At 40.9% G+C, this 215,000-nt stretch overlaps 4 protein-coding genes across 5 annotated transcripts; 2 read left to right on the top strand and 2 right to left on the bottom strand.

The window, feature by feature from the left end:
• Positions 1-4,412: 4,412 nt before the first annotated feature.
• Positions 4,413-20,172, bottom strand: pik3r5 (phosphoinositide-3-kinase, regulatory subunit 5; the record flags this gene model as incomplete). Its single annotated transcript, XM_079264579.1, has 17 exons — positions 4,413-4,563; positions 6,447-6,562; positions 6,849-6,931; positions 7,191-7,284; positions 8,159-8,235; positions 9,563-9,656; positions 9,784-9,915; positions 10,090-10,215; positions 10,487-11,382; positions 11,467-11,535; positions 11,619-11,787; positions 11,877-12,051; positions 14,391-14,460; positions 14,940-15,078; positions 16,055-16,123; positions 16,223-16,338; positions 20,073-20,172. 17 exons carry the CDS (start codon positions 20,170-20,172, stop codon positions 4,413-4,415), a joined length of 2,676 nt encoding a protein of 891 aa, XP_079120705.1.
• Positions 20,173-44,386: 24,214 nt separating this feature from the next.
• Positions 44,387-127,421, top strand: ntn1a (netrin 1a; the record flags this gene model as incomplete). The annotated part of the gene is made up of 6 exons (XM_079265210.1): positions 44,387-45,410; positions 92,182-92,370; positions 104,836-104,985; positions 109,605-109,661; positions 120,217-120,291; positions 127,093-127,421. 6 exons carry the CDS (start codon positions 44,387-44,389, stop codon positions 127,419-127,421), a joined length of 1,824 nt encoding a protein of 607 aa, XP_079121336.1.
• Positions 127,422-129,463: 2,042 nt separating this feature from the next.
• Positions 129,464-181,668, bottom strand: stx8 (syntaxin 8). Of its 2 annotated transcripts, none has more exons than XM_079265211.1 (8): positions 181,570-181,668; positions 180,293-180,392; positions 180,111-180,205; positions 179,770-179,880; positions 175,559-175,692; positions 173,992-174,084; positions 146,826-146,927; positions 129,464-132,212 (listed from the first exon to the last, which is right to left on the bottom strand). In XM_079265211.1, exons 1-8 carry the CDS (start codon positions 181,584-181,586, stop codon positions 132,148-132,150), a joined length of 717 nt encoding a protein of 238 aa, XP_079121337.1. In that variant the 5' UTR covers positions 181,587-181,668; the 3' UTR covers positions 129,464-132,147. The 2 variants fall into 2 exon arrangements, with proteins under 2 accessions (XP_079121337.1, XP_079121338.1); XM_079265212.1 differs by having other exon boundaries at positions 180,111-180,175.
• A 17,737-nt stretch (positions 181,669-199,405) lies between these two features.
• On the top strand, positions 199,406-205,646 carry LOC306774125 (TBC1 domain family member 24-like; the record flags this gene model as incomplete). Its single annotated transcript, XM_079264108.1, has 11 exons — positions 199,406-199,596; positions 199,775-199,968; positions 200,072-200,333; positions 200,427-200,540; positions 202,018-202,434; positions 202,540-202,779; positions 203,036-203,191; positions 204,110-204,173; positions 204,305-204,403; positions 204,954-205,245; positions 205,489-205,646. The coding sequence occupies 11 exons, from the start codon at positions 199,406-199,408 to the stop codon at positions 205,644-205,646; spliced, it is 2,187 nt and encodes a 728-aa protein (XP_079120234.1).
• Positions 205,647-215,000: the final 9,354 nt, after the last annotated feature.

The raw sequence follows: 215,000 nt of genomic DNA, 5'->3' as shown, positions 1-215,000 counted from the left end.
TAAGATACAATCCAGCTTCTTAACTGATTGATTGATTAGTTGGAACCAAGACTCAGAGAGCTCCAAGATGTAACACAGACACCCAACAGGGATCAGGCTTGAGGATATTTTCATTCTAAAAGCAGACTGTGCCGTATTTTTAATAACAACAATAACACTTTTACATTTATGGCACATTTAGATGTAAACTCATTGAGTCTACAGCAACATGAATACATGGGAGAAACTGACACAATCAGTTCAAGAGAATAAATAAGAGCAAACACAGTAAACCTGATTTTACAGCTATAAAACCTTCATCTGATGATTTCAAAGGTCCAACAGGGCTGCACACAGTGAGCGCAACAAGATCTACTCAGTGTAAAGTACTCATAGGAAGATTTTTAAAAGAGGTTCTGTATCGAATTATGTTCATTCCTGCAGTCCTGCTTACTAGGTTTTAGTCCACAGGTTGGAAAGAGTCTGGCTGCGACGCTTCATAGTGGCTGAACTATGTCGCGGTATTACTGTTGTGGTATTTACATAGGTAGGAATAATTATATCAGTAAAATCCATGCCTGTTTACACTGCAACCTGCATATAATTACAGGACTCTGGTTACATTTGCAAAACACATGCCTGATTATGTGATTAGAAGCTGCGCCGCAAGGAAGCTCTCCTTTATGCAACTGATCATGTCGAGGCCTTTCTGGTTGGATGTAGTGGACTTTTCTCTGCTTATTTGGAGGTTTTAAATTAATTTCAGGTTAAAAGTTTGAATGTGGACGTGCAGATGGCTGCCAGTATCTGCGAGGCAGCCCTACGATGGACAGGGACAGCTGAGATAAGCTCCAGCTCTAACACGGGTCGGGTTTGATTATACCTTCTGGTGAACTTGTGCAGGACTGAAGGCTCTGATACTGAAATATTTGTTGTTATTTACGTGATCAATACCTGCTGTATGATTTAAATTCCCGGTATCATTATCCCTCTGATGAAAGTCAGTTTAAAGACCTTGTGAGTAAGAAGTCCTGTCTCTTTTCAGCTCCTCTCAGGACGAAGACGCTCTGCTATCAGCTCTTTCTCTGCAGGTGTTGTCTCAACCCATGTGAAGGAATTCGAACATGACTGCCATGTTTGTGATAAGACTCCTTCTACACCGGAGATGAAATTCAACACCACTCGGACTGTGACAAAGTTTCCCTCTCATCATTTGTATTTATTTACTTATTTTCTTAATGTTTTTCTTATTAAAAGTTAATGTTTTACATAGTTTCCCACTGAATCCAGTCCAACATGCACGCATTTGCACAAAGGTACTGAATGTTTTCAGCACGTATGTCACTGTTTTCTCATCTTAGATTCAGGAACCTCACCCAGCAGCATTACACACAAGATTTATCACTGCTCAGCTGTGCACTTGGAAAGGGTGTGAAAGTAATTATTATAGTTGTTTAGGATTTACAAGGTAGAAAGAATGAAAAGTTAATGCTGTGCAGGGAAATGCTTCCATGTTGTGTGATGTTAGCCATGCCCACCTGCTCTCCTGCCACCCTGCATCTCCCTCAGCCTAAAGAGACACCAGGAAATTGAGAAGTAAAACAAGGAAGCTGGAGGAAATGCAGCAGCTCTTTCTGGCCCCAGCAGACACAACATAGCCAGAGCTTCAGTGTTTTTATCACAGGAGGGAAAAAATAAGCTGCCGCCCACGTTTCTTCCCACGTCACGGTGGGGTTTTTTAATGGTCGGACAGAAAGCAGGGTGTGTAGAAGCATCTGCAGAAAGAAATGTGGCTCCTGCTGCGGTCCTACAGTCAGGTGCTCTGACTTCAGCTTATCTCTCTGCAGGCTGCGGTTTTCTTCATGGAAACTTCTCAACTTCAGCGCGACACAGCAAGAAGCAGCAAATGATCCACATGAAACAACCAAATAAATAAATCACGATAAATGTGGATGTTACTGCTGAAGCGGAATCCCATGCTACATAACATTCATTATTTCATCAGGTACTAGTTGTTAACACGACGCTCTGAGAATAAGCAGGAACACGAACCGGAGTCTGAAAACGTTCAAACATGTTTTGGTTCTTATAAAACTTACCTAAAGTTGATTAAATAGCTTCATCCTTGCAGCACTAGTGGTTTAAGGACAGCTTCTATCAGAGACAGATGACAACCCCCCCATCTGTCTCTCAGACAGACTGTGACGGGTCCCATCCTGACCACGCCCACTTCTGCAACTGCCAGCCAATCAGATCACTCACATTTGGACATACATATCCTACTGCTATCGCTTTTCATTATAGTGGACCATAAAAATATCTCTATATTTAAATTATATATATATATATATATATATATATATATATATATATATATATATATATATATATATATATATATATATATAGATATATATATATATATATATATAGAGAGAGAGAGAGAGAGAGAGAGAGAGAGAGAGAGAGAGAGAGAGAGAGAGAGAGAGTCGTCCTCAAGTTTATTTACACCCTTTCATTAAAAAAAAAAACATTTTCAACAGTAATTCAAATTTCTGGAGACTAAAAACAACGAACAATAACTATAAATTTGCAAAATTATAATTTAGTGACATGAGACACTGTTGAAGAAAAAAAAAAAAAAAAAAAAATCGGTCCTGGACAAATTTGAGTCTTTTTCTGAGGGAAAATACCTGTCAAAACCTGACTGAAACGGAAACTTCAAAATATTGCTCAACAAAATATTACTTTGTAACTAATTTTTATATATACTATATATATATATATATATATATATATATATATATATATATATATATGACATTATTTTTACGTATGTTTAGTTATATAAAAAAACGTTTCTGTTGAAGTAGAATTAGAAAATAATGTAAATATTTTCATACTTTTTTTTTTTCAATTTCAGTTTATTCCACGGGCAGCTGTTTTTTTTCTCTTCTGTAATGGGAGAGTATGAATACATTTGAGAACGACTGTCTGTGTGTGTGTGTGTGTGTGTGTGTGTGTATCCATCTATCTATAAAAGATTACTTAATTATATGGAAAAATAAAAATAACCCACTAAAGACAAGACTGGTGCATGTATCCCTGGAACTACAAAGTTAATTGGAGTCCTGGTTTCGAAGGTACTTGGAGAAATTATATGAGGGGTAAAATGATCATAAAAATGTTAATAGTATTAAATTCAACAACAAGCTGGTCACTGACTGTACAACACTGTAGCCATCTGGCAATGTGCATGCATTCATATTTATTCCTGTCACAGTCTGTGTGTTTTCATCTAGGCTGATGTGGAAACATCTGTAAAACTGCTGTCAGAGAAAGCCTTTATGAGAAAAGGACTGGTGTCAGACATTTATTTAGAAATGTAAAAAACAAAGTACCGAGTTCAATATGTAGATTACCAGTTTTCATCACTGAACATCCATCAATTGGGGCTGCATCTTCATTTTAAATCAAGTAATCAGGATATGATCCTTAACAACACAAAATGACAAGATTTTAATGTCACTCTTTACATTGTGAAAAGTGCAATAAATCAGTTGGCAAGGAAGATGCGCGTCATAGCACCACATTTTCCATTTGTGTCCTTGATGAAGTGCTTCAACAGTCAGATTATGTTACTCCATAATATATAGTTACAGTAGATACAGTAATCATAATGACACTTAATGAGAAGTTTCACCAAGTCGACATGATTTTTATCTGCGCTGCAAGTGAAAAAGTCAACAGAGCCCTCTGCTGGTCATCATCATAACTGCAGTTATTACTGTGAATTAACCCAAATGAGAAGAAATTATACCCAACTGTATGAACAAAGAGTCACAAAAAAACAGGTTGATTTTGTGTTAAAGCTATAGTACATAAAATAATATTTACAACCAAGACATCTACATATTGTACATCTATAGTGTCCATTCTCAGATATGATCCAATAATCTGTTAGTCTCACAACATGAAGCCTTTGCAAAGCAGAATTTTTCCTGTCTGGACCCTGATTTACAGCAACACACAGTGAATTGGAATTTTACTTCAGATATTACCCTCTCACCCCCATCGACTGTAAAACATTCGCATATCACTGTGGCTAAAGTCAGTTTCGTCTTCCGAAGCACAAAGAAGAACCAACACCTGAAAGGTTCCTTTAATAACACTGAATGACTGCATCATACTGAGAAGCATCGCACAGCATCAGCAGGACTATTGTCTCTGGTCACTCTTGGTTTTCTTCTTGTTGTGATGTGCCTTTTCTGTGCAAGTCATTCAGCGTTGCATCACACTGCCCTCCACAGCCAGAAACAGCTTCAGAGATGACAGAAAAGTTTAAGCGTCCATCGCGTGTGCTTTTCTTCTGCAGTCTGTGAGGTTTAAAAAAAAAAAAAAGCAAAATGGAAGGTCCAGAAAACCCTGTGGAGTCAGGGAAGAGCTCCACTGAAGGTGACGATGGGCAGGCAGAGGAGGGAGCAGAAGGTGGGGTTGAGAGGCTGGATTTGCGCTGAAGTCCGGGATTTCCTCAGCCTCCAGTCCGTGGAGCTGTCAGGTTTGTAGCACACTGATATTTCACACCTTTGTAAGACAAAGCAACAGCGATGGTTAGAGGAACAACAGAATATTTTTCCAAAGAAGAACAAAAACATTCTAAATAGTTAAGAAACAGTTGTCTTAGATTATAATGGAGGAAGCTGTCTGGACTAAAGCATCAGTTCTTCACAAAGAACTTCACAAAGGTGGTGTATCGCTGCTAACGTGGAGCATGAGCTCAGGTTGCTGCAGAGGTAGAGCAAGGTGCACACAGATAATCAGGTCCAGCTGCAAGGCAAGCAGAAACCTACCCAGCTGTTGGTCCAGCTACACTAGCTCCTCTAGCTAACCTCATACCCACGTCTGCAGTGGGGAAATCCTGAAAATGTCCAAACACAACCCTGAAACAGTGACGCAGTCGGCCTTCTGCTGGTATAAAAGGATGTAACATGATTTTTAACTTTTAAAAGGAGAGAATATCATCCCAACTTTAGCTTCCTGTCACTTTCTTCCAGCTTGATTTTCTCATTTATTTTTAAAACTTTTGTTTCGGGGCTTTTAACCCTTTAAGGTTCTGCTCTACCACCTGCTGGAGGTAAATCTGCAGCGACTTTGATGCATTTCTTTTAAGAAGTGTGGACATAAACCTGCCTTAGCATGTTTACCGATAGTTTGGGTTTTACATTCCCAAACTAAGTGTTTGTTACAACACCACTGTTTCATATTTCATCCATTTGCTAAAAAACATTTATTCTGTTTATTCTTGTCCAAAACAAACAGAAAAACACACATAGACATTTTTCTCTGATCTTTTTGAAGGTGTGAACGTTATAATAATAATAATAATAATAATAATAATAATGATAATAATAATAATAATAATAATTATAATAATAATAATACAATTTTTACTCTAATCATAATTATCATTATTATTATTATTTTTATTATTATTATTATCATTATTATTATTATTATTATTATTAATAATAATAATAATAATTTTTTATTATAATCATAATCATCAACAACAACAATAATAATAATAATAATAATAATTATAATAATTATAATATTAAAAATAAATTTAATTGATAATGCACTTTTTGAAGTAAAACATTTGATACCAAACCACAAACTGCTACAGAATAAAAAGCATAATAAAGGATTGATCCTGCAGAGTTTAAATCAGATTTTAATCTGACTTTTACACCCAGACAGGTTTTTTTTTTTTTTTTATAATCCTCCCCCAAGGACCCTTTGTTCTTGTCTCATCTGCCTGTTTGCAACTTTACATAAAACTCTGGGGCAGATGCTTTCTGATTGGTGTCCCAGTCAAACCAGAAAGTGTTGGAAGTGACCTGGAAGGTGTTGTAGACACAGGATTCTTCACACCGTGGTGTAAAACGAGCTGCTCGTCTCTCAGAGTATTCTTCTAGTTTATTCTTATTTTTACTTGTTGTGTTTTTTCTGTCTTCTACCTTCTTTGGGTGCATTATGATTATGATTATGATGTTAAAGTGCTTTATGAATAAATGATGATGGTGTGGGCAGGTGCCAGAAGAAAGCGCTGGGTTTACCCTGATGAGGTAAGATTTTAGGAGCCATGTCTGATTAAGGGACAAATGGAAGTCTGGACACTGGGACGACTCCAAAACCATCAGACCCAGCTTCTTTCTACAGTTTGAGAATTTGTCAGACAAGCCGAGATCTGGTTCTGCTTCTCTCTGATTCGATGCATCGCTGTCTTGTCACACATCAGGGCACCCAAGCTGAACCTGTTTCAACTCCAGCACAAAGTGCACAGATGCAGGCGCGCCACACATGCACGAAAAAACTCCAGCAGGGTTCGGTTTCAGCTGCATCCTACATGAAAGCACAACATCCATCTCTATCAATATCAGCACCAGCTGCTCTCCGTTCCATACCTGCTGACGCTTTGTAGTATTTTCTTCTCGTCCTGGTCCAGACACACAGCGAAGGTTGTGTTTCCAGCCCCGCTGACTTGCACCTTGTCCACCTTCACCTCAGTCACACTCAGCTGCTGCAGGGATGAGACAAGCAAACCGTGCTGCAGCTCATGAATGGACATCTTTCCTCCAGAATGAATCATTGCATAAAACATGGCGTTACTGTTGCAGCTTGTCTGATAGTTCATGTCTCCATGCAAAACTCTGAACCCAAAGCATGAAAAGAAACCGAGACGCAGCGTTGAGCTGACAGTAAACTGATGTGTACACCTTTGAACAAACACTGCGGCAGGCTTGTTTGTGAAAGCACGGAGCGGCAGCGCCGCTTCAACCACAAACCACAGAGACGTCTCGCCTTACCTGGTTGTAGCCTTTCTTGCTTTTGCCGTTCTGTCTCTTCAGCACCTCAGTCATGTTGAGCTGCAGGCACTCCATCTTTGAATCTGACACAGATTGTTTTGGGTTAGATTTTAATCTGGTGATACTTTCCTTACAGGAGGTATCGCATCACAAAAGCTTGTCATAAAAACTACACCCAGTCATTGTGTTTCAGGGAATTAACAGAAAGATTTATCCTCATTTTTTCCCACTGAAATGAAAACTTAACGGTGAATGTAATGAGATAAGACTAAAGGAGAACACACACGTCACACCACTGAAAAGCTTACGGTAATGTTGGAAGTAAAAAAAGCTGCTGCATACCTAGTTCCTCTGGATTTTTGCATGCTTTGATTAAGTTAACGGATGTACAGACTTTAGTTTCTCTTTTCCACTGGCTTCTTCCACTGATCACCACCTGAAAAAGATGAAATACATGATGAGTAAAGTTTGGAAATAAAAGCAGCACACAGGAGAAACGGCTGCAGTCGACCCAAACCCTTTAATAAGGCTTCACTTGTTGCCTTGAAAATGCAAATTTAGTGTTTTGATTTTCAGAATTTGTATAAAACTTGATGTAAATTTAATTTAATTTCATTTGGTTGACATTGGGGGGGACTTTTTTTTTTTTTTTTTTTAAACCCTCTGATTTGCAGATTATTTTAATTTGATCATTTTTATGTCTTCATGTTTCTGATCCGATTTCCCGCGTGGGGTTGGATGAGTAAAGATGTTTTTATCTCATCAGTGCTGTTGATCCTGGAGGAGAGGAACACATGGAGGACATTCAGCTGCTACTTTTCTTTCACTTCCAGCCTCATTTTGTTTAAAATACCAGTTTTTCTGCTGGCAGACAGCAGATCTAACATCGTTTATTTTCCCTGTGAGGCTGGCAGGACTTTTAACAAGCTCTCAAACAGGAGAAGTCCTGAATTTCCTGCATCAATAAATAAACTGCAGCAGATTTTAACTTGGTTCAATACTGAAATAGGTAAATGTGCATTTAATGGAGGATTAAAGTCTTTTATAACATCAGCCAAGAGGATGAAGTGTTTACCCGTCGCAGACTGTTTGCACCACTTTGACCAAAACAGCAAAGTTTTGTTAAGGCATGAGGTGTTTTGAACCACGTGTTGGTGCATCGTCTGCTTCACACCAGGAAGTAAGAGCGACCGAAACAAGCTGAATGTACAGTAAAAGAGGAGACCCAAAAGGTCAGTGGTGTGTTTCTTCTGATGGTCAAACTCCACTTTTCTGAATAAAATGAAACTTTTAACAGTGGTTAAACCTACCCTGTTGTACATCACATCCAGTGTTAGAGGCACTGCTTCCCGGTCGCCGTCGATGCCGAAGCGTTTACTTGCAGCACCTAAATGAAGCAGGAAGGAAACACTCCTTTAACAATGATGCACCTGAGACTTACAGTTCTATAATGCAGTCAAACATAAGGCTGCAAAAATGCATTAACTAGTGCTGGAAAAAAATGTGTTATTGTGCAAAAGTTAGAGGGAAGGAGGAAAGATGTCTGGACAAGAGGCTTGAATAGTTTCCCACAACTTCTTCTTCCATAAGGAAGCCGAAGAAAGCTGCAGCTTGGTGACAAATGAAACCAAGAAAGTAGAAGTGACTTTAATCGTGTCACATAAGAAGTTCCTCTTAAACAAACTTAGTCTCACAATGACTGCGGTCGTCTTGTGTGGATGTTTTCTTGTGTTCTTATTTGTTTTTTTCCAGAAGTGCGCCTGAGGAGGCGAGTCGGGACGGGATTGGCTCGCTACTTTTTAAAAGGAAGGAGAACAGCGTGTCTGGCTGGAGGGTTCAGAGGGACGAAGCGGCGTCGCATCCTTCGTGTCGCGTTGCGTCAGGCTGGCAGAACGAGAGATAGTGTTAAAAGCTGTGAGCCTGTTTGGTTTGAGTTTTCTCTTGTTTTTGTTCGACAAGGAGGTAAGAACCTGGTTTTTTTGTTTTCACATGTATTTTGCATTGGTAAGTTCAAACCCAGAACATTGGATCTGTTTTGTTTAGTTTGTTATTTTGGCGTTTGCTCACTTTTCCCCATTATTAACTCTAGGGCTGTGACAATATGCTTTTGTCCCGATTCGATTCCGATTTTTTTTTTGGGTGCCGATTCGATTTAAATTGCAATTCTCAAAATTCTTCAATATTGATGATTTTTGTAATTAAAAACAAACATTTTGTTTAATAAAACTTCTTTTTGCGAGTAATTTTTCTTGATTTCAGTTAGGAAAAAACAACACAGTAGCTGGACCATCATTCTGCTGCTATAATGCCCAAGAAGACAAGTAAAAGGATCAATAAAAACAATGAAAATTACAAAAATTTGATAATGGATTCATTTTATTTGAAAAAAAATTTTTTTGATTTTTTTAAACAAATAAATTGATTATAAAATTGTGAAGAAAAATAAAATTGTGAATTTTCCCACCCCCAAATTAACTCTGACTTGTTTTTCAGATCAGACGTCTTCTGTTAGATCATTGTTTGCTATTTTTGTTGTAAAAATAAAGGCATCTTTTTGTTGGAACGTTCCCGTGTGCCAGTCTGACATAACTGAAGGTATTTTCCGCTCCGTATATTGCGCTCAGGAACCCTTGGACTGGCTGGAACACCATGATGCATCTGACTGCATGTAAAACTGTGTGGCTTGCTGGGAGATGTGTCTGCTTGGCGCTCACCCATGGCCTTGATGGCTCGTGTTCCCGCTGTGTGACCCAACTCCAGCGAGTGGACGAACACCTCAGTTCTTCTCTCTCCACCAGCTAACGTCAGCTGCAAAACCAAACACACCCTGCATCACTTCCTGAACTGGAAATCTCACTTTTACCAATCATGCATTGTCACAGTTTGCCATCTGTTATATCACAGCTGTGTATTTTATGTAGAAGCGTGTCCGAACCTCCGCCTGATAAAGCTGGATGAGAGCCGGCCGAGCGGCGTAGCGGCAGTAGTACAGCACCAAGTCAGCCAGGATGGGCAGGCGCTGCTCGTACGAGCTGTCATACGACTCAGACTCTGTCTTTGAGGTTTGCTGCAACGACATTTACACATTTAAATAAGTTCACACCACAGGATGACGTTAAACACAGAAAGTAGAAAACAATCAGACACAGCTTAAAGGTTTCCAAGCCAGAACTGGAATTTCACAGCAGCTCTCTGCTGGCTAAACCTGACTTGAAACGGAAAGGTGAGATTCCAGGTGTACCTGGCAGACCACGCTGGCAGGTAACTTGAGCAGGCTGAGGGTGTTCCTTTCGTACCACGGGTCCAACATGCCGAGGAGGTGTGCAATGTCGTTGGTGCTGTCGCCTGTCCTGGCGTGGTTCAGGTCCTGCTGGAGAAACAGCAACAATTAAAGCCAAATAGATGATTTCTTTTACTTCTTTACTTTATTATGTCCATGTGAATTTCTTTTACAACAGATCTGGGATTTTTTTCTGACTGAAACACTCGAATCTGCCTCAAAAAAATATATTCAGGTAGTTTTAAATGTGTTTGACCTGGAAAAGGTCTTAAAAAGCTCAATACTCATGTGGATTTACTGTGTTTCCCCCGACAAGGAAGCTCGATATGAATGATCAATGTTGTTTTCTTCCACTTACGGCACACGGCGCTGCTTTTTTTGGAGATCCATTTAGTATGAGTGGACTAGAAGCCCTCCGATGTCCAGGTTCCCCTCCTGCCGAGTCCCTCTTCACAGGCACAAAGTAAAACTGAAGCTTGAAGGCCCTGCTGAGGCGTGGGCATGTGCTCTCCTTCATCCTGAGGCTGCTGTAGGCTCGCGCCACCTTTCCTGCCACATGGTCCGCACCAAACACCACCACCCTGAGCGTCGTATTCTTGCCGTCCTCGTCACTGCTCAGAATAGGCCTCCTTCGAAAGCAAACATGTCTGAGAGTCTGGTTTTGTGGCTTGAGCAACGGCTCAGGACCAAATAACTTGACCTGCTGGGGAAGCGAATTGGATCGCGTTTCTCGAACCACTAAAAGGTCTTTTGATTCGCTGTTTCCTAAACTCTTGGCTCGGGAAAGCAGCCGGGGGTTTTTGGGCTTGATAAAGAGTCGGTAGAAGTGCTGGCTGAGACGAGCCGAAGGTTTGGTCGACTTCGGGGAGCATTTATCAGCTACGGGAGAAGAGCAGATGTAGTCGTCAGAATCCTCGAAGTAGTCGCTATCAGCTCCAGAAGCGACGGAGAAGAGGGAGGGAGGGTAGGACTCGGAGGCCACGGACAGCGTGGAGAACATGGAGTCTTTGGAGGTTGTGGAGAGGGAGGAGATGGTGGAGAAGGTGGAGGCCCGGTGGCTGGCGCTGTAGTCATTAGGGATGATGGATATCAAAGATGAATTCACGCCGTGCCTCTCTTCTTCTTTGTCTTCCTCCTCTTCCTCTTCATCAAAATCCGTTTCTGTCACTTCATGCTCGTCGTCGTCAAAGTCATCTTCCGTTTCCTCCACAGGCCGTCCGTCCGGCTGATGCTCCAAGAGGGTGTTCAGAACATCTGGGAACCAAAACATTCATGTTTAAACGAAGCCACGAAGGAGTAGAACTCAAAAAAATATCCATTTCAAGTTGCAGAAATTACCAAAGTTATCTTTTTCCCAGTGAAACATGTAACATTTGGGTGTGGGCAGCGGCAATGTCTGCAGCATTCCTGAAAGGAAACAAACAAACAGGTTGAATACACAAAGCTTCGCAGCACACGCAGCTCATAATGTCTCCGGAAGTATCCCTTACCATCAGACTTCCTCCCATTGGATGCAGGGATCCTCAGCCCCTCCCTCAGCTCCTCCAGCCCCTGGATGACATGACTCCGGGCCTTCAGCGGGTCACTCATGACAGCAGCTGTCTCCAGGAGGTCGCTCACCAAAGAGAAAATCTCCACCAGCTCATCCACAGTTTTAGCCTTTAAAAGAAACGAAGGAATGACTTCATAGTGAAGGAGTGACGTGTGCAGAGGAGGGGGGGGGGGGTCATGCGTAGCCAGGGACATACCTGCAGGGCTCTGTGGATGCCATGCAGAGGGTACTTTGTGCCCAGAGCGGACTGGAAGGCATGCTTCACCAAGGTGATATAGGTTTCATTCTGCGAGTGCTGAATGCGACTGAGCTGCTCCGCCACCGTGAGAAAGTCAGCAGGAACCTCGCCGGGGTTCATCAGCAACACCGTCCTGCAGACAACAAACGGCGTCAGAGCTGATCTCTGAATGCGTGCACGCTGTCACAGAGCATAGGACGTAAACAGGATGTAACAGTGTCTAACAGTCTTGAGGTTTGATGAGTAAAGTAGGGTATGAAAAGGGATTTTTATGACAGTTCTAACCACCTACTGTACACGTCTTTCAGCTGATTCAAATGAAACTGTGCTAAAGAATCATTTTACAGAAATAAAATTACCATAAAATGCAGAGGCATGAAGGATAAAACTGTTCTGGACTGGAAATAGATTGATGCATAGATTGTTTGTTTGTTTATTTGGCATTAAGTCTCTTTGATGTTTTCCTTTTGAAAGGTGTGACACTCAGAAGGAAAAGGCATTTCTGAGCAGATTAGTTTAGCACATGGGTTGCCCTCCTGGAAAAAAAAAGGAAGCTGCAAGTGGTGATGAAGGCCTCAGACCTCCAGCGCCGCTTTGGCCTGTTTTACCAGCGTAGCCCCTGGCAACCTCGCTGCCACGGCGCTCCTGCCCTCGCCTCCAGCCACACATTAGATCATTTAGGCTGTAAAATGAGTCACTTCCTGTTGCCAGGGGCCGTGACCATTTCAATTCCAATGTGTTCAGGTATGACTGGCATCATACCTGTTATATTTAGTGCAGATATCTCGTTTTACATGGCGTCATAGCAAGTTTATAATGGCGAGAAATCAAAGTTTTATGGCCCACCCCTTCGACACGTCAACTCCTTTGCGAAAGTTTTGGTAACTTTTAAACACATTTGCCCGTTCCACATCCCGAGCTATTTAGGTAGAAGTTTGATGAAATCTCTACGAGTTCGATCTAATGAGATGTCAGTAAAACACCAAAATGGCGACTTTGACCCATAATGGCCGACTTCCTGCTGGGTTTAAGCCATTGTTTGCCCTGGCATGTAGAATAAATGTACCAAATTCCATGAAGGCCGATGACATGCAGTGGTGGGGCTGCAAAAATAGATGACTGTTGCACCTCGAAAAACCAAAAATATGCAAATTTTCTGATTTGTGAGGGTTGGGGGTTCAAAATTTGGTGAGTTTTTGAACATGTTTATGCCAAAAAGCAATTCATTTATGAGAAGAGTAACAACGGAGAAAAGACGTGAATTCCTTTGCACCGCCTCCGGTACAGAGAAACATCCAGACGAGGTTCTATGAGTCGGCAGCGGAACAAGCTGCTGTCTGGTAATGCAGAGAAGATTTGGTGAGTTTTTCATGGGCACAACCCACATAAATTTGGCCCTGTGATGGATGGCAACCTGTCCAGGTGTACTTGCCTCTCACTCATAGACTGTATATAAAGAGATGGGCGGAGCCTCCGTGACGTCACCCGTAGGTTTCTGAAGAGCTGAATTGAAGCTCGGTGGGCGGTTCCTACCATCACCATCTTGGCAGGGGAATGCGTGTCGTCTCACCCGGAAAATACAAATATGGGCAAAGAGGTGGAGCTGAAAGGGGGGCTGTGAGCGTCATGGTGGATGATTGACATCGAGCGAACTCCAAGCTTTCTGTAGCTAAGAGCTAACCGAGCTAATCTGGAGATAACAGGAGCTAACCAGCTAACGGAGGTAAGCGGGCTAAAGCTAAGTCACGTTGTTAATCGGCTAAAAACCGCGGCTGTTCTACATTCTTCTGACTTGAAGCAGGAGATCGGGTACCTGTCAATCAAAAGGACACGCCCCTAAATATGCCAAATTTTGAGATTAAATTACTTCTAAACGGGCGAGTTAGAAAAAAATTCACTCCCCCCACAGTTGTCATGAAGGTAAACCTGACCTATTAAAACTAAAATGGATTTTTGAACCAGGCTGTAAACATGTTTATTTCTGCTGTGAAGTTGGTCTTTTTAACATGGGAGTCTATGTGGATTTGCTTTGTTTTGCAGCCCCTAGTGGATGAAAAGGGAACTGCAGTTTTATGCACTTCCGCATTGGCTTCACTTTTAACCACCCGAGGTTGCCGTTTGCTCTCGCCTAATGATTGCTGGGATAGACTCCAGCTTCCTGTGATTTTGAACTGAACTTTGGTGAAAAGAAAACATATGGAACCCACATAAATCAGCCCTCCTGCTCATCCCACAAATCAATTTTCCTTATAAATGTGTCTCCATTTAAAAAAGAAAATAAACAGGCTTTCCAGTGCATTGTTGCAACACAGAAATATTTGACAAAACACATATTTCATGACTTTTTTTTTTTGGCAAAGTTTCAATCTCTAAATCTCAAAACTACCAAAACAGTGAAGAAACACAATGTGAGAAGCATTTAATTGCAAAATTTCCCACATGAAGATGAGGTGTGATTTGATGTTGACTCACATGGTTTTGGAGCTTTGGTCAGACGTGTTAAGGCCCTGTTCTTCCCTGACCAGTCTCTGAAAGGAAATTCCTGCAACAAAAGCAGAAAAAACTGTTAATGAAATACCTTTACAGGTATCTGAACTACAAAATGCACATTTAAAAAGGAAGTGAAATGACTTAAAAACAGGTCCTCCTACTCCAGTCATGTAACGTGCCAACTTGTGGTAGCAAACATTCATTCAGGTTTTCAGGTTATTTAAATGTAATACTTCAGCCGGTGTACTGCCACTTCCTTTAACCATTCCTGGTAAGAGTTTACATGCAGTTTCTGCTTTTGGTTTCAAAAGTAATGCAGTTACGTCCACTTACAGACAACATCATCAAAGAATGAAGAAGTGCTGATAAAACCTGAAGCTTCTAACATCCTGTCCTCTGTCACTCAGCATGAAAAACTCTGAATGCATTTCTCTGACACATCACAGGGGGGAGTGCTGGAACAATGGCTGTACGAACAGAAAGAGAAGCAGCACTGCTCTCCAGGAGGATGTCGTTCACAACTGGACTTACCGGGGACTTTGGTCTCCAGCTGAAGCGTGGAGAGGAGTTTCCTGCACACACTGCTGTAAGGTTCAGGCCATGTGAGGAAGCAGGAAAACACTTCGATAGCTTCCTCAATGATCTCTGTGTCTGGGGGACAGAACGGTGTCTGAAAGCAAAGAACAAACCGGTTAACATATAATAATACCTTATAATATTATATGTACATACATATACATACACACACACATATGAAATGAAATTAAAGGAAAAATACTTTATCAATCTCCAAAGGGAAATTCAATAGTGCAGTAGATAGTTAACTTGAGATATATATATATATATCTATATATATATATCTATATATATATATGTATATATATATATATATATATATATATATATATATATATATATATATATATATATATATATATATATACACACACAAATTTATAGAAATACGTATGTATATATATACATATATATACATATTAAAAGAGGGCAGAGGACAGTCGGCATTCCGCTGGGTGGACAGTATAACCCATATTAACCATTACATTGTTTTTTTCTCCATGTTTGTATTACTGCTTCGTTGTTTTCCTTGTTTTTTTTTTTATTAATGGACAGATGTAACTTACTCAACTTGTGGGGTAAAAACACATCTTAGTGCAATAATGTGATGCTATTTCGCAGCTGAAGCTTCTTACTTGCCAGGTTTTGTGACAAACAGTGAAAAGTACATTTATCACGTAATTGGAAAACCTCAAAGATGTGACATTTCTTGTTTTGGACAAACTCCTGTGCTCTCACTTCCTACTGAAAAGAAGAAAAAAAAAGGACCTGCAGACCAAATATGACGCATTCCTCTATAAGGTTTTCTGATTGCATGACTGAAACACACAACGATTATGAAGGAGAGGTCTTCACAGGTCAGTAAACTTTATGCTTTCAAGTACTTCTTGTACTTCAGGCATTACATTGACCAAAGCACCGAGCAAACGCCACAGTGGTTTGTAAATAAGGAAGTACAATGACAATGAGTTTTTAAATAGGGATCCCTCGTATAGGTGGAAGAAAACATGCTTAACGGGTGTGATGGATGTCAAAAGAACAAATGGCATCTAAATGTGAGCAGTCTGTACCTGCAGAAGCGTGGAGGAGAACATGATGGCGAGGGGAGCCACCAGCTCATACTGACACTGCTCCTGAACCTGAACACACACACACACACACACACACACACAGAGTAAGAAGACAGATTAGTTAACACACCACAACACAATCTCCTTGACAACACTCTTCATCCTCACCTCTTTTGTCTTCCTGATGATCTGTTGTAAAAGGATGAGGAAGTTCTCAGGGTCTCTCTTCACCAGCTCCTCCAAACTCCAACGGTTCATGGACTGACCCGCCGAGCACATCAGCACTGAAATACACCACACACACACACTCATCAGTCAATGCACAGGTTCTACATAGATACATACACACCCTACGTAACAATGTGAGGGAAACACTTAAAAGGCAACGCTAACGTTGAAAGCCACATATAAAACAAACAATTCTGACAACCAATCTTGAGGACAACAACAAAGCCAGATCAGAAGACCTTTAGATGAAGCTGGTGGGCTTCGAACAGCTGCAGGTCACGTGCGACACGAGACTTCTGAGGGACTTTTCCAGATTGGCAACAACAGTTTTATAAGTGGATGAAAGATGGTGAAAAACAAGTCAAAGTGGACTAAATGGTGCTTGTGAAACTGAGTGTTGCCTTAAAATAAAGCTGTCCAGCACGGCTGCTGCCTATACTTTACAATCACGCTTCATTATTCACTTTTTCAGGCTTCGCCCTCTTCATCCTCCTGGGTCAATCTCCAAACAAGCACATAGTCTGAACACGCTTGTAGACAATCAAGGCTCACCATTTAACATAAAATGAACGCTTCAATAGTTTGAAGAGGAGTGTAGGGGATATCTGGCGCTACCGAGAAGACCGTCAGATATAAAATCTCAGCATCCTTCATTTTCCCGAGATGAAAGCTGTCCATCTGGTTTGAAACTTGCTACCATGTGATTGTTTTATTTATTTCTCCTGGATTAAAGTTGGCCAAACTGAATCATTTCGATAGATCGGCAAAGAGCAGTGACAAAGCACGACTGTTGCAACGCTTGAGGACAAACTCAGTATGATCATCATGCAGCGTAGCCGCTTCTGCATTGTACGTCTACACACCGACCGAAAGCAGCACAGAATGGTCAAAGGGACGGCAAGCATTTAAATGGAAACCAAACCAAACGAAGCAAATTAGCAGCACATGCCTCACTGGCTGATGCGACCTTCAGTTTATACTGAGACTGTGAGAAGAAGATATGATATTTATGAAAATAAATAAAGAGGGAACTGCAGCAATGACAGTAAAACACACCTGATGTCAATGTCCTTCTGTTTACACGCATCAAACACATCTAAACCAGGTTCATTAGAAAGGCGTCAGACAGATAAAAACAGAACCGTAGATCAAGATTTTAAAGGGTAAATTTACCAGAAGATGAAGTGATGAGACAGAAACCAGAATATCTCCTTATTCAATTCAAGTCAACTTTATTTGAATGGTGCCAATTCACAACAAAGTGAACTAAAGGCACTTTCCAGACATAAACAAGTCCAACAAGCCAGGCGAAGGAGAAGCATCTCATCAGTATTCAGCTGTAGAAACTGAATTTAAACCCAGTTTTTATGGAATTAAGGTGATTTCTAAGAGTATTTCAGCTTATGAAGGCATTAACTCAACTCAACTTTATTTATAAAGCTCTTTGTAACAACCACAGCTGAAACAAAGAGCTGTAGATAATCACCAAGAGAATAAAATAATTAAAAGGGAGATATATATATATAATACAAATACTTGTTCATTGCTTTACAAATAATAAACAACAAACCAATTATTTTCATGAGTGATAAAACTATACTAAACAACCTCTAGAAAATGTTTTTTTTATTCATTAAGCCATTTTTTTTTTTTACACATCTCTGGTGACATCTTAGGCCCTAAGACGTCACCAGGGTATCAAACGTCAGAGGGTCCATAACAGAACCTTGGGGAACACCACTACTCAGAGATTCAGTCGATAAGATATAAGAAAAGGCCAACAACGGGCAGGTGATGGTTGATGAAGTGTCCTGTGGCCACATTACATTCATAGTTTAACAGATCTGAATCTTGATGTAGATTAATGGGTGTTTTGTTTCATGAGGACATGACAGGATGCGTTTCCTGACGGGTGAATTAGCAGTTTATTTCCAGTATTTCGAAACTGTTTTGGAGCTAAACAGTTTCTAAATTAAGTAAATTTTGCTAAAATTGAGGCAAACTAAAGTTTCAAGATTATCACTGGGGTGACAATAAAGAGAATAATTAAAAATGGAGACAAAGATTTGCATAAATATGTTGAAGTCAGGCAGTTTTTTCCTCAGCTTGAACAGAAACTTGAGAAAAACAACATAATAAATCTAAAAACCACAGCGACCTGAAGTCTGTCACACGTACCAAAACAAGAGAGAAATGAAAGCAGCTGACTTCTTACTGGTCTTTGGTCTCAGCTACTCTCTATACTTTCACACAAGGCAGAACAACACTATTTATTATTACACTTTCACATGAACGCTTCTCCGTTAGCATCGGCTTGCTGCTATATTTCTCTCAGAGGGCTGGAAGGAGCAGCCGAACGTCTCAAAGCAGCAGCGTGTTGTTTGCATCGTCTGATACCTAGCTCGGGAAACTTCACCCTGCTGCTCACTGGCAAGAGAAAACAACCTAAAACAGTGAAGGCAACGCCAGCATGAACACTGAAAAACACACCAGAGTGTGGGTTTGCGTGTGCATCGTTTCATGACGTCATCACGGTGTTTCAGGGTAGAAACCCGAGGCACGTCTGCACCGATGCATGGTTTTGTACAGCGCAGGTCGACTTGCATGCCAAGCTGATCTTCCACCTTGTTTTTCTTTTTTTCTTCTGTTTTTTTCAACAGCACAGTAACTCCTGCCTCATGATGCCTCACTTACACACTGCGGTCTGTACCACCACTTCCTCCCAGCTGTCTATTCACACGACTTCCTCCAACACCCAATAATACGCTCCCCTGGTGATCTGAAAGCAACACTGTCACCAACAACAAGCTCTGCATGCACACACACCATGAGCTGCCTGAGTGTGTGTCACACACAGCCACTGGTGTTGAGAAAACACGAACAGAAAACTGCTTTCTGTCAGAGGCGACACTCTGAACACAATCTGTGAAACTGTTTTTTAGACGCTGCGAAGAGCGAAGCATGCAACGCTTTGCATGCCTCATGCAGCATGTCAGCAACAAAGCATGACAAGCAGGCCGTGACTACCTGCCAAGTAAAGAGACAGAAAACAGATGAGGAGGTCCAGGATGATGTGTGTGGTGCAGACTCACTCCCACAGTTTCCATCAGATCCCATCTGGCAACATTAAGCAGTGGCTGCATTTTAATCAGCTTTTATCCAACAGCACAAACACCAAGGACGAGTTTCCTTTTCAGACCCCTCCCCGATGTGCGAAAAGCAAATGATAGCTGCCATCGGTTGTGTTTTCAAAGCCACTTTTTTCTTTCTTATTTCTCCAGGACTGTTATGAGACACACCTCCTCACCTGGCTTTGTCTTTCCAGCCATGCAGGATGCAAAACTAATGCTTGATTCATCCTAACCTGCTACGTCTGTTTACGTCCTCTGAGGAGCTAGCTCAGGTCTACTCCCTCATCTGCAATCTTACATCTCCACCGAGGGGATTCGGTTTTACCTCCTTTGTTTTGTGGCACTCCCACAAACAAAAGGATAGTTTCCAATTTCCTCCAGTCCATATGCTAAACTAAATGTTGTTATTCGCCTCTGATCATGGTAAAGGTTTGTGCACATGAACAGACTAATGCATTGTTTTTCCAGACTCACACAGGAAGATTATAATTCTCACTATAAATGCAAATGTTTAGAGTTATTCGGTATGAAATGGTGTAAAAAGATATTCTCCGACTGCATCATCCAGTGTAATAAATGTGATGTGATAACGCTAAAACGCTGGTTTACCCTGTAGAAATGTTGTCATTATCACTGCAGGAAGCTCTGCTGAGTCTTACCGTTCCAGTGGTGTGCCGCCGTGGGGCTTTGTCTCAGCCCGTCCAGACACCGGTCCAGAGCATGCTGGATCCGGTCCTCCGTGCATGAGGTGTGCTGCATCTTCACCACTCAGGTTCTGAAGAAGAGAAGGAAATAGATGCGATATTAATCATCATTTGTACACTGTGCCCACTCATGTATTCCGTGGAATATAACGCTGTGTCAACACAAACGTGCACACACGCCTCTCTCTTTTCGTGGACATCAGGCTGCGTTATCGCACAGGCTTTGCATAAACGCAGATCACCCGCTAAGTATGAAAATGAGAGAAAGATTAAACACAAAGCATATAAGGAAACAAGAAGGAAGAGAGATCTCGGTGGAATTTTGTTGGTGTTTGGCTGCTGGAGTTGCCAAACACCTACCTGAACACCTGGTGAGCCTCCTGTCAATAACAGCATCACATCTAAGCATGCATGGAGACCAGTTCTGACTAAAAAACTACCAGTATAACCAGAACTTTTCTTTTTTGTTACCACTCACTCATAGAGAGAACAAACTTCACTTTTTTTTTTCTTTTTAAATTCTGTTTATGGTGTTTTTTTCAAGCTGCAACTGAGGAAAAACCAGGTGTGGCAAGTTGTTTCGGTTCTGTTATGAGTCTCCTCATCACACAACTGCTTTAAATAGCCAATCTGACAAAATCTCACTTGTCTTTTCTCTTGTTTCTGGAGATTTTTCACAAAAGCCATGTTTGATAACTCACCCTAAAAGCTTGGACTTTAACTACATCAAAGAGATATTTATCTGTAAAATCACACAGGAAAACCAAGAATAGAAAAAAAAAAAAACAGAAGTTGATCTGCTGAAAATGGTCCAGTGACCAGTTTTCACTGTTGGCTGCAGCGTTTCACCATTTCCAAATTCCCCTAACAATGATCCGTCACACCAAAAAAAACACCCTGTTTAAAGCAGAAAGTTATTTTAAACCTGTTTAAAAGCAGATCAGACACATGGCCGCAATGTGTTTCACATGCCTTAAACATGACAAACAACAAATATTTTAGTTTGAAAATAAAAACTGATGATGACGTCCACAACAGAACTTGGATTCTGAAAGCAAATGGTGCCAAAATGGACCCAAAACGTCTGTTTGTTCAGTCTGTTCTGCTTCATTTTATCACCTGAAGCGGTTTTCATTTGTGCCGTCTTCATCCCGCAGCAGGTATCCTGATATTTACACATCCTAACAAATCCCCAAAGTATTCCCTTTTCTACGACTCTGAACGTGTTCAAACAGACCTTGTGGTTTCAGAAATATTCTCCTTTTCATTATAAACGCAACTTTCAGAGCAGAGGCCTGAAAACGGCTCAAACTGAGAATTCAGCATCACATCAAGAGATTCTTTACTTTTCCTCAACTAAAAACATGAAAAACAAAGTGAGCTGCCTCACGGCCGGACAAGGTCAGGAGCAAGATTCACTGACTGGTTAAAAAATAAGACAGTAAATATTAAAGGTGCAGTTCAACGTGAGTGAAAAGGATTTATTTGACTTGTCTGCAGGTTCGTTTCAGAAATGTGACCCGAACTTCGAGCGTTGACGGACTGGAGGTTAAATATTTTGTTGCTGGAGGAGGAGAAAACTGCAGAGGGGGGGTTCTAAACTATGTTGAGAGTTTACACAACCAAGGACAGAGCAACACACAGTTTATTTACTGGTCTGACTGGTCCAGGACACATGGTGGATCAGTGGTCCAACGACATGTCATGTGTCTGAGTAATTCATCCAAACAGTCAGCACCGAACTTTCTGTCTAGACCACCGGTCCATGAAACACACCGCGCTGCAATGCTGCTGCTCATTGGCTCTATTCTTAAATGACAGCAGGCTGAACCAATCACATCCCTCAAACTAGTAGCAGCTGGATGCAGAACCGAGGAAAGAAAAGGGAGCGGAGGCTCAGAGAAACTGTGTGATGACTGTAGGAGAAAAGGAAAAAAACAAGCTGGTTTGCCTCAGCAGGACCTTCATCAGCTGCCGTGGACAACGAGGATGATGATGGTAGAAGCAGCTCTGAGATGTTCTGCCAGATGTTTACAGAGTGATGATGAAGCATTTTCCAGCAGAAGAACAGCTGGTTAAACTAGTTCTGTTAACTGGTTAAACTTGTTGTGTTACCTTGTTAAACTAGTTCTGTTAACTTGTTAAACTAGTTGTGTTAACTGGTTAAACTTGTTTGTGTTAACTTGTTCAACTAGTTGTGTTAACTAGTTAAACTAGTTCTGTTAACTGGTTAAACTTGTTTGTGTTAACTTGTTAACCTTGTTTGTGTTAACTTGTTAAACTAGTTGTGTTAACTGGTTAAACTTGTTTGTGTTAACTTGTTAACCTTGTTTGTGTTAACTTGTTAAACTAGTTGTGTTAACTGGTTAAACTTGTTTGTGTTAACTTGTTCAACTAGTTGTGTTAACTAGTTAAACTAGTTCTGTTAACTGGTTAAACTTGTTTGTGTTAACTTGTTAACCTTGTTTGTGTTAACTTGTTAAACTAGTTGTGTTAACTGGTTAAACTTGTTTGTGTTAACTTGTTAACCTTGTTTGTGTTAACTTGTTAAACTAGTTGTGTTAACTGGTTAAACTTGTTTGTGTTAACTTGTTCAACTAGTTGTGTTAACTAGTTAAACTAGTTGTGTTAACTGGTTAAACTTGTTTGTGTTAACTTGTTAAACTAGTTGTGTTAACTGGTTAAACTTGTTTGTGTTAACTTGTTCAACTAGTTGTGTTAACTAGTTAAACTAGTTCTGTTAACTGGTTAAACTTGTTTGTGTTAACTTGTTAACCTTGTTTGTGTTAACTTGTTAAACTAGTTGTGTTAACTGGTTGATAGGGCTGTGACGATATGCTTTCATTCCCATTCAATTCGATTCCAATTTTTTTGGGTGCCAATTCAATTTAAATTGCGATTCTCACAATTCTTCAATATTGCTGATTTTTGTAGATTTAGATAGTCGTGTTCACTGGTTAAACTAGTTGTGTTCACTGGTTAAATGTGTTGTGTTTACTGGTAAACTAGTTGTGTTTACTGGTAAACTACTTGTGTTCACAGGTTAAACTAGTTGTGTTAACTAGTTAACTAGCTTTGTTCATTGGTTAAACTAGTTGTGTTTAGTCAGGGTCTTCCTGGTTGAAATCATCTAATTTCAAGCGCGGACATCATTCATCAACAGTGACTCAGCAGTTTCTTTGTCCGCTCATGGTTCTTGGCTGATGGTGGCTTCAGAGCAGGTTTTTATGGAAAACATCCAGAAACAAAACCTTTTTAATTCCCATTTTAATCCATATCTTTAATCCATTTGCTTGTTTACCAGAGAATCCACTTAATCTGGATCTGACTGCATCAAGTAGTTTAAAAAAATAAAACTGCATTCAGTGTTTTCAGTGTAAAACCTGCTGAGAAAACATCTGCAGAGACGTTTCTACACTCTGTCCAGGATCCATCATTCCTCACGCCACTTCTTTCTCCCTCAAACACAGATTAATGTTGCTCTAATATTCATCCCTGTGCTGGACTGATTTTTTTTTTTTTTTTTAGATTTTTTTTTTAGACGGCAGTATTTGGAAGTATTTCCTGATGAACATGTCTACACCCGAACGGTCTCACTGCATGACTTCTGTGGTTTTATGGACTTAAACATTTATATTCATATTCAGAGGAGCACCCCCCCCCCCCCCCCCCCCCGGATGCACCTTCAGTCATGTTTATCAGTACGCAGACATAGTATGTAAATGAACTTAAAGAGTTTGGGTTGGAAATGAGTTGTCTGACATTTAACAGGCAGGTAATACCAGAACCACTAACTTAGATTCTCTGTAACAGGGATAAAAATAATGTTGCTGATGTGTGTCACTGCTTAATATATCTTCAACATTTCCTATGATTCATGCTCAACATTTCCGTAATATGTGCAAACGCTGGAAGAAGTCTTAATTTATAAAGCAGAACAAAAAGTTCCCTGAAAAAGGAGAAAAAAAAATGCAAAATTCTGAAAAAAAACTTGACTTTTTCTTAAGTTGAGCAAAAGTTTTGTTTGTGCGTTGAAATTAAATCGTTATTTTAACTTTAGTAATTAGAAATTATTTTATTCTGTACATGAAAACTGAATTTACTAATTTGTTTCGTTAAACAAACAAATCTTTGCACCGCCAGAAAGCAAAATCTTTCCTGATATTAATCAGTGAACCTCGATAATAGCGTGAAGACATACAGAGAGCAAATACAGAAATGAGTAATGTCATCAAAAGCAGCTTTGGCATTACGTGTTGTCAAAATTTCCCCAGTAGTGTCACGAATTCCCCCCTTCAGATGAAACTCGCACAGAAGCGACGGCTGGCGAATCAAATGCGTTGATGGATTACTCACACACGCTTCACAAACCCACTCACATGATGAATAAAACTCACACAATAACACAAACTGCATGTTTAAAATGAACAAAAAGAAGATGGAGAGGCCTGCCAGGCAGGGAATCGAGCGAGTCTCCTCGCCAGCATTTTCCAATCCAGTCCAACTTTATCTACAAAGCACCGGAACAAAGTCTTACACAGAATATCATCATCAAAGTTACTGATAACAGCTGCAAGAGCAGACTCATGACATGAAAAAACATCAGCAAAACGATGAAACCTGGGGAAAAAAACAACTAACAGTCAATTAAAATGACTAAAATCATCATAAATAAACAACAAACATCTAAAAGCCAAATGGAAAAGATGGTTTTAGGAAGAGATTTGATTTCTGACAACTTGGACAACAGGAGACAAGCAGAAATGCACAAAACTTCATTTTTGCAGTGATTTGTTCAGACTTTTGCAAACACAAACACTGTAAAAACAGCTCCAATCAGCTTCGTATGCGATTAGATTCTATTCTGAAGCAAACCAAACATTCCTGAACGAGTTTCCATGGAATTTATCCAGAATTTTTAACCCTTAAAGCTCTGGGTCTGTGTGCGAACTTCCGCGCCGGTCCCTCACCCCTCATTTACTTCACAGGGCTGCACGACATGATGAACTCATTCAGACACAAAGCTGGCTGTTTTCTCCTTGTCGCAGATCACGTGACTAATGACTGTCACCATGGCAACCACTATGCGTCGTTCCAAATGTGTGCAAACTCATATGAAAATATTATTTTCCTTTGTTGCATTTTATTTTTCCTTTCTTGCATTTTTTAAATTCAACCAATAAGGATCAACAACCGATCATTTTTTCTTAACCTTCTTTGACGTTTGCGCCACTTTGAGCTCCTGCATGCAATGCATTGTGGTCTATGTTCGCCCGTCTGGCGACCATCGATGCTCACTACTTTTTAAGATGAATTTTGAGTGCACTACTTGTTTCTCTCTGAACGATTGGAAAACATTGCGAGGACGTCGTAGGGGATAGGGTCAATATTCAGACACAGCCGGTATCGCTTACTGTCAGCAGGTTGTCAGGAACCGTGCAACTCCGTGGTAGATAGCGCACCTTTGAGATGATGCACGTAAGTTTTCTAGGCGTGTGTATCCTGTTTACAAAGTTTACAATCAGCCACAAATTGTAGTGTTTATTCAGAGACTATACAGTAAAACCACAAATAACTGATCCGCGATAACACCGCTATTTATCACACATTCTTAAGAAATAAAAAAAAACCCAATCATTACTAATAGATCTGCGTTTTGACTTGGAAATGATGATGAAACCACTTCCTATCAAGCGCTTGATGAATCAGTTTGCTATGATGGCGATGTCCAATCAGGAGCAGCTGGAGGTCAACGAGTGGGCGGGACGTTCGACGTGCGTCTGAGAAGAAGAAACTTAATATTGATCCTCTCTGGCTGGAAAAAAGATGTTTCAGGTGCACAGTTGGAGCTGGTTTAGTGGAGGATCGCAGCGTAAACAGTTTCTGTTTGTTTCCAGTTATTTGTCTCCTGACATGAGAGATCTGCAGATGTGAAAAGGTTTGGTCACTAATGAGCTGCACGTTATTTCCACACAGTTTCCTTCTTCTCGTTGGCCTTTATGCTGATTAATCGATTGATACGTTCTTTTAACGTCCTTAGCCCCGCAGTCTGAAGACTGGATGTCCTGAACACATGGGTGGATGCTGACTTGGATTAAAAGGGTAAACATGTATTTTCACATTAAAAAAATAAAACAGGCAGAGTAAAGTGGCAGAAACAGTTTGGCATTTTAAGGGTTAAAAGGATTTTTCAGAGTTCTTCAGTCTTCAGTCCTGTCACCTGTCATGTTTCCAAAGGTCCCGCTGCAAAGCATGCACACTTGTAGCCTCCAGTTCTTCAAGATTCACCTTGTTTGTGCAGAAGGGCTTTTTATTTTAAGTCATGAATTAGAACAAATGTGTCGGCTGCTGAGAAGTGTGTGGTAGGCTGTGTGTTATATGTAGACACAATGCTGCTCCACACCTTGTGCTTTTTATGCCTGAATGATTAACAGGTCATTGTTATGTGGTTTCACAAACAAAACTTCCTCTGGAAGTGGTCGGATGCATAAACTGGACTCAAACTGAGCCAAAAAGCAGCAAAACCTGAAGAAAACCTGGAGAATTATCAGTCATGATCACTTTAAAGGGTTGAAGGAACGTTTGGCGCCTCAGAAACAAAGAGACGTTGGGAACGTACTGTAAGCCAACACGCTGGGCAAGCTGGTCTGATCCCAGTCTCTCAGGTTTGGGATTTAATCTGCGAATTCCAGTTGCTGATCAGTGTTGATGTAAAAATCTGTTTTCTATATGAAATAAACACATCATGCAGTGCTTTATATTCTAACCAGGACAATTATTTGAGCTTTGACCGGCTTTACTTACCAACTACATGATGCAAAGCACATCAAAAGAAAAGAGCGGTTGTGGCAAAAATCTGATAAATGACACCAGAAAGTTTCACTTTTTACTACCAGGACACAGTAAAAACCTGTTCTGCAGGAAACGTCAGTGTTTTGGCCACATTAAGACGTTGTCCTTGTCATAAAAACAGAACATTCTGACCTTTTTGTCTTATTTACACCCTCTTTTCTTTACACATTTCTGTGTTGCACCCTGATGCCACACACAGCGTCGTGCATGCGTCGACCAGCAGAAAGCGCATGCACCTCATCCATCACAGAGACGCAGCAGTACAGGCTGGATCTACCGTCATTAAAGGAACTTCTGAGTCATTTTAAGGCTAAAAATGTAACCAGTCATCTGTGTAGGTTTTATTAGCATCAACATGTTGCCTGAGATCCGACACCAGAGCAACTCTGCTCAGTAAAACGGCGTCGTTCAGGACGTTCTCTGGAGCTGGACTCCTTTCTACGTGTTGGTTTCAGTTTTTGCTCATTTATGGAAAAAGAATCTGCGATACAGTCTGAAGACGTGACTCCACGTCTGGCTGTAGCTGTCAGGTAATGTTTAATGTAAACATCACACTGTTTAAGTTAAACATCCCCTCGTCTTATTAAAAAGGAGTTAAAGCATCTGAGAAGCATCTGATGGGCTTAACATGCCCTACAGATGCCAACATCTGGCTACAGATGTTCAGAGGGAGGAGGAAACACAATGCAAGTCCACTGTAAACACATCTGAGGCTCAGATTGAGCAAAATCACAGAGACACATGTTTTAAATATCAGAAAGAGGACTCTCCGACCAAACAAAAGCCTGTAGCACTTCACGGAAGGACCTGCGTCCACCAGCACCTTCCTACCATGTCCTCTACTGTTTGATTTCGTGCTTGTGTTGTTCTCACTCATATGTAAGTCACTTTGGATAAAAGCGCTGCTAAATGACTGTAGAATAGAATAGAATAGAAATGCGTCACAAGCAGCGGGTTGGTAAAACCGTGGACCCTGCAGGCTTGAAACCCGGATCAGGCGCTGTGCAACATGTAAATAAATCCTGCTCTTTGCTTATTGTAACATCCTGAATCACAATAAACAACTGTTACATCTAGTTTAAGACAACATACACATTTTATCTACATTTACACACACTAAGTATGCGTGAAAACCTTTACAGTACCGTATAGATACTGTACAAACACCTGGAAGTCCAGTTTAAACTTGGCTTCAGGGGAGGAAGTCCAAGTTCAGGAGGGTCACAAGAATGAAACTCAATTATCCCACAGCACTTCACTTTTCTTCCACTCAACAATACCGTCATCTCTCCATGTAAACAGCTCAACCATGTGGCCCTTTCTCCCCACATTCCCTCCTTCCCAGAGTTGCTTTGTGTCCGAGAGGTTTTCCGGATGAGCAGAGGCGGCCGAGCCGAGCACAGTGGACACGTCTGCTCAGGGCTCCGGTCATTGTCAGAGGTTACACAGAGAGCTGGATGAGAGCCCGCTGAGAGTGGAAGGAACTAATACGTTACAGTGGTGATGACTCCTGCATCCCTGGTCGGGTTCAACGAGGACACGCAAGAGCAGCAGAAAGAGAAGGCTTTCCCAACAGCTTGGTCAGCCCAGCTTTGTGTGGTGGTGGGATCTAGAGCTACTTTTTAAGCACAAACAGCCAACTATGCCGATCTTCTCTTACTAGTTTATGAGCCGGTCGTCCAGTTGAACAGGACAGGCTTCCACAGCGTGCAGACGCCAGGACTGCATGTGAAAAAAAGAGCGTCTTCTCAGCTTGTTTACATAAAGGCTCTGGTTGTGTTGCAAACGTATGCGTTTGTGGCCTTTCATAAGAGGATGTATGCAGCACATCACAAAGAGTCAACAAGGTCACTTCCACTTTTTTTCATCGGCTGCATCTTGCAAAAATCACACCATAACAAGCAGCCGTTACCGCAGTGTGGAACAATTCTTAAAGATTTACAGTAAGAGCTGCAGCACAGTGCGACGACAGCGGCCGAAAATGGAACACCAGCATCGTTTCAGGACGGTTGTGTGATGGACATCTGACACTGTGAGAGAGCCATCATGAATGGAGTTAAATAGGAAAATATTAAAACAAGAAAAATAAGTTTTGAGGCGGTTTTTTTTTGTGTAAATTTGACTATTTTCCCCACTATCTTGCAATAGAAACAAGGCCTTTAAATGTGTTTAGTGCAGTTAAAGCGAAAATAAAACAATGGTGTGTTAATAAAAACCAACCTGTTCAAGGTTTACCATGAGCAAATACATGCAGTGTAGATGATGATCTTAATTTCTCCATTTGACCCAACAATTCTGGTTTGCAGTGATAAAAGTCTCTTTTCTTTATATGATCGAGGAGATGTGGTGATCTACCAACACCAACACCACATGGGATGGCTACACGAACGCGCCGACTTGATGTGCAGAAGGTCTGAAGACCAGAGGAAACTGGGATCAGGCCAAACTCATCTAAGTGTCATGTGAAAGCTGGGCGATATGACGATATATACACCATCTGGATGATAGAAAATGTCTGTCGTTTCATTATGAGGCTCTATCATTCATGCCACGATGAGGTGCTTTACTGCAGCACGGCATGCACACTGCAACACATAAACATACAGTTAGACAGTAGCAGACGTGTTTCAGAGCAGAATGATTCACTAAAAGATGATTCAAACTGATGAGCTTGTTCCTAAAAGAGACGCAACTTCTGCCTGGATGTGGTTTGGATATAAACAGACCGACGTGGCGCAAAACACGCCAGCTTCCAGTCCCAACAACAAACTCCAACACGGCTAACTTATTTTATCACCTGCCCAGGAATCATGGCAAAAATACAGTTATTCAGCAAAAGCAGCAAAAAAAGCATCGAGTGGCACATGGAAGCAGATCACCATTGTCGTTGCCAAGCACATCTGTAAAGTCATGGTTCCAGTCTGCACTGTCGAGAAACGTGGGATTTGGGAGTTGATGCAAACGCATTGCAACCCCTGTGTATGTGTGGGTTCTCTTTAGGTACTTCAACTTCTTCCCACAGTCCAAAGACGTGCATGTTAGGTTAACTGGTTCCTCTAAACTGCCCCTAGGAGTAAGTGTGACTGTTGTCTCTCTGTGTTTGTCCTGTGATGGACTGGCGACCTGTCCAGGGTGTACCTGCTACACCTCAGGTTGCTGGGATAGATCCCAGCGTCCCGCGTCCCTCAATTAGACCAAGCAGCTAAGAAATTCCCTGATAAGGAGTAATTAAATTTATACAACAAATTTTATGTTGTGATATAAATTGTTCTCAGGATATAGAATGACTTATATCAGGATACGAGAGTTTGGGTCGTGTTATAGTTTAGTGGCATTGTCTGATTAATAATGGCATCAAAAATAACAAGCAAACAACATCAAAGTCGTCGACTACAGCCCTGCTCCCTCTATGCTTCTGTTTTTCTTCTCCTGTTCAACAAAAATCCAACAAAAACCCAAATTCATCCCAGTTGACAACGTTACAGGACGACATCTTGCACCTTTCGTCAACCAGTCTAATCTAACACGCACCAAACGCAGGTTAAAATGACATATGGTGGCATAAATACATGCTTACTTTCCACTGAAACGGGACCCGAATTAAAGCAGATGAGAAGAGTCGACTCCCGTTGGGGAGAGCTGAATCTTTAGCCGCTGCCGCTCAGCAGGTGGGAGGTAGGCGGGGCTTAAGTTTGATGGACACACCACGCAGCCAAAGACAGGTTAGGAAGATATGGATCACACCATTATGTGAAGAAAAGAAGGGTAGGCATTGTGAAGGCTCAGTCTAGGCCGGCAGAGGACAGAGACGGAGTAACCGTATTTAAATGCAAACTAGCAGCATCTTACTACATTTCAGCGACGAACCAAAGGCTGAAAAGCTGAGAGCAGACTCAACAAATTAACTCTCCAAGTTCTCTTTTCTAGAACCGAATGAACCCGGTGCGTTCTTTTCCTTTTCACCGCTCGATGTGGACTCCATGTTTGTGTTTGTCACCTTGTCGGGTCACTTGGAGCCCTGCTGCTGAGCCGGTTTTCTTCGCCACGCTTCGCTCTGCTTTGCGTTCTCTGATGAGTAGAAACATGAACATTTCCCAGAGAACCGCAACCACGTCCCCCATCTCTCCTGCCATCCCTTCTCAGGCTGTTTGCCATCTCTCCCACTGATCCCATTACCAACTGCTTCCTCACAGGAAGACGGCTTCCCTGCCTCGCTCTGGAAACAGGTGTCTCTATTGTTGCAGTGTGAGCGCGCTCTCGGACATGCTCCCACAGATCGAGACGGAGATCTGTGTACAGTAAGCGTGCCTGTCTTTTTCGCGCTGATAATCACATCCAACAATGCTCCTAAACGCCCTTCTCTCTGGATGTGAACCGGCCTCTAGCGGAGTTAGGAAATCACTCCGAAGCTCTATTGTAATGAAGTGCTTTCCTTCAGTTCAAACAAATGCTACTGGGGGGTTTTTATAAACTGTGCTGGAGCAAGAGGTGGTCTCCAGAAGTCTTTCATACTGTTATTTTCCCACAAATCATATAAAAACACCAGGTGTTTCACAGCTCTGTGTGTCGGCTTTGCTGCTAATTTATTTCCCACATCTTTTTCGATTTCACTCCCAAAACTTCTGTATATCTGCATCTTCATGTGTTTTATGAAGCAATGAGATGTAGCAGCATGAAAGCGTGCAGCGTTTGTCTGAAGCCAGAAAGTCTGCCGACTTCGGTCTTTATTTCCCCAATAAACACATGGAAATCTCAATGTAAATATCAAACGCTGTAATAAAAGGTCATGAAAGTCAGTTGCATCGCTGATGCACAAACAGTACTGAGAGCTTTTCCATTTACCTGATCCAGGTATGGTAGATACAGTTACTTTATGGTACTAATTCATCACTAATTCACGATCAATACCTTTTGCTCCTTAAAGGATCATACAGTGTAAATTAATATCTGTATAGCAAGGCAGCATGAAATACCAGTAAAACTCCAAAGCACCAGAAATGCTTTGAAAACAATAATAAATTCCACAGATGAGTAAATGACAAATAAGAATAATTGATCAAATATTGTGAGATTATTCATATTAATTGGAAAATAATAAAAATATGCAAAAGTAATATAATAAATATGATAAAGCTTCATGTGAAATAACCTGCATTAAACCAGTAGAATATCAAAACAAACCCTCATCTTCACCATTACTGCGTAAAACTCATGGAAGTGGCAACAAATGGCGTGTTTTGTGTCCGCAGACGGGTATCCGGATACTCACAATCCTGATCAATCCTGACATTTTGACTGGCTGGTATCAAAATATCGACTGCAGAATATCGACTAACCTGAACCAGATGGCATCATGGTCTTGATTTAAACATAACGCGAGGCGTATTGTTTTCATACTCATATCACAGCTTGGCTTTTTCAGAGGGTTATTTGTTATTTTTGGAGTAAGAACAGGTGTAAAGTGCATGTGCACGTATGTATATGTTTACACACCCGGGGGCGTTAACCTCAAAAGTGTGTGTTATAAAGGTGAATGTGAAGATTTCACTGATACCACAGTCATAAAGAGACAAACAGGAAGCATTTCTGTGAAACACAGCGCAGCCATCACCTCCACCAGATACACACAACAACCTCCGCTCCTCGTATCTCACATCTCCTAAACAACAAAGACAGTAAACTCTTCCACAAACACACAGGATTTGTGTTACTGATCTCGTTTCATTTGTTGGATCTGACTCCGACAGATTTTATTTCTCAACAGGAGATGGTTGAACTACAACCGATTGAGTCATTCAGCTATTTCTAAGAAAGATCCCTTCCTATGCTTGTACAGGAACATCAGCTAGAAGGAAGCAGGGATGTGTTTATCGCTTCTTTTTCATGTAGTTTTCTTTTTGTTAAAAACAAAATAAAATAAATCTCATTATGTAGAACAGAAGTGGTCTCTTCTGGGTAACACGTAATATTTAGATATCAATATCATTACCAATACATCCTCTCTCCCAGCTAATCATGCAGATGTTTGGTTGTTGTTGTTGGTTGAAAATGCACTGAGCGCCTCTTAAACATCACCAGCAGATTTGTTGTTGTTATTTTGTGCCGGTAACCAAGACTGCATTTATGGTAAAATTAGACACCAAGAGCAAAAGCTAAAAGCATGCACAAGTCCTCGCGAGTAGGTCGGAAATCACTGGTTGCATTCAGTTACTTCAAGCATGTATAATGTGAAAAGTATTGGTCCAAGTACAGAACCCTGAGGAATTCCATGATCTACCCTGGTGTGTGAGGAAGACTCATCATTTACATTTACAAACTGAAATCTATCAGATAAATATGACTGGAACCAGTCTAATGCAGTCCCTTGTCATCAATAGTGTCAAACGCAGCACTGAGATCTAAAAGAATGAGTACAGACAGAAGTCCTTTATCTGAGGCCATGAGAAGATCATTACTGACTTTCACTAGTGCTGTCTCTGTGCTATGAAGATCTCTAAATCCTGACTGAAAGACTAAAGTGCCCTGTGACAACATTGTTGTGAAGTGGCGTTATACAAATAAAGTTGAATTGAATTCTTGTTTAGCACTAGCAATTAATGCTAACTGGTTAGCTTTAGGTACCTCAGGTGCTTGGTTAGGTTTTGGCAACAAAGTTACTGAACACGGATCAGGAAAATGTCACAGTTAGGCATGAAAGCAGATCACTGTTGTCAGCATGACCTGTTCATATTTTCCTGAGTGTTCACACCAAACAGTAAATTACTCCTGACGTGACTAAGCATTGGAGGAGTTGGAGGACGAAGCTACGGATACCATTCTCAAGCTAAACAGTCAAATCAGAGTTATATCCTAACTCTAAAGTGGATTCACGCTGAAGTTTCATGAAATAAATCATGTTTTATTGCACTACAAGTCAGTGTTTTGTCTGTTTGACACATTAAAAAGCTACTTCCATTCAGCTGAGCACAAAAAGCTAAAAGGCTAATAGTAGGAAACACAACCGCTTGGATCACAACTGATCCTGTATCAAGGTGATGATCAATAGGTGCGAAATCTCAGCCTATAACACAAATGTCCTCAGAAGTCCTGCTGTTTTCATCTTCATCAGCACCAAACTGTTCTCTTCTGGGATTCTCCCACAATTTCCTTTGAGGTATAGCTGACAAACCCCTTCAGAGTCCCAGTAAACCCCCCTTCACACCATGGCATGTTGTTAAATAAGCACAAGATCCTTTAGAAGGGAAATAACAGAAATAAAGAGAGCTTCACAAATATGAAACATCAAAAGTCAAAAGGAAAGTAGTGAGGTTTGACAGGAAGATCCTGAAGAACCACACGGCTTGAACTTGATGTTTCCCTGCGATTGGCTTACGCAGGAAAATCAGCTGATCGCTCAAACATTTGTCATTTAAATGAACTGAAACCTACAGAATAATTTCACAAATTGTACATTTTAAAGTGTGTTTACGTGTCATGGCTGTTTATATTGGGGAAAAAGGTAAAGTCTGAACAACTCAGGAGAATTTACCACATCTGTAATCGTGATAAGTGGTTGTATCACAGAAAGTTAAGCTCTAGCACAAATCATTTCAAAACTAAGATAAATGAGAAATACTACTGAGAATAACAAGCCTTGAACTGGAAAATGGAAGGCCCTTTTCATCTGATTTTGGTTTATCTTGTCTCGATAATTTAACATTTTCTGCTATGTTTAACACACCGGCTGTAAATCTATGAATCAACAACAAGGATCGCCCCAAAGTTTCTGTTAATAAAAACTTACTTCATCAATGATGGGATGAACAAAGGCAGGCATTTAGCTCATAAGTGGGTTGGATCCACTAACAGACAGTGTTTCAGTGTCACTGGCTAATAAAACCAGCAAACACTGGAACACCAGTAACAGTGACCTTTTATGATGTAGACCCATCAGCTGCTGGTGCTACTGGTGCCACTTAGTTGGGATTCATGCTTGTCACACGTGTTCCTTCATCTCTACTTGCGCGCTGTTCAGGCTGTTAAAGGCTGAATCATAACAGCACAAAACTGCAAAAAAAAAAGCAGAAGTTCCCAAAATGATCTGAAGGTGGTGGTGGTGGGGGGGGGGGGGGGGGGGGGGGGGTCTGCGAAGTGTCGCAATAATGGACCCCCGTGTTCCCGTCACTCACATCCCCATCAGTTCCTGTCACTAAAGAGAAAACACCCAAACTCTGTTGAGAAATGACTTTTACTATGATTTATGAGTCAGACTGACAGAACAGCCTGAAGAGCGCGAGCGTCCTGATAAAACCTGTTAAAAGCACCCTCAGTAAACTCCTCCACCCAACCCAGCAGCACTGGTCCGTTTCCTTCCCAGCTCCTCACCTGCAGCTCACCGTCCAGCTTCCATCTCCTCCTGAAGAATCCAGAAAAGCGGCGAAGTGTCTCCGTTCAGCGGCTCTGCCATTCATTCATTCACTCACTCACACACACACACTCTCTCTCTCACACACACACACACACCGACTGCCACATCCTGGGCAAGGCCGAGCAGATCAGTGGAACCGGAGAGTGACGAGACAGCAGCTGATTGTCGCTCTCCGCTGCGCGCGCACTGCGAAATGCGCCGCGCCGCGCGCAGTGCCGCGCGCAAAGTGCAAACAGGAAGTTAGTGGGGTGCGTGAGATCACAATGAGGGAGGCTGCCACAACAGTGGAGTGCGCGCATAGGTAGGAAGTGCATGTGTGTGTGTGTGTGTGTGTGTGTGTGTGTGTGTGTGTGTGTGTGTGTGTGTGTGTGTGTGTGGATGCGGATTTGAAGGGATGTTGGCCTCCAGAAGGAAGTCATCTGCTTCGTCTTTGTTTTCACGCAAGTGTGTTTGTTTAAAAAGCTTTGTTCATTATTTTCTCAACATAAACAGCTTAATAAACAGAAATAATTAGTTTAAAAAAACAGAAAAAAATCAAGTTTTTCTGCCTTTTTTTCATGTGTGGCTCTAATTTCTGGACTAAAATAGAAAAAGAAACCAGTTTGATGCAAGATGCTGCTGATTATGATAAATTATGGAACTTTTCACTGCAAAATAAATGGTTAAATTTAACATTTGGACTATTTATGATAATGATATTTATTTATGATCTTTCTTTGCAGTGACAGCAATGATAGATCTGGTGACAAAACGTTTGTAAAGTCCTTCTTCTCTGTATATCCCCTCTACGCCAGGAAAATCGACTTCCCTCTCCTGTTTTGCTTGTCGTTTACATAATATCTGCATGTCTGACTGGATGTGAATTCCCCTTTAATGAAAAGGGATGAAAATGTGGCGACCAGTCAAACAAAACAGCAGCAGTAGATATTAACAGCGCCTGAATGCAACCAGCTCACACAATAATATTCAGGAATATGGATAGAAAAATCTGTTTCAGTTGGAAAATAGTAGAAAAATCAATCCCTAATCATTCTGCCTTTTGTATTAGTAGATATTTATAAACTTATAAGGGTCTTCAATAACTCCACAATACATTACTGTAAATTATTTATTGACATTTGATGTAATTGTCTGATTTTGTTGTTGTTTTTATGAAGAGTACATGCGAAAATACAACGTGATCATGAAAAATAGGTCAATACCTGCAATAAATATCCTGCATGACTTCTTGTTTGTTGTCACAGAAGCTTCAGCGAGGCACGTCATGTCAGGAAGTGCTGAAGGCTGTTAATAGAAAAGAAGATGCTGCTGACCAAAAAAAGAACAGATGAAAATGAGGAAAGTCTTTCTTCGGCTAGAGACAGAAGATGTAAACAAAGATAAAAATCCTCAACAGAAGAAAACAGAACAGAAGATAAATATATGTCCCTTTTCTTTGTGTCTATTACTTTTATTCTAGTCTTTTTCCCATTCAGCAGGGTTTCATTTTAAATTGTGAAGTGTTGATTGTTTTATTGATGAACCCTTGGGCAGCTCTTGTTGGAAAAATGTGACATCCAAATAAACTGGAACTGGACATTTTACAATTTTTATGTTTGCAAAAAAAGATTGTTCGGCTCTGAATTTCTCAGAAAGTTGTATATAAATAGAGAAGTAGAGATAAAGAAGAACAGCTTTTATTTGCTTTTACATCCAGACCAGAGAGTTAACTCTTTTCCAGTGTCAGACTGGAGCTGTCTGCCCATTAATGATTAAATGTGAATTATGCTGAAGACTTGAAATGCATTTGGTTTGCTGCATTCAGCAAAGAGAGGACAAGAAAAAAAAACAGCCATCAGGAACCTGGTTCTTATCAGGAACATTCACTGCAGGAAAGAACAGAAGTCTGTCTTCGTGGTTAGCACTGTGGCCTCACAGCAAGAAGGTTGCTGGTTCAAGCTGGGACGGTGGCCTTCCTGTGTGGGGTTTGCATGTCTCACCGTGAATGCATGGGTTCTCTCTGAGTTTCTTCCTCCCACAGTCCAAAGACATGCCTGCTAGCTTACTCTAAGTCAGGAGTCTGAAGTGTATTGTACCAGGGAAACACTAAAACCTGCAGGATGGTAGCTGACATGGACCGGAGTTGGAGACCCCCTGCTCTAAGTAGTTCCTAGGAGTGAGCTTTAATGGTTGTTTGTCTCTCTGTGTTGGTTCTGAAACAGACTGGCGACCAACCACAGCTTGCAGACCTCTGGTCTACAGCCACACACAATGTCTTCTGATTAAAAGTAAAACTTGTTTCCTCTTCAGCTGCTGAACAGGCCAAGTTCAAAAGGCAGTTTGCATCCAGTGGATTTAGCAAGTTATACAAAATGAATGTAAAATATGGTCTTGGAAAAGTTTGGAAATTTCCTAAAAATGCAACTAAACATTTCTGCAAATATCGAATCAGCTAATCACAGCATGTAGCCATGTAGACGTGGTGAAGACGACTTGCTGAAGCTCAAAGTGAGCATCAGAAAGAGAAAGAAAGGAGATTCATGGTTGTTGGTCTGAGTATTTACTGGGATTTTCACACAACCATCTCCAGGTTTTACAGAGAAGGTCTGAAGAGGAGAACACATCCAGATGTTGATGTCAGAGGAGAATGGACAGACTGGTTGGAGATGACGGAAAGACAACAGGAGGTCCAATCAGCACTGGTTCCAACCAAGATTAGCAGAACATCATTTCTGAAGACACAACATGTCCAGCCTGGAAGCAGATGGTCTCCAGCAGCAGAAGACCACACCGGGTTCCCTCCTGTCAGTAAGAACAGGAAACTGAGGCTACAATTCACACAGACTCACCAGAACTGGACAATAGAAGATGGAGAAACGTTGCTGGTCTGATGAGTCTCCAGTTCAGCTCCACATTCATTGTTTCCTCTCCGGGTTGGGAGTCAGGTCCTGCCTCTAGTGGAGGAGTTTAAATATCTCGATCTATAGATGACAGCAGCTGCCAGTCACTTGTCACCATTAAAACCTTAAAACGTGGTTGAATTGTAGCATTAAAAACATTGATTCTAGACCCAAAGAAGCTGAAAGTATAGCACTGCCAGTATTTAGCTGAGAACGTTTACTGGGATTGCTGCATCCCACCCAAAGTATTATAATTCTGATAGAAACCATCTAACAGGAGCTTGAATGTCTCCAGCAGCATCCAAACACACAGCAGCCTGTTATGTTGCCAAGAAACCTGAGCTTTTAGGAGGAAATCATCTGAATTCTGATGCAGAACGCCTCTATCGCATCATCAACAGTCCTGAAGACTTCTTCTGTGGTGTTGGTGTCTTTGCTCGCTGTTAAAGTAAAAAAAAAAAAAATCTGAAGACTTTCACCTCCTGCAGTTCACTGATGTTCTGGCAGAGACAATGATGGACAAACACACGGCAGAAAAACTGAGAACAGACAGCAGGCGAATCTACGTTGTTGGATAAGTTGGAGACTGGATGAAATGCTGTTCACACATTTTCCATGAAAACAACTGAGAAATGGTGATGAGGTGGAACGGGAGATTCTCATGGTGATGAGGTGGAACGGGAGATTCTCATCAGGATGAGGTGGAACGGGAGATTCTCATTGTGATGAGGTGGAACGGGAGATTCTCATCAGGATGAGGTGGAACGGGAGATTCTCATCATGATGAGGTGGAACGGGAGATTCTCATCATGATGAGGTGGAACGGGAGATTCTCATCATGATGAGGTGGAACCGGAGATTGTCATGGTGATGAGGTGGAACGGGAGATTCTCATCATGATGAGGTGGAACGGGAGATTCTCATGGTGATGAGGTGGAACGGGAGATTCTCATCATGATGAGGTGGAACGGGAGATTCTCATCATGATGAGGTGGAACGGGAGATTCTCATGGTGATGAGATGGAACGGGAGATTCTCATCATGATGGGGTGGAACGGGAGATTCTCATCATGATGTGGTGGAACGGGAGATTCTCATGGTGATGAGGTGGAACGGGAGATTCTCATGGTGATGAGGTGGAACGGGAGATTCTCATCATGATGAGGTGGAACGGGAGATTCTCATCATGATGAGGTGGAACGGGAGATTCTCATGGTGATGAGGTGGAATGGGAGATTCTCATGGTGATGAGGTGGAACGGGAGATTCTCATCATGATGAGGTGGAACGGGAGATTCTCATGGTGATGAGGTGGAACGGGAGATTCTCATCATGATGAGGTGGAACGGGAGATTCTCATCATGGATGCCAAAAACTCCACAGCATCTGTCTGATGCTTCATGTCAATATGGATCAAAATTTCCAAGCTATGTTCCTAACACCTTGCTGAATCTATGGCACCACAGTGTCTGAATAAAATGAATCCCGACTTCTCAGCTTTGTGCCCTTTATGTAAAATGGACACTTGGTCTACCGTGGGCTCACCATCTGCGGGAGGAGCCGTAGGGGTCGGGTGCAATGTGAGCTGGGCGGCAGCAAGGGGCGGGGACCCTGGCGGTCCGATCCCCGGCTGCAGAAGCTGGCTCTAGGGACGTGGAACGTCACCTCTCTGGTGGGGAAGGAGCCTGAGCTTGTGCGCGAGGTTGAGCGGTTCCGACTAGATATAGTTGGACTCACCTCGACGCATGGCTTGGGCTCTGGAACCAGTACCCTCGAGAGGGGCTGGACCTTCTTCCACTCTGGAGTTGCTCATGGTGAGAGGCGCCGAGCAGGTGTGGGCATTCTCATCAGCCCCCAGCTTGGTGCCTGCACGTTGGGGTTTACCCCGGTGGATGAAAGGGTAGTTTCCCTCCGCCTCCGGGTGGGGGGACGGGTCCTGACTGTTGTCTGTGCTTATGCACCGAACAGCAGTTCAGAGTACCCACCCTTTCTGGGGTCTTTGGAGGGAGTGCTGGAGGATGCTCCTTCTGGGGACTCCATTGTTCTGCTGGGGGACTTCAATGCTCACGTGGGCAATGACAGTGAGACCTGGAGGGTTGTGATTGGGAGGCATGGTCCCCCCCTCTGAACCCAAATGGTGTTTTGTTGTTGGACTTCTGTGCTCGTCATGGATTGTCTATAACGGACAGCATAAGAGTGTCCATATGTACACCTGGCATCAGGATTCCCTGGGCCGCAGTTCAATGATCGACTTTGTAGTCGTATCGTCGGACCTGCGGCCACATGCCTTGGACACTCGGGTGAAGAGGGGGGCGGAGCTGTCAACTGATCACCACCTGGTGGTGAGTTGGCTCAGATGGTGGGGGAGGAAGCCGGTCAGAGCTGGCAGGCCCAAACGTGTTGTGAGGGTCTGCTGGGAACGTCTGGCTGAGTCCCCCGTCAGAGCGAGCTTCAACTCCCACCTTCAGCAGAGCTTCAACCATGTCCCGAGTGAGGCGGGGGACATTGAGTCCGAATGGGCTGTGTTCCGTGCCTCTATTGCTGAGGCGGCCAGCCGGAGCTGTGGCTGTAAGGTAGTTGGTGCCTGTCGTGGTGGTAATCCCAGGACTCACCAGCAGTGAGGGATGCCGTCAAGCTGAAGAAGGAGTCCTATCGAGCCTTCTTGGCCTGTGGGACTCTGGAGGCAGCTGATGGGTACCGGCGGGCTAAGCGGCATGCGGCTTCGGCTGTTGCCGAGGCAAAAATTCAGGCATGGGAGGAGTTCGGCGAGGCCATGGAGAAAGACTTCCGGACGGCTTCGAGGAGATTCTGGTCCACCATCCGGCGGCTCAGGAGGGGGAAGCAGTGCTCCATCAATACTGTGTACAGTGGATGTGGGGAGCTGCTGACCTCAACTCGGGACGTTGTGGGTCGGTGGAGGGAATACTTCGAAGACCTCCTCAATCCTACCAACACGTCTTCCCATGAGGGAGCAGAGCTGGTGGACTCAGGGGTGGACTCTCCTATCTCTGGGGCTGAAGTCGCTGAGGTGGTCAAAAAGCTCCTTGGCGGCAAGGCCCCGGGGGTGGATGAGTTCCTTAAGGCTCTGGATGCTGTGGGGCTGTCCTGGCTGACACGCCTCTGCAGCATCGCGTGGACATCGGGGGCAGTACCACTGGATTGGCAGACTGGGGTGGTGGTCCCCCTTTTTAAGAAGGGGGACCGGAGGGTGTGTTCCAATTACAGGGGAATCACACTCCTCAGCCTCCCTGGTAAGGTCTATTCAGGGGTCCTGGAGAGGAGGGTCCGCCGGATAGTCGAATCCCGGATTGAGGAGGAGCAGTGTGGTTTTCGTCCTGGTCGCGGAACAGTGGACCAGCTCTATACCCTCTCTGGGGTCCTGGAGGGAGTATGGGAGTTTGCCCAACCAGTCTACATGTGCTTTGTGGACCTGGAGAAGGCATTCGACCGTGTCCCCCGGGGGCTCCTGTGGGGGGTACTCCGGGAGTATGGGGTACCGGACCCCCTTGTAAGGGCTGTCCGGTCCCTGTACGACAGGTGTCAGAGCTTGGTCCGCATTGCTGGTAGTAAGTCGGATCCGTTTCCGGTGAGGGTTGGACTCCGCCAAGGCTGCCCTTTATCACCGATTCTGTTCATAACTTATATGGACAGAATTTCTAGGCGCAGCCGAGGTGTTGAGGGGATCCGACTTGGTGGCCTCAGGATTGGGTCCCTGCTTTTTGTGGATGACGTGGTCCTGTTGGCTTCATCTGGTCGTGATCTCCAGCTCTCGCTTGAGCGATTCGCGGCCAAGTGTGAAGCGGCTGGGATGAGAATCAGCACCTCAAAATCTGAGACCATGGTCCTCAGCCGGAATAGGGTGGATTGCCCTCTCCGGGTCGGGGGTCAGGTCCTGCCTCAAGTGGAGGAGTTTAAATATCTCGGGGTCTTGTTCACGAGTGAGGGAAGGATGGAGCGCGAGATCGACAGACGGATCGGTGCGGCGTCTGCAGTAATGCGGACTCTGCGCCGGTCTGTCGTGGTGAAGAAGGAGCTGAGCCAGAAGGTGAAGCTCTCGATTTACCAGTCGATCTACGTTCCTACCCTCACCTATGGTCATGAGCTGTGGGTCGTGACCGAAAGAACCAGATCTCGTATACAGGCGGCTGAAATGAGTTTCCTCCGCAGGGTGGCCGGGCTCTCCCTTAGAGATAGGGTGAGGAGCTCGGTCATCCGGGAGGGGCTCAGAGTAGAGCCGCTGCTCCTCCGCATCGAGAGGAACCAGTTGAGGTGGCTCGGGCATCTGGTCAGGATGCCTCCTGGACGCCTCCCTGGTGAGGTGTTCCAGGCACGTCCCTCTGGGAGGAGACCCCGGGGAAGACCCAGGACACGCTGGAGGGATTACATCTCTCGGCTGGCCTGGGAACGCCTCGGGATCCCCCCCGCAGAGTTGGCAAATGTGGCTGGGGAGAGGGAAGTCTGGGCTTCCCTGCTTAGGCTGCTGCCCCCGCGACCCGACCCCGGATAAGCGACAGAAGATGATGGATGGATGGATGGATGGACACTTGGTCTCTTATCCATATGTGTTACTTTTGGATCAGTTTTGGACAAAACTGTAAAAAATTTCATTGATATATGTTGTGTTATTGTGTGTGTCCGTGTGTTTTGGGGTGGAGGGGTGCGAAGATGTGATACACAAAGATACATGAAGATGTGTGTATTGATATGTATGTATTTTAGTTGTTAATCTATCTTAAGGACACCGTGCCTGTTGATCTGTGAGCGGTTTAGGAGGGATTTTTTATGTTAAAATATGTAAAAATACCCAAATTTATTAACAAAAAAGAGAAAAATGCAAAGAATAATAATAAAAAAAAACTACCATACCAAGAATGAATAAAGTTCTGAGAGTAATGTCCACGCAGAAATACACTATGTTCCTTTAGACCCTGTGCTGGGCTGAAGGTCGCATGTGGGTCCAGATAGATCCAGACCCCTGACCTAAACCCTCTCATCGCTGACTGGAGGTGTATTGTTTATTTAATACATGGATGTCAAACTCCAGTCCTCCAGGTCCAGTATCCAGCAGGTTTTAGTTGTTTCCACCAACACAGCTGATTCAAATGAAATGGATCCATCAGCTTCTTGTCAACCTATTTATTAATTTCAGTCATGATTGTTGGAGCAGAGACAACAAAAACCTGCAGAATCCCGACCCCCGAGGACTGCAGCTTGACACCTGCAATTTAATAAGTGGTGTTCTGCGTCCCCCACCTGGAACAAACCAGAAAACACAACCAGATGTGTCCTGAATATGAGGGTTTCCCTTCATGACCACAAGATGGCGCCACAACTTCTCGAGCCGACATGCAACAGGTCTCGCGGAGCTGCAGCAACTTCAGCCAAGTTAAATCTGCTCTGAAACTGTTTTAATCTAAAAGTCTTTCTGTTATCTCACACAGATGAAGGATTTAAATAAAAGCCTGGAGTTTTGGTTTGTTTAGTCGCGGCAGTGAAAGGAGCGGACCCGCGTGGATCCACACAAACTTCTGATCATTATTTTATAATAATCTCACTCATTTGATTTACAGCAGCCTGTTCAGATTGTGGTAAAACATCCTGATTTAACTCCTCAGAGCCTCCCCCCCTCTCCTCCGTCCCCCCTTACCCCTCCACGCCAGTGTTCCGACGCGCCACCAGTGGACGTCGTTGTTCCGCGTGGTGTCACCCCTCGCAGGATGAGCTGACCTGAAGCCATGCCAAGCCAGACTAGGGAGTGCAGGAGAGGCAGGGGGGAGAGAAAGGGGTTTGGAAAAGCGCGGCAGGAGGAGGGAGACCTGCTATAAGGACACAAGCGACTCTTCAGTCCAGCCGCTCCTGTTTTTTCCTCCCAATCTGAGGAGAAACAAACAACCCAGGAAGAGCTGTGTGCGCTCGGTCAGGACAAGACTTGATTATTATTATTATTATTATTATCATTATTACTTTATATTATCTGTAATTCCCTGCAGGTAAGATATGATTTCTGGGTTCTGTCCTGTTAAACCTGACGTGTCCCTGTTACTCATTTAACTTGCTCTGTCCTGCACGCGTGCACGCCGTGTCCCCCCTCTTTCCTGCAGCTGCACACACTTGGAGAGCACCGGATCCACCATGATCAGGGCTGTGGATGTTGTCCTGCCTGCGCTGCTCGCCGTGTCCGTGTCCTGCCCGCGCGCGCTCGGCGGCTACGGGATGAGCCTGTTCGCGGCGCAGACCTCTCCTCCGGACCCCTGCTATGACGAGCACGGCAACCCGCGGCGCTGCATCCCGGACTTCGTCAACTCCGCCTTCGGGAAGGAGGTGAGGGTGTCCAGCAGCTGCGGGAGGACTCCGAGCCGCTTCTGCGTGGTGACCTCCGCGGAGAAAGGAGACGAGAGGAGCAGGAGCTGCCACACCTGCGACGCGTCCGACCCCAAGAAGTACCACCCGGCCGCGTACCTGACGGACCTGAACAACCCCCACAACCTCACCTGCTGGCAGTCCGACAACTTCATCCAGTTCCCGCAGAACGTCACGCTCACCCTGTCCCTGGGGAAGAAGTTTGAGGTGACATATGTGAGCCTGCAGTTCTGCTCCCCCAGACCCGAATCCATGGCGATCTACAAGTCCATGGACTACGGGAAAACCTGGGTCCCCTTTCAGTTCTACTCTGCCCAGTGCAGGAAGATGTACAACAAGCCCAACAGGGCGGTGATCACCAAGCAGAACGAGCAGGAGGCCGTGTGCACGGACTCCCACACCGACATGCACCCTCTGAGCGGCGGCCTCATCGCCTTCAGCACGCTGGACGGCAGGCCGTCGGCGCACGACTTCGACAACTCCCCGGTGCTGCAGGACTGGGTCACGGCCACGGACATTAAGGTGGTCTTCAGCCGCCTGCACACTTTTGGCGACGAGAACGAGGACGACTCGGAGCTCGCGCGGGACTCCTACTTCTACGCCGTGTCGGACCTGCAGGTGGGAGGGAGATGCAAGTGCAACGGGCACGCATCCCGGTGCATCAAGGACCGGGATGGGAGTCAGGTGTGCGACTGCAAGCACAACACCGCGGGGCCGGAGTGCGACAGGTGCAAACCGTTCCACTACGACCGTCCGTGGCAGAGAGCCACGGCCAGGGAGGCCAACGAGTGCGTGGGTGAGTCCCGCAGCGTGTGCGTGATGGCAGGCTGGTTGGTCACATGATAATAATAATAATAATAATAATGATAATAATAATAATAATAATAATAAAGGTTACAACGTCACGCTGCTTTTCAGTCTGACGCAACATGGAAATGCAGTGTGAAGATCCTTTTAGCCTGTTGCAGGCCATGATGGGGTCTCTGAGACCACTTGAAACGGAACCACTTAGCCTGATCCTCCACAGACATTCCTCTCAGCCCGCTGCTGGAAAACCAAAACTTTTTGGGTTTTTTTGATGAATCCAGAAAAAAAAAAACGCACCGCAGCGGTAATAGAAGGCAGATCGAACTTTTTCCCTCTCAGAACGGTTTTTAACATCTAAATAAACTGAGAAATAGGCTAAAAGTCTGTAAAATAATATTTTAAAACCCAAAAGATTTTAGTAGAAGATGAAAGCTTAGATGATAATCAGAAAAAAAAATAAAATTCTGTTGTATTTTGAAGTTTTTCGATTAAATTTCAGTGAATTCTTTTTCAATAATTTGTCAAATATTGATTAGAGCACATTTGGAAAGTTCAGCAGTTTTCACTCTGAATATAAAAGCAAAACAATAAAACTGTAAAATAACCTGAAATTTGCCCAATGAAGCTGCTAAAATGCCAGAAAAGCAGGTTAAAATAGTGTCAGAAATATTCTGCTCCTTTAACCTGAAAGTTTAAATGACCAAAGATTTACAATTGTTATGATTTATTCCAGATTTACAGATCATTCTGAATGTGGCTGCAGATTCCTGCTGGTTTTGTTTTCATGTGAGATGCTGGCAGAAGAAAAGCAACAAATAACTGAGAAGTAACAGTTTTTTGTTTTTTTTTTAAAAACAGATTATTTAGATAAATTAATCTGATCTTTAGTGTTTTAGAAAAACCTGCTTTCAGGGAGTTTTATTCCACCTTAGTTCCATTTGCACTAAAACTGTCCGTCTTATTTAGAATAAATGTTTTCTTGGTATTTATTTGCCTCAGTTTAATTTGCTTGTAAAGTTTCTGGGTAGAAAAGTTGAAGAGAAATGAGCAGAGAGTTGCAGCGGTTGGATGTCTGATGAGGTGCACCACCACAGCGAGGAGGACAGACAAGCAGAGAGATGTGTGATGAGAGACACAGACACTAAAGGTTCAGTGCAACTCCAAAAATCCCAGGACAAATCCAGCAGAAAGCAGCTCAAAGGCTGCGCCGCAGGCCTGCAGAGGAGGAGAGGCTCATGTTGTTTGACAGCCGCAGTGCATGTCGACCAGTTTGACACATGGCAGCTGTTTAAAAGGGTTTTTTGTTTGCTGGTGTCACCGGAGACAGATGCCGGTGGCAGATGTGAACACGCTGCTAAATCAACACGGCAGTTTTGTTGAAACGTCCACATACTGTACATACTGTGAGTCAGTGTGGGGTAAAGAAAGCGACCCTAAAAGTGCTTTTTGCTGTGAAGTTTGGTTAGTCCGACCAGTTCCAGCTTGCACACGCTGCCAAGAAGAGCCACACAGTTATGTTGGAAGCACTTGCATTGTTGCAACCTACAGAATATTTAATGCAGACTGTCAGAGGAAAATGTTTTAAATAGTTTCTAAATATTTTAGCGCCTGCTTGAAAGACAAGGTTGGAGTTTTAAACATCTTTTGAAGCAGTCAAATGAGCTGTGAATGAGCTATTTCTTCTATTCAGACTGAAATTCCACTGGATTTGTTTTGGAGTGAAGCGACAGGAGCTGCATGAGTTGTGTTTTCTGCAGAGCAACAGAAGAAGCTGCATGGTTTAATGTTGTGTGTTTGTTCAGTGGGATCAGTTTTAGTGTTGCTGCATGAGAAGGCTTACAGTAAATACATGTTGAATGAAAAGTCTGATGAGGAAATCTTTTCAAATGTGCAGGTGTGCTTCTGTTTTACTGCACTTTCCTGATTACTTCTATCTGGGTCTTATAGGTTACTAATGTGCTCTTTGGTGGACCTCAATCCATTTGACTTATTGACTGCAGCTAAAGGAAACACTTCTAATGCAATGAGTTGCACAGCCAGCTCCATCAGGGACCTTTTCAGTCTCACTTAAGCATAAACCCACGTCATGGAGCTCCGCAGCAGCGAGAGCTTCTAAACGCTGAGCTCCTCCTCAGGAATACCAACAAGGAGAGATGCTGACGGTGCTCCAGCTGGGCATTTTGTTCAGTACACATCAACTGAAAGTGTGTTTTCTGATCCCTAAATATACAGATAACTCAGGGATTTAGCAAAGAAAAAGTAATGAAACAATGAGGGGAAAGTATCCGGAATAATTCAGGACGATGAGGAAGGCTTGGAGGCTTGCAGGACGAGGCGGACAGGCACACTGCAGCACCGCCGGAGGGAGGGACTGAGGGGGGGTGGCGAGAAAATGAAAGCGATGGATGCAAACAGGAGGATGGACAAGGGACATGTGCCTCCCGGCCTGCAGAGAAACCTCATGTAAACACTACAAAACCTTTTTTCTCCTCCGTTCCAAACCAAGAGTCTTATTTACATGTTGAGATTATCAACATATCTCTATATTTATACCATATTTGAGATATTTTACAAATACATTTAGAAACTCCAAGTGTTGTGGCTTCACTGCTCATGTCTCGTTGCACATATTGAGGTTTTTAAGCCTTTTAAGACAAAGTAGAGGTTTTGTGTTATATTAGAAAAATATGCTAAAATTGCACATGTTAAAATTCTCTTCTTATAAGTTTTACTGTCACCAATCTCCATCTTATTACAGAAAAATTCCCTTTAAATGAAATCTTTTATTTGTTTCACGGAAGCCATGCGGGTCATTGTGGCGTTTAAATCCCTGAGTATTGTCTGCAGGCGTTCCCAGACCTGATGCCTTCTTCACCAACGATGTGTTTTATCCAAACTCTTCGTAGAGATGACTGAAACGGACACAACATGGATACGGAAAACAGAGGGACATCCGTTTCCATTTGCTCATAGGATGACTTCATCGATTTCCTTTATCTGAATATCACCAGCATGACTTTAACAGATCTGCTGCTTGGGTTTTTTCCACCTTTGATCAGAATCTGAAAGCACAAAGAACACTCAATTGTTCCCAGGTGCTGCTCAGCGGTGTCTGACTGACAGAAGCAAACAAGCTAGGCAGAGGAGTTTGCACGGATGGGTTGATATCCGTTAAAATAACTGAGTTTTAGGTCGCAGGGAGAGAGAGCGAATCTGAGTTGCTTCTAAGCCCTGCGATGCTAAAGGAAAAGAGCTAAAACAGTCTGTTTAGTGCATATGGTTCAAGTAAACATATGTCAATGCTTAAAAGCAGCTGTTCTCATCCATTTCAGAGGTTCTTTATGTTTTTATTATTTTCATGGAGCCATGCCCAAAGTCTTAATGAGGTTTTAAGATCTCTCCAGAGCAACAACCGGGGAGGGAGCGCTTTCCTGCGACCGTGCAAGCCGGGATCTATTTCAGGAATTTGCCAAAAATTTCAAAAGCAAAGTCAAAAAGCAAATTTGTACACGGTCCAGAAACATTGTGCAACAATAAAAGATTAAAATCCACCATAATTCAGGAATGTAAATGATGCTGTAAGCTAGACTGGAATGCAGCACATGTCCTGCTTCTGGCTGAAGGTGCGTTCATGTGTTCTCTGTCAGGTGTGCGTTTAGCAGACGCTTTTAACAAGAAACCAAACAGTAGAGGACGTCATAGATAGGTGCTGATCAGGCTGCTGCAGCGCTGCCAGGTAGCGCTACAAGCAAAGGTCTGTTTTTGTTCCTTTCCCTCCCTGTAACGGTCCCTTTGTTAACACTCTGGGGACGCCGGCATCGTCGGCGATGCCAGGGACCATGTTGTTTAATCGAGCATAGCTGTTGAACCATGAAAGATAGAAACTTACTTTTTTTTCCCCTCTTAATCGGGAGACTCCGGGCTTTCAGACGGTAGTTCCGGCATCACTGTAGCCCATTCATAGATGATACCGTGTTGTGTTAAAACAGGTGTTCCAATCAGAGTCTTTGTCTTTGGCGCATGACACGTGTTTTTGTCCAATCAGAGCCGATGATGCCTCAGGAAACGCCTCCAAACAGTGTCAATCACCATGCATCGGTGTCATTAGCAGTCGGATAGCTGCTTTCTGTATTTACAAGGTTGATAAATTATGAAAACAACAGCTTTTATGCACGCATACCATGTATAATTGCTCAAACAAACATTTGCATTACTCAAGTAGTTTATTATAACATAAACGACACGACGGCATCGTAACAGATGTATAACTTGGTAACAGATACAGCTGCGGTGCTTCAGTCCCCTTCAGTACCTTTAGTCATGCTTCCAAATTATAATACTCTTTATTTCAAGCAAAGGAGCCTCATTTACATAACAGTTTATGATATTTCAATTCAAAATAAAAAAAACAAGGTAAAGGACATTATGGGGCATTGAAAGGTGGTGTTTATTAGCATTTAAACTAAAAAATGTCAGGCAAGGTTTATTTCTCTAAGATACCCTTGGTCTCCAGAGGGTTAAAATACAGAAACAACTAATTGTTGCATCAAACTGGACAAAGTTCTCCAACTTTTCTGACAAACAGCAGAGTTAAACTAAACGCAGAGTTGCTCCATGAGGAACTGAGTCTCCAGCTTGCTATTAAAGGTCAACAAGGACTCTGCAGATCGAGGAGTTTGGCAGGTCGTTCCATCAGACATCGGCTGCTGGGGGGTGTTAGGGAGAAGCAGCGCCTGCTGGGAGTTTCCTTTAGGATCCTGGTTTGCTTATTGTGTTTTTTTCTCGCAGTCAGACGTGTGTTTTTATACTTGCAGGGTTTTTTTTGCATATGAATTGACCGTTACAAGGCTTTCCTCAGATGTTTCTGTCCCGTTTTGTTTGTTTGGTACCTTTCACGCTGAAGGTCTGGTTGATCTTTAAACAACTCGCCGTCGTGCAGCTTTTATGACGCGGCCTCCTTCATCTTCAAAGGTAGCGGCAGGACGCATTGTTAGGCTCCGTAACAAACAGAGCTGGGAATAAACCCCGCCGCTTTGCACTTTGCACCGCATTACTCTTCCTCACCTTCGCCGCTCATTCTGTTGTCATGCACGCACACAAGCGCATGCAGGTCTCCGGTCTTCAGCCGCAAGTTCAAAACGAGGGTGGAACGGCCTCTATCGCTCCAAGAACCTCGTTCCATGAGCTCTTATCAGTGTTTATGGCTGGTTTTGTAAACCAGCACGGAAATAAGCTGCGCATGGCCCAGACGAGCGTCCCAGCCGTCTGTTTTAGATTCAGAGACCTGCTGGATCTCTCAGACAGACAGAAACATGGCCGCCAAGCCAGCACATACTGTAAGCAACGCTGATGGTACGGTATATCAAGTGCTGTAACTAAACACGAAACAAGGCAGCCGGTTCACACACACACACACACACACACACACATGCAGTGGGAAGGCGGTGATAATGAAAACCTTTCTGCAGCAAAGGTCTGCAAATGTGAACTGAATTGCCCACATGGTAGCAATAGCCTTGCTGTCAGCTGGAAGAGTGTGTGTTTGTGTGTCCATAAGGGTGAGAGGCTTCTGCTAATTTTACTGGGAATCTATGCAGGGCATCGAAAAAGCTCGCTGCAGCTGTAATTTAAAGGCTTGGATGGATGAACTTTTAACTTTGGACAGTATTTACAGCTGTCACAGAGCTGGACGCCCAAACTACGAGAAATATTTACCTAATGATGCTAAAAGAAGAATACATTTATGGTGCTGCTGATGAGAGGAAGCAATCAAACCTTTTCTGGTTGGAGACGCACGTGTTGTCAACTGTATGTTGGCAGATGATGCCAGGTGGTTTGTTGAAACCACAACGAGGTTTAAGTGTGAATTTCAGCTTGTAAAAGGACTGAAAATAGATTAAACAGCTTGCTTCAGGACAGAAGGAAAGGTCTGTGTCTGGTACTTCAGCCTTGAGGAAGGGGTCACAAAAGATGATCTATTTTGGATTTACTGGGATATTTTGGGGTATTTTTCAGTGGGTATGTACGACACAGTTAGCCTGCTGACATGACAGGAAATGATTTCTTTCTGCTGTTAAAAAGCATGTAAACAGGTTGTGATAGTTTTGGTTTAGAAGGATCTAAAAGTCAGACTTACTTATCCAGATGGTGCAAGATGAACTTGTGAAATTAGCATCTTAGTTTTATATAAAAGACGCGTTCCAGCCTTAAATCTCAGCATTCCAGATGTGTTCGATGACACAGTGACATCTATCATGTGCATTTCTAGAGCTGTTGCTCCCCAGCAGCGTCCCGAGGCTGAGAAACCGACACTATACCATTTTTTCATCCAGAATGCGACGTGACGTTTCACTTCACGTTAAAATAAGGAAGTAGTTGTTTTTAACACACAATGTAGCTGATTCAGCAAAGAAACACAAGAAGATTAACGAGAGAAAGAGACAAAACAAGAGTTGTTGTAAGATGGTTTTTCGCTGGCTGCAGAAAGCTAACAGGTCAGGTAGGATGCAGGATGGAGGCTGGAGTAGCCGTTGATAGGGGGCGCTGACGGGAAAATGGCAAAAGTTCTGTAGTGTGTCTTTAAAATGGCAAAAACTCACTCTTCCTTCGTTTTTAGCCTGTTAAATCCGTTAGAAGAACATTTTTCTTATTTACGAAACCATCAACACTAGGAGTGGGAAAATCAAATTGAAAAATTTAAAATAGGGATTTTTTTTGCTTCACAATTTTGAAATCAATTTCTTTTGTCAAAATAACTTTTTAAAAAAAAAAAAAAAATTAAAAATATTTCCATTACAAATTTTTTTTGTCATTTTTATCGTTTTTTTTTCATCTTTTAACTTTTCGTCTTGGGCGTTATCGCAGCAAAATGATGATCTGGCTGCTGGGCTGTTTTTCCCTCATTGAAATCAAGAAAAATCACGAGCAAGGAGAAGTTTTATTTATTTTTTTGTTTTTAATCTACAAAAATCAGCAAAATCGAAGAATTGTGAGAATCGCAATTTAAATCGAATCAGCACCCAAAAATATCTGAATCGAATTGGGACTAAAGCATATCGTCACATCCATAATTAATACTAAATTTTGTTGTTACTATCGAGGATGTCCTGCGGCTTGTTGACGCATCGAGCGAGCAGAGCTTTCTTCTCGTGGAGCTCTGAGAAGTTTTCTCTGATTGGTCGAACATTTGAGGTGGGCGTGGTCAATGCAGAAATCCCTGAAGCAGAAAGCCGTCGCTTCTGCAGCTTTGTTGTTGAAAGAAAGCCCAAAAAGTTGATCCAACATGTGGCGTTTTAAGACATGGACACAACTCTGTCCTGGTGAGAAACGAAGCTTCTCGTTAAATGTGAAACAACTGGGTGAAGTTTTCATGGCACATAAAAACACTGCAGGGATTCCCGTCACAGACGAACAAACAAAAAACAACTTTTTCCTATTCTTACGGCATCGAGAACAAAAGCAAAGTTTTACGTTGAGTACTTCTTTACTTCGCTCTTCCAGAAGTCCTCCCTGATTCTCCACCTGAGCGTGCGCTGCTCGCCGCCCGCTGCTCGCCGCCCGCTGCTCGCCGCCCGCTGCTCGCCGCCCGCTGCTCGCCGCCCGCTGCTCGCCGCGGTTACTCTCACTTTAATTCTAAAGGAAAAATAATTTTAACTGAGATTCATACATTATATTCGCAGAAAGGGATGATTTAAGTAAAAGAATAGAAAGCTATTCTCACTAAAACTGCTACTTTGTGCGTTTTTACAACCAAAAATAGAAAGTTGCCATGAGTGAGATCATTCCTACTCGCCATAATTTTGCCTGAAATGGAAGCAATAGCTGTGACAAATAATGTAGATGCTGTGGAGTGTGTCAAAGCGTTGGAGCTCTTGAAGCTATTAATGTCAGCGCTTGGCAGCAGCCCCGTTCTGGAGCTGGAATTTTGGAGCTTGTTGTTGCTTGTCATGCGGTCTGTTCAAGAAGCCATTCAATCTGGATAAAATTCCAGTTTTGCCCAGATAATAAATCCTGACAGCTCTTTGAAGGGTGGAAATTATTTTATATGAAAAAAAAAAGCTCTGATAGAGTGCGTGTGTGTGTGTGTGTGCTGTGAGAAACACAAGAAAAGGCGCCGTCATAAACTGTGTTTTCCCAGCATGCTGCCTGATATCAGCGCAGCTCAAAAAGATCATTTTCATTGCAGACATTTTTTTTTCGGCCTTTGACGAAGCTCAGGTCACACTGCTTGAGATGATGGAATGTGCTCGCTTGTCAGAAAAGGCAAAAGTCTGTCCTGAAGTTTCCCAGTCGGTGTATCTGTTGTTGGGTTCGGCGTCCTTTGGGCAAACATGAGCCGATCTGCGGCTTGGTTTTCTTTCATTGCTTTGGCTGCAACACATAATTCAACACAGATCCTGCTTGCAGTGTGAGCCCGCATATCCAGCCAGCGTCTTCGTGCACGTGTGCGCGCTGGTCTCAGTCTTATATTGGTAGGAAGGCACACTGCGTTCCTCTGTTTGGCTTCAGGCCTGAACTCGCTTCCTCTTGTCACCCTGTGTGCCGCTCGGACTCACCATGGACTTCCTTACAACGTCCAGCCGGTCCTGCAGCTCCGGCTTCACCGTCATCATCAGCAGGTTATTCATTAGGCTCAGTTATCGCTGCTGAATACCTCTGAAAGGCAGCAGAGCTGAAGTAAAACCTCTTGTTTTCGGCTTTCTCTGCAGCAATGACAGCTGCTTCATTGTTTTCACTGGAAGCCTCAGAGAACTCAATCATGGCAGGTTCGCCTTAGCTGCAGAAATGCACTTTGCATTTAGCAAAAAAAGGGTTTGAACATGCTCCCAAACATCTGCAGGAGAGCTAGCTTCCAGCTGCTACCTGCCTTCGTCTCCCGCCTTTTACCTGTTTGTACGTTTGTTTTCTCTTCCTGCCAGTCGGACTCGATGTGATGCAGCGTATTTGTTCCGGAGCATGTGTGTCTTTGTCTACATTGTGCGCCGGTGGGTGTTTATGCAAACAGTAACTCTGTCCAGGATGAGAACAGCTTTTCAGCGCCTGCTGAGACGTCTGTTAATGAATTAATTGCTGCCATAGTGAAAGCTCTTCTCAGTCGGGGGAGGATCTGTGTGTGTTGTGGGTTTGGCATAAACTGCAGCTGAAGTGTGTGTGTGTGTGTGTGAGAGAGAAAAAAACAAACCAAAAAAAAAGAAACAAAGAGGGATGTGTTTGTGTGCAATGGAAAGGTTTTGTTAGAGGGAACCGAGTGATTAGTGGTAATTAAAACCCATCCAGACAAAATGTGTGTGTGTTCACACACATGAGACAGAAGAAACTCGGCTGCGTCGCTGCATGAATCACACCACGCTTGTCTCTCCGCTGTGATGAGCATCAGCGGGTGGATGCTGTGACGCAGATGCTAATCAGACAGGTCTGTCTGGAAACGTTCCCGATGTTCCTCAAGGCGTTTCTTAATGCAGCAGAACAGCTGACTTTCCAACACACACACACGTCACGCCTCACCTCCAAAGAAACTGTTTGGAAAATTCAGCTATTGTCTGGAACTGATCGTGAGCATGCTGGTTGTTTGTTTTAGATATTAGCCTGTAATTCTAAAAAAGCCATGAACAAACTCATTTCTTTATGTATATTGCCAGGAAAATAAGAAGAAGGATTTAATATAGTGAAATATCTGCAAACATCAGTGGAAATACGGTCTATAAGGCAAAAAATTTGTCTAATTCTTTAAAAAAAAACAGCTTCAAAAACCATGTTTGCTTTGAACAGCTTTATTCTTCTGCACACTTTGGACCCTGTCAGATGGATTTTACTGGAATTTCTTTGAGAAGTCTTCAGGAATTGATGTCCAGGATTATTTAAGGACTTTCCGAAGCTCTTCTTTGGATGTTTTCCACCTTTTGTTCCATTCTCCATCCAGATGATCCCACATGCTTCAATAATGTGGAGGCCCGGTCTCTGGGGTGGATTCCTCACTTCATCAGACCTGTTTCCATTGATTTTCAGTCCAGTTCTTGTGTCATTTGGCACATCTCCGCCTTTTCTCCCCGTTTCCCTTCCTTAGAAATGGCTTCTTGACAGCCATCCTTCCACAGAGACCGTTTCTGATGAGGCTTGAGTCAAAAGTAAGTCCAAATTTTTCCCCAATTTTTTCAGGATATTAATGCAATTCATCTTATTAATTTAATTTAATTTAATTTAATTTAATTTAATTTGTTTTAGCAATTTTTAAAAAAAATTATTTATCTTTTTTTTTTTTTTAATTAATTCATTACTAGTATGTACTTTTTTTCCCCACTTTTCTACTTTCCTTTAACTTTTTCAACAATAACACTTCACACCACAATGAGATATGCCAAGTTTTTAGCTAATAGCTGTTTGGAAATCACCTTGTTGGCTTAAAATGACCATTTTTTGTCTGTCACAGGCTGATTAATTCTCTGTCTTTGCGACAATCTACTGTTCTCCAGGTGTCTTAATATCCTGTTTTAAAATTGGTTCAGCTCCCTGTCGTGTGTCAACACAGTATGAACTTTTTCCTTTGGTAACTGATAGGTCAACATTAAGCCGGACTTTAAGCTAGACTGTTAATGTGTGAATAAGCAGCTGATGTCTAAAAACAAACTTTAAAAGATGAGAAAGTTTGGCTTCTTGGGAGCAGATTGGGAAGAATTGTAGGACTTTTGCACATAGGATCAACATTTTCCGCTCTGCTCAACCTATTTTCTCCTGTCAGAACCTTTACCTACATTACCCACAATGCATTACTACATGAGCTCCAGCTCCAGGAGAAAATCTTTTTTTTTTTTCAATATAAACACGATTCTTAAGTTCTCCTTTAAGGTCGCCCCTTCATGCACCGTCCAGCATCACTCACTAATCATGTCATCAGGTTTAAAGATGCTATAAGCATAATCCCGACTCATTTCTATGACAGACTCAGCAGGGCGCCCTCTCTCTTCTAAAACCAGCTGTAAACAGTTCAGTCAGTGTGTGAGTGATAAAGAAGCAGAGGGATGTTACATGTGAAGGCGGTAAGCACGTGTTTATGTGAGACCTGATCCTGTTGTTGGAGCCGCTGGTCCTGTTGAAGATCAGGCCTGATGACCTCATCACCTCTGTGTGGCAGCACCTTACCAGGAGTGTTTGCAGCCAGAGCAAACACAACATGTGGACTGAAAGCTGAAAAAAAACCCAATAAAAAGTAGCGTGGAAGGAAGGGAAGTGGTTTTAAGAGACCAAAAAAAAGGTAAATTCTTCGGCGCTGTAACCAGGCTGGAATTGGAAATATAAAAACTTCACATGTTGGTTTCTTTCTTGTACTTCCAGGTATAAAGAAACACATCACAAGAGGTACTGAAGCTGCTTCAGCATGTGTTACATTCTGCTGCAATTACCCAAATCTGCTCGCACTTAAAAATGAAAGCCCTGGCACGGTTTGTTACGGCTCCTCCAAATCTCCTTGTAGCTGATAGGGCTGAAACAGCATCAACAACAACAATGGAAAAAGAGAAAGAAGGAAAGAAAGATACTCTTTTGTGTGTGTGAGAGAGAGAGAGAGCGAGAGAGAGAGAGAGAGAAATAAAGGAAAAGGAGGCTTTTGTACAAGCAGCAGCTCAGCGTTTGATTCAAGGTGAAAGTCCTGGCAAAAACGGCTCTGGCAACAGTCGCACTGCTCGCCGACAGGACCACCAAGCACGAGCGTGAGCGCAGTGAGCTCAGTGAGCTCAGTGCACAGGTCCGTAAGACGCGCAGCTACACATGATTAATGGCTTGATGAAGTTCCACCTCCGTGCAACAGCCTGCCGGGCAGATTAGAGCGCCCCCCGTTGTTTCTCTACCTTATGGCTGTCGTCATCGGAGTGAAGTGCAACCAGCTGGAAAGCTGTAGATGTTCAGCACTGTGCAGAAGTCTCCAGCCGCCTCTTGTTCCTTCAGTTCTCCAGGATCCTTGAAGGACTTTCCAGACCTCTTCTTTGGATGTTTTCTGCTTTTTACTCTGTTCTCTGTCCAGATGATCCATGCAGCATTCCTCAGTCTTGTCTCCATACGCTCCTTCCGTAAAAATGGCTTCTTGATCGTGATGAACAGATTCTGACGGTTTTTCCAGCTGTACTTGTAGAAGACGCTGCAGGTTGACCCATCTGATACGTCACACAGTTAACCAACCAGTTGCTGCACGAGGGTTGGAGGTTATGCCTTAAAACGTTGAAGAACTACTGATCTAATGCAAGATTGTCAAACTCACTTTCTTTCAGGGACGACATACCACGGCTGTAAGAAAATATCCATATCTCAATATTTTTCCGTGACAATATTCTAATATTCAAAAGGAACATTTTTTTAATGAACAACAGATCATTACTGATAAGGCAGATTTTAATTTCTTTGTTCGTCTTGTAAATAAAGATCAAATGTTAGTATTTGTTCTGAAATGAAATGTAGATAACCCTGTTCTTATTCAGTAAGCTGATGTCAAGCATGTATGATACATTATATTGCACGATATCACAAGAAATGGTATTGCCATATTCTTTGCACAACACACTCCTACTACATACCATACAGTTTGATGTCAGTGTTTCGGATTAGTGAAATAACATCATTATAACCTATAAATAGTGAAATACAAATATTTTTGTGGAAAAAGTAAATTATCAATCTGTTTGAATTCACAAAACTTGAACAACCAGAAATTTGTTGAGAAAATTTCGTGCATTTTCAATTCATTCATTCATTTTCCAAACCGCTTAGTCCGATAAAGGGTCACAGGAAGCTGCAGCCTATCCCAGCAGTCTTTGGGTGAAAGGCAGGGTACACCCTGGACAGCTCGCCAGTCCATCGCAGAGACACACAGAGACAACCAGTCACACTCACTCCTATGGGCCATTTAGAGTAACCAGTTAACCTAACATGCACGTCTTTGGATGGTGGGAGGAAGCCGGAGTACCCGGAGAGAACCCACGCATACACGGGGAGAACATGCAAACTCCACACAGAAAGGCCACTGACCAAATCCTCAGAACCAGCGACCTTCTAGCTATGAGGCCACAGTGCTAATCACCATTCCACCGTGCAGTCGTACAGACTCATAATAGGGTGGAGGTGTGGTACCAAGAACAGGAGAAGGGAGCCAGAGTTGCAGAACTAAGAGAGTTTAAACCAGAAAGTTCAGAAGGCAGAACTAACACGAGGAGCAGAATAAACGCAGGGAATTAACACAGGGTTGTGACACATGGGGGATTAAAACAATGATCCAGTAACAAGGAACAGAAAGCAAGAAGTATATAAACACACACACACACACACACATAACAAGACACAGGTGGAATGATTTTAACTAATGAGACCAGGTGAAGTTATGAACAGGAACGCAACACAGGAAACTAGACATAAAGGAACTGGGAAAACTACAAACTAAAACAGGAAACTAGACATAAAGGAAAACTACAAACTAAAACAGGAAACTAGACATAAAGAAAAACTACAAACTAAAACAGGAAACTAGACATAAAGGAACTGGGAAAACTACAAACTAAAACAGGAAACTAGACATAAAGGAAAACTACAAACTAAAACAGGAAACTAGACATAAAGGAAAACTACAAACTAAAACAGGAAACTAGACATAAAGGAACTAGGAAAACTACAAACTAAAACAGGAAACTAGACATAAAGGAAAACTACAAACTAAAACAGGAAACTAGACATAAAGGAAAACTACAAACTAAAACAGGAAACTAAACATAAAGGAAAACTACAAACTAAAACAGGAAACTAGACATAAAGGAACTGGGAAAACTACAAACTAAAACAGGAAACTAGACATAAAGGAACTGGGAAAACTACAAACTAAAACAGGAAACTAGACATAAAGGAACTAGGAAAACTACAAACTAAAACAGGAAACTAGACATAAAGGAAAACTACAAACTAAAACAGGAAACTAGACATAAAAGAAAACTACAAACTAAAACAGGAAACTAGACATAAAGGAACTGGGAAAACTACAAACTAAAACAGGAAACTAGACATAAAGGAACTGGGAAAACTACAAACTAAAACAGGAAACTAGACATAAAGGAAAACTACAAACTAACACAGGAAACTAGACATAAAGGAAAACTACAAACTAAAACAGGAAACTAGACATAAAGGAAAACTACAAACTAAAACAGGAAACTAGACATAAAGGAAAACTACAAACTAAAACAGGAAGCTAGACATAAAGGAAAACTACAAACTAAAACAGGAAACTAGACATAAAGGAACTGGGAAAACTACAAACTAAAACAGGAAACTAGACATAAAGGAAAACTACAAACTAAAACAGGAAACTAGACATAAAGGAAAACTACAAACTAAAACAGGAAACTAGACATAAAGAAAAACTACGAACTAAAACAGGAAACTAAACATAAAGGAAAACTACAAACTAAAACAGGAAACTAGACATAAAGGAACTGGGAAAACTACAAACTAAAACAGGAAACTAGACATAAAGGAAAACTACAAACTAAAACAGGAAACTAAACATAAAGGAAAACTACAAACTAAAACAGGAAACTAGACATAAAGGAACTGGGAAAACTACAAACTAAAACAGGAAACTAGACATAAAGGAAAACTACAAACTAAAACAGGAAACTAGACATAAAGGAACTAGGAAAACTACAAACTAAAACAGGAAACTAGACATAAAGGAACTAGGAAAACTACAAACTAAAACAGGAAACTAGACATAAAGGAACTGGGAAAACTACAAACTAAAACAGGAAACTAGACATAAAGGAAAACTACAAACTAAAACAGGAAACTAGACATAAAGGAACTAGGAAAACTACAAACTAAAACAGGAAACTAGACATAAAGGAACTAGGAAAACTACAAACTAAAACAGGAAACTAAAACTAAGAAACAAAACAAGAAACCAAGACCAAAAACACATTCGTGGGTCATCCCATATAGTGCCACCCAGTAACCAATAATTAAAAATGAAAGTAAAATATTATAGGAGTAAAATTGTTGCACTATTATTTTTAAAAAAAAATCATGCATAAATTAATTTTCACTTCAGTGTTTTAATTAAGTTTCTTTACAACAGACAAAACACTAAGTAATAATTTAAGCAAGTTTATTTGTATACCACATTTCATGTATCAGACAATTCAGTGTTTTACAGAAAACATTAAAAGCATTACAGATTGTGCAAGAAAAACATTAAAAAGTAGTAAAAATCTGCATCAAATAGTAAAAAAATTATTTTTAAAAATCATAAATGAAATTAAAATGATCAAAATGAAGTTAAGTAAAGTTACAATGTAGCTTCATGCAGAGGCACTTCGGCATGTTTTCCTGCTTCGGTGTCCTTCATTGAACCAACCGTCTTGCATCCTGTCTCTTCTCTGATCTCTCTCCAAACAGTAAAAGTCAGTCCACTTGTGACTTCTATCAAAATTGGGAGATTTCTGTTCATCACTTCCTATGATTGTGTTCTCTTGTAAATTGTTGTGTTGATATTCAGTTGCTGGTGTGTAGCACCGTGCCAGCAAGCAAAACACAGCTGTAACATGAAACCCTGGGCTGGAAAAAAAACAGGCGCTCGAAGTCATGAAGCGTTGCTTAAAGTTTTCTGCAATGTTGACATAACGCTGGTCTATTCCTCGAATTAGATGCCATTTGTCTGCTTTCATGACCTCATAGGTGCATATAAACCTTGCAAAGGCACAATGGTGTAAAATGGAGAGGAAAAAACATCCCATGTCCAAAGAAAAGCCTTGATTTTCTTTAAAAAACAAAAAACAAAAACAAAAACAAAAATACCCCCAAAAAACAGGAAACTACCGCAAAAAAAAAGCAAGTTTAAAAACCGATGAGGAACTCTGGGTCCTCGGAAGCAAATATAAAGAAATTAAACCAGACTAAAGACTTTTGCGCAGAACTGCTGATAAAGTTTGTTAAACAGCTAAAGATAAAAGCAAATATATGAAATGCTTTTGTGTCTGGATCTTATACATGCCATCATTTTTCTCTCTTTCACACAGACACACACACACACACACACACACACACACACACACACACACACACACACACACACACACACACACACACACACACACACACACACAGAGTCTCAGAGAGCACCTGTGACAGATCACGCAGAGTTAAACAATTTCATTGTGCGTCAAACACACTCACATGCTGCCAGAAAAAATACTTTCCTGTAACTCCTCTGGTGTGTGTGTGTGTGTGTGTGTGTGTGTGTTATTGGTGAAACCTGAAAGAGATTTATCAGCTATGTTTTTGTCTTTTCCATATAAGTCATGGCACAAGCAGTGTGTATCTGTGTGTGTGTGTGTGTGTGTGCATAGCAGCTAGCAGGTCACCAGAGGTTTGTAGCACTCGGTTGCCATGGATGCTTTTAAATCACAGTTGTGTTTGTGTGTTTCTGTGTGTGCATCCTAGTGATTGTCTGTGGAACTGACAGTGGTACATTCAGGCTTGCCACGACTTTTGCGTCCTCTTCCTCCAGGATCGAAACGTTCGGAGCTCAAACGAGCTGGGAAATAAAGCTGCAGCTGAACGCATGTTGGCATGGCTGTACACACACACAGCAGTCAGCAGAGAGCAGTTTAAAGTAGACAGAGTGATGAGCACCATGTGTTTGTGGATGAAAATAGTCTGAAATGAGCAAAAACGTACAAAATAAAACATGTTTATTGTTTAAAAAAATCTTAAATCTTCGAAACAGCTGGTGAATTTTAGCAAACAGCTTCTTGCATTTAGGACGGGGAGGTTTTAATGACAGCCAGTGTGACTTTTGCATGAGTAGTTATGGTTACATGATGTTTTTTAATTTCTGAATTAATTTGTAATTAAATTATTCTAAATTAACAGTATTGTCCTACGAGTTTGCATGGAAATAATAAATCTGAATGGTTATACATGGAAACATCCTTTCCACATCCTTACTTTATTCTGCTTCAGATTGGCAGGTTGGGAAGCGTTCTGATTGGAGAGAACGCATGACGTATTTACGTTTACCAGAAATAAACGCAGTTCATTTCCTGCTTCTCGTGTCTTTTGTCGTAACATGTAAAACTTCGTATTAAGAACCAGTTTCACAACTATTTTTATTATAATTTTGAAGCCGCAGCTCGACACCAGTATACTACTTCACTTTTTTTCAGACTACCGAAGACAGGAGGCAAAACAACGCGCGGAATTTGTGCGTCATCGGGATGGGACAAGGTTAACTAGCATGTACAGAACGATCGGAATTAACTAACAAAGGTTTACGTGACAGAGGAATTACTCAGATCGGATTTAAAATACGAACAAACCAGACATTTACTTCAGAATTAAGTTTAATTGTATTTTTTTTCTTTTTCAGGATTTACACGATCATTTTTCATCAGTTTAAAGTGGATTTAAGTTTTATTCAGAATTAAAGAGGAATTAAAACTCTCAACGTAGCCGCTTGCTACGTTTACATGGGAGTTTTAATTCCTGTTTAATTCCCAATAAAAGTTAATTCCGCTTTAAACTGATGAAAATCGATCACGTAAACACTTCATTCCTAATGCTAATTTCTATCGGAAATTAAACTTAATTCCGATGTAAGTGTCTGGTTTATTTGTATTTTAATCCCGAACTATTTAATTCCTCTGTCATGTAATCCTTCGTTCCACTCCAAGTTAATTCTGGTCGTTCTGAGCATGCTCGTTACCTTGTCCTGTCCCGATGACGCGCGTTGTTTTACCTCCCGTGTTCGGTGGTCTATCTTTCTTCTCCTTCTCAGTTGCTGCAGAAAGTGAAGTAGTATGCTGGTGTTGAGCTGCTACTTCATATTTATAATAAAAACAGCGGTGAAACTGGTTCTTATTATGTAGTTTTTACAATTTACGACTGAAAAGACGAGAAGCAGGGAGACAACTTAGTTTATTTCCGGTATACGTCATACGTCACGTGCCTCTGTCCAATCAGAACCCTTCCCAACCCGCCGCTCTAAAGAGGAATTAAGTGAGGACGCGTTCCATGTAGACGTTCATTCAGAATTATTATTTTCATGTAAACTCATAGGAGAATACATTAATTCCAAATTATTTAATTCCAATTTATTATTTCTGAATTAAAAAAACATCATGTAGCCGTAGCCGGTGTGTTACTGTGGTTGTGTGAAGTGGAATGCAGGCTTCAGAGGGGGGTACTTTGGGGGGTCATCTCAATTTGCCAGGGGTGATCCCAGGTTAATCCATCACTCATTAGCTCTTGCAGATAAGGCCCAAAGTGGGGTGAGGGGCTGTGAATCCACACTTTCTCTTCCTTCCTTTCTTCCTTTCTGTCTGTCGCAGACATCTTACACAAGTCTGCACGATGTGTCTTTCACACACAAAAAGGAAAATGAGCACATTTTATCATATGAAGCAGTGAACTAAGTTTCTTTTTTTATCAGTATTAGAAAGAGAAAAATGATGGAAATGGAAACAGCTTTCCAAAATTAGCTCTGACAAAGTCAGAGCTGATTTAAGTTAAGAAGAAAGACGAGTAATAACCTCCAAATCAGCTGAAAAGAGTTCCTGAAGACACCTAGCATTCATGCTGTCTGTAGCCATTTGTAAACAACTGGCTTTTTTTTCCAATCTCAGCTCCATGGTCACCCCATCTGTTTCAGGCACATCCGTATATTCACACTGAGAAATGCAGCTACATGGTGTTGACTCTTGAGTGCCCAGATTGTTAGCCGTCATCGCTACATAACCAGCGGTGATTTTTCCCAGATTTAGCAACTTTCAGACCCTCTTGGACATTTTTTCTTCTGTAAAACAAGCAATGAGCAACAGCTTTAGTGTCTTTTAGAACGAATCCTAGTTACTTCACAGAGAAGACTCACCAATATTACTGTGCAAGAACAGGGTCAAGATGTGTTCTTTGTAAAATAGGTTGCATTGATTTAAACATTGATCAGTAAATTTCATCTGAAGTTCTCAATAAGAAGTTAAGAAAACATGATTTCCACTGCATGTGTTGTGCTTCATGTCCAACAGGACATCCTCTGCCTCCCTGTCCTCACATTTCAATCAGCTTCTGTTAAATGTTTAGTCTTTGTTTAGTTTGCTCTAGCCAGGCCCCAGCAAATAAAACACCTGGTAAAATAAAGCTGAATTAATAAAATAAAATAAAATAGAATAAAAGATGCTTGAATGAGCAGAAAAAAGTGCAAAAATCTGCAGGAAAAGTCAACAATAAGCGTTCTACAGACATCTCCACGTGTAAATGCAGCTTTGGAAATGTACCTCAGCTTTGTAATTACACAAAAATCCAGATATCTTTCCTTCTGTGGCCTAAGCCGCCCCCCCCCCTCTCGCTGGCCCTGCTGTCTGTGGGACAATACAGCCAATTAATTAAGGTTAGTGTCCTCCTAAAAGGAGAGGGAAGCCTTGAAAGCACTGGCCTCAGCTGATTTAGCTCCTCCGTGAGGCCCATTATAGAGAGAGAAGAGAGAAAGAGAGACTTTAGGGGTGACCTTGTGTGAGCAGAAGAAAAAGAGAGAGGGAGTCGCATAAAGACAGAGAGAGGCTCTTGACTGAGCGCGCTCCCAGCATGTGCTGTTTAAATAGCTTCCACTGCTGCTGGGTTTTGTGGTTGCAGAATAAGAGCGGCGGTGTGGGCTGTGTGCTGGTGGCGGGCCGCTGTGCAGACCCCCCCCCCTCAGCTGACTAAGTCATCAGGTTCCCGTGTGAGCCCCCTCGCTGCTTCTAATAACAAAGGGTCCATATCGCTGGAGGACCACAAAGCAAACAAATGGGTCTTATTATAGGGGTCGATAAGGAAATTATAAGGAAATTGAGTCATTAATGGTAATATTTGTGTTATGAGTGTATGCGGTGAAAACTCATTTTCACATGGGGCCCCTTGGTGCTTTTTCTGAAGCTAAAACCTGGATGTGTTTGACACGAGGAGAAAAACTTGGCCTGGTTCTCAGTCTTCCTGTCCGTCTCTGGCTGTCTCGTCTCCAGAGACACATGCAGATACTGTCAGAGATCATGTAGCAGGTCTCTGTAGACATCCAGATGTCCACCTGAAGATAAGAAGCAACTGAAGAATTTTACCTTTTTCCCCTCCTTTTTTTTCCACAACATTTTTCTTTTAGGGTTATACTTTCCTTCTTGTCTTTTCCACCGCGCAGCCAGGTCAACGTACTGGCTCGAGATGAAAGTTGAGGTATGATAGCCAACGGGAGATGGTCTCCCAGAACAAAAACAGAAAAACTCAAAGCTCTTATTTTTATTTATTTATATTTTATTAGATATTATCTATATTTTATATATTATATTTTATTTATTTATTATTTTATTTATATATTATTTCACTTATTTATTTATTATTTTAATTAATTTATTATTTTAAATTTATTTACTATCTTAATTTATTTTATTATTTATTTTTATTTATTTGTTTTTATTTTATCTCATTTTTATCATATTTTATTTAATCTTTGGGGATAAATAAAGTATTTTTTCATTTTCATTCATTCATTCATTCATTCTACATGCATCCTTTCTCCAACAATCAAACAACTCCAAATCACCTCGTCTGCATGTCATTCAGCTCTGCAGAGGCCTGGTAACGAGACGTTCATTTGATGCAGGTGTGCTGCAGGATTGTAGGTCTGGAGAACTGGACTTGGGCTGTACACAGTACTGTGAGAAAATCTGGACTTGTTTCCAGGATCAGACTTTTGCAGTCAAACGAAAGCAGGGGGAGAAACTCCAGCTGGTTAGAGGTTGACATTTTGACAGATATGGACATAATTAATAGTTTGACACTGTGAAAATCTTGCAGTTGTGTAGAGGAACATAATTATCACATGATTCATAAAATGAAAAATGCTTTGCCACATGTAAATGAGAATAAGAATGCAAAATTCTATCCCAACTCAAGCAATGTAATCTGAATTTTGCCTTATTTGCAGTGAAGTCTGCAAATGTTGCATGCATGCATTGCTACTGTTGCTGATCTTTAGCACTGCCTTTATCAGTTATCTACCTGCTGATAAGTAAAAATGGCTTGTGTTGAACGGTTTTTCTACTTATGGAGCCATTTTTCTCCATCTGAGCAGCTTCAAGTTGAACTTAACTCATGTTTCTAAAGCTGCAGCTTATCTAAAGGCATATTTCTCTCGTAAGCATGAGGAAAGCGGATACATGTGCAGCTTTACCCTGATTTAAACCTTTATTTTATCTTTTATTATTTTATTGCACACTGTGTTTGTTTTGAGCAATTTAATTTTGTTGCACATCATAATGTAAAGACAGTAAAGTAAATTCTATTAGATTTTCTATCATCGGCCACACAAAGCAGCAAATTTTCCGCTTCCAGGAAAAAAAGACAGTATTGGATTTCTGCTCGGGGTTTCCACAGCGGTGGGCGGGAAGTTTAATTATCTCAGAGTCCTAATAACAAACAAGGTCAGTGAAAAAATAAAGAGTGAAGCGATCCCAAACAAAGATAGAAAGAAAAAAGAAACAAACTTGTTAGATTTAAGGAAAAGAAAAACAGCGGCTGGTGCTGGAGCTGCTGCCACGGCCGCTGACCTCATCGGAAATGACACCTACCTCGCCAACGTGTGGGTTTTGTTTCACACAATCCTGATTAGAGCACGATACACGAGTCAGGAATGTGCCGATTGATCGTAGGTCTAATATAAATGCTCCAGTTGATCTGTATTAAATGTGTTTAAACAGTCCTCTGTTTAGTTTTCGTGGCTTCATAAATCAGCTGCGAGATGTCGTGTCAAAAAGCTGCGCTTACAGGTCAAAGTATTTTCTCAAGCCATTTCCATTAGATTAAGTTTAAGTGGTCTATTTGATAATCACCAAAAAATTTTCCTGGCCCACCAAGCGGCACAATCATCCCGTAAGTAAGAGCCGACCTCCTGCCAGAGCAAACACAGGAGACATCAACAGAATCAGCAACACATAGGGGCAAACAGCGCTGCTGACACACATTTCACAACCACTTCCTCTCAATGTGAAGCTCATTACAGCCGTCTTTACACTGAAACCTATAAGGGATGAAGAAGTCATTTCCTGAATGCCTTTTGCAGCCGATGGCTACATGGGAATACCATAGGAAGTTTTTAAAGCTGCTGGTTTGCTGCTTTAGCATATCAAGCTGCCTCTTTCCTGCCTGATGTCTTCAGAACAGATTTTATAATAAGCTGACATCTGAAATGCGCTGAAACATTAAATGGCCTGTCCAGCGGCGAGCTTTTCTTTGCTTTCCGTAGCTCCACTCATTTGTTTTCATTTTATATCGGCAATTGTCAGGTAGAAATGTCTGTCTGAGGTCTCATTGTGACATAGCTTTAGTTCCTCCCATTCATGTTGCCAGTTTTCCACTCTTATATGAGTCTGTGGCTACTTTGGAAACAACTTAATCCATATTACACATGCAATAGTATGCAGTTGGTGATGTACTACATGTACTACAGTAATATTGCACAATACTGGTTCCTAATATGTGGTATGCAACGCCATTTTTAGTTCATTTCCAGCAGAAATAAACAATGAATTACTTTGTTCAGCTTGCTAAATGCTTAAAGAAACAGTAGAAATCTACGTAATTTCTGCTGTCATTTTCTGTTTTATCCAAAGCAACTTACATGTGAAAAGTGATCAATAAACCCAACACACACGTCTCATTGGTGGGAGGAAACCGTAGTACCACACATGCACAGGAAGAACATGCAAACTCTACACAGGAAGGCCACTATTCAGAGCCGAGGCTCGAACCAGCGACCTGCTGTGAGGCCGCAATGCGAACCACTACGCCACCATGCAAAATGTTATTTAATGAAGGAGAACATCCGACTGAAGGTGTTTAAGTATGATATCTGGAGTAAAAAACAATTAATCAGGCATAAAATTTAAATTAAAATGTCAGATAATGTTTTATTAAAACAAACAGTTTATTTTGGATAAATACATCATACTTTTTATAGGTTTATTTTAACCCTTTAAGGCTTAACTCATCTAAAAATAGTAACAAAAAGTCTAATTTTAAAAAAACAAAAAGTAACTAAAATGTTAATCAAACTTTTTGGGGATATTTACTATTTATTACCACAAGATATGTCAGAATTATTGTGTAGCCTTCTGCTTCCTGGTATATATAAGTGGCAGAAGACAAGCGTCACACTGTGTTTAACAGGATAGAAGTTTTTAGCATTTAGTAATGTAATACGTCACGTTGGGCTGTGGAACGTGTGTCACTGTGAAACAACTTTAGTGATAAATGAAGTCATGTCCTACTCTTATCAAATTTAAAAATATCCTAAAAAAACATATATTACAAACATACAGGACAGAATTACTTTGACTTTTGTATAATGTATATATGTGCATGTGCATTTCTGTCATTATACATGTACATGTATGTATGTATATACATCTATGTACATGTAAATGTGATTGTACATAACTATGTGTGAGAAATTTAATTTAATTTGTGGAAATTATCACAAGCAGTTCAAATGTGAGAAATTATCCATTTATAAAGTGAACAACTGAAGAAACATGTCATGATAATGATTTTTTTTCTTTTTTCATTGAGTATCGCTAAGAAAATCCATAATCATTTATTGGTGCGTTATGTTTTCTTTTTTTTAAAAAAAAAAAGGGGCAGATATTACAATTATCAACAATGTTCTTTTTTCTGCTCCTTTTCGAGCATGGTGCTCTGTTTGTTTTGTTTTTCTACTGTAAAGTCTTGTTTTACGTTTTGTATGACCATGTAAGAAAAAAAAAAAGGGGGTTAATAAACTATAGATATAATAATAGTAATGAACAGAATAGGATATAAGAATAATACGAACCCAGGAAGGATCAGTTGGACCAAAATATGCTACAACCTTTTAACCCTCCTCAAACTTTTGTCTGTTTTGTTGTGTGTTGCGGCTAGCGGCTAAACTTAGCGTACGCTGAGTGTGTCTTTGGTTTGCTTGCTCTGGCAGAGACTCGGCCCGCTCTAACTGCCTTCTGCTGACGACTAAATTGAGGTTTTAAGTTTCTGGATCAGAGGGGTCTCTTTTCCTCCATCTCCACTTCCCAAATATATCCTTCCTGCCTGAGTCAGAGGTGTCACGTTTAGTTACGGAGGAGCCAAAAGGCTGAAGATTTTGCTGGCAAACAATACGTCCTAGAAAAGAAGTGATGGCTTCTGTTCGTTATTGCGATTAAAGCAGTGGATGTAAGTGAATGTGAGTTTGGATGAGGTCTTGTTACACTCAGACGGGTTCGGTGGAGCTTCTGGAGCCTTGAACTGTAAAAATATCTTTGCTCCATCAGTGTCAGAAACACTCGTCGTGGACCCGACCTTCTGAATATCTAGAAGTTCTGTTTCCTGCTGCAAACCAGCATCACGTCTCTTTTTTCCAAGTGCATCGTTAAAAAGATATCTTTAAAAAGTTATGGTGTTGTTGCTTGCTGTCTCCATGGCTTGCAGATCTTTGGCTTGAGGCATTGAGTTCATGATGCAGTTCAGGTAGTTTGTTCTGCAGATATTAAATACAAAAGAGGAAAAGAGAGAAGGTCCAGAGGTCCAGTTCTTTGGTTGGATTGTTGCCACGCTGTTGCCTCCCTGTTCCCTGGAGGGTTTTTTTAGGGTACTCTCCAGGACCGGCGGCGGCTGTGTGGGCTGTGTGGACTCAGGACGATGTGGCGCCAGGCAGGTTCAGTAATGTTTTAATTAAGCTGAAAAACAATAACTACAAACTGGCAAAGGCGAACTAAAACCAAGTGGTATATACTATAGATCGTATATAAAAGATGGGCGGAGCCTCTGTGTCGTCACCCATAGGTTTCTGAAGAGCTGAATTGAAGCTCATTGGGCGGTTCCTACCATCATCATGCAGGTCGAGAGTGGCGATGTGAGCGTGGTGGTGGGTGATTGACATCTAGCGAACTCTAACCTGCCTGTAGCTAAGAGCTATCTGAGCTAACCTGGAGATAACAGGAGCTAACCAGCTAACAGAGGCCAGCGGACTAAAGCTAAGTCACAGTGTTAACCAGTTAAAAACCGCGGTTGTTCTACGGTCTTCTTACTTGAAGCGGGAGATTGGGTACCTGTCAATCAAAAGGACACGCCCCTAAATATGCCAAATTTCGAGAGGAAATTAAACAGATGAGTTGTAAAAGAAAATTCACTCCCACCACAGCTGTCATGAAGGCAAACCTAAAATGTTTTTTGAACCAGGCTGTACTTTTGCTGTAAACATGTTTATTTCTGCTGTAAACATGTTTATTCCTGCTGTAAACATGTTTATTTCTGCTGTAAACATGTTTATTCCTGCTGTAAACATGTTTATTCCTGCTGTAAACATGTTTATTCCCGCTGTAAACATGTTTATTACTGCTGTAAACATGTTTATTCCTGCTATAAACATGTTTATTTCTGCTGTAAACATGTTTATTCCCGCTGTAAACATGTTTATTTCTGCTGTAAACATGTTTATTTCTGCTGTAAACATGTTTATTCCTGCTGTAAACATGTTTATTCCCGCTGTAAATATCTTTATTTCTGCTGTAAACATGTTTATTCCTGCTGTAAACATGTTTATTCCTGCTGTAAACATGTTTATTTCTGCTGTAAACATGTTTATTCCTGCTGTAAACATGTTTATTCCTGCTGTAAACATGTTTATTCCCGCTGTAAACATGTTTATTTCTGCTGTAAACATGTTTATTCCTGCTGTAAACATGTTTATTTCTGCTGTAAACATGTTTATTCCCGCTGTAAACATGTTTATTTCCGCTGTAAACATGTTTATTTCTGCTGTAAACATGTTTATTCCTGCTGTAAACATGTTTATTTCTGCTGTAAACATGTTTATTCCCGCTGTAAACATGTTTATTTCTGCTGTAAACATGTTTATTCCTGCTGTAAACATGTTTATTCCCGCTGTAAACATGTTTATTCCTGCTGTAAACATGTTTATTCCTGCTGTAAACATGTTTATTTCTGCTGTAAACATGTTTATTCCCGCTGTAAACATGTTTATTTCTGCTGTAAACATGATTATTTCTGCTGTGAAGTTGGTCTTTTTAACATGGGAGTCTATGGGGATTCGCTCTGTTTTGCCGCCCCTAGTGGATGAAGGGGGAACTGCAGTTTCTGCGGGAGGTTGCTGCTTGGTGGAATACACACGGAAACAAGACAACAAGACACGTGTGGAGTGGATAAGCTAAATGAAACCAGGTGAACTAACGAAACAAAGTGAGACAGACAACAAAGAACTAAGGACGCACAAAACCTGCAAACCATGACAGGTACAACCAACTGGGAGTAGACCAGGAGAGACCAGGAACATACTGGAGGGACTGAAAATCTCCAGCTCTGGAGTGGCTGGAAATTAAGTTTTCCTCCCAAACCCGTTGCCTTCATGACTCTACTTCAGATGAAGAGAGGAAAACGGCTGGATGGCAGTTATGGGGTTATTTAATTAAGAAATAGACCTGTAGGCATAGTCGTGTCGTTATGTCGCAATCAAAGCAGCCAAGTGCAGAATCATAGATGGATATCAAAACTTTATTTAAAAAGATAATATTAATAATAAAAAAAAAGGTTTTAGCAAGTACATCATTTAAAGCTGATGAGAAACTCCGACAAAACTGGACATTATTATTATTAATTAGGATCTGACAACGAACAAGGAACTCCTGGAGAATAAATACCAATGGATGGGAAGCAGGAAGTCAAGAAAACAGAATGCACAACTCGCTAAACTAAAATATTATAAGAAAAAAAAAGTCTGAACTGGACCAGATCTCAAACTCAGACCTAAACAAATTCATAAAACATGTTTTAACTCCTATAAATTCCAGCACATTGACTCAATTCTCAGCTCATTGTCGGCCTGCAGTTCCTCCTGGCTGGAATAAAACTGCATAAACGACAGCTGTCTTCTTACTTTGGCTCTGAACTAATAATTAATAAAGTTAAAAGCAGACAACGTGCATCTGACATGCATAAAGATTCAGTCAGAGCGGTGGAGTCCGGCCACTCTGGAAAATACGACTAAATGTGTTTAATTAGCATTTATATTATCCTAGCCCCGACACTCGTCCATCATTACGTGTCACGATACAGATCTGATTCCTTCTCAGAACCCAAAGACAACATGCGCTGTAAAACTGATGCATATGCATGCACACACTCGTACCACATCGGGATCCTTTTCATCCTCTTTTTCCTTTTAACATGTCCAACACTGTTCGGCCTCCCAACTGCTGCATGTCCTGCAGCTAATTTAGTTTCATAGTTTCACAACGAGATGGTGTTCATGTGGAGCTCAACGTCTTTAAGTTCCTCCTGTAAGTCACTGGTGTTCGCATCGCAGACCCCTGCCCCTCCCGGGCCAGGATGGCTCGATTTATGCTGCTTCTCTGCAGCAGATATGCAAAATAAATCTATTTATTATGAGCTCATCTCTTTGTTTCAGCTCTGCTTTCTGCTGCCTTCTTCAGGGAAAATACCTGAGCTGTGTTCTGGGCCTTTCTACAGTCCATTTGTGACCCAGCGTGGTCCAAGCCCAGTATGTGGACAAGGAAAACACTGGCTTCTGCAGGGGCAGCTGGCTTTTCCACAACGTTGAAACAGAGAGCAGGACGTTGAAGAATTCAGGGTAAAGTTTAAGAGTGTGCTGTTTTGAAGATGGATGCAGGCTGATGACAATAAATGTGTCACAGCATTGAAGGATCTGGCTTTCTGTGGCTTCCTGCTCTGAATAGGAGGACTGCGCTCAGCTCGGTGGCAAGAAATCAAAAATCCTTTCATGCACAAACACACACGCTCACACAATTCTTCAGCTACACCTCTCTTATCATCCAGCTGTCTGTGTAAAGTCTGATTTTAAGGCCAGATAATGACGTGCAGTATTTACTGAGACGATAAGCCACTTCAGCTTCTGATTCGTCTCGACTCCGACAGTTTGGAGACTTTAACAGCCTCACTGTTTGTTTACATCCTGGCTCATATACCGCAGCTGTGCAACCATGCGCTGCTCATAAAATGATGAAATCTTTAAGCTTTCTATTTTTTCCTTTCATACATTTCATGCATTCTTGCATGATGCAGTGTGATTTACTGCTGTCTGGAGCAGAAGACAAAAGCAACACATCTTCCGTATATGGGTTTTATATTTGATCAATTTAAAGTTTTTGTGACTTTTTTATGCATTATTCTGCTTTTTGCGTTGCAAACTTAACATGTGACCTCATGTGCCATCATGCTAAAAGCAGGTTGATGTGCTCGCCGTTACGCGACAAGCTGCAGGTTGTGAAGAGGTCAAGCAGGAGCGTTGACCTTCTCGGTGACGTTCAGAAGGAAAGGCGGACACGTTGGGAAGAGAGGAGCGGAGAACAGGAGGAGAGAAAGAGTTTAGATGAGATTTACGTCTTCTAACATTCCATCTCTCCACTCCTCCACTCCCTCTTTGTCACTACATCAACTTATATTTCCTCTCCTCAGCCCTGCTTGACTGCTCGACTCAAGGCGTTTTCATGGCTTATAAACTTTATAGAGACACTTGTCAGAGTAACTCTCACTAATGACATCTGCAGCAGGGAATGCACGCCTTCTCCCAGAGGGAAGGAGGAAGCAGGATGAGGAGGAGAAGTAGCTTTTTGTGATGGGAAACTTGACAAAGGAATGCAAAATGCGTATGTGTCAGAGAGGGTCAAAGGTTTCCCACCTGCTAAACACAGCCATCAGTTTTTTTTCTTAATTTCACCCAAATTATTCTACTTTTGAGAAAAGCTTTGTTTATCAGTTTATTCTGCAAAGTGAGAATGCAGCATGTTCTGTAAGATCACAAGCATTGATCTGTGGTCCAAATGATGGAGAATTCATCAATGCAATGCTGGTACTGATCGTGTGATTTGATTTCAGCTAGAAAAAAAAAACATCTCCCCTAAAAGGATTTTTTTCAGCTCTTTACCTCATATTTTCTATTTTTTATCAACTACCAAAAGACAGTTACTGCTGTCTAAAAGCAAATTTTTTCCACAGATATGTATTGATCAGTTTCTGAAATATGTTTTTTGTTGACTACTACCCATTATAATCATCAGGCAATCAATACGTTTTGAATAAACAAGCATAAAAAATTAAATGAAATAAAACTTTATTAATACCAGAGGGAAATTCTAATAGTAAAGATCTCTGAGTTATTTGGTTTAACATAATTCCCATCCTAACCATACAAGCTTACAACTCCAAACTGATCAATAGTTGAATTAGTTTCACACAAAACATGCTAGAAGTGATGTGCTTTTAATCCACCAGCCCAATGCAAACACTGGTTTTTAACTGGAAAAGAAAATGGTCTGGTAGAAAATGCATCTTCCGTTTATGTGGAGGAAAGGAAGAAATACTTTTATTTGCACTTTTTCTCCTTTTTTAACCTTTAATTTAAATATATTTTTCGGGACTTTGTGGGTAAATAAATAAATAAACTAGAAAAGTCTTGTTAGAGTGCAGACCTCCACCAAGCAGCTCATTTCCAGCCGATGTTCTGGCCCTAAATTCATTTTATATTGATTCACTATCAGATTCCAGATGTATTGATAATGAATCCACAGTGTCTCGGCTACATTGTGGTGTTTGTTGCATGTTTGTTGTCCTGCAGTGATGAAAAGTTGTTCCTGTTCTGGATGGTAGTATCCAGAATGTTACTGAGATCCACATCTATCTTTGATAGTTTGGAAAACCTGTTGGGAACTTCTCCTGGATTGTGGAGTTCTATGCAGATATACTGAAAATGTTTCTTTTCTTACAATGAGTAAGAATCCTTTAAAACATTCCTGCATCCAGAGGCTGATCCGGATCACGCCCAGCATTTAGTGGAGTCTAAGTCAGACCAGCACCGGTTCTCAGAAAAAAGTAAAAATCTATCAAGTAGTTTTTGCATAAAGCAGCTAATAAATGACAACAAACAGATACGTGGGGGCAAAAACTAACTTTCTTGGAGATAAATTGATTTTAAAAGCTTGAGAAATGGACAAAATAAGTTATTTAAATTAGGAAAAAAGATTAACCAGATTTCTTGCTCTGTGTCATTTTAGAACAAAACCACATGAATATCAGGCTGCCATGAGACAAAGAGGGAAAGATATTTGTCTTCGGAGATTCTACTCAAAACGTCATAGCTTCTAGAAATGTAAACTTGCATCCATTTACTCCAGTGACAAGGCTGGCCATGTTTTGTTTTAAAGCAACGGATTTCTTAGAGTTTAGAAACATGAATTTTTTGCAAAACAATTCCACAATACCCAGTAGTTCCCTCTGACAGATTCCCAGAGTTGTTTTACAATTACAAGCTGAACAACTTTGTTATTTAAGAACCTCTTGTGCATCTTGGCATAAATTAGATAAATTTTTTTAAGCATGTATGAATTAATACTCCTTGAAGTGTTCATATAAAATCTCAGGAGAAACCAGCATGTGGATGCTATGATATGGTTATAAATAATGCATTCAGTGTGGTAAAGTTTCAGTCTGAACAAGAGATGAAGCTAAAAGGCAGAAATATCTCGGCCCATCTTCGCTGATAAAGTATTTTAAAACTGGTTATTGAGGAGAAAAATCCAAAAAGAGCGTTTTTATTTTATCCTCATGAATCCATCATAAGAAAAGAGCTCTTATTTATAAACTAGATAAAAAATATGACTAAAGAAAGAAAGAAATAAACAATAATAATAAAAAATAATAATAAACAAAGCGAAGAGGAGGAGCAGCTCGAAGTGTCCGCCCTCTCACAATCACAAAGAAAGAAATGATCTCTTGCTTGAAGCGCCAAAACAGCTCATCTAATCTTCTAAACTCTGTTTATTTTCTCAGCTCACGTCGCCAGTCAGTGTTGGCAAAGCGCATTCTGTTATAATACCTCGCATTTTACAACCTTTGAGTTAACAGCTCGGAGCGGAGTGACGGCCTTAATTGCGGAGGCTGTGGGATTAGTGTAAATCAGAGCGTGAGTTCACCTCATGTGAGCTCTGCCTCGGTGTCTCGCATTGACAGCGCCAGCCCATCCCTGTCAGCCTCCGGGCCAGCAACGCACAAGACGACCTGCCAGGAGTTCTGGGAACCCAAAACATTATGGATCTGCGAGTCCCATAGAAACCAAACTCGCAAAGTAAACACAGTGGAGGTGATGTTTGACATGAGCAGGGGGGGATTTTTGCTTTGAAGGGGAGGGAATAGGAGATCAGACTCACCTGTTTCTGATGTGTAACCTCTCCGTGGAAGAGGGGCTGTAGATGTGCGATGCTAGCGGAGGAGACAGGCTAAGGTAATGGCTGGATGTAAAACAGCACAGACAGGTGCAGGAAGGTTATTATGCTTGGCTTTGACAGCCAGGTGGCAGAGAGCAGCGCTGGGGTTGCAAACTATCGCACAACTGATTTACAACTAAAGCCTGGAGAGGAGCTTAGAAAAGTTCACACTGTGATTATCAGAGCAGACACCATCGGCAGAAAGAAACTTTAGCCGCTTGTCCGGCGAGCACAAAGCATCCGGGGACCGTTCCCACTCCAACTTCCTCACGGAAAACTCTCTTACAGTAAAGCAAAACAATCATAGATCTGCTCTTTCTGATAGAGGAACTGTAAATCCAGTTAGTTCCAATCACCTTCACGCTCAGGGGAAATCTTTTGCCGTCGTGCCATGACATCCGTTCACACATGAGAGTCCTGAATATGGAGGTGATGCTCCTTAAAGACTTATGCGTAGGAGAAACGTACAGGATGCATTCACTGCTTAAACTCTCTGGCAAACAGCTGAGGTTGCCATCACACAGCCGATCCTTGTTTGGACTCCCTTTGGGTTGGTGCCACTCTGAGCATCACATCACTCCTCAAGCTGTCAGTCCCTCCGCCTATTAAGACAGCTGCTCTTAGTGGGTATTGTTCGGCGGGGGCGCTACGGGGACCTGACAGGCCAAAGAATCTTCATTCACCCTAAAGGGCCTTTCACCATTATAGTGCTGAATGGGAGCTGCCAATATCATCCTCCATCCATGGCATTTTTATGGCATAGCTGACATACACACAACGCGCCCTCGTCAGCCGCTTTGTGGCTCCGGCCAGGCTCCTTTTATTCCGGCACTGTACGTCAGCTGGAGTTTTCCCAGAGACGTGAGCTGAAGGAGCATCACCGTAGCGTTACTCTAGCGAACGCTCCCACAAAGGCACGCACACTTAAACGGCGGTGGACGCACAAATAAAGACGGAGCGGAGGAGAGAAGCTCCCTCATGCAAGTGTCCACACTTTACTCCCACGCATGCACACCAACACCTTCTTGCTCCAGACACACACACACACACACACACACACACACGGCTCAGACAAAAGAGCCTTGATTACTCAGCACATGGATGCACCGCTGATCACAGGGCAGCCTTTTTACAAACTGCTCTATTATGCAGTCTCAGCGTGGGGTGGAAGTGTCGCAAAGGCCCGAGGTAGTGTAGCTTTGGAGAGCTAAAGGCCTGTGTGTGTGTGTGTGTGTGCATGAAGGCTGAGAAGTACTACCATGCTGCGCTGCCTAACGAGAGGGCAGGTCAGCCATTAAATGGGCACTAATGCGGGAAACTGGAGGCCATTAGGCCTGTCTTTGTTGCCGTAGCTCTGTGTGGCTAGTTAGACTCTTTAAAAAGAGGAAAGGCCTCATTAACCCCCCACATACAGATGTAGCGTGAATATACGGGGCATTTAGCTCGACATGGAGAAGGCTGGCCTGCTGCTGGAGGTGTTGCAGAGTGAAAGGCCAAGTGGACACTAAAGCAAACTACTTTTAAAATTCTGTTTGATTTGTGTTGTTTTCAGCTAAAAAATAAAGGTTTTTTTGTTAAGAGCACACAGATCTGAGCTGCAGGCAGTCCGGTTGTTGGTGCCAGGTTGTTGTAGGCTGTGCAGAACGAGGTCTGGTGTTGTTCTGCTGACATAACCACCGACCTCCCAGGACGAAACTACGGGCCTCATTCACCAGCTATTCTTACAGATAAGTACAAACCCAACAATACAGTCATGATTTTTTAGCTTGGGTTTTTGTCATTTCAAAATGAAAAGCTAGATATTATAGATTGAGCCCAAACATTATTGTGTCCCTCATCGTAGATTTGAGCTACTTTTCATTTACACCATTCATCCAAGTGAACAAGTTGCAGTGACGACGGGACCCTAAAGCTGGTCAATAACATCAATACTCCCGTTGCAACAACCTATTTATTGATAACACAGCTCATTGCTGTTTACACCAGAAACTTAAATATATTAAAAAGACTCATAATGAAGACTATGATGGACTACAGGTGCTGAAACTTGGTAGTTTGCCATTCAGAAAAATGAGATTGCTTCATCAATTGTGGCAAAAATTCCTCCAAGTCCTGAGGACACCTGGAGCGCAACATTATGTCTGCACACAGCCTGTGAGTCTTGACCTTTTATTGGGTATTTTGTGGGTATTTACATATGCAAATGAGATATTTAACAACATAAGAGAAAAGATACAGACTATTTTACAGTCAACAAACACATTTGTGAATCTGATGAAGAAGCAAGAAGAACGAAAGAACAAATGTAAGGAAATTGGTAAGAATATGTTGGTGAATGAGGCAGAATGTCTCTCCAAAATGCTAACATGTGCCTTTGTGTGAATGGTACACACATATGGAAGTCATTTGTGCCATGGAGACTGATACATCATAGATACTGGCTTTTGCACCTTTCTCTCATAACAGTTCGGACAATCTGTTATACAAGATGAGGCCTTGCAGGTCACGCACTGGCTTTGGTCTTTACTGGAGATGTTAATAAAGTATTTTTGCAAACTTGTATTCAGAAATAGTTTTTTGGAACTTATCAGTGATTTTACCACAAACACACAAGCTGATATCTTTGCTTGGAAGGATTAAAGACCCAGCAGAGATCTGTGTGCGCCATTCCATCGCTCTGTGATTCCCCACATGTTAACGTCTACTTGTTAGTGCATCCCTCTGCCACATGGGGGCAGTGTACACAATATAGGAACATTTTTAAATGAAGGCCCTTCTTTGCTTGTCCTGTTGTTGGTTTTACTTCCTTATTAGCTATTGCTGAGACCATAGACCATATATGAAAGATGGACGGAGCTTTCGGCGGTAAAAAGTGAAGCCTATAAATATGCAGTTCCCCCTTCATCCACTACGGGCTCCAAAACAGAGCAAATCTCCATAAACGCCCGTGTTAAAAAGACCAACTTCACAGCAGAAATAAACATGTTTACAGCCTGGTATAGTTTATAGGTCAGGTCTACCTTCATGACAACTGTGGGGGGAGTGAATTTTTTTCTAATTCGCCCGTTTAAAAGTAATTTAATCTCAAAGTTCGGCATAATTAGGGGCGTGTCCTTTTGATTGACAGGTATCAATCTCCCGCTTCAAGTAAGAAGAACATAGAACAACCGCGGTTTTTAGTCGGTTAACAACGTGACTTAGCTTTATCCCGCTTACCTCCGTTAGCTGGTTAGCTCCTGTTATCTCCGGGTTAGCTCTGTTAGCTCTTAGCTACAGAAAGCTCAGAGTTTGATCGATGTCAGTCATCCACCATGACGCTCACAGCCCCCTCGCAGCTCCACCTCTTTGCCCATATTTGTATTTTCTGGGCGAGACGACACGCATGCCCCTGCCAAGATGGTGATGGTAGGAACCGCCCACCGAGATTCAATTTAGCTCTTCTACGTGTCTATGGTTGAGACACAACATGTTGGCAATTCCGGTAAAAATTAGACAGGTTTGGTTAGCTTTGTAATGGTGATAAAGTTGGGCTACAACCAAACTTGATACGTAATGTGTTTCTTTAAAAAAGCACATTTAGACGAGGTTTTGTGTCAAGCTCCTAATCGTCTGTCATTTCTGTTATGTTTTTAAACTCCATTTTATGCTGCCCATTTATGGTGCAATACTAGTAAAGCTAAAATGTAAAAGCTTCAGGTGGCATTTCACGATGCTTTCAGAATATTGTTGCTTCCAAGATGGACGAGTGCAAGTCAGATGCTTGTCTCAAATAACGTTCCTACCTTTTATGCTGTGCTGAGGAATTTCATGTATAGATTTATTTAAGGGAGTCAAAAAATGTAATTGTAATGGTTATGGCTGAGCCAAAATTAAGTGACACAAGGTATTTCTCCTGTTTTGGGAAGCACTGGAATGAATGTCTTTGCGGATGTTTTTATAATTATGTGTGTGTGTGTGTATAGGGTATGTATCTATACGTGAATGTGTTTTTTTTTCTTTTTAATTGCTGATATGGACCAATGTGACCAAAAATCCTTCAGTTTGCTGGCAACGAGAGATACGCAGACATATTTGTACTGAGGAGAAAATATGTGAAGGAATTTAGTAGATGCTGTGTTTTATATCCAACCCTGTCACCCTCACCATCATCTGCTGAATCCATATTTAAGTAATTTGTCCATTTTTTTTTTTTTTATGCAGCAGCACATGTATTATGTCTCCCAAGAAAGATCTTTTCTTGGGGGACAATAAAGTTTACTTTTCTTACAGCATATTCCCAGACTTCTTTTTCTTCATCCCAGTCAAAACGTTTTTTAAAGTGTGTTAAATTTGACAGTTTATAAGATAATTCAAGCATTGAAAATCTCTTCTTATGATACATCTCATGATGTAACTTCCATACAAAGTAAAGCAAAATGTGGAATACAACAAATACAACTGTGAAGAGCAGTAATTTCTTTACAAATGATAGAATATTATGAAATAAATGTCTTTACTTACTCAGTTATTTAACATAATCACAAACACAGCTCTATCATCAATGTCAGATTAGTTTATATTCAATTTTTAAAAGCTTTACTGAAGTTCCTCTCAATTATTTAACATTTTGTAAGACAAAATGTCAATTTGATTGCTGGTTTTTAAACACTATGAATGCCTACAACTCCTCTCACTCGTTTTCTTAATGCTCCGCTGAGACTCCGCGCCCTCCTCTGCTGGTATTCACCGTAAATCCACAGCTTAATATTAACCTTCACTCTCATGCTAAAAAGCTTCACCAGGGATCCCTGCATGCGCTGCAGCGAGGCCGTTCTCACAGCTCTTTAGTTGCATCAGCTGGGTAATCAAACTACATTTTATCACCCACTGGCAGAACATGCAGCGGAGGCTCTGCCCACTTGCACGGGGAATTGCATAATTTGCCCAAAAGCTGAGGAAACATCTGAGTGTTGAATTATGAAATAAAGAAAAGAGAAATAAATTAGCAGCTTGACTGAGAGGAAAAAGGAGGGTCTGATGAGGAAATACAAGCCGCTTGACAGCAAATGGAAAGCATCCACTGGAAATCAGTCATGGCTACATGTTTAATCTGCCTTTGATAATCCTGGAGGACGGATGAATATTCTGTATGACTTGATCTCAGTTAGCCGAGTCTCCTTGAGTCAGGCCTCCAAGCGCCAGCAGCAGCAGCAGATTCATCTCTGTCCTTCCTGCTGTTCCCTGCAGCTTCTCCTTTCCCTTTCTCTCCTACTACTTTGCTACAACGGCCTTATTCAGAATAAGGAAAGGTGGCCTTCATCGGGGTTAATGGAGATCCAGTCGGGGGTCATTAGAGGCAGTGAGGAAGGCCAGAGGGCTCACAGTGAGCTGATGGGCTGCAGATAATTGGTTGCAATAAAGGAGTTACATTAGCTTGGTATAATCTCTGCAGAGAGCGCCTCAGTCTTCCCGCTTATACCTGCATCCCGTCTCCATCACTCCAGAGTTTCAAGGCATTCCCAGGGTGCCTCTTGCTATGCAGACAGCTCCACACGTCACAAATGCCTCACACGACCTGTTCTACTCCGTCTGAAAAACTTTGTTTTAGACCTTTGAAATTTTTTAAAACATGTTTAATATGTGGCAGTGTTAGCGAGTGAGAAATCGACAAATCAACAAATGAAAAAGATCATTCATTCAGTTACTTATTTAGAATTTTATTTATTCTTTTATGTTTCAGTTGCTGCAAATAGTTAGAATAATTACCATAGTACTTTTACTGAGGTAATTATGTAAAAATACAACTTTACACAGCACATCCATAATGTTAATCCTGTGTATGAGCTCTTATTGTCATGTCTTTGCCTGAATGATAATAGAAAGTGTTTCTTCTGTCATACGAACCTAAATAAACAACGGATGTATCGCCTGGAGACGGGATATAATTACACAAATTAAAGGAAGATCTATGAACTGATATGTATTCAAACTAAAATTAATAACGCACATATTTTCGCTCCTAAAAGAACACAAATATTACTGCAATGTCACATCAATCACTGCTTCAGTTCAGTGATCATTGTGGAGATTTTTTTAGGTGAGATTCCTCGTGTGTTTTGGGGGAAACAGTGGTTGTCAGAGATGACAGATTTTTTCTTCTTAGTGAATTTCCAACACAGTCGCCTGTCAGCAGTCTAATTTCTTTTAATTACACCGCCATGAGAAAATATCTACAAAGAATTAATATGGCAGAAGAATTAATCCCAGATATTATGGGATTATTCTTTTTTTTTGTTGCTTTTTTTCCAGCCACAATACCAAGTCTCTGCTTTCCTCCTACAGGAAATATTTTCTGGCAGCTGTCATTTATCACATTTATCATTTATATCTACAATACTGCTTTTACTCAACAATAACACAGTAAATCCAAAAACGTATTTAATGTATAACTTTATTTTTAATGTAATGATTTTTTTAACGAATTTTAGTCATTAAATTTTAATAAATCTAAATCCATTATTTTATTTAAAATTTTTTATTCATTTATATATTTTCTATAATGCTCAATCAAATGTTTATTTTATCTTATTATTTCATTCATTTATTTATTTTCTATAATCCTTATTCTAATGTTTATTTTTTTAATTATTTTATTCATTTATTCATTTTTTATAAGGCTTAATCAAATGTTTATATTATTTTATTTTTATTACTTCATTCAATTATTTATTTTCTATAGTGCTTAATCAAATGTTTATTTTATGTTATTTTATTTATCCACTTTTTTATTTCGTTATTTATTCATTTATTTTTGCAGAACCTGTAATTATCTTAAATGTTAAACAGAAATGTTTGAGGACATAAGCAGAAACGATTCAATTTTTTCCTCACTGGTGCTTCTAATGATAAAAGACAAAACAAACGTGCTGATCAACACTGATTTCTTCATGTTTCCAATTAGCTGCAGATTTTTAATTTACTTTTATTGATTTATTTTAGTATAAATGAATCCACATGGAGTTGAATGTGATAAAATGTTGATGGAGTAATTCAGCCACGATGAAGCAACAAGCTCTCCATCCTGAGCTTTGTGAAAGACACTGAATGTTGTGGATTTAAGTCATGTTTCTACGTGTCTTTCAACCTCAAATATTGTAATAACATAAGACGCTGAAATTATTTTATCCCTCCAGCAGAGTTTTAGAAGTTAATCTGCTTATTTTTCAGACCAACTTCAGGATTAAACGTAAACTGGGCAGGTTTGAGTTCCCTTTTGGTGTTTGTTTGAAAGTGCGGCTCAGAGTAGCAGGAAAAATGTTGCATGCGTGTGGTTTGTCACCTGCTTGCAGGTTTGGTTTTGAGTTGCTGTCCTGTTTGGGTGAGCCGTGCAGGTGATGGGCAGCTTTTATCCCCGTATTGGAAATGTTGCTCCTCTGCTCCAGCATGTGACCTTCAGACACTTGGCAACAGCCTGGAAGTGAGACTTTGTGTGTTGTAGGTCATTTGTGCCTTAATATTTGTGGTTACAGCGGCTACAGCCAATCCAGCTGGTAGATTTGAAGCAAAAGTGTCTCTTTACGACAAATTAAGCCTCTGACCAACATCGCTCAATTACCAGGCTTATCGTAAGAACGACGAGCTTAACCTCAACCTCCAGCTCTGTGGCTTGAAGTTTCCCTCTAATTAGCAGAGCGAAGGCCGCCTCTGCTCCGCGATGAGACTGAGGTCAGTCGGTGGAGGCTGGGAACCACTCAAAGAAACTAATTAGCCAACTTTCCAAAACACACTCAGACACTGTGGAGAGGCCTGAGGTTTCCAAGGATGTGCCGGGAAATGGAAACACAAGATAAACAATCAGTTTCCTCCTAAATTCTGCAGCTGCAAGTTAAAAACAGTCCAAGCATGGATGAAATGAAGCGTTTTGTCATTTAAAAATAACTTTGGTGCATTTAAAAGGAGGTGATGAAAAGCTTTGGAGTCCTTTAAATCCTTGTTTAAAACACCTTTTATTGGTCACCTGGAGGCTGTTCCAGCCGCCCGGCAACTCCACACACACACTGATAGAAAACAGGACAGGTGTGTTTTATACAGAAACGATTCGTCTTTGCAAACACTGACAATCAAAACAACTAAATCATAATTATTTCTAAAGCTACTGAAACTGATTTCTGCTGCAGTTACTAACAAGCATGTGTATATGCAACAGCGGTGGCATCTGACTTTGTTTGGTTGTTTTATTAAAGTGGTAAATTGTTCGTAGTGAACACGTTTATATTATTTTTCAGTCACCTATTTCCAATTTTTGTCATGTGACAGTTCCTTCCTGTTTCTCAGGCCTTCCAGTTTCTCCTCCACCTGCAGCTGCAACGACAAACACACCTGTCCCTCATCAATACCATGATAAAACCAGATCAGTCCAGTTACCAGACTGTCGTTAATCTCTTCCACTTGGTTCCTTCCCAGAAGAAATTTTGTGACTAAAAACCCTGTTACCATTTCAACCATTGGTAGCTTAAGTCCTTCTTTCAAAGAAACATGACCATTTTGGGATTAAAATTATGTTTTGTGCTCAGAAATCTTCATGAGTCCAATTATAAGAAAAATAACCCTTCAGTGATATTTTCAGGTGTCTGAAGTCACAACCAACTCAAAAAAGAAAGTCAAACAATAAAATCTGAAAATACCCCATTCAGTGATCATTTAGATTTTTTACATCAGTCTCAGCTAAGAGTAGAAATATCTCCCTGTCTTCATCTGCACATTACATGAAGTGCAAATCATGCTACATTCACTGCACTTCTGAAGTGAGAAAATGAAACAGTTTCGCTCCACCTTTTTGCTTTCTTACTAACAGCATGTTCACAACGTCAACATTTCCCTCTAAAAAGGTAAAAGCCAGAGGAACAACCCAGCAGAGAACTTAGGATTCACTGGGTTGGGTTTTACTCTCTGCAGTGTTTGAGCAACTTTCGACTGTTAAGCCCTTGGACTTGTCATGAGCTTGTGCTGGAAAAGAGAATCACTGCAGCTGCACTTGGCTGAGCTGCCCATGCTACGTATCCTGCTACGTTGCCAAATCAGTAACATTCAGCTTTTTAGAATGGTTATCCTAAATATTACATGGAGTAATGGCATTCTTATGCAACAGTATATGGTGGAAATACAGTAATGCCTCCAGAATGTGGGTGTTTATTTTCATTATATATACGGAGCTACCGACGGAGCAGCTCTTTAGTGGAGCTCGGTGCAGCTGAAATCAGCCAAACCTGGCAACTCTGACAGGGTCAGTCAGGGCCGTTAGGACAGCAGAGTTTCTGCAAGCAGCCTGCAGCTCTTGTTAGTGGAGAGAACTGCAGCGTTGAGGATCATTATGACTTGTTTAGATAGCATTTTCAGAAAACCAGCGGCTGCTTCACGAGCCGTAAGTCAAGAGTCAATGAGCCGCATGCGATGAGGAACACGGCACTAACACAGCCAGATCTTTGTTTCAAAAGCACATTTATAGTTGTATTTAGGTAAAATGTGCCAAATCAGAATAAAACTTGCTGAAATTGTTAGATCTGTAATGTTATTATGTTTGTATTGGTGAGGTAACTTCAGAAAGGATGGATCATCTATTACAACCTAATGAAATATTACACAGTTATAACAGCAATAATAACCATAGTCACAATAATGTTCATCAAAACAGATTTGGTATCGGCAGATATCGATATCTGCTGATATTCAAATTTCAGATATCGGTATCAGATTGGAACTCCCAAAAAGTGGATCGATGCATCCATAATATTTACTAAATCATCAAAGTATAAGTAATGCCTGGAAACTGAGAGAAAGCAATTAATCTTTTGGTTGGTTTTTTTTTTTGTTTGTTTGTTTTTTTTTTAACATATATAATGTCTAACTTAACCATGCAGTTTTACTTCCAAACCATAGTTATTCAGGAGTGAGCAAGATAGAAAAAATAGATGCTGACTTCATGGTGTCGTAATCCTTCGATCGCCTCTCCTCCACCCTTCTGGGAATCTGTAACCTTATCAGTCCACATCATCAGCATTACAGGGCACATTTACAGCAGCCTCTTTGATTCAAATTCTAGTCCGTTTGCTTGGAAAGTCTGTTTTGTTTGGGGTAATGTGAAAACGCAAACGAGATCTGATTCGGTTCAAAGAAGCGTGTTCGATCCTTACAAACGCAGGTCTTGGTTGGTTTCAAGCAGACTGCAAAACAGAATGCATTGTGGATTCAGAGCACAGCATCATGGGTAAACCACAGACTGTATAAAGAGATGGACGGAGTCTCCGTGACGTCACCCGTAGATTTCTGAAGAGCTGAATTGAAGCTCGGTGGGCGGTTCCTACCATCACCATCTTGGCAGGGGCATGCCTGTCGTGTTGCCTCAAATAATGTACAAATATGGGCAAAGAGGTGGAGCTGAGAGGGGGGCTGTGATGATTGACATTGAGCGAACTCCGAGCTTTCTGTAGCTAAAAGCTAACCGAGCTAACCCGGAGATAACAGGAGATAACAGGAGCTAACCAGCTAACGGAGGTAAGCGGGCTAAAGCTAAGTCACGTTGTTAACCGGCTAAAAACCGCGGTTGTTCTACATTGTTCTGACTTGAAGCGGGAGATCGGGTACCTGTCAATCAAAAGGACACACCCCTAAATGTGCAGAACTTCGAGATTACATTATTTTTAAACGGGCGAGTTAGAAAAAAATTCCCCCCCACAGTTGTCATGAAGGTAAACCTGACCTATAAACCAAAAGTGGATTTTTGAACCAGGTTGTGAACATGTTTATTTCTGCTGTAAACATGTTTATTTCTGCTGTGAAGTTGGTCTTTTTAACATGGGAGTCTATGGGGCTTTGCTCTGTTTTGCAGCCCCTAGTGGATGAAGGGGGAACTGCAGTTTTATGCACTTCCGCATAGACTTCACTTTTAACCGCCGGAGGTTGCCGCTTGGGGTAAACGCAACCAAAACATATGAATGTAGAGTGATAGGTGGCTCTGGATGGGAGTAATAGCTCTTTGTCAGGCGGAAAAGAATTTAGTTAAAGTTCAGATAGAAATCTGATTGAACCAGACCGAGAGGGCCGGTATCCTGCAGGTTTTTGTTGTCTCCATGCTCCAACACACCTGACTGAAGTTCATAAATATGTTGACAATGAGCTCCTGGATCCATTTGATTTGAATCATCTGTGTTGGAGCAGGGAAACAACAAAAACCTGCCGGATACTGGCCCTCAAGGACTGGAGTTTGACACCGCTGAGCTACATGTTTGTGGGTAGTGGTTCTTTAACTTTGTGAGCCTCCAAGATAGCATACATAGTGACTCCACTGTAATGAAGAATTGTCTGTAAGAATCTAAATAAATAAGGAAGATTAAGTAGATTTTGGTGGATTCGGTTCACCGCTGACAAGCCCACCTACATGCCCAAAATAAAACCAAAGAAAAAAAAATAAGGGTGCTAATTTAACAGATTTATTTCTATTAATAGTTAAATATTGACATCCGGGGTAAAAGTCTTACATTTACTGGATAAATGTGGGCAGTATTACCTCGCGACCCCCAGTTTGAAAGCCACTGGTGTTGGAGCCTGAATGGCTATTTATGGTGTCATTTGGTGCCAGTGAACAATATGAATGTCACTTAGGTTCAGTTTTTCTCTCTTAGAGCTGAAGGCTGTTTGACAAGCTTTGTGTGTGAACAAGCTTACATCACTCCCAGTGTCACTGAGTTTAGATAAAGTGGTTCTCACTTGTCCCCATTATGAGACATAATATGTTGGAGCACAATGTGGACTTCAGTCCCACACCTTCACATCCAGCCTATTTGCTGTCCTGACTATAACCCACCTGCCCTGCAGCACACCTGCATTATTCCTGCCAGCGCTGCTTTCAGAGAGGGCGTGAAACAATCTTTGTAGTGTAATGGAGACGTGTTGATGCACACTGATTGTCCTCCCACCTTCTGCCTTCCATGCAGCGATCACTGATACCTGCAGGCATGCTCTAAGATAGCTTTCACCAACCGTAGCCTAGAGCTGGAGCCATGGCATTCCCAGGCTGGATTGACAGTCAGTTTGTTGTTTTCAGCACCCTGAGACTTGAGAGCTGTCTATACAGGGAATAACTTCACCCATTGTCATCCTGTAAGTCTCCTGTAGGTAGACTGAAAGTCAATTTTGTGCTTTTATCACTCGGCCTGTGTAAAGTTGGTGCATAGTATCGGGCTTCAGGGGGTTTCCAATGGAGCCAGGAAGCACCAATGTCTGCAAGACTGAACAATGTGAGTCACGGCAACAATAAAACATCAGATTTGTGTCACAAATATAGTTGTAAATCCAGTTGGATGACAGCGAGAGTCCTCATGGCAGAACGCAAAACATTTTACCTCATAAACATCATGATTGTGTGCCCTTGTGGCATTTAAAGATGTTGTTTTTAATGTGAGCTGTTGCATACTTTAAGTTTTATGGGCGTCACTCTGAGGCGGGGAGGGACAAGACGCAGAGGAGCATCACTAATTAAACTCCAGCAGGATAGACGGAGACTGGGAAGCCAACTCACTCCTGACGAGACGCAGAGCTTCCAGTGTGTGTGTGTGTGTGTGTGTGTTTACTGTATGTGCATTTTAGATATTGTAATTAGTTCCTTGCAAATAAGGAGTCCCATGGGTTCAAACAGGCACACAAATTCAAATAAAAACATCCAGAAATATACACACAGTCAACACAACACACACATTTTGAAGGATGCTGAGGGGAACCAAACACACAGTCTTCCTCCATCATGGTGACATATCTGTGTGAAGAGGTGCAGCTGAAAAACACAGGAGCGTGAACCAACCGAGGAGCAACACTCTGGCTTTTTCACACACACACACACACACACACACACACACACACACACACACACACACACACACACACACACACACACACACACACACACACACACACACACACACACACACACATATATAACTTGCAGCGAGGAACCACAAACTGTATCCAAAGTACCGCAGTTAATAATGCATGAATGTGTCTGTGGTGCTGATGGAGGAGGATCAGTGTCTTGGACGGCTGGCCTTAATGAAGTTAGGCACGTCTGCCTCACTCCGCTGCCAAAAAGTCATGAATAAACATCAGCCGGCTAATTAAACTCAGCTCTGGCAACTGTACCCGCCAGTAAACAAGCGGCAGAGAGGGGTCTCAAACACACCCGCGGGGATTTGCGGGGAGTGAGGGAATGGTAGGACCAGGCCTTCGCTCTCTGTTTGGTGCAGGCTGCACTCTGGAGAGCAGGAAAAACAGAGGAGGAGGAAAAGCGTTTGACCTCATTATGAGAGAAATGTTTCAGTTCCTCGACATGGTGGCACTTTTCAGTCAAATCCCACTTTCTGCATGGAATACAAGAAAAAGAGATCAAAACTTTGTTACACGTCAGTTTTTCCTTTTTAGCCTTTAGTTATTAGTTAATATGCTGCATTTTCCACATTTATTCCACCACAGATCAGACGTCAAGACACCTAATTAACTCAATTTGTGTTTGATTACGTGTATATTTGATTTTCCCTGAGTACTGTCTGCTATATAATAATGCAGCCTTTTGGTTTGCTCATCAACTCCATCAAATGTCAAATATTCTCCTGCTTGGTCAATGACAGATCGCTTTTATGAATTTACATGCTTATTTATGCTTCAGCAATAATTTACCCAAGAGGTAATACTCATCTGTGGTCTGGGGAAATGTTGAAATATTTTTCTTATAAATGATTTAAAGCAACGTTGCGTGAGAATTATATTTCTGTCTGATGCTGAGATGGTGTATGAAATGAAAATGATAAATTCTAGTGCCTCACCCCTCAGAATGCCTATTGCTACAACGGTAGCCAACATGGGTCAAAAAGCCTCGGCGACACTTCAACAAGTCGTCTCCATGCTGAACCAGGTTAATCCATCGTGCTGATTGGAACCACCTGTTTTTTTGCATGAGGAGATCAAGTTTATGGATTAGAGACGACTTGTTGAAAACATAATTCCAGCCTCTAAAAGTTGGAAAAAGTTCACGTATAACGGCACAGATGTGACATAAACAGTGAAATCCGGTTTTCCTTTGGTGGAAACTGGATGTTTACATGCTTTTAGACACTTTCATAATCACTGTTTTTATTTTATTTGAAGCCCAGCATCTAAATATTTGTAATCAAACACCTTAAAAATAAGGAAAATCGGCTTCACTGCACATCCTACTAATTTATTTTTTGTTTTCATTTATCCTTTTTTTGTCTGTGTGTTTGTTTGCACCAGAATTCTTCATCTTTTAGGGATAATTTTTCGCTGTTTACCTCTGCAGAGTAGAACCAGCTGGTCCGTCCTTTCACCTTATGAGGGACTGGTATTTACCCATCTAGGGCTACGTTCACCCTACCGGCTGAAGTGACTTCAATACGGTGTTAGAGTCCCTATGCGACATGTAACCAATCTTTTCTTAACAGTCTGAACGACACAAATCTGATATTTTCTAATGCGACCCAGGCTGCTTGTATATGTGGTCCTAAATCCGATATGTATCTGATTTTTTGCCATGCGACTTCAGTCTGAACGGTCTGGTCGCATTAATCCGACACACAACAAACCTCATTATTCTGCGTTTGTTGTTTATGAGCTCTTTATCGGTAAATGCGCTCACATCACTCTCCCACCAATCCTGACTGCGACTCCGTACGCAAACGTTTCTCTCTACAGCTGTTGCTGCCACAGCTCCACAAAATGACCAAAACTTTTACTTTCCTCTTCCGTAAACGTCTCCTTAAAACGAACCCATTCACAATGTTGTGGCTACGGTTGGACAAAACGTTTAAAACAGCAAATGCTCTGCTGCCGTCCATGTTTACTTCTGCAAACACAAAGACGTCACACGCACGCTCACTGCACGTCGCCGTGTCTTCTATGCATGCGGGATGCTTCTGGTGCGCATGAGGTTCATACAGGAGATCACATACAAGTCACATTTGATCGGAAATGTGAACCGACTTTCAAAAAATTCAGATTTCACAAAAACATCCGATATGAGCAGCAAAACCTGCAGTCTGAATGTAGCCTAAAAGGAAGAATACAAACAATTCTGCGGTCTACGGACGTGTTCATGAATCTGATGGAGGGTTTTAGTGAAAAACTTCTAAAGTTCAGTTTAAGAGCAAATTTAAGCCGATTCGTATGAACATTAAATGCATTCAGTTGCATTCATAATCTCATCAGAACTAAAGCTGGTACAACAGCGACTGACTGCATGTCTGCAGGATTCACATACTGACTGACTGAATGGACTCATAGTTTATATATTCTGCAAGTAAAGTGTTGAAGATAAAATTGCCTGCTATCTGCTGCAAAGAAGCCCTGAACTGCAACAAAACATGTGTTCTGTTTACTCCACAGCATGCAACTGCAACCTTCACGCCAGACGGTGTCGTTTCAACATGGAGCTCTACAAGCTATCGGGGAGGAAGAGCGGCGGGGTCTGCCTGAACTGTCGGCACAATACGGCAGGCCGTCACTGCCATTACTGCAAGGAAGGCTACTACAGAGACCTGTCCAAACCCATCTCACACAGGAAGGCCTGCAAAGGTACAGAGTCATTCCTCCTCCTACAAATCAGGATGGGAACACAAACGCCAAGACAAGATCAGCTGTTCCAGTCTGATATGACACAGTTGTAGAAAAATTACAGGAAGTGTGTGTGTGTGTGTGTGTGGGGGGGGGGGGGGGTTACATTCCTGAGCCAGTCTCACCCACGTCTCCTTCTGTCAGCGGAGATGAGTTGGGGGTCTTTTGGGATTGTGGAGGTCGGGGTAGTCATGGGTGGGGTCAGGCTGGGTGTTCCCTCATCGACGCTGAGTTATTTGGCTTAGTCTGAGATGGGGTGAGGGGATGACAGGACAAGCAAAACAAACAGAGAGGAGGTGCGAAGTGATCCTCGGAGCAGGTCAAAGACGAATGAGAACTCGAGGAGATCGGTGGAAAAGGCTGAGAGGAGAGAGAGAATAAAGAAAAAATCAGGACTGAAAGGCCGGAAAGAGAATGAAAGATGGAAGGGAGGGATGATGGGGAGGAAGAGGAGGAGCACACCCCTACACAGGTGTGCTCACAACTCACCCGCTGGATCAGTCAGCCCTCACCGTAGCTAATAAGGGTCAAAGACAGAGAGAGGTGGAGGAGGAGGAAGAGGTGAGGGCGACTGAAAAGAAGGAGAGTGTGTTTTCTCACCTCTCCTATAGCTGCAGGGAAAGATAAGAGGAGCCGAATCCGTGTGCAAACAAGCCGAGAGACACGGCACAGAAACACGCATACCTGCTGGAGGAGTTCAGAACCGTCAGCTCTAAAGGCAGCGGGAGGAAATATTAGCTGCTTGCTGACAGTCTGAGCCGCAGTTTTCTTTAATCACTCAGCAGGAAGTAAATAAATAAACGGAGCCATCAGTCAGTTTGACAGACATCATGTCTGAACAGTGAAACATCAATAAAATACTACGAGGAATGAGCTGTTAGTTTAGATGAGACTCTTCCCCCGCCTCATCTCTGCTCCTGATGAAATTAATCTACTTTTTTTCTCTTTGCAAACAAAACAAAACAGATTTTTTATGCTGCCATGCTTCTGTTAAAAAGAATATTTGTCAGATGTGCGGCGTGTTGCATACAGTCTCATTCAGTTCTTCCCGTCCAGCAACCGTTTCGAGCACGTCTCCTTCTCTGCCTGAACAAAATCAATAACAAAATTCAGATTCATCCCCCCTCTCCAGTCACTTAGAAGTCATATTCCTAATGTGACTCTAACACCTTCCGTGGCTTTGGGCCAGGAATGCAAACACACATTCATCATGACAGGACGTTGTGTAGCGTTAACCCCTATCCTCCGCAGCATCGTCAGCGGAGATTTAACCAGCTTTACATTCCTTCTCATGTGTCTTCCAGCATCGCATAACTAACATTTGCTCCTTGAAATGGAAAAATTACAAGCTTGATGGTTCTGAAGTGCAGCTGAGAAATGGGAATTTCTTCTCTCTTCTGCTTGACTGGTGTCATATCTTTATGAGATATGTGATGCCTTATAAATATTAGATAATGATGATTAATTGTGCTTTTTTCAGTTTTTCTTTATGTTCATTTTAAACCATTATGTTAATAGCATTGGTGAGTCTTGCAGCCTTTCATGTTGCTATAAAAAGCTGCATGAATGAGACGCAAGATGCAGCATTTTGCCAGCCATAAAAAGAACACTGATGTTTATTCAGGCCTTTGTTTTTGTTCCCAATTCAAAGCAGAAAAACCAAATTAATGTCAGAGAACAAGCATGAAAACCTCAGTTTGTGTTGTAATAAAAAAGGCTTTTACCACATCTGCCTGAAATGAAAATCCACCTCTGCTGATGTGGAAATTTGCCCTCAAACAACTAGATGTCAGGAGAACCAAAATGATTATATTATATTATATACAATCATACATTATATACTTACAGATAGATAGATAGATAGATAGATAGATAGATAGATAGATAGATAGATAGATAGATAGATAGATAGATAGATAGATAGATAGATAGATAGATAGATAGATAGATAGATAGATAGATAGATAGAAAGAAGTTTTTTAAAAAGGTTATGCTGAATATCAATCTCAATGGAGTAGTTGGGAGTAGTTGGGATGTACCCTGATCTATGATCGGACCAGCATGCAGTGGCATTTTGCATCTCCAATGAAGTGATTAAATATGGTCATTTATCCACTGAAGGGTTAAAAGGAATGGTGATTAGTTTTAAATCTGCTTATATTTTCAAATTACAATGAAGTTGGTCAGTGAACAGACTAAAATAGTTTCTTTGGACTTGTATCTGTCACAGAAACCTTCACACAAAGTTTTTTTTTTTTTTTTTGCTTTCTAGAAATTGTCTAAGTTTTCTCAGGAAGAGAGTTTGCAATCATTCTATAAAAATTAACAATATTTTCATTACTTCAAAAGCAGAAATATTCAAGTTAAATTGTGAATGAGAACAAATATTGATAATTTTGTTCTAAATATGGAAGCCTGCAGCGGTCATTCCTGAAATTATTCAAATTTGATGCAGTGTCTCAACTCAAAATCACACATCGATTTCATTTTTTTGACAGAAAGTATATTTTTCTCTTAATGTGGAGAAGTCCAGTTCTCGAGTAAGAAGTTGCTCATAAGGTTATAAGTTTCATTTTCTAGAAATCACAAAATGATCAAGGTGATCTTGGAAATAAGTGGTTAAATCGGAAAAAGTAAGTTGAGTTGAGTCTTTTTTGTCTCATTTAAATGACACAACCATTCTGAAGTCTCTTTCTTGGGGGTTATGGTAATTTTTTAAACTATTTTTGATATTTTATAGATTAGAATTAAAAAAGATTATTCATTAGAAAATACTCAACGCATCCATTAAATATAAAATTTCACACCAGCTGAAGCTATAATTAACAATACTGTTAAAAGTCAACGTAACGTCAGCATTGCTATGTATCCAATACTGTGGCTGGGATCAATCCAAATATTGATCAGTATCAAGGCAAATATGAGTATCTTTCAATACTAGTGTGATGAGATCAATACGTCTCCCTTACAAAACCCCATAGAATAAGTAGGTTTTGCTTATGAATTTATTTTTACACAAACAATTGTGTAATAAACAGAGAATAACATTGTTGATTTATTATTTTGTGACATTGTTGATGTTGTTTTAAATTGTTTACAAACAAAAAAAGCCCCGATCTGTACTACAGCCAAATGGCTGCAATGCAAGGGCCGACCTGTCAGAGGTCGTCCCCATGGCAACAACCCAGCAAAGTGAGTAGGCAAGGCCCCTAGCGTGGTGGATCCCCATGAAGAAAACACTGGAGTAACAGAACTTAAGATCAAACAAGACTAAGACCTACAAGGAACCAGCTAAGAACACAAAATTTCCACTATTAAAATGATGGTTCTACCAAAAGTTAATTACATTTCCTCAATGATTCCCATCAGACCATCCTCCACTTGGTTTAAATCATTAGACTCCCACATGTCCAAATTTCTCTGGAAAAACAAGCCATCCCGCATTCGTCTGAAAACTTTACAACAGACCAAAGACAGAGGTGGGTTGGACCTGCCAAACTTTAATCAATATTTCTTATGTAATAGGCTGCACTGCATCTCCAAGTGGCTTAATCCAAGTTCTTTGGATGAGCCATGGCTGGATGTTGAGCAAGCATTGTGTGAGGATTTAGTCATCTCTGATTTACCATTCATCAGCTCAACTGTCAAGTCATATAAGTGTTTCAAAAGCATTAACATCAGCTCCAGTTTAACGGCTTGGTGGGAATTCCTGAAAGTAACCAAGTCTGCACTTATTCCATGTAAGCTCACATCCATCTGGAACAATCCTGACTTCCTGCAAAACAGAAAGATGATAAACTTCCCTCAGTGGAAGAATAAAGGAGTAAAGCAGTTAGAACATATAATAGAAAATGGAAACTTTCTGCCATTTGATGCAATTTCTTCACGGTATGAATTCAGCAGTACCAAATTCTTAGAATACCACCAACTTAAATCTATTATAGGTAAGAAATACACCACTGATCAACTAAACTTACAACAATTCTTAAATCTCAATGCCCCGAAGCTACTATCCAAAATATACAGATTACTATTGAAGCTAGAAGATTCCATCTCTCTCCCAACTTCTAAATAGGAAGCAGACTTATCCAGTAACTTCAATCAAAATGAATGGTCACAAATCTGCTCAAACACATTCAAAATGACTAAGAATTCAAACATGCAATTAATACAATTCAAAATTCTGCATAGAACTCATTATACAGGACACAAGATGTTCAGGATGGGTCTGTTACACTCACATATCTGTTCACACTGTACTGACAACATGATTGACAGCTACTACCATGCCTTGTGGTCTTGTCCACCTGTCCAGAGATTCTGGCTTGCCTAAATGCTGGACAAGACACAAAAAAAAAACAACAACAAACAAAGAAAAACACAAAATAAATAAATACATGATAAAAGTGAACATAAGAATAAAATATTTAAGAAATAAAGTGATAAAATCAGATAGAAATAAACCGGTAAAATAGAACAACAATAAATAAATAACCCTTACATACACACTCAAAAATAGAGGTAGCAGCTTGTACCTAAAAAGGTACAAATGCTTGTCGCTGGGGGTGTACTCTTTAGAGAGACATTTCTGTACCCTTCAGTTCTGGTCTATTTTTGTACCTTATCAAGTTCAACCTCACCTTATCAAGTTATGTTTTTTATGTTTTCCACAGCATTAGGCCTGGTCCATGCAACTTAGCAATATTATCTTTAATCTAGAAATAATCTTCAAAAACTCAAAACACTGACATTGTGGGCTACAGCAAGTGTTGTGCGTCTAAACCGGTTTTAACAATACATTTCTTTTGAGGCGACTTTTTAAAAATTAGAAATAAAAATAAAATCATCAAATATCAGTTGTAATATGTGGTGAAGTCGTAGGAGGGGTATACTGATTGCTGAAGAAAAGCTGGTAAAAGTCCCAGTATGCACCATACGCTGTATAAAATAGTCCCGGTATGCAAAAAGATAGAATTTAAAAGTGCCGGTACTGCGTACCGCTGCGTACTGGCCCACTTAAAGCACTGCTGCTAACAATAGTTTTTGTCACGACAAACATTTTTCAATGCTGCAGGTACCCTTATGGTTAAAATGGTACAAATTTGTACTTTATGTCACTTTGAACCCTTTTTCATACTCTGAAGGTGTGCTTCTGGTCTCTTAAAGACCAGTATTGTACTTTTGAGAGAACATTTCTTTAAAATGTACCTATAAGTACAGAAATGTCCCTATCTTGTACCTCTATTTTTGAAACTGGATAAGATCATCTAAATGCTAAACTAAAAAAGGTCTTGAGCCTCTTTTTAAAAACATCAATGGTCTCTGCAGCCATAAGGTTCTCCAGCAGGCTGCTCCACAGATGGGGAACGTCGTGATGAAAAGAGGCCTCACCGCAAGTTTTGGTTCTTACTTTAGGAACATGTAAAAAGCCGGTACCAGAGGACCTCAGGGTCCGCGAGGGCTCAGATCTTAGAAGGATGTTAGATAAACAAGAAGGTCCAAGACCATTAAGACATTTAAAAATCTCTAAAAGAATTTTAAAATCAATCCTGAAATGCACAGGAAGCCAGTGCAGCCATGTTAAAACTGGAGTAATGTGTTCCCGCTAGTAGTGTCAGTATCAGTATCAGTCTGTATTTGAGGTCTCACCCAGCTCCAAGCGAGCTTCATTTAGGAGCTCAGTATAATTCCCTGATATGAACTATAATAATGTTATTGTTTTACGATAATGATCGTCCCATAGGCTCGTATCTGGAGTTTAGTCATGTCATCCTTTCATTACATCACAGTTCCCATGCTAGTAAAACCTAAATCATCTCACCCTCACTGGGGGATTATATTCCCTCTACTCCTTCGCCTTCACTGCTGCTTCTCACCAAATTCCAGTATAAACAGATTTCATCATTGTTTAGAAAATTGTCGGCTTACCCAAACGGTTTTGTTCAATTTAATCTGTGAAATTTGCCAGAAAGTGTACGCGCCTCCCCCCCTCTCTCTGGACCCTGTATAATTATAAGAAAACACTGTCCAAGTTCTACTGAGGTATTCATCAAAATAGACTTATAATAAAGGATCTGTGGTAATTACCCCAAGCTGACAACCCACACGGAGCATGAACGGATTCTTCTGCCAATTAAAACACGTTTTTTTTGCACACATATGTGTCAGTGTTTTACATGGTCTTTTTTTGCCAATGAACAAAGTTGCATGCTACGATTTCCCTGCATCAGACACCTTTATGTGCTGACAAAGTCCTGCCCTGCCAAATTCTCCCAGTTTAACCACACCATAACTCAAGATAATTCAATGAAACCCAAACCGCAGAACTAATTTCTGTCCACTCCTCAAACAGCGTGGGCACTGCACATAAGTGACAGCAATTAAGAGGTTTGCTTATTTATTGAACTCAAAGAAAGAAAGAGAGAGAGAGAGGGAGATAGAGAGACCTTGGCTGTGCTGCTTTGTGGAAGAGAGCGAACGCTGCAGGAGCACCGGCAGGTCGAGGAGCACAACAGTTTGCTTTTATACGCGTAACACAATCCTCCTCCGAAAGCAGCTCATTTCCATCGGAGGCCATTACAAGCAAAGGAGAGCCGAGGCTTCTCCAGTGCAGCGAAAGTCCTGCCTGGTGGTTACATTTACACGCCAAATCTCATAACTTCACCTCTCGTTGAGTAAAGGTAGAAACCAGAACACTTTTCAATCTGCTCTTTTTTGTCTCTTCGACAGTTTGGAGTCTCTGATTTAAACAAAGTTGGAAAAAAAAACTATTTAAAAGATGAAATAAAAACGGTGAAAATCTAATTTAAAGATGAAGAAATGCGCCAACATGTGTGGTCGCTAAGTATTCTAACTATAAACAGATGATAAGGTCTTTCTCACCATGGTGTTAAGATTAATTTTACTGTCACATCAGGTGGGAATTAAATCTTTTAAAGGAAGAAAGGACAGAAATTCTAACAATAACAAATTGCAAATGCAAATAATTCACATTAAAGGTTAAAAATAGCAGCACACACAATTTCAGGTAAGAGCAAAGATCGGGTGTCGTATCTAAGACTATCTAAGACTGTGTATGAAAGCTCATTTCAAATGGAATAAAGCAACATAAACAGCTAAATCATGTAAATTACTCACTGGACTCTGAAGCAGTGGTTGTCAGACTTATTGAGCCACGACCCCTAAGATAATATATGTTGGTGTTGGTGACCCCCACTCCCACTGACTGTGCATGAGGTGATATGTCAGATGGGTCACCTTGCAGCATCATTTAAATACGCAGCTGGAAAACTATTGAAATCTTCATAAATAGAATGATAAAGGGATTTTTGGTGGTGACAAGGCACCTATATGCTCAAAATCAACTGCTCACAAAAACAAATTCAGATTTTTCAGGTGCCGTGTAACGTTTATTTCACGCGTTAATGTTTGAAAAAAATTAAAACACTAATTTAACTCTATAAAGCTAAACGTATTACTTTTTATACATACAGTTTCTGTGAAATTTTACATCACTAAATGGTAAAAACTTGAATCAATATTATGTCAAAAACATTCTGATACTTGTCTTCTGCCCCTAACAAAAATAATTTTGACTTATTACATGATAATAAATGGTAAATATCCCCCTATCTTGTGTCCTAAATATAAGTTAACAAATAAATAAAATTCAGAATTAATTTAGAATATATATATATATATATATATATATATATATATATATATATATATATATATATATATATGAAATATATTGTTATTAATTGAATGTATTTATAAATAAAGAAAATAACTAATGAAATGTCTGTATTTATCTTTTTTTTTGCATTTTATATTTATTAAATTACATATTAATTCATTTCAGTATTGTTATTTATTTAATCATAATTAAAAACAGGCTGCCATGGTATAACCATTCATAGGGAGAAAAGAAACTTTCAAATTAATTAATTTGAATTAACTTTGCATTGTCATACAAACGCTGGTTTAAACAGCGTAAATATTGTTACTCAGCAGGAACTTTTCTCACTGTTGCACCGTTTCAGTGCAATCCGCCGTTATAGATGATGACACAGAAAAAATTAGCAGTATCTGGAGACACTTCGGATTTAAAGAAGCATCACTAAACTTTGGCAGCTTTACTCCTTGAAGCTTCACCTTAATCTCCCTCCACTTTTCCTCCTGCCTCTCCTCTGAACTCTCTCCATGCAGTAAAAGTCAGTCCGGTGCTGATCCTTGTTTTACCTCTTACTCTGTCTCTTTCTCTTCCCTTCTTGTGTTTCTTTAATGGATCAGCCACGCTACACATTTATAACAACAGTGTTTTGATATCAGTTATCAAAACTCAGCTGTAATGTGATGCTCCAGGCTGGAACATAAAGTTTCTCAGCATCGGGATGCAAGGACAGCTCCAGGAATATACATGATAAATGTCCCTGTGCCATGAAAACAAGTCAGAAGGTCAGAAAGTCACATAGAGCTACTTTAACACCAGCTTTATGTTGCTTTTCTTCGAGTTAAATACAAGTTGTCTACCAGTCTAATGAAGCGTCTACACCAAACAATCGACTCCGCTCTTGCTTAAACCTCCTCAAAGTATCTAAAGTGAATAACATCTACATGAAGCTCGAGCAGGATGGCATCAGTTCTGCGACTCATTGACTGAGTTCATATCTTCAGTCTTCAAACCCAAACACGGACTGTCGTATGATTACAGGGATGATGAGGAACATAATCTGCATACCAACAACAATCAGGGTTTAATTGAAAGAATCAGAACGGCGTCTCAAATCGCTCTTCCTCATCATATCCCATCTACTGACACGGTTTCTACATATGTTTTAAAGGCCACACAGTAAATGCTCTTTTGCTTTTCATGACTTCACTTTTCTCTAAACCAAGTTTGCTGTGATATCGACATGTTTTCAATTAGGAGAACACGTGTGTGTAACATGTTGCGCATCGTAAACATCACTCAGAAAACAAGCTCTTGTCCAACACGGCTCTTCTGGCCAATTACTCTTATCAATAAAACGCTCTCCGTTTGGGAAATGTGTAATTTTGAGAGCTGTTTATGTACAGTACGATAACACACATCATTTTCTTTCTTTGCACATTGAAGATGCTGGAGAGGGAAGAGAAATCTAATTATAATAGAAGGCAGACTTGGGCAGATTGGCTGCACTCCAGGGCCAACAAATTATTCTTACTGGCACAGAGCAGAAAGAGGGAGTGGACTTCAGACTTCAAACACCAGCTTTATGGTAAACGATAGGCAGAGTTCAAAACTCTCACATTGTGCAATCTCAGACTCCGACCGCCTGCCTTTTGGAAACGTCTCCATCTCCCCGTCCTCCCCATCCTCTTTCCATTATATGACAGCATTCTTCATGCTTTTATATGCAACTCCTGGCAGCGGGAGCTTTTCTACATTACAGCTACGCTTGACTAATCCGTCAGATGCAGATTTGTTTCAGTAGAAAGGAAAAAAAAAAGCCTGCAGGTTCCAGTTTGGAGAAATAACAGCTTCTTATCGCGAGCGTCCCGCAGTTTTCCTCGCTGAGACGGAAAAAAGCCGTCCGCTGTATCTCCCCGAGCCATCTGGAGAAGTCATGAAGCAGAGCAAGCAGCCACTTAACTATTTAAGTGGACGCACACTTAAAATGCTTACTCACACCTCTGGAGTGAGTCAGAGTTGTTAGTCAACAGGTGTGTCATCCAGCCAGAGAGTTGGACTGTTTGTCATCCGACAGGATGGCGAGACAGGCGGCTTTTGAGCCAGCGGGGAGGACTGAATGTGAAGAAGGAAGAGGAGGAGGAGGAGTGCTCCCCACCTGCACACCATGTGCTCTTCACCTTGATTTACTAGTTGGCTGGAGGCTCTGCGCCGCCGTTCTGGGCACATGCTCTTAAAAATATAACCTCAGTTCTCTGAAGCTGCAACCACAAACTCTCTCTGCCCTGCTTTGCCTCAAACTCCTCTGACATCCACCTTTAATTTACTGGCCTGAAGACGTGCCGGACCGGCCTCCACGCTGTTTAGAGAGCTTCCTGACACTGTGTGTGTACGTATGTGTGTGTGCAGGCGCCGCTCCTACAACTAAACGTAATGGAAGCGGTGACAGATGGGTCTGATGTAGGTACTAGTAGGTACACACTCTTAAGGAGGCTGATAAGAGGGGTGAACAGCACAAGTACTCGCAGTCAGAGGAAGGGCTGATAAGAGCAGCAACAGAAGCTGCAACACAGGAAACAAGCAATAGAGATAAAATGGAGAGGAGCTGGCGTGGCGGGACACAGCTCCATCAGGAGGACAGAGTCGGGTTCCAGCCACTTGTCAGAAGGCCTCACCAACAGCTACCATGCATCCAAAAGCAGAGGCCAGTGCTAAAAAGAGCAGATAGCGTCTTATGTTTCTGCTTTACAACAGTTTTTCCCCCCCGAGGCGAGCTGTAATGTCGATCTCCTGTAAGACGGCCTGATAGAATATCAGCCGTGTCGCTGCTCTGGTTAAAGCACAGATAAAGATAAAGAAGGCGCTGCTTTCCAACTAAAGCTGGAGCCTTCCTGAGAGTCATTTAATTCACACATGAGCAATTATTTCACATCTGGTGCTCTTGGTTAGATTACACAATCCAATTCCCGCAAGTGGCGCATTTTAATGATGCGCAGAAACTTCACTATTCATGTATTTTGATATTAATACATATTAAAGACTAATTTCAGTGCAACGGGATGGAATGACGCTGGAGTTCTGTACTTGGGTTTAACAGTCTGATGGTTAAATGGAAAATAAAAGGCCAAACCACTAAATACCCCCACAAACCTCAAAGTACATCAATTGAGTTGTGCCTTTGAAGACTTTCAGAATGACATGTGACAGAAAACAGAAGAAAATGTCACCGGAGAGGCAGCGGAGGTGCAGACCATGAGGCTGAACCTTAAAACATCACAGGTTTTCCTAGAAATAAATAGAAAATAAAGCACTTACAGTGTGAGGAAGTGAGTGTTGAGAGTTTGGTGACAAACTTTTTTGGCTTTGTAGGTAAAAAACGATGATGGATGAGTGAGTCTGTTCTGGTCTGAATTTACCCTGCAGACTCTGAGGACGACAGAGAACAAGAGTTATTTATATCCCAAAAGTAGATGAAAAGAACCAGCTCTCAGACAACAGCGCTGATTTTCAACCTGACGGGGGTTTAGCTGGGAAATGAATTAAGTGAGCAATTGAAAAATGATTACATTCCTGAAGCATATGTGTTTGATAGACCCCCCAGTTTGGGAGGAAGTGTGAAAGACATTTTGGGCTCACGTTCAAAGCCTGACATTAATCAGTAACAGCTTATTAGGATTATCCCCCATTATTTTATCATTTGGTAAACATGCATGAGGCTTTTTCTTTACCTCACACATTCCAGCTGCGGTCCCACTGAGCTCCAGTAAACCGGAACACGTGCCAATCTCAAGCAGGCAGACTCACCATGATTCTGTCAGTATTGTGGTAACGTCACACACCCAAATCCCCGCAGTCATAGAGGATGGTATGGAAGGCCGGTTGCGCCAAAAACGTGCGTCAAAACGTCTTCAAAATGCGCGCACCGATCGCGTCGAGATCGCGTCAAACCTGCTTCAAGGCAAGGACTCTGTCAAGACCTTGCTTGTTGTTCCCAACTTAAAAGGCAGTTTTCATGTCTACGACAAATTTCTGCAGTCTTATCATAATTCTCTCCTGAAATATATTACAGGAAATCACCAGAGCAAACAAAAGAAATATGGCTTAAAATAGATACGCCTTTCACCCCAAATAACAAACCTTGTTATTTGAATTTCCATTTAATTTTTAAAAACTATGTATGAAATGCAACCACATTAACAATAATAAATATTCTAATAGCTTACTAATAAAAACCCACTGATGACAACCAACAACTGAGGGTGAGGCAGCCTGCAGCTCCCACGATTTTTAATGAAATGGTTTAACCCATAGTCCTCAACCAATGGATGTTAAGACGTTCTGAAGGTGCTCAGAAGGCGTCGAGAACGCCTTTCAGAATGCCTTAAGGCGTCGAAAACGCGTTCTGAGCGCGTTCTCGACGCAATCGGTACGCACATTTTGAGGACGTTTTGATGCACATTTTTGGCGCAACCAGCTTTCCATAGGATGGGTCGAAAAGTGACTGGTTTCACAAGGAGTGTTGTGTTGTTGTTTCAGACCTGAGTATGTTCTGTCTCTGTGCACGCCTCCACCTGTCTCTCACCACCGCTGCTACGTACCCTCCCACACTGCCTCTAGATAGTATATGTTTATATTTCCTCACATATATGTGTGTGTGTGTGTGTGTGTGTGTGTGTGTGTGTGTGTGTGTGTGTGTGTGTGTGTGCGCGACCACTCACTGTGCCTCTCTTTCTTCCTCTGTTTCCTCACAGCATGTGATTGCCATCCCGTGGGCGCTGCTGGCAAAACCTGTAACCAAACCACAGGACAATGTCCCTGTAAAGATGGCGTGACTGGTATCACGTGCAACCGCTGTGCTAAAGGCTTCCAGCAGAGCCGCTCGCCCATTGCGCCCTGCATAAGTACGTGGAATGGATCTTTAATATTATCTGCCTCACTGTAGGATAATGTCGCCAGGTTTATTTGCACGCGTTTGTGAGGGAGGGGCACATCAGAATCGGCCATTTGTGGAGATCACACACGTGCAACAAGCAGGACATCAACACAGACAAGTTGTTTTCTCACCAGTAAATCTTCCAGGTTACATTGCATTCCCAGTGGCACTGATTTCTGTAAATCTGCTGTTAACACCAGCAGCTCCACACGGCATGACACAACCGGACGTATCAGGATGAATTATGGCAAAAAACAAAACACATTTAACTTCTTTTTTTTTTTTGCCATTTTTGTGAATTAAACTCATAGTGATCACAGCATATGATTGCTTGTCGCTCTTTTTGTGAGCTTTACTTTAACGCCATTTCTTTAAATCTTCAGCATGTTGTCGGCAGGTGATCTGCACAAGCAAATTATGAGAGCTAAGCTCATTGTTTGAATGTGGCATCAGTTGCTGTCTTGTCAACAATGTCCTTTCACAGATTCGCATAAACGAAGTGCAGGATTCCCCAGTCCCACCTGGGAAAATCTGGCTGAACGTGATCAAAAAGACTTGATTCTTTCTTCCCCGTCTCTCATGCACAAAACCTCCACTGTCACACACCTTTCCCACAGTGTTTCCACCTCGTTCTCTGCATGTGGCTTTTATGTTTCTCTGTGGTGTTGACTGTTGTTCTCTTGGTGATTTTTGATTATCCTCTTCTCTCCCTCCTGCCCACAACAACAAAATAGCCATCATGAGTGTGTTGATCTGTTCCCTTTGGAGATAAGAGGGCCACTCTATGTGCATGTTTCTTTTATTTTTTACTTCATATAAACTTTCTAACCAGTTTAGAGTACAGCATTGGAAGAGGGAGACCTGAGAGAATCAAGTCTTTTGGATGTCCAAATTGTTAACATTTACTGCTGCTTAAGCTACAGAGAAGGAGGAAAGCGTGGCCGTTCATGAGGAAAACAAAGTTGCTATGGATTAAAAGTAGGGGTGTAACGGTACATCAAAATCATAGTTCAGTATCTACGTTGGTTTTAAGGTCACGGTTCGGTTCTTTTTGGTACAATACACGAACAAATGCAAACCATAAAACTGCTTAACTGTTAAGTAAACACAAGCGTGTTTAATGACATTTAACAATAAAACCAAAAACAGAAAAAGAAAACTGCTTCCAATAAAATGTTCTGAAATAAATCCAAATATGTTATTTGTTATATTTTATGTTTTGGCATTATTCAACATGTATGAACTGAAAAAGAAAGAAATATGTTTTCAAAAAAGAGGAATATTCCTAAAAACTTTGGTTCACAATGACAATATGGTGTACATAAAGATATGCCCCTGACTGTATCTGCGCATATTACAATGGATGCAGGAAGATTAACTTGTAGAAATTTAATCCATTTTTTATGGTTTTTCTTTAAAATTAAAATTTTAATTGCATGTATGCTGTAAAAGATAAATAAAGATTAGTTGCAAGACGATGGCAGGTTGGGTTAAAGCATTGTTTGAATGAGCACATTTTCACATAAAATCTGCATTCAAAGTAAAAACCCTTCAACCATTTTGCATGTTTATTTACTTCACAGTATTTATTATCATTAAAGACAAAAGTTACCAGATATAAAATGAGAAAATTCTTTTTACGGCTCTTTACATTAGAAATGATTTAAACACTGTAGAAAAAAAAAGACCATGCTTTCCAGCACACTTCATACAGGACCAGTTTTCAGACACATGGGACACGGCACACGGCAGCGTTGGCAGCAACACACTCTCGATACACTCGTCTCAAAGAAGTTTGATTGGTTATGATATTGGAGGGAATTTTAACATTTTCAAAGCAGTCCGTGACAGACGACGTATCACAGTCAGAGAATTTTGTTCAGTTTGACAGAAATCTTGCTGTTGTCTCTGCGGTATACAAGGAAAAAGACACTAGGTTCATCCTCTTTAAGGAAACAGCCTAGTGAATATCATAATTTGATGGAAGATGACGTGAAGGCAGATCCAGATAAATTAACAGCTTACTTTTACCTTCAACAAAACCCTCACTATCTGGTTGTAGCACCATGCAACAGCAACAAAACTTGAACATTTTTCAACTTTCTTGTGGAGTGTAAGAGCCAGTGTGCAAATCTATGTGAGCAAATTTTCGCATCCACAAATGTCACCTATTGCTTGTCTGGAGGAGGGTAGCGATTTTCACCTCATCGTGCAAGTTCCATTGGAAGAACCCATAACACAGCTCAACACAAGACTGGAAGACCGCCGCTGTCTTATCCACCTGTCTTTGAATATTTACACTGGAAAGCCAAAATGCATCCAAATAGGAGATTTAACAAGAGAAAGACTTTAAAGCTCTGGTTTCTCTTTAAAATTGTTGCTAGCCATAATGTCCACATAACATCCACTAGCCATAATGCCTCCTAATCATTGAATTTGCTAGTCATGGCGCCTGCTAGTCACAACATCCACTAGCCATAATATCAGCTAGCTATAACATCCACTAGCCATAATATCTGCTAGCTATAATGTCCACTAGCCATAATATCTGCTATAACGTCCACTAGCCATAATATCTGCTAGCTATAACGTCCACTAGCCATAATATCTGCTAGCTATAACGCCCACTAGCCATAATATCTGCTAGCGATAATGTTCATGAGCCGTAATATCCACTTGCCATAACGTCCACTAGCCATAATATCTGCTAGCCATAACGTCCACTAGCCATAATATCTGCTTGCTATAAAGTCCATGAGCCGTAATATCCACTTGACATAATGTCCACTAGCCATAATATCTGCTATAACGTCCACTAGCCATAATATCTGTTAGCTATAATGTCCACTAGCCTTAAAATCCACTTGCCATAATGTCCACTAGCCATAATATCTGCTATAACGTCCACTAGCCATAATATCTGCTAGCTATAACGTCCACTAGCCATAATATCTGCTAGCTATAACGTCCACTAGCCATAATATCTGCTAGCTATAAAGTCCATGAGTCGTAATATCCACTTGACATAATGTCCACTAGCCATAATATCTGCTATAACGTCCACTAGCCATAATATCTGTTAGCTATAATGTCCACTAGCCTTAAAATCCACTTGCCATAATGTCCACTAGCCATAATATCTGCTATAACGTCCACTAGCCATAATATCTGCTAGCTATAACGTCCACTAGCCATAATATCTGCTAGCTATAACGCCCACTAGCCATAATATCTGCTAGCGATAATGTTCATGAGCCGTAATATCCACTTGCCATAACGTCCACTAGCCATAATATCTGCTAGCCATAACGTCCACTAGCCATAATATCTGCTTGCTATAAAGTCCATGAGCCGTAATATCCACTTGACATAATGTCCACTAGCCATAATATCTGCTATAACGTCCACTAGCCATAATATCTGTTAGCTATAATGTCCACTAGCCTTAAAATCCACTTGCCATAATGTCCACTAGCCATAATATCTGCTATAACGTCCACTAGCCATAATATCTGCTAGCTATAACGTCCACTAGCCATAATATCTGCTAGCTATAACGCCCACTAGCCATAATATCTGCTAGCGATAATGTTCATGAGCCGTAATATCCACTTGCCATAACGTCCACTAGCCATAATATCTGCTAGCTATAACGCCCACTAGCCATAATATCTGCTTGCTATAATATCCTCTAGCCATAATATCTCCTAGCTATAATGTCCATGAGCCGTAATATCCACTTGCCATAACGTCCATTAGCCATAATATCTGCTAACTATAACATCCACAAGCCATATTTTCTGCTATCCAAAACGTCCACTAGCCACAACACCTGCTAACCATAATTTCCACTAGCTATAACACCTAATAACCATTAAATTGGATAGCCATTGTGCCAGCTATAGAAAATGTCCACTGACCATAACATTGCTATCAATAATGTTTGCTAGCCATAATGTCCATAAGCTATAATGTCTATCATGTCTGCTAGCTTAAAGCTGGGCTGCACTCAATGTTATTGATTTAGAAAGCATGTGCAAGGCAGTTATTCATTTTTGTGGAAACTCATTCTGTATTAAATGTGCTGTATTAAAAAATCAAAAATCGAATGCATGTACCGTTACACCCTAAATTAAAAGTGATGGATATGTAATCAATGAGGGTGCAAATATTTGTGGGAAGGACAAACAAAGATTAATTAACATGAAGCAGAAGCCTGCCTCATGTTAATTAATCTTCATGCAAGTGTGTAAGTAGAAGGTTTTATTGTCAAATCTTAGAAATGAAGTGGAAACTAGCTCACTGTCAGAGGTGGAGGTTTGTCATATTAAAGAACTTACTGTAACGACAACACAAGAGCAGCTAACTTACAAACTCGCTCTTACAAAAATGTCATTCAGCTAAATTATTACACCTAAACACCAAAATCTTGTCTGATGAGAAAATAAATCAGAATCATAACCAGATTATTTTTGTGAAAACCAAAACCTTGTGTTTAAGCCCTTATTCTTTTGTTACTGAATGTGCTTTAGCCAGATTTTTACTATACTAATCGTTCATTTTGCTTCTTGTTCTTTCTTGGAGTAGAGATTCCACTTTCTCCTCCTACAACTCCAGCATCCAGCAGCACCGAGGAGCCATCAGGTGAGAGTCAAACTTTCATTTCCACGTATTACAAGAACATTTTTCTTTGAGCAGAAATGCGGCGCATGTTGTGCAAATGTAAATAAATAGATATGAGATTTTTCTCCACTTCACCTCCACTCCTCATTCCAATATTTTTCCACTTGAGTAAAAACAGACTGCAGGATAAATTGGATCCCACTTGTCTTTCCCCTCCTTATTATGTGGTTCATGAATATTAAATCCATTAGCAGCAACCCTGAGATGTGCCTCTTTAATCTCTCACACTTCCACAATTAATCAGGCTAACTGCGGCACAGTGGGGTGTTGGTATCATGGATGGCACTGGGAACTTGCAGTTTGCCTGATTTGATATTTCATTTTTCAAATCACCATCTTTTCCAGCCTTGCAGTGAACACTGACAGACAGAGCTACATCTTATCATTTATATATATGTTTCTCATTCACTGCACCAGATGATCTCTGTTTAAATGTGGGTTTAAACATTTATTTACAAAGTACGTGATGCCAGGATTTACTACATGCTACTGCAACAACTACACTAGAAAATGACAATATAAGACTGCACCTCTTCTAAGGCTGATTAAAAACATATTCTGGCCCTAATCCAAACTAAGATGAAAATTTGACCATTCCTAATCAATCAGTCATTGTCTTTTTGAGTAATCATGCTATTGAACCTGGAACTGTACGAGGCAAAAAAATCATCTTAGATGAGGTAATTTAATATCAAATTAATCAGTTTCAGAACTAGATCAGGAATGATCCTTGGAAACTTGGGAAGGATTTGTGAGTAAACAGTAGGGGATTCTTAGCAATTAATTACTTATTTATCTAAAAACATATCTATTTATCCATTTATTTAAACCAGAATAGGTTCTACATCGTTTATTTTCTTTTTCAAATTCACGGTGGAAAAAGTGGAGTCATCTGGCTTCCACTGTGTTTCTTCTGTCTCCCCCGTGAAGTTGCTGGAGGCCCAGCGTACACGTATGTGTGAGGGGCTCCTGCAGCTGTTGTTGGGCCCTCTGAGGTCCCGAATGTTCCCTGCACAGCAAACGATTGACAGCACAGTCAGGATAACGCTGGTCTCCAACCCTCCTCCACCTCTTTTCTTTTCTCTTTAAGTCTCTTTTCACTCTTTTCCACCTCCTTCGTCTCCCTCTGTTTCACGCTTTGTCTTCAAATAACACTGTGGGTGGTGCAGCGCTGGAATATGTGGGGCTTCTCTGGGCCCCTTTGTCAGGAATCTGCCTATGTTTGGGGTGCAGAAAAATTGGCTAAGTGAGGAGGAATTTTATGTATGATTTAAGTGGATGCAAAGTGAACCAGAACACAAACCAATCAAAGAAGAATTTTGTATATTTATTTGTTGGTTTTATTATTGTAACTGAAAAGTCTATATCTGCTATAACAACCAGTTTTAAGACTAAAACTCCTCTTTCTGTAATTCCACTGATCTCACCATTCGGCAAATGGTAGTATTCGAATTGGGCTGTAATGTCACAGGTAGACTTATCATGGCTAAAAGTTTTAAGAACTAACTTTGCCAAGCATAACAGCCATGGGCATGTAAGGTGCATCACCCTGATGGACGTCCAAGGGTCTCTTGGCCCACCCAGGGTGGAGACCAGAGGATGAAAGCATTATCTACAAACCCTCTTCAGAGGGAGGTCACACAACAAATCCACCTCTGCTTGGCCTGGTATTCCAACAGTTATGATATCACCTAGTTAGTGATTGCTAACAGATGTGTCGTGTGTGTGTGAGAAGTATTAAGATTTTTTTCTGGTCTTTTCATTTCTACGCTTTTGATTTAAAAAAAAAATAAAAAAATTTTGGACTTTCCTTATGGTTTTACGAACAAAACCAAAAACATAGCAAGAAATAATTCAGAGGAGTGGTTAACAACAGATTTTCAAACATAGGCTACAAAGATTTATATCCATATCAACACCATTACTCAGAAAATTCCGTAAGACAGCCATGCAAGGCGGAGACGGTCCATTTTTCAGCATTGTGTGAACTGTGTTAAAGATCTCAACACCAAAGCTCATTTAAAGCTCCAGTGTGTGAGAATTACTCCCATCTAGTGGTGCACTAATTGAATGCAAACAACCGAGTAGCGCTATCTGGCCTTTTAGCACATTATTACCACCACTGAAGCAGTAAATGTGAAAATCTTGCACAAGTTGGGGTGTCGCGTCAGGTGATAAAAGTGCAGAACGTTATTAATGCTGATAAGTAACAAGCATGTCCTCCATGTATTTGGTACCAAGCTACTGCTAATAGCTGCTAATAGCCTCTTAGCAAATGCGCTAAAATGATGTATGAAAGATATGGGAAAATATGTCTGAAAGCAGCGCACGGTGGCCTGCTGGTATGACTTCTGTGAAGAGTGACAGCAACTGCAAACGGTTGAAATGGAGCTTTTCCACTGTAGGCTAACTAACAAATTAGCATCTCTGACATCTTATATAACAAGTAACAGTTAATTATTTGACTCAAATGGGAGGAAAAGTGGTCGCTGGACTACCTGCCGTGTTTCTGACATAACGCCAAAATAAACTTCACTGTTAGATTGAATGAACTTACCTGTCAAACAGAAAGCTGCAACCTCTGTCTCAGTTCTGAAGTCTGTCTCCCTCACGAACTGTCTACATCTGGTAAAAACTACAACTACTCTCTTTTTCCTTATTATTTCTTTTACTTGGCTATTTTTTCCTCCCTCATGGGACAAAAAATACGGATGGTCTTCCATTTCAAAGGAAAACAGCAAGTTGAATGTTTCTCCTCGTCCTCCCCCAACAACACATGGGGATTCATAGCTAAAATGTGGAAAGCTAACAAGTTTGTCCCTTTTCAGCTACCCTATTTAAAGATGGTGATGCAACATGGCAACCGTCTGTTGTTTCCACAGCCACCAATGTTTTTTTAAAATAACTCATTCTAAGCTACAAGAACACTTTAATTTGGATGTGATTGTAATTAGACTTTGTAAAATACATATTTCTGAAAGGAGTACTTGATTTTTGCTGATTAAAAAGCCAAATTAGTTACACTGTACCTTTAATGGTAATATATATAACAAAATTACCCATCAACCATTGCAGTTGAAAAGTAATTTTTACAAAAACAGCTTTGTTATCAGTTTACATGCGTGTTTTAATAGCAATTAATGTTATTGATTTGATTTAATAACTCAGGTTTCTGCTAACAGTAAAAAGAGTCAATTTGTTAGCTAAGACAATCTTCATTTAGCTAGTTTAAGAGTTATGTTAGCCTTTAACAATCTTACCCCCCCCCCAAAAAAAACCCTTGTTAGCAGTGTGTTTTAATAGAAATTAACATTATTGATGTGATTTAATAGATCAAATAGTTGAAAAATCTCTTGTTAACATTAAAACTAAGCTGATCTTGGTTTGGCTAGCTTAGCTGTGGAACTAAGTGCAAATCAGTGGTGTAGTCCAGGGTACTTATTTTTCAGTCAGCATTGAGTATACCCACTTCTAAAGTCCTTGTGACGCTGCTTTTACAGTTACAAATGTCCCCACAAATGTACGTCAACCAGTAACTCCGCTAATGCTACCAATGCCACACAGGTGCAGTTAGCCAGCAGCTCTGTTAACTTTAGCCTGAACATAGACATAATCAGCTCAGGCTAACAGAGACTCTTTATTAACTTAAGTCTGAATTGTTTACTTATTTTTAAATTCGTGGTTACAATAGTGTATTACTGTTCTGTTTTCTGTGTGTGTTCTTTTATATTGTTCAGCACTTTGGGAGCAGTGCTGCTGTTTGGAAATGTGCTATATAAATAAAGTTGACCTTGACCTTGTCCAAAAGATGTTCACATGCCCACTTTTTTTTTTTTTAAAAAAGGGCAAAAAAATTGAGGTTATACCTACTTCTTGTGGGACCACTACCCCACTGGTGATAATGTTAGCAAGTGGTTATAAAATTAACGGTTATTGTTATTGGAAAATGAAGTTGTTTTTCTGAAGAGAGGAATTCTGTTAGAAGAAGTTTTCTTTACTAGCGTTGCCTGAGCAGTGAGCAGCGGTTAGTGGTTATTCCTTATGCACAATGTGAAATGAAATGGAAGGATAAGACCAAAACAAAAAATTGTAATACCATCAAAAATAATGAAAATATCTAAACTGGAGAGTTGTATTAATGGGAAAGAACTAAGCAATGAAGAAAATGGATCATATAGAGTTGAACAAGAAAAAAAATATAGGAGAAAAAAGTGTGTGACCAACAGCTGTAAGGCAGGTGTCTTGTTGCGCCTCACTTGAAATAGGGGAATGGGCTTGGTGGGTTGGGAGGGTGTATGGAGAAGTGAGTGTGAGGGGGGAAAGATGGAGTGGATATTAATTTGTCTCCTGCAGCAGGGCTCTCCCCCTGTCGACCACACGGAGGGCTGGAATGCATGGAGAATAGCGCCAGTGGTGCAGCCCAGACAAAACACACATTGTGCTGGCAGGTCATGGATGGTGTGAGTTGCCACTCCCACGGGTCATGACAGAGACGTCTGCATGGCAACAAAATGTGGAGGAGATTAACTGCTGATGACCTGTGGTGGCCGCTCAGGCCTGTCAGAATACACAGGATGTGAAACTAACTAATGATGATAAGGAGCTGGAATGATGACGATGATGCTCATAAGGGTAACTAGGTTCAGTTCAATGCATCATATGTGTGTGTCGTGTCTTGAGCTGGAAGTGATCAGAATCTGTGGCAGACCCCTCCTTGGATTTTTTGGACGTGAGTCTTGCTTTACACACCCTGTACAATCCTCTCAGTCTCCACTGCACTTCAGTGTGGGATGTTATTTCACTGCTTACTTGAATAAAACTTTCATAGAATAAATAGTTTGGGACATAATCTGTAATAAGGACGGCCAAAATAGAAGAACACGTTGTTAAATTGTCATGATGAATATAGAGTCTTTATTTACACTGGCACTTTTTCTTCCCAAAATCTGTCTGAGTTGGGTAATTTCCTCTTTTTGTGTCTAATCTTTTGGTGATAATCGATGACTTATCTGAGACTCATGAGTACGGTAATGTAGGATGATGAGCAGTATGACCCCGCTCATCAGGACTGATTGCACGCTTCCCCAAAGTAAAATCTCCAATCAGGTCAAGAAAAAAGAACAGCCTCTTTACAGCCTGTTGCCGGCTGAAAACAAACCATCTTTTACTCAGTGACAATACAGTGAGAGAAGAAGGAGGAGGGGGCTTCTTCTCTTTCTTTCCTCCTTTCTCTGTGTCTTTGCTGGACAGAATCCAACCTCCCAGCTCTAATGTGAGCAGCCCGGTGAGGAACAGTGCATGGCAGCACACTGGGCTCTATAATCTAATTACATGCTTTATTTGCCGCAATTTGTTTCTCAATCAGTCTGGTTGAAAGAGAGAGCCCTCCTCCTGGGGGCATCATTTACACCTCCTTGTTTCACCGCTCTGGAACCACTGATTTTGCCACTTTGGCCATGTTTGTATGTTGCATGTTGCTCCATCTTTATGAATTTAGGGTGGGGACTTTTGAAAGTTGGCATGCCAAAACCTCGTCTTGGTTTTCAGAAAATCCACAACATACTTATCATATCATACTGTATGTGCAACTAAACATCTCCCAGAGTACTTCTGAATGTTTTGACCAGTTTCCCCAGATCTATCTCACTCTGCTTGGTCTGGTCTTCTAGAAAAAACAAGTGTCAGTTGCTGTGTTTCCATTACCAGTTTAATTGCACAAAAACATAAATAGCTCAATAAAAAACTGGTGATGGAAAAGGCAAATAAAAACCTCTCAGATATTGCTAAAAATCTTTTCCAGACATGTTGGTAAAAAAGTATAAACCAGACCTAATTTTTTTTGCATTTACACACCACCAGAGGTGGCGTAGGGGGTCATGTGACCAGATCATTTCAAGTACAAATGGCTTCTGGATGACTTCTTCAGCCTCCTGATGAGAACAGCAGCAATAGCAGTAGTGGCAACAGTAGTTCCTCCAAAACACAACGTAAGCTGGATCTTAGTCCTAGTTAAAACGGAGTCCCACGAAATAAGATTTTATGAAAATTACAGTTTATGTGCTTCACACTGTTCCATGGAAACACCAACAAATAGCCTTTGTAATTTTGCTGTTATTTGCATGAAAACCCAGCTATCAAGTAACCTTTTAAAACTCTCTTAGATTAGAGAAAATGTTGCAGATTTGTTCTGTATTGATCTTTATGAGCTGCCTTTTAGGACAGAATGCATTTTAAACTCTAACACACACCTCTGAAATCCTACTCTAATCACTTGCACGTGTTTAACGTTACATCCAGTAGGTGGCAGTAATGCAGCGGAGTTGGTCTGCCAATCAGAAATAAGCAACATGAAGAAGAAGAAGCTGCTTTTAAAAAAAAATGTAAATGAATAAGATTCAGTCAAGATGCAGCAATTTTTTTATACTAAAATAATATTTTAACATCGTGGTCAATGGTATCCATGTGTGTGTAGGGTTTTAGTTGTACATTTTTGTGAATTTTCATCAGTTTACATGCAAGATAGTGACAGTGTGTGAGCATCAATTTAATGAGTAGGGTTAAGAGATTATAGTAGTATATGCATGATTTCAGAGGCGTGTGTGAAAGTGAAGAATGCATCCTGCTCATATGTTACCTCATAGACCTTTACAGCTCTTCAGGTGGGCCATATCTTACTGAAAACCAGTCATCCTCAGCAGATTCTGTAAGTCGCTTGGAGGCTGAAACTGCTGACATGCGGGTAACTCAAGGAGAAGACAATGACGTTAGAAATGAAGAAAGGCGTCCATAAAACGACGAGCAGCCGATTAATAAAAACAAGACATGAAAATGGCGGATCTTCATGTTGGGAGTGAGAGGATTGTGAAGCTTTGCTTGAGTCAGGTGCTAAACTCTGCACACAAGCGAGGGTCTGGCAGGGATCAACGTGGCATAAATACTGTCGTTAGAGGATTTGCTCAAAGCACTCTGGACAGCTGAAGCAAATTTATTGTGACTCGTCGGCAGACCTCAGTTATAACTCACGAAAGGGTGTGAACGTGAACACAGTCGTTGACTGTATCGATGGTGTTATCAGTCCATTGTGCATCCCTGTAAGGTACCGGCTCATCGCATCACATAGCAGCTATGATGCGTGCCGTGCTGCTTCGAAGCAGCAGCCTTTTAAACTATTATTTTAAAAGGCTGTACGGTACTTTGATAGAAGGGGCAAAGGTCCACCTCTCAGTTACAAACTTCTCAGCGCTCTGAAAGGCACGACACAAAGCGCTGTAGTAGCTACATCTACTCTGAACACGCAAAGCACATTTTAGCTCAGTACTACAAGACTGCCTCCACTTCCCCGGCTTGTAACGCGCACACAAAGGGAACATTTGTCCTCACGGTAGGGGACTGCCTGGCCCTAAATAGGGATCTGGGGGCGCTCTCAGCGGGGCCTGGAGCTGTGTCTCAGGGGTACACTAATGGGGAATGAAAGGCTATCAAAGGGAGGTATCACGATGGCATCAAGGGGGGGTTATGAGAAAACAAAGCTTCCTTTCCTCAGCTCCTACTACCATCATTTACATGGTAATCAGGTGCAGCTCATATAGACTCCTCTGTTCATTTGCTTTGCCTATTTTTGTTACTTTGCCTGCTTACTAGCAGCTTCCTGGTCTCTCTAACTAGAGTGTTAGCCTATTAGCTTCAGGGGGTTTCGCCGATGTGGGGATTTTACATAATTTTACACCAAGACGTCCTCCTCTTCAGCCCACACCACTGCTGATTTTCACCAGAGTCCATCCTCCCACCTCCTTCCCCCCTTTTTTGGTGCATTTTTCCTTGTCATGATGTTCCCCTGGCAACCTCATTGAAATGGAGTATAAAGGGGTGGAGAGACCTGCTCACATCGGTGATGTTTGTTCATATTCAGGCTGCCTGAAAGCTGCGGTCGCTCTTCCACCAACCCATCACAGGAAAATGAATTGCTTTCACTCCTCTGTTTCTAAACTTATTGCAACTTGGAGACAAAAGATGTAAAAACAAACAAAGCTTGAAGGCAAGGGGAACACACACACACACACACACACACACACCCCACTTTACTGATAAGGTCTAACATCGGATTATTATCTCATTTACTGTAAACGAGTAGCAGCTTCGTAACACTGTATGAGGTCATCTCTGTGTTCCTTGATTGCTGCAGCTCGTAAAGCAGATGGTGGCATGAGTTTACTGCGAGCACAAACTCTTAGATTGATTTAGAAATGGAGAAATGATTGCAGTAATCTGCGCTTACACTATATCTTTTTTTTTTTTTGTGCTTTTCTACATCAGTAATCAGCAGGGTGCACACTTCCCAAACCCTTAAAGCTCATTGATGCTCGATGCAAACGGACAGTTTCATCCTCTCCTCCGTTGGTTACTTCCGAAATGTGGTTTATTTTAGGAACTTAGTTCGTTAGTGGACGCCGAAAATCGCGGGGGCAGCATTGAGTTGCATAGCCCACACAGGAAAAAAACCTTTGTGGTTTGTGGCTTTATTCAAGTCACAAAGGAGCTTTTTTTTGTTTTTGTTTTTTTAAGACAAAAACATAAAGTTCTTCTCACTTGTTGATCTTTGGCTGCACCTGATTGGATTCAACCATCAACGGAAGCTCTCTGATTGGTGGAAACTGTAAAAAGAAGTGACTTTATCATAATTTTTAGAGGTTTATTAGCAACACTGTAACGATAGCAATCTTTTTTTTAAAATTATAAGTAACATTATCATGGATCACTCAGTGGATTTACTATGCAGAGGCTCTGAATGAAAACTACATTTTGTGGCTGGATTGCAAACATCCTGGACGGGATAGAAATGCCATCACCTAAAGCAGGAATAGTGATTCCAGTCCTACGAGAGCCACAATCCTGCAGGTTTTCCATGTTTCCTGCTCCAACACACCTGATTCAAATTAATGAGTCATTCTTCAGAATTTGATAAGCTGTTGGATCTGTTTAATGTGATTCAGATGTGTTGAAGCAGGGATTCGTTGAACGGAGTAACCCTGACCCAAAGGGTACGCTATCCATCACGATTTAGCCCGCAGCTACACGCTGCCATTCCTGAGGAACTATAGACGATGTAAACGACAGCGTCTGGGGATGCTGGTGGAGTTTTAGGGGTTAAGATGACGAACTCCCTACGCTCAGTATTCATACACACAGCCATGTGTTTGACAGCTTCCCTGAAGCTCAGAGCTGTGATTCAATTTGGGTAACCCCTCAGCCTGCGCGAGCTATTTATTTGTTCACCGCCCCAGAGTGAGTGGACACAAAGAGTCCTCGGCCTGATGCTTTATGGATGGCTAATTTTCCCTTCCTGACCTTCCTTTGTGTGGCATTGACCCCCTTCATCATCCACCCCTCCCCACCAGCCTCCACTCCCTCACATAGCTGCAGATTCCTCCCGTCCACGCTGCAATAAATGCTAATACTCGTCACGGTCCTCAGAGGGGCCTTGAACTGATCCTCGGGTTTGGTTTTTTTCTGTTTTTTCTAGAAGGTCAGGGCACTGAGGTGACAAGCGAGGTGAGATTTGGTTAGGGTGGAGGCGGGGGAAGAGAGGGTGTAGGGTGGTCCTGGTAGGCCTGACCCATTCCCACAGTCAGACAATAAATGAGCGGGTAGATGCTAACAATGATTTGTAGTCCTCTGAAATCGTTGCTGCGCTGATAAGACCGTCACACATGGTGAGGTGAGACGGTACTCTGCCGCCACGGCAACAGATAACACACACAGCTGCGTCGTCAGAGATGCTCAAACAGCTGTGTTACAAAACACAGTTAAAGCAGAAAGGTGTGTGTCCACCACAGCACAAAAGGCCATTCTCATTTTCCAATGTTAATGGACGCTTAAAGTGCATTTAGTCTATTCATATCTCCCTTTTAAATAAAAATTAAAGAACAAAAAAACAAACAAACAAAAAAACCTTTAGTCTGGCAATCATAAAAGGAAATAAAATAATTAAATTCAATTAAATTCAATTAAATTAAGCAACAGATGTTTTCCATTTTTGATGTTTTAGTTTGTTTTTTTTAGGTTTGTTATGTTATTTTTAATTTAAATTTATTTTAACATGTTAAAATTAAACACACTTTTTTAAACACACGTTTTAATCTTTTAAAGTTTTTTGGTGGTTATGGTATGGGTATGGTGGTTATTTAAAAACGACCAAGAAAGCATGCTGACTCATGTTGAATGTGCATATCTATTATATATATATATATATATATATATATATATATATATATATATATATATATATATATATATATATATATATATATTATAGATAGATAGATAGATAGATAGATAAATAGATAGATAGAAACTCTGTAATTTATTGTATGATGTTCCTTTCTGTCCTCTCCATGTTCACAAACACTGAGAATCATGTGACACGTTGCAGTTGTGTTACATGTAAATGATAAATGTAGTGAATGTTTTCTCCTTCTACATCCCTCTGATTGTTCTGTGTCCTCTCTTCTTGTTGCAGACTGTGACTCTTACTGCAAAGCATCAAAAGGCAAACTGAAAATCAACATGAAGAAGTACTGCAAGAAAGATTACGGTGAGTCAGCAGGCAACACACTGGCCGTTTAATGACTAAGCATTTCATGTGCTGGAAATTGGGCTCCAGACAAACTTCTTCTCCAGTCTGAAGAGAAAATGAAGTTTTAACCTACTGATGTAGGAGTTATGTTGACTGTGAGGCTCAGGAGACCTTACATCTCGTACCTCACAGGTCCAGCTTGCTTTGCAGGAGCGACTTTACTGTCATGTTTCTCCAGTTCTATGAGAACAGAGAGAAGAGATCAAACTAAAGACAACAGAGAAGGCAAACAAAAAGCAGCTCAAGGGAATTAGACAGAGGTGTGTGTGTGGGATGGGTTATCTCTAAAGAGGCAACGACACAGTGGGTTTTCTCCAAGAGACCCAGGCAGGCCACTTCCCCCACAACCACAGTGTCTCTCGCCACATTCCTGCGACCATCCGTCTGCCACACCATTCAAGGTGTGGATAAGTCGTATGACCTCTCCCCTCTTCCCGTCCCCGTGTCCCCTCCCCTGATTGAAGCCCGGCAGCAGAGCGGGTCAGCCAAGCAGCGGCGTCCCGCAGCATACTTCAGCAGCTTGACGGACAGCTCCAGCCTTTGTTCTGCAGGGATTTGGAGGAGTTAAGGGGTCAGCTTATAGACACCTCTTCTTCCACTAACGCCGACATTACTTCTAGTTTGGTGAGAAAATCCTCGACTCTGTAGTACGTTCCGGTCCCTGCGTGGAACTGTCAGCTGAGGTGACTGTCTTCTCATGCAGGCGAGCTGAGGGAAATGTTTCAAAAAGAAGTCAAATGTTAACTTAAATCTAGATTGCAAACCATCATTTTTCATTGTGAACACATATATCAACAGCTACATGAATCTGAATGATAACAGCAAGCAGAGGCGTCGTAGAAACCATCACTCAACGCGAGACTGAGTGCCCTCATGTTGGCACGTATCGCAAGACAAACGCGTGAATGCAGGAGAACGTCCAAGCTAATTCAGCATGTGTTGTGTGTGAAGCGTCAGGGAGATGCTGGTAGTGATGGCTGAGATAATATCAAGAAAAAGGCAAAAAGAAGTTTCTCTGTAGCGTGAATGTTTTTTTTAGGGTAGATGCAGGATATTGTTTGGTATTTCAAGAAGAATGAAAGTAAGTTGCTGAAACATGAGACAACTCGAACATGGGGATGTGTAGAAGAATAAAAAGTTTCTTGTTACATTAACACTGTTATGTCCTTCTGTTCAAACTGAAGCAGAAAGATATTTACAACCAGATCATTGTTAAAACATTTCATTTTCATCCACATTTCCGCCTTTTCAGTGCTACATCATCATCCTCTGTGTAATCTGCTTTGTCCTGAATGATCCAATCTGCAACAGCATATTAACAAGATGGGTTTACCATAAATTAGCAAAGCGGATCAAAAGTCAGACAGGACGTAAATCTACAGAATTCGGTTCGGGGAAGCATCGCTTTGGACTGTTTTGAAAGGATCAGCAGGGAGCTGGGCGCCGTGCTGCGCCAGAAAGCGACGCTTCAAGCCTCTGTGCTTCACAGAAGAACTGCAAGTGGAAGCTGAGGGCAGGGAGGGATGGATGTGTCTGATATTTGCAAGATCCCAGTTCCAACTTCTCCAGGCATTTAGGGATTGTTGTCCAAACACAAACAGAACAACACATGGTGGCAGCTGGTGGATCAAAGTAGCTGTAGGGGTCGCTTTCAGGTCAACTTAGGGCGTATTCACATCAGCCTTTTTAATCTGAATCACAGTCCGTTTGCTGAGAAAGTCTGCATCGTTTGTGGAACTGTGAAATCGCCAAATGAATTCTGATTCGGATCAAACACGTGGAGTGGGTGCGCCTACGAACACAGGACTCGATCCGTCTCAAGCAGAAAAATACAAGTGTAGCATTGCATTGTGGGTAAATACATCGCCATGGTGTTAAGGGTCCTCTGCCTCGTCTGGTGTTCATACTGCATCCATTGTTGCAGTGTATTTCTGCAGCATACTTGCATAAGACACAATAAAAACTTGGGGTGGGAAAATTTAATAAAAAATCAGAATTTTTTTTTGTCGCATTTTTAAAATAAATTTGTTAAAAAATGAATTTTTTTTTCCAAATAAATAAAAATGATCCATTGTGAAATTTTTGTCTTTTTTTTTTTTTTTTTAATTGATGTTTTACTGGTCTTCTTGGGCATCATAGTATCAGAATGATGGTCTGCCTACTGTGTTGTTTTTTTAAATCAAGAAAAATGACGCGCAAAGAAAAGTTTTATACATTTTTTTTTGGTTTTAATCTACAAAAATCAGCAATATCGAAGATTTGTGGGAATCGTAATTTAAATCAAATCAGCACCCAAAAAATCGGAATCGAATCAAATTGGGACAAAAGCATATCATCACAGCCCAAATAAAAACTCACAACAGCAATAGTTTCGTCTCCATGTTTAATTCGCAGGTGGAGGAAACAGTTTTATTCTTCACGAGGGTCTTTTCCCCTTTTGCTAAATACTAGTGCAGCGCCACCTCTGGTGGGAATGGGGATATATTATTCCAATGGTTTGGCTGGTTTGACCAAAGTGCAGCGTGAACACGGTCTCAGTCCGCATGGATACACCCCCCACAACTGAGTCAAGTCCCAAATCGGACCGAGTCTGGCGGACTATCCTGATGTGAATGCACCCTTAGTTCAGCTTACTTTCCCATGAAAATAAGACGAATTTGCTAACTGATACACATAAACCTACAAACTGGAGAATCTGGAAATTACAGCTGCAATGGAAATAGACGAATCACTTCCTTATAAACAATGAAGAAAACCTCGATGTGAGACTTTCATGAACTGGAGAGAGCTCAGAGTCGAGGAAGGATGAAATAAGGAGGCCAGAGTAGCTGTCTTTATGTGGTACAGCTCCCTTTTTTTTATCTGCATCATGTCCATCCTCACTTCCACTTGGAAAGGATTGATTTTACCTGACTGCAACAAGGTGATAGCTCATCATCAGTCCCTTGGCACATTGCAAATTTCAGTTTAAAACCTATTCAACTAATACGCATATCAGTGTTCATAAAGCATGAAATCTAAGTCAGTAACTCTTCATTCAGCATAAAAAACCTGACTACTGAATTTTCCTTGTAACACTGCTGAGATGTTTCAGCTCCATTAGCTCTTTCCTGAAGGTGAAACCGATGACCCTTTCACAAGATGGTTAAAAAGCCAGCCTGGAAGTACAGCAGAGCCGTAATGGAACCTAACAGAGATCTGGTCAATATAATACATATTGATACATGCTAGGATTGGATCCATGAGAGCTTGCTCACTCTCTGAGGACTGCATCAGTTTATTCCTCCTGTAATATCACCACATGTCTATCCAGCTAACAGCTCTAATAGCTCTACCCTGCATCCTAATCACATTACAAATCACCCTGCTGTGTCAGTAGTAATGGACAAAGTGCATGTGGAGCTGCATGGGATGGCTAGACAACAGGACCAGCCTGTTCCTCTTTCTACAAAAACATTAATTAACTACCAGGATTTGCACATTAGAAGGAATACTTGTACTCCACAAGTGTTTGTCATTTATGGCTGCCTTTTATTGAAGATTTCAATATTATCCATCCTTTTTTTTGTGATCTAATTACAGTCCAATTAGAGTCTTTTCTTTGTCTTTAATTTGAAATTAATATATTAAAAAAAATTGAATGAAGTCAGATCTTCCAGTTTTCTGAGAATCTCCCAGCACACACCAGTGACGTCTGTGCTGGGAGATTCTGTAGCTCAGGAGGAAGAGCAGTTGTAGTTCAACTGGAAGGTTGGGAGATTGTTTCCAGGCTTCTCCTGATTACATGCCAAAGTGCCCTTGGGCAAGACACTGAACCCCCAGTTGCCCCCCAATGTGCCGATTGGGGTATGAGTGCTTTGAGTGGTAAATATGACTGGAAAAGTGCTATCCCAGTTATATGACAGACAAGACAAGACAAGAAAGTGTTGGCACGACAAGGAATTGTTCGCCAAGCCAATTTTATTTATAAACCACTTTCCGACAGCAACTGCTGAAAAGTGCTGAATATAAAATTACTAAAATATAAAAACATCAAACAATAAAAGGGTAAAACTATGAAACAGTGAAATAAAAAAAAATATACGCAATATAAGCAAACTCATTCTGGGTCTTTGGAAGGGATTTAACTTGAACAGTTGCTGCGTTTCCATTTTACCAAAAATTGCAGAAAAATAAATATCACAATAAAAAAAAGGCTATTGGAAACACCTACATTTCGGAAAAAAGTTCAAATATCGCTAATGAGTTTTTACACTGGTTTTACACTGGTCAGACATTTTGATATGGAAATATATTTCAAAAGTGTAACGGAAACACTTTTTTTTGCATTTACGTGACGCTGGACGTAACATGGGAGGTCGTGACCAGGTCATTTCCAGTAAAGATAGTATGGAGAGGAACAAACAACAACGAATTTTCAGAGTTTTAGAAAAGAAAATAAGGAAGAAAGGCTTTGAAAAGCCGTAGCAAATTCTCTGCAGCAACTAGAAAACTCAAAAATAACGCTACATGGCGAACTTACAGAAGCCGCAATTGAGGCTGAGGCTAATGTGCTAAACACTGTTCGATGGAAACACCTGCAAATTGCAACTGTCGTTTGTCGAAACGTACAAATATTGCTTTTATTTTGCAAAAAAAAAAAAAAATCTAATGGAAACGCAGCAAGTTATGAAGGCTGTCTGACCTGCAGCGGCAGAGTTCCACAATCCTGGTCCCGCCACAGAAACATATGAGTGTTGTTCTCACTCATGTGTAAGTCGCTTTGGATAAAAGCGTCTGCTAAATGACTGTAGAATAGAATAGAATAGAATAGAATAGAATAGAATAGAGCCCTGACCCCTCTGAGCAATGATAAAACCTCCTTTCCTGGGAAATGGAAACCCAGGGCAGGGCTCAGGTGTTAGAGCGGGTAATGCAATGACAGGAAGGTTGTCGGTTTGAACCCCATCCCCCAGTCAATCTGTTGTGTCCTTAAGCAAGACACTTTACCACTCTTGCCTCCAGTGTCAGCTTCACAATCTGTGTTTCCATGACAGTTTTTCGTCAAGTAAAAGCGATGTTTCTAAAATTTACCCAAACTACAGATGTGTTCCCATTGAATGGTTGTTAGCGTATTTTGCCAGATGGCGTTGTTGGATTTTCCACTTGCCATGGAGGATTTGCCGCCATTTTTTTCTCCATCATTTTTTATTTTCTAATTTCTTGTTAAGCTCTGCATTTCGCTGCTGTTTGCTATGGTGGTTAGTCATTTGTAAAAAGATTTGCGCCCATAAATAATCCCTCGCCATCTTCACCAATAAGAAACTAGTCATGTGACCCCCAAAATCACATCCAGGGACATATAAATGTAAAAGAAGAATTTCCATTACACTTTTGTGACATATGTCAATATTAATAGGTCTGAAAACAACCTCATTACAGCAGTTTTATTATTATTTAGGAGAATTTTTTAAACGTTTTCATGACCAGTTTTTATTTAGGTTAATATTTAGGGAAATGGAAACGCAGCTACTGGTGTACGGATGTTCTGTGGTGGTCAAACTGGCTGCCAGGTTTCATTTGCACAAGCAGCTACCACCATTATGTATTAATAAGGACTGAATGAATAATGAATTTAATATAAAGTACCTTTATAAGGCACCTAATGCATTTATTCAGTTATATGAATATAAAAGTAGGATCAAACCTACCATAATCCTAAACAAATAAATGTGTGGGATTTTCTATTTAATAATTTACTGAAGTATTGTTTTTTACTTAATTTATTATTTAAACATTTATATTTATTTTCAGATAATTAGATTTGAATATAATGATAATCAGATAATTTATTTTTTACTTTTTATTTTCACATTTCCATCTTTATTTTTTACCCTCGTTTTCTTATTTCCACATTTATTTTCAACATACACAAATTTATTTTCCCAAATTTGATCTTTTCCTCACCCTGCAGGTATCAGTATCAACTGGGGCTGTGATGATATGCTTTTGTCCCGATTTGATTCAATTCCGATTTTTTGGGTGCCAATTCGATTTAAATTGCGATTCTCACAATTCTTTGATATTGCTGACTTTTGTAGATTAAAAACAAAATAAATGTATAAAACTTTTTTTTCCTCTTCATTTTCTTGATTTCAATCAGGAAGAAAAAAACACAGCAGCCAGATCATTATTCTGCTGATATAACGCCCAAGAAGACAAGTAAAAAGATCGATAAAAAAAAAAAAAAAGACAAAAATTTCATAATGGAATATTTTTCATTTATTTGAAATAAAAATCGATTTTTTTTTTTTTTTTTTTTTTTTACAAAAACTTGATTTTAAAATTGTGAAGCCAAAAAAAAATCCAGATTTTGGATTTTTTTATTCTATTTTCTCACCCCTAGTATCAACCAATCACCTGAAAATGAATCCACGGGAAACCTTGCTCTGTCATGTGGCTGTGTCAGGAAATAAATTATTTTCTCATATATCTGTTTATTTTTTTCTTTTTAGTTTTTAACATGTCTAAACTAGAAAACATGATGAACAAATTCTTATTTACAGTTTTCACCTGGAAAAGTGGAAAATTAAAGCAAAACTGCTATAATTTTTTTATTTTGGTCAAATTTTTAATAACGGTGTCATTTTAAACTTTGTCAGGTTTGCTCCTTAAAACCTTTTTTTGTCATTCAAGCAAATAAATTTTTACTCCGATGCTAGATTACATATTTATTGATCTAATGTATATGTGACTTAAATCCCTCATGTCACACCACAGCTGTCCAGGTGCACATCCTGAAGGCAGACAAAGCCGGTGAATGGTGGAAATTTACCGTCAACATCATCTCGGTCTACAAGCAGGGAGAGAGCCGCATCCGACGCGGGGACCAGTTTTTGTGGGTTCGAGCCAAAGACGTGGCCTGCAAGTGTCCCAAGATCAAGCCTGGGAAGAAGTACCTGCTGCTGGGGAACGACGAGGACTCCCCGGGCCAGAGCGGCGTGGTGGCCGACAAAGGCAGCTTGGTCATCCAGTGGAGGGACACGTGGGCACGCAGGCTCAGGAAGTTCCAGCAGCGTGAGAAGAAAGGCAAGTGCAAGAAGCCATAGGTGGGAAGATGGTGGCGAGGAATTCATGAGCAAAGCTGAGCAGGTTGTTAGGAAAAAGAAAAAAAAGGTGAGAGACAGAGGACCTCGGACGGAGGAGACCATTTATGTCGCTGCTTTTTTGTGTAGAAGCATGAAGAGAATTATTTAGGATGATTTTTTTTTTTAGTGAACTTTTGTTGAAGGAGCTCACCTTGCAGATTTGGTTTTTATGGTTTGTTTTACTTTGAGATTCGTCTCTCTTGTGGATTTGCCGAATTTGCACCTATTACCAGTATATAACATTGTTTGTTTTTGTCTTTTTTTCGGGGGGGGTTATTTGCTTTGATGTTTATGTTTTTGTTTATTCCAGTATGAAATCAATATATTTGTTCTAATTTTATGGACATTCTATGATGGTGCAAAAATGTCAAAAAGCCACTTAATTACAACTGCAATGTTGCCTCTGCTTAGTTTTCTTTTTCTTCTCAAAGAAGCTACAGAATGTTTCATCGGACAGGTAGGAATATTGTACCAAGACACATGTGCATAGATCAGCAAGATGCTTGTCCTTTTCCTTACTATTAATCATCTTACATTTTTATTTCCGCCTGAACTCGATGCAGAAAACGCACAAGCCTGTCCATCCATCTGTGCATAAATGGGCCGTTAGTCTGAATAAAACAGAAAAATCAGGGAATTTTATTTTAGCACATCAAAGAAAATGCGATTAGGTTCATTGTATCTGCTTTGAGTTTAGATATGATTTCTTGAAAGGAGCCGTAGTTTTACATTTGATGTCCATCGTGACGTGTCTTGTCCACTTTGGTCCCACCAGCTGATAAAGACACAACGGACGTCAGACGAAGTTTCTGAAGACTGAAGTGACAGTCTAAACACTTTAAAGGTAAAACTACTGCTGCTAATCCTAAGAAACATTGTAAGAACTGGGCCTAAAACCAGAAGATTCAATCAGGAAGACACATTAGAGCAGCCGGAGAAACTGCAGTCAGCTGTCTACATGTTGCTTCATCCATAAATCCCAGATTCTCTCTGGAAACTTTGGAAACCACTAGGGGAAATTTTCAGACGGGTGTCGGGGGTAATCTTCAGCTTTCCTTTGAGTAAAGACTCTCCATAATTACTCCTAAAGCTGTTAGGTTCAGCATAACACCACAAAATTAAAACATATCCACCTTTTCTGATTATTTCTCTGAAACGTAAGTAAACGACTGACGTTCTGCGAACTCCAGAGAAGACGCATTTCGGTGGTAAAAGCAGAAAAATGACCAAACTAGTTGTCAGTCCAAGGCTCAAGCTTTGCAGCAGATGTCTTTACTGTCTGCATGGTCACGTTTACATGGGAGTTTTAATTCCGAATAAAATCTAATTGCGCTTTAAACTGGTGAAAAATGAGCTAATTCTGAATGTTAAAGTAAATTTGGAATAAAACTGAATTTTGAAGTGGCTGGTTTATTTGCATTTTGAATCCGAATTAATGAATTCCTCTGTCATGTAAACCTTAGTTTTTCTCTAAGTTAATTCGGATCGTTCCACGCATGTTCGTTTCCTTGTCCCATCCAGATGACGCACATATTCCGCACGTTGTTTTGCCTCCCGTGTTCAGTAGTCTATCTTCCTTCTCAGCTGCTGAAAAAAGTGAAGTAGTATGCTTGTGTCAAGCTGCTGCTTAAAATTTGAATTAAAATAGCTTCAAAGATGGTGCTTATTATGTAGTTTTCAATGTTATGAGTGAAAAGTTGAGAAGCAGGATGCGAATTTTGTTTATTTTAGGTAGACGTTGTTGCATACGCCCCGCTGTCCAATCAGAACCCTTCCCAACTGTCCGATCTAAAGAGGAATTAAGTGAGGACGTGTTTCCATGTAAACCTTCACTCGGAATTATTATTTCCATGTAAATTCATGGAATAGTGTTAATTCAGAATTATTTAATTCCGAATTAACGTCATGTAAACATACCTGATGCGAGGATTTAGGTCATTTTTATCACCTTAAATACTCAACTATGACATCTTGAAAATGTGATTTAGGACAGAAAATCCTGCACAGATTTATACATATATCTAAGAGTCCAACTTCACAATTCAGTAAAACAGTTTTCAGCCTTTTATCACATCAATTAGGTAAAACATGCAGCATGGTTTAATGCAAATCTCTACTCCGACTTAAAGCATAAGTTCTAACTTCCTACCTGCATATGAAGCTCAAATGTTCAGTTAGGTGCTGCTTAAATTTGCATTTTCTTTCACTTTTTTTTGTAAACAAGTTGGGAGAAGTGCATTTCAAAACACCGATTTCACTTTCAGGACTTACTGTGATTCTGTTTTCCAGCCTTTAATTGAGAAAACCAGCAGTTCTAACATTGGACTAGGACCAGAGGCGAGTCACACACATTAATATTCAGAAAACTTTAAATAGTTGGCAAAGTACTGGACTGGCAGGAATATCCTCTCAAAATACGTAAAGAAAGGCATTAATATAGACATTTGTGGTGATTTATCTTTAAAACTCAAACTCCGAGACAAAAATACTGATAAAAATAAGAAAACGTAGGCAGATGCCTATTTCTACTACCTGCCACTGCATCTAAAAGCTTCCACTTATGTTTAACAGTAAACAATGAAAAGTGCAGAATCCTTAGTCCAACATAATGAAGCCTGAAGAACTATCTTGAAGTCGACCTCACGCAGCATTTTATTCAGTTTAAATTTATTTTTACAGTATTATACAATTACAGATAAATATCTTCGGAGGATTCACAGTCTTGCAACCAAAATACACAAATGTACATTTACTAAAAAAGAAGACCAAGTGTGGAGCTGCAGTCTGCCATCGACCTGCCACCTTAATTCTCTTCACTTCAACACTCCTACAAGGACAAATGGGAGTGAATCACAATCACTTCAACCCTGCATGATCTAAACCAGCTTGTTTGTGTATTTTTTCGTCGTTCAGTGGGGATTTTTCCACCGAATGGACGATAAAAACGCAGCTCAGGTTCGTGAAAAACCCAAAGTTGGATAAGCATTTGAGGAATTTTTATAAACACGGAGAGAGGAGTGTTTCTGACCGAATAAAAACAGCTGGAAACAAATATTTGTTGTCTCACCAACAATAAAATAAAGATATGATGAAGTTAGTTTGAACCAGCTCGATACCATTTAGTGTTTCCAGGCATCAACTAATATAATATATAGACACAAATATTCATGATTTGCTGCAAATTTCCATTTTCCTTGATGTTTTGCGAAATATTCCGTCTGCCATTTCATGCTGCCGTGATGCTACATGCTGGTGGCTTCTTCAACACAGATGATGACGTAAAGAGTACTGAAATGTACCCACGTTACCAGCATTCCCAGCTACGCCTCCAACTAAACGTTCTTAAGGTCTTTCTTTTTATTTGGTGCATTGTAACCTGTAATCACACGTCTGCCGTCTCTGTAGCCTCATGCTGTAAATTTTACATCCGTCTTTGAGTGATGGTTCGAGAAGCTTCCAGATGAAACGCCATAAACACACGTCAAAGCGTTGCTTTGTGTCCATACTATGAATTGTAAATGTTTTCGTCACCATTGCAAAGACTTTTAGCAATGTTGTTTTACGATGCCTACTAATATATTATGGTTATTATATATGAATATATTTAATGACACAAGACATTGTGGATTTTATTGTCTTCAACTTTTTTTTATTTTTACTTGTTTGTGGTTGTTTAGATCGTTGACATTAAAGAAGGAAAAAATAACTACTGAACTCACCAACTTGGTAGAACTAAATTCAGATTTTCAGTTGAAATAAACTCTTTACATTGAAAAAAAAAGTCTCTGTTGCCTTCAATTGTTTGTTCTTTAATCATTTATTTGTGGTTTACAGACAGTTTTTCTCCATTTTACTGGTTTTAGATTCAAGTCCAGCAGGAAAAATATTATGAGGATGTCATAATGGAAAGTATGAAAGAGCTAATGGTGCAGTGAGACTTTGTCAGAAGGTCCAGCCCAGCTAAATATCATGTTAAAAACTCTCCGGTCCTCCAGAGAGGAGCACGTTGTAAACGCAGACAGACAGGAATCCGGTGGCTATTAAATGGAAATGTCATTTATGAGAAATTACAAGCTGAATTGATTTACAGGGAAGGAAAAGAGCCATGTTAGTAACACAGTCGAGCTGTTTGTGTTGGCGACGAGCTGCTCTATAAACATTATAAAATCCAAACAAAATTATAGCATTACAGCTGCTGCAGCAATGCATTGGTAAATATAAGTGAGTGTGAATATTGCAAAGCTTGCAGGGTTCCTGTACCCAATGTAAACCTCAAGCCGACCACAGACAGACTTATGAGAGGAAAGCTCCTGCTGCCTGCGGGAGGTCCTACGGTTAGGTCAACATTCCCCACAGACCCGGCTACAAGTGTCTTTCAGATTGCTTACAAACCAGTTTCATGATTAGTTAATTTAATGAAGAACCGTTAAAGAAGATGATTTACACACACGTAACTTTTATATAAAAGTAAATATCACCGCTGCACTCTAGCAGCCCAATGGCTGCCAGTATAAAAACACGTATCAGTGCATCTAAATGACGCCGTCTTCATTTCACATGTCCTCTGTCAGACAGTCCAGTCCAGACTCCAGAAGGGGACAGCGAGAGAAAAGAGTGTCTGTGTCTGGTTTTTTACTCTATCTGTCCCAGATTGGTGGCGCAGTGGTCCAGTCCACGTTTTCACGGTTTACACCGGCCACACGGCGACCACGATGATGGCGATCAGAAGCAGGACGATCACCACCAGCATCCCTGTGAGGACAAAGAGAAAGCAAAAAAACAAGATGAAACCATGAGGGCAAACCCAGGTCCAACTCACATCTTCAGAGGTCAAACATATGACCCAGGGGCCAAAACCAGCTCGCCAGATGATCCAATCTGGTCCATGAGATGAATGTGGTAAAAATGTTTGATCTTTCAAGTGGTAAGGGATGTGGAAATGTACATCTATGTGCATCTAAAATAACTTCTGGATCTCATCATGATGGGAGGTTCCACTTTTTCCAGTTCTACTTGTGATTAAATGTTTCATGGTTTTGTAAATCCACTCTGACTTCTGAGTTGTGATGCAGGTGTTCATGTAGAAATATGCTAAATAAATTATTACAAATAAAAAATATACATATATATTTAAAAATCTACACAAAGTTGAATTTTTCAATGTCTCTTTTCTCATTAATGTACAATTAAAATATAATACATTATTAAATATATAAATAAAATGACATATTTAAATGTGAAACAGACAAAAAATTTGAACAAACTACAAAAAAATTGATCATTTAAAAAAAAATATATATATATATAAAAAATAATAAATACATATTATGTATATATAACACAAAAACTGTTCAGCAGGCTTGGAGGGTTCCACCCCAAGTCCAGAGTCCAGCGACTGTACGCTAAGCTTCTTCAACTTCTCCAACTCTGGGCCTCCTCTGGGCCCCAGACCAGTGAGCATCAGGACCACTATCATAAGCTCCATGGATACATCAATGATGGCCCCAAGAGACAAAGAACTTCATAAATGTCTCAGGAACTGGAACCTGGAGGAGAATGACATGCAGGAACCAACCAATGGCTAGAGAGGGCTGGACTGTAGAACAGCAGAGAGGTACTGATCCTGGCAGCACAGTAGTGAAGCTGTGAGTACCAGGGTCGTCAAGGCCCAGATGGACCACACCAGGCAGGAATCCAGGTGCAAAGAGGGTCATGAAACAATCCAGCACCTCTCAGCAGGGTGCAAGATACTGGCAGGCAAAGAGTATGTGGACGCCATAACCATGTGGCTGGTCTAGTGTACAGCAGGGCTAGTCAACTCAGCACCACAAGAGTCGCCGTCCTGCAGGTCTTTGTATCACTGCTTCAAAACACCTGACTCCAAATAAAGAGTCAATGTGCAGAACCTGATAGGCAGTTAGGTGTGTTGAAGCAGGGATACAATGAAAACCTGCAGGACTGCAGCTGACTAGTCCAGATGTACATAACCATCTATGTGCCCCGTCTCCACAATATGTAAAGATTTCTTATGATATATACCAGGGGTGGCCAACAGTTCTTCAACTGTTAGGACTTTCCCTGCTGCAACACACCTGACACACATCAGACTAATTATCAGACTTGTGCAGAATTTGAAGTCAAACAGCATAAGTTTAAGAATTTCCAATTGTTTTGAGTCAGGTGTGTTGGAGCAGAGAAACCCTAAGACTCATCCCTGATAGTCACAGAAAAATTATTCTCCCACTCTTGTTTACCAAAGTAAATTCAGGTTTTTGCTTTCTAAAAAAAAGTTCTTTAAATGCAAACATCTTGATAAAATACTTGTATTTCTTCTCATTAAAACAAAGAAAAAATTAGTATTTTATTCTTTTTTTTTTTTTAACAGATATTATCCTGCTTTTTTTTTTTTGACAAGTCCGACCTACTTGTAGCCCCTAAAAACTGAGCCCGGCACCCCTGCTGCTTTACCGCATCATCACCAATCTCTTCTTAATCGGAGATGATTTATGTTTGTAGATGTCATCAAATAACCCACAATGTTGTTAAAAACAAAAACAGAAAACATTTTATTGGTGGAGTCTGGCCATTTCGAAGCAGCTTAAATGTTTTAACGTTGACTTCACTGCGGAGAAGGGAGGCAGAAAACATTTTGTCATTTTTATGTCGATGTAAAGATCATGTAGCAGCGAACCCCATCAGAATCAGAGAACATCAATGAACTCTAATCTAAGCCCATTCAGATGAGGTCAGCTTCTCGTGTTGACATTGACTTTGTGATAATTCTTTGGGATAAAACTGTTGCAGCATTAAAAAAAAACAAACACTAACTATAGAGCTGAAATGGCCATGCAACAGAAAAACCCTGATATATCGTCATCCATTTGGAGTGGGTAAGACGTTCACATACTTAACTTTTAAAACCACTTGATCTAACGTGAGTACAATGTGCCCATCCCCTTGCAGGAGATCACCAGTCTTCTCTTGGTGACTTAATGCCATTTACATGCGTTCAGTGGTCACAAAAGCTTTATTGCCTCAGATTGCGCCTCTGTGATGAGCATATGTTTCTGATTCTGTCTTGAGAGGATAATCATTGTTTTTCACTGATACTATGGCAGCGGAGAAAATGTGCAAAAGCTCACTCACACTTCATCAAAGTGCTTTACCCTCAGGACTTGAAAATATTACAGTTTTTATTACAGTCACCACCCTGGAAAAAAAAGGTCCACAATTGATTACAGTCCACTACAGGTATACTTTCTATCCAGTCAAACAGATCCCGTACATCCCTCGGTTTGGTTGGGTTATCGTTTCAATTAAAACTTCTAGGACTGTATTTAATGGTGGTATCTTGCCAAACACTTCCATCACACTGCAACGAGGTCGGAGCCAAGGGGGAGGTATCGGCATAAAACCTGGTGGTGGTAAAGAAAGGGTAAAAGGAGATTTGGCAGAATCCCCAGAGGTATTAAATTCACTCCCTGGGCAATCTTGTCTGGAAGAGATTTTGACGTGAAGAAAAAAGTAAGAGTGTAAACAAGAAAAGCACTTTATTAGTACATTTATGTTCCTCGTTTTAAAGGCCCGTTCATGCTCGACACAGAAGATGGACGGACAGACGTTTTGTCCGTCTCCTGGTCTGTTTTAAAATGGCTTAGATAGCTGTCATTTAACAGAGAAAATTGAACAAGGAAAGCACTTTGTCACAGGAAAATGCAGAGACAGTGCTGATATGCAACCAGAAGAAGAAGTGGAACAGGAAGAAGACGATACAGAAACCACCAAACACCCCCCCCCCCCCCCCCCCCCCGCCGAAGCCACGTCTAATGAAAACTCTGCTCTTTCTCTGCTGCCCTTTAGCTTTGTTCAGGGGACTAGTTTTCTTCTTTGACTCAATAATAGGCATCTTTTCTGCGATAATGTCCCTTAAATTTAAGTGTGTGCCGTGTTTTGATGTAGCTAGCCAAATTCTGACTCTTGCTTCATTACATTTACCACAGTTCCGCAGGTCTTCCAGAATAAAAGCTGCTGTACATGTTGATCTGTCTTTCCTGTCCTCTCCACTCCAACCAGTCGAGGCAGATGGCTGCCCTCCCTGAGCCGGGTTCTGCCGGAGGTTTTCTTCCTGTTAAAGGGGAGTTTTTTCCTTCCCACTGTCGCCTCGTGCAGCTCAGGATGAGGGATTGGATTCAAGTCAAGATTTGATGCAATGATTTGTTTTTTTATTAGCTAGGCTATTTATTATGAATTGGCTTGAGCTGATGTGTCTGTTGTTGTGAAGTGGCACAGTACAAACAAAGCTGAATTGAATTTAATTGAATTTAAAAGTGCTCGAAGCTTCTGGAGCTTGAGATTTGTGCACGACGAGGTGCACATGCAGGGGGGTTGAGGGACACATTGCAGCTGACTTTGATAGAAATGTCATCATTGAATCTTTTAGAACAGGTCGGTTAAAAAGATTGTATGGCGGGTTTTTTCTGGGTTTTTTTTGTTTTAGGACATTTTATTATTTGGCTGCAATCGGGGTGTGAAGAGGATTTTAGGAAACATAGTAAGGAATGCTCCTGGAAAACATCTCCTACCCACCTTGAACAAACATTGGACAGTGATGTATGACGTTTGAAATGGATGCCTCCATTTCCATATATTTACAGCGAGTATAAATGGGCCTACAAAATCTTTATGTGCATACCGCCTCATATCACTGAGCCATTAAGTTATTCTTTTATATTATTATGTGAGCTTCATACAGATATATGGCATCAATCTCCACTCTGCCTGATTATTCACACAGCAAAGACAAGCTTTTTAGCTGTTTGGTTAAGTCCACGTCTTTTTATTTTAATAAAATGATACAGATCTGTTTCAAAGATGTTGGTTCAGATTAAGTATTTATGGATAACATCATAATATATCTATGTTGAAAAACTGTTAACACACTTGGAGTCGGGCAATATAGAAAAATTAGTTTTTGGTTTGTTTTTTTTTTTTAAATGCCAAAAAGTACCAAAAAGAGGCTTGTTGCTTCCACCTTTTAACCTCACCGACTACGGAGACATAATAAACATGATGTAAGATCCTGGACGCTGCACCAACACAGCTGATTCAACTCAAATGGATTCAACAGCTTCTTTTCAATCTATTTATTCATTTCAGTCAGGTGGTTTGGAGAATGGGACATGAAAAACCTGCAGGATACCGGCCTTCGAGGACTGGAGTTTGACACCTCTGTACGAAACTGCACCTTCACATATACTGTTAGGACTAGTATTCATCTCAGCATCCCGTCAGATTTGTTATCATTCATGTTTTGGTTGTCATCATCTCTTTATTTGAAGCTTAAAATCAAAAAACACTTTTCTCCTTTTTTTAGGACTGAATGCCTCCAGCTCGGGGGTTTGAGCACCAGTGCAGGCGAACAGCATTACAAACACTGTGGGCATCGTTAACACTGGTGTGTGGTGGTTTTCCTCTGTATATTTTAGCGCTTAGCTATAATTTAAACCACAAACTATGTCTCGCACACACATTATATGTGGAAAACATTTGCCAAGGTCGCCCTCAGCCGCTGTTTCCATCCTTCTTTTCAAACAGCAGAAAAAGGAAGATTTGAAACAACTTGTTTCTCCGGCCGGTCGGACAGCTGTCAGAGGTCCCCTCGCTGGCTCGTTGTTACTTAGCATGTGGTTGGCATTTTCACCGAGCCTTTAAGCCTTTTTGTTTACATTTTTTTCATTCTTGATTGATTGTTTTTCCCACAGGTAAAGAGGCAAGGCATGATGAATTACTGACTCGTTTCTTTGCCAGGATACTACACGGGTTGTTGTTGAAAAAAAATGTTACAGCTGACCGTCTCTTCCTCTTCATTCTATAATATTTTCTAACGGGAAGATGCTCTTTAGGTGTTACAACTTGTTGAGACAGAACCTCTCCCTCTAATAACTTACATGTGTGCATAATGTAAACGTCAAAACACGGTGAAATACTTGTAATGACTCTTTAAAAGCTCCTCACTTAAAGCAAATACACATACAAATTCACTGCAATTATCTCTTGTAAACTGGATTCAGACGTCAGAATTTCGTTCCAACATCTGTCGGCATCACAATCTCATGCACCATGGCAACATGAGCCTGAAAGGCTCACACGCGCATGCATAGCTCCCACATACTTCAGCATCACATTATAGTGAGTCATGGAGCCACAGCTGACACCCACCCTGACCCTCACCCTGCTGCTCTCTCTGGACCGTCCCCGTCTGCCCCAGTAACTAAACAAGCTGCTCCTGACCCTCAGAGGGCCTCTAGAGGCTAACGACAATAATGGCGCTTGATTTCCAAGCAGATCTGGCCTCTGCAGTGACAGTGATGCTGAGGGAGGTAGTTGGTGTGTGCTGACAGACTGACCACCCAGGACTTTTTTTGGAGGCCCCAGTCTGGGTTCATCCCATCTTAGCAATTTTCAAACACATCAGTAAGAGAAATCACAGAAAGAAGTGATAATTGGGGAGACCCCTGAGCAGACAGAGACAACCCCAGAGCCTCCCTCACAACTCCCGTCAAGCCCCCTGCTCAAGGTTCAAAGACCTTTTGGACCACAAAAGGCGACGATGACCTCCGAAGGAAGAGGACAAATTTTATGGTAACAAGATTAATGCGGCGCTGTTCTTTTCTCACAACAAGGCTGAGGAAGATAAATACTTTTAAGGCTTTCTGGTTGGACCTTTGAGAGTTATTATCATAGTATTAGTGTTTGGTTTGCTTTGCATTTTTATGTTCTTAATGTACTTTGTTTTTTAAATCCAGCACAGCTAATGTGGCATGTCTGCCTAGTTTTCTGTGTTCATCATGGTGCGTCCGAGGTTTCTAAGTTCTGCTTATTTGACAATGTTTTTCTACTAATCTTTATTTACTTCAGCAATTCACCAGAAAAACATAAAAAAATAAAAGGGATTCCTCAGTTTTATAGCTAATTTACATGGTAATTTGAGCATTTGATGGATGAATTTATAATAAAATTTTAAATCCAGCATTTTACATCTACAGATATTTAGAATTTATCATTATTTATGATTTATTCTAATGTCTTTGATAAAATTTTTTATTTATTTATTTTTTTTTTTTTTTTTTTTAACCTGTCCTGTCCAGCATCTCAGCATACAGAACAGCAATCTGCGTGCCATATTTTTGCCAGACAGATTTGCTCTGTCAAGGGAGACATCTCATGTATATAGCTGCCCTTGATAATCTGAATATTTTTATTATTATTATGATAATTATTTTATGATAAAATATTTATAATATATAATCATAATAATACTATGTAAATTTTGTATAAAATACAACTGTATCATGTTCTTTTCCTATTTATCGCAAAGACAAACTTGCGTAATTACATTATGATTAATTATATAATATATTTATTTATTCTCCAGTGAGTGGAAATGTATTGAACGACTCACTAACATCCACTGAAGTGGTTTATTTACATAAATACCATCCTCATTCATGAACATGCAAGAAAAAAAGCTTGTAAATAGGTGTCCACTAAATGGCCACTTCCCATGAAAGGGTTAACTGTTCAGCTTCGGCTCACTTAAAGGCATCAATCTGAAGTAATTTCTATGCACATTTTTACCACTAGATGTCAGTATTTCACACTGTCCCTTTAGAGCAACTCCAGAGAAGTGTGTGAACACTGGGGGTGTGCAAACTTATATACTTAATGATTCAATTAGATTACAATTGAGCAAGCTATCTTTTTGATTATGCCATTAAGTTTATCTGTGAATAAAATTTATACCATGGTGAGTGATAATTCTAATGCCAACTGGATTCTTAATTTTCTTATATTCGCATGTAGTTCTGCAAGTTAAATCACTGTAATATCACTCCGTTACAGGTATCACCATAGCAACGCACTGATCAGCTGGCTTTTGACAGGTGAAGGAGAGAAGCACCCTGTAGCTTGACAATGCTTGTTTAGCAACCAACATAAAATAGTTGCAAGTTTTGTCAAAAAGAAATTAACATTTTTTTAATAAAAATGTTTAATGTGTTGGACCATGGTGTAAGTGGATTAAACAACTCGAATTTATGCATTAGACGGTTATAATGCACTTTGCATGGTGTTCTAGACTCTGTGTCGTATATAATTTTCAGATGATAATTTCACTGGTTGACAAATCAGATGCATCACATACTTCAGCACTCTTTACATGTTAACCAGCAGTAAACCATTTACTCTGAAGCCCTGACTTGAATAAGCTATGGAAATGGTTTAAATATTTCTAGATATCTGGACTCGCCAGTCCCAGACACATTGTTGATGCAGAAACATCATTAGTGAGATGTTTAACGTAAAACAAGCCTCTGCTGTCCTGACTCACACACATTCAGTTGCCGTTTCTAGTTGCTAAATGTGCAGCATGTTCAACAACAACAGGAACAAGAACCAGAAGGAAAGACCTCAATGACTTGAGCTCACTAAGGTTTCAGCGTTACACGTCCCCATCAAGCTAAATGAGTGTTTCCATGGCAACCCCAAACAATTATAGACTTCATGAAGTAATCCTACTCTCTGTCCAACACTCACCAGCAGTCTTTTTGGATGCATCTCCTAACAGATACCTACTTAAGATGCAAGCCACCGCTGGGATTTATGGGGCTCCAGAAGTGACCCTCTACAACCTGAGGATTAGCTTTGTTGAGTAGCGTACTGGTGCGCTGGTGTTGTCAAATGATGATGCTCCAACTCACATTACACTCCAAGAGATCTCTTGGCCCTGAAAGCTAATCTGTCACACTAATCCTAGCAAACTCAAAGCCACTCCTCAGTTTCTGCCAACATCAGCTGAAGCCAGCAGTAATGACTGAGAAGCAGTTTTGTCCACTTACTCTGTAGTGACAGCAATGGATTAGAGGACACAAAAATAAAGATAAAATGCATTCATGGCCGGATGCAGAGTGGAATGTCACAATTCCTAACATTCTGTATAACATTACATTCATTTCATTGTTTCACAGCTACTTGCGTGTTCTTCTCATCTCTAAAATTGATGGTTCTGGCTGAATGTAAGAGGTGGGATTATTGCTGGACAGTAAGAAAGATGCCCTCCAAGTTAGACCCCCGGTAAAAATGTGTGGACTGACATGGCTACTCTTGTATTAGATACTGTCAAAAGTACTAAAATGTTGAAATAATTTAATTCAGTTTTATCTGTACTTGACCAACTTACAACACATTCATCTTTAAATATGTTACAGACAATCAAATCACTGTGATTCAGTTAAAAATCCACATTATTCCAACTGTGTTTATACAAGCTAATTCATAAAAAATAGGTTTAAAGTTTTGCATTGAAGCACTGGGGCAGAGGGAAGCCTGGGCTTTCCTGCTTTGGCTGCTGTCCCCATAAGCAGACCACAGGGGCCCTTGGTTCCCACATTGTGGAAAACGCAGATGGAATTGAAGAATTTGACACTAAAAAGGGAATTTATAGTGAAATGTGGAATATCGAGGAATTTGCCAACATAAGGGTGTGATCTAAGAGTTTAAGTACGTGGTTAGACATATAATACATGAATATTGGGAGTTTAACAGCACATAGATCTATGTAAATACATCAATTCTATGGTCAACCATCAAAACCATTCTTCCAATTTATAACTATTGATCAAACATTGCAGAAACAATATGTACGATGTACAATATAAAACATACATTTTGCACAAACAACTAACTTTTTCACTCTAATTTGATGTTGAAAACTATGTTATGTGTGTGGTGTGTAACTATGATAACGTCAGACTGTACCTCCTTGCTTACTTCATACATATAACTATTCTATAAATGTTTAGTTTAAGTCTATTAAGAGGGGAAATATTTAGACTATATCACGCTTTAATGCCTACAAACAAAGTAATTTATGATGGTAAGAATTTAAAGCATAGTAAACAGAAAGCATAGATTATTTTTTTATAATGAATAAAAATAATTTGACAGATTTTATGTGATTGGGAGATTATTGGGAGAGATTATGGTCAATATTTTCAAATAAGTAAAATAATTAAACAAAATTTTTCTAATTTTAATTGATCTTACTTGTCTTCTTGGGCATTACAGCAGCAGAATGATCATTTGGCTACTGTGTTGTTTTTTCCTAACTGAAATCAAGAAAAATAATGAGCAAAAAACATTTTGTATATTTTTTTTTTGTTTTTAATCTACAAAATTAAGCAATATAAAAGAATTGCGAGAAATGTAATTTAAACAGAATTGGCACCCAAAAAATCGTTATCGAAGTGGGATGAAAGCATATCATCACAGCCTTATAATATAATGTGATGTTTTGTTTTTTATATCAATGACTGGCTCCTGAATCAAACCTAATAAAGTCAATTTTGTGATATTGGCAAATATCTGAATTTTATCCACTGAATTGATATAATATCCAGTGATTAACCCTTGTTACTGAGAATTTATGGTGTGCGAGTACTTCTGAGAGTGGCTGCTATTCACTGGCTGCTGCAGGAACATGCGGGTCCCTCCATTGTGGTGAGATGCCCCATCCTGCAGCTTAGCTTCCACGTGAGCAGCATTCAACCGCGGACCTCTGGTGCACGTTTGTACAAAAAGTCTACAACGCCCCCATTTTAATTCTGTAAATGTCTGCAGATGATTAATATTGACAATTTAAAAATAGATGGAAATGTTTTTACCTTCTAACAACTTCAGTTTGTCCTTTACAATGTGGCAGCTACCGTAAAGCATGCTCTCTGCTGTCCAAGCCAGACGATCCCAACTTTTACAAGGACACGGCTGAGACATAACACCAAACACTGGCTTTGGATGAGCTGAGCTTTCAAAAATAAATAAAGCCTTAAAGCGAAGGAATTATAAACACACTGCCGTGGAGAAAGAAGGAAAGCCCTCCAAACAATTTGTGGCATGTAGTATTTTCAGTTCTTTCTCTGCCTGACACAAAGACGAGTGTCAAACAACTGAGGCGGCGAACAGGGGGATGACAGAGAGGAATGGAAAAAAGAAAAGAGAGCAGAGAGGTGTGAGTGAAGAAGACCATGGGGAATTTTCCATTCAGCAGGAAAGTCTAAGATTAACAGACACACATTTCAACACGCCCAGACATTGGCAAGTACGTTCTTTGAACACACAATAAAAAATTTGCACACTTTTGCAATGAAAAACCAAGTCCGATGGCCAGATGAAACGTCTCGTTTCATGGTTTCATACAGACACGTTTATAAACGCAATGTTTTCAGCCTGAAACTGAGGAGGAAGATAGAGGGAGATGTGGCAGCAGGAGAATGAGTTTAACAAAAGAATAGAAAGAATCCTGATTCTGACACAATGTGAGCTCTGGGATCTTCAAACAAACTCGCGCTCGGGCGCCATGGGGACACGACCAACAAAATAAAGCATTCTGGACGCTGACCTTCCTTGTTGCATACCCTGTTTCTGTCTGCGACTGCCTGTTAGCCGGCGCTAAACAATGCATCCATTGCCATGGAAACAGGGATTGGCCTTTCATGAGGCAAAATGAGTCTGGCTCATGCTGCACCATTCCACAGGTTGGCTATAGAAAGCCAACACACCATCATGGGCGCCATTTCGCTCTGAAGAGCATTACAAGAGTTAAACGGGGGCAGACACTTTGTGTAAATCAGGGATGTCAAAGTCAAATACACAGAGGGCCAAAAAAAAAATTGGCTATAAGCCGAGGGCCGGATTGGTTCAATGTTTATTAAAACATATTGAAATTTTTGCACGTAGCCTATTGAACCAAGACCTAACACAGTATATTATTTAATGATTAAATGAATAATCAGGTAAACATTTTTCAGCAGGCACACAGACAAGAACAAACTGCCTTAAAAAAAAATCACATGTCCTGTACATTAAATGAATAAATATTTTCTTATGGCTCTATCAGTAAGTTAAAGAGAAAACATTTTCAACAGGCAAACAGCAAAAAAGCAATTTTCCTTCAGAAACAAAATAAGTTCCTTATATCAAGATAAATGCATAAATGAAACTGCATGCATTATAAACTGAAAATGCAATATTATGCTGCTCTATTATCCTACCAATTACTGCTTCAAATAGTAAAATGAGAAAATATAGAATAAATCAAATCAGTTGTGTTCTTTCTCATGGCTCTTATCTGCAATTCCCCCTGAGTCCATTAACTGAAAAATAAATATAAATAAATAAATAAAATACAATAAAATAAAATGCAAAAATATATGCCACACAGACAAAATACTCTGTGTGTTTCTTACGTTTCATGGTGCCTTCTTAGATTGTATTCTTTCATTACAGCCAAACTTTCTCCACACAGAAGACACACAGGTTTGCCATTTACCTCAGTGAACATGTACTCTGCCTCCCACCTAGCTTGAAACCCCCTGTTCTCAGCATCCACCTTCCGTTTAGCCATTTTTTGGGGAGGAGGTATCTGAAAGTTGACATCTGCTCTGACTGCTAATGAATGATGAAGCAGAGGTCTGCTTGCTGCGCTGCAGTGAGTTCGCGGGTTACCGTTGCATTGTGGGAAATGTAGTATTGGTGCGTGCAAAACACCAGCGGGTGGCTACAGCCTGCGGGCCGGTTCTAATACTAATCAAATATCATCCCGGGGGCCATAGATAATTCATTCGCGGGCCGGATTCGGCCCGCGGGCCTTGACTTTGACATATGTGTTGTAAATGATAAAAAAAAAAACAAACAAAGGAAGTACATGGTAATGGCAAATCTCTACAGGAACATGTCAACTCATATATGGAGTGATGACATGCTCTGCAACCTTCAAAAGACATTTCAGGATTCAAGACAATCCATCTCCCTTCAGAGCCTGGGTCGTGTTTGGAGTGCACGACAGACAAAGCTGGTCCACCCTCCATTCAGTAACAACACACTCAACACAAACGAAGCTCGTCTTCATCAGCTTCACTTTTCAACTTCATCAAGCACCATTCTTCCTGCAGATGAGGCCCAACTGGGAAAAGTCAGAGTGATAAACACAGTTTTCTACTGTAAACTGTGAAGCTGTCAGATTAAAACGATGTATGGGTAGGAGCGTTTGACAACAGCTGTCAACTTCTGCACAAGTTTGATAATGACCCATTCATTTGAATCATCTTGCTGCAGGGAGACACCTAATACCTGCAGGATACCTGTCCTCGAGGACCGCAGTTGGTGATCCCTTAACTGGAAAAGCAATCAGAGAACGCAGACCTCCAACAAGTTTGTCAGAAAAAAAACACAGAAGTCCCCCCCAGTCATTTTTGGGTGAAGTTGCTAACAACTGGATAAACATAGGATAAAACAAAACCTCCTTGGTTACAGTGTGGGCATTAATACTGCAACGATTAGTCGAAAAATTCGACATCATTGACAATGAAAATTCACTGACGCGTCATGTTAGAAACGCCTGTAATGGCGTTGCTAATAAAACGCTGCACCAGGCAACTTAACAACGTTTACCAACCACAGCTCTTCAGACAGTATAAGAACTCCAAACACCAAGCAAACGACGCAAAGCACCACAGGAAGTGCTGGAGGAAGTACTGTCATTTTGTGCAGCGTTTTTGTTTAAATAACGAAGAAGAAACTGACGGCGGCGCAACCTGTTTCCAAAGTTTGGGGATATTTCACGCTAAACAAAGAGTCAAACAGATTAAATGTGTCGTCTGCCACGCAGAGTGAGTGTACCACGGCAGCACGACAGTCATGCATGAGCATCTGAAAGGAAAGCACCCCAGAGTCATGGTTTCCAGCATTCCTGATGGCAAAGTTAGCATTAGCGAGTAGCGATGTGCTGTTGTTACCTCTGCTAAAAAGCTTCTGTTTTTACCAGAGTATATCTGTTTGAGTTCAAGATAACTCAGAAAGTTATGGAGAGATTTTCATGAGATTTTCTGGAGTTGTTGGAAATGTGAAAAGGAAGAAGTGATTTAATTTTGGTGGGGATCCGGATCACCATTTGGATTCAGGAATGTTTTAAAGGAGTTTGGCCCTTTTTACCTACAAAACAGACTTTTTCAAGATGTAAATAATAATTTCAATTCTACGAAAATTAAGATCTTAAAATGTTTTATTTATTTTGTTTTCCTTTTGAGGCAAATTCTGTACAGCTTGGATATGACACTATAGCTAAGTTTGAATGTTTCAAACAAAATTAGTAGTAAGCTGTTAAGCTTAAATTTAATATTCAGCTGGTTCAGGAGTCGTTCTTTTAACTTACTAAAGGACATTATGTTGGGACTGACTGGGAATCAGGGGCACATTCATATGATGCAAATGAAGAGAGTGGGGTAAAACATAAAAAGAGTAAAAAGAGCTGCGTCAACTGGAAGCACAGATGGTGGGTGAGACAGAAAGATTCGGGACTAATCGAAAAAAATTATTTACAGATTAGTTGACTTTTAAAATAATCACTAGTTGCAGCCCTAGTAGGTGCTAATATGAAACTCCACTATAGATATAACTATAGACGAAGCCACATCTGTTTTTGGAGTTGCGCCATTTAACGGGGCAGCCATTACTGCAGTTGCAGGTCCATTTATGCCCAATCCAGTCCTGCTATATGCCAACACCTGAAGATGTGCAGCAACATGGAGAACAGGACTGATAAGGGACTCTTATCTCCAGACTTCAGACCTCAACATACAACTACACAAGGCCTATTAATGCTCCCTTAAGTAGATAAACTGTTATGTCCATTTTAAACGTTGTCATACGTCGCCACCCTCGTACCTCCATGTCTTTTACGTTGCCATGGTTTTTTAGTCTCTTCATCCATCTGTCCTTTTGTGTTCTGTTCACCAGTTGGTAGCGGTAATGTCGCGTTATAAAGTTGTCTGAAAACACCAGAAGAAGAAAACCAAAAAGCCTTTTGCTGTTTCCTTCAACCTTTTTCAGTTTTTTTTTTAATATTTGGTAGCCTCTCCATCCTTCTCTTCTTGTTTCTCTTCTTCGTCTCGTTATTTTCTTTCACTGGTTGCGTGTCAGCTTTACAACTCAACACTGCTCCCTACAATGGTTGGTGGTATTGCTCCGTTTTCTGCAACAAGTGATGGATAGCTAAGCCCCTGGAAAACAGACCGAATTACCCACGTAGCCGACGCAGGAGACGGATGAAACTGTCCGTGTAACGGTTTTCTGTGTCCAGCATAAACACCTTCAGTGGGAATTTGTGTGTGAGTGTTTGATTTCAGACACAACATCATCGTCATGCCTTCTACAACACACCTGATCTGAGAGCAGAAATGTAGTTATTTTCAGTCGCGTTCTGCTATCTCTGATGCCCCGCAGTGCTTTGCAAGTAAAACAAGGAAGTCTCACCACATGAGGCTGACTTTGTTTCCACCAGCTTCACTCTTCGTGTTTCATTACGAATCCTGTCATCCGTCTTGTCAACGAGATGTGCAAGGTCATCGATGATTTCTGAGAATAAAGGAAAGGAAACATCAAGTTAATTCAGCTCATTGAGTACAATTTTGACGTAATTATGATGTCCGCTTTTCCATTTCTTACACAAAAGACCGTCTTCCCATGTTTTGTGAAATTAAAGAAATTACTCTAAATGACAGAGAGAAGCTGTGCCGGAGATTACATCAGACCAGCAAATTCAGGAGGCACAGACTGTGAATGGACTTTTGTAAGTGGTTGTGAAAGTATGAAGAGCACTATTCACCCTTTAAACTGTTTCACTACACCCTGAATCCAGCATGGATTTAATCAACACCTTATTGTTCATGATGTTTAAAGACGCAAGCTGGGGCTTTGGAGACAGTGCCTGGGCATCCAAAAGGAAGATAGCATGTTTTCCATGAACATGTCTGTATTTTACTTGGTGTGTGTGCGTGTGTGTGTGTGTTTGGCACCGTGGTTCAGTGCTTTCAAGTGGGACTTCCTGATGTGAAGGCCATCCAGATGGAAGCCTGTGTGATTTGTTAGAGCTAGCCGCTGTGTTGACATGGCATCTCCAGAGGTCTGGCCCAACAACAAAAACAGACAACGGCTGGAGGATGGCCAACTCTGGATTCGCTATGGTAAACTATGAAAATGTGACATCAGCTTCAGATCATATCAACCGATTAAGGCCGTGACTGACTTACAAACTGAACGAAACCAATACAACCTTGAATAGAATTTCATTAGATCTGCTCTGGAATATGAAGATGGATGTAAGAGAACAAAAATTAGCTAAAAACAACTTTGCTTCCTGTGAAGGCCATCCATCACCTGTACTCAAGATGCCGACTGTCACACTGATGGAAAACTATGAACAAACAAATGAGGAAACATGTGAGTAATAACTTTCAAAACAACATGCCTCATTACTCGTGTTATAAATCAGAAGATTTATGACGAAACACGACTGAAATTGTCCATTTCATCTTGGATGTGTTATGTCTGGGCTTGGAGATCGGTGTCCTGTTTTTTATCTTCGCTCCAGCATTGATGACAGGTGCTGTCCAGTAGCCTTGTATGTTGCAAAAGAAGCAGCAAAGTTTCAGGGAAAAAGGGGGGGAAATGGCTGAATTAGAAAGAAGTCAGTAAAACAGAAAGCAGCCTCTGGTAAATGAATGTTTTACAGCAGTGGGAAACTAGATTCATTCACAAACCAGAACCAAACGCCAATGTAAACAGACATTCCTGTCAAGTCAGGGAATAACATTTTGTTGCGGCTGCTGTATGATCAAATAGTACCAATGCAGACCGTTCCAGTGTTTCTCAAACGGGGGCATATGTACCTCTGGGGGTAGTTGGAGACACTCCATGGGGTTTATAAGAAACCAAACAAAGACAACAAATGTCTTTCTAATTTAACACAACTTCAGTTTGTATTGTGAAATATTATTATTATTTTTTTAGGTTTATTTTACCTTGTTTTAATCTTTTCCCTCTTATTTCTACCCCAGTGTTTTCCTCATTGGGACCCTGCGTGCCGGGGGGCTATGCTTGCTCGTTGCTGCCGCAGCGGCCACCCTTGTCTGCGCATTTGTTGGGTTCCTGCACTGCAGCCTTACGTTTGCAATGTGGGTATATCGACCATTACTGGGGAGGTTCCTATGGTGGTGACCTCTGTCTCCAGTACTCTATCTTCCTTATCCTCCTCAGCTGCTGAAAAAAGTGAATCAGTGTGTTCATACCGAGCTGGCGCTTAAAAATTATAATCACAATCAAAGCAAAAACGGTTCTTATTATGTGGTTTTCCATGTTGTAGCCGAAGCAGAAGGTGGAGTTGTTTTCTTTTCTCCGGTAGACATGAGTACGTCACCTCTGCCCTCCTTTCAATCAAAACCATTCACAACCCCTGGATCTAAAGCAGGAATAAGTAAAGTTAAATAAATTAGTTTTTCATGTAAACCCCAATTCCGAATGATAATTTCCATGTAAATGCGAAGTAGAATACTTTTAACTCTAAATTATTTAATTCCAAACCATTAATTCTGATTAAAAAAAACATGTAATCATAACAATTGTAACATAAATGGAAACCTTTGGTTTAGGGGGTAATTATTCTACAGTGGCTACAATGCTAAAAAGGTTGAAAAGCATTGATCTAATGTATTGTTTGTTTTAAAAACTGGGTAAGAAAAGATAAATCTAACCAGTATAAAATCAGAAGAACTTGTGTTTCCTCGCTTGAAAATATAGTTTGTGTATTCACTGGCATCAGGTGATTAAGATGCAGTAATCAGTTGTTGGAAAGTCCAGAATATGAAATAGAGAGTACGAAGAAGATGCTAGACATGAGACAAGCACATGCAGAGTCCCTGGAGACTCCCACATAATCATCCAAGCATCAGGCAGCAATTTAGAGGGAAGAAAGTCTTCCTTTACGGTCAGGGAAGGGGTGTAGACGCAGCCATTTGTGCTGCATGCCACTCCATCTAGTCATAGAGGATGTTGTTAGGCAGCCAGTGCCAAGTTTCTTGATTCAATTTTGGCCCAACAGCAACATCTCAATTCATCGATGCGCTCCCCTTCAGGCCAAAGTACATCAGGGCTACAACTTGATCTCACTAAAAACCGTCACAGAAAAGTCAAATAGTTCTTTAACACAGTGGCCCTACAAGATATGAGCCTCTCACATGTGCAGTCTTTCAGTTCAGTTGATTTTTAAGTTTTTTTGTCTGACAGCATCATCTTTAATGTCCAGCTGTGTTTTCAGAAGCATCTAATACTGGCTTGGACATGTTTTACTGCACAAACGCCCATGTTTGTTTGTTTTTCCCAAGCAGCAACCCAAGCAAGTTAAAAGTGAAACCAATTCAGAAGTGCCAAAACCTGCAGTTCCCCCTTCATCCACTAGGGGCTCCAATAACAGAGCAAATCCCCGTAGACTCCCATGTTAAAAAGACCAACTTCACAGCAGAAATAAACATGTTTACAGCCAGGTTAATATTTTAAGTTTAAGGGGGGGGGGGGGGGGGGTATTTGGTATCTGGCGGCAAGAAGACCAGATAGCCAGATAACAGCGAGCTAGTTTAGCCCACATACCTCTGGCAGCGCGTTAACTACCATTAGCTTGGTTTGCTACAGCAGCTCGGAGTTTAATGGTTGTCAATCATTCACCCTCACCCTTACAGCTCCCCTGTCAGCTCCAACTCTTTTCCAATTATTGTGTTTTCCAGGAGTGACAGCAAGTGTGCTGATGCAAAAATGGCGACGGAAGGAACCACCTGACAAGCTTTAATTAATCTCTTCAGCAAACTCAGGGTGACGATACAGAGGCTCCGTCCATTTTTTTAATATACAGTCTATGGCAGGGGTAGGCAACTCTGGTCCTTGGGTGCCACAGTCCTGCAAATGTAAGGAGTTTCCCTGCTTCAACACACCTGGAACACATCAGACCTAATTATCAGACTTGTGCAGCGCTTGACATCAAACTCTGCACAAGTCTGCTAATTAGCCACTGATTTAAATCAGGTGTGTTGCAGCAGCGAAACTCCAAACATTTGCAGGACTGTGGCACCCAAGGACCAGAGTTGCCTACCCCTGGTCTATGGCTTTTTCATATAAAATGCCACTGATTTTTTTTATATATATATTTTTTTTTTATATATATTATGATAATTTGTTTCTTTTAGGGGAATGACATTAACATGTTAATTACAATTAATTAATGAATAAAGAAAAATACAAGTGGAAAAAAATGAACACATTTAATCGGAGTTTGCGTTTCAGCATGGATGTTAGTGCACAATTTTCTCGTACATCGATGACAGATACACTTGGTAACAAATCTAATGATTTTTTCTGGTGTATGTGGAGATTTTTTGGAAACTGACATAAAAGTATATATTATTTACATCTTCTCAATAAGCAACAAGTGCTGCCGAAGGCTCCTCTCCCCATCCAAAACACAAACAGAGTCTCATCTGGACGCAGCAACAATTCAAGCCAAGATTTACTCATCAAGATTAAATAATTACAAAGCCTTTAATAAATTACATTTGTTTTTTCAAGTCCCACTCCTAGTTTCTGTTTTAAGATGCACTGCTTGATACATTTCATTACATAAAAATTCAAACTTACTTGGTGAATTTGTCACAAGTTTACTAAATTTGATAAGTTTTTTGGTTTTTTTCTCTTAAACCTTATCCATTTCTACTGTGGACAGCAACTGAATATAAATTAACAATCTAATAAGCTCATTATTTTCACTCTGAAAGAACTAAACTTTGCTTTTCCTAATTATTTCCACTGTCTGTGCAACACGATGCCATTAACAAGCCGTCTCTGAGCCGAGGGACTTGTTACCGAGAACACGGCTGTGCTCTTTTAACAGGAAACAAAAACAACAAATCAAAAATATTTGTGATTGGTTTTAAAACGTATGCAATGCCATAACGGAGTAGTCATTGGACAGCAATTATGTAGAACTCTAAAGAAATAGTGGCAAACAATCTATTTGATGAAAGACAAGTCGCAAACCCTACATTGTCTGTATTTCAGTGGAACAATGACCGTATCACTCAATGGTATCCTAAGGAGTGCTGGTTTTCAAGAACAATGCAAAAAGTAATGCAAGCATGTACATAAAGTAGATAGGAGGATGTGTGGCGACAGTTTAGGATTTTGGTAAATGTACTGTCCCAAAAAAAAAAAAAAACCTTTTAACTCTTGCGTCATGTGTATTTTTTTTCCTAAAACACCAATATTGTTCCAAAAGCATGCAAACCTGTGGCATCTAAACAATGGTCCTCTTCTTGTTCTCAGCTACATTTTTATTATAAAAAAATAAAACGACAACAATGTACGTAAAAAGCAGGCCCTTCTCTGTAAAGGCATGAGAGCAATGAAGCACATGCACCAATGGGAGACAGATGTTGTTCTCTCATGACATCACCTTCTCCCTCATGCTGCTGACTCTCTGAGTAATCTCAGCACCATTTCACCTCCTCTTCCAGCATTTTGCAGGTTTTTGTATAAACCACCTTTTCCTGTGACCCGTCTGCTCGCTGGAGGAGAATAAGTTAACACTTCTCGTTCCATCTTTGCTGTCAGCGTGTTCTGACATGGACATTCCCTAGTGATTGCCAGGATGAGCGGCTGCTGGTTGCAGGGCCACACTTTCATGCACACACTCCAAGTGAAAATTTAGATTTGACAATTAACCTAGCATACCTAGCTTTGGACTGGGGAACAAACAGGGCGGTCGACATGGAAACTGGAGAAAGGTCTGCTTCAGTTCCCAACCAGGACTCAAACCAGGAAGCTTCTTGCTGTAAGGGAACGGTTCAAAGCACCAACCCACCATGCAGCCTTTTGTTAAAATAAATCCACATCAATCTAAACTCAGTGGCCCAAACAGACAGCACAAGCACAGAAATATACAAATTGTTGTAAGATACTAGTTAGTATCAGTCGAAAATGCATACAAAAAACACACAATATGCGCAAATCTGGTGACCAACTGTAAGAAACGTCTCATTGCTGTGCTTGCCAACAAGGATTCCTGTACCAAGTACTAACTAAGGTTTTGTTTGGGGATAAAATACTTATGTCACTTCATAAAATGCATTTTCGACTGAAATTCTGTCTATACCCAAAATCAATAAATAACTGTAAAGATTTGAGTCTGTTAATTTCTATGGAGCTGGGTAAATTGATTTTTTTTAAAAATTATATATATATATATATATATATATACATATATACATATATATATATATATATATATATATATATATATATATATATATATATATATATATATATATATATATATATGTACAGGATATATACAGTATATATAGCCATATCCATAACAGGTAAAAAGTCATCTTTCAGCTAGTTAAGAGCTTTTTCAACAGATCAAGCTAAGCAACACAGAGTTTAGCTAGAGGGGCCTAAATGCCAGCTATTATATTATATTATATTATATTATATTATATTATATTATATTATATTATATTATATTATATTATTGAATCGGACAGCTACATGGATCTGTAAATTCCATACATTATGTGTACTTTTCTGTGAAATTTTTCCCATAAAGTAAACACCAGTCATTCCAGCATTTTTTTTTTAACTTAACTAATGGATTTACAGAATATGCACAGTGTAGATGGGCCAGTTCAAGTGTCAATGGAACTGTAGATGCAGGGATTTACTTAAAACCACACTTTTAAGGTGGGTTAATCTGACTTTCTGGATAGTTTTGACTTTTGTTGGACCAACATGTTTACGTGCATTTTGAAGGCATGTTTCAGCCAGAATAATGCTCCAAGTAGATTTTTTTTCCAAAGTCGTTTAATCAAATCGAAATGAATTTTATATATAAAGCCCTTTTGACAAATAAAATAGCACAAAGTGCTCCACATAATAACACACAACTAACAGTTTTAAAAGCACACACACTAATCCTAATCTTTTTCTCACACTATAAAGTTTATGAAAGAATTACTGGACCAAATCAAAAGTCTATGAACAACTCATCAGCTGAAATACAAGACTTTTCTCGCCAACATTGAACTGAACACAATGTATTTAAAAATAACTCGCTCAGATGAGGTGCATCAAAATTTCCCCAGCGCTAAACCAACGTTACCAACGATTCACTTGCGCACTCAAGCATAACCAACCAGAAAATCTGTGTAGCATTGCCAATACAGTCCTGATCTAAAATGCCAAGTAAAGGTGGCAAGAAATGTGCTGTAGACGCAGCGTGCACGTCAACTCATCTGCTCATCATATTTCCGGTATTATTACATAAAATGAACTTAAACATTTCTGCGTCAATTAAATTCACCTTCTTTTGTAAATACAAGTCAAAACATCAGCTTTATCTTTTAATTTTAACATAGTTTTGATGTCAATCATGTGATCGTCAAACATTGATTTTTGCTGAAAAGTGGGAGGTTTTCAGGTACAATCTTCTCTGTTTTTGTCCAGATGAGTTGTGTTATGGGACCACCACACACTCAGTTAACCTTCTAAACATCTGGCCCGAACTGATTTTCCACATCTGCACAAATTAGTCTCACTGCTGGACATCATCGGCTTCTCAGACCCCAATGAATGAATCTGTGTGTCCTTCCAAAAAGCAGCGACAGGTACTATTTACTGCATCATTACACATTTTCTCCCTCCAAAGCAGAGCTGACAAAGTGATGAAGAGTCTCTTGATTAATGCCTCTTTTGCATGTTTAGACCTGTCAGTGAAAATATATTATTTATTTTTTGGAGGAAACAATATGCCTGCTAACTGAAAACTTGTTGTCAGTGTAAGTTTAAAATCAAGACAATAAATAGAAAACAAGGTACAAAAGCAAATGCGTGCATATTCACAAGAACTTAAAAGGAAAAAAATCTGAATAAATGATTTTGTTTATACAGTAAAAATGTGATTATTTGGCTCTAATGCATAAACTATTAAAAATGAACATGTAAATGGATTAAAATGTATGTAAATGCACCAAACTGGTGACTGACTGCTCTGCCAGCAAGGCTGTCGCATTTCTAACCTTAACACCAGCCATCTGTGTGTCAATTTGAAACTGAAACCTGCTGTGTGTCCTCACACAGTCTCACCTCCTTAACCCGAGTGCATTCACCAGGAGATCCATCACCGCCCATGATGGACACCAAAAAGAACGACCAGCTGATAAATGCCTTTCTGGAGGTTTAAACAAAAAAGTCCATCAAAGTAACCCATAAATTAAAAAAGACCTCCAATACAAGCTCAGTTCGATCACGTACACAGACACTAAACACAACATCCTTATAAAATATGGGAAACCAGTGGGAGATGTTTTGTAGAACCAGAGCATTTGGATTTCTCCCATACATTCAGACATTTTTATGTAGAGTAGGATTTGCTTTCTGATGTTTGTGCAACACAAATCAATTCAATCTGTAAGCAAACTGGGAAAAACAGAGGCGATGCCTTCAGCTTTATTAGGAAAACTATAAACTTTCAGACTAACACGTGCAATTAATTCTAATTTCAAGTATTCAAGTACAAGATGCAAGTATATCCCAACCACAGAAAAGTAAAAACAAAGCCATGAGAAGTGGATGGAAATGAAAGGAACGTTGACAAGTTGTTGCATGACGATTAATCATACTTGTAGACTGATTAAACCTAAATACAGCGGCCATATTCACAAATATTTCTCATCCCATATCACCAGGCAAATTTGGATATCAGAGTATTATTTACAGTAAATACACAAGTCATGTGCTCTCTTGTTTTAGAATTAATAACAAAAGGTTTAAAGATCTTAAAAAAAAAAAAAAAAGACCAAGCAAAGTACAAATCTGACATGAAGTGTGATCATTACAAGGCTGTAAAGCATCACCCCTCCTATGGCCAGGTGCCACTGAACAATGCGTGCGTGATGAGCATGAGGGTGCCAGCAGCAGCGGCGGCAGCAGCATGAGGAAGGGACCACCCTGTCATTGGCACGGCAACGCCGAATCAGCAGTGGTTCCACCTCATCACCGCCATCACACTTCATTAAAAAGAGGCACCATGGAGGGGGTGAAATGTCAAAAAACTGAGAACTAATAATAAAAAATATGAAACTGAAAGGGTTTAGTTGGATAAAAGTCACAGGAAATGAGAAAAATTGGGTTATGGAACAATAATCAGTTAATCATCCTGCTACCATCCTACCATTTTGTTACTGTGGCGTTCATTACATGACTATAATAAATCTCAGTGCGCATGCTAAACCTTTAAAGACATTCCTGTTGATTAAAAACATAATTAGCATGGTATTTTCTGTTATACCTATATACAAGTTAATGCCATGCTAACCAATTTCATCCCTTCTTCTCTACAAGAAAGCAGCATCATATGTATGCATGAGATGGTTATACTGATGTGTGCAAATGAACTCATTGCTTACACATGAACAATTTAAAATAAAAAAGTAATGTGATGATAGTGTTGGTTTAATACGGATAAATAAAAACTTTTTGTTTTTGGGCTTTCAACTAAGAGAACCAAACCTGATTGATGGAGCTTTTTACAAGCACTGTGAGGAACCAATGGAAAAAAGTCTCGTCTTCACTCCCACCAACGGTTAACTGTGACGTCGTTGCTGTAACCTTACCTGAGAGGAATACCAGCCGCATCACACTAGATACCTCAGCTATGTAATAATGTAATGCAATCACAACACAATGTCTTCCTTAATCTTAATCAAAGATTGAAGGTCTTTGGATCCACCCTTTTGGGTTGGATTGGTTGGACTGGTACCGCAATGAAAGCTCCGAAAACAGTTTAGGTCCGATATTAAGGTTCCATTCCCAGTTTTTGCACATGGAAACACACACACACTCACAAAAAAAAACAAAGAAGAAACACTCTCCGAGCATGGCCTACCCAAAACCGTTGGTGAAAAGAAGGCTAAATAAGCCAACACGATGAGGTCGAACAACCTGTGAACCAATCCACTTGTAAAATCTCTCATTCTGCACTAGTGACAGAAAATAAATCTATGTTAAGTGATCAATAGCTACCTTGCTTGAAAACGGACCAATTTACAAACACAACTGATGCGTAAACTGTTGTCTATCTGCATAAGGCTGCAGTGGGGGGCCACCACCCACCCAGACGAGGACAATTACCATGCCAATAACCCCACAGTCCGAGCAGGCCTGGCTTCTTCCCTGCCTTTCAAGGTGGGGGATCATTTCAGCCTCAACTCTTCATGACTTTTGATCATAAGATACAGGAAAGATCAGAAAACTAAAGTTTGCTGAATGTTGACAGTAGAAACTCTTTTAATGCCTGGTTCTTGTGGAAAAAAAGATGGAGACAGCAAAGGAAGAGATCTCCTGAAAGAGTTTGATTAGACATTCAGAGTGGAAATTAAACACTGGAGTTAGGACTTGTTGGCACAACAGGGCAGAATGTGAGATGAACGACTGAGAAGTCTTTTAATACTAAATGAAACCCTTGTGGAGCAGTGAATGAAAAGTTTAGCCACCAAGAAGCCTGGAAAAGCTTTCCATCCCAACAGCTTCCCACATAATTGTGGGCAGCACCAAGTGGTGAAGGGTGCTCAGCAAACAGCAAAGAAATGAACTATTAAGACCACATGCTCCACTGTGAGCTATTAGCGCTGAAAAACATGGCTGGATGCACAATCAGACCCAGTGAAACAACATGCATGTACAGAGTCACACGCACAGTGTGAACATGTGATTATAGTCCAAGCTGCACACTTCCCTATGAACTGCTCACTCACACACACACACACACACACACACACACACACACACACACACATAGAAGTCAGATAATCATGATGTACCTATTGGATCTGACAGTTCATCTTCATCAGTGGTATAATTACACAATTCCTCCAGCCGATGAGCAAACAGAAAAAGTTGCTAATTGGTGGAGGGGAGGCGGAAACCTCCTCGGAGGCATTAAATAAATGAACAAATCCTGCGCCAGGTCTCATGACTCCCTCGTCAACTACTCTAAACTTGGAGAGCAAAAGAAAAGAAGAAAGCAGGCGGCCTTGAATCATCGCAGTTGGAAAGTAAACCCTTAGAGGTTAACTGAGGATTATAATTGCTGAGCTACACGGCTATCTACGCTGCCCACCAGTGGGCTCATGTGCCAGCTACACAAGAGACCCAAAATCAAGACAAGACAGTTCCTGATGTGTATAAGATAATGAGAAAAAAAGAGTTAAAGAGTAAAAACTTCTAGTTTGAATGTTTTACTGCTTCTGAAGCTCAAACTAAAGACAATAGTAATTATAATCAAGCATGCTACAATTTTTAAACCAAATTCTGAGATAGTGAGGCGTTCACACATTTCAGATATGAAAGTGGAAAAAATCTCAGATACCTACGTTAGTAAGTTGTGGTGAGAGGCTGCTTTAATTTCCATACACAAACAATATAATTACCATCTCCTGCTTCAGTATATTGATGATCCTTTGTGCCAGAACAGCAGTCAACCAACCAACCAGACCTCTGAAGATGCCCCATGGCAAACAGGTAGGAAATCATTTGCAAGTTGAAGAAAAAGAAAATCTACAATAGACGCTCAGCTCTTTACAAATGTCTCTATATTTCCCCCACTTCTTATAATCTTTTGATGTTGTGAGATAAATAATAAATGTAAGCTCTTAGAAAAGCTTATTCAGAGTGTTGAAGAAATAAAAATCATATGTGTTAGGAAGTCATAAAAAGATCAACAACTGCACTTTACTGAACTGTGGAGATGAACTGTTAAAGGCGTAAATGTGGTTTTTGAGCGACAAACAACATAAACTGTCATCAAAATAAACTATACTATATTATTTCTTTCAAAATCTGGATTTTGTGGGTCAAAAATGATTCAAAACAGCAACAGGGTAAAACCAGGTTTTGTTTTTCATGATGCGGAGGTAAACTTGGTGCTCCATTTCAAATCTGAAAAAAGCTTCCAGCCTCTTCCCTCCAGATGCAGAAAAGATGGATTCACCTTGCAGCATGGAAGCCACTCCCACCAACACATCTGTACGGATGGGATCTTATCTGATGTTTAGCTAGTTTCAGAGAGTTTGACAAAATATTACTGCAATGGGAGAGATTTGTGCTTTTGAGGAGACCTGTTGACCCTCAATCTGGCGACAGACAGATAAACTGAATGCCAGTTTATCTGCTCATGAGGTTTGGTTTGCAATACACGCCGCTGCTTCATAACAGTGTTACGCCATCACAGCGCGAGACAAGTTCTCTCTGGACGACCTTCTCAGCAATGATCCTGAGGAAAGCACAGATTTCCTCAGACCTCCATGGAACGGTGCTCCGTAAGTCAAGTTTTCATTCTTCTAAACCAGTGTTTTTCAACCTTTTTTGAGCCAAGGTACACTTTTCCACAGGAAATGTCACAAACCAAATTGTTAAAAAAAAAAAAGAAGCCGATAATTATAATTTAAAGTCCATCTTTTCAAAGAGTCTTACATAGCCATCAGATAAACACAAGAAAAGGGATTTTTGTGATTTTTTTCCCCTTCTTTTTAGACCAATTAGGTGCAGTTGGATGATCTCTCACGGCACACTAGTGTCCCACGGCAGTGGTTGAAAAACACTGTTCTAAACCACTTTATCTCCTAAACAAAGATAAAATAAAAAAAATATATATCTGCTGCTCTGGATCTGGAGCCAACCCGGCTTTGTTTTTACAGCAGGTTGTACAGGAATTGACTTTTGTAAAACCAATCAAAGGACTGCAACGTGTCATGCGCCACCTTCCAGGTTGGATTGGTTAGTTTGGTACCCAGTGAAAGTGTCTCAGGTTAGATGTAAGGGTACTCTTTCCAAAATAAAGCGCTCCCATCCCACACCAGTTGGTGGAAACGAGGCTAAACAACCAAACTCTGGCCTACTGACAAATGTCAATCTCGGTCTGCTTCATGTGATGCAAATACAGGAAGCAGACTACAACATTAAGGGCTTTGTGAGTTCAGATAAGAGCGTTGTAGGTAGACATATCCAAATAGACAAACATGCAGGACAATAACCAGGAGAAATGACTTGCAGTCATATGTGGAGGAGCACAGTAGTTTGGCTGGTCCGGGACTGCCAGAAGTTGTCTAGCATTGACCAATAGATGATCAACCAAGTCTTTATTCTACTAAACCACTCAGAAGGATATCCAAAGTACAGGAAGTCTGCATAGGTTTTGGTGATATTCATGAGTTTAGACTGAGTCTTTGAACAATCCAACACTTTCAGCAGTGACTCAAATATGTCACAACAGCCAGTCGGACAGAAAGAAAGACGACTCAGATCAACCATGAGATAACAGATAAAAAGCCTCTTCAGGAGAACATGTTGGTTCAAGCGATCTGTGTGGTGCTCACGACACATAAAACAGATATAAACCTTTTAACGAGATAAAAATAAGCTGATAAAGTGTTTGTTGTGTGTTTCGTGCTGCAAAGCATAATTTTCAACCTTTGTTGTGGCTCTTGGGATTGTGTCTGGATGTGCACATGCAGCCTGATCAGATAACTGAAGGAATGGATACAACACCGAGAAAAAAAGCCACATGAAAGCTGGAGTACTGGTGACACTTTTTTGCAACATTAATAAGAGAACAATTTATGATGATGAGACAGCCACAAACAGTGTGAAGGTTTAGAGATTGTTGTCACTTTAAGAGCCACCTGGGACTTAAAACACGCCAATACAATAACAACGTAACCCGTGTTATGTCTAATATTGTCCAATGCAGACACGTTAATAATGGGGAAAAAAAAAGTTAGGTAGGTCTGCATGATGGCATCGTGGTTAGCACTGTGGACTCACAGCAGGAAGGTCGCTGGTTTGATCCCTAGCCGGGGCGAGGTTTGGACAGTGGCCTTTCTGTGTGGAGTTTGCATGATCTCTCCATGTATGCGTGGGGGGATAGGCTCCAGCTTCCTCGTGACCCTTCATCGGATTAAGCGGTTAGGATACTGAATGAATGAAAAAGTTAGGTTATATATATATATATATATATATATATATTCTCAGATGCTCTGGTAGTGAGCGTTTCTCCTTTGCCGAGATAATCCATTCATAATCCAACTCACAGAAGTGGCATATCATGACGCTGATTCGACAGATATGTCAACAATATTTAAAGGAAATGTTCTTTTGTGCATGTAGAAAAAGTTTACAATGTTTGAGTGCAGCTCACAAGAAATAGGAGCAAACACAAAAGTGTGGCATTTATATTTTTTTTATTAGATTTTATTTTATACATATATATATATATATATATATATATATATATATGTGTGTGTGTGTGTGTGTGTGTGTGTGTGTGTGTGTATAATACACGCACACATACACATATATAAACTCTACCTCTTTCAATCCAAGAAATCATTTGTGCCTGGAATGGACTGCTCTCAGCAGAAAGCTACTGTTGTCTGACATCTAATATAACTGACTTGAGTAAAATAAGATTAGCCGTACATGTACTTCTCTAACTAGTAACGTTAATAAGACAGATGTGGCATCTTAAAGTTTGCAGACTTGCAAAGTCATCATGGCTCATGATGTGATATTCTGATCTGAGGATGACTGTCGTGCAAATGTTGCGTCATATTTCTGGCATTTTCACCATAATGGCTGCTTCATTTACTTTCCAAAGCAAATGATTGATATCAAACCTGATATATCAGGTTTATATCAAACCTGAAATCTAAATATGTTGTCTCTTCAGTTTCTTTAAGCTGTTTCATAGACTTCATCTGCGCTGCTTGCAGTTTTCTCAAATGTGTGTCGTCTTCTTTGTTGCAAAGTCTGGCTGATTCCTTCCGAATCAATCACAACCTTCCACTCGACTAAATTCATCCTCTCAGATGGAAATTTTCCTCTAATTTTTGTTGAGAAGAGTCCTCTTGTTGTCTAGATTTTATCATTTTGTTTTTGTTGCTGAGCATGAGGGGACGTCAGGTCTGCTAACAGCAGCAGAGATATGTGGCTGAGCATGTGCTTCACATTTGTTTACTCCGTTACATGAAGCGCTTCGTTTGTAATCTGCTTTTCAGTTCAGGTTTCCTCTGCCAATCAAACATTTTGACGGAGATGATCACTAACTGATAACTTTTTATTCTTAGTTTTATCACTCACAAGTTCCATCGATGATGTTTTTCTGAGATTAGCCCACCATGCTTTGTACCACACAGTGTGTGTTTGTCAGCATGCGTGTGAGGTCCTGCATTAATGCTTTCCTCAAACTCCGTCTCATCTCTGACTGGTTAGTGGTCTCTAATACATACAGCCTGTGTGCCAATCACAACTTGACAACATGTGCTGGACATGTGGTGTGCTGCTCTCAGTAAAAAAATAATAATAATCATGAAAAAAGAAGAAGAAGAAAAAAAAAAAAAAAGACCTCGCACTCGGACAGGGGATTTACACGCTCATCTCTGTGAACACTGCTAAAGAGCAGATGTAATGCACATATGTGAACTTGCACTCGCTCAGTCATAAACACATGAAAACACCCGGCAGATGAAGGTGAAATCTCCTCCCTCTGCCTAAATGGGAACCACGTGCTAGCTGCAGGTTCAGAAAGACATAGCAAAGTGAGTCTTCCAGTCATCATGTGGGATGATCCACGCTTTCCTGAGACAGTGGAGAGAAAAAATCTGCTCACCACTCATCAGATCTTTGATTTTAGCCCCCAAACCGGTTAGAAATGACATGAACAGAGCAGCAAATTTGTTCCCGCTGTCACTTGCGTTAGCCAGGCCAAGGCTGAGTCAGTCGAAGGTGCTATGAAATGGCAGGGAATCCTTTTCCCCGAGCCAACACAGGCCTGGCAGCTGCAACTGCAGAGGTTCCCTAACACCACAACACCAACACATCAGGCTAATGTGTTTCCCCTGAACAATCAGACCACAAACGCTCTCCAGGGAAACGTTACAGCATCAGTTTGCTGTTAAATGTGCACACGCCACAAGCTCCAGGCGATTCTCTCTGCAAAACAACAAATAAACACCCCACCTCGCGGTGCAAAAGATGCAATCTTTGTTTTCAACAGGTAACATGTATATATCTTATATATAAATATATATTATATTTTATATATATATTGTATATCACGTCTTTAATGTGCATTGTATATAGTATTTTGCTCGTTTTGCTTGTTCTTTAGATTTTTTTTAACTCGTAGTGGATTTTAGTTATATTTTTATTTTTATTATTATTATTTACTACCTATTTGCACTATCTACTTTGTTTGCACCTTTCATTACTATTTGCACCCTCCTTGTTGTTTCTGAGAGCCTATGTAGTGAATTTCTCCACTGTGAGATAAATAGTCTTATCTTATCTTATCTTATCTCTGTAATCCACTGAGGTAAACTTCCCCATTTTCATATAAAATGTTGATACTTGATGCGTTTCATGACTGAAGTATTATCCAAACAGACGGAAAATTCCTGCTTCCATTGTCATTCACAGCAATGCTGGAGAGTTTCCTGTGTTTTTCCTCCAGGAAAATGTAGACCAGACTAAACAAAACAAAGAAACATCATTGTGGAGCAGAAATTCAAGCTGGACAAGAAAACACATCAAAATAAGGAGCTTTTCATATACTACACAGGTTTTTTAATATGCTGAAGCATACCATTAGAAGCTCTGTTCTGAGTTTAGTCCATCAATATGATGGAGACAATTCACATAAATCTGTGGTTTATCACCCAACACCAGGACACGCCTAGCACACGGCTTCAACAAGTGACAGCAAATGGCCTCACAGGTGAAGCGGATGAGCAACTGTTTCATTTATCCAGAGAAGGACACTAAGAGTCAGATTTCAGCTTGTTCATCATGAATGTTTAAAGCACTTTGAATTATCTGTACATGAAATGTTCGACACAAATAACCTCGCTTTGCCGTTCCACCAGCAGCAGCCTGAAGCGTTGATCCTGACGGCAGGATGGATCCATGTTGTTTCCAGCAGATTCTGATCCTACCATGTGAATGTGGAGCTGAACTGGAGACTCATCAGACCAGCAACGTTTCTCCATCTTCTATTGTCCAGTTCTGGTGAGTCTGTGTGAATTGTAGCCTCAGTTTCCTGTTCTTACTGACAGGAGGGAACCCGCTGGGGTCTTCTGCTGCTGGAGACCATCTGCTTCCAGGCTGGACGGGTTTTCTCAGTCAAAGACAATATCTTGGTTTGAACCACTGGTTATTGTCTTTCTTTCATCTCCAACCAGTCTGTCCATTCTCCTCTGACATCAACAACTGGATATTTTCTCCATTTCAGACCTTCTCTGGAAACTCTCAAGATGTTTTTTTTTTTTTTTTTATTAAAATCCCCATAAATACTCAGACCAACAACCATGCTACATTGCCAAATCCCTGTTAACAAGCGATCTAACCAGTGACAGTTTAACTATGGAGTAAAAAACCAGTGCTCTGAACAAAAAAAGGGACTCACGTTCATCGAGAAAAACAAGAGAAGCCACAAATGTTTGGAGACTTTCTTTTAATTATCGAATTATGACCATTTCCTGACTGTGTTTAACCCGAACTGTTTCTCCCATATTCCTGGTTGACGCGAGTCGCTAATCATTGTTCACTTTTTGTCCTGAACAAATCTATCAGAGTGAAAGAAAAGGCCTGAGATGACGATGGATGCAGAGATGGATAAAGAAGGAATTAAAGCACAAAGAACTATGATAAGAACTTAACCAGCTGGTTAAGCTGGCACAGACCGGCCGATGCGTCTTCATTTAGCAATTTGTCTTCCCATCACATATCTATTGATTTCACTGCTGTTTTATTTAAATGTTCTGGAACAACTTTAATTCCCTTCATATCGAGTGGCCTGTTATTTGCATTTTCTAATGGGAAATCAAACCAAAAACCACTGCAGAGTGGGTGTCCAACATCATCCCTCCATCATCTGTAGCTCTCAGTTCACCATAAAGTCCAACAGCAGTTGGGCGATGTGGAAGTCACACAACATCAGGCTTTCTTTTGCAGCTCATTGCGAGCTCCACATTCCTTTGATGGCTACATCCTTCTGAACATCGCATCATGACTCTAGAAAATGCTCCTCGCTGCTGCCAAACTTTCACTTTCCAGCAGAGCGAATCAAATGTATCATTAATCAATCAACAACGCAGCGCAGTGCCATCATTAGCATCCTTTATTTGCAAACAGAGGTTTGTTTGCAGGACTTCCAGCTGACGACACTGTACTGTAGCTGGAAGTGTCTCTTCCTTACCCCCACTGCGGTTTATTTAGGAGTCATTAGCGCTACTTTTACCATCCAAGGGCTTTAGATGTTAAAGCCAATTCAAAATGTCTGCATTTGTTTGCCCATAAAGCCATTTTAACCTGTCAGACCAGAACTTCCCCAGATGTTTGTCAGCTAAGTGACTGAGCACCACCAGATCCAACCTTCCATTCATAAAACCAACACGCCAAAGTCAAATGAGAAGGAAGACACGCTTTTTTGAGGAGTTTTTACAGAATCTCTGCGACACCTGTACAACGTACCCCAGACTGGTTTGCATGCCTGCTTATTGGAAGCGAACACTGCAGTCTGATTTATGGAAACCATACATCTGGTCTTTAAGAGGAAAGGCCAATGTAGGAGCCATGTTTCTTTTAAAGTTCCCCATCCACCAGGGGGTGGTATCACGTATCGGGTCGGTTACTTAAGGGTCATGATTTTAGCTGCACGGGTGTTGTTAATGAGGGAAGCAAACAGTTTTTCCACTGTACGTTCAGCGGACTCGTGTTTTTTGACACCGTTGCGTGATTCTGTTATGCTTTTTGATCTAAAAACCAATGAACAACAGAAAGATCTCACGACAACAAAGAGGAGTGATCACTGCTGAGGAAGTACATGTAGTAAGCTAATTAAGCCATTGACAACTGGTAGCGTTAAACGCAACAGCCATGTTTCTCTTGTGTCCAGCAGAGATTTGGATAAGAGTTTGATGACAAGCTCTGTCCATGTGTGTCAGGTGTGTAGCAGCAGGGAAACACTTGCAGGACCGTAGCTCTCGAGGACTGGAGTTGGCCACCACCAGAAAAGCCGATTTAAGCTGAATATATAAGCAGCTACATTTACTTTACATAAGATGCACAAGTGTGAAAGAAGACTTTTTACAGCAGACAGTTCATGTCATGGCTTCAGTATTTCACCAGCAGTCATATTCAATTCAGGAAAAACAACACGTAGAGCTGACAAATGAGACTGCTTCCAACTTCTGCTTCAAAAGGAGGCTAGACACTGTCTGTTGTCTGACATGGATCGACGTCACTGATCCAGGCCACAAAATGAGGATTATCAACACTAATAAAGTCTAATAAAGGTTGATCTTTCTTGCTGCTAATCTGCTAATATTGGGCAAGAAATACAGAAAAAAGGAAAACGATGATGATATATTTCACTAAATTGTTTTTGTTGTTTTGCTTTGATTCAGAAGTGAAGTGGAAATTCTGCTGTTCGCAATTAGATAATTTTGTACCACAAAAGCAAGAAGTGAAATTTGGATAATTGCTCTGCTTACTCATTTCTACATTTCAGTCCAATCCGATCCAGTCAGGACTGAGAGAGAAGGAACTGAGGGCTTTGGGTTCATTTTTTAACCTCTCTCAAAAAAAGAAAAGGGTCATCTTCCTTGCTGACCTCATCCAGAATCATTTCCCAAAAAGGAAATGACTGCAACCTTCACTGCACTTCGGTCATGAGCTGGACTCGAGCAGCCCAACTACAAAGAGCTTAATCTATTTATAGGAAAACACTGCTACAGTACAGTGATTGGGGGGGCTCGGCAAGACAGAAAGACAGTCGGACGCCAAGGTTACGCACCAACTGTCAAGATCAACAGTGAGATTTCCCATTTTCCTCCCTCATAACTACAATCCGTTCCTCTTACGTGTCAGAAAACGCAAAACCTTTCTGTTATGTTTGAAAGTGTTGATTTAGATATTTTAACACAAGTATGAAATGCAGACCTATGATGCAACATGAGGTAACAATCCAAGCCACATCCAACAAGTTGAAAGGAGTTAACAGCTGAGTATTTCTTATTTGTAAATGGCAGAAAAGCCAAAAGTCCTCATCTGAAGACAAACAGCACCATAACGAGGGACAGGGACAGAGCAGGGGGGGAAGGCTGAAGCTTTCCAAGACGTACAGGAAATGTGAATGATCCTCTTTAAAGACGAACCGCGTGGAAACTTTAAGAAAAGCACACTTTCAGTTAAAAATCACCATTTTTTGGCTTTATAACTGAGCAAATATCACTTTAGTAAAAAATGACAGAATTGATGTTTAAGGGCAGGAGTCTACAACCCAGTGGCTCTTTGGACCTTCCACAATGGATCTTGAAGAACCAACTATATTGGTGTGGTTGGTCCATAAAACTCAGTAGATTGGCGGTCCAGCTAACACGGGACAGCCCGGTTCATTTCCTATTCCTCGTTTACATGACTTCTCTTCTTTTTGACTGGAAGTCAAACACGCAACAACTCTAAGACTTTATTCTTTTCCTGGTAAAGACGATTTTCTACAGAGATTTTCATGGACATCCAAGCTTTTCGACCTTCTTAGGTAGTCACGAGCAAGACTGAATAAATTACAAAAATGGTCGAATTTTTCTTTTTTTTTATGGAATAATTATCCTAAATTACCACAACATGACACTAAAGTACATAGTTTTTACATCTATTTTTCTTGTCGTTAGGTTGGAAACTATCAGCTTTGTTTGTTTGACATCATTTTCCACAAATATGTAAATCTCAGAGGAAAAAATGGATCTATTCCTTTTTTTGACAAAAGTTTTATGTCTTTCTTTAGTTTAAAACCTTGAAAATAGAAATAAAATTCTTGTTCTTCACAAGTAAAAGTACGTCTCTAATTGTAGATATTTAACAAAACGTATAAGTTGAACTTAAAGCAGTAAACAAGTTTTATTTAGCTGGGCTGAGGGCAAAAACGGCTCTTTGGACTGTTAAAGTTGCAGCTCATTGTTTTGGGGCAACTTGTTGGAGGTGTGCAGTTCAGGTAAAAACATGGCAATGATATGTAAGAAACTTAGCATGAAGCATTCATCGTTGTCTTCCTCCATTGTTTTGCCATCCCTGTGCAGAGGTTTCATCACTGGCAGCTGTTTTAAATTCTCTTTATAAATAGACTGGAACTGGCAGCCCAGTGATGATCATCTGTGTGATTGGCTCGTTTCTACTTTCTCTTTAAAATAAAATATGACCTGAAGGAAAAACATTTTTTTAAGACTTGGAAAAAATTAAGCCAAGAAGTAAATCCAGGAAAAATGTGAATATTGTGAAGACTATAAATAAGCCCATTTTAGAGCAATAAATCCTTTTTTTTTTTTTTACCTGGATTTTAAAACATTTTTAAACAAACTTAAATGAATAAGTTCAGGCTGCTGGTGGTGTGAAGGCGTGAAGAATATTTTCTTTGCAATCTTAGTACCAGAATGACCTGGTTTAACCTTCACAGCCTACCTGAGTATTGCTGCTGACCTTGTCCATTAATTATTGAGCACAGTGTAGTATCTTCTGATGGAAACTTCCAGCAGGATGATGCATCATGTCACAAAGCTCACATCATCTCCACCATGACGATGAGTTCACTGTCCTCCAACGGCCTCCACAGTCACCAGATCTACATCCAACAGAGCAGCTTTGGTATGTGGTGGAACGGGAGATTCTCATCATGATGAGGTGGAACGGGAGATTCTCATGGTGATGAGGTGGAACGGGAGATTCTCATCATGATGAGGTGGAACGGGAGATTCTCATCATGATGAGGTGGAACGGGAGATTCTCATCATGATGAGGTGGAACAGGAGATTCTCATGGTGATGAGGTGGAACGGGAGATTCTCATCATGATGAGGTGGAACGGGGGATTCTCATGGTGATGAGGTGGAACGGGAGATTCTCATCATGATGAGGTGGAACCGGAGATTCTCATGGTGATGAGGTGGAACCGGAGATTCTCATGGTGATGAGGTGGAACGGGAGATTCTCATGGTGATGAGGTGGAACGGGAGATTCTCATCATGATGAGGTGGAACGGGAGATTCTCATCACGATGAGGTGGAACGGGAGATTCTCATGGTGATGAGGTGGAACGGGAGATTCTCATCATGATGAGGTGGAACGGGGGATTCTCATGGTGATGAGGTGGAACGGGAGATTCTCATCATGATGAGGTGGAACGGGGGATTCTCATCATGATGAGGTGGAATGGGACATTCTCATGGTGATGAGGTGGAACGGGAGATTCTCATGGTGATGAGGTGGAACGGGAGATTCTCATCATGATGAGGTGGAATGGGAGATTCTCATCATGATGAGGTGGAACGGGAGATTCTCATCATGATGAGGTGGTACGGGAGATTCTCATCATGATGAGGTGGAACGGGAGATTCTCATCATGATGAGGTGGAACGGGAGATTCTCATGGTGATGAGGTGGAACGGGAGATTCTCATCATGATGAGGTGGAACGGGGGATTCTCATCATGATGAGGTGGAATGGGAGATTCTCATCATGATGAGGTGGAACGGGAGATTCTCATCATGATGAGGTGGAACGGGAGATTCTCATGGTGATGAGGTGGAACGGGAGATTCTCATCATGATGAGGTGGAACGGGAGATTCTCATGGTGATGAGGTGGAACGGGAGATTCTCATGGTGATGAGGTGGAACGGGAGATTCTCATCATGATGAGGTGGAACGGGAGATTCTCATCATGATGAGGTGGAACGGGAGATTCTCATGGTGATGAGGTGGAACGGGAGATTCTCATGGTGATGAGGTGGAACGGGAGATTCTCATGGTGATGAGGTGGAACGGGAGATTCTCATGGTGATGAGGTGGAACGGGAGATTCTCATGGTGATGAGGTGGAACGGGAGATTCCCATGGTGATGAGGTGGAACGGGAGATTCTCATGGTGATGAGGTGGAACGGGAGATTCTCATCATGATGAGGTGGAACGGGAGATTCTCATCACGATGAGGTGGAACGGGAGATTCTCATGGTGATGAGGTGGAACGGGAGATTCTCATGGTGATGAGGTGGAACGGGAGATTCTCATCGTGATGAGGTGGAACGGGGGATTCTCATGGTGATGAGGTGGAACGGGAGATTCTCATCATGATGAGGTGGAACGGGAGATTCTCATGGAGATGAGGTGGAACGGGAGATTCTCATCACGATGAGGTGGAACGGGAGATTCTCATGGTGATGAGGTGGAACGGGAGATTCTCATCATGATGAGGTGGAACGGGGGATTCTCATGGTGATGAGGTGGAACGGGAGATTCTCATCATGATGAGGTGGAACGGGGGATTCTCATCATGATGAGGTGGAATGGGACATTCTCATGGTGATGAGGTGGAACGGGAGATTCTCATGGTGATGAGGTGGAACGGGAGATTCTCATCATGATGAGGTGGAATGGGAGATTCTCATCATGATGAGGTGGAACGGGAGATTCTCATCATGATGAGGTGGTACGGGAGATTCTCATCATGATGAGGTGGAACGGGAGATTCTCATCATGATGAGGTGGAACGGGAGATTCTCATGGTGATGAGGTGGAACGGGACATTCTCATCATGATGAGGTGGAACGGGGGATTCTCATCATGATGAGGTGGAATGGGAGATTCTCATCATGATGAGGTGGAACGGGAGATTCTCATGGTGATGAGGTGGAACGGGAGATTCTCATGGTGATGAGGTGGAACGGGAGATTCTCATCATGATGAGGTGGAACGGGAGATTCTCATGGTGATGAGGTGGAACGGGAGATTCTCATGGTGATGAGGTGGAACGGGAGATTCTCATCATGATGAGGTGGAACGGGAGATTCTCATCATGATGAGGTGGAACGGGAGATTCTCATGGTGATGAGGTGGAACGGGAGATTCTCATGGTGATGAGGTGGAACGGGAGATTCTCATCATGATGAGGTGGAACGGGAGATTCTCATGGTGATGAGGTGGAACGGGAGATTCTCATGGTGATGAGGTGGAACGGGAGATTCTCATCATGATGAGGTGGAACGGGAGATTCTCATCATGATGAGGTGGAACGGGAGATTCTCATGGTGATGAGGTGGAACGGGAGATTCTCATGGTGATGAGGTGGAACGGGAGATTCTCATGGTGATGAGGTGGAACGGGAGATTCTCATGGTGATGAGGTGGAACGGGAGATTCTCATGGTGATGAGGTGGAACGGGAGATTCCCATGGTGATGAGGTGGAACGGGAGATTCTCATGGTGATGAGGTGGAACGGGAGATTCTCATCATGATGAGGTGGAACGGGAGATTCTCATCACGATGAGGTGGAACGGGAGATTCTCATGGTGATGAGGTGGAACGGGAGATTCTCATGGTGATGAGGTGGAACGGGAGATTCTCATCGTGATGAGGTGGAACGGGGGATTCTCATGGTGATGAGGTGGAACGGGAGATTCTCATCATGATGAGGTGGAACGGGGGATTCTCATCATGATGAGGTGGAATGGGAGATTCTCATGGTGATGAGGTGGAACGGGAGATTCTCATGGTGATGAGGTGGAACGGGAGATTCTCATCATGATGAGGTGGAACGGGAGATTCTCATCATGATGAGGTGGAACGGGAGATTCTCATCATGATGAGGTGGTACGGGAGATTCCCATCATGATGAGGTGGAACGGGAGATTCTCATCATGATGAGGTGGAACGGGAGATTCTCATGGTGATGAGGTGGAACGGGAGATTCTCATGGTGATGAGGTGGAACGGGAGATTCTCATGGTGATGAGGTGGAACGGGAGATTCTCATCATGATGAGGTGGAACGGGAGATTCTCATCATGATGAGGTGGAACGGGAGATTTTCATGGTGATGAGGTGGAACGGGAGATTCTCATCATGATGAGGTGGAACGGGAGATTCTCATGGTGATGAGGTGGAACGGGAGATTCTCATCATGATGAGGTGGAACGGGAGATTCTCATGGTGATGAGGTGGAACAGGAGATTCTCATCATGATGAGGTGGAACGGGAGATTCTCATCATGATGAGGTGGTACGGACAGATTCTCATCATGATGAGGTGGAACGGGAGATTCTCATGGTGATGAGGTGGAACGGGAGATTCTCATCATGATGAGGTGGAACGGGAGATTCTCATCATGATGAGATGGAACGGGAGATTTTCATGGTGATGAGGTGGAACAGGAGATTCTCATCATGATGAGGTGGAACGGGAGATTCTCATGGTGATGAGGTGGAACGGGAGATTCTCATCATGATGAGGTGGTACGGACAGATTCTCATCATGATGAGGTGTAATGGGAGATTCTCATGGTGATGTGGTGGAACAGGAGATTCTCATCATGATGAGGTGGTACGGACAGATTCTCATCATGATGAGGTGTAATGGGAGATTCTCATGGTGATGTGGTGGAACAGGAGATTCTCATCATGATGAGGTGGTACGGACAGATTCTCATCATGATGAGGTGGAACGGGAGATTTTCATGGTGATGAGGTGGAACGGGAGATTCTCATCATGATGAGGTGGAACGGGAGATTCTCATCATGATGAGGTGGAACGGGAGATTTTCATGGTGATGAGGTGGAACGGGAGATTCTCATGGTGATGAGGTGGAACAGGAGATTCTCATCATGATGAGGTGGAACGGGAGATTCTCATCATGATGAGGTGGAACGGGAGATTCTCATGGTGATGAGGTGGAACAGGAGATTCTCATGGTGATGAGGTGGAACAGGAGATTCTCATCATGATGAGGTGGTACGGACAGATTCTCATCATGATGAGGTGTAATGGGAGATTCTCATGGTGATGTGGTGGAATGGGAGATTCTCATCATGATGAGGTGTAATGGGAGATTCTCATGGTGATGTGGTGGAACAGGAGATTCTCATCATGATGAGGTGGTACGGACAGATTCTCATCATGATGAGGTGTAATGGGAGATTCTCATGGTGATGTGGTGGAACAGGAGATTCTCAACATGATGAGGTGTAATGGGAGATTCTCATGGTGATGTGGTGGAACGGGAGATTCTCATCATGATGAGGTGGTATGGACAGATTCTCATCGTGGATCTGTAGCAACTGTGTGATGGTTCATGTCAATATGAAGCCAAAGTTTTGAGAAATGTGTCCAACACCTTGCTGAATGAATGACAACAAGAATTCAAGCAGTGAATTCAGAGGTCCATCCCAGTACTAGCAAGTTGGACCTAACAAAGGTCCTCCCGTATGTGTCCAATCAGGTAAAGGAAATGCATGTTGTTCAAATGACTTTACATCCCATAAAATTGACTTATCTAAATGTTTTCCATGACAACAAACAGAGGGGATTCTACGTTTCTGCCATTATGACGGGGAATACAGAAGGTCGAAGCGAAAAGGTTGTAAAATAAAACATAGCAACCAAAATACCAACAAAGCAAATTCAAACATGAAGATGCAGCAAAGCGGTGACTAAGAATCAACCTGGTGTAAATATGAACCAAAAGCTTTTGTGAATTGTGAATAGAGGATTGTTTGAAACTATTTTCCCCGCCGTTTCCAACCGACATCAACTAAACACATACGTTTTTTTTCCAACATGAGGGAAGGTCTTACATTAACTCTGGACATGTTATGTACAAACGCTCAGATGGGATATTACAGGATGGTGCAACGTCTTTCACTCCTGGCTGATAGGTGGTCGTTAAAGCAGAAACAGACAGTAAGACATGACTCAAGACAAACAGCTGGAGAGACGTCTGAGGAATATCTCTGACATTAGATTCAACTAGGAGAAATATTAAGTTTACTCCTTTCTGCTTCTGTGTGTGAGATGAAGCGTGGTACTCATGGTGTCACTCATCCTCAGCTGAATCAGTAGGAGTCATACTGTCAGCACTCTTCCTTTAATGACATGCAGCTACGGTAACGCCGCTGCTGGAGACTAACGCACGATCTGGGCTCAGAGGTAGCAGTGAGGTAGCGTATGTCATCTCAGTAAGGCAACACTGCCAGGTCTGGGCCGATCCACCGCAGAAGCCTTCCGGGAGCGATGCATTAAAGTATCTAATAGTTCACTGGTTGATAAATGATCATCTTCAAGTCTTTTGTCTAAAAGCAGCTGTAGGCAACACACTCCGTTGTGGGTGGCACATTGTGCTTGTGATGGAAGCTATTTAGGGATGAAGCAGCGCCGTTATGCCAGGAATAACTCGAAAGCACCATTAGCTCTGAGCAGATCCAATTCCAGGGCAACAAACTCATTTGTTTTTCTGGAGTTTTGAAAGTGAGGTCACGTTTCTCTGTGGGGGTTTATGACACGGTCCTGATCCGACTGTTAGGTCAGTCTCGGGTGTGTGTCGATGTGTGCTTGGTAGGAGGGTGGACCGCAGAACACAGTATGTGGATTGTTTTCACACTGCCGCATGGGATGTTTCTGGACTTTGTTGTGTCAAATGTGTGCAGATGCTGCAGCACATTAAACGTTTACCGTTCTGTTCATCCAGCTCGTTGCCAATCTCCTGGCCCATTATCTTCTGTCGGCTGATGACGGCTGCTAGCGCATCCAGGCCTGCATCCTGGGCTGAAAAGAAGGCGGGAAGAACATGAAATGACAGAGACAAAAATCAAAGAGGTTTAAGGGGGAAAAAAAAGAGAAAAACAAAGCAGCTACTTGAGGTTTCAAAGTCTGACATACTGCCAACCAAGTTCACCACAAGTCTCACTCTGCTCCACCAGGAATCCCACAGAGTGGCTGAACAGGATACTCTCATCCCAAACTGACTAATAGTGAAGCCACAACGGAGACACATTGCAGTGTGTAAATGTCATTTATAAGTCTTGAAAAGGAAATTAAGAATAATCCACACGTACGTTCTCATCAGACAAAGTCGACAATTCACTCTACAGGAGGCTTCTTCTAAATGTAGGGAAATAATGTAAATGTCTGGATAATTAGCATTGTTAGAATATGTATTATTTCATGTACACTCTGGAAACATGTTTTATGAAGTATTCTTAACTAAACCTATTAACTGTTCTATTTTCTGTTCTTTTAATTTTTCTGCATGTTTGAGAACAACAGATAGAAATTAGCTTTAATGTTAACGTTTTAATTTTTCTGTAACATTCATTAACATACAGTGTCCCTAATCTAAAAATTAAAATAAAATAAAAAAAATCACATTTGAAAATGAATTAAAAAAATGAAAATAAAAACAAAAAAAGAAAAAATAAATTAAATCACAGCTTTTGATTGAATTGAATTGAATTATCGAGCCAAATAACACTTTTATTCATATATTAACCATCCAGGTTATAACTTAAATCCTGAACATGCCGCGCTGCATTTTAACTGACTCAACATATGAAGGAAAACTGTGTCTAAATGCCCTGAATGGTTTTTTTTTTGCAGATTTTGGACTGGAAAAACAAACACAATCACATTGATAAAACCATTTTTTTTTCATCACTTTTCTGAAGTGATGACGTTGTCAACTGAGGCCCATGCTGCCGGGGAAACTCCAATGAAGCACTGAGCACCTCCCTTCGCTCCCGTGTACCAACATGTCATTATTGCAGCTGTTATGAGCAGCTGTCACAGAGGAGGTGCGCTGGGATCGTTCTTTGTGCGATTATGAGCTTCCTTTTCCACCACAGGTGTTTCGCTCACCTGACTGTTTATTCCTAAAGAGAACTGCTGTATGTTGGACAGGTGTGGAAATATAAACGTCATTGCATTTTGTAGTTCTGGTGTTTCTGTGTGTTTTTCTGTCCTGCCCTCTGAACGCCACCTTGCTGAAGAAGCATTTTTGTCTCGCCTGCCGTCCTGTGACCAAAGACTTGATAGGACCTGCTGGTTTCCTCGACTAGGCTACCTGCACGTGCAAAATACTGGGCTGAACTAGAAAAAAAGGAATGACAGAACTGCATTTAAATGCATCTTATTGGACTTTAATCAAACCTTTTTGCTGTAAAATGGAACTGACACTACATAAATTAATTGTGATGAACTGAAAACAAACATTCATTTACGTAACACCAGTGTGTATAATTACCGTCGATAATTCTTTGTTGCTGCTGTTTAATCTCCCCAAAGGTGAGCCCCCTGGTCTCCTCTGATTCGTTGATCAGCCAAGGGTTAACTGCACCACTTCCACTGGCTGCTGCCCCTCCAGCCATCAGTGACGACCTGTGGTTCATAATTATAAATGTTACATATTTATAATCGGGGTGAGAAAATTGAATTGAAAAATCAGAAAATTTTTTTTTTACAATTTTAAAATAGATTTTTTTTGTTAATTTTTTTTTTTTTTTTTTAATAAATAAAATTAATGCATTATAAAAATTTCTGTCATTTTTATTGTTTTTATTGATCTTTTTACGTGTCTTCTTGGGCATTATAGCAGCAGAATGATGCTCTGGCTACTATGTTGTTTTTTTCTCACTGAAATGAAGAAAAATGATGAGCAAAAAAAAAGTTTTTTACTTTTTTTTTTTTTTTAATCAACAAAAATCAGCAATATTGAAGAACCGTGAGAATCGCAATTTAAATCGAATCGGCACCCAAAAAAATCGGAATTGAATCGAATCGGGACAAAATCATATCGTCACAGGCCTAATTTATAATGCTTACATTTGGCTGCTTATAAGCAGAGACTAAGCAGCAACTAAAACACACACACACTGTGGAAACGTGCTTGTTTGGTCTGTTTAAGGACATCACCATTAGATCATGTTTCAGATGACGGCAATCTATTTTTCTTCACTTCACTTCTAAGACTCTCTGAGTGGACGTGTGGAGCAGTTTTATTTTGTTTACTTAATAAGTATCTGTAGCAAATGACAGTGAAGTAAACATGGTTTATGAAAGCAAAGAAAGCAGGTAAGGTGAAATTAACCTCCTTGTACTGACAGCACAGTCTGTCCAATAGCAGTACGTATAAACCAGTCCAGATCTCCTTCCCTGCAACCTTTAGATGCATCATTTTTCCAACACACCTGAGTCAAGGCGGCTGAAAGCCCTTATTTGCATGTCATTAAGGCCTGGAAACGACACGTTCAGGTGAGTCGGAGAAGGTTTCTTCTCGTAGAAGAGAAGTACTGCATGATTGGTCGGGCATTGGAGGTGGGCGTGGTTAACACGTAATAGCATGAAGTGAAAAGTTGTCGCTTCTGCAGGCTGAACGGACAGTTTTAATGACCAGCCGATGGAGGTGGTCAGGAAGTATGAAAATGTATCCAGCAACATGGATTTTACATCACCTGCACCCATTTACAGACAGAAAACACCCGGCTCAGCTTGTGTCAGTGACACGATCAATACACCTGCTTGGACTGGAGCATGATGTACAACTGCTGGACCAGCAGGGCAGTCGCTGCTGACAAAAACAGACATCAGATGGCTTTCTGTTTCATTGTTCTAGCATCTTAAAACTGGGTTCTTGTTTCAGACATGGCTTTCTTGTGGCGACAAGCTCAGCGTTTCTGGTTTTAATCACGCCTGCTGAGGACGGTTAAAGTGTCCTGAACCACATCAAAGCTTAAGTATCGTAGATTTTATGAAGTAAGTTACACATATGTGCTGTTTGAATAATTTGAATAAATCCAGGCATGCTGAGGTGGATACCATGAGGAACAGCAGGTGAGAAGAGTCCTCCAGTATAATCTCTCTAGCATGTATGATTGTTGTGAAGCTGCAGACCAAACCTGCACTTCCTCCTCGCTCGCCCTCATTGTGTGAAGATCCAATTAAGCAGTCAGTGGGGAGCTCCGAGAATCAGTCAGGCACATCTCTGAGCAGCCACAAAGCTGTCACCACTGATGCCTGAGCATCCAGGGCCTGACTGAGTGACTCGGACAGGCGAGATTTAACTAATTACAACAATTTCCTATGCAATCAGATACGAAAGGAAAGGTTACAGAGTAATGGAGTAAAGGTTGGTGCAAGGGGCAAGAGGGTGAACTAAGCCCTCCGATGTAGGCGCCACAGCTTTCTTTTGCACTGTCTGAAATGGAGATGCTGAGAATTCATTGTTTTCAGGATAAATGAAAGTCCCCTCAGCAACCTTCATGCCACCCCTTCCACCCAAAGTTCTAACCAGAAAAAAGAAAGAAAAAGAAAAAGTGGCTTAGATCATCCAAGCATGGCCAATCCGTCCCCTCCCACATTCTGTCCTCCACGGACCACACAGCAGGAACGGGTCCAACGCCTACCCTCAAGTCCAAATTAGCCACCACGTATCGCTGTTAAACACAGGTCTCACTGAGCAAACTAAAAACCGCACGGCCACATGATTCCCGTATGCCAAGCTAATTTATTAGCGACTGTCGCTTGAGATTTTTTTTCTTCTTTTTACGGCGACTTTTATGCGATTGGGTGTGTGGTCTGTAAAAAAAAAAAAAAAAAAAAAAGAGATGAAAGGCGGTGCAAAGCACCACTAAGTAGATCAATCCCAAAACCAAAGTTAGAGGGGGATATGAGAGAAAGACCCTTGCGTATCAAGCCATCAGGCACATTTAAATCCTTCTTCTGTGGTCTTTTCATTTGATTTCAAATCATATCGATAAACACAACGACATTCTCTGCTGCACATGTTTTCCAGTCCATGCTTGTAGCTTCACCAGCTTAAGGAGGCAAGAAGTAATGACGTGACATCGTTTCCTCTTCCTATAAAAACAAAAATCACCTGTACTGAGGTAGCCTAACAGTAACGTCAACCTAGACCTGGGTGATTAATCGGATTTTAATCGCAGTACGATCTGGGTTTTCATCGATCATAAAAATAAAAGTGTGTGATTATTTTTCTCTCTGCAGTTTCCTCTCCTGCTGTCTTCAGCTGCTAATCGAGCGTCTCTGGCGTTGCAGCGCTGTGCTGTAAACTCCTCCCACAGCCGCTTTGCTTTCATTCAGACACTGTTGCCAACTTGAAGACTTTCTCACTAAATCTGGAGACTTTTTTTGTTAAAAGCGACAAATCTAGCAGCTTTTACTGGAGTTATTAGAGACTTTTCTGGTGTTTAGGCGACTGACTTGAAGGCACATATTGTTCTGCAGTTACTGTAAGGAAGGAGCAGCGGGAGCCTCTCCCGTCCTAAAGCACTCCCAGGCGGCCAGTCTCAGTCGGCTCCGGCTGCAGGTCCATGTAGAATAACTGCAGTAGGTTGTGGAAGTTCACCTAAACATAGTTTATACCATTGTCAGTGACAACTGGCTGCATTATTTTCCTATACATAGTTCGGCCAGTTAAACACTGTAATATCCCTCCGTTAGGGGGCGTTACCATAGCAACGTGTTAACCAGCTGGTTCAGATCAGCCGTCTTTTAACAGGTGAACGAGAGAAACGCGCTGCAGCCTGACAGCGGTTGTTTGGTATAAAACGTACATCCAGGCCAACGTAAAATAGTTCCTATATAAGCGGTAAAAGCGGATTAAACAACTCGGAACCGTCCATTAGACGGTTATAATGTACAACACGGAGTCTAGAACACCACGACGCGCAGCGTTGTTTATAAATACTGGATAATTGTGTTAAATAATCAAGATCTCAATTTCAGTCAAAATAAGCGTGATAATAATTTTGTCATAATCGAGCAGCCCTACAACAACCTGCTACTTTAAATTATCAGACGACAATTTGCTTTGTTTGTCTCAACTACCTCCAGAGTAAATCCTAACTTATTCAAATAAAAATCTCATTTCTTCCAACCTGATTCACCAAGACACACTCAGAAAAGCGTGGCTTTTAAGGAGGTGCCAGATGTGTGATCAACAGCCCAAAGCAAGCGAATCTAATGAAAAAAATTAGCCATGAATCTGTCAAAATGGCGGATGTACAGACTTCCTAAATGATGGCGCGGGGAGAGGTCACAGCACACGGGGTCATACTGGATGTACCAAGACGTCCACAGAAAGTTAGTGACCGGTAACGTCTCATCAAAGCAGAAAACAGAGTCTGCGACCCCTCCGGTCAGGAACATAGACACAGAAACGAGGAGTCATTATTTTTAATTAGGCAGCCGTGGAGGTGAATATCATAAAGATCGTTCAGAAATGACAAAATGAAGGACGACATGTTCTAACCAGAACCCCCCCCCCGCTCCGTAAAGCATCACAAGGTGATGTTTGGTTTGGCTCTACAGACAGACAGAAACTGGGAAAAGAACTGCATCACAGTTTAATCTCAGTCATGTTCTCCTCTTTCTAAACGATGATCTGAAAATGATTCTTATCAGTTAGGATGAACTCATCTACCCAGATGATGATACCTGGTGGGTTCAGGCTCTGTGACATCTCCCTTGAAAGTGGCGTTGAGCTGCTTCTCTCTGGTGAGCAGGTCATCGATGAGATTCTGCCTCCTGTCAGCTTCTGACTGCATTCTGATAAAGCTGTGTTAAGTTTAAAACGTTACTTTAACAGCAGAGGACAAACAGCATTTCTGACACATTTCTTTTAGTTAAGGATGTGTGCTGAGGTTCTTTATCACAAAACTCTACCACCCTCTATGGGAACGGCAGTGTTAATGCAGATGGACACGAGACTGGAGCCCAGGCTGTAATCTCAGTCTCATGACTTGGAAGGCCTGATGCATCGCTAGAGGAGAGGATACATGCGCCGAGAGGAGGAGGTTCGCAACAAGCCCTCTTTGAGCTGGGCAATATTCTGCTTCAGCTTCTGGAGTGACGCCCGTAGTGTCATGTTTAACTGGGATAAAAAAAAAAAAAAAAGAAAGAGCACGTTGTTCAACACAGCGTCAATTTAGTTGTTCAGACACAGACAGTAAAACCTCACCTTCGCAGGGTTCCCCCCTGTTCTCTGCTGCTTGTTCCTTTCATGGATGTTTTCTGCTATTTCCTGTGCCAGTCGACAAGTGGCATCGTAATTCTGTAACCTGTGGATTAAATACATAGGAATGTCAAGTATGTGCTCATATTTATTCATACCCTTTCATTAAAGAAGGAAAAAAACAGCTGCTTGTGAAATAAGCTGAAATTGACTAAAGTAATAATAAATAAAAAATTTTATGAAAATCATTACATTATTTTCTAATTCTGGTTCAATAGAAATATTTTTTTTAAAAAGCAGACAAATAAGATAATTTATTACATATTACATCACTCATACACTAATATTTAGATGAACAATCCTTCAATGTTTCCGCTCCAGTCAGGTGTTTTCTGTTCCTCTCAGTCAGACTTCTGCACCTGTTGACAGGTATTTTGTCCCACTGTTCAACAGAAAAGTGCTCTAATTTGTCCAGGACACATTTATTTGTTTGGGTTTTTCTTTCTTTCTTTCTTCAACCCAATTAAATGAAAAAACAGTGTCTTATATTACTAAATTATATTTTTGCAAAAATTCAAAAAAAATATTGCTCCTTTTTAAGTCTCCGGTTATTTGAGTGACTGTTGTAAATCTTTTAATGAAAAGGAATGAATACATACGAACACAACTGTGTGTGTGTGTGTGTGTGTGTGTGTCCATAGATAGATAGATAGATAAAAACCTTCTACTGATTGATTTTATTTCAATCATGGCAACATCAACTTTGGACAACATTTAAGGTCTCAGGAAAGGATTGAAAAAAGGGAGTTTTTCAGTGGGTGTCAATGAAATCCTCCTGAAATGCTGTGAAGACTGTGGATATTTATTATTATCATGACCAAGCTGATTGCCATCGACGCAGTTACATCATTTACTACATGAAAACCCTGCAAAAACCTAATCAAAAGCTTAAACTCCAATTCATTCCTATTTAATCCAGAGTCCTGGTGTCGTTTTGCATTATTTGGAGCAAATTGTGTACAATAAGTATACATTTCTGAAAAAATTTGCATAACGAGCGTTACAAAATTCATCAAAAGGATAAACACTAAAAAAGCTCATTAGTGTAAACAATAAATCTAATAAAATGAAAAGTGACGCTGTTAAAAGTGCATGTTGATGCTAATCAGGAACTAGCTAACAACTTTAGCTTCCAGCAGCTATCGACGTATTAAAACTACATATTTTGACCTTCATGATACGTCAGTTGCAGTTTGTTCTATCATGCGGAGGTAAAAACCCACCAGGGATCCTGAGACATCGTGATAAAAGTTTTCTATGTGAAGAAACTCCACTTTGGGTTTGAGCCGCTCGGCAATAATCGCCAGCAAACCGTGTCTTGTTTGGGTGTGACGTCACTACGGTACCCGGTGAGGCCCAATAGACGCAAAAGCTGCGTTACTATGGCGACCGAAGGATTACCAACTTTTTTTCTTATTTAGGTTTCAGAAAGATAATTACATTATAGAACATGAATGAATTGTTAGATATATATATATATATATATATATATATATATATATATATATATATATATATATATATATATATATATATAGATATATTATATATATAAATATATAAATATATATATATATATATATATATATATATATAGATATATATATAGATATATTATATATATAAATATATAAATATATATATATATATATATATATATATATATTTATATATCTATAGATATATAGATATATATATATATATATATATATATATATATATATATATATAGAGAGAGAGAGAGAGAGAGAGAGAGAGAGAGAGAGAGAGAGATATTTATAATATAAAATATAAATATTATCGGCACTGTTTAGGCTTATTAACCTAAACAGTGTTTTGTAGTCCAGATTTGGACATCTATGTGTTTAATGTCATTGGAAGGTGCGTCGCTTTGGCATGCATCTCTTAATATTTATTTAGTCTTCACACAATAAGAACTAGATTACTTCAACCTTAAAAAAAAAAAATTCTTCCAAAGAAATAGAACAAACACTGCTTCATCTAGATCATTTTCCTTAAAGTATAAAAAGCAGGAGCTGTGATTAAGAAAATGGATGATATAGAAGTATTGAAGCCCATTTCCACCACTTGTAAACTGAAAATACTTGCAAGATTTTAGGTCATAATTATGAAATATAAATAAGATTTAAAGTCATAATAATGAGATACAAAGAATAACAACAGCTGGATGGAGGTTTGCGCTCTCTGAGTGTTTGGCACCAGAACAGGCAACAAAACGGAACCTGCAGGACACTTTTACTAAAGGAACTTGACAGTTTCTTGTATTCACACCAGGTTAGTCCAAGAGACTTGGCCAGATTGAGTGAGAATTTACAAAAAAAAAAAAAAAGCATCATGTTTGTGTTCATGCTTTTTTTCTTTGTCTCCTTCTTTTCTATATTTTTGTGCACACGAGTGTTTTACTGATAAAACACCAGGGTTGTCTTTCTTGTTAAGCCCTGTGGGACTTTTCATAAAGCTTTCACTTAAGTTCTTGCCATCACATGTCCAGTGCAGCAAGAGAGATTTTTCCACTGCTGGTTATATGATTCAGAGTGCAGTTGCTGTTCATACTGAAAGCAAACCAAACCGGAGCAGCTTGTTACCAGGCCTCTGCAGAGCTGGACGACACACAGGTGAGGAAATTCAGCCATCTGATTGAGGTGTGTTGGAGAAACCTGCAGGATAGTGGATCTCCAGGACTGGACTTGGACTTTCCTGCTTTTCAGAGGATCCACTGTGCAGATATAGTGAAGTGGACAGTCTCAGGTCCTACACCAGAGCCTGTAGTCAAAGACTATTTCTCAATCCAGGTCTTCAGGACCCACTACCCTGTACATTTTCCAGGTAACCCCTACTTAAACACACCTAACTCAAATCAATAACTTGTTATCAGGTTTTGTAGAACTTGACAAGCATTTGAGTTCATCTGCATCAGGTGTTGTGGAGTTATAAGAAATAAAACAGGCAGGACTGTGGTCCCCCAGGACCAGGGTTAGGAAACACTTGTCTAAGCATCGTCATCATCATCATCATCGTCAGTCTGCAGGGCTGGTTTTTAGAGGCTCAGTGCTGTAAGACTTCGGCCTGAATCAAACAATTAAATGGTCAAGCAGATAGACTGTGGAGCCTCAGCTTTAACCAGCCTCCCTGTCTGCCAAGCAGCGACAAAGAAGAGCTAAACCAGCCCTAAATGATGATTGTCACCCTGTGCACGGTGGATTTCAGCTTCTCCCGTCTGGACAGAAGTTGTTGGGCTCAAGGTGCAGAACAGAGTGGTATAAAATCCGCTTTGTTCCTGCTGCTTACTGAGCATTTTACACACGCATGTCTCTGTGCACTGCAAAAACTGAAATCTAAGTAAGATTAAAAATCTTGAATTGAGTACACATAGGCTTATTTTTTTTTAAAGGTAAAAGGTTGTTAGTTTTTATACCAGAGAATTCCTCTTGTTTTAAGAGTATTTTGACTTGTTTTGGGAAGTCTTGACAAGCCAAATTTTCTTGTTCTGTTGGCAGATAATTTCTTATTTTAAGCAACATTTTTGTAATTTTTTCTTGTTTTTTAAGGCTGAGTTTTTGCAGTGTGTGCATCTATCTTTGTCTTAACTTTATGTCAACCTGGCTTTTAGAAGTTCTGGTCATTTGTGGGTTTTAATTGATTTTAAAGGATGGTATCTCATACCTTTTATGTCTCTTCTGCTAATGTATGCTTTCCTGCGGGAAGCTCGAGGCCTTTAAGCTCTTTGTTTTCTTAGTTGGTTGTGACTTTGTGTCGCGTCTTGTCTGATGACCTGTGTGTCAAACTGAAAGTCATATCTCAGTGACGGCAAAACAAATCCACCTGCGGGTAGAAATAAAGTAACCTGAAAATGAACATGACCAACTCAATCTAAATTCATCTCTATTTTCCCACAGCGAATGCATTTTTATGGTATTTTATCGATGCGTCTTTCTGCAGATTCTTCTACAGCATTTTGTCTCATGAAGATCCGTCCTGATCCTACGTTCTGTCATGGACAGTGGTGCATTGACGACTCTCTCCTTCATCTTAATGACAAGACCGGACAGGGTGAGATGGACGAGATAAGCCTCATGGTGACTTTCAGCACCTGTGGTGCAGTGTTTCAGCACACCCTCTTTACTATCTGCATGTAAATAAATCTCCTCCATCGCTCTGCTGAGCTTCTTTTATTCTTTTGTTAGATCTTTTGTTGCTTCATGTTGGTTATCTGTTAAACTCCAGAATTTAAGAAATTTATAAGAATTTAAACTCATAGTAATTTCCAAAAACATCAAAAACATCTCACAAGCCATGATCCAGTCTGCTTTGGCTTCTCCTGTGTCCAGACTACTGGAACACTAAAAAGGTGTCACGGTTGATGTTCTGCTGGGTTTATTCTTTCCCCCTGAGCCTCCCGGATCGGTCCTTATCCTGGCCTCTGCCCAGTCCTACTTCAGCTTTTTCCCTGTTGGATCATCAGCAGCTTTGTACCAAGCTGAGATCCAGCATTTGTTTCTATCTTCCACTTCTTGTTACCCACCACCACGTACCCTTTCCTCGCCCATGAACAGTGTTTCCCAGTCCAGGTCCTCGGGACCCCCTGCCCTGTATATTTTATAGACAACTCTCCTTTAACACACCTGAATGAAAAAAAGGACTCATTAACAGGCTGCAAAGAACTTGATGAGAAAGTTGAGTAATCTGAGGTGTTTTAGAAGAGGAATATGTCTAAAGCGTGCAGGGCAGGGGTTCCTGAGGACCTGGACTGGGAAACACTCCCCATCAGGGAGCTCTCTGTTGCATGTTCTCATTACCACACATGTGGATATCAGACTGATGCTCTATGTGTTGGAGTGTTTTCAGATCCCAGAACCAAGCGGTCTTGAAGTGACCCATGTGACCAGACTACCTTCCCAGGATCTTTTTATCTCCCGTCATCCTCTTTCATTCCTTAAATAAAGTTCCAGGTCTTTGGGGTTGTCCATTACGAAGGGGAGAAGAGTCAGGATGTGATTCATGAGGGTTAAACAAAGCAGAACCCACCACAAGGCCCCTAACCCCTCCAACTGCTCCCCAGCTGCTGAAACATGCCTGAAACTACTGCTCTTCAGTCAGTTTTACAGGTAGTCAGAGACTACTATATTGGCTGAAAAGTCTCTCACAATGAATGAAAAGGCAAGATTGAAATCAGTAATATCACTTGTGATTCAAACCAGTCTGCTTCGACAGAATGAAACAAGCTTCAGAGTGTCTGTGTCAAATGTCCCGTCTCTTGTAAATCTAGTGATAAAGTACAAAGGTTTCCTTTATTTTCTATACTGCTAAATCCATTTCACACAGCTGTGAATTCCAGCAATTAGCAGGCGAGAGGCAGGATACGTCCTGGACAGGTCACTGGTCCATCGCAGGGCCCTGACCAGAGGGAATAAAGTTTATATGATCTTAGAATGATGTTAAACTTTATGTTAGCAGCTAAAGAGAGCTGATTTTCTCTTCTGTAAGACAGTTTATCAGTTGTGGACAAATATATATTTCTGCTGTTCCAAATTTAGCCACAGGGTGGCATCACACCCCAATGCATCCTGTGACTCTGATGAAGGAGCATCAGCAGAGAAAGAACATCTGTGCTGAGATGCATTTTCATCTGGATTCATACAGAACAACATTTTTATTTTCATCTTTTAACATCAGCATCAGAACCACGTCCGTGGTGCTGAACTTCATCAAACCTGCTGCTGCTCCACAACACTGCAAGAAGAAACATCCACAACATGTCTGGGTCAACTTAGAGCAGTTAGATGAGAGGCCAAGGTGTTGGAGCACCCATGTCTGTGTGAAATGATGGAAAACCACTTCAGCCACTTACGGCACAGAGGCAGCGAACACTGACTAAACGTAACTGGACTTCTGTGTCTTGGTTTTTGAAGACGTGTTGTGGAAATTTTATGCTCTCACTTAGATTTTCATATATTTTATAATCCTTAGCGCACATTAATTTCTGATTATGGCTTTGTGGGCTTTCTGAAAAGGTCATGATGAACTTAAGAACTTAAGTTTAGTTACACAGTGTCTGCTTACACCCTTACAGACACAGCTAATCATCTTGGATCTGATTAACTTGTCTTGTTTAGAATAACACAGACTCAAGGCAGGCACTCGACGTACTGTAGACAAGAGCTTAAAAAGTAGTTTTGTGTAGAATTCTTGAGAACATTTTCAGACTTCTGCTGACAAACCTCTGAACTGTCTCTCCAAATTGCAGCTTGTTTCATTCTGTTCTTATTTTCTGTTCGATAAACTTTGTAATCCTTTTCACTTCAGAGACAGACTCCTCGTCCTTGACAGACTTTTTTCCAAAACAGACGTTTCATTTCTTATCAAATCAGAGCTGATCTGAAATTCCAGATGTTTAAGAACACAGTATTTTTGCTTGTGATGCAGTTTTATCAGGTGTTTTGGCGCTTTTCTCACAAAAGAATTCACATTTTCATAACTATTAGTTCAAACTCCACAAAAACTAGTCCTTCATGCACATCAGAGCAGCGTTTCTCATTCCATCAATCAAATTGCAAAATGCTTTCAAACAATTCTCTGTGTTTTAAGTATCATATAATTTGCTTTGATCATATCAATCAGAATAAATAAACTTGGAAGTGTAGAATAATTTCCCAATTGATTGTCTTCATTTCATCGAGTCGTTACATACAAATGAGTTAGACTGGTTACCAGAAGATGGATTCCCCATGGAGGGAGATACTTTCCCCACTTCATCATGAAGGATAATATCATATATAGATGAAAATATGTGTCCAGACAGACAGAGGAAAGTCTGGTTGTGCACAACTCTACCCAAGGACTGAAATTTGAAGTTTGTTCTAAAGTAGAGACTAAAGTTTTTTTTCTTTCTTTTGCATCCTGTTGTGAATAAATTACTATAAGATGGCAAAGAGTTCAGTTACTCTACTAAAAACATGTAACATTATTGGCCCTGGTAATGTTTTGGATTAAAAAACACTTTCAGAAAAACACCCTAGAAATGACTTAAAATTCTGATATATGTGTGTGTGTGTAAAGATTGGCATTATTTTGCTGTTTTTATATATATATATATATATATATATATATATATATATATATATATATATATATATATATATATATATATATATATATATATATATATATATCCATGCATCCATCCATCATCTTCTGCCGCTTATCCGGGGTCGGGTCGCGGGGGCAGCAGCCTAAGCAGGGAAGCCCAGACTTCCCTCTCCCCAGCCACATTTGCCAACTCTGCGGGGGGATCCCGAGGCGTTCCCAGGCCAGCCGAGAGATATAATCCCTCCAGCGTGTCCTGGGTCTTCCCCGGGGTCTCCTCCCAGAGGGACATGCCTGGAACACCTCACCAGGGAGGTCCAGGAGGCATCCTGACCAGATGCCCGTGCCACCTCAACTGGTTCCTCTTGATGCGGAGGAGCAGCGGCTCTACTCTGAGCCCCTCCCGGATGACCGAGCTCCTCACCCTATCTCTAAGGGAGAGCCCGGCCACCCTGCGGAGGAAACCCATTTCAGCCGCCTGTACACAAGAGCTCGTTCTTTCGGTCACAACCCACAACTCATGACCATAGGTGAGGGTAGGAACGTAGATCCACTGGTATCGCCTTCTGGCTCAGCTCCTTCTACACCACAACAGACCGGCGCAGAGTCCACATTACTGCGGACGCCGCACCGATCCGTCTGTCGATCTCGCGCTCCATCCTTCCCTCACTCGTGAACAAGACCCCGAGATATTTAAACTCCTCCACTTGAGGCAGGACCTCACTCCCGACCCGGAGAGGGCAATCCATCCTATTCCGGCTGAGGACCATGGTCTCAGATTTGGAGGTGCTGATTCCCATCCCAGCCGCTTCACACTCGGCCGCGAATCGCTCAAGCAAGAGCGGGAGATCACGACCAGATGAAGCCAACAGGACCACGTCATCTGCAAAAAGCAGGGACCCAATCCTGAGGCCACCAAGTCGGATCCCCTCAACACCTCGGCTGCGCCTAGAAATTCTGTCCATATAAGTTATGAACAGAATCGGTGATAAAGGGCAGCCTTGGCGGAGTCCAACCCCCACCGGAAACGAATCCGACTTACTACCGGCAATGCGGACCAAGCTCTGACACCTGTCGTACAGGGACCGGACAGCTCGTACAAGGGGTCCGGTACCCCATACTCCCGGAGTACCCCCCACAGGAGCCCCCGGGGGACACGGTCGAATGCCTTCTCCAGGTCCACAAAGCACATGTAGACTGGTTGGGCAAATTCCCATGCCCCCTCCAGGACCCCAAAAAGGGTATAGAGCTGGTCCACTGTTCCGCGACCAGGACGAAAACCACACTGCTCCTCCTCAATCTGGGATTCGACTATCCGATGGACCCTCCTCTCCAGGACCCCTGAATAGACCTTACCAGGGAGGCTGAGGAGTGTGATTCCCCTGTAATTGGAACACACCCTCCGGTCCCCCTTCTTAAAAAGGGGGACCACCACCCCATTCTGCCAATCCAGCGGTACTGCCCCCGATGTCCACGCTGTAATGTTTAAATTTACTCCCTGAATGAGAGTCTTATTTTGAAACCCGGGGTACCGGAACCGGATGTATAGATATGAGTGTGACGGATTGACGGGGTTTGTTGTAGCCTGAGCGGCAGCCGAGAAAGCCATAATAAAGAAAGCCAGTTGGCATCAACAACACACATATGGTGTGACAGAATCCTTCACGAGTACACAGCTATAACATGGTGTCAGAGAATAAACTACGGACCCGCTACTGAAAAAAAAAAAAAAAGAATATGGAAGCATACGGAGTTCCGACCCCGCGAATGGACTGGGAATCATCCAACCTGCCGGACGCATGGCGCCATTTCAAGCAACACGTCGACCTATGTTCACGGGACCACTCAAACAGAGATCGGAAGACCAGAAATGTAGTTTCCTATTGTTATGGATTGGAGACAAAGGCCAAGACATTAGCAACACGTGGAACCTCACGAAAGACGAAGCGAAAACTGCTAAGCCAAGGCCCAGAGCTAATGTTAGAAAAAGCAGTTGACATAGCCCGCTCCCATGAGCTAACGCAAGTTCAGCTAAAGGCTATGGCTAACGAAAGCCACCAAGTAAATGCCATACATTGCAGGACTGGAAAACCAGAATATGCTAAGCATGTTAATGGATCAAGTGAAGGCTCCAGAGTATCCACTAAACCTTGTAATGCCTGCGCAAGACACCACACCAAAAAGACAGAATGTCCAGCAAAGGGGAAACAATGCCTGAAGTGTAAAAAGTTTAACCACTTTGCTAAAGCATGCAGATCCAAGCCCCACACCATACACAGAACAGGATACAAGGAGGTACACACTGTTGACGAGCTTAGCCACTCCGACACAGAGCTGTTTGTGGACACTGTTACAGCAGCTGAAGAAGATGAGGAGGACTGTGCATTCGCAAGCATCGAATTGGGACCAAACAGACTAAAGCTGACGTTCAAGCTAGATACTGGAGCACAGACAAGCGATATACCTGAAAAGGATTTCATCCAACTCATGCCAAACACAGTGCTGCTGAAGGACAAGCAGAGACTATATAGCTATGGTGGAAACGCACTGAAAGTGAGAGGTTACTGCAACCTGAGAAGCAGATACAAAGACCGATCAATGTCAGAGCAGTTCTACATTGTGGACTGCAATGGCCCACCCATTCTAGGCTACAAAGAATGCAAAGCGCTAGGGCTTATAAAAGTTGTGTATGCAGTCACAGCTCCAATCAGAGAGTGTGACATACTGAAGGAGTACTCAGACGTCTTCAAAGGAATGTGAATTCCCGGGTGAGTGCAGTTTCAGAATAGACCATAATGTAACACCAGTGACGTGCCCGCCAAGGAGAGTTCCTTTTGCACTCAGAGATCGTCTGAAAAAAGAGCTAAAAAACATTAAGAGACAACATAATCCGTAAAGTAACAGAGCCCACTCAATGGGTGAATGCACTCGTAATATGTGAAAAACTCAAGACACAAAAACTACGCATATGCCTAGATCCACGTCCCCTGAACAAAGCTATAATGAGGCCGCACTACCCCCTTCCTACACTTGAGGATGTAACGAGCAAGTTGGCTGGAGCACAATATTTCAGTATACTCGATGCAAGATCTGGCTACTGGGCTATCAAGCTGAGTGAAGAGTCATCACTGCTCACCACTTTTAATACTGTCTTCGGCAGATATCGCTTTCTCAGACTGCCCTTCGATATCGTGTCTGCACAGGATGAGTTCCAGCGGAGGGTAGATGAAACTTATGAAGGCCTGCAGGGAGTGGCTGGCATTGTAGACGACATCATCGTTTTTGGAAAAACAAAGGAGGAGCACGACCGCAACCTCAGAGCGATGCTCACCCGTACCAGAGAAAGAGGTTTAAAGCTGAACCCAGATAAATGTCGCATCTGCATCACTGAGGTGAGTTTCTTTGGACACAGACTCACAGCCAATGGACTGAAACCCGATCCTCTCAAGGTAAAGGCTATAAGGGACATGCAGCCACCAGAAAATGAGGCAGAGCTGGAAACATTTCTTGGTATGGTGAACTACCTTGCCAGGTTTTCCCCCAAGCTAGCAGAAACAAGCGCACCACTCCGGGGCCTGTTGCTTCAGGAAACAGTGTTACAATGGAACAAAACACATGACAGAGCATTTCAGCAGGTTAAAGAGACCATCACAGCTGAGCCAGGGCCAGTACTTGTCTACTTTGACCCCGACAAAGAAGTAACCTTGCAAGTGGATGCATCAAAAAGCGGCTTGGGAGCAACAGTCATGCAGGAAGGCAGACCAGTGGCTTATGCATCAAAGCTCCTCAATAGTACTGAAAGAAACTACGCTCAAATTGAAAAAGAGTTGTATGCTGTGCTATATGGATGCAAACGGTTCCACGAATACATCTATGGGCGAGACATAACTGTGGAGTCAGACCACAAGCCACTGGAACCATAATCTGGTAACCCTTAGCCCTCTCACCACCACGCCTGAAATGCATGCTGCTTGCCCTACAGAAATACAGCATAACTCTCGTCCACAAACCAGGCCAGGGAATCCCAGTGGCTGATACATTATCCAGAAAATCTGTGGATGATGAGGACAGCTCGCTAGCTGAAGCTATGGAAACCCAAGTGCACACTGTCATCAGCACAGCACCAGTGAGTACGGACAGACTTGACGACATCAAAACAGCCACAGTAAATGATGTGCAACTGTTAGCTCTCAAACGAGCTATTCAGACAGGTTGGCCAGAAATGAGGAACAAATGTCCCCCACTCATCAGTGAGTTCTGGAACCACCGCTGTGAGATTTCTGAAGCAGACGGCATCCTCCTGAAAGGTGAAAAGATCATGATTCCTCACAAACTCAGACAAGATATGCTACAACGCATACATACTGTACATTTTGGCATAGGGAAGAGTAAACAAAGAGCCAGGGACATAATGTTCTGGCCAGGCATGACCAAGCAGATAGAGGAGATGGTAACAAAATGTGACATTTGCCAAACACACCGTGCATCCAACCAAAAGGAGCCCATGATCTCAATGACTGTCCCAGATAATCCGTGGCACACTGTGTCCACAGATTTATTCTTCTGGAATTCTGAAAACTATATTGTCATATGTGACCACCTTAGCAGGTACTTTGAAATGGAGCACCTTCCCAACACCACCTCCGCCGCTGTCATCCACAAGATGAAAGCTGCATTCGCAAGACACGGCATCCCAAGAAGGGTCCTGAGCGATAACGGCCCGTGCTACAGTTCCTGTGAATTCCAGCAGTTTGTAGAGGCATGGGGCTTTCAGCACATAACGTCAAGCCAACATTACCCCTAGAGCAATGGCCTAGCCGAAAAGACTGTTCAGACTGCAAAGCGAATCCTCACAAAAGCCAGAGAGGACAAGAAAGATCCGTACCTTGCCCTTCTAGAGTACAGGAATACTCCTGTTGATAGTCTGAAATCACCAGCCCAAATCCTTATGAGCCGCAGACTCCGCTCCATCTTACCTACAACTCCAAAACAGCTGCGACCGTGGGTGACTCCACAAAACATAGTTAAGGCAAGGAGAGAGGAATGCCAGCGTCGACAGAGGCAACATTACAATAAAAAACTGCCAGGCCCCTGCCACTGCTGCATGCTGGAGCACCGATCCGTCTCCAACAAGAAGATGGCCAGTGGCAGCCAGCTACAGTCATCCGCCCGGCAGAAACTCCATGCAGTTACCACATAAAGACCAGCAGTGGACAGACCTTGATACATAACCGACGACACCTCCTCCCCACACAAGAAAAATCACCCACCCCACCACAATCGGACCCCAGCTCCAATGTTCCAACTAATGAAGAGCCGGCATCAGAGGTGAAACCCATTCAGGTCCCACCAGGCGAACTGACACACATTAAGCCACCTGTCTGCACCCAATATGGCCAAGACAAGTCATGGACTTGTAATTAAACAGTGTAAAAAAAAAAAAAAAAGAATAAAATACTATATTGTTTTTTTTTTGTTAATGTTCAGTTGTCTAAAATATTAAACTACTGTTGAAATGTTTATGTTAACATGAAGGGAAAATTTTCAAACATGAAGTTAAATGTTTGCTTCATAACCAAACACATGAGAAGTTATTCCTGTTGTCTTTCTTTTTGTCGAGGGAGATGTAATGTTTAAATTTACTCCCTGAATGAGAGTAAAGTAAAAAAAACTCCTTCCATGCACGAATTTTTGCCTCAGTAACAGCCGAAGCCGCATGCCGCTTAGCCCGCCGGTACCCATCAGCTGCCTCCAGAGTCCCACAGGCCAAGAAGGCCCGATAGGACTCCTTCTTCAGCTTGACGGCATCCCTCACTGCTGGTGTCCACCAATGAGTCCTGGGATTACCGCCATGACAGGCACCAACGACCTTACAGCCACAGCTCCGGCTGGCCGCCTCAGCAATAGAGGCACGGAACACAGCCCATTCGGACTCAATGTCCCCCGCCTCACTCGGGACATGGTTGAAGCTCTGCTGAAGGTGGGAGTTGAAGCTCGCTCTGACAGGGGACTCAGCCAGACGTTCCCAGCAGACCCTCACAACACGTTTGGGCCTGCCAGATCTGACTGGCTTCCTCCCCCACCATCTGAGCCAACTCACCACCAGGTGGTGATCAGTTGACAGCTCCGCCCCCCGCTCTTCACCCGAGTGTCCAAGGCATGTGGCCGCAGGTCTGACGATACGACTACAAAATCGATCATCGAACTGCGGCCCAGGGAATCCTGATGCCAGGTGTACATATGGACACTCTTATGTTGGAACATAGTGTTCGTTATGGACAATCCATGACGAGCACAGAAGTCCAATAACAAAACACCATTTGGGTTCAGAGGGGGGGGGGGGGGGGGGGGAACCATGCCTCCCAATCACTCCCCTCCAGGTCTCACTGTCATTGCCCACGTGAGCATTGAAGTCCCCCAGCAGAACAATGGAGTCCCCAGGAGGAGCACCCTCCAGCACTCCCTCCAAGGACTCCAGAAAGGGTGGGTACTCTGAACTGCTGTTCGGCGCATAAGCACAGACAACAGTCAGGACCCGTCCCCCCACCCGGAGGCGGAGGGAAACTACCCTTTCATCCACCGGGGTAAACCCCAACGTGCAGGCACCAAGCTGGGGGCTGATGAGAATGCCCACACCTGCTCGGCACCTCTCACCATGAGCAACTCCAGAGTGGAAGAAAGTCCAGCCCCTGTCGAGGGTACTGGTTCCAGAGCCCAAGCCATGCGTCGAGGTGAGTCCAACTATATCTAGCCGGAACCGCTCAACCTCGTGCACAAGCTCAGGCTCCTTCCCCACCAGAGAGGTGACGTTCCACGTCCCTAGAGCCAGCTTCTGCAGCTGGGGATCGGACTGCCAGGGTCCCCGCCCCTTGCTGTTGCCCAGCTCACATTGCACCCAACCCCTACGGCTCCTCCCGCAGATGGTGAGCCCACGGGAGGTGGGGCCCATGTAACCCTTTTGGGCTGAGCCCGACCGGGCCCCATGGGCGAAGGCCCGGCCACCAGACGCTCGCTCTCGTACCCCACCTCCAGGCCTGGCTCCAGAGGGGGGTCCCGGTAACCCGCGTCCGGGCAAGGGAGCATTCATTCATGCCCAGGTTGGTCGTCATCATAGAGGTCGATGAGCCGTGCTTGGTCTATATATATGCTTTATGTGCTTGGTCTGTATATATATATATATATATATATATATATATATATATATATATATATATATATATATATATATATATATATATAAATATGTTTTTTTTTAGTTTTTTTTTTTTACCTTAATTCACTTTATTTGTTTATTGTTATTTTCTTTTTATGTAGGTTTATATGTACATGTGTATGTACTTATTTTTGTAAGTATATATGTGAATATTCAGGTACATATGTATGTATATGTATATATCTTCATGAAATATTATCCTTGTGCTAATAAAAAAAAAGAAATGACAAAAAAACACTTTCAGACCAGACTGTCAGAATGAAAACATGACTAAGCTATTTGCGTACCTCATCAGAACTTAGTCATGACAGAGCTTTTTCATTTTAATGTCAGTTTCTGACAAATACTTGCTTTTGACTATTTTTAGTCGGTGATGCTTTTACAGGTTGTCCACCAGCTTCTGCAGTTCGTACCATGAGAAATACACTGACGTGCAAATGTTATTTCTGCTGTTGAAAAAGCAACAAAGCCACTGAGAAAAACTGTAACCTTTTGTTATCATGCAGTCTAGAAGATTTTTTTCTTCAGATAAACTATCTGAGAAGATATAATGTCAAGAACATGAGGCAGAGCCCTCTAGATGACAAGAAAGGTTCAGTCATTCTTCTGAGAAATCATGCTTTCTTATCTGAAAATAACAACACAGTAGCACCAGAAAAGGCAGAAAACAAAAGCACAACTTTACTCCAATTTAAACAATTTTGTCTTAAATGCTGAAACTTACTGGCTGGATTCACACGCTGGATGCAAATTTGCATCTGCAGTTTTAGGACTGTGAGGATCAAAAATAAAACTGTGACGTCGATGCTATTGGGGTTCCATTGCAGTGTTGCTGCCCTTCTTGTTTTGTGTTTGCTGTTGCGTTCGGTGTATCAGAGCCTTGTTGGTTCGGCTGATTGACACTGCCTGAGGATATCGTGTTTCTCGGATTGTTTATGACCCTCTTCCTGCTTCGGATCTCCCTCTCTCTGATCCTTTTCCCTTCTTTTTTGATAGTGGTGGCTTTTCTGATTCAGACGCTGACATGAGTGTTTTTCCTTTCAGGATGTTTTATGACAAATGTTCTTCAACCCTGCCGGGAGTGACCATTCTGATGTTTAGATATTCCTGTTTCTCTTTCAGCAGTTAGTTTTTTTCTGGGTTTGTTTTGTTTTATTGTATCCCTGAATTGTGCTTCTCTTGTGTTGATCCTGAAATGATCAAAAGGGGGAATGTGGTGGAAATTATGCACATAGTGTAGTTTTAATATGTTACTCCTCTATTAAGCTTCTTTTATGTTGTACAAAATAGTTTATAGTAATTTAGAAAGCTTGCTTTAGTAGGTTCATGCATGAAACTGAATGTTCTGTTCAAGGCCTATTTAGGCTTCGACTGTTGTTATAGTTCAAGCTGGCAGCTGTTTTGACTAGTGCTGCCAGGCAAAGGTTGTTTGTGTATGCCTAAAGATCGCTGTAACACCCTGAGCAGGGGCAGAGCTCTCGTGACCTCTCGCTCACAACTGTGTATTGTCAATAAACTGGACAGAGCATGGTTGAGCTCTAGATTTATTTCTCATCAGATAAATTCCACAACACTCTCATTGGATTTCAGTTTGGAGGGAAAATTCCTTGTAATGTAATGACAGTCAACACAGCCTAAAATAATCCAAGGTGAACCATTAATGTCAGCAGGATACGTGCGCCGCTGCAGAGGGATGGACTCTGCTCAGAGTAGCACCATCCTATGCTCCTAACACAGTTTATCATGCAGTGGTTCCAGGAGGGCAACTTGGCTCCCAAAACTCAGTGGGTCTGAACAAAAAAAAGAAAAAAAAAAAAAAAAAAAAAAGAGTATTTTTTAACTTAAAATGATTGCAGCAGTACAAGTTCTGACGTGGACCAGAGGTTGGGAACATATTACACCAGTTTTAACATGGCTTATTGATCTGACATGCTTTAAAGTTACAAGCCTCGTGGATCCTCAGGTCCTCTGGGACTGGCCTCCTGCGGCACATTCACACCAGCCTTCGTTTGCTCAGAAAGTCCACTTTGATTCTGATTTGGATCAAAGAAGCAGATTTGTCCCACCTATAAACTACAACAGCATTGTAGGTTCGATAAACAGCAGTACGAGTAAATACAACCAGAACATGAAGGCATGTGTGGCAAACGGCGGCTCTGGAGAGAGTTCACACTCAGACATGGAAGAGTTTGGTAAAAGTTCTTAACATCTGATCAACCCAAATAACCAAGATCTGATCAACCCAGACCACCAGGATCTGATCAACCCAGAGCATATATTTTCCTGCCTCTAGTAGTGAATTATGATTAGTTTTAAAGGTGATCCATTTGAGAAGTACAACGTGAATGCAGTTACGGTCCAGAATAATGTTGGAACCAAGTCCCCCAGTCAGACCCAGTCTAGCAGACTATTCTCATCTGAATGAACCCTATTTGTTCCTGAAGTCTGGAATAAAACCTTTGGAAAGGCCTCGTTCCACCACAGTGGTCCTCATCTCTATAATAGCCTCCCAGACAACATCAGGGTGTAATGAGTTACCCTGAGGATCCTTAATACAGCCACACACAGGGAGTTCTGGACAAATGACCAGTTTATTGGTGGAGGAGTATGAACAGAAGATCAGTCCGGGGGAATGGTCTGCAGAAGAAACCAGGCAACAGCTGGGAGGTAAACAGGATGGCAAAATACTCGTCCAGGCAACGACAAGGCTCAGAGATCCAAAGACAGGCAGGGTCGGTAACCAGAAGATCCGAAAGGTAGCGGTGTCCGTCGAGGGCAAGGCAAGGAGGGTAATCCAGGGGCATAAAGCAGAAGGTCGGCAACTGAGGATCAATCCGTAGACCGCTGGAACAAAACTAGACATAGGTCTGATTATTATCTGGCAGAAAAGGAGGGATTGGAGGGAGCTTAAGTAGGCAGTGAGAGAAAAGGAAACCAGGTGAACTGAATGAGGTAGCAGAGGCAATTAGGAAGCCAGCAGGTGGATCGAGTTACCAATGATGAGCGCCAGGAGATCAGGGTGGCAAAAACATGACACAGGGCTGCAGAAACTGGTAAGAAAGAGATGAGGGTCAGCATTTATAAACATCTGGAGCCTTGGGCTCTTAAAACCACCGACCAGGTCTGGAATCTTGGAGTGTTGATAGACTCAGATGTGACTCTCAGCGGGCAAATCAAAGCTTCACCAAGAAGCTTTTTACCATTAGAAACATCAACAGGATGAAAACTGGTGTGGTGTGTTCAGATCTCCGAGTTAAAGCTCCAGCAGCAGCATCTGGATGAGCTGCAGGTGTTTAATGCTCTTTTTATGAAGTCCTGTTAAAAGACCGCTCCAGTCTGCAGGAGATAAACGTATGGAGTATTTTCTCCTGGGCTTTCTGGGAGAATAGACTCTTCACATCTTTATACTGGTTTCCAGTCAGTAACACGTTAGATTTTAAAACCCTGCTGATGGTTTATAAAACAAGAGATACATCTGTGATCTGTTCAGAGAATATAAACCGAGCAGAGATCATAGATCCAAAGACTCAGGTCAACTACTCCAGACCAGAGTACAGACTAAACGTGGAGAAGCAGCATTTAGCTGTTATGCTAAACAAATGGAACAAACAGTTTAATCCAGGTTAAAACATCTTTTCTCAAGCGCCTTTGCATGCGAACTTTGAACTTATCTTGCTTTTCATTACTTTAAGTAAATAATTAATTAATTAGTTTTTTTTATAAGGACACTGCATATTAATGAACATCTATAGCAGCAGATGTAAACATACCTAACAACCTAATTTGCATCCAAACCAGGTAAAGAAAGAATATACAACATAATAAAACATAAAATGTAGAATAAAATTGATGATTTTATTGTGATTTTTACTATTTTTACTGCCTCTTTAATGATACTTTTTTATGCATTTTAAAAGGTTTTCTACATAAAATGCTGTACAAATAAACTAGCGTGCCTTACAGCCCATCATAGCATCATCCACAAGTTGATAATATTTTGTCTGAATGATAAATATCTGAGAAATGTTTCTGGAGACAAGTTTGCTTTTGTTTACTTCTGTCTCAGCTTCTTTCTTTCCTTTTCGTAGAGTGGTATTTCACGTAGTACCATGTGTGAGCCAAGTAGTCTGAGAGGTTTGATGTTTTGTAACCAAGCATTATTGTGTTTGAATGAAAACATACATGTGTTGTACGAAATAATAGACCTCAGAGGACTTCTTGGAATACACCCCCTTGCATTTCACTACAGGGGCCAGTTTCAAAGAAAAAGTAAAAGCCACCATGTGACTGCCCTCATTTTATCCCACAAAAATAATGAGGTGTGATTTTTTTTTTCTAAATTGAAGCTTCAATTTTAATTATAAAGAAATAAGGAGCAAGATAGTGGAAAAATTGGGTGAATGTGATGCAGGATGTTTATTAAGGACAGCTGATGATGTTATAAAAGCAAGAAAAAGAGGCGTTTTTGGTTCAGTATTTGGCGATTGGATGTGCTGTTTTGTCACTCTGATGGATGAGGGTGGCTCTGTGGATGTTGATCTGGGATTTCTCAGAAACACACTGTGTATTGCCACAGTTAAAACTGGAAAATCAATGGAACTTTTCCCTTCAGTGCCTGGATCACCACAAATAAACCTCAGTTTCGATCACATGATCTCAACTCTCAGGCTTATATAAAAACACTACGTCTCCTGAAAACTTAATTAGTCAGAAGAGGAAAAAATTTAACAAAAAGACTTGAGATGATTCAGGTTTCGGGAGTGCTGGAGTTCTCCAGTTTTAGAAACATTAATTCTGGATCCTCTGATCAGGACCTGAAGTCTGTGGCTGGAGGCAAAAGACAAAGATCCCATTCCTCTTACAGCCCAGAGGACAGGAACAACTATAATCCGCAGATAAAAACACAGGAGACCAACTTACGGCCTCGCTCCAGGTATGTTTCTTTTTTACTTTAAGACTTTTGTTGTTTCAATTATTTAATCTGACAGCAATATGTTTTTGCATAATCATATTATTAATAATGATTTACACTTGTGTTTTAATACTGTGATTAGTATGACAAATATTATTGACTGATCAATATAATTTGAACTGGATACAATCTTCTTTAGGTCTTTTTATTCTTATGAAACGTCGGAGCTACACTCTGACCCTGACCCAGGAAAATCCAGTCCGCTGAAATGTAAAGCAAGTCCATTATTCAGGAGTCAACTATCCAAAAATGAGAACAAAGGCAAGGATCGCTCTGGTGTTCAAGTCGCCCCAAAGAGAGTCAAGTCCAAACCAAGCAAGCATCTAAGAGATGGTAACAAAACCAATAATTTTATAACAGAATGCACATTGAACTATCAGAGGGAAATCATGAGAAAACAGCACTTATTAAAGCTATATGTGGGTTTCTCACTCAGGCAGTAAAGGTAATGGAAAGTCAGTATCCATGATGACCATCTCTGAGTTGGACAACTGGGAGATTTGCTCCAGTTCTGGGATGAAGTATGGACAGTTTGTGGACTGGGAGAAGATCGATCCTGAAGCAGCGATACGATATCAGCAGATCCTGAAGAGTAGCCACCAGGAGCTGAAACTGATGGCCCGTGAGGGGTTCTGGGCCACGCCACACACACTAAGAGCCAAAGCTTATTATCACATCATCCACAGCATCAATTCCAGGTTGAAACTGTTCAAAGTGATGATCAGAAATGTAAAATAACAGTATGAATGCATGCAAATGATTTTAGTTTGTATTGATGTTGTCTTTAACAGGGCTGTTGCACCAGACAGAGACGTCTACTATGAGCTTGCTGAGAAGCTTTTCGGAGAGCAGAGAAAGAGCAACCATCCAGTCCCTCAATACATGGAAGATGGAGAAATACCAAGGTACTTTTATAAAGTTATCCGTGTTTGAAATACAGTAAAAATCACTCAGTAGGTTTTTTAAAGACTTCAGCTGTGTTTGAACATTCACTAATATAGTCAATATAGACCAAAATTATAGCTTATAATAATCAAGTGATGCAAACATCAAAGCAGGTTGAAAAAACAATAGATCTTTTTATTATAATTTTTTATTGAATAAGTTAGCAACAAATAAACAATAAAAAATGTTTGAAAAGGAAATTAAATTTTTTTCCAGAAGAGTTGAACTGGTTTGGGAACAGTGTTAATGTTTGAACACATTCTTGGAGTTGACTAGCTAGCAAAGCTACTCGCTCTGAAACTTTTAGCAAATTTTGCTTGTTTGTTTTCCATTTGTGAACCATATAAGTGTCCAGTATTGTCATTTTTCTGTTTAACAGTCACAAATTATCCCGAGTGTGGAGACAGTTGAGTGGTTCACAAAGCAAAGCTAAAGGATGTTAGCTAAAATGACACCAGAAATAAAGCAACTGTTATTTATTTATTTAACTATGGCAAGATGGATTAAGAGCAAACTCTTATTTGCAGCTGAAACCTGGCAAAAGGCAAGGCCTGATGCTATAGAATAACCCATACTAATTAAATTTAAAACACATTTTCTTAACTTCAGATTAAGCAAACAAATGTTCAAGAAAGTCTTGGATTTGACATGCTAGCAAAGCGTTAGCTACTTGTTTTGAAACCTTTTGCCTTTTTGTTTGTTTGTTTTTGGTTTATTTTTTAAGAAAGCAGTGTGTTTTGTCATTTTTATGTGAAACAGTAACAAATGATCCTGGATTATTCTGCTTTCATTTGACATGCGCTTTTACCGACATGGGAGAATTGATCAATTTTCCTGTGTGTTGCATAAATACATAACAAATAACAAAGCAAAAGCTAAAACGACCCGAGAAATAAAGCAGCTATCTGATATTGCTGGTATTTATTTTTATCAACCTTTATTTAACCATGACAAGACAGATTAAGAATAAATTCTTCTTTACAGCTGTGAGCTGGGAAAGGTCAAGGCCAGTTAATGGGGAATAATGGTTTAAAATGAATCAATGCAAATGAAATTAAAAACAAATGAACAAGAAATAGATAGAGACTTAGACAAAGATTAAATGTTATAATTTTATTATTTCAATCATGAAAATACAATGAGATTAAATACCTTTATGCTCAGGTGTTTATGGCCTTTTAATATCAGGCTATATCTCTAAATAAAAGTGTGTTGTGGTGGGGGTGGTGGGTGGCTTAAAGAGAGGTTATTTAAACTGTGAACTGCTGTACATTCGATGGTCCCACATGCACGTACACCTTGCAGTGTGTTTGTTCTAAAAGCCAGTTTTGTGTACACTTTCCACAGGCGATGTAATTGCCCATGACATGCTTCTCCATGCCAACTTGTCCATTTCTAACCGAAAGGAAACCATGCATGCTTTTTGTCTCTTTCCAGATACTGTCTCAACAAAGCAGGCTTGAACTCTGTGAAAAAGGTCCTTCTTTGCATTGGCGATTACTTCCCAGACATGACCTTCTGCCCCATCCTTCCTGCCCTGGTCTCGCTCATCCTCCATTTCAGCGAGGACGAAGCTGAGTGCTTCTACAGCGTGTCCCGACTGATCTGCTACAAAGATCACAACAAGCGTTACATTGACCAGTCTTTCCTCACCTACCGCGCTTCCTGCATGACATTTGGGGACCTTGCCAATAGGTGTTGCAGAGGGATTCGCAAGCTCATTGCCAGCTCTCACCAGAACCTCTTTGAGTTTTACTCTGACTGGATCATGTGGATATTTGCCGACCTTCCATTCACGTATGCCATCAGAGTTTTAGATGTCTACCTTCTGGAAGGCTACAAAGTTCTCTACAGGTCTGTACATGAGCAAACTCTCATGCATTAACCTTTTCTAGAGCAGAATCTCGATGGAAAAAAATAAGCAGGAGGGTTAAAACATTTGATTATTACTCTTCGTAGGGTGGCGCTGGCTTTGCTCGATCTCTACAAGGTATCCGTGTCGTCTCGAGTAGCCGATGTGGAGGATTTCAGAACGGACATGAAACGTTTTGTGCAGAACGTACCTCGCCACTGCACGGCCGAGAAACTGTTTGAGAAAGCCTTCATGATTCCAATCGCCACACGGAGAGAGCTTAACCTCCTATTCAATGCCAACAAAGACTCCCTGATGCAGAGAGGCGTGAGCGCATACCAGAAGAGGTATGTTTAGATCAGGGTTGGGCAACTCCGGTCCTCAAGGACCGCAATACTGCAACTGTTTGGGGTTTCCCTGCTGCAGCACAAAGGGAAACTCCAAACACTTGCAGGACTGCAGCCCTTGAGGACTGGAGTTGCCCATCCTTTGTTAAGATGAACGCTATGGTAAATCCACCAATAAGAGGTGAGCGAGTTGGAACTTGCAGAAAAGCATTCAGGTTGTTTTAACACATCATCCTTGTGTTTAATTTCCCTAAAGGCAGACGGTGGGGCCAGTTGACTTCAACAAATTCAGCTCCAGTGTTGTAACAGAGATGGAGATGAGGGTGATTTGGGCCTGGATCCCAGAGCGCTTCGCCCTCTTCAGTCCAGTTAGGTTGTTCAGCTCGGCTGAACATGAAAGAAGTCTCGCTTCGTAAGTAAGCTTCACTCTTTACCGAGATTCATTGATGTGTTGGTGTAGTTACTCATGTGGGAAGAGATGATGAAGCTGTGCTCATGTAGTGATAAACAAGCTCTTTAAGTTAACTTTATTTTAAGCTTGAGATGAATCATAATGATTGTGATGAAGCAGTTTCTTATCAAAAGAGCCTGAATTTTGAGTTGAACTGAAAGTTTATTTGAACATAAAGACAAAATTAAAGACAGGAAAAACAAAAGCAAAGCCCTTAAGGACCGACTTTGGGACCCCTGGCTTACAGTTTAAAACTACAGCATTTGGACTAACACATGGCCATGACTTAGTAACTCGCGGCTACACTATTACATCCCGTTCACATACATGAGTAGCCCCTGGCCATGCAACAGAATGTATGTAATCCCAACAGTGACGCCACTATGATCACCATTAGCAAACCATGATGCAGGTGGATTGTTTGCACCGCTGACATGTTTACAGTACGTTGCACTGTGAAGTCATTAGCAGTTCAGTGTGAACAAAACAGCCCAGTCTCATAAAATAGTGTGTTATGGGTACAATACTCCATATTTCCAAATCACATGGCAGAAACTGTGTGAAGGTAGTTTACCTTTGGCTTTTATTGTGCTTCTGAAATATTCTGACAACACACGGCCAACCTGTTAGCATTTATGTTAAGTTTTAACATGAAGATTTTCCATGTCCACCCCCTCGTTCCATCATATGACCAGTTTTTATGATCATATAGTTGTACATTCGGATGTATTTCAGAATGCAAATAAAGGCGAAACACAATTTTTCAAGATAAAAACACTTACATGGCTTTTTGATGCCTGAAAATGTTTTGATTTGATAGTTTTGCAGCTTGAAAACTTCTGTATTATCAGTTTGATCAGTGTTTTCTCTCTTTTTTAGACTCTATTCGCATGTGGAACGACATGAACCGGCAGTCCTGATTATTAAAACAATGGATGAAGAGGTAACATTAGACATTATGAATACTAAATTTAACCTGATAATTGTACCTGCTTTCCTATAATTTAATTTGACAGTAACATATAAATAAATCAAATGCAATTATAAAATAGTCTTTTTTCTTCCTCTCCTCAGGTGTTTGGAGGGTTCATGTCAACAGATGTAATAGAAAGAAAAGGCAATGACTCTCAAGGACTTGCGTATTTCGGAACTGGGGAGTGTTTTGTTTTTACGGTGAGCTATAATGTTGTATTTTCTTCACGTTAAGTTACTTTTGTCAATACATTCACAAATGGAAGATTTTTAAATGCAAACATGTCCCATGTGAAGGTAAGTTTACCAACTGGACGCTCAGTGGGATTGAAAGCAGTGAGGTCTGTTGGAGAGACGTGAGATGCAGCTGAGAAATGTGTGCAGATTTGGTTTATTTACCTGCAATATTTTGCTTCATTTATGTTATCAAGTAATTTTTACTTTCAATTTGATCTTGAATCTATTATATAGACTGCAGGGTTTATCTGTTATTGGGTTACAGTAAGAAGAAACAGCACCGGTAGAACCACATCATCATCATTACCTATTTGGACATTAAGTGGTGGTCAACCTTGTTTGTTGTAGACCAGAACACGTGTGAAGACTGAACGTTGGAAAAGCCTTACGTTCATTCCAGACTTGATATGACTTGCTTATTAGTGCAGGATTTTAGGGGAAGTTTCAGCTTTTTGAAATACAACAATCATCTTCAGCAACAAGTGTTGAACATGAAATTTTGTGACTCTTTCAGCTCCGACCCAGCATGGAGCGCTACCAGAGGGCCATGATCAGCATTATGACCCGAAGAGCTTCTCCTCAGCAGGTCCAGGTCAGCATCAGCGCCTCCTCGCAGGTGTCTGGTAGCGGGAACTCCCAGTTCATCAACGCAAGCTGTCCATCTGGGACCCTTCAGGATCCCAGCTATTTCATGAACCCTTTCGTTGCACCATCGGAGGACCTTATGACGGCCAAAGAGCCCAAGAGACCTAAGGAACAAGAGGCGTCCATGTTTCTGGCAGCTGATGAAAATCAGCTGATCATCGGTATGTATGTTAAACACACGTTAGTGGATAGGTCCTATAGGAATGTGTGCTTTCTAAAGAATTTATAAAAGGTTAACCAAACAAAAGCTCAATGTTGGAAGTTGGAAACCTTTACTGCATCAGCATGGCACTGAACAAAACCCTACCTGCAGAAAACATGAAAAATCTCAACCTCAGCAGTTACATCAGTAGAGACGAGGGCTGGAAACAGCAGACAATGGTGACTTATTTGTCGTCTTGCAGGTGGAGATGGCGGCCACGCTCTATGCTTGACGGAAGACCTCACTGGAGGATACACCGAACCATGTGACACATTTAAAAGCAGCCCACTGTGCAAGGGAACTTTCCAGATCCAGTCTGTGGAAGCGTGGGGCATCCAGAACTCTATTTACTTCTCTTAGGACTTTCCCTCGCTGTGAAATCTCACAAAAAGATTCACAAGTTTGTGTTAAGTCATTACCGGCCAATTTTTATCTATACTATTAAAGTACACTTGATTTGTATGCAGTTTTTTATTTTGTGAAATGTAAATATATTCAAAAGATTGTAAAGTATTTGGATGTAAAAATCAAAATATTAGGCATCATATTGGAAAAGAAGAAGCTTTGCTTAACTCTGAGGTCCAGATGCTGTAACCTGTTCAGCATGTTTTATTTATGAGGTCTTTATCTACAATAATAATGCTTATTGATTGCCTTGGATGTGTAGAAATGGATTACATGTAATAACGGTTTTACACTGAAATAGAAAATAACATTGTCAACCATGATAATTCATAAATAATGTGTAATAATGATTCACTATAATTGTTTTTTAATCTATAATTGATTTCTTATAGATTGTGGTTATTTATGCAAAACAAGCAGCATCTCACATTACTGAACATAAAAGCCTAACAGGCTTTTAATCTGCACTGAAGCTGTTTTTCATTTTGAAAATAGATATTTGTGTAACTACATAATCTGCATCATTTTTTTTTTTTTTTTAAAGAAATAAAAGTAAGTAAATCCTTTGTGGGTTTTTTTTTTTCAAATACTCCAAAAGAATTATTTAATTATTGACATCGATGATCCAATGAATAAGGGAATAAATTTCTGATAAAAACATCTTAATATCACAGATCCAGGTCACCTATTGTGCTGCATTCGCGGCCCGTTTGAATTTGCATGTTTTGGGTTGTAATCTGAGCTAGTAAAATAAATGATTTGATGAGTTACAAAATATCAGAAACCTTGAGTTGGAAGATCTGTATATACGTAAAAAAGTATCTATATACGTAGATAATCGGCATATGTTTCATAAATACCAACTGTAAAGGAGTTAGAGTTAATTACGTTATACTTTTATTTTTTAACAAAAGCGACTCACAGCACAATTAGTTTAATCATAAATAGAACATTTAAAATTGGTCTCTATTTGATGAATAATATAGTTAAGTAGCACTAAACAACAGATTTAGTTTTTAATTATTTAATTGTTACTCTCCGATACATAATGTCCTGTTTACGTGGGGCAGTGAACGCATCACGCATTTGAACGTGCATCATAGACGGCATTAAAGCAGAACTGCTGTGGTTTAACTTACTATGAGATCTGCGGTTTTCATCCCAAAACTTCCCTTCGTCTGAAGTACGTTTGATATGAACCGATGTAGATAGAAGACATTAATTCATCTTCTTAATTCATCCTTTTAAGAGATATTAGAGAGGTCGGATTGTTTGTTGTTAGCTTAGCACGTCCAGATTAGCATCAGCTAACCTAGCTAGACTTGTATGTTTTCGCGTCTCATAATAACTAATTTAACTTCTATTTTACAAGTATTTAATTAGATGATCAATATCCGCATGGTAACTGTTTTTCTCGTGAACGGACTCGTGTTCAGCAGTTTATAGGCTTTATTGTCGCTTTAAGTGAATTTTCTATCACAACAGAGTAATAATCAGTCATTTAGATGAGGGGAGATGGCTTTAAAATGTGTAAAATAATCAATATCCCACGTGGGAAATAATAGAAAGAAACAATATTCCCCTAGATTGATTTGTTTGACAAAATGTGTGTGATTTTAAACTTGTTTGGTGGAGTGTGAGATTTATATTTACTGAAAATACACAAAGAAACAACTAGTTTGTTGTTTATCTAAGTCTTGCAAATAAGTAGCACAAAGAAATCAGTGAACAACTCATAGTTTTCCTGACTGCTGTGGGATTAGATGTCAGGCTTGATGGTTGTGTTAGTTTAGATCGTTTTTATCTTTCCACTTTGCTTTTTTTAATTTTATTTTTATTTTTTTCTTGTAAGAAAAACGTAGTACAAGTTCCTAGTGAGACATAAGTCTGGTGAAGAAGGGTGTCGGGTTACTATTCTGTCCAATAAACCATGATATTATAATAATAATAATAATAATAATAATAATTGTTATTATTATTATTGTTATTATTATTATTATTATTATAGTAATAGTAAGACATAGTCCAGGGCGTTTTATTTTGTCATTGCCTTTTTGTTGCTCATCCAAACACCAGATAACATAATAGATGATTATTCCATGACAAAATCGATGTCACCTTGAACAATCCAGACATTTTCGTGGGGTAATGCTTGTAGAGAGTAAATATAAGTTATTTTTAGTCTATCTTTGTCTTGAAAAGATTCAAATGGCTCATTTTTGAGGATGACAGCCCTGACTCACATTACCTTCTGGCTGTTCATCTTGCTCGTTCCATTTGCTCCATTAAGATGCATTTTATCTGAAAAAGTCTTAAGAAAATATCTCCTTTTAAGTATTTCTTGGAATTTTAAGACGTTATTTTATGTGCAGTGCAGTGCTGAAAGTGTTCCAGAGCGGGTGTGTTTGAGCACAAAGTTTCACAGCATTAAATTTGGACGTCTTGTGGATATTTTCTGATCAGTTTTTGTTGTGAGTGTTTCATTGTTTTTCACAGTTTTACCTGTGAGAAAGGACTTTGTAACTTTTGATTTGTGCTTTGCAGTTTTGGTTAAGATAGATTTATCTTTGATAAAACAAGACTGCTTTTATCAACTTGGCGAGAAGTGAGATGGAACCTGCTGATGAAATAAATTAATAAAATGAAAAATTCTTATTTATTCTCTAATGAGAAATTATTTTTAAAACTTTTTTTTAACGTGATGCCAAACATTGCACTGTTACAAAATCAAATGCATATTTTTAAACGTTTTGAACAATTAATTTATTTTACATGTGTTCTCAGGGCAGAACTGTGACGTGCTGAAAAACTGGCTTTTTCTTTTGTCTTCTCCAGCATTTAAGCAAGCAGAATGATTATCTGGATGCTGTATTCTGCTGAGCAAATTTACTTTGCATTATAGAAAAAATCCTCTCCTTGATATTCTGGATTCTTATTTTATTTTTCTATTTATTTTGCATAATTGTTTGTATAACAAAGTTTGTGTTGCTGGACCGGACCAGAGAGGACAGAAGAGAGATAGAAGAAGAATCGAGAAGAAAAGAAAACAGGAAAAAAACCATGTAGAGAGAAAAAGAAAAACTGTTTGTGGCATTAAAACCAGGCGTAAATGAAGAAATGTCAAAGTTTACATTGTTGCTGTTGCACAGGTTCTCCACCAGATGGCGCTGATTAATTAAATTCTACTGAATTAGATTTTTCCGATTAAAACCATCCTGCAGACTTTAAGCTGTTTTCTTACTGAACATGTGGTCGAGTCAACAAGCATTAAGCAGTTAATAGTGTAAAATCATTTAAATGATGAAGAAAAGACAGAGACTGCTTTTCTTTATAAACAGATTCATTCGGATTAGGAATTAAATGATTGTTTTGTGGGACTTTGACATTAATAATGACATAATTAGCATAAGAATTAAAATGAACACACTTAAGTTCTTGACTTTTTATTCAGGTAACAAGACCTATGTCATATAAAAGGATTTATTTATGGCTCTCTTAAATCTTGTTATAGTTTATCATTGTTTGAGGTCATTTTAAGGTCTCAGTTGATGCACAGTTTGGGTATGAATGTAAAAAAGCAACTGGTGAGGGCTGTCAGACAACTCTGAGGAATCTCGCATAGTTTGGGTAATCATCAGCATCAATCATTTATTAACAGATATGCATTTAGTTGATGATCATTAACATTCCTATGGTTTTATTTCTAGCAGAACACAACAAAATCATTCCTATTGTTGATTATTATCCTATTTGGCTTTTTTTCTTTTTAAAACTGTCAACTTCCCGCTTTTGATTTTGACTCAGTGCTTTTTAATATTATGTGACATAATTGGCCTCCATGTGTGTTTCTGTGTTGCATGTGAACAGGCTGCAACCATGGGCCCGAACAACAAGCCTGACACTAAAGCGGAGTCTTCAGAAGACGGTACGTAGTTATGATTTGTTGTTATTGAAACTTAACTAAATGATAATGTTCTTCAAATAAATTATGCTAGAGTAAAATTTTAGTGCTTTTATAAAAATTATTTTGAACCTTTCACCATTTAGATGCTCCATGATCTAAAACGTTGCATCTGCCGCCGTCCCGTTCTGTTTTACTGATGTCTCCTCTGAAACTCATCACATCACGCAAACCCACGTGGTTTGAGCAGGAACAACATACAACCACAGAACTGATCAAAATGAGTGCAGACTTGGTTATTTTTCAGGAGGAAAAATGACCAGGCGGTTTAAACCTCCCAATAGGATCAGCTGACATGTTTACACGAAGCATTTTTATTCTGATGGACGTTCGATCAGATCAAAATCGCTCCATGTAAATGCCGCTAATGAACTTCCCGATTAAATAAAGGATAAGAGCATAAAATAATTATAGGCAATATAAAAGTGGAAACGAAGTTGTTTATGTTTAAGATTCTGTTGATGGGAGAGTTTCTCAGTCCAGGTCCTCAGGACCCCCTACCTCGCATGCTTTAGATGTGTTCCTACTCCAACACACTTGATTCAGATTAATGAACTTCCTCATCAAGTTCCTTGCAGCCCGTTAACCAGACATTTTATTTCATTCAGGATCGTTAAAGTAGAGTTAAGAGACAGTCGTATATGAGGGCCGAGATTTGGAAACACTGATTTATGACATAGTAAGGCATCATTTACAACATAGAAATCACAAATCCAGTCCTTGAGGGTCACAGTCCTGCAGGTTTTAGTTGTTTTCTTTCTGCAACACACCTGATTCTAATCAAATGCAGCTTGTCACGTTCTGCACAGTGACCCGTTAATTAGATTGAGCAGGTTTGTTTTAGCAGGTAAACATCTAAAACCTGCAGGACGGAGGCCATGGAGCACTTCTGATCTGACCGAAAGACCAATCACAATAATGAGCATCATGTAAAAATGTCAGCTGATCCAATTTAAATCCAATTTTATGATCCGATCAGCACAAAAATAGCCATGTATACACTCATCAAGTGCTCTGAGGTGTTTCTGTACACGGTCAAACCATGTGGGGGCTACATGACATGATCAGATTTCAGAGAAGACTTAAAAAAATAGTGTCAGTAACACAGAACAGGACTGTGACGGATACGTTTTAGACCATGTACAGGCATAGACGGGTTTTTGGAAAACCGAATATCTTCCCCCCTCGGGCTGGAAAAATAAAAATGAGTCCACCTGATCTTGTTTTTCAAAAACACTTTAATCCAGACCAATTGGCATTATTGCGTTGTTAAACACATTCATTAGCATATCAAACCAGTAGCGCCCCTAATGCTATCCAATCAGAATAACCTTCCATCATGAAACATGTCTCTAAATGGCTAGGTGGTGAAAAATAACTGTCCTTAATCTCGTCCTTCGCCTTCGGTCGTCTATGTGGAGCAGTACTGATGGCAGTATAATATCCATAGACTGTATAAAAAAGATGGGCGGAGCCTCCGTGACGTCACCCGTAGGTTTTTGAAGAGCTCCATTGAAGCTCGGTGGGCGGTTCCTACCATCGCCATCTTGGCAGGGGCATGCGTGTCGTCTCGCCCGGAAAATAGAAATATGGGCGAAGAGGTGGAGCTGAGAGGGGGGCTGTGAGCGTCATGGTGGATGATTGACATCGAGCGAACTCTGAGCTGCCTGTAGCTAAAAGCTAACCGAGCTAACCTGAAGATAACAGAAGCTAACCAGCTAACGGAGGTAAACGGGCTAAAGCTAAGTCACGTTGTTAACTTGCTAAAAACCGCGGTTCTACAATCTTCTTACTTGAAGCAGGAGATCAGGTACCTGTCAATCAAAAAGAGATGCCCCTTAATATGTCAAATTTTGTGAATTTTTCATTTACTTTTAAACGGGTGAGTTAGAAAAAAAATTCACTCCCCCCACAGTTGTCATGAAGGTAAACCTGACCTATTAAACCTAAAATGGATTTTGTACCAGGCTGTAAACATGTTTATTTCTGCTGTGAAGTTGGTCCTTTTAACATGGGAGTCTATGGGGATTTGCTCTGTTTTGCAGGGAACTGCAGTTTATGCACTTTCGCATAGGCTTTACTTTTAACTGCCAGAGATTACCACTTGGTAACACACACAAAGTACCTGGACAATGGATAACGCCAACACAGCCTTGTTCTTTTAAAAAACCCTTGGTTTTTTAAAAGAATTGTTTTTTATGCATAACTCTGCATTTTGTGTGGATGACAGGCCAAACCGGAAAAAAAATGTTGTCATATTGTGAGATTTTTTAAAAATATATATTTTAACCTTTATTTGACCAGGTAAAATCAGTTGAGAAGAACTTCTAATTTACAATGATGACTTGGCAGGAGGCCGCAGCAATTCAAACAAAGATAAACAAACAAAACAAAACAAGATCAAATAAGTCCATACCATACAAACGAAAGACCTGCTACGTGTAGACAAGGATCGAGTTAGGACCTGGAAGAGTTAAAGATTATTCAGCATTTTGACGGTTGAAAGGTTCAAAAACAAATTAATAAAACAGTACTTTTTCTAGACAGGTGAGAACTACGCATGTCAAAAACTTTCCAATGGTATTAAATCTGTTTTACATGTAGATACAGCTGACTTTGCTTAGCTTCCATGTAAACATGTCAGCCTGATTTCAATTCCAAACATGAGATATTTGTCCGTGTTAACGTAGCTAGTGACCCTGGAGGCCTTGAGATGAAAATCCTGCCAATAATGAGTCATACAAATAATAAAAACTAAAAAGTCTGCCTCAAAAGCTTCCATCTGTACTTGAGGAAATACAGTAATCTGCTGAGTTCTGTTTCAGTGTTTAGAAACTAGTATGCATTGAATTCAGTCCAAACTCACCCATTGCAACCCATCTGATTAATCCTAGTTTGTCTTTTTTCCTGTTTGTTTACAGAGGTTTTTATTTTCATCACTAATTAGAACTAATTATCATGTTCTGCCTTTTTATTTTGTTGTCCAATCAGATCCAGGAGTGGCTGAAGTGATGGAAATCCCAGAATCAGATTCCATTAATGGGTCAGCTGTGACTAAGCCTGAGAACTCCAAACAACTAGAGAGAGGCACATCAGACAAGTGCTATCCCTGCTCCATCTGCAGGAAGATATTCGACAGGCCGTCAAAGCTAGAGAGGCACAAACCCATCCATGCCAGGGAGCCCAAAACGCTCCATCAGTGTCCGCTTTGTGAGAAGAGCTTCGCGCAACAGGAAAAGCTGCTCCGACACCAAAACTGCCACAACAGAACAAACAAGCATCCCTGTCCAGACTGTGGGAAAGTCTTCAATAGGCCTTCAAAGCTGGAAAGGCATAAACGCACACACTCAAAGAAGCCGAGGGTCCCCCATCAGTGCTCTTACTGCATGAAGACATTTAGTAAGCTGAACAAACTCGTCCGCCACAAGCGAATGCACACGGGTGAGAAACCTTTCACCTGCCCCATCTGCGGGAAGGGATTCTCCGAGGCAGGTCACTGCAAAGCACACGAAAAGACCCACGAGGAGCAGCCAGAGAAGCCTCACTGCTGCCCAGACTGCGGCATGCGGTTCTTTAAAGCCTCCGAGCTCCGTCGGCACTTCCGTTCCCACACTGGGGAGAAACCTTTCAGGTGCATGCTATGCGAGAGCTCCTTTTCGCGCTCGGAGGGGCTCAAAAGACACATGAGGAGCCACACAGGGGAGAGACCGTACAAATGCATCGTGTGCGGGAAAGGGTTTTACTCCCGCCAGGATTTGAATACTCACGGACTGATTCACTCAGGAGAGAAGCCGCATCTTTGCCCCGTGTGTGGAAAAGGTTTCTCACAGCTGGGCAACATGAAAGAGCACGAGCAAAACGTCCATATTAAGTCTGAGAAATATATTTGCAATGAGTGCGGCGCGACTTTCACTCGGTACAAGTCGATGACGAAGCATCAGCGGACGCACACGGGGGAAAAGCCCTATCTGTGCCTCACCTGTGGTCGTAGGTTTTCATGGAGCCATTCCCTCAGTAGACACAGGAGGACACACGCACATAAACAGATGTGTTTGGACACATCGAAAGACTCGCTCACTAAGATTTTAGAAGAACCATCGGAGAATCCCAGCAGTTGAAATCCTACACTTACCTAATTCATCTTCAGTTAACTTTCCTGGATAAGCAGTTGAGCTAAGTTCTGTTGTTTTTAGTGTGCTAAGAAATTTGTTGCATGCTTTTAATTACACACGAGAATTTATTTATCTAAACCAAAGGTCTCTAACTCTAACTTAACCGGGGACCACCAGAGGTAGAGTCTTTTTGAGGTGTAAAAAAGGGGTTCTCAGTGTTCCAAAAGAAAGTACATCTGATCCAGTCTTCTCAAACTACTCATAATAATTCAGAATATCCAGAACATGAATATTTCTTCAGAACAAAGGCTTCTCTTACTTCCTTCTACTCTTTACTACCAGACTTGATAGCAGCCAAGACCCTCACTTTAGGTCGAAGATGCTCGTCAGTAAGTTTGGACCTGAACTCTCATGGTGGAGAAGAGCTTTTTTCACAGATAGGTGCTCCCAAAAAGCCACCTAAACACGCTTCAGCATCCTGGAAATCTCAATAACTGTCCAAGCGTGTTTGTTTTTCCACCCACCTCTCTGAACTTGGCTTTGAGTTCAGAGTAGCACTGCAGGTCAGTTCGCGGAGCTAACGCCCCATTGGAGCAGATGGCGCGGCCAAAAATTTGACAAGTTGATCTGAGTGTCTTGAAGTCAGAACGCTTGTGATTGAATTCTTCCTGTAATCTAAATACTTCTCACCACTGAATGGTGCTCTGGAATCCACGAGTGCCTTGCATGCTTGGAAATTGGCGGAAATTTGTCTGAGAACTCTGGTCATGCTGGTATGCAGCAGCGACGAGCCCTGGTCTTGTAACTTGATCAGTTCATTATTCAGTTCCTGTGTGATGTCAAAATGAGTGAAGCTGTTCAAAAACTATTTCTTTGATAGTCTATTAGCCACCACTAGTTTTTTTGCCGATTAGTTGACTAATCGAGTCATATGCAAAGCGTAGCTTATGGCGCCTGCATGCCGCTGCTCTTACATAACCACCATTAGCTTTCAGCTTGAAGTGTTATCACTAAATGTTATGATTTATCTAAATATGAAGACAATTATGTATTTTTCTGCCTATAGTAAAATAAGGAAAACAAGCTGCTGGGCTTAAGAAAATACAAACACGGTTTTTCTTTCTTTGTGCAGATTAATTTTCAAGTACGCAATAATGTTACAAAATCAAATGAGGTCGGAAACTGAAAATAAACCACAAAAAATACATTTTAGCTCACTGTCAACGTTAATGTTAG

The sequence above is a fragment of the Telmatherina bonti genome (assembly GCF_933228915.1).
Source record: "Telmatherina bonti genome assembly, chromosome: 3".
In the NCBI taxonomy this organism is placed as follows: Eukaryota; Metazoa; Chordata; class Actinopteri; order Atheriniformes; family Telmatherinidae; genus Telmatherina; species Telmatherina bonti.
This window is presented reverse-complemented; position numbering and strand designations above follow the sequence as displayed.

What these genes read in the sequence shown, in the direction of transcription:
- stx8 (XM_079265211.1), bottom strand. An exon ending in GCAACAAAGAATTATCGACG is followed by an intron (nt 174,085 to 175,558) that starts GTAATTATACAC and finishes CCTTCTTTTCAG; the next exon opens with CCCAGGATGCAGGCCTGGAT. An exon ending in CGAGCTGGATGAACAGAACG is followed by an intron (nt 146,928 to 173,991) that starts GTAAACGTTTAA and finishes CTTTATTCTCAG; the next exon opens with AAATCATCGATGACCTTGCA.